Here is a 288,358-nt window from a genome sequence, read left to right on the forward strand (position 1 = left end):
TGATTTCTGCATTAATGCACTGTATATGTATGCCTACTCCATTTCATATCATCATAAGTAAAGGTTCCAGAACCGGTTCAGGATATTGCATTTCATTGGCAGATGTCATTCATTACACAACAAAGGCTTTAACAAGCCAGACTACCGGCATCAGACACCGAGGGGCGATAGCGCAGGGAGAGTAATAATCCAACATTATCCCAAGTGTTATCTCACGCACCTCAACAAGAGAGTCGTCATGTGCATGAGGTAGCATCAAGAACCAGACGCTTGTAGATCTTCTTTTGATCCTCCTCCATCTGTCACATTTCCGCCATGATGTAATTGCCAAACGATTGCTCCAAGTCCGGGGGCCTATTAAGAACCTCCTCAGTGACAGTAAAAAACTGTTGTGAGCTGGGCGGGGCAGTAGTGGGTTTCCGGATGACCTCTGCTGTGTCGGGGGTCGTGGCTGTGGGGTTGGGTCGTCCACTTCAGTTACCTCACTCATTGAAGGCTTCACTTCCAGCTCCGGTGTAATATCCTGCAATATAAAACAAAAATGTCCATGTAAAAAATGTGTGGGTACAATACAAATGGGTCTGTACTTACCAGATCCAGACTCTCCGATGCCTCCTCTTCCACAAGAGTGGGAGAATCCGGATCCAGGTTACACCATGACCTTATCCTTGTCTCTTGCTCCAAAGTGATTTTCATGAGGTCATAATACCACAGCGTTGGCTTGTAACCCTCATCTGTCCCAGCTCCAGAATGTTGTGATTCCATGTACTTATTCTGCTCCTATAAAAACGCTGTTCACTGTTCCTGGCTCTACTGTATCTGATAATCTGTCCTTATGCCCGATTCCTCTGTGTCCTGTTGGCATAGTCCACACTTATTACACACCACAGACACTCATTCTCGTGATACAATTCAATAAATCCAGACCAAAATTTGTGATTTTCCTCTGCTGACATATCTGTGGGAAAAATATTCAACACAATTTAACTACAAAGTACAAGTGTAATGTACACACCTGTGTCATACAACCTGTATAGTAACGCACAAACAGCAACTTGAATTATGAGCTCCCAGCTGACCCATATCCAGCACCGTTACACATTATTACACACCGTTGTGCACATTACACATAATTACACACCATAATGCCCTTATACATTATTACACATCCGGAATGCCCATTACACATTATTACACACCGTAATGCCCATTACACATTATTACACACCGTAATGCCCATTACACATTATTACACATCCGTAATGCCCATTACACATTATTACACACCGTAATGCCCATTACACATTATTACACAGCGTAATGCCCATTACACATTATTACACAGCGTAAGCCGATTACACATTATTACACACCGTAATGCCCATTACACATTATTACACACCATAATGCCCATTACTCATTATTACACACTGTATGCCCATTACACATTATTACACACCATAATGCCCATTTTACATTATTACACAACGTAATGCCCATTACACATTATTACACACCGTAATGCCCATTACTCATTATTACACACTGTATGCCCATTACACATTATTACACACCATAATGCCCATTTTACATTATTACACAACGTAATGCCCATTACACATTATTACACACTGTAATGCCCATTACACATTATTACACACCGTAATGCCCATTACACATTATTACACACCGTAATGCCCATTACACATTATTACACACCATAATGCCCATTACACATTATTACACACCATAATGCCCATTATACATTATTACACACCGTAATGTCCATTACACATTATTACACACCGTAATGTCCATTACACATTATTACACACCGTTATGCCCATTACACATTATTACACACTGTAATGCACATTACACATTATTACACAGTGTAATGCCCATTACACATTATTACACACCATAATGACCATTACACATTATTACACACTATAATGCCCATTACACATTATTACACACCGTTATGCCCATTACACATTATTACACACTGTAATGCACATTACACATTATTACACAGTGTAATGCCCATTACACATTATTACACACTGTAATGCACATTACACATTATTATACACTGTAATGCACATTACACATTATTACACACCATAATGCCCATTTTACATTATTACACAACGTAATGCCCATTACACATTATTACACACTGTATGCCCATTACACATTATTACACACCATAAAGCCCATTATACATTATTACACACTGTAAATCCCATTAAACTTTATTACATCACCATAATGCCCATTCCACATTATTACACACCGGAATGCCCATTACACATTATTACACACTGTATGCCCATTACACATTATTACACACCATAATGCCCATTCCACATTATTACACACCGGAATGCCCATTACACATTATTACACACTGTATGCCCATTACACATTATTACACACCATAATGCCCATTATACATTATTACACACTGTAATTCCCATTACACATTATTACACACCAAAATGCCCATTACACATTATTACACACCGTTATGCCCATTACACATTATTACACACTGTAGTGCCCATTACACATTATTACACACCGTAGTGCCAATTATACATTATTACACACTATAATTCCCATTACACATTATTACACACCATAATGCCCATTACACATTATCATACAGTCTAATGCCCATTCCACATTATTACACATCCGCAATGCCCATTACACATTATTGCACACCGTTATGCCCATTACACATTATTACACACCGTAATGCCCATTACACATTATTACACACTGTATGCCCATTACACATTATTACACACCATAATACCCATTATACATTATTACACAACGTAATGCCCATTACACATTATTACACACTGTATGCCCATTACACATTATTACACACCATAATGCCCATTATACATTAATACACACTGTAATTCCCATTACACATTATTACACACCATAATGCCCATTCCACATTATTACACACCGGAATGCCCATTACACATTATTACACACTGTATGCCCATTACACATTATTACACACCATAATGCCCATTCCACATTATTACACACCGGAATGCCCATTACACATTATTACACACTGTATGCCCAATGCACATTATTACACACCATTATGCACATTACACATAATTACACACCATAATGCCCGTTACACATTATTACACATCCGTAATGCCCATTACACATTATTACACACCGTTATGCCCATTACACATTATTACACACCGTAATGCCCATTACACATTATTACACACCATAATGCCCATTACACATTATTACACACCATAATGCCCATTATACATTATTACACACCGTAATACCCATTACACATTATTATACACTCTAATGCCCATTACACATTATTACCATCGTATGCCCATTACACATTATTACACACCGTAATGCCCATTACACATTGTTACACATCCGTAATACCCGTTACACATTATTACACACAGTAATGATCATTACACATTATTACACACCGTATGCCCATTACACATTATTACACAGTGTTATACCCATTACACATTATTACACACCGTAATGCCCATTACACATTATTACTCAGCGTAATGCCCATTACACATTATTACACACTGTAATGCCTATTACACATTATTACACACTGTAATGCCCATTACACATTATTACACACCATAATGCCCATTACACATTATTACACACTATAATGCCCATTACACATTATTACACACCGTAATGCCCATTACACATTATTACACACTGTATGCCCATTACACATTATTACACACCATAATGCCCATTATACAGTATTACACAACGTAATGCCCATTACACATTATCATACACTCTAATGCCCATTACACATTATTACACACCGTATGCCCATTACACATTATTACACACCATAATGCCCATTATACATTATTACACACCGTAATACCCATTACACATTATTATACACTCTAATGCCCATTATACATTATTACACATCGTATGCCCATTACGCATTATTACACACCGTAAGGCCCATTACACATTATTACACATCCGTAATACCCGTTACACATTATTACACACAGTAATGCTCATTACACATTATTACACAGTGTTATACCCATTACACATTATTACACAGCGTAATGCCCATTACACATTATTACACACTGTAATGCCCATTACACATTATTACACACTGTAATGCCCATTACACATTATTACACACTATAATGCCCATTACACATTATTACACACCGTAATGCCCATTACACATTATTACACACTGTAATGCACATTACACATTATTACACACCGTAATGCCCATTCCACATTATTACACACCGTAATGGCCAATACACATTATTACACAGCGTAATGCCCATTACACATTATTACACACTGTAATGCCCATTCCACATTATTACACACCGTAATGCCCAATACACATTATTACACAGCGTAATGCCCATTACACATTATTACACACTGTAATGCCCATTACACATTATTACACACTGTAATGCACATTACACATTATTATTATTAGATATGAGCGGGTTCGGTTCCCTGAGAACTGAACCCCCCGAACTTCACGCTCTGAGTCCTGATCTGAGTCTGGCTCGGGACTTCCAGCCAGACTCTGAAACCAGAATGAGGCAAGACCTCATCATCCCATTGTCGGATTCTTGCGGGATTTGGATTCCATATAAACATCCACATGTCTCTGCCATTTTCACCACAGACTTGGAGAGTGAGGGAGACAGACCTCTGTCTCCCTCTGTGGGTGGTGGCATTGGGTGGGGTTAGTGTGTGCTCTGTAGGGGTGCTGCTGCAGTCATGTGGTGTACCTGTGCTGTGTTAGGAGTGCTGTCCTGGCTGTCACTGGTGTTTCATGTGCTGCAGCTGTACATGGGTGTTGCTGTCCTGGCAAACTTGGCAATATGCCATTCACGACACGAAGGGGCAAGGGAAGGCTAAAGCCTTGGCCTAGGTTCATGACTGGTGGCTCAGCTTCTCAAGAGGATGGAAGCCCTCCAGCCTCTTGAATTAAATGAAGCTTGTTAAAGCACAGGAAAACACATCTGTGCGTACAGAGATATCGCAAATCCCCAAGGAGAGTCCAAGTGTGTCCGCGGTTGCGATGTCTAGGCCTGACCTTCCCAAGACTGTATGGAAAGAGGATACTACCACCATTTGCACGCCCCCTGCAAGTGCTGGGAGGAGCACCACCAGTCCAGTTGCTGATATTGAGATTGAGGATGTCACTGTAGACGTACACCAGGATGGGCAGGATATTGGTGTAGCTGGCGCTGAGGAGGAAGTTTATGATGAGGATTATGATGGATATGTGGTTGGTTTGAATAAGGCACCAGTGGAGACAGTTGTTGTCCATGGGATGAGAAAGCACATTGGCATGCCTGGGCAAAATACAAGAAAGCTGTGTGTTGCCTTTGTCAATCTGTAGTAAGTAGGGATAAGGATGTTAACCACCTAGGAACATCCTCCCTTATATGTCACCTGCAGAACATTCATCAGAAGTCATTGTCAAGTTCAGAAACTTTGGGTGAGAGCGTAAGCAGTCCACTGACACCTAAATCCCTTCTTCCTGTTATACCCAAGCTCCTGCAAGTCACACCACCAACTCCCTCAATGGCAACGTCCTCCTCAGACAGGAACGTCAGTAGTCCTGCAGGCTATGTCACTGGCATGACTGACAAGTCCTCTCCTAACCGGGATTCCTCTGGAGGATCCTTGAGTGGTACGTCTACTGCTGCTGCCACAGCTGTTGTTGCTGCTGGAGTTGATCGTCATCCCAGAGGGGAAGTCAGAAGACCACTTGTACTACTTCAACTAAGCAATTGACTGTCCAACAGTCCTTTGTGAGGAAGATGAAATATGACAGCAGTCACCCTGCTGCAAAGCGGATTACTGAGGCCATAACAACTATGCAGGTGGTAGACGTGCGTCCGGTATCCGCCATTAGTGAAGTGGGATTTAGACAGTTGATGACATTCTGTGTCCCCGATACCAAATCCCATCTAGATTCCACTTCACTAGGAAAGCGATTCCCGGACTGTACAGGGACATTAAGAAGTGTCCTCAGTGTCCTGAAAAATGCGGATGTACCCAGTGTACACTTAACCATGGACATGTGGACAAGTGGAACAGGGCAGACTAAGGACTATATGACTGTGACAGTACACTGGGTGCATGTATCGCCTCCTGCAGCAACAGCAGCCGCACCAGTAGCAGCTTCTCACAAATGCCAACTCGTTCCTAGGCAGGTTACGCTGTGTATCACCAGTTTCCGTAAGAGGCACACAGCTGACAACCTCTTACAGAAACTGAGGGACATCATCGCACAATGGCTTACCCCACTTAGACTCTCCTGGGGATTTGTGATATCGGACAACGCCGCCAACATTGTGCGTGCATTACATCTGGGCAATTTTTAAAAAAAATGACAGGGTCGTTCAGGAGATGCTGTCAGTGGCCCGAAAAATTGCAGGCCACTTTTGACATTCAGCCACTGTGTGCCAAAGACTGGAGCGCCAGCAAACACTCCTGAACCTGCCCTGCCATCACCTGAAGCAAGAGGTGGTAACGAGGGGAAATTCAACACTCTAAATGCTTCCAAGGATGGAGGAGCAACAAAAGGCCATTCAAGCCTATACATCCACCTACGATACAGGCAAAGGAGGGTGAATACACCTGACTCAAGTGCAATGGAGAATGATTTCCGTGTTTTGCAAGGTTCTCAAACCCTTCAAACTTGCCACACGTGAAGTCAGTTCAGACACTGCCAGCTTGATTCATGTCATTCCTCTCATCAGGCTTTTGCAGAAGCAGCTGGAGAAATTGAAGTAGGAGCTAAGACGGAGCAATTCCATTAAGTATGTGGGAATTGTAGTTGGAGGGTTTATATCTAAAGAAGCCTTAATGTGTGGCACACTTTTGTTTTATGAATAAATGAAAACATAACTTTTATTATTTTTATTTAAGATAGATTTTTCAATAGGCATGACATAAGGCAATTGATTGTCAGCCTAGGAAAGACAAAGAATTAATGAAAGATATCAAATAATTTATATAACAGCACTACCTATGTATGGGTAGAGCAATAATTGATATAAGCAAGTGAAATATAAAAGGGATAAAACACAAGTTTTATTTATCAAATTTATGAGATCCTTTCACAACGGGATTGTGATCTCAGAAAAAACCTCTTTTAAAGCTGCACCCTGCAGAGCGTTACTACTGCATGCAACCTAAGTGCTCCCTGCAGAGCGGTACTACTGCATACAACCTCAGTGCTCCCTGCAGAGCATTACTACTGCATACAACCTAAGTGCTCCCTACAGAGCATTACTACTGCATACACCCTAAGTGCTCCCTGCAGAGCGTTACTACTGCATACAACCTAAGTGCTCCCTGCAGAGCATTACTACTGCATACAACCTAAGTGCTCCCTACAGAGCATTACTACTGCATACAACCTAAGTGCTCCCTGCAGAGCGTTACTACTGCATACAACCTAAGTGCTCCCTGCAGAGTGTTACTACTGCATACAACCTAAGTGCTCCCTGCAGAGCATTACTACTGCATACAACCTTAGTGCTCCCTGCAGAGCATTACTACGGCATACAACGTAAGTGGCCTTTTCTGGTAACCACTACGTCTTACAATAACCACTTTGTTACTACCCGTAGCGTATCACACGTTAAGACAGTGTTACTCCCTATAATGTATAACAGTGGGATCGTTCTCACAGGCACAAAGAAACATATATGTACAATTCAGCACTTGTGTAATAATATTGGTATGGAGAGGAAATGTTTTCCTATAACCAAGTATATCATTGTAAAACCCAGGCACTGATGTGATCAAGCAAACATGAAACGTACGTCATCGGAAGCTCAGACGTACACTGTCTCTGGGTGCTTGAGTTTCAAACCCGACTCTGCGTCTGGGCTCTTTGGCAGCTCCCAGCGCAGCGTTACAAGTCTCCTAGCGGTAATGACACCGCTCTCTGCACAGTGCTACAGATTCCCAGCGGCATTGACACTGCAGCCACCATTTCGGGCAGGTACTTAGAGCGGCTCTCTCATTCCCAGGACACCGCTCACCTCCTCTGCAATGTGTACCCGCAACAGGGGAGGAAGCGACTGATCCCGGGGACAGCAGAAGCTGCTGCACTTTATCTTTCCTTCTGCTCTGGTGCTGGTGCTTTCCCTGCTCTCATTGTTCCCAGTCACTGCCCCGCGTCACATGGGATAAAAGTAGAAGGGGGATTCAGCCTATATACACCAGAGCTTCTTTATATCTATCAGAGGAAGGATCTCTATCAGAAGAATGGTTATAGCACTGTTTATCTAACATATATTATCATTATTACAGGCTGCTACTCTCTCCCCGACCTCATTCATTCTTCAGATGTTATATTTCTGTAGCGGGTGCTGGAGATTCAGAGAGGTGGTTCTCCTGATTTGTGGAGTCATTGCACACAGACGTCATTACTAGTCACTGGTTACTACTCGTTATCTGACTGATTTATCTTTTCTCTGACGTCCTAGTGGATGCTGGGGACTCCGTAAGGACCATGGGGAATAGACGGCTCTGCAGGAGACTGGGAACAATTAAAGAAAGATTCAGGACTATCTGGTGTGCACTGGCTCCTCCCCCTATGACCCTCCTCCAGACCTCAGTTAAGATACTGTACCCGGAAGAGCTGACACAATAAGGAAGGATTTTGAATCCCGGGTAAGACTCATACCAGCCACACCAATCACACCGTACAACTCGTGATATGAACCCCGGTTAACAGTATGATAACAACGGAGCCTCTGAACAGATGGCTCGCAATAATGTGGAACAATAACTATTTACAAGTATTGCAGACAATCCGCACTTGGGATGGGCGCCCAGCATCCACTACGGACTACGAGAAATAGAATTACCGGTGAGTAAATTCTTATTTTCTCTGACGTCCTAGTGGCTGGGGACTCCGTAAGGACCATGGGGATTATACCAAAGCTCCCAAACGGGCGGGAGAGTGCGGATGACTCTGTAGCACCGAATGAGCAAACTCAAGGTCCTCCTCAGCCAGGGTATCAAATTTGTAAAATTTAGCAAAAGTGTTAGACCCTGACCAAGTAGCCGCTCGGCAAAGTTGCAGTGCCGAGACCCCTCGGTCAGCCGCCCAAGATGAACCCACCTTCCTTGTGGAGTGGGCTTTTACTGATTTTGGCTGCGGTAGTCCTACCGCAGAATGCGCAAGCTAAATAGTGTTACAAATCCAGCGAGCAATGGTCTGCTTAGAAGCAGGAGCACCCAGCTTATTGGGTGCATACAGGATAAACAGCGAATCAGTTTTCCTGACTCCAGCCGTCCTGGAAACATACATTTTCAGGGCCCTGACTACGTCCAGCAACTTGGAATCCTCCAAGTCCCTAGTAGCCGCAGGCACCACAATAGGTTGGTTCAAGTGAAACGCTGATACTACCTTCGGGAGAAACTGAGGACGAGTCCTCTACTCTGCCCTATCCAAATGGAAAATCAGATAAGGGCTTTTACACAACAAAGCCGCCAATTCTGATACACGCCTGGCCAAAGCCAGGGCCAACAACATGACCACTGTCCACGTGAGATATTTCAAATCCACGGTTTTAAGTGGCTCGAACCAATGTGACTTCAGGAATCCCAAAACCACATTGAGATCCCAAGGTGCCACTGGAGGCACGTAAGGAGGTTGAATATGCAGAACTCCCTTGACAAAAGTCTGAACTTCAGGCAACGAAGCCAGTTCCTTTTGAAAGAAAATCGACAGAGCCGAAATCTGGACCTTAATGGACCCCAATTTGAGGCCCATCGTCACCCCTGCTTGCAGGAAATGCAGGAAACGACCCAGTTGAAATTCCTCCGTTGGGGCCTTCTTGGCCTCACACCAACCCACATATTTTCGCCAAATGCGGTGATAGTGGGTTGCAGTCACATCCTTCCTGGCCTTGATCAGGGTAGGAATGAATTCCTCCGGAATACCTTTTTCCTTCAGGATCCGGCGTTCAACCGCCATGCCGTCAAACGCAGCCGCGGTAAGTCTTGGAACAGGCAGGGCCCCTGCTGCAGCAGGTCCCGCCTTAGTGGTAGAGGCCATGGGTCCTCTGAGAGCATCTCTTGAAGTTCCGGGTACCAAGTTCTTCTTGGCCAATCCGGAACCACGAGTATAGTTCTCACTCTTCCCCTTCGTATTATTCTCAGCACCTTGGGAATAAGAGGCAGAGGGGGAAACACGTAAACTGACTGGTACACCCACGGTGTCACTAGAGCGTCCACAGCTATCGCCTGAGGGTCCCTTGACCTGGCGCAATATCTTTTTAGCTTTTTGTTGAGGCGGGACGCCATCATATCTACCTGTGGTCTTTCCCAACGGTTTACAATCAATTGGAAGACTTCTGGATGAACCCCCCACTCTCCCGGGTGAAGGTCGTGTCTGCTGAGGAAGTCTGCTTCCCAGTTATCCACTCCCGGAATGAACACTGCTGACAGTGCTAGCACGTGATTTTCCGCCCACCGGAGAATCCTTGAGGCTTCTGCCATTGCCCTCCTGCTTCTTGTGCCGCCCTGTCTGTTTACATGGGCGACCGCCGTGATGTTGTCTGATTGGCTCAGAACCGGTTTGTTTTGAAGCAGGGAACCTGCTTGGCATAGGGCATTGTAAATGGCTCTTAGCTCCAGGATATTTATGTGTAGTGAAATCTCCTGATTTGACCACAGCCCTTGGAAATTTCTTCCCTGTGTGACTGCTCCCCAGCCCCGAAGGCTGGCATCCGTGGTCACCAGGACCCAGTCCTGTATTCCGAATCTGCGGCCCTCTAGGAGATGAGCCCTGTGCAGCCACCACAGTAGTGACACCCTGGTCCTTGCCGACAGGGTTATCCGCTGCTGCATCTGGAGATGCGACCCGGACCATTGGTTCAACAGGACCCACTGGAAAATCCTTGCGTGGAACCTTCCGAATGGAATTGCTTCGTACGAAGCTACCATTTTTCCCAGGACTTGCGTGCATTGATGTACCGACACCTGTCCTGGTTTTAGGAGGTTTCTGACTAGAGATGACAACTCCTCGGCTTTTTCCACTGGAAGAAACACTTTTTTCTGGTCTGTGTCCAGAATCATTCCCAGGAACAGAAGACGTGTCGTCGGGACCAGCTGTGACTTTGGGATATTGAGAATCCAGCCGTGCTGCTGCAGCACTTCCCGAGAAAGTGCTACCCCCACTAACAACTGTTCCTTGGACCTCGCCTTTATCAGGAGATCGTCCAAGTACGGGATAATTAAAACCCCCTTCTTCCGAAGGAGTATCATCATTTCGGCCATTACCTTGGTAAAGACCCTCGGTGCCGTGGATAACCCAAACGGCAGCGTCTGGAACTGATAGTGACAGTCCTGTACCACAAACCTGAGGTACTCCTGGTGAGGAGGGTAAATGGGGACATGCAGGTAGGCATCCTTGATGTCCAGGGAGACCATGTAATCCCCCTTGTCCAGGCTTGCAATAACCGCCCTGAGCGATTCCATCTTGAACTTGAATCTTTTGATATATGTGTTCAAGGATTTAAAATTTAAGATGGGTCTCACCGAACCGTCCGGTTTCGGTACCATAAACATTGTGGAATAGTAACCCTTTCCTTGTTGAAGGAGGGGTACCTTAACAATCACTTGCTGTGAATACAGTTTTTGGATAGCCACCAACACTGCCTCCCTGGCAGAGGGAGTTGCTGGTAAGACAGATTTTAGGAAACGGCAGGGGGGAGACGTCTCGAATTCCAGCCTGTACCCCTGAGATACTACTTGAAGGATCCAGGGATCCACCTGTGAGAGAGCCCACTGTGCGCTGAAATTTCTGAGACGGGCCCCCACCGTACCCGGGTCCGCCTGTGAAGCCCCAGCGTCATGCTGTGGACTTACCGGACGCGGGGGAGGACTTCTGCTCTTGGGAACTGGCTGTATGCTGCAGTTTTTTCCCTCTACCTTTGCCTCTCGGCAGAAAGGATGCGCCTCTAGCCCTCTTGTTTTTATGGGGCCGAAAGGACTGTACTTGATAATACGGTGCTTTCTTTTGCTGTGGGGTAGCCTGTGGCAAAAATGTCGATTTCCCAGCTGTAGCTGTGGAAACGAGAACTGAAAGACCATCCCCAAACAGTTCCACCCCCTTATAAGGCAAAACTTCCATGTGCCTTTTTGAATCGGCATCACCTGACCACTGCCGAGTCCATAACCCCCTTCTGGCGGCAATGGACATTGCGCTTATTTTTGATGCCAGACGGCAAATATCCCTCTGTGCATCACGCATGTATAAGACAGCGTCTTTTATATGCTCTATCGTCAGCAAAATATTGTCCCTATCCAGAGTATCAATATTATCCGACAGGGAATCTGACCACGCAGCAGCAGCACTGCACATCCATGCCGATGCAATCGCTGGTCGCAATATAATGCCCGTGTGTGTATATATAACTTTAAGGGTAGTCTCCTGCTTTCTATCAGCAGGTTCCTTTAGGGTGGCCGTATCCGGAGACGGTAGTGCCACCTTTTTTGATAAACGTGTAAGCGCTTTATCTACCCTAGGGGGTGTTTCCCAACGTGACCTATCCTCTGGCGGGAAAGGGTACGCTGCCAATAACCGTTTAGAAATTATCAATTTCTTATCGGGGGAAGTCCACGCTTCCTCACACACCTCATTTAATTCCTCAGATGCAGGAAAAACTACTGGTAGTTTTTTCTCACCAAATATAATACCCTTTTTTGTGGTACCTGGGGTACTATCAGAAATGTGTAATACATTTTTCATTGCCTCAATCATGTAACGTGTGGCCCTATTGGAAGGTACACTAGTCTCATCGTCGTCGACACTGGAGTCGGTAACCGTGTCAACATCTGTGTCTGCCATCTGAGGTAGCGGGCGTTTTAAAGCCCATGATGACATTTGAGACGCTTGGACAGGCACAAGCTGAGTAGCCGGCTGTCCTATGTCGTCAAACCTTTTATGTAAGGAGCTGACACTGTCACGTAATTCCTTCCATAAGTCCATCCACACAGGTGTCGACCCCGCAGGGGGTGACATCACATTCACAGGCATTTGCTCTGCCTCCACATCATTATCCTCATCATACATGTCGACACAGCAGTACCGACACACAGCACACACACAGGGAATGCTCTGACAGAGGACAGGACCCCACAAAGCCCTTTGGGGAGACAGAGGGAGAGTATGCCAGCACACACCAGAGCGCTATATAAGACAGGGATATCACTATACAGAGTGTTTTCCCATATAGCTGCTTGTATTATATATACTGCGCCTACATTTATTGCCCCCCTTCTCTTTTTTACCCTTTCTGTAGTGCAGGACTGCAGGGGAGAGCCAGGGAGCGATCCTTCCAGCGGAGCTGTGAGGGAAAATGGCGCCAGTGTGCTGAGGAAGATGGCTCCGCCCCTTTTTCGGCGGGCTTTCTCCCACTGTTTGTGTAAATCTGGCAGGGGTAATTTACACCTATATAACCTCTAGGGCTATATATGGTGTCAGTTTTGCCAGCCAAGGTGTTAATATTGCTGCTCAGGGCGCCCCCCCCCCCCCCCCCCCAGCGCCCTGCACCCATCAGTGACCGGAGTGTGTGGTGTGCATGAGGAGCAATGGCGCACAGCTGCAGTGCTGTGCGCTACCTTGGAGAAGACAGAAGTCTTCAGCCGCCGATTTTCCGGACACTTCTTGCTTCTGGCTCTGTAAGGGGGACGGCGGCGCGGCTCCGGGACCGGACGACAAGGTCGGGTCCTGTGTGGGATCCCTCTGGAACTAATGGTGTCCAGTAGCCTAAGAAGCCCAAGCTACCACCAGTTAGGTAGGTTCGCTTCTTCTCCCCTTAGTCCCTCATTGCAGTGAGCCTGTTGCCAGCAGGTCTCACTGAAAATAAAAAACCTAAAATATACTTTCTTTCTAGGAGCTCAGGAGAGCCTCCTAGTGTGCATCCAGCTCAGCCGGGCACAAAAATCTAACTGGGGTCTGGAGGAGGGTCATAGGGGGAGGAGCCAGTGCACACCAGATAGTCCTGAATCTTTCTTTAATTGTGCCCAGTCTCCTGCGGAGCCGTCTATTCCCCATGGTCCTTACGGAGTCCCCAGCATCCACTACGGACTACGAGAAATAGAATTACCGGTGAGTAAATTCTTATTTATATCAGGCGTCACTCAGTGATTGGCAATAGTATTGTGTAGATACATGTTGGGACAACTTAGCAGGCCTTTGGAATGAAACAGGCAAAAGCTGGATATTATCTATGTACTAACCCTGGGATAATATAATGTATACCTCGCTCTGTGACAGGGTTTCATAGTGTATACCTTGTTACAGGGAACATCCCTTCTCAATAACAATATTGTCACAGAAGTGATACAAATGTGTAGAATTGGATATGCATGCCTTAGAGAACTGTGCTCTGTTACAGGGTTACACATGATATGCTCCGTCACAGGAGAACATCTTTTATTACCAACAATATTGTTTTATTCAATGTGCAGATCTTTGTGATGTGATCAATTATCAATTTATATATGTACTGAATGGGTAACCCATGTGATTGAGGATTCTGCTCTGGTACAGGGTTTTACAATGATATACTTGTTATAGGAAAACATTTCCTCTCAATACCAATATTATTACACAAGTGCTGAATTGTACATATATGTTTCTTTGTGCCCCTGAGAACGATCCCACTGTTATACATTATAGGTAGTAACACTGTATTATTGTGTGATACGCTACGGGTAGTAACAAAGTGGTCATTGTAAGACATAGTGGTTACCAGGAAAGGCCACTTAGGTTGTATGCAGTAGTAACGCTCTGCAGGGAGCACTTAGATTGTAAGCAGTAGTAACGCTCTGCAGGGAGCACTTAGGTTGTATGCAGTAGTAACGCTCTGCAGGGAGCACTTAGGTTGTATGCAGTAGTAACGCTCTGTAGGGAGCACTTAGGTTGTATGCAGTAGTAACGCTCTGCAGGGAGCACTTAGGTTGTATGCAGTAGTAATGCTCTGCAGGGAGCACTTAGGTTGTGTGCCGTAGTAACGCTCTAACACTCTGCAGGGAGCACTTAGGTTGTATGCAGTAGTGACGTTCTGCAGGGAGCACTTAGGTTGTATGCAGTAGTGATGTTCTGCAGGGAGCACTTAGGTTGTATGCAGTAGTGACGCTCTGCAGGGAGCACTTAGGTTGTATGCAGTAGTGACGCTCTGCAGGGAGCACTTAGGTTGTATGCAGTAGTGATGCTCTCCAGGGATCACTTAGGTTGTATGCAGTAGTAACGCTCTGCAGGGAGCACTTAGGTTGTATGCAGTAGTAACGCTCTGCAGGGCGCAGCAGTAAAACAGTTTTTTTCTGGGATCACAATCCTGTTGTGAAAGGATCTCATAAATTTGATTACAAAAACGTGTTTTAAATTCCTTTTATATTTCACTTGCTTATATCAATTATTGCTCTACCCATATACCCATACATAGGTAGTGCTGGTATATAAATTATTTTATATCTTTCATTTTTTTGTCTTTTTGTCTTTCCATGCTGACAATCAATTGCCTTATGTCATGCCTATTGAAAAATCTATATTAAATAAAAATAATAAATGTTATGTTTTAATTTACTAATGAAATATAAAGAAAAAGAGTGCGCCACACATTAAGGCTTCTTTAGATATAAGCCCACTAGCTGTTTCTTCTAAACCCCCTAACCAGTCATTGCAATTTGCTTAATGGTGCACCTCCAACCAGATTAGCTAATCTTTGGTATTAACACTTTTGGATTATTCCCTCTATCGGTTGGTTCATACATAGAAGGATCATAAAACAGTTATCATTTGGGCCTGTGCATAGTCCCTCAGACTTAACGTCTTCCCTGGAAATACTTGTGGATGGAGCCCTTCATTCGCTTTGCCAGGATTCAAGGGTGGTCAATCTGTTGAAATCAGAGCACTACATTTTGGCCACCGTGCTCGATCCTAGGTTTAAAGCCTACGTCATGCATGTCCAAACTGTGGCCCTCCAGCTGTTGTAAAACTACAAATCCCAGGATACCCTGCCACAGTTTTGCTGCCAGAGAATGCTAAAGCTGTTTCAGGGCATGCTGGGATGTTTAGTTTCTTAACAGCTGGAGGGCCGCAGTTTGGACATGCCTGGCCTACGTTGTATCTCTCTTTCCGGACACAAGTCTGCAGAGGTGGAAAGACCTGCTGGTGAGAAAATTGTCAGCTCAAGCGGAACGTGACCCGCCAACAGCTCCTCCTTCATTTTCTCCAGCAACTGGGGCTGCGAGGAAAAGGATAACATTTCCGAGCCCACCCACTGGACACAAAAGTAACAATACAAGTGACACATTAACAGGAAATTGTTTCTGTCACCATAGCGACAATTATCTGGAAATAAGATAATACACAGACACATAAAAAGACTCAACGGAAATCTTTTGTTTTTAAACAACTTTATTTCATATCTTTAATACACAGATTTTTCTCTATATTTTAAACTTAAAAAATACTTTACTCTGCACAACATGGACAAAATATTCTTTAAATCACAGAAACAATTCAAGTTACATTATGGTATTGCAGGTAAGTAAAACAGATCAGGAGAGCCAAAACCCTATGGGGGTCATTCAGACCCAGCCGCAATAGCAGCCCGCAGCAGTTTGCTGGTGGTGACAAAATGCACATGCGCAGTGGCCGCACAGACACACACATTGCGGCCGCATCCCTGAGGGGTGAACACGGGCAGGCCAGGACCATTTTCCAGGGGGCTGCGTGATGTCACATCTGTGTTCATCTCTGATTAACCCCCTATAAGCTTCCAGAGTGCACCTCATATCTCATCTTTTCCAAGTTACTATAAATGATATGAGATCGGTAGCAGCACTACTTTCAGGATTATTACACAGAACACACATAAAGGCTGACACAGCAAATAACAGTAACACATACAAGGGATTAATTAGACATAAGGAAGAATAATCATCATTAAGTCTAATTATCAACTGGTTCTGTGCGGGACCCATACACCTCTTTACTGCCCCCAGCAGCCCCTGGTACTGCACTGCGGCCATCCACCCTGTCTCCCCCCACTGCTGTCACCAGCCCTATCTCCCCCTACTACTGCCACCCGCCCTGTCTCCCCCCACTACTGCCACCCGCCACATCTCCCCCAACTAGCCCCTCCTACTACTGCCACCCACCCCGCCTCCCCCACTACTGCCACCGCCCTGTCTCCTCCCACTACTGCCATCACCATTTCTACTTCCACTACTGCCACTGCCCTGTCTCCTCCCCACTACTGTCACCCACCCCACCTCCCCCCACTATTGCCACTCAGGGACGTGCAGTGATCTAAATGGCTCAGGAGGTACTGGCTAGAGCCAGATTTACACACAACATATGAGCCAAAGTGTACATGTGGGCATTATAGACAGGTGCAGCAGTATATACATCTGGACATTATACACAGGTGCAGCAGTATAAACTCCTGGAAATTTGGTGAGTTTTGATCAGAGATGTGCGGAAAAGATACACAGGTGGGGCACTGCCTCCCCTGCCATAGACTTTTTACTCCGGAGTTTTGGTTATAAACATGATTAGAATAATGCAAAGAAGATATTTACAACATAGTCTTTGTATTTTTCGTATACAGTAAAAACTCTTGCACAAACATTAGTATAACAGGAAAGGCTCTGCCTCACCTCACTGCACTGCTGCCACTACCCTGTCTCCCCCCACTACTGCCACTGCTCTGTCCACCCCCTTCCCCCACAACTGCACTTGCCCTGTCTCCCTCTGACACCTCAGCGCTGCTTGGGGACAATGTTACCCACAGACAGTGCCTCAGGCAGCTCCTGCTACAGCACTAGTGCCACCACCCTGTCTGCCCCTCTGACATTTCAGCACTGCTTGGGGATTCTTGGTACTGCTGGTAACAGTCCTTCATCTCCAGATGGAAGTAAGAAAGCAGGGCAGTAAGGAGGCAGAAGCTGCTTCTGGTACCATGGACCCTGGTCATGTAGGGCTGGGAGAGTCAGTAAGATTATGCAATAGAGTCACCATCTTACAGGCAGCCGGTGAAGGGAGCAGAGAATGGGTGTTATGTGGCAGGAACGGGCTGGTTAGGTAACAGCCTGGCTGCTGCATTCTGTACAAGCTACAAGCGGTGCAATTCTTTTGCTGGGAGACCCAGGTAGAGGACATTGCAGTAGTCTATGCGTGATGATACAAGTACATGTATGACTGTAGGTAGATCTTCAGAGGGAAATAAGTACTGGAGTCTGGCTATGTTCCTCAGATGAGGATCTGATTGTGGCTGATATCTGATGTCTAAGTGTCACTCCACCATCCAGGACACCAAGATTCCGCACATGATCAGCATTTTGTAACTCTGAACCCCCAAGCGTAAGTTTGGTTGGTTTACAAAGCTGAGCTGTAGCCCTGCCCATTGTTGGTGAGCTTCTATCATAAGGACATGTTTCACCAGGACTGAGTCACAGCCAACTGGCATCACCCACACCTGGAGCTCAGCTAGACAACCATTTAGGATTGGTACTGGGTTCTCAGTACCCAGAGCAAAAGACAGGTCATCTGCATAGCAGTGGTAGATGAGGGCATGACATCTGATTATTTCACCCAGTGGTAACATGTATATTGCAAAAAGCAAAAGAGATAGGATAAGAACCTTGAAGAACAATGCATGGCAATGATGAGTATACTCCAGAAGATTAAAATGGTTCCTCACCTGAGTGATGTCTAATTTGTGCAACAAGAGCTGATTTATTTCTCAGAGTATATAAATGGCCTCTCAACTGTGTGAGTTCGCTGATGTCTAAGAAGATGTGATTTCCGTGTAAAACATTTCCCAGAACATGGAAATGTCTTCTCACCTGTGTGACTTGTTATGTCTAACAAGAACTGATTTGTGTGCAAAACATTTCCCACACTTAGTGCAAGAAAATGGCTTCTCACCTGTGTGACTTCTGTGATGTATAACAAGATCTGATTTGTGTGCAAAACATTTCCCACACTTAGTGCAAGAAAATGGCTTCTCACCTGTGTGACTTCTGTGATGTATAACAAGATCTAATTTGTGTGCAAAACGTTTCCCACACTCAGAACATGGAAATGGCTTCTCATCTGCATGACTTCTGTGATGTATAACAAGATCTGATTTCCGTGCAAAACATTTCCCAAACTCAGAACATGGAAATGCCTTCTCACCTGTGTGACTTTTCTGATGTGTAACAAGATGTGATTTTTGTGTAAAACATTTGCCGCACTCAGAGCAAGAACATGGCTTCTCATCTGTGTGACTTCTGTGATGTATAACAAGATGTGATTTAGTTAAATAAGATTTCCCACACTCAGAGCAAGAAAACGGTTTCTCACCTTTGTGACTTTGCTGATGTGTAACAAGATGTGATTTCCGTGTAAAACATTTCCCACACTCAGAGCAAGAAAATGGTTTCTTACCTGTGTGACTTCTGTGATGTCTAACAAGATGTAATTTTTGTGCGAAACATTTCCCACACTCAGAACATGGAAATGGCTTCTCACCTGTGTGACTTTTCTGATGTGTAACAAGATGTGATTTTTGTGTAAAACATTTCCCGCACTCAGAGCAAGAAAATGGCTTCTCACCTGTGTGGCTTCTGTGATGTCTAACAAGTTGTGATTTACTTGCACAACATTTCCCGCATTCAGAGCAAGAAAACAGCTTCTCACCTGTGTGACTTCTGTGATGTATAACAAGATCTGATTTGTGTGCAAAACATTTCCCACACTCAGAACATGGAAATGGCTTCTCACCTGTGTGACTTCTGTTATGTTTAACAAGAGCTGATTTGTATGCAAAACATTTCCCACACTCAGAACATGAATATGGCTTCTCACCTGTGTGACTTCTGTTATGTTTAACAAGAACTGATTTCTGTGCAAAACATTTCCCACACTCAGAACATGGAAATGGCTTCTCACCTGTGTGACTTCTCTGATGTGCAACAAGTTGTGAATTCTGTGTAAAACATTTCCCACACTCAGAACATGGAAATGGCTTCTCACCTGTGTGACTTCTCTGATGTCTAACAAGACGTGATTTCCGTGCAAAACATTTCCCACACTCAAAACATGGAAATGGCTTCTCACCTGTGTGACTTCTCTGATGTATAACAAGATCTGATTTGTATGTAAAACATTTCTCACACTCCGGACATACTGGCCTTTTACCTGCCTTACCTGTGTGTGGGTTAATACACTTTGTGTTCTGTGTAAAACATTTGGTATCTATAGAACATGGAAATACTGTATCTGTCAGATCTATAACAGATGCACCAATATCAGAGTGATTAGGAGAACATTTCCTAGGATCAGAGGGATCAGCTGATAGAGCTGGATGTATAATTGGAGTAATGGGGTTATCTCCTGGAGAGTCCTGTCTACTGTCATTATCTCTTATTTCACAATCCGGGGATAACATTAGATGTTTTTCTGAGATATTCCTGCTTGTGTGTCCATCTCCTGGAAATAAAATACATTATGAAAATGTGACATTATCTGTAACAATATTAATCTTGTAAACAATAGGAGAAGACTACTCTCTGGGACACTTAATTGTAAATGTGTGTGTATAATAAAACATAACTTTTACTGAAGGCTGTATAATATTGTGTCTCAGACTATCATTGTGTCCACCCTCCTGAGAACACTCACAATAACAAATGTAATATTATAATAGGACTTAGATATATCTCTCTCTTGTACTGGTAACTAACCATGAAGTATAAATGGAGATATAGTCACTCGCCAAGTCCTATGTCAGCACCAATGTAAAACAATGGATGGGGAACATATTGTATGAATTGGAGATTCTAGATGAACAATAACCTCAGGCGTATGAGCTGATAGATCAGAGAAATGTCTCCTAACGTTACTCCTGGAAGCATTGGTAAGGTAGCATTCCTTTATGTGAGTGCTCATACGCTGGTAAGCCTGTACATGTGTTATTCACCTTTATATAAGGTATTGCTACAGCAGAGTAGGTGTGGAACAAGGTACTTTACATGCAATATACCATATGATATCTTGTAATCATCATCTGCTGGGTTATAATCCACTTCCTCTTACGTCCTAGAGGATACTGGGGTCCATTTAGTACCATGGGGTATAGATGGGTTCTTTGGGAGCCACTGGCACTTTAAGAGTTTAATAGTGTGGGCTGGCCCCTCCCTCTATGCCCCTCCTACCAGACTCAGTTTAGAAAATGTGCACGGAGGATCCGGTCACAGCTAGGGGAGCTCCTAGGAGTTTTCTTAGTTTTTTTTAATTTTCTGGAGTTAGATAGATTACAGGAAGGCTGCTGGCAACAGTCTCCCTGCTTCGTGGGACTTGGGGGGGGGGGGGTTGAGAATAAGAACCAACTTATGAGAGTTAATGGTTCTCTACTCCGCTGACAGGACACTGAGCAGTGTGAGAGTGCTGATCGCAAGCCCACTGCTCACTCCCACAACACGGCCACCACCCCCTAACAAAGACAGAAGAAAGAAAAGTGGTGAGTACAGCGTCGGCATCACCAAGGCCATGGCGGACATGATGCTCCTACGCAAAGAGGGAGTGAACATAATTCTATAACTGAATGGTCTGCTGATAGAGGCATCTTCCAAGGAGAAGCTGTTGCAGAGTATTGCGCTCTCAACTCAACTACTCTGGTATCATGGGTGGATCCTGAACCTTCCAATGTCCCATTTGGAATCGACAAGGAGACTGCCCTTCCTGGGGATGATATATGTACAAAAAAGAAAACAAGATTGCCTAATATTGGTGCACACTACTGTCAATAAAATATAACTTTTAATTCTTATTATTAAAAAACCTTTGCGAAATATTAAATAAACTATAGAAATGAAAAATAGAGAAAGTGTTTAAAACAAATGACTTCCTGCACACGGGTGTCCGCTATGTTGTAAATTCTATGTGTCTCTACGATACCCGACTATCTGTATATAGAGGTTATAGTTATCAGTAAATGTTCTACACTTCTCAGTAAATGTTCGTATCTTATTCCTTATTGTCCCATATACATATTTCGCAAAGGTTTTTTAATAATAAGAATTAAAAGTTATATTTTATTGACAGTAGTGTGCACCAATATTAGGCAATCTTGTTTTCTTTTTTGTACATATATCATCTCATCTTGCCTATGGTAGCACCCCCCAATAAAGAACAGTTATTTAACTAAAATAGATGGTACTCGAGGGGGTCGATTCTAAAAAATAAGCGATTGGTGCGACCTCCTCTTCCTTTTGTTTGAATGCACTTCCTGGGGATGATACTCGACACAGAAGTGCAGAGGGTGTTTCTACCGGTGGAGAAAGCGTTGGTGATCCAATCAGTGGTCCGGGATGTCTTGAAACCTCCCCCGGTATCTGTTCAGGGCCGTCTTTTCGTATGGGCTCAATAGGCTCTTGCCCAAGGGCCCCAGGAGTAAAAGGGCCCTAGACTGATAGCTGAGGGTCCCCTCTTTCCAAGGTTACCAGATTTTTGAAAATCGGCACTGGGGAACCGGAGATATCCGACTTCAAAACAGTGGTCCCCATCCAAGCCATTTAATTGTCCTTCCCAGCCAGATATCTCGGGTTCTGTCTGACTTAGATTTTTTCTGAGGGTATACGCAAAAAGCTGGGACTCTCCCCTTTTGGTGAACAATGGCAGCTTGTCTCTTCTATGCCCAGAACCAGGGATATCAGCCTTCAAGCAGCTTGTCTCTGCTCCAGCTCCACACGCCTGGTATGCAGTTTTATATTTTTGTTGGTGGATTGCTCTGGCTCCTGAACTCTGATCCCCAAGTCCCCATTACCTCCTGGGACTCTAGTTTTTTGCATCCCATTAAAGTTAAGAAATCTATTTCCAGGAACTGGAGATATCTGCAGTCAAGGAAGCTGCCCTCCCACCAGAAAATTATGAATGTTAAGCCCACTCCACTATCAACCCCTCCCCTACGTATTAAACATTCCCTACCAACCTGAAAGTCATGTACCAGGGCCCCTTCATTCAGCCCAATGTCCCCTTCTACAGTTTAGTGTTTTCATTCCTGCCCCATCTGTGCAGGAAAGGAGTAATTAGCAGACATTATTTCTCCAGGTCCTACATGCTGAGCGAAAAATAGAACACCCCCTACCGCCCGCGGGACATCAAAGCTGCCGCTGACAGCACCCCCACCCCTACTGCTGGAGGATGGGTAGGGGCCCCAGTGCATTGCTGTGCCCAGGGGTCTACACTGCTGTTAGGATGGCTCTGTATCTGTTCATCAGTGCATTCACCTTGGGAAGATGGTAGCCTCCTACGAGGCTCTACAAGATGGAAGATTCCATGCACGGTTCTTCCAGCTGGATCTCCTGGACAAGTGGTCGGGATCGCATCTTCACATGCACCAGCGGATATGCCTGTCACCGAAAGCCAGAATTTCACTACTCTGGTGGCTGCAAACTTCTCACCTGCTCGAGAGCCGCAGGTTCTGGATTCAGAATTGGATTCTTCTAACCACGGATGCAAGCCTCAAAGGTTGGGGAGTAGTCACCCAGGGAGAAAATTTCCAAGGAAAGTGGTCAAGCCAGGAATCTGTCCTTCCAATAAACATTCCGGAACTAAGGGCCATATACAATGGCCTTCTACAAGCGACTCGTCTTCTGCAAGATCGAGCCATTCAGGTTTAGTCGGACATCACAGCGGTGTCCTACATAAACAGGCAGGGTGGAACAAAGAGCAGGGCTGCAATGTCAGAGGTAACAAGAATCCTCCTCTGGGCAGAAAGACACGTGATGGCACTGTTGGCGATCTTCATTCCGGGAGTGGACAACTGGGAAGTGTACTTCCTCAGCAGACACAATCTCCATCCAGTAGAATGGGGCCTCCACCCAGAGGTATTCACAGAGGTAACACGCCGATGGGGTGTACCTCAGATAGACATGAAGGCCTCTCCTCTCAACAAGAAGCTTCGGAGGTACTGTTCCAGGTCACGAGACCCACAGGCAGTGGTGGTGGTCGCCTTGGTGACTCTGTGGGTGTTCCAGTCAGTGTATGTGTTCCGTCCACTTCCACTGATCCCAAGGATTCTCAAACTAATAAAAAAAGCAAGAGTTCCGTCGATCCTCATTGCTCTGGACTGCAGGGGCCGTTTGCCTATCAAGACTTACCGTGGCTACGTTTGACGGCATGGAGGTTGAACGCCATATCTTAGCTCGGAAGGGCATTCCGAAAATGGTTATTCCTACTCTGATCCAAGCTAGGAAGGGAGTAACATCTAATCATTACCATCAGATTTGGAAAAAGTATGTGTCTTGGTGTGAATCCAAGAAGTTTCCTATGGTGGAGTTTCAACTGGGACATTTTCTCTTCTTTCTGCTAGCAGGTGTGGATGTTGGCCAACGCTTAGGCTCCATCAAGGTCCAGATTTCGGCCTTGTCTATTTTCTTCCAAAAACAATTGGCTGCTATCCCTGAGGTTCAGACTTTCTTGAAAGGGGTTCTGCACATCCAACCACCCTTTGTGCCTCCTAGAACACCTTGGGATCTTAATGTGGTGCTGCAGTTCCTGCAATTGGATTGGTTCGAACCTTTACAGGAGGTGGATGTAAAGGTTCTTACTTGGAAGGCGGTCACATTGTTGGCCTTGGCTTCTGCAAGACGTGTGTCAGAATTGGGGGCATTGTTGCACAAGAGCCCCTACTTGATTTTCCATGAGGATAGAGCTGAGCTCAGAACGTGTCAGCAATTTCTCCCTAAGGTTGTGTCGGCTTTTCATATTAACCAACCTATTGTGGTGCCAGTGGCTACTGACAACTCAATTACCTCAAAGTCCTTGGATGTCGTGCGGGCTTTGAAAATCTATGTGAAGAGAACTACTCGTCACAGGAAGTCGGACGCACTATTTGTACTTTATCATCCCAACAAGATTGGGTGTCCTGCTTCTAAGCAGACAATTTCACGCTGGATCAGGCTTACTATCCAGCATGCTTATTACACAGCAGGATTGCCAATTCCAAAATCTGTTCAGGCCCACTCTACCCGTAAAGTGGGTTCTTCCTGGGCAACTGCCCGGGGTGTCTCGGCTATTCAGCTTTGCCGAGCAGCTACTTGGTCAGGGTCGAACACGTTTGCTAAGTTTTACAAATTCTATACTTTGGCCTCTGAGGACTTCAAGTTTGGTAAATCAGTTCTGCTGGAACCTCAGCACTCTCCCTCCTGTACTGGGAGCTTTGGTACATCCCCATGGTACTAAATGGACCCCAGCATCCTCTAGGACGTAAGAGAAAATAGGATTTTAATTACCTACCGGTAAATCCTTTTAAGTAGTCCATAGAGGATGCTGGGCACCTGCCCTGTGCTTCGTATTACTGCAGTGTTACTTGGTTCAGTATTGTTGGTTTAGCCGTTGCTGAATTGTTCCAAGTTGGTTAGTTTGGCGTTTCTTTTTGTTATTTGTGAGCTGGTGTAACTCTCACCACTATCTGTGTATTTTCTTCTCTCGAAGTATGTCCGTCTCCTCGGGCACAGTTTCTAGACTGAGTCTGGTAGGAGGGGCATAGAGGGAAACCAGCCCACACTATTAAACTCTTAAAGTGCCAGTGGCTCCTAAAGCACCCGTCTATACCCCGTGGTACTAAATGGACCCCAGCATCCTCTACAGAATACGAGAAAATAATTTACCGGTAGGTAATTCAAATCCTATTTTTACATCCCCATCATCAGTGTCTTACCTCTATATTCTCAATAGTAATAAGGATGATGTGTCTACGGTAAGTATGATACAGAGAATTACATATCAGAATCTATACAGCTGCCGCCATACTTCTGCTTCTCATACGTGTGCTACTGGCAGCAGTGAACATCTGAGTGAGAGTGCAGGGAAGACAGCAGAGTCTGATGAGAAAGAGATTGGATCTGCCTTTGCAGGGATGTACCACACCTGTCACCCCTGTTAGTATATAAAATAAAAAATAAGAAGGGCGTGGTCCATCCAGACATGCTTTCTGGAGTTCTCACTATGGGGGACATGTACTAAGCAGTGATAAAAGTGGAGAAGTTGCCCATAGTAACCAATCAGCTGCTCTGTATACTTTTATAGTATGCAAATTATAAATGTTACATCAATGCTGATTGGTTGCCATGGGCAACTTCTCTACTGGCTCACTTCACTTTTATCACTGCTTAGTACATCTCCCCGTAAGTGGCTTCTTATCTACCCTACCTGATAGCTCTCAGCCGCCGCTGGGATCAAGACCCAATCTATTAAGTCGTCCACTCCTACTGGCCTAAAGCCGCTCACTCCGGGCACTGTTCACTGCCGCAGCCTAGTGCCGCCGCTGAAGCCACGGGCTGTAGTCTGGGAATAAGTGCGCCCAGTCTTTCCTGCATACTCCGGATACCTGACTTGGAGGCGATTTTGCCTCAGGTGGGAGCACTTGCTCTCCTGCTTCTGCTGGGGACAGAATGGGCTGCCCACAGTCACCAGAGCCCTGCAGGGATATTAGGAAGTGAGGTGGCTGCCATTTTGGATCCTGGTGCCCGGCCATCGCATGCTTTGCTTCAATAATGTGTAAAATTGATATAAGCTGCTAAATAAGTGTCCTGACAGCTGGACCGGGGGTCACTACACTAAATTGAAGCATTTGCCTGGAGGTGAAACTGCCTTCTATTTATATGGTTCCATTATAATCTACTTCCTCTCAGTCTACATGCAGAGCCCAGTATCAAGTATAGTCTGAGTACAGCGCATTACACTCTGATTACAACCTCACAGTATATTATTTTGTGGATTTATTCACTGAATATATTTTGCCATTTGTGTCTCTCTGGGCTGAGTACTTCACGTCTGTGATCACGCTGACCTCTAGTGGAATTTCTCGCTCATTACTGTGTTATTTGAGTTGCATTACATCATGTTTACTTGAAATTTTAGCTCGGATACCCCCGTCACCCCGACAAAGAATGTCATTTTGAACTGAGTCATCTTGATGTAACCTCCTGACAGCGTACTACTGCTACTTTTATTTATAGATTGTATTTTCCTATCTCTGAGAGGTCAGTCTCTTTGTAACCAGCTTATGGGGGTCATTCCGAGATGTTCGCTCGTTAGCAACTTTTTGCTGTGCTGCAATCAGATAGTCGCCACCTAAGGGGGAGTGTATTTTCGCTTTGCAAGTGTGCAAATGTTTTTGCAGCAGACGGCACAAAAAAGTTTGTTGCAGTTTCTGAGTAGCTCTGGACTTACTCAGCCGCTGCGATCTCTTCAGACTTTTTGGTCCCGGAATTGACGTCAGACACCCGCCCTGCAAACGCTTGGACACGCCTGCGTTTTTCCAAACACTCCCAGAAAACGGTCAGTTGACACCCATAAACGCCCTCTTTCTGTCAATCACCTTGCGATCGGCTGTGCGAATTGATTCTTCGCTAAATCCATTGCCCATCACCAATCCTCTTTGTACCGGTACGACTCGCCTGCGCATTGCGGTGCATACATGTGCGGTTTTGATGAGTTTTAACCTGATCGCAGCGCTGAAAAAAAGTTGCTAGAGAGATCAAATCGGAGTGACCCCTCATGCCTCCAAAAAAGGTTAAAAAGTACCAAATTGGCCCCACCTGTCCATCTCTTTGGTACCTCAAATTCAGGTGGTCCTTCTGAGACCGCTACAACATCATCTGCTTCTACTTGTCAGTCGCACAGCCCAGCTGTAATGGCTGAAAACGTCTTAAGACACTCTAGCTGGTCCTGTTACTCTACGCTCTATACATTCTATGTTATTTACATTTAAGGACTGAAAACCTCCGAACTTAACTCTAATATTTGAAGCTTTGGGGTCAGATATCAGTGAGATTGGCACTCGTACAGACTAAGATGAAAGAGATTGTTGCATCTCACAAAGATCTGATTTCAGCACATGACACCCTTCAGGAAGACATGGTCTCTATTCATGATAAAGTCATTGATTTAGAAGACTGGTCTCGGAGAAATAATATCAGAATAATGGGCGTTCTGGATTCTGTTACAAATGCTGAGCTTTATGATTATGCCACGGTCCTCTTTTCAGAAACTTCTATGAAGGCTTCTGCCGCTGACCTTCTTATTGATAGGATCCATAGACTCCCAAAGTCCAAACAGGCCTCTATCCAAGCACCGAGGGACACTCTGCTCAGGGTCCACTTTTTTCATATTAAAGAACACATTCTACAGGCTGCTTTGTATTCCTCATCCACAGCTGAGTGCCTAAATAATCTGCAGATATTTCCAAATATTTCTCCTGTGACACTGGCCAAAAGGCGTCTATTCCACCCAAGGAAATGTGCAATACAAATGGGGCTTTCCTACTAAGCTTATTGTAATGTGAAACGGCGCCTTCGCAGTGATACCTTCACCCGAGGATGGCCCTACTATTCTGAAAAATTGGGACATTCCTGTTGACAGTCCTTCATGACACTTTACCTAAACCAATCCCGGAGGAGTTGTCTTCCGTCTCGAAGTAATATGCTAAAGGAGTAAGACTGTTACAGACACTCAGAGTCTGTTTCCTACTGTAACATGTGCCAACTGGGACTAAGTTACTGGGCATGGATCTATTTTTGGCCCAGATTTATTTGCTCTTGTTATGGGTATAAAATGTATCTTTTTATCTTTATTTCCTGTGCTATTTAATTGCTATATGGTATATGGTCCGACATTGTTTCCACCATTACATTTCATAATACCTTTCTAGAATGTTTGGGTGTTCAGGTAAAGCATGACTGATTCGTCTAACATCCTGTTGCCCTTATAACGGTGTTGGTGGAACCTACATTGGATATCAGACCATGTTCTTGGCCTTTACCTCCTTTGGATACATTGGTTACATTGAGATTTGAGATTTCTTTGTACAATTGTTACTATGATGACTAGATTTTGCACTGTCATATGGCTAATTGGGGTAGTCAGTGGGTTTCCCTCTTAGGCCCGACTGCCACCTTTTTCCACCTTTCTGTCACAGTTCCCTAGTGACGGAATCTCTAGTTCCTTTATGGACGCTATTTCTGATTGTCTTTCATTTTTCTTCCCTATTTTATTATTTTTTTTCTGTTATTTGATAGTTTGAAGTATGCACACGTCCTACAGACTCTATTGGACTTCACACAGATAATCCTAGATGTTTCATTTGGTAGACTTACCATTGTTAACTCTCTTTCCGCGAGGTACATTGCAGTATCCACAGGAAAATATTGGGGTGGGATCTTGATCCAGAGGCACAAACAGGCTAAAGCTTTAGGCTGTCCCAGGATGCATTGGGGCCTCCTCTATAACTCCACCTCCAGACACTGGAGCTCAGTTTTGTTTAACCAGTCCAATGCAGGAGCAGGTAAAAGAGAAGGCAGATGTTAGTCACATAGAACCACATTCTCATGACAGGAGAAGGGACCAGCGGCTAACGCCGTACAAACCTACAGAATCTAGGTGCGTCAGGGTGGGCGCCCTGTGGAACCAATGTACCTCACAGAAAGAGCTGTAACAATGGCAAGTCTACCATAACTCTCCTTTTCTGCAGCAGGATACATTGGTTTCCACAGGAAAACATTGGCGACGTTCCTCAAGGGAGGGGACGCACCTTAACGGGCATGAGAACGTGGCATCCAAAGGAAGCATCCTGGGAAGCAGAAGTATAAAAGGCATAGAACCTAATAAACATGTTCACTGAGGACCACGTAGCCGCCTTCCACAATTGTTCTGCGGATGCGCCACGGCGAGCCACCCAAGAGGGTTCAACAGACAGATTAGAATGGGCTTTAATAGCAGCAGGAGCTGGAAGTCCAGCTTGCGCATAAGCTTGTGCAATCACCATTCTAATACATCTGGCCAAAGTTTGCTTATTCGCAGGCCAGCCACATTTGTGAAAACCAAACAGTACAAAAAGGGTATCTGACCTCCTGATAGAGGCAGTCCTTTCCATATAAATACAGAGAGTCCGTACCACATCCAAACAACGGTCTTTGGAATACAAATCTGAAGAGATAAAGGCGGGAACAACAATCTCTTGGTTAAGGTGAAAAGATGACAGCACCTTAGGCAAATAGCAAGGTCTATTTCAGAGAATTGGCCGGTCACTGTGAAAAGTCAAATAGGGTGGACGACAGGACAAAGCGCCTAAGACAGATACCCTTTTTGCAGAGGCAGTTGCCAGCAAGAACAGGACCTTGGCCATGAAACATTTTAGGTCCACTGACTCAAGAGGTTAAAATGGAGACTCTTGCAGGACCTTTAGTGCAACAGTCAAATCCCATGGAGCCACAGGAGGGACATGGGGAGGCTGACTCCTAAGTATGCCCTGAGCGAAAGTATGAACGTCAGGTATAGATGCAATTTTCCTCTGAAACCATACCGACTAGGCAGAGATGTGAACCTTGAGGGTGGCCAGACGAAGACCTAGTTCAAGGCCTCGTTGCAGAAAAGCCAGGATTCTGGATGTTCTGAATTGATATGTATCATAATTCTTGTCAGCACACTAGATGAAGTAAGAATTCCAGACTCTGTAATAAATCCGGGCAGATGCCGGTTTGCGGGCTTTCAGCATAGTCTGAATAACTGCCTCGGAAAATCCTTTGGCCGTCAGGAGTGAAGCTTCAAGAGCCACACCGGCAAAGCCAGTCTGGCCAGGTCTGGGTAAAGACAAGGAAGTAGAAGGGGTCTCTCTGCAATAATGACATGGGATGAACTAGATATTGTGGCAATTACAGAGTCATGGTGCAATGAAAATCATGACTGGGACATAGCTATCCCAGAATATACTTTATTTAGGAAGGACAGAATGGGAAAAATCGGAGGAGGGGGGGCAATGTATGTAAAAAAAAGCATTAATACTACCTTAATACAAAGTATTGAAGAAAAAACTGAGGCCCTTTGGATGTCCATAGAAATAGGGGAGAAGTCGATTATTCGTATTGGTGTGATATACAGGACACCAGGTCAGGAAGTAGAACTGGACAAGAACCTATTGCAGGACATAACTAAAATGGCATTAAAAGGAGAGGTAATAAACATGGGAGACTTTAATCTTCCTGATGTAAACTGGGAGGTGTCTGTTGCTAGTTCCACTAGAAGTAGAGACATTTTAAATTCCCTTCAGGGAGCATCTCTCCACCAATTGGGGAAGGAGCCCACTCGGAAAGACGCAATATTAGACTTAATACTTACAAATGGAGACAGATTATCGGACGTAAAAGTGGGTGAAAACCTGGGATCCAGTGATCATCAAGCAGTATGGTTCAGCATAAAGACAGAGACTGACTCGTCCCATACAAAAACAAAGGTGTTGGATGTTAGGAAGGCTGATTTTGTAGGGATGGGAAAATGTGTAAGCGATTCTTTGGCAGAGTGGAGGAACTTGGAAGCCGTGCAGGAGAGGTGGAAAACATTAAAAAGTGCAATATTAAAGGCAACAGGCCATTGTATCAAAAGTGTTAGGAAAAACACAAGGAAAAGGAAGCCAGTGTGGTTTGTGAAACAAGTAGCAAATATTGTGAATGAAAAAAAAAGACGGCTTTTAGGAAATATAAGCAGACACAAAATAATGAAGACAAAGATATATATCTTGTTAGACAGAAGGAGACTAAGAAGGTAATCAGATGTGCAAAGTCACAAGCTGAGGAGAAAATGGCCCAGTCAGTGGGTAAAGGAGGCAAAACTTTTTTTAGGTATATAAGTGAAAGGAGAAAAACGAAAGGTGGAATTATAAAACTAAAGACAGAGACTGGGAGTCTTGTTGAGGGAGACAATTTAGTAGCAGATCATCTTAATGATTATTTTTGCTCAGTAATTACTACTGAAAGAGAGGGGAGGGGGCCACAGTTAAGTTGCAGTGATATTTATTTAAAAAAATTAAACAAGTACATTTACAGAGGAGAAGGTCCTAACAGAACTCTCAAAGCTGAAAGTGGACAAATCTATGGGGCCAGATGGGATACATCCAAGGATACCTAAAGATCTTAAAGAGGTGCTGGTAGCACCATTGACAGAATTATTCAACCAGTCATTAGCTACAGGAGTAATTCCTGAGGACTGGAAAAGAGCGAATGTAGTCCCACTGCACAAAAGTGGAAGCAAGGAAGAGGCAAACAACTACAGACCAGTGAGTCTTACATCAGTAGTAGGGAAATTGATGGAAACACTCTAAAAAGAAAGAGTTGTAGATTATCTCAAATCCAGCAATTTACAGGATCCCAAACAGTATGGATTCACTGGGGGGAGATCATGTCAAACAAATCTTATTGACTTTTTTGACTAAAGTGATGGATAAAGGTGGAGCCGTGGATATAGCTTATCTAAACTTTAATAAGGAATTTAACACTGTTCCATATCGCAGACTGCTAAATAAACTTGGAAGCTTGGGATTGGATACTAGAATATTTAATGGATAAGATCTTGGTTGCAGGATAGAAAACAGAGAGTTGTGGTAAATGGAGTGCATTCACAGGAGGGAAATGATACCAGTGGAGTACCCCAGGGATCTGTACTTGGACCAGTGCTTTTTAATATCTTTATTGGCGACATTGCAAATGGCATTAAAGGGAAAGTATGCCTTTTTGCAGATGACACAAAGGTATGCAACAGGGCAGACACACCAGGTGGGGTAAAACAAATGATTGAGGATCTAGGTAGACTACAGGAACGGTCAAGAGCGTGGAAATTACAGTTTAATGCCAAAAAATGCAAAATCATGCACTTGGGTCTCAAAAATCCTAAAGCTAAATATAGTATTAATGGCACTATACTGGAAACTACTGAGGAGGAAAGGGATCTAGGAGTCACTATTTCAGATGACTTAAAAGCAGGTAAGCAATGTAACAAGGCAATGAGGAAGGCTAGTCAGATGCTTGGCTGCATTGGGAGAGGAATCAGCAGCAGAAAGAAAGAAGTAATAATGCCACTGTATAGGTCATTGGTACGGCCTTATCTAGAATACTGTGTTCAATTCTGGAGGCCATATATTCAAAAGGATATTAATACATTAGAAACTGTACAAAGGAGGGCAACTAAAATGGTGCATGGCCTACATCACAAAACATACCAAGAAAGGCTAAGAATTCTCAATATGTATAGTTTGGAGCAGAGAAGGGAAAGGGGGGACATGATAGAAACTTTCAAATATATCAAGGGTTTTAACAAAGTCCAGGAGGGAAACATTCTCCAAATGAAGAGAAGCAATAGGACATGAGAATATGCACCGAGATTGGAGGGGGGTTCATGAGAAATTTGTGGAAAAATTACTTCACAGAGAGGGTAGTGGACAAGTGGAATAGTCTCCCATCAGAGGTGGTAGAGGCTAAGACAGTAGAGCAATTTAAACATGCATGGGATAGACATAAAGATCTCCTTACAAAGAAATAAGGATCAAATAAGGATTGAGATAAAAATATGGTAAAAAAAAAAACCCTAAAAACAGAAGGGCAGACTAGATGGGTGGTTCTTATCTGCCGTCAAATTCTATGTTTCTATGTTTCTCTGTTGACAGACCCAGCAGGTCTGAGAACCAATATCTTCGAGGCCACGCTGGAGCGACTAGAAGTAGTATTCCTCCTTCTTGTTTGAACTTCCGTAGTCGTAGTATCCTGGGCAAAAGTGACACGTAGGGCTTGAGGATCCCTGGTTCTTGATCCGTACCGTGTGATTGTGTCGAGACGCCATGAGGTCTATGTCCAGTAGGCTCCATCTGTCCACTACGAGTTGAAAGACTTCCGGATGAAGATTCCACTTTCTGGCATGTACGTCCTGGCGACTGAGGAAGTCTGCTTCCCAGTTTTGGACACCTGGAATGAACACTGTCGATATGGCTGGCAGATGGCGTTACGCTCAACAAAGGATTTTTGACACTACGATCATTGCCATGCGGCTTTGAGTGCTGCCTTGATGATTTCTGAATGCCACCATGGTGGCGTTGTCTGACCGTACCTGAACAGGCCTGTTCTGTACCAGAGGCAGGGCGAGAGAGTGCATTGAACACTGCCTTCAACTCCAGAATGTTTATTGGGAGGAGTGATTCCTCCTTGGTCCAGCGACCCTGAAACGAGTGTTGCTCCAACACCGCACCCCATCCTCTCAGACTGGCATCTGCTGTCAGCATGACCCAGTCGGGGATCCAGAAGGGACGGCCCTTGCTTAATCGCTGATCCTCTAGCCACCAGGTCAGCGACAACCGAATTTCCGGAGTTAAAGCAATCATCTGAGATCTGATCAAATCTGAGACCTGATCTGATCTGGAGACAGAAACATCCATTGACTGTGTGTATCCAGAAGTGCCCCGTGGTGCACTATGAGCTGGGACCAGCGAGGACTTTTTCCAATATATAAGCCAACTATGGGCTTGCAGAAAATTTGCCAGTGGGAATTTACCAGAATCAGCAGATCGTCCAGATACGGTAGGATTATGATCCCCTGGCAACGAAGATGTGACCTTATCACGGCCATGACCATGGTGAAAATCTGAGGATCCGTAGCCAATCCAAATGGTTCAGCCTGGAATTGAAAGTGTAGGTTGCCAATAGCAAACCGCAGAAACTGCTGGTGTGACCTGGCAATAGGTATATGCAGGTATGCATCCTGTATATCCAGGGATACCATATAGACTCCGCGTTCCATAGCCAGTACAATTGAGCGTAGTGTTTCCATACGAAACCTGGGTACTCTCACAAACTTGTTCAGAGATTTGAGGTTGAGCATAGGCCGGAATGACCCATTGGGTTTCGGAACTAGAAACAGGGTGGAAGAATAAAATCTGCCTCTCTGGGACTGAGGTATCGGCACAACCACTTCTGTACTCAGAAATACGAAAAATGGTTTACCACCTCTTATCTCAGGCGCTTTTCAGATAATATTCAGTCTCTCAAGTTTATTAGAGACACATAACCTTAGACAAATTAAAATAAAAATACATAGTGTGATATTGTAACAGTAGGAGGAGACAGGTGAATCAATCTTTAGAGGTGTCGGACTCGTACCGCATCAGGTGGTCTACTGTTAGGTAGACAAATAGCGCGGTATTGGAGCGGGTCACCGTCTTAGATATCTCCTGACTTCTTCCAACTTCTCAGGAATAGCCCCTTCTTATTCCAACTCAAGGTACATGAAAATGACAATGGTACTCCAATGGTGCATTACCATAAAACTTTTATTTCATAAAATATAGGAATATAAACTTATCAAGGTGGGTTCTTACCAGACTGATTGGTCTACATGAAAATGCAGACAACTGCGTTTGTTATACATAACACAACTAGGCGTCCCCAGGAGTAGTTGTATCCAGCCAGGCAAGAGCTCCACACACGTCCTGCTACCTTCACCAACGCGTTTCGATAACAAATGGTTATCTTTTTCAAGGTGTAGATGGTAGCAGACACCCTGTGGTATTTATCCTCCCACAAATCTAAACAACTAAAAACCTAATGCCAGACATGGATTACCTGATTGCTAAAATCCTAAATACCTAACATGCACCTATCGCTATAAAAGGAGTCCATTTCGTATCTTCCTAGTGGCTTTCTGAAAGTCCGTTTCCCGCCGTATTGATTAACCAATCCTGCCTCATGGCGCAACATTGTCCCGTCACCGGAAATGACGCGGATCGGCGTCCTCCGTCTGACCGGAAACAGCACTACTCCCTGTGTCAAGGATATGAGGTATTCGTCCTCTCCGTGTAGTACGATGTCCCGTCACCGGAAGTGCTGTAAATCAACATCCGCCGTCTGGTCGGGACCCGGAAGTCATGTCATATGATGATGTAATTTCCCTGGTCCCGTTTCCATGGTTGTTTACCGGATGCAGTATGACGCGTAATCCATATAGCATCGTTCTATATTCATGTCCCTTAAGGATGGCGCCATTTTGCTGTAGTTATCCACTCATTGTAATAGAAGAAAAAATAAACAGAAATTAAAAATGATATAAAAACATAAATAAAAACATCTCTAAAATAGATAGAAGTTGGGAAAATATTTGGTTTTATAAAAACCATTTAGTTTCGAAGTCTTTATTGAGGCCTCCTGGTTCCAAGGTTTTATATTTGAAAATAGTTTGCATTTCTATCCTGGCAAGTTTTTGATGTGGGTCTCCTCCTCTAATGTCTAATTTAACACGTTTCAGGGCATAGAAATTCTTGATCTCTCTAGGGTCACAATGATGTATTTTCTTAAAATGTGCCGACAAGGCATGAGTTTCTAGCCCTTTTTTAATATTTCGGAGGTGTTCTCCCAATCTGATTTTAAATGCTCTACTAGTACGGCCTATGTAGAATTTGCCACACGTGCACTCTACACAGTACACTACATTGTTGGTATGACAAGTTACAAAATCTTTGATAATGCACTTCCTTTCGTTAATAGTGACCTCTACAATCTTGTTCCCAAAAGTATTGGGGACGTTTTTGCAAGCGATACAAGCTCCGCATCTGTAGAAACCTTCTGATGTTATTGTAGGTCCAGTAGGGCCCATCTGATGGAAACTATGGACCAATTTGGATTGCAGATTAGGGGCTTTCCTGTATATACATACAGGTCTGTCAGGAAGATCATTTCCAATAATGGGGTCCTTCTTAAGGATAGGCCAATGTTTCTGTAGAATACCTTGGACTTTCTTGTGCTGAGAAGAATAATTAGATATAAAAGCCCACTTGAACCTGTTATTCACCTCTTTTTTATCCCTTTTATTTACAATGAGTAAATCTTTTCTATCTAATTTGGATACTTCATCCAATGTTTTCTCTAAATGCCTTTTATCGTATCCACTCTCAAGAAAGCATTTTTCCAAAGAGGAGGCTTGTGCCATGAAGACTGTTTGTTCCGAACAATTACGTTTGAGTCTCTTAAATTGACCAACAGGAACACTGTTCAACCAGTTATCATGATGACAACTCAATTTATTGATGTAAGACCTTGAGTCAGTAGGTTTAATGAAATTTTTAGTTTTGACATTTAGAGAAAACATTGGATGAAGTATCCAAATTAGATAGAAAAGATTTACTCATTGTAAATAAAAGGGATAAAAAAGAGGTGGATAACAGGTTCAAGTGGGCTTTTATATCTAATTATTCTTCTCAGCACAAGAAAGTCCAAGGTATTCTACAGAAACATTGGCCTATCCTTAAGAAGGACCCCATTATTGGAAATGATCTTCCTGACAGACCTGTATGTATATACAGGAAAGCCCCTAATCTGCAATCCAAATTGGTCCATAGTTTCCATCAGATGGGCCCTATTGGACCTACAATAACATCAGAAGGTTTCTACAGATGCGGAGCTTGTATCGCTTGCAAAAACGTCCCCAATACTTTTGGGAACAAGATTGTAGAGGTCACCATTAACGAAAGGAAGTGCATTATCAAAGATTTTGTAACTTGTCATACCAACAATGTAGTGTACTGTGTAGAGTGCACGTGTGGCAAATTCTACATAGGCCGTACTAGTAGAGCATTTAAAATCAGATTGGGAGAACACCTCCGAAATATTAAAAAAGGGCTAGAAACTCATGCCTTGTCGGCACATTTTAAGAAAATACATCATTGTGACCCTAGAGAGATCAAGAATTTCTATGCCCTGAAACGTGTTAAATTAGACATTAGAGGAGGAGACCCACATCAAAAACTTGCTAGGATAGAAATGCAAACTATTTTCAAATATAAAACCTTGGAACCAGGAGGCCTCAATAAAGACTTCGAAACTAAATGGTTTTTATAAAACCAAATATTTTCCCAACTTCTATCTATTTTAGAGATGTTTTTATTTGTGTTTTTATATCATTTTTAATTTCTGTTTATTTTTTCTTCTATTACAATGAGTGGATAACTACAGCAAAATGGCGCCATCCTTAAGGGACATGAATATAGGACGATGCTATATGGATTACGCGTCATACTGCATCCGGTAAACAACCATGGAAACGGGACCAGGGAAATTACATCATCATATGACATGACTTCCGGGTCCCGACCAGACGGCGGATGTTGATTTACAGCACTTCCGGTGACGGGACATCGTACTACACGGAGAGGACGAATACCTCATATCCTTGACACAGGGGGTAGTGCTGTTTCCGGTCAGACGGAGGACGCCGATCCGCGTCATTTCCGGTGACGGGACAATGTTGCGCCATGAGGCAGGATTGGTTAATCAATACGGCGGGAAACGGACTTTCAGAAAGCCACTAGGAAGATACGAAATGGACTCCTTTTATAGCGATAGGTGCATGTTAGGTATTTAGGATTTTAGCAATCAGGTAATCCATGTCTGGCATTAGGTTTTTAGTTGTTTAGATTTGTGGGAGGATAAATACCACAGGGTGTCTGCTACCATCTACACCTTGAAAAAGATAACCATTTGTTATCGAAACGCGTTGGTGAAGGTAGCAGGACGTGTGTGGAGCTCTTGCCTGGCTGGATACAACTACTCCTGGGGACGCCTAGTTGTGTTATGTATAACAAACGCAGTTGTCTGCATTTTCATGTAGACCAATCAGTCTGGTAAGAACCCACCTTGATAAGTTTATATTCCTATATTTTATGAAATAAAAGTTTTATGGTAATGCACCATTGGAGTACCATTGTCATTTTCATGTACCTTGAGTTGGAATAAGAAGGGGCTATTCCTGAGAAGTTGGAAGAAGTCAGGAGATATCTAAGACGGTGACCCGCTCCAATACCGCGCTATTTGTCTACCTAACAGTAGACCACCTGATGCGGTACGAGTCCGACACCTCTAAAGATTGATTCACCTGTCTCCTCCTACTGTTACAATATCACACTATGTATTTTTATTTTAATTTGTCTAAGGTTATGTGTCTCTAATAAACTTGAGAGACTGAATATTATCTGAAAAGCGCCTGAGATAAGAGGTGGTAAACCATTTTTCGTATTTCTGTCTATTGGGAGTATTGGTGATACTTCTAACCACCTTTCTTTTCGGCTGCTCAGGCGCACCTATCTGTGTTCTATTTTTTGTACACTTCTGTACTCAGGAGAGAACTGACACTCGTTTGCAAACCTTGCACCTTTAACGGATCCCATGCGTCTGAAGTGGTCTTTAACCAGACCTGGGTGAACTGTAGAAGTCGGCCTCCCACCCTCGGATCCTCCAGGGGGAGGCCCGCCGCATCATGCAGCAGGTTTGTCATGTTTTGAAGCAGGCTGATGGGCATCCCGGGATTATGTGGCCTTGGGCTAGGTGGTTTTGGGAGCACGAGATTGTCTCGGCTATGCCTGACCTTTTGATTTCCCTTGAGGCCAAAAAGATTAGTTTTTGGGAGAAAAGCAGTCTTAGCAGCTGCTAATTCAGACACAATTTTATTCAGGCAAATATAGTGGAGGATGCTCATTTAGCCTAGTGACATCATTCAGGTGCTTGAAAGGGAGTTTTTACCAAACAAAATGTCCTCCCTTAAATGGGAGTACCTCTAAGGTCTTTTTGGAGTCTAGGTCCACCTTTGATTACCTCAAAAACAGAATATGGTGAGCCAGGACAGATGTAGTCGACGCCTTGGCTGCCAGTACTCCTGAATGTAACAGGCAGCAGTGGTAATGTGAGACAGGTATTGTCTGGCAGTGTCAGATATATCCTCAGGCAGCTCATCTTTTAATGCCTGAACCCACACTTCAATACCTTTTGCAGCCCAGGAGGCAGCTATGGTGGGCCTATGTACAGCTCCTGTGAGGGAGTAAATAGACTTCAGGCATCCCTCCACACGCTAATCTGTCAGTTCCTTCAGTGAGGTGACAGTGGTGACAGTCAGAGTGGATGATACCACAAGACAGGTGACATGAGAATCCAACGGTGGAGGATTTTCCCACTTGCTACATAACTCTGCAGGGAGAGGATATCAAGCTAAGGCCCGTTTAAGCACAGGGAATTTCTTCTTTGGAGTAGACCAGGGTTCCCGTCTGATTTCCACTGAATGGTCAGAATGGGGTAACAGAGTTTTATCAACTTTCTGCAGCTTAAATATATCGGTTTCTTTTGCTGTAGTAGTGGAATCTTCATTGCAACTACTTAGGCCGGAACATCAACCTGTAAGGGAGAATCCTCATCAGTAACACCACATTCAGTGTCTGACAAGGCCATATGTTCCCCCTCGTCTTCAGATGAAACATCAGAGAGGTATATGGACTGTGAGGAAGTAGCCCGCTTAGATGACCCAGAAGCACAGGAGTGACCTGGGGTGGATATCTGTCTAACAAAGGACTAATTTATTTGTTGCAGCTGGTTAGACAAATTTTCCACCCAAGGCGGATTAACCATAGGGATAATACGTGGCTGTAGTGGTACAGGTGGTCCCATAGGGGGCGTAAGGCGTTCCACCGGAGTACTCAGTAGGTTAGTGAACGCAGCCCAGGGTGGCACCTGATTGGTTACAGGAGCTGCAGACTGGCAGGGAGATGTATGACACACAGTACACAGACCATCATACACAGCTTCCCCCTCTAGTAAATATTTGGTGCATACTCTGCATGATGCAGGAGCTTCCACAGACTTACTGCCCTTCTTGTTACACATTGTACACAAAATGCAACAATAGAGCGGTTTAGTACTTACCCTGCACAGAAACAGAATAATCCACCCAAATCTAACTCTCTCTGCACATGTTATATCTGCTTCCCCTGCAGTGCACATGGTTTTGCCCAATTGCTACAAAATTTCCTGCTGCGATCAACTTGGAATTACCCCCTACGTTCCTACTACAATGTGATACATGTGATACCTTGAGCTTTTCAGACTTGGAGGCGGAAGGGATACTCACTAAGGAATCCGCTTTTGGGGACAGTCCAGCCACCACAAATGACGATGCTTTTCGTGAATTATTCAAATTAAAGAAGAGGGAGGTGGATTACCTCTACCACAGTCGCACGCTTTCAGACTATTACCGTGCCAAACATATCCCGAGGGGATTTCGCATACACAATGCACCAACGATTGGCAGGTATAACATCAACTTTTGCAAAATATGGATAGCAGTGCTGAACAAGTGCTCCATGGATTTGCTCCTTTTGGTCATCGAGGTGACTAAAGATTAAGATCAGCAACTATGAAGCAGAGCACAGTGAGGCATTTGCTGCAGACCAGATCAGGATGACCAAGCTGGGAGAACAAGTTGGGCAATACCGGATTGACCTACTGAAGTTTAAAAGTGAAAAATTACAAAAGGTCCAACAGGACTACGCACAACATCTTGTGTATACATGGTTGGGCAGCACGGGAGGTCAGACCCCAGGAAACAGGGTGCCAAGATTTCGCCCAAGATACCCCACTGCGCGCCAGGGAACCACCTCTGCCAGCGATTCGGATGAACAGGGCAACATACGAACTGCACATGGCAGGGGAGTGGCACAGGCAACCCCTTTAGGGGCAAAGACTCAGGCAATTTTAGCAGCTCGAGAGGTAGATGTACCAGAACGGGCAAACAAACCGGCAAAAGAAGGGGAAGGCCCCCGAGAGCAAGAAGGACCTGATCTTTAACCTGTCCTCCAGCCTTCATTTCGGCCCGGGGGTCTCTGTGCGAACCGGTGGCAATTTTCCTTGACGCATACCTTCAGCCGTGCATTCAACAAACATTCACACATTTAAAAGATTCTAATGCGTTATTAAGACATTTCTTAAAGGTTGATAAAGTGCCAGCTGACATGCTTATGGCGACCATGGATGTCACAAGTCTCTACACCTGCATCTCTCATGATGGGGGTTTGCATGCTGTGAGGAGACTGTTGATAGGAAACACGGCCTATACCGGGCCTGATGAAGAACTGTTTATTCAATTGCTGGAATTCACCGTCACGCACAACTATTTTTTGTTTGAGGATATGTTCTTCAGACAGACAAAGGGTTGTGCGATGGGGTCGGCAGTGGAACCGGCCTTCGCCAACACGTATATGTGGGATGTTGAAAAAAGTTTGTTCTATGAGAATCCGGTAATAACCAAGGAAATTTTCTTATATTACCGGTACATAGATGATTTATTAATGTTCTGGACAGGGAGTGAGCAGACACTCCGTGATATAATTATGGAACAGAATAACTCTTCCAGTCCTATTAAGTTGACCATGAACAGCAGCCACACACACATTGAGTTTTTGGACATCTCCATCAGCATCCGAAATGGTGAGATTATCACCACCCTTTTTACTAAACCCACGGATAGGAACACCATTTTAAGTTTTAGCAGTTTCCATCCCACTGCCTCCACTCATGGGCTACCCTATTCGCAGTTCTTACGGGTATGTAGAATCACTAGCCGAGCTGAGGATGTTGAGACACAATTGGATCCCATGGAGAACAAATTTCTACAGAGGGGATATCCTTTGCCCTTATTAAAATCAGCTCGTGCTAAAGCACTATCACAAGAAAGAACCAAGTTATTAACTAACGTGATTTCCCCAAAAGGCAAGGACCGGCTCCCATGGGTCAATACATATGACACAAACAGCCGTCACACCAGCAGAAGGGCTACGGCATTATGGCCCATTGTCACCTCGGACCCTGACTTGAGATCCTTAAAAAACACTAGGATCATGCCAAGCTATAGGAGGGGTAAAAACATCAAGGACCTCGTGGTTAAAACTGATCTCAGTAAGTCTAAGTAAAAGGCCACGCAACATTTTCTGAGTAGAGCCCATGGCTGCTACAAGTGCATTGGATGCACAACTTGCAGCTACATGTCCACTAGCGATGTCATTGGACATCCACATTCTGCCAAGAAATACACGATAAACTGGCCGCTGTCTTGCCACCCGAAATTCGTCATCTATGTAATTATGTGTCCTTGCGGACTCTATTACATAGGCAAGACGGAATGCCAGTTTAAGGTAAGTATGGCGCAACACTGACAGGCCATCAGGGCTGCCATTAACACCAGTTCTAGTGACCAACCTGTGGCCCGCCATTTCCTTGACCTTAAACATAGCATGGCAACCCTAATATATCGGGTGATTGACCATGTACCTGAGTCCATTAGGGGGGGAAACAGGTCCATTAAGCTGCTTCAATTAGAATCCACATGGATCTATAGGCTGGACACTCTCCGACCCAAGGGCCTGAATTAATCATTGGGCCTCAATAATTTCTTATAGGGTAGGGATACATGAGAGGTAGAGGTTGGAGTGAAGGGAGAGAAGGTAGCCATTTAGTTGTTTAAACAGTTGGAATCAAGTGAAATAATGTAACAGAATTCCTTTTTGTGTAGAGTTTACATGTGCTTCTATGTTGTCATGTTTCATGGATACTGGATTGGGAAGGCACAGTAGTATAAGGATTTAGTTGGTGTCCTGCGGGCCCAAAATGTAGAATGATTTTTTTAAATAGGGGTTTTATGTCACATCGTGGGATATTTTTCTGTGATACACCAACACCGCTGTAAGGCCAGGGGGTGTGAGTATTTTGCATACACTGACATTTTTATATATAGCAGCCATTGGGTTGCTTTGCTTTCTTGATGTGAGCACTGATTTTAGAGACCCATATATTTGAGAGTGGGCTCACGGTATTGCACCAATTTCTATATATTTTGTTGCACTTGTTTTTTACACTATGTGGCCTGTGGTCATTATTTTATGTGTTTAGTACCATATTAGACATGGACACCAACGGTATGTCCTGTTACACTATATAGTTATGTGCACACCCTCTGGCACATCAGCAGCTGTGTTTCTATAAGTTTTACAGGGTTACCGGGGCAACGCGGCCGGGACCCGGGACGTCACCATGTGACGCCACTTCCGGCGGATGTGGTCACTCCAGGTGGGCGGACGAACGGGCCCGGAACGGCGCGGCCAGCGGGAGCCAGGCATGGGGGAGGTTGTAAGGGGTGAGTGGGTCTATAAATGTACGTTTCTATGCACTGTATTGTTATCCTGACGAAGGGGTGAAATCCCCCGAAACGTTGATTTGCTGATGCAGCTTTTGCACTAAAGCCACTTTGCTATTTCAGTCTCTGAGTGCCGCCTCATTCTTCTGCTGTATAGGTATGGGGTGCTGACCCCAGTGGAGGGCACCAGAGCATGGTAGCCCTGTGGGGCGGACCGAGTGCCGGCGTTTGGTGTGGATATATATATCACAGCACGGTACCTAGGCCGGCGGTATATATTAGAATACTTGTACAATATATTCTGTAAAAGGTACACTTTTTCTTAACTAACGCTGTCTGTATAAAGACATGTAGAATACTGAAGTGTTCGTACAGTCACAGTGCTGTATACAGTCATCCCGGAGACCAGCCGCAGCTATGCTCAGAAGATGGCGCCCAGCGTCTCAGTCAAGGAGTGAGGGGGAATGTGAGGCAGCACCAGGGCGGGAAAATCTGGTCAGAGATGGCGCCCTGAGCCGGTGGAGGGGCTACAGGTCAAGCACTGACTCCCCTATGCTGGACTTCCACCTCAAGTACTGTGAGTCTTATTAAATGGGGTGTTAGTACACCCAACCTGTACTCAGGCACCCCAGTGGTCTAGTGGGATTCCTGCCCAGAGACAGTGTCCACGCCAACGCCGCGACCGGTCTCCCGCCTAGGGAACACTCTTACCTCCTTCCTGTATCAGCCACGTGAACCAGGAGAGCGTCTGCAACCGTGTGCCTAGAGCCGGAGCGTCTCTGCCGCAAGTACCCGGGAACTGAGTTGCGGGAGTATGTGACGCCACTTGGGAGGTGATGGAGCTGCAGCAATGAATGTCACACGGACATATCAGCGATGCGGCCCTAGAGGTCTTCATAGAAAGATTTCCTGGGCTGCCAGTGCAGCCCCCGTTAGGTGACCTGCTGAAGACACCAACTCGAAACTGAGCTCCAGTGCCTGGAGGCGGGGTTTATAGAGGAGGCACCAATGCATCCTGGGACAGCCTTAAACTTTAGCCTGTTGGTGCCTCTGGATCACGATCCACTCTACACTCCAATGTTTTCCTGTGGAAACCAATGCATCCTGCTGCAGAAAGGTCTTAATTTTCTTTGTAAGAGACGTCTTGCACTAAAATATTTAGCTGACCAGAAGGCGGCGGTGGTAGCCATTCAGGAATCACATGTTCCATTGCACTCTCCCCCTCAGTTTACCAATAACTACCCAGCATGCTATATCTCCTGTGGTGTAGCCATCCTTTCCCATAGATCCTGCCCCTTTCACCTGGAAAGCAAGTGGGTGGATTGCAATGGTAGATATTGGATTCTAGTTGGGAAAATTCATTATAAATATGTCCCCCTCACTTCTCTCTATGCCCCTAATGTCAGACAGCCCCAATTTCATAAATCTTTTTTTTCAAAAGCTACAAGAAATTGCACTTCTCCTTATGGGAGATTTTACTCTTGCTCCAGACCCTCATCTTGATAAATCCTCCACTACTGATGAACAGACCAGTAATGCCGCCCGTTCCGTAGCTTCCTCATAGCTCCCTTTATTAGCTGAATTTGACCTCTATAATAGTTGGAGAATTAGACATCCAGGTGTGCGTGATTATACTTATTACTCTGCTGTACACAGGTCATATTAGAGAATAGACCTTCTTCTAGGTCGTTACAATTGATCCCTTACATTGATATATTTCTGTATGGGGTGATATTTGTAACTATTTTTTAGATGCCATTTTGTTCATGTATAACTCCATTTTGTATATGTATGACCTCATTGCTCTATATATGTACATGTTATTAGGATTAGTGCTTTAGACGCCAGTTAGAAATATAGATCCACAGCTGTCTCTCACCTTTGACCTATTGTGAAGGACATAGTCAGTGGGAAGAATATACACAGGTTTTAGGCTGGCTGATTATAATAGCTATATGTTCCTATTATCAGTATCTCAGATGGAAACTGTCTAGTAAGATGTTTGGGGTATTGTATTCATAAGTAGGTGAAAGGGGACAGTTGTCCAGGATAAGATAAATGACGTTATACTGAATGACTACTGCACCCAGCATCACAGACCCTGAGTGTAATATCTGGTAACACAATGTCAGCGTATCCTTGCAGGGTATAAAGTCTAGAGACTTACACATAGCAGGTTAGTTCTGAGTGAAGCTAGGTCTGTCTGCAGCGGATATAGACTTCTATAAACTCTCCACAGTTTAATAAATTCAGACACAGTTATTAAAGATGGACCCTGAGGGCGACTGAACTATATTGTTTAAACTCCTTCATCGATGACCATCATCTGGGACAGATCATGAAACATCTGAGATAAGAGCGGAGTATTCTAATTTGTTCTTCCTATTACTGTAACTGAGTATAACTTGTTATTTGCAGGTTCTCATCGTTGTAACTTAGAGAAATAAATGCTTCTCCTTTATGAAATGTCCTGTGTCAGTCTCCGTATTTATCACATTGTGTCCCAGAACCTGGTCGCTTGAATTTTTCTACCGACAATAATTTCATGGTCTGATCACACCCCTCTGATAGGGTCCTGGTCGCCTTTTCCCGCTACTCCTCCTTTACCACCTTGGAGATTGCAGGATTATATAGCAATAGATGCTGAGGCCCTGTCCTCCTCCTCAGACATGAACGCTCCTGAAGATACTTCCATTAGGAACCATTGGTGTGCCCTTAAGGCCATGGATCAGAAGCCAGAGAAGGTCGTCATCCAAGTGCCAGGGGACAGGTAATCAGCAGGGAATGTGCAGGATTCTGAATGCTGGTTCCCATACACAAGCTCAATAAATGTATTATATACCTAAGGCGACGGTAGCAAGACTCAGATGCTGCCAACTCAGTAACAGGAGCCAGTCATTAGCCAATTCCCTGAGGCCGGCTGTTACAGGAGCATGTGGATACATGACAGGGGCTGCGCCAGATATTTCCTAAGCATTGTATGATGTGGCATGAGGAACCCCGAGCCTGTGCCCCAACAAGCAGCAGCACCATGCAGGAAATAAGGAGTGGTTTATATATAGACTGGCGTGTGCTAACAGGGACACTCTCAGGGCATGTAATACCATAGGTGGAGGTACTGCTAGCACACAGTATGGCTGCTGGTGACACACAGTGACATGATGTGAGGAGGAGAGCAGGAGTATAATAGGGGCTGATGGCTCCTGATGTATGAGATACACCAGAGAGTGTGGGGAGGAGACTGGTCAGATCTCTGGGTTGGTAACACAGTGACATGATGTGAGGGGAGAGCAGTAGTATAATAGGGGCTGATGGCTCCTGATGTATGAGATACACCAGAGAGTGTGCGGAGGAGACTGGTCAGATCGCTGGGCTGGTAACACACAGTGACATGATGTGAGGAGGAGAGCAGGAGTATAATAGGGGCTGATGGCTCCTGATGTATGAGATACACCAGAGAGTGTGCGGAGGAGACTGGTCAGATCTCTGGGCTGGTAACACACAGTGACATGATGTGAGGAGGAGAGCAGGAGTATAATAGGGGTTGATGGTTCCTGATGTATGAGATACACCAGAGAGTGTGGGGAGGAGACTGGTCAGATCTCTGGGCTGGCAAAACACAGTGAAATGATGTGAGGGGGAGAGCAGGAGTATAATAGGGGCTGATGGCTCCTGATATATAAGATACACCAGAGAGTGTGGGGAGGAGACTGGTCAGATCTCTGGGCTGGTAACACACAGTGACAGGATGTAAGGTGGAGAGCAGGAGTATAATAGGGGCTGATGGCTCCTGATGTATGAGATACACCAGAGAGTGTGGGGAGGAGACAAGTCAGATCTCTGGGCTGGTAACAAACAGTGACATGATGTGAGGAGGAGAGCAGGAGTATAACTGGGAAAATACATATTCCTCATTAGTTTGTACTGACAGAGGAGGGTGTAGGATAAGAGATTGCTGTAGTGACTGAGCAAGGAGAATATGTGACTTCTGTAATAAGTGTTTATTACTCACCTGTGCTGATATCTGTAGGGATCTCCTCCTCCTTACACTGCTGATCTCCGCTCACATACGTCTCTTCTTCTCCCTCTATATCTTCTGCCTTTATATCAGTCACATACGTCTCTTCTTCTCCCTCTATGTCTTCTGCCTTTATATCAGTCACATATGTCTCTTCTTCTCCCTTTGTATCTTCTGCCTTTATATCAGTCACATATGTCTCTTCTTCTCCCTCTATATCTTCTGCCTTTATATCAGTCACATACTTCTCTTCTTCACCCTCTATATCTTCTGCCTTTATATCAGTCACATACGTCTCTTCTTCTCCCTCCATATCTTCTGCCTTTATATCAGTCATATACGTCTCTTCTTCTCCCTTTGTATCTTCTGCCTTTATATAAGTCACATACGTCTCTTCTTCTCCCTCTATATCTTCTGCCATTATATCAGTCACATACATCTCTTCTGCCTTTATATCAGTCACATACGTCTCTTCTTCTCCCTCTGTATCTTCTGCCTTTATATAAGTCACATACGTCTCTTCTTCTCCCTCTATATCTTCTGCCATTATATCAGTCACATACATCTCTTCTGCCTTTATATCAGTCACATACGTCTCTTCTTCTCCCTCTATATCTTCTGTTTTAATATCAGACAGACTTTCTACCTAAAAAAAAAAAAAAAAAACACTATAATGACATTTGTATACAGTCAGATTAAACTGAGGTGAAACAGTATAATATCAGTGTATAATACACACAGCTCCTCTACAGATCATATAGTGACAGTCACTTTGGTATATTGGTGAGACCCTAGATCCCACCTACCTGATCCTCCTGTGGGATCCTGTGATTATCCTCTGTACAATCCTGGGAATACAGAGGACGGGGACATCTCTCTGGGGTATCTCTGTTACTGGGCCCATCTGTAGGAGACACACAGTGACTGAGTACAGTGTATATATGTGATTATCAGGTGATGTGTGTATATAGGGGCCCCCATACCTGCCCTCCCCTGTACAATACATGACAGTCTCCTCTTACCCAGTGATGTGAGGGGCCGGTGATTCTCCATCATCACGTCCTTGTACAGACCCCTGTGTTCCTCTATATACTCCCCCTCCTGCATGGAGACATAGACAGAAACATCCTGACACCTTATAGGAACCTGACACACACATTGATACATCACCCAGACACATACCTTGGAGTTACTGTATAGTGTCCCATTCCCAGCAATCACCTCTCCAGTCATCACCCAGACACGTCCCCTGGTGGAACTGTATAATGCCCCATTCCCAGCAATCACCTCTCCAGTCATCACCCAGACACGTGCCCTGGTGTTACTGTATAATGTCCCATTCCCAGCAGTCACCTCTCCAGTCATCACCCAGACACATCCCCTGGTGTTACTGTATAATGCCCCATTCCCAGCAGTCACCTCTCCAGTGATCACCCAGACACATCCCCCGGTGTTACTGTATAATGCCCCATTCCCAGCAGTCACCTCTCCAGTCATCACCCAGACACATCCCCTGGTGTTACTGTATAATGTCCCATTCCCAGAAGTCACCTCTCCAGTCATCACCCAGACACGTTCCCCGTTGTTACTGTATAATGGCCCATTCCCAGCAGTCACCTCTTTAGTCATCACCCAGACACATCCCCTGGTGTTACTGTATAATGTCCCATTACCAGCAGTCACCTCTCCAGTCATCACCCAGACACATCCCCTGGTGTTACTGTATAATGTCCCATTCCCAGCAGTCACTTCTCCAGTCATCAACCAGACACATCCCCTGGTGTTACTGTATAATTCCCCACTCCCAGCAGTCAACTCTCCAGTCAGCAGCTGAATGATCTTGTTGGTGAGTGAGGTGGAGGCACAGCGATGGGGTTCTAGGTCTTGCTCAGTCCTCCTGACACATGGGGACGGATGCTGGGTGTCTCACACTAACCAGATGTCTTCTTCACTACTGTGTAACCCTGCGAAATGGGAAGATATCAATATCATTGTAAATACTCCCAGATCCCCTCACCTCCCCAGTCATGTCCCTGTATTACTATAGATATAAGTGATGTCACTGTGTAGCACCCAGATCCCGCACCTCCCCAGTCATGTCCCTGTATTACTATAGATATAAGTGATGTCACTGTGACTCTCCCAGATCCCCGCACCTCCCCAGACATGTACCTGTATTATTACTATAGATATGTGATGTTACTGTGACACTCCCAGACCCCCTCACCTCACGAGTCATGTCATTGTATTGTTTCTAGAGTTATAAGTGTGTCATTGTGACGCTCCCAGATACCCTCACCTCCCCAGTCATGTCCCTGTATTATTACTATAGATTTAAGCTATGTCACTTTGTCACTCCCAGATACCATCCCCTCCCCAGTCATGTCCCTGTGTTATTACTATAGATTTAAGTGATGTCACTGTGACTGTCCCAGATCCCCTCACCTCCCCAATCATGTCCCTGTATTATTATTATAGTTATATGTGATGTCACTGTGATTCTCCCAGACCCCCTCACCTCCCCAGTCATATCCCTGTATTATTACTAAAGATAGAAGTGATGTCACTGTGATACTCCCAGACCCGCTCACCTTCCCATTCATGTCCCTGTATTATTACAGATATAAGTGATGTCACTATGATGCTACTAGATCCCTCTCACCTCCAGTCATGTCCTTGTATAATTACTATATATATAAGTGATGTCACTGTGATGCTACCAGATCCCTCACCTCCCCAATCATGTCCCTGTATTATTACTATAGATGTTAGTGATGTCACTGTGACAATAGGAGATCCCTTCACCTCCCCAGTCATATAATTGTATTATTACTAGAGATATAAGTGATGTCACTGTGACAATCCCAGATCCCCCTCACCTCCCCAGTCATGACCCTGTATTATTACTATAGATATAAGTGATGTCGCTGTGACATTCCTAGATCCCCTCACCTCCCCAGTCATGTCACTGTATTATTACTATAGATATGTGACATCACTGTGATGCTCCCAGATCCCTTCACCTCCCCAGTCATGTCCCTGTATTATTACTATAGATATAAGTGATGTCACTTTGACATTCCCAGATCCCCTTACCTCCCCAGTCATGTCCCTGTATTATTACTATAGATAGAAGTGATGTCACTGTGACATTGCCAGATCCCCTCACCTCCCCAGTCATGTCACTTTATTATTACTATAGATATAAGTGACATTACTGTGATGTACCCAGATCCCCTCGAATCCACAGTCATGTCCCTGTATTATTACTATAGATGTAAGTTATGTTACGGTGACACTCCCAGACCCCCTCACCTCCCCAGTCATGTCCCTGTGTTGTTGTTGTTGTTGTTATTATTATTATTGATATAAGTGATGTCACTGTGATGCTTCCAGATCCCCCTCACCTCCCGTCAGGTTATTGTATTATTACTATAGATATAAGTGACGTCACTGTGATGCTACCAGATCCCCTCACCTCCCAGTCATATACTTTTATTATTACTAGATATATAAGTGATGTCACTGTGACATTCCCAGATCCCCCTCACCACCCCAGTCATGACCCTGTATTATTACTAGAGATATAAGTGATGTCACTATGACATTCCCAGATCCCCCTCACCTCCCCAGTCATGACCCTGTATTATTACTATAGATATAAGTGGCATCACTGTGATGCTCCCAGATCCCCTCACATCCCTAGTCATGTCCCTGTATTATATTATAGATATAAGTGATGTCACTGTGACATTCCCAGATGCCCTCACCTCCCCAGTCATGTCCTTGTATTATTACTATAGATATAAGTGACGTCACTGTGATGCTACCAGATCCCCTCACCTCCCAGTCATATCCTTTTATTATTACTAGATATATAAGTGATGTCACTGTGACACTCCCAGATCCCCTCACCTCCCCAGTCACGACCCTGTATTATTACTATAGATATAAGTGGCATCACTGTGATGCTCCCAGATCCCCTCACATCCCTAGTCATGTCCCTGTATTATTACTATAGATATAAGTGATGTCACTGTGACATTCCCAGATCCCCCTCACCTCCCCAGTCATGTCACTGTATTATTACTATAGATATAAGTGACGTCACTGTGATGCTCCCAGATCCCTTCACCTCCCCAGTCATGTCCCTGTATTATTACTATAGATATAAGTGATGTCACTGTGACATTGCCAGATCCCCTCACCTCCCCAGTCATGTCACTGTATTATTACTATAGATATAAGTGACATTACTGTGATGCACCCAGATCCCCTCGAATCCCCAGTCATGTCCCTGTATTATTACTATAGATGTAAGTGATGTCACGGTGACACTCCCAGACCCCCTCACCTCCCCAGTCATGTCCCTGTGTTGTTGTTGTTATTATTATTATTGATAAAAGTGATGTCACTGTGATGCTTCCAGATCCCCCTCACCTCCCGTCAGGTTATTGTATTATTACTATAGATATAAGCAATGTCACTGTGATGCTACCAGATCCCCTCACCTCCCAGTCATATCCTTTTATTATTACTAGATATATAAGTGATGTCACTGTGACATTCCCAGATCCCCCTCACCACCCCAGTCATGACCCTGTATTATTACTATAGATATAAGTGATGTCACTATGACATTCCCAGATCCCCCTCACCTCCCCAGTCACGACCCTGTATTATTACTATAGATATAAGTGGCATCACTGTGATGCTCCCAGATCCCCTCACATCCCTAGTCATGTCCCTGTATTATTACTATAGATATAAGTGATGTCACTGTGACATTCCCAGATGCCCTCACCTCCCCAGTCATGTCCTTGTATTATTACTATAAATATAAGTGACATCACTGTGATGCTCCCAGATCCTCTTACTTCTCCAGTCGGGTGGTAGTCATGTGACCGCCGGTCAGCTGACCGACAGTCACATGACCTCCTCCATGAGCCCGACGGCTCACTATCCCGATGGTCGGCATGCCGACCAACAGGGACTATTTCCACTCGTGGGTGTCCACGACACCCATAGAGTGGGAATAGAACCCGTGGCGACCGCAGGACGCCACCGAGCCCGCAGCGTGGCGAGTGCAACGAGCCCGCAAGGGGCTTGCTGCACTCGCCCCTCCCCGCCGGGATCCTTCACCTCCCCAGTCATGTCCCTGTATTATTACTATAGATATAACTGATGTCACTTTGACATTCCCAGATCCCCTTACTAAGTATAATGGAGAGAGATAAAAGCTCCTCCCTAAGTTCCTGGATGCCAAATCACTGTACTTAGCATCTCTGTACAGTAGTTTGTATTTGAGTACTAAATAGCACGAACAGTTGGTAACGTACTCTGCTACAGAGGCAAGTGTTCACTTATAAGTATAATGGGGAGAGATAAAAGCTCCTCCCTAAGTTCCTGTATGCCAAATTACCGTGCTTAGTATTTCTGTACAGTATTTTCTATCTAGCCAGAAACCCTGCATCCCGTGCAAGCTGGGCGGACAACTGGAGGGGTCCCGACACACGGTTGCTTGCTGTTTCCCTTTGCAGTACCAAATAAACTAGTGGTTGAAAGCCAACAGTCTCCTCTTTTGTATGGTACTGGTCCCAAGTCTCTGGGACACCCAGAACCAGAGATATCAGTATGCAAAATGGACCCATTTCCCCATAAACTATAATGGGACCGTTAATTTAGACCCACCATGGGTTCCGATGCTTGCCATGAGCTTGCCAGAAACTTGGGGTTGGTATCCTCCGGTAGCTAATCATCTCCCGTTCCAACCTGTTTCTGTGCCGATTGGACCCTCAGAACCGATGATATTCAGCTTTAAGCCCATTTTAATTTAATTTAATAGCTCACATAAAGCAATGGCCCATTGACGTTCAGATTAACACGTTCGTTTGTGTCTGTACACACTACTTTTATTTATTGATTTCTTTTTTGGGTCCCGACAGACCATAAATATTTTCGACAGCGTCTCTAAACTCCGCAGGTTAATCCCAACCTCCCCCTTCCCCCTCCACTTTATGCCGTTAAGGGACTTGGATGCTCATACTGCAAAACACAGTTTTAAGCCACCATCTCGCCCTACCCCCATCCCACTTCCCCCCTGGGAGCCTGCATAGTTCATACAGTAGACCGGGAGGGAGGTCAGGTTACAATAAATGTACAACACAATACTGTACTGTACATGAAAATCAGATAGAGAACTGCAGTCGCTTTGATAGATGTGCAAATGGTACAGTAGCAGTGATTCATTCTCATAAAGTACAACACAGATTCTCTAATGCCGACGATGTACAGTACTGTGTTGCTCGAACAGTTAGTTGTGTCAGAATACACTAATTTATATTTACTGGTAGGTCTATGGGTGCTCATTACCGCTGTGTATTTTAGATAGCGGAATGAGTCGCTCATGCAGATGTACTCTGATTTATGTGAAACCTGTGTTCACCCTTCCATTGAATGTATTACAATGGATTACAAAGAAAATAAATTAATAAAGAGAATGTCAGAGGTAAAAAAAATATAGATTGGCACTTTAGGAATGGAACCGGGACTCTCAGCGTGGGAGGCGGGATCCTTCACCGCTTGCCAACGTTGCTGCATGGAAGTTACACAAGTTCATGTGTAAAAGTAATGCAAGCAGCAATTCTTTCTCATTGGGGTTTGTTTTTCTGCTGTTAGGGAACTCGGACGCACATAGTGCAAAACACTGTATTTTCCGCCGCCTCCTCCTACCCCATCCCACTTCTCCCCTGGCAGCCTACACAGTTCATTCAATAGACAGGGAGGGAGGTTAGGTTACAATAAATGTGCAACACAATACTACAGTATACTGTATATGATAATCACATAGAGAACATAGAGAACTGCAGTTGCATTGATAGGTGTGATACTGTGTTGCTCGAACAGTTAATTGTGTCAGGATACACTCATTTATATTTATTGGTATGCCTACGGGTGCTCATTACCGCTGTGTATTTTAGATAGCGGAATCAGACGCACCTGATTTATGTGAAACCTGTGTGCACCCTTCCATTGAATGTATTACAATGGATTACAAAAAAATAAATAAAGTGAATGTCAGGGGGGAAAAAAATAGATTGCCACTTTAGGAATCGAACCCGGGACTCTCGGCGTGGGAGACTAGAGTCTTCACCGCTTGCCGACGTCCCTGCATGGAAGTTACACAAGTTCAACTTGTAACAGTAATGCAAGCAGCGATTCCTTCCCATTGATTTAAGCTGTTAGGGGACTCGGACGCTCATTTTCAAAACACGGTATTTAGTGCACTGTACATACTGTGGCCTGGCGTTTTCATGGAACACCCTTTCCTGCCGTGGTGGACTGCTTAATATACCCCATTTGTTTCATGCTGATGTTACTTTCAGTGGTTTATGCCATCACCGTTGGTACGTGAGTGTATGTGGTTGTCCTAATAAATTTGTGGTTTTATGCAGTATGAAACTAACCCTTCCTTTTTAACTGATTTACTGATATTACCTGATGTTGAGACGGGAATTATAAGACCTGAATAAGAAGGGTCTTGAGTGCAACGGATCCAGCACAGTGTCATTTTAGGAGATAATCGCTTGGCATTGTCAAGAGACAATTGAACCTGGGTCTCGTACCGTTTACCACAGAGGCCATTTACTGAAGAGGGATATGTATTAAACCACAGGCACTGAGATGCCCATCTTACTCAACATCCCACTGGGTGGCCGAGCCGGGCGGGGGGACAGCCAGCAGCAGGAGCAGCATGCCGGATATCAGCAACCGAGGGTGCGGGCTGTAAGGGACGTACGGAGCAGTGCGGAGCCCGAAGACGGAGATCAGCAGCATGTTGACCGACAACAAGCGGCTTCTGCTTCCGCGTTCAACATGCTGCCGATCTCCGGCTTTGGGCTACGCAGGGTTCGGGAGATGGGTGTCCTCTGCTGAAGTACTTTAGCTCCAGGGGGTGGGGGCTCCGGTGGCTCTCTGCACTGTTGAATATCCAGCTGCCTCAGGTATGTACAGCTTGCAACCTCGGCTGCTTATAAAGGCATGCTGCTGCTGGCTGTCCCCCCGCCCGGCTCGGCCACACAGTTGTACGGTGAGAAGGACATCTCAGTGCCTGAGGTTTAATACATAGGCCTCGGCAAATGGCCTCTGCAGTAAATAGTACTAATGCTTACCGTGGCGTAAGCATTAGTACATCCCGCCATCGTAAAACAACCGTTGTACAGTGCACACACACAGCAGAGTGTTGAGCGGCGTGCTGGCGGGCAAGGAGGATGGACGTAGGAGGCGCCTTTGGAACATGCCGGCGATGACTAACAGGGGAGGCGGGCAATGGGGAATGATCGTGTGCTGCAGGATGTGCTGTGAGTCACTCGTCCTGTGTGCACCTCAGCCAATAGCATTTCAGTAGAGTGGTCTTCTGTATGCCGGCAGTCGGGCTCCCGGCGCTCAGTATACCAGCGCCGGGAACCCGACATCCGGAATACCGACACTTATTTTCCCTTGCGGGGGTCCACGACCCCCATAGAGGGAGAATAAAATAGTGTGGTGCGCGTAGCGCGCCACCGTGCCCGTAGCGTGGCGAGCGCAGCGAGCCCGCAAGGGGCTGATTTGCGCTCGCCACACTGTCGGTAAGCCGGCGGTCGGGCGCCGGTATGCTGGTCGCTGGGAGCCCGACCGCCGGCCAGCCGTAGTGAACCCTTTCAGTATTGGCTGAGGCGCACACAGGGCTGTGATTCACAGCGCGTCCTGCAGGACCCAATCATATTTAAAAAGTGAGTCCCTTGTGCGCTGTAGCATGTAAAAATGCGCTATAGCATGTATTTTGCGATTGCTCATCACTGTGATGCTCCCAGATCCCGTCACCTCCCCAGTCATGTCCCTGTATTATTTACTATAGATATATGTGGTTACTGTGACACTCCTAGATTCCCTCCCAGTCATGTCCCTGTATTATTACTATAGATATAAGTAACGTCACTGTGACAATCCCAGATCCCCTCACCTCCCCAGTCATATCTTCTATAGATATAAGTGATGTCACTGTGACTTTCCTAGATCCCCTCACCTCCCCAGTCATGCCCCTGTAATTATTACTATAGATATAAGTGACTTCACTGTGACACTCCCAGATACCTTCACATCCCCAGTAATGTCCCTGTATTATTACTATAGATATGTGATGTCACAGTGACGCTCCCAGATCCCTTCACCTCCCCAGTTATGTCCCTGTATTATTATTATATATATATATATGTAACGTCACTGTGACACTCCCAGACCCCTTCACCTCCCCAGTTATGTCTCTGTATTAGTAATATAGATATAAGTAACATCACTGTGACACTCCCAGATCCCCTCACCTCCCCAGTCATGTTCATGTATTATTATTATTATTATTATAGATATAAGTAACGTCACTGTGACAATCCCAGATCCCTTCACCTCCCCAGTCATGTCCCTGTATTATTACTATAGATATGTGATGTCACTGTGACGCTCCCAGATCCCTTCAGCTTCCCAGTCATGTCCTTGTATTATTATTATAGATATAAGTAATGTCACTGTGAGACTCCCAGATACCTTCACCTCCCCAGTCATGTCCCTGTATTAGTACTATAGATATAAGTAACGTCACTGTGACACTCCCAGATCATCTCACCTCCCCAGTCATGTCCATGTATTTTTACTATAGATATAAGTGATGTCACTGTGACGCTCCCAGGTCTCCTCACCTTACCAGTCATGTCCCTGTATTATTACTATAGATATAGGTGATGTCACAGTGACACTCCCAGATCCCTTCACCTCCCCAGTCATGTCACTGTATTATTACTATAGATATAACTGATGTCACTGTGATGCTCCCAGATCTCCTCACCTTACCAGTCATGTCCCTTTTTTATTACTATAGATATAAGTGACGTCACAGTGATACTCCCAGATCCCCTCACCTCCCCGGTCATGTCACTGTAATGATACGATCATACTATAAATCTTGGATACTAATGTTTCAGCAATAAATGGATACAAAGTATTTAGAAGAAACAATAATAGTGAATTGTATCAGTTAAAGAAAACAATGTAATATTATCCTTTATTTATATGGTGCCATAAGGGATCTGCAGCGCCCCTTACACAGTACATAAACAAATGAGCAAAAATTAAAAAAACACTTACAGTTTGAGACAATATAGGACAAATACAAGGTTTATACAGAAAACCAGGGGTTAGGTGCCATCAAAGGGAGTATGGAGTATAAGATAGTGTAAGTAAGAGAAGGCAAGGCACATGATGGAGAAGGCCGTGCTCTTACGAGCCTAAAATCTAAAAGGTGAAGGGCTAACAGACCATGGTGACATAGAAGGGATAGACTGTGAGCATGGACAAGAAGGTTAGGAGGACAGTTGGCTGAGGTTGGTGAAGAAGTGGGTCTTGAAAGCCCAATTGACATTTTGTAGAGAGGTGGAGAGTCGGATGGGAAGAGGTAGAGAATTCCAGCGATAGGGAGCAGCACGTGAGAAATCTTGTAGGTAGGAGTGGGAGGAGGTAATCTGTTGGCAGGAGAGGCGGCGTGCATTAGTAGTGAAGAGGACGGGTGGTGGTGTAAAGGGAGATAAGGTCAGAGATGTAAGAGGGAGAGGAGTGGGCGAGGGCTTTGTAAGTGAGTGTGAGAAGTTTGAATTGGATTCTGAAGGGACAGGGGAGCCAGTGAAGGGCTTGTAGGAGAGGGGAGGTGGACGTAGTACATTTGGTAAGGAAGATGAGTAGGTCAGCAGCACTGAGGGTAGACTGGAGTGGAGATATGTATGTATTAGGGGTGCCAGTCAGCAGGAGATTACAGTAGTCCAGTCTGGAGATGACCAGTGAGTGGATCAGGGTCTTGGTGGAATTCTGGGTGAGAAAGGGTCTGATCCTGGAAATATTTTTTAGATGAAAACGACAGCACTGTGAGAGGTGCTAAATGTGTGGTGTGATGGAGAGGGAGGAGGGAAGCATTACTCCAAGACTGCGCATTTGGAGGCTAGAGGAGATAGTAGTGCCATCAATAATGACATTGTGGGAGGTGAGGTTATGCGGGAGGGAGGGCAGATGATCAGCTCGGTCTTAGACATGTTAGGTGTAATAAAGTGCTGGGACATCCAAACAGAGACAGCAGAGAAACAGTTTGAAATACAAGTGAGGAGAGCAGGAGAGAGGTCTGATAGATTTATCAGCATAGAGATGATATTGGAAATCAAAAGCACTAATGAGCTTACCTAGTGAGGACGTATAGAGAGAGAAAAGAAGAGGACTAAGGACAGAACCTTGGGGGACACCTACAGTTAGTGGAAGTCGGGGGAGGTGGAGTCATGAGAGGAGACAGAGAAGCAACGGCCAGAGAGGTAGGAAGACAGCCAGGAGAGGGCAGTATCACACAGAACAATGGAGTGAAGGATTTGCAGTAAAAGAGTGTGGTCCACAGTGTCAAAAGCAGCAGAGAGGTCAAGAAGAACAAGTAGAGAGTAGAATTTAGCAGCATGGAGGTCATTGCAGACTTTTGTAAGGGCAGTTCACTGGAGTGGGGAGGACGAAAGCCAGACTGGAATGGGTCAAGCACTGAGTGTGAGGAACGAAAGGAAGTAAATATTATAACACAGGCCGCTCCCCCTGTAGAGTAGGATGCCAATGGCCGCTCCCCTGTATACTATGACAACACAGGCCGCTCACCCTGTATATTATGACAACACAGGATGCTAACCCTGTATATTATGACAACACAGGCCACTCCCCTGTATATTATGACAACACATGCCGCTCCCCCTGTATACTATGACAGCACAGGATGCTACCCCTGTATATTATGACAACACAGGCCACTCTCCCTCTATACGATGACAGCACAGGATGCTACCCCTTTATATGACAACACAGGCCGCTCCCCCTGTATACTATGACAGCACAGGATGCTACCCCTGTATATTATGACAACACATGCCCCTTCCCCAGTATATTATGACAACACAGGATGCTCCCCCTGTATACTATGACAGTACAGGACGCTACCCCTGTATATTATGACAACACAGGCAGCTCCTCCTGTATACTATGACAGCACAGGTTGCTCCCCCTATATTTTATGACAACACAGCCCACTCTCCATCTATACTATAACAGCACAGGATGCTACCCTTGTATATTATGACAACACAGGCCACCCCCCTGTATACTATGACAGCACAGGATGCTACCCCTGTATATTATAACAACACAGGCCGCTCCCCCTGTATACCAAGACAGCACAGGCCGCTCCCCTTGTATATTATGACAACACAGGCCGCTCCCCCTGTATACTATGACAGCACAGGATGCTACCCCTGTATATTATGACAACACAGGCAGCTCCACCTGTATACTATGACAAAACATAATTCTACTCCTGTATATTATGACAAAACAGGCCGCTACCCCTGTATATTATGACAAAACAGGATGCTACCCCTGTATACTATGACACCACAGGCCGCTACCCCTGTATATAACAACAGGGGCCGCTCCCCCTGTATACTATGACAACACAGGATACTACCCCTGTATATTATGACAACACAGGATGCTACCCCTGTATATTATGACAACACAGGATGCTACCCCTGTATATTATGACAACACAGGATGCTACCCCTGTATATCATGACAACACAGGCCACTCCCCCTGTATACTATGACAACACAGGCCGCTCCCCCTATATATTAATGCACTCCCTCTGCATAGTATTAAACCACAGGCCTCTATCTCTGTATAGCAAGACAATACAGGCCGCTACCCCTGTATAGTACAATGCCACAGGACAAAACACCTGTAATGTCTCGTGTATACAGTTACGGTAATGACGGGTTCTGACCACCTATATTACAGTAACGGCGTGGTCTGTGTCACCTGTATTACGGTAACGGCTGTGTCTGCGCCACCTGTATTAGGGTAACGCCGGGGTCTGCGCCACTTGTATTAGGGTAACGGCGAGGTTTGCACCACCTGTATTATGGTAATGGTGGGGTATGTGCCACCTGTATTACGGTAACGGCGGGGTCTGTGTCACCTGTATTACGGTAACGGCAAGGTCTGTGCCACCAGTATTACGGTAACGGTGTGATCTGAGCCACCTGTATTACAGTAACGGCGAGGCCTGCGCCACCCTTATTATGGTAATGGCGAGGTCTGAGTCACCCTTATTACGGTAATGGCGGGTGTGCGCCATCTGTATTACAGTAATGGCGATGTCTGCGCCACCTGTATTATGGTAACAGCGAGACCTGCGCCACTTGTATTACGGTAACGGCGGGGTCTGCGCCACCTGTATTACGGTAACGGCGGGGTCTGCGCCACCTGTATTACGGTAATAGGACACTAGCGTGTCAGCCACCTGTACAGGGATAATGCAGCACCAGAGGCTGCTCCAGCTGCACTATAACAAGGCACCAGAGGCTGCTCCCCCTGTAGTACAGAACCTGACACCAGAGCTGCTCAGCCTATAGAATAATAATAATAATATCATTACCTGCTGCCAGACACAGCAATGGCTGCTCTCTGCTCCTGCTGCCTTGTGGGAATGATAGAAGGAAGGCGGAGCTCAGACCAGGGGAAAATGGCCGCCGCTCCTGACGTCACTACACGGCCAGGGAACCTATTGCTGCTGCCGGACTGGTCTACAAGAAAATGGCCGCTGGCCTCCTGCACTGAGGAAATTTATTTTAATAGTAATTACAGAGGGCGGGGTGAAGGAGGGGAGGACACAGTAACTAGTAAGCAGCCTTTGCCAATCATGCCCTACTTCCTGCCTGTGCGTTCCACCTTACTTCCGGACTGTGCGTTCCACATGCAAGAAGTGAGTTTTCATCTACTGCTGCAGTCTCCCAGTGTCCGTGGAGATCAGGTAATGGCGTCTTACTATACAGGGGGAGCAGCCTGTGGTGTCCTGTTATTATTACTATACAGGGGGAGCAGCCTGTGGTGTCCTGTTATTATTATTATTATTATTATTATTATTATTATTATTATTATACAGGGGGAGCAGCCTGTGGTGTCCTGTTGTTATTATTATTATTATTATTATTATTACACAGGGGGAGCAGCCTGTGGTGTACTGTTGTTATTATTATTATTATACAGGGGGAGCAGCCTGTGGTGTCCTGTTGTTATTATTACTATACAGGGGGAGCAGCCTATGGTGTCTTGTCATTATTATACTGATGGAGCGGCCTGTGGTGTCCTGTTAGTATTATTATTATTATAATACAGGGGGAGCGGCCTGTGGTGTCCAGTTGTTCTTATTATTATTATTATACAGGGGGAGCGGCCTGTGGTGTCCTGTTATTATTATTATTATTATTATTATTATTATACAGGAGGAGCAATCTGTGGTGTCCTGTTATTGTTATTATACAGGGGGAGCAGCCTGTGGTGTCCTGTTGTTGTTATTGTTGTTATACAGAGGGAGCAGCCTGTGGTGTCCTGTTGTTATTATTATCCATGGGGAGCGACCTATGGTGTCCAGTTGTTATTATTATTATTATTATTATACAGAGAGAGCGGCTTGTGGTGTCCTGTTGCTATTAGTGTTATACAGGGGGAGCAGGTTTTTGTGTACATTTATTATTATACAGGAACAGCAGCTTGTGGTGTCCTGGTATTATTATTATACATTGGGAGTGGTGGTGATGTCCTACAATACAGGAGGAATGGCCTGAGGTGTCCTGCTTTTAAAGACATCTGTTATTATTTTTATACTGGGGTGCAGCCTTTAGTGTTGTTGTTGTTGTTATTATTATTATTATTATTATTATTATTATAATTAATTTTATTATATGTAATTGTTGGGATTGAAAATATTGCTCAGTATGAAGCAAATGTATATCACACACCTGGGAGCGTACTGTGACATCACTTATATCTATAGTAATAATACAGGGACACGACTAGGGAGGTGAGGGGATCTGGGAGTGTCACAGTGACATCACTTATATCTATAGTAATAATACAGGGACATGGCTGGGGAGGTGAGGGGATCTGGGAGCGTCACAATAACTTCACTTATATTTATAGTAATAATACAGGAACATGACTGGGGAGGTGACAAGATCTGAGAGCGTCACAGTGGCATCACTTATATCTCTAGTAATAATTCAGGGACCTGACTGGGGAGGTGAGGGGATCTGGGAGTGTCACAGTGATGTCACTTATAGCTATAGTAATAATATAGGGACATGACTGGCGAGGTGAGTGGAACTGGGAGTGTCACAGTGACATCACATATCTATAGTAATAATACAGGGACATGACTGGGGAGGTGAGGAGATCTGGGAGTGTCACAGTGACATCACATATCTATAGTAATGTAACCCCTCTTTTACCTGGGGGTACAGTGTATATGTGCAATGTGCCTCCACCCAAGCTATTTAGAGCCCAATACTCTAATCGCTTAAGAAATACCCTACCCCTGTAGTGGTCGCCTATAACATTAGTATGTGATGTAAGCAGATAGGACTATGCACATTTACCTATCGTACCTTTCCTTTGTGATTTCAGGCTCTTCCACAGATACGGAGACAGTTCCACCGGTAAGTATACTAGTTTTATATGCAAGAAGTTATAGGCCACCTTATACAGTTATATCATATAATACTCAAACCATGAACCGTTCTAATAATATACCCCACCTGTACATAATAATATACCCCACCTATACATAATAATATACCCCACCTATACATAATAATATATCCCACCTATACACAATAATATACCCCACCTATACATAATAATATACCCCACCTATACATAATAATATACCCCACCTATACATAATAATATACTCCACCTATACATAATAATATACCCCACCTATACATAATAATATACCCCACCTATACATAATAATATACCCCACCTATACATAATAATATACCCACCTATACATAAGGTAATGCATGCAATACATAAAATACGATTCCACAAGAAAGTTGTGGGGCTGCGTTTGAAAAACCACCCGGGTTCTCTTACTATAATCATGCACGGTTGGGGCCCTTTCGTGTCTGTGTATAAGAAGTACTCTGGGTTATATGGGTCTCCACTTGCAGCAATTGTCCTCACGATTGTTGAGCAATCCCTACTTCATGGCAATGAATAGCATGGTTTCCATGGAAGATCTAATTGTAGCGCTCCTAGACAACCTGAAACAGGAAGGTAGTACGTGGAGCTCTCCACCCTGGAATCCCTGACACCCGTGGTCTACTCGTTACATATAGTGGGGTGATGATCTGTGTTACCTGTCCCAGTATAAGCATAGCCCCACTGTAGATCCGTGGGGGTGGCTCCAGAACATACAGACGTCCCGGTTATTGGCACCTGTCTCTGATAGGTGGGGGGTGCTTAGTCTCCCCAGTGTACCATTTCCAAGTTTAGGTGACCCTGCGCCCTCTCCGAGCTGCTTTCATCATTATACACCACCGCACTCTATGACTGCTACCCGGCTGGTCATTATCTAATACAGTGGTTCTTAAACTCGGTCCTCAGGACCCCACACAGTGCATGTTTTGCAGGTAACCCAGCAAGTGCACAGGTGTATTAATTACTCACACATTTTAAAAGGTCGACAGGTGGAGCTAATTATTTCACTTGTGATTCTGTGAGGAGACCTGCAAAACATGCACTGTGTGGGGTCCTGAGGACCGAGTTTGAGAACCTGTGCTCTAATGGATATGGAATCTCTAGAGGTGATATTTATACTCCTCAGATCCACCGATGTTGCTGGTCCCTGTGCTACTGTGCTGGCGGCTGGTACTTTAATAGTTAAAGGATGATAGGGGAGTATGCAGATTAGCAGGATTTATATGGGGGCATCCTGCACTTACAATGATAGTGTGCCCGGTCTGGACCTCCCTCCGACTCCGCCTCCTCCAGCAACCGGGCTCTTCCCGCGGGTTGGATGGGATGAGGGACACAGCTCTGCCTCGGGGGGGACACTGTCTGCTACTGCTGGACTCCTGGTAGCTGCTGCCCGCACTGCGGTCTCCTCCCATGTACTAGCCTGCCCCGCCAGCGCTCCGCCTCCCAGCACTCTCCGTGACAACCAGGCACCGGGACGTCCCTGCTCGGCGTCCACCAGGGGAAATTAACACAGCGCTTCTCATCCGCAGCGGGATACATCCAATTCCTTTCCCCCACAGGGGCTCTCTCACTCGCAGGGAACCGCCTTCCTGTAAGCTCCCTCGTCTCAGCCGCCAGCCTTTTTCTCTCCCCTTAGTCACCCCACCAACAAAACCGCCGCTACACGCGCCCAGCCACCTCTCTCAGCACACGGGACCTCTGGAAGCTTCTCCATGATCTCCACCGCGCACTGCACGTTTCCTAGAGTCCCCTCACCTTCAGCAGGCACAGAATAATAACATGCATAAACACTATACATTATTGGATCACTAGAAAGATCCAAGTTATTACTATAGTATATACTATACATCAGTTGGCAGCATCTCTATTACATTATAGATTTACACATTCATTAATTGATTTGCCCCCTCATAGTGTACTCACTAGAGTACTACAGTAATAATACAGGGACATGACTGGGGAGGTGAGGGGATCTGGAAGTGTCACAATAACGTCACTTATATCTATAGTAATAATACAGGGACATGACTGGGGTCTGAGGAGACTTGGGAGTACAGTAACACCGGGGGATGTGTCTGGGTGATGACTGGAGAGGTGACTGCTGGGAATGGGACATTATACAGTAACACCAGGGGATGTGTCTGGGTGATGACTGGAGAGGTGACTGCTGGGAATGGGACATTATACAGTAACACCAGGGGATGTGTCTGGGTGATGACTGGAGAGGTGACTGCTGGGAATTGGACATTATACAGTAACACCAGGGGACGTGTCTGGGTGATGACTGTATCACTGTGTGTGTCAGGTTACTATAAGGTGTCAGGATGTCACTGTCTATGTCTCCATGCAGGAGGGGGAGTATAAAGAGGAACACAGGGGTCTGTACAAGGACGTGATGATGGAGAATCACCGGCCCCTCACATCACTGGGTAAGAGGAGACTGTCATGTATTGTACAGGGGAGAGCAGGTATGGGGGCCCGCTATATAGACACATCATCTGATAATCACATATATATACTGTACTCAGTCACTGTGTGTCTCCTACAGATGGGCCCAATAACAGAGATACCCCAGAGAGATGTCCCCGTCCTCTGTATTCCCAGGATTGTACAGAGGAGAATCACAGGATCCCACAGGAGGATCAGGTAGGTGGGATTTAGGGTCTGCCCAATATACCAAAGTGACTGTCACTATATGATCTGTAGAGAAGCTGTGTGTGTCTTATACACTGATATTATAATGTTTCACCTCAATTTAATCAAACAGAATGCAAATGCCATTGTATTTTTTGGGTTACTTAGGTAGAACGTCTTTCTCGTATAAAGGCAGAAGATAAAAGGAGAGAAGAAGAGACGTATGTGACTGATATAAAGGCAGAAGATATAGAGGGAGAAGAAGAGACGTATGTGACTGATATAAAGGCAGAAGATATAGAGGGAGAAGAAGAGACGTATGTGACTGATATAAAGGCAGAAGATATAGAGGGAGAATAAGAGACGTATGTGACTGATATAAAGGCAGAAGATATGGAGGGAGAAGAAGAGACATATGTGACTGATATAAAGGCAGAAGATACAGAGGGAGAAGAAGAGACGTATGTGACTGATATAAAGGCTGAAGATATAGAGGAAGAAGAAGAGACGTATGTGACTGATATAAAGGCAGAAGATATAGAGGGAGAAGAAGAGACGTATGTGACTAATATGAAGGCAGAAGATACAGAGGGAGAAGAAGAGACGTATGTGAGGGGTGATCAGCAGTGTAAGGAGGAGGAGATCCCTACAGATATCAGCACAGGTGAGTACTAAACACTTATTACAGAAAAGAATCACATATTCTCCTTGCTCAGTCACTACAACAATCTCTTATCCTACACCCTCTTCTGTCAGTACAGACTAATGAGGGATATGTATTTGCCCAGTAGGGGAGTCAGGAGCCATCAGCCCCTATTATACTCCTGCTCTCCCCCTCACATCATGTCACTGTGTGTTACCAGCCCAGAGATCTGACCAGTCTCCTCCACACACTCTCTGGTGTATCTCATACATCAGGAGTCATCAGCCCCTATTATACTCCTGCTCTCCCCCTCACATCATGTCACTGTGTTACCAGCCCAGAGATCTGACCAGTCTCCTCCCCACACTCTCTGGTGTATCTCATACATCAGGAGCCATCAGCCCCTATTATACTCCTGCTCTCCCCCTCACATCATGTCACTGTGTGTTACCAGCCCAGAGATCTGACCAGTCTCCCCACACTCTCTCTGGTGTATCTCATACATCAGGAGTCATCAGCCCCTATTATACTCCTGCTCTCCCCCTCACATCATGTCACTGTGTGTTACCAGCCCAGAGATCTGACCAGCCTCCTCCACACACTCTCTGGTGTATCTCATACATCATGATCCATCAGCTCCTATTATACTCCTGCTCTCCCCCTCACATCATGTCACTGTGTGTTACCAGCCCAGAGATCTGACCAGCCTCCTCCCCGCACTCTCTGGTGTATCTCATACATCAGGAGCCATCAGCCCCTATTATACTGCTGCTCTCCCCCTCACATCATGTCACTGTGTTACCAGCCCAGAGATCTGACCAGTCTCCCCACACTCTCTCTGGTGTATCTCATACATCAGGAGTCATCAGCCCCTATTATACTCCTGCTCTCCCCCTCACATCATATCACTGTATGTTACCAGCCCAGAGATCTGACCAGTCTCCTCCCCACACTCTCTGGTGTATTTCATACATCAGGAGCCATCAGCCCCTATTATACTCCTGCTCTCCTCCTCACATCATGTCACTGTGTGTTACCAGCCCAGAGATCTGACCAGTCTCCCCACACTCTCTCTGGTGTATCTCATACATCAGGAGCCATCAGCACCTATTATACTCCTGCTCTCCCCCTCACATCATGTCACTGTGTGTTACCAGCCCAGAGATCTGACCAGCCTCCTCCACACACTCTCTGGTGTATCTCATACATCAGTAGCCATCAGCTCCTATTATACTCCTGCTCTCCCCCTCACATCATGTCACTGTGTGTTACCAGCCCAGAGATCTGACCAGCCTCCTCCCCGCACTCTCTGGTGTATCTCATACATCAGGAGCCATCAGCCCCTATTATACTGCTGCTCTCCCCCTCACATCATGTCACTGTGTTACCAGCCCAGAGATCTGACCAGTCTCCCCACACTCTCTCTGGTGTATCTCATACATCAGGAGTCATCAGCCCCTATTATAATTCCTGCTCTCCCCCTCACATCATATCACTGTATGTTACCAGCCCAGAGATCTGACCAGTCTCCTCCCCACACTCTCTGGTGTATTTCATACATCAGGAGCCATCAGCCCCTATTATACTCCTGCTCTCCTCCTCACATCATGTCACTGTGTGTTACCAGCCCAGAGATCTGACCAGTCTCCCCACACTCTCTCTGGTGTATCTCATATATCAGGAGTCATCAGCCCCTATTATACTCCTGCTCTCCCCCTCACATCATGTCACTGTGTGTTACCAGCCCAGAGATCTGACCAGTCTCCTCCCCACACTCTCTGGTGTATCTCATACATCAGGAGCCATCAGCCCCTATTATACTCCTGTTCTCCACTCACATCATGTCACTGTGTGTTACCAGCCCAGAGATCTGACCAGTCTCCTCCCCACACTCTCTGGTGTATATCATACATCAGGAGACATCAGCCCCTATTATACTCCTGCTCTCCCCTCACATCATGTCACTGTGTGTTACCAGCCCAGAGATCTGACCAGTCTCCCCACACTCTCTGGTGTATCTCATACATCAGGAGACATCAGCCCCTATTATACTCCTGCTCCCCTCCTCACATCATGTCACTGTGTGTTACAAGCCCAGTTGGTTACTGGTCTCTTCAGGCGTCATAAAAACCATGGTGGCGGAAATGTCATCCCAGCTCGCTGGTAATAATCAAAAGATACAACAACTGCAGCAGGCTGTAGCAGACCTAAAGTCCCTTTGGAAGACGCTGCAGTACAGCATTCATTTCTCTTACGTCCTAGAGGATGCTGGGTTTCCATTTAGTACCATGGGGTATAGACGGGTCCACTAGGAGCCAAGGGCATTTAAGAAATTAATAGTGTGGGCTGGCTCCTCCCTCTATGCCCCTCCTACCAGACTCAGTTTAGAAAATGTGCCCGGAGGAGCTGGTCACAGATAGGAGAGCTCCTGAGGAGTTTTTCTGTTTATTATTTTACAGGTAGGCTGGGTGTCACCAGCATGACTGCTTCGTGGCACTTAGGGGGGAGAACGGCCCAACTTCCTGATGCGTTAATGGTCCCGTTACTCCGCTGACCGGACACTGAGCTCCTGAGGGTCCTACTCGCAATCCCCACGGCGAGCGTATAGACCCGCAGCACGCCGCCACCCCTAACAGAGCCAGAAGTAAGAAGAGTGGTGAGTATAATGCTGGCGTCCCAGCTAGTGGTTCACCAGCACAGATGGCGGCACATGGGTAGGAGCGCAGGCGGCGGCTCCAGGCTTTCAGTACACACTGAGGTGTGATCACGCTGAGGGGCGAGCTGATAGTCACAATACCCAGGACACTGGCAGATACAGCCTTACAGGGGTCTTACCCATCGTGTAAGCATAAAAAGTACCTCAGGCCAGTATAAAATGCGGGAAGACCGTGCGCCATTAAGGGGGCGGAGCCTTTACTATGAGCAGATCCAGCAGGTCACCAGCGCCATTTTCTCTCTGCAGCTCACACAGAAAACGCTGCCCCTCCATATCAACTCCAGACTACCTCAGAGGTACCAGGAGGTTATAGAGGGGGGGCAGCAGTTATATCCTTACTAATACCCTACTAAGGGTATTTAGTCTGTGCCTGGGTGAGTTATTTGTTAGCTAAAGGGGCTCTTTGTGGCTGGTGTCCTCATTCCTCTGTGTCTCTCTAAAGGGCTCTGTGTGGAATTGTGCTTACTGCATATTGTGTGTGTGTGTGTGTGTGTGTGTGTGTGTGTGTGTGTGTGTGTGCCTCACATCAAAATGTCCAAGGAGTGTGTTTCCTGCACAGCAGAATGTTTTTCCTCCCCAGGGGGATCACTACAGTGTACTCAGGACAGTACACATTCTCAGGCTACTGGGTCTGAACCGCCTTGGCTGGACTCCATTAGGGGGATGATTACTAATATTTCTAATAAACTCTCCCATACTGAGAAGGAGACTCAGTATTTGAGAGAGTCTGTGGAGAACCTGATGAATAAAGATTCAGCTCCCACACCTGCACCTCTAACCCCTCTCATTTATCCACAGAAGCGTACACTGGCCCAGATATTGCAGGCTGACACTGATGACGATGCTCAGATACAGGGGACGGTGAGGTGGATCTGGAGGGGGGGGTGCAGCTCTTGCTCAAGGGGTGCAGGCTCTGACAGAGGCCATCAGGGATGTATTGAAGATTTCAGAAAAAGTAACAGTAGAAGAGGAGGAATCTTATTTTAATGTAAAACAGAATTCCTCAGTTACTTTCCCTGCGTCAAAAGAGTTACGTTCTCTTTTTGCAGAAACTTGGGTAAATCCAGAGAAAAAGTTTAAAATCCCTAAAAGATTGCTCAGCTCATTTCCTTTCCCTCAGGATGATAGGAAGAAATGGGAAAATCCACCGATAGTGCACGCCTCTGTATCTAGATTGTCACGTAAAATTATTTTACCTGTCCCAGGCGCAGCCTCCTTAAAGGATACGACTGACCACGGAATTGAGACCACACTCAAATCTCTGTACACAGCTGCTGAGGTGGCAAAATGGTCAGGTGACCTAATTGATGATTTAGATTCTCTGCATAGGAGTGACATTACTCTTGCATCACATTCAGGACTCTGCAAACGTTATGGTGGAGGCCATGAAGGAAATTGGCCTGCTCAACGCACGTGTCAGTGTCCGCACGCAGAGGCTTATGGCTACGCTAATAGACTGCGGATTCCAGGAGAAGCGTGGAGAGCCTGCCCTTCACAGGTGAGGCCTTGTTTGGAGATGGACTGGATACGTGGATATTCAAGGCGACTGCGGGTAGGTCGACATATCTTCTTTCCGCAGCAACCCTAGCTAGAAAATCATATTCTGCCCCTACGTTGCAGTCCTTTCGGGCAGCAAAATTTAAAAACAGATCCAAAGGTTCCTCCACTGCCTTTAGAGGTGGTCGAGGAAAATCCAGAAAACCTGCAACTACAGGTTCTCAAGAACAGAGCTCAGGTTCTGCTTCCTGAAAGTCTTCAGCATGACGGTGGACCACACTGCCTGGAGAAAAGGCAGGTTGGAGAACGTTTAAAGGATTTCAGTCATATCTGGGCAACATCATGCTTAAGTCTCTGGGTCAAATATCTTATTGCCCAGGGATACAGACTGGAGTTTCAAGAACTCCCACCTCACAGATTCCTCAAATCAGGATTACCAGCTCTCAGGAAGCAAGTACAATCCTGCAACAGGCAATTCAAAAGTTGGTTCAGACACAGGTCATTGTCCCAGTTCCACCTCAGCTATAGAACAAGGGTTATTTCTCTTACGTCCTAGAGGATGCTGGGGACTCCGTAAGGACAATAGGGTTTAGACGGGCTCCGCAGGCGATAGGGCACCTAAAAGAACTTTGACTATGGGTGTGCACTGGCTCCTCCCTCTATGCCCCTCCTCCAGACCTCGGTTAGATTCTGTGCCCAGAGGAGAAAGGGTACAATGCAGAGAGCTCTCCAGAGTTTTCTGTTTTGAAGAATTTTGTTAGGTTTTTTATTTTCAGGGAGTCCTGTTGGCAACAGGCTCCCTGCATCGTGGGACTGAGGAGAGAGAAGCAGAGCTGGCTTTACGGTTGGGCTCTGTTTCTAGGCTACTGGACACCATTAGCTCCAGAGGGAGTCGGAACACAGGTCTCACCTGGGGTTCGTCCCGGAGCCGCGCCGCCATCCTCCTCACAGATGCCGAAGATAGAAGCCGGGTGAGTATGAGAAGGCAGAAGACATCGGGCGGCAGAAGACATCAGATCTTCATGAGGTAAGACATTGCTCCCAGTCACACACACACAAGCAGGCACTGAAGGGTGCAGGGCGCAGGGGGGGCGCCCTGGGCAGCAAGTTTCCTCATTTTTTGGCAATATAAAGCAGGATTAGGCTGTGGGACAGTAAATTCTAAAATCCCCCGCCATTTTTTATATAGAATTACTGGGACCGAAGCCCGCCGTCGGGTGGGCGGGGCTTGATCCTCAGCACTAACCAGCGCCATTTTCTCCACAGAAACTGCATGAGATACGCTGGCTCCCTGATCTCTCCCCTGCTGAACTTCACAGGCTGGAAAAGAGAGGAGGGGGCACTTTGGCACTATCTGGTCATATATATTCCAGTGTTTTTAAGCGCTGGTGTGTGCTGGCATACTCTCTCTCTGTCTCTCCTAAGGGCCTGATTGGGGTTTTGTCCCCTTATAGGTTAATCCCTGTGTGTGGGGGGTGTCGGTACGTGTGTGTCGACATGTCTGAGGCAGAAGACTTCTCCAAGAAGGAGGTGGAGCAAATGAGTGGTGTGTCCCTGTCGGTTGTGCTGACTCAGAAATGGATGGACATGTGGCATATGTTGAATGCAAGTGTGGCATCTTTACATAAAAGGCTTGATAAGGCTGAATTAGGGGGGACAATCTTCGGATTGGACCGACTCACAGGGCCCGTCGGGGTCTCAAAAGCGTCCCTTAACACAAGACACTACTACCGACACGGATTCTGATTCCAGTGTTGACTATGACGAAGTAAAATTGCACCCTAGGGTGACTAAAACCATTCAGTGTATGATTGTGGCAATAAGGGATGTCTTGCATATTGAGGATGAACCTTCGGTCCCCGACACAAGGGTACACATGTTTAAGGGAAAGAAACAGATTATTAATTTTCCCACATCTCATGAATTAAATGATTTCTTTGGGAAAGCTTGGGAGACTCCGGAAAAGAGACCGCAGATCCCCAAAAGAATTTATATGGCATACCCCTTCCTAAACAGGACAGGGAGATTTGGGAATCACCCCCCACTGTGGACAAGGCCCTGACGCGCTTGTCCAAGAAAGTGGCGCTATCGTCTCCTGACACAGCGGCCCTTAAGGACCCTGCAGATCGCAGGCAAGAAACTACGTTAAAGTGTATTTATTCTCATACGGGTGCTGTGCCAAGACCGACAATTGCGTCGGCTTGGGTGTGTAGCGCAATTGCAGCTTGGACAGATGAGCTGACAGATCACTTTGATAATATGGATAAGGATACTATATTCTTAACTCTAGCCCATATAAAAGAAACAGTCTTATTTATGAGGGATGCTCAAAGGGACATTGGATTGCTAGCTTCTAGGGCCAATGCCATGTCTATCTCTGCGAGAAGATCCTTATGGACTCGCCAATGGACGGGTGATGCAGATTCCAAAAAACATATGGAAGTACTACCCTATAAGGGAGATGTATTGTTTGGGGATGGGCTGACGGACCTGGTTTCCACAGTTACAGCAGATAAATCAAATTTTTTACCATATATTCCCCAACAGCAAAAGAAAGTACAACCCTATCAGATGCAGTCCTTTCGGTCGCACAAGTCCAGAAGAGGTCGGGGATCCTCTTTCCTTGCCAGAGGTAAGGGTAGAGGCAAAAGAGCACCTGCTTCGGCAGGTGCCCAGGAACAAAAGTCCTTCCCGGCTGCTCCAAAACCCACAGCATGACGCTGGGGCTCTCCTGAGGGAGTCCGCACCGGTGGGGGCACGTCTTCGACTTTTCAGTCAGGCCTGGGTCAGATCAGACCAGAATCCCTGGGTGTTGGAAATAGTTTCCCAGGGTTACAAACTGGAATTCGAGGAGGTGCCCCGGCGCCGATTTTTCAAATCGACCCTACCAGCTTCCACATCGGAAAGGGATGTAGTGTTAGCTGCAATTCAAACGCTGTGTATACAGCAAGTGATAATCAAGGTTCCCCTGCACCAGCAGGGAAGAGGTTACTACTCAACCCTATTTGTGGTCCCGAAACCGGACGGTTCAGTCAAATCTATTTTGAATCTGAAATCCCTAAACCTGTACATAAAAAGATTCAAATTCAAAATGGAATCACTCAGAGCGATAATAGCCAACATGGAGGAGGGGGAGTTTATGGTATCTCTGGACATAAAGGATGCGTACCTTCATGTCCCCATATATGCCCCCCATCAGGAATACCTGAGATTCGCTGTACAGGATTGTCATTACCAATTTCAGACGTTGCCGTTTGGACTTTCCACGGCCCCGAGGATTTTCACCAAGATAATGGAGGAAATGATGGTGGTCCTGCGCAAGCATGGAGTCACAATTATCCCATACTTGGACGATCTCCTGATAAAAGCTAGATCAAGGGACAAATTGCTGAGCAGTGTGGCGCTCTCTCTGAGAGTGCTCCCAGCAACACGGTTGGATTCTAAATCTACCGAAGTCACAGTTGATTCCGACAACTCGACTACCGTTCCTACTGATACTGGATACGGAACAAATGAAGGTCTTCCTTCCAATGGAGAAAGCCCAGGACATCCAGAACATGGTCAGAGACCTGCTGAAACCGAAAAGGGTATCTGTTCACCAGTGCACTCGAGTTCTGGGAAAAATTGTGGCGGCCAATGAGGCCATTCCATTCGGAAGGTTCCATGCAAGGACTTTTCAATGGGACCTTCTGGACAAGTGGTCCGGGTCTCATCTACACTTACATCGAAAAATTATTCTGTCACCAGGGGCCAGGGTGTCTCTCCTGTGGTGGTTGCAAAGTGCTCACCTACTAGAGGGTCGCAGATTCGGAATTCAGGATTGGATCCTGGTTACCACGGACGCGAGCCTCCGAGGATGGGGAGCAGTCACACAAGGAAGAAATTTTCAGGGACTTTGGTCAGACCAGGAGTCATGTCTACACATCAATGTGTTGGAACTCAGGGCCATATACAACGGCCTTCGACAAGCGGAGAGTCTTCTTCAAAATCTACCGGTTCTGATTCAGTCAGACAATGCCACAGCAGTGGCTCATGTGAACTGCCAAGGCGGGACAAGAAGCAGAGTCGCGATGGCGGAAGCCACCGGGATTCTTCGCTGGGCGGAAAATCACGTGAGCGCTCTGTCGGCTGTCTTCATTCCGGGAGTGGACAACTGGGAAGCAGACACGATCTCCATCCAGGAGAGTGGGGACTTCATCAAGAAGTCTTTGCAGACATAATACGTCTTTGGGGAACTCCTCAAATAGACATGATGGCGTCACGCCTCAACAAAAAAACTTCGGAGGTATTGTGCCAGGTCTCGGGACCCTCAGGCAGTAGCAGTAGACGCTCTGATAACACCGTGGGTGTTCAAATTGGTCTACGTGTTTCCTCCTCTTCCTCTCATCACAAAAGTGTTGAGGATCATAAGACAAAGAAGAGTACAGACTGGCCTCGAAGGGCCTGGTACTCAGATCTACAAGAGATGCTCACAGGAGATCCCTGGCCTCTTCCGCTGAGGGAAGACCTGTTGCAACAGGGGCCCTGTCTATTTCAAGACTTACCGCGGTTACGTTTGACGGCATGGCGGTTGAACCCCGAATCCTAGCAAAAAAGGGGATTCCGGAAGAGGTCATCCTTACTTTAATAAAGGAGGTGACGGTAAAACATTATCACCGTATCTGGCAAAAGTATGTGTCTTGGTGTGAGACCAAGAATGCACCTACGGAAGATTTTCATCTGGGTCATTTTCTCCACATTCTACAAACAGGAGTGGATATGGGCCTGAAATTAGGCTCTGTTAAGGTTCAGATTTCGGCCCTCTCGATTTTCTTTCAGAAGGAATTGGCTTCTCTTCCAGAAGTCCAGACGTTTGTAAAGGGAGTGCTTCACATCCAGCCCCCTTTTGTGCCTCCACCATAGGATCTCAACGTAGTGTTGCAGTTCCTAAAATCACACTGGTTTGAACCGCTAAACAAGGTTGAGTTGAAATTTCTTACTTGGAAGGTGGACATGTTGTTGGCCTTGGCATCAGCAAGGCGAGTATCAGAATTGGCGGCTTTGTCACACAAAAGCCCCTACTTGATTTTTCATGTGGATCGAGCTGAATTGAGGACACGACCGCAAGTTTTGCCTAAGGTGGTTTTTTCATTCCATGTGAATCAACCTATTGTGGTGCCTGTGGCTACAAGTGACCTGGAGGATTCCAGATCCCTGGACGTAGTCAGGGCCTTAAAGATTTATGTAGCCAGGGCGGTTAGTATTAGGAAAACAGAGGCCCTGTTTGTCCTGTATGTGGCCAATAAGATTGGCGCACCTGCTTCGAAGCAGACTATTGCTCGCTGGATCTGTAATACGATTCAGCAGGCTCACTCTATGGCTGGATTGCCGGTTCCAAATTCGGTTAAGGCCCATTCCACTAGGAAGGTGAGCTCTTCTTGGGCGGCTGCCCGAGGTGTCTCGGCATTACAACTTTGCCGAGTGGCGACTTGGTCGGGGTCAAACACTTTTGCTAAATTCTACAAGTTTGATACCCTGGCTGATGAGGACCTAGCGTTTGCTCAGTCGGTGCTGCAGAGTCATACGCACTCTCCTGCCCGATTGGATGCTTTGGTATAAACCCCATGGTCCTTACGGAGTCCCTCTAGGATGTAAGAGAAAATAAGATTTTAAACCTACCGGTAAATCTATTTCTTGTCAAAGTCGAAAAATATTGTGATTCACAATGCCTTGTACTAACCCCAATGCACATGCCCGCTGCTCGTGCACCCACTCCCCCGTGCGTACGCATCCCCTCAGGTTGCGTAGGGGACGCTCCTACATCTCCTGCGCATTGAGATGTGTATTTACTGCAGAGTTTGTGAGCGTCTAGCGAGCGACTCGATCGCTACATATTTAACCAATATAGGGGTATATGCAATTGCGGTCGAATTCCCGAAATTGTCGAATTTCGGGTCATTTTCGACCCAAAAAAAAAAATTGCCTATGCAATTCAGTGCTTTCCGACCAATAAACAGACTTTCAATATTCGACTTTTTGAAATTCGAATTTTTGCAAATTCGACTTTTCTGCAATGATACAAGTGCTGCAATTCGACCAAAGCATATTCAATTAAAGTTTGGAAATTCGACAGCAGTGCTTTTAGACAGCAAATTCGTCATTTTCAATCCGCCACACTGTGGAGGGTGAAAACAAATAAAAAATTTTTAAACATGTTTTTTTTTTGTGGTTTTTTTTTTTGGGAATAGCAGATCTATTTATATTAGAAGGGATTAGGTACTTTTTTTTTTTTGGAGGCACAAATATTATTTATATATTTTTGAAAATATTTTTTTTTTTTTTTTAATGCTGGAACGGTAAAATCATACAAAAAAATGGCGTGGGGTCCCCCCTCCAAAGCATAACCAGCCACGGGCTCTTCGAGCTGGTCCTGGTTCTAAAAATGCGGGGGGAAAATTGACAGGGGATCCCCCGTATTTTTAAAACCAGCACCGGGCTCTGCGCCTGGTGCTGGTGCCAAAAATACGGGGGACAAAAAGAGTAGGGGTCCCCCGTATTTTTAACACCAGCATCGGGCTCCACTAGCTGGACAGATAATGCCACAGCCGGGGGTCACTTTTATGCCGTGCCCTGCGGCCGTGGCATTAAATATCCAACTAGTCACCCCTGGCCGGGGTACCCTGGGGGAGTGGGGACCCCTTCAATCAAGGGGTCCCCCCCCAGCCACCCAAGGGCCAGGGGTGAAGCCCGATGCTGTCCCCCCCCCCCATCCAATGGGCTGCGGATGTGGGGGGCTGATAGCCTTTTGTGATAATAAAAAGATATTGTTTTTTCCAGTAGTACTACAAGTCCCAGCAAGCCTCCCCCGCAAGCTGGTACTTGGAGAACCACAAGTACCAGCATGCGGGAGAAAAGCGGGCCCGCTGGTACCTGTAGTACTACTGGGAAAAAAATACCCAAATAAAAACAGGAGACACACACCGTCGACAGTAAAACTTTATTTCATACGTCGACACACACATACTTACCTATGTTCACACGCCGACATCGGTCCTCTTCTCCATGTAGAATCCACGGATACCTGAAAAGAAAAGTACAATATACTCACCTCAGCCAAGGTCCAGAGATACATCCACGTACTTGGCAAAAAAACAAACCGCAAATACCCGACCACCGGACTGAAAGGGGTTCCATGCTGACACATGGGACACCTTTCCACGAATGAGACCTGTCAGTGACAGCTGTCACACAAAGGTCTCTAAGCCAATCAGGAAGCGCAACTTCGTTGTGCTCACCTGATTGGCTGTGCGCTGTCTGAACTCAGACAGCGCATCGCACAGCCCCGTCCATTATATTCAATGGTGGGAACTTAGCGGCTAGCGGTGAGGTCACCCGCCGGTCATCGGCTGACCGGCGGGTGACTCCACCGCTACCCGCAAAGTTCCCACCATTGAAAGTAATGGAGCGGCTTTGCGATGCGCTGTCACAGTACAGACAGCGCACAGCCAATCAGGTGAGCGCCACGGAAGTAGCGCTTCCTGATTGGCTGAAGGGACTTCAGTGACAGGAGTCACGTGATGTCCCGGCATTCGGGAGAAAGGGGTCTGATGTGAAAGCATTGGACCCCTTTCAGTCCGGTATGGAGCGGGTATTTGCGTTTTTTTTGTTTTTTTACAAGTACGTGGATTTATCTCTCTGGACGTGGATTTATCTCTGGACGCTGGAAGGTGAGTATAATTTTTTCACAGGTACCCTCGGATCGTCGGAGACCGTGGCAGTCGGCGTGTCAACATAGGTAAGTATGTGTGTGTCGGCAGTGTGTAATAAAGTTTTACTATCAAGGTGTCTGTGTCCTGTTTTTATTTGGGTATTTTTTTCCCAGTAGTACTACAGGTACCAGCGGGCCCGTTTTTCACCCGCATGCTGGTACTTGTGGTTCTCCAAGTACCAGCTTGCGGGGGAGGCTTGCTGGGACTTGTAGTACTACTGGAAAAAACAATATCTTTTTATTATCACAAAAGGCTATCAGCCCCCCCATCCGCAGCCCATTGGATGGGGGGTGGGACAGCCTCGGGCTTCACCCCTGGCCCTTGGGTGGCTGGGGGGGGAACCCCTTGATTGTAGGGGTCCCCACTCCCCCAGGGTACCCCGGCCAGGGGAGACTAGTTGGGTAGTTAATGCCACGGCCGCAGGGCACGGCATAAAAGTGACCCCCGGCTGTGGCATTATCTGTCCAGCTAGTGGAGCCTGATGCTGGTGTTAAAAATACGGGGGACCCCTACTCTTTTTGTCCCCCGTATTTTTGGCACCAGCACCAGGCGCAGAGCCCGGTGCTGGTTTTAAAAATACGGCGGATCCATGCCCAATTTTTCTCCGCATTTTTAGAACCAGGACCAGCTCGAAGAGCCCGAGGCTGGTTATGCTTTGGAGGGGGGACCCCACGCCATTTTTTTTTCCGGGTTTTTTCCGTTTTTTAAAATCGCTGCAAAATCCGCCAAATCAGCCGATTTTCGCCCACGGGTCAGTCGAATCCGTTTTTCATTGAATATGGTGAATTCCGGCAGCCACCTGCCGGAATTCACCTGTCGAATTGAGTCGAATTAAAAAACGGCGAAAAATTGCCACGATTCGCCGTGAATTGCATATACCCCAATATCTACCATTGCAATCCACCCACTTGCTTTCCAGGTGAAAGGGGCAGGATCTATGGGAAAGGATGGCTACACCACAGGAGATAGAGCATGCTGGATAGTTATTGTTAAACTGAGGGGGAGAGTTCAATGGAACATGTGATTCCTGAATGGCTACCACCGCCGCCTTCTGGTCAGCTAAATATTTTAGTGCAAGACGTCTCTTACAAAGAAAATTAATACCTTTCTGCAGCAGGATGCATTGGTTTCCACAGGAAAACATTGGAGTGTAGAGTGGATCTTGATCCAGAGGCACCAACAGGCTAAAGTTTAAGGCTGTCCCAGGATGCATTGGTGCCTCCTCTATAAACCCCGCCTCCAGGCACTGGAGCTCAGTTTCGAGTTGGTGTCTTCAGCAGGTCACCTAACGGGGGCTGCACTGGCAGCCCAGGAAAGCTTTCTAAGAAGACCTTAAGGGCCTCCCAAGTGGCGTCACATACTCCCGCAACTCAGTTCCCGGGTACTTGCGGCAGAGACGCTCCGGCTCTAGGCACACGGTTGCAGACGCTCTCCTGGTTCACGTGGCTGATACAGGAAGGAGGTAAGAGTGTTCCCTAGGCAGGAGACCGGTCGCGGCGTTGGCGTGGACACTGTCTCCGGACAGGAATCCCACTAGACCACTGGGGTGCCTGAGTACAGGTTGGGTGTACTAACACCCCATTTAATAAGACTCACAGTACTTAGGGTGGAAGTCCAGCATAGGGGAGTCAGTGCTTGACCTGTAGCCCCTCCACCGGCTCAGGGCGCCATTTCTGAGCAGATTTTCCCGCCCTGGTGCTGCCTCACATTCCCCCTCACTCCTTGACTGAGACGCTGGGCGCCATCTTCTGAGCATAGCTGCGGCTGGTCTCCGGGACTGCAGGGCAAGGTCTGCCTTGTAGAGCTGACTGTATACAGCACTGTGACTGTATGAACACTTCAGTATTCTACATGTCTTTATACAGACAGCGTTAGTTAAGAAAAAGTGTACCTGTTACCGAATATATTGTACGAGTATTCTAATATATACTGCCGGCCTAGGACCATGCTGTGATATATAATATTCTAGTTCAGTGCAGCTTTATTGTGGTAGTAATTTCTGCATTGCCTGTGACTATGTGTGCCTGCATCTGCTGTGTGGTTTCACTTTCAGTGTTTCCCAGATACAACTGTCCCTGTATTCCGTACTCTAAGTGGCTAGATACGTCTGGGTCATGTATATAGTTAGTGCGACACAGTATTTACCTATTACGTTTAATCTACTGTGTACTCGGTCACATACTAACGGCTTTATTCGCAGGTGTTGTACTTTGGCTTTATCGTACTAAACCGCTCTATTGTTGCATTTTGTGTACAATGTGTAACAGGAAGGGCAGTAAGTCTGTGGAAGCTCCTGCATCATGCAGAGTATGCACCAAAGATTTACCAGAGGGGGAAGCTGTGTATGATGGTCTGTGTACTGTGTGTCATACATCTCCCTGCCAGTCTGCAGCTCCTGTAACCAATCAGGTGCCACCCTGGGCTGCGTTCACTAACCTACTGAGTACTCCGGTGGAACGCCTTACGCCCCCTATGGGACCACCTGTACCACTACAGCCACCTATGGTTAATCCGCCTTGTCTAACCAGCTACAACAAATAAATCAGTCCTTTGTTAGACAGATATCCATCCCAGGTCACTCCTGTGCTTCCGGGTTATCTAAGCGGGCTACTTCCTCACAGTCCATATACCTCTCTGATGTTTCATTGAAGAGGAGGGGGAACATATGGCCTTGTCAGACACTGAATTTGGTGTTACTGATGAGGATTCTCCCTTACAGGTTGATGTTCCGGCCTTAGTAGTTTCTATGAGGATTCCACTACTACAGCAAAAGAAACCGATATGTGTAAGCTGCAGAAAGTTGATAAAACTCTGTTACCCCATTCTGACCATTCAGTGGACATCAGACGGGAACCCTGGTCTACTCCAAAGAAGAAATTCCCTGTGTCTTTATACGGGCCTTGGCTCGATATCCTCTCCCTGCAGAGTTATGTAGCAAGTGGGAAAATCCTCCACCATTGGATTCTCATGTCACCCGTCTTGTGGTATCATCCACTCTGACTGTCACCACTGTCACCTCACTGAAGGAACTGACAGATTAGCGTGTGGAGGGATACCTGAAGTCTATTTACTCCCTCACAGGAGCTGTGCATAGGCCCACTATAGCTGCCTCCTGGGGTGCAAAAAGTATTGAAGAATGGGTTCAGGCATTAAAAGATGAGCTGCCTTAGGATATATCTGACAGTGCCAGACAATACCTGTCTCACATTACCACTGCTGCCTGTTACATTCAGGAGTACTGGCAGCCAAGGCGTCGACGTCTGTCCTGGCTCACCGTATTCTGTTTTTGAGGTCATCAAAGGTGGACCTAGACTCCAAAAAGACCTTAGAGGTACTCCCATTTAAGGGGGGACATTTTGTTTGGTAAAAACTCCCATTCAAGCTCCTGAATGATGTGACTAGGATAATTGGGCATCCACCACTATATTTGCCTGAATAAAATTGTATCTGAATTAGCAGCTGCTAAGACTGCTTTTCTTCCAAAAACTAATCTTTTCGGCCTCAAGGGAAAGCAAAAGGTCAGGCATAGCCGAGACAATCTCGTGCTCCCAAAACCACCTAGCCCAAGGTCACACAATCCTGGGATGCCCATCAGCCTGCTTCAAAACATGACAAACCTGCTGCATGATGTGGCGGGCCTCCCCCTGGAGGATTACAGGGTGGGAGGCCGACTTCTACAGTTCACCCAGGTCTGGTGAAAGACCACTTCAGGCACATGGGATCCGTTAAAGGTGCAAGCTTTGCAAACGAGTGTCAGTTTTCTCCTGAGTACAGGAGTGGTTGTGCCGATACCTCAGTCCCAGAGAGGCAGATGTTGTTATTCGATCCTGTTTCTAGTTCCGAAACCCAATGGGTCATTCCGGCCTATGCTCAACCTCAAATCTCTGAACAAGTTTGTGAGAGTACCCAGGTTTCGTATGGAAACACTGCGCTCAATTGTACTGGCTATGGAACCTGGAGACTATATGGTATCCCTGGATATACAGGATGCATACCTGCATATACCGATTGCCAGGTCACACCAGCAGTTTCTGCGGTTTGCTATTGGCAACCTACACTTTCAATTCCAGGCTCAACCATTTGGATTGGCTACGGCTCCTCAGATTTTCACCATGGTCATGGCCGTGATGAGGTCACATCTCCGTTGCCAGTAGATCATACCGTATCTGGAAGATCTGCTGATTCTGGTAAATTCCCACTGGCAAACTTTCTGCAAGCCCATAGTTGGCTTATGTATTGGAAAAAGTCCTCGCTGTTCCCAGCTCATAGTGCACCAAGGGGCACTTCTGGATACACACAGTCAATGGGTGTTTCTGTCTCCAGATCAGATCAGATCTCAGATGATTGCTTTAACTCCGGAGGTTCGGTTGTCGCTGACCTGGTGGCTAGAGGATCAACGATTAAGCAAGGGCCATCCCTTCTGGATCCCCGACTGGGTCATGCTGACAGCAGATGCCAGTCTGAGAGGATGGCGTGCGGTGTTGGAGCAACACTCGTTTCAGGGTCGCTGGACCAAGGAGGAATCACTCCTCCCAATAAACATTCTGGAGTTGAAGGCAGTGTTCAATGCACTCTCTCGCCCTGCCTCTGGTACAGAACAGGCCTGTTCAGGTACGGTCAGACAACGCCACCATGGTGGCATTCATAAATCATGAAGGCAGCACTCAAAGCCGCATGGCAATGATGGAAGTGTCAAAAATCCTTTGTTGAGCGGAACGCCATCTGCCAGCCATATCGACAGTGTTCATTCCAGGTGTCCAAAACTGGGAAGCAGACTTCCTCAATCGCCAGGACATACATGCCAGAGAGTGGAATCTTCATCCGGAAGTCTTTCAACTCCTAGTGGATAGATGGAGCCTACTGGACGTAGACCTCATGGCATCTCGACACAATCACACGGTACGGATCAAGGACCAGGGATCCTCAAGCAGCATTCGTGGACGCACTGGCAATTCCATGGAACTTTCGGCTGCCCTACGTGTTCCCTACAGTGTCACTTTTGCCCAGGATACTACGACTATGGAAGTTCAAACAAGAAGGAGGACTACTACTTCTAGTCGCTCCAGCGTGGCCTCGAAGATATTGGTTCTCAGACCTGCTGGGTCTGTCAACAGAGAAACATAGAAACATAGAATTTGACGGCAGATAAGAACCACTTGGCCCATCTAGTCTGCCCTTCTGTTTTTGGGGGTTTTTTTTTACCATATTTTTATCTCAATCCTTATTTGATCCTTATTTCTTTGTAAGGAGATCCTTATGCCTATCCCATGCATGTTTAAATTGCTCTACTGTCTTAGCCTCTAACAGCTCTGATGGGAGGCTATTCCACTTGTCCACTACCCTCTCTGTGAAGTAATATTTCCGCAAATTTTCCCTGAACCTACCCCCTCTCCAATCTCAGTGCATATCCTCGTGTTCTATTGCTTCTCTTCATTTGGAGAATGTTTCCCTCCTGGACTTTGTTAAAACCCTTGATGTATTTGAAAGTTTCTATCATTACCCCTCTTTCCCTTCTTTCCCTTCTCTGCTCCAAATTCTTAGCCTTTCTGGGTATGTTTTGTGATGTAGGCCATGCACCATTTTAGTTGCTCTTCTTTGTACAAGCTCTAATGTATTAATATCCTTTTGAAGATATGGCCTCCAGAATTGAACACAGTATTCTAGATGAGGCCGTACCAATGACCTATACAGTGGCATTATTACTTCTTTCTGTTACTGTTTCCTCTCCCAATGCAACCAAGCATCTGACTAGCCTTTCTCATTACTTTGTTACATTGCTTACCTGCCTTTATGTCACCTGAAATAGTGACTCCTAGATCCCTTTCCTCCTCAGCAGTTTCCAGTATAGTGCCCTTAATACTATATTTAGCCTTTGGATTTTTGAGACCCAAGTGCATGATTTTGAATTTTTTGGCATTAAACTGTAATTTCCACGATCTTGACCATTCCTGTAGTCTACCTAGATCCTCAATCATTTGTTTTACCCCACCTGGTGTGTCTGCCCTGTTGCATACCTTTGTGTCATCTGCAAAAAGGCATACTTTCTTTTTAATGCCATTTGCAATGTCGCCAATAAAGATATTAAAAAGCACTGGTCCAAGTACAGATCCCTGGGGTACTCCACTGGTAACATTTCCCTCCTGTGAATGCACTCCATTTACCACAACTCTCTGTTTTCTATCCTTCAACCAAGATCTTATCCATTAAATAATTCTAGTATCCAATCCCAAGCTTCCAAGTTTATTTAGCAGTCTGCAATATGGAACAGTGTTAACATCCTTATTAAAGTTTAGATAAGCTATATCCACGGCTTCACCTTTATCCATCACTTTAGTCACACAGTCAAAAAAGTCAATAAGATTTGTTTGACATGATCTCCCCCCAGTGAATCCATGCTGTTTGGGATCCTGTAAATTGCTGGATTTGAGATAATCTACAACTCTTTCTTTTTAGAGTGTTTCCATCAATTTCCCTACTACTGATGTAAGACTCACTGGTCTGTAGTTGTTTGCCTCCTCCTTGCTCTTGCTTAGACTTTTGTGCAGTGGGACTATGTTCGCTCTTTCCAGTCCTCAGGAATTACTCCTGTAGCTAATGACTGGTTGAATAATTCTGTCAATGGTGCTACCAGCACCTCTTTAAGTTATTTTAGTATCCTTGGATGCATCCCATCTGGCCCCATAGATTTGTCCACTTTCAGCTTTGAGAGTTCTGTTAGGACCTTCTCCTCTGTAAATGTACTTGTTTCATTTTCCTAAATATCACTGCAAGTTAACTGTGGCCCCTTCCCCTCTCTTTTAGTAGTAAATACTGAGCAAAAATAAGTATTAAGATGATCTGCTATTACATTGTCTCCCTCAACAAGACTCCCAGTTTCTGTCTTTAGTTTTATAATACCGCCTTTTGTTTTTCTCCTTTCACTTATATACCTAAATAAAAGTTTTGCCTCCTTTACCCACTGACTGGGCCATTTTCTCCTCAGCTTGTGCCTTTGCACATCTGATTACCTTCTTAGTCTCCTTCTGTCTAACAAGATATATATCTTTGTCTTCATTATTCTGTGTCTGCTTATATTTCCTAAAAGCCGTCTTTTTTTTCCATTCACAATATTTGCTACTTCTTTCACAAACCACACTGGCTTCCTTTTCCTTGTGTTTTTCCTAACAGTTTTGATACAATGGTCTGTTGCCTTTAATATTGCACATTTTAATGTTTCCCACCTCTCCTGCACTGTTTCCAAGTTCCTTCACTCTGCCAAAGAATCGCTTACACATTTTCCCATCCCTACAAAATCAGCCTTCCTAAAATCCAACACCTTTGTTTTTGTATGGGACGAGTCAGTCTCTGTCTTAATGCTGAACCATACTGCTTGATGATCACTGGATCCGAGGTTTTCACCCACTTTTACGTCCGATATTCTGTCTCCATTTGTAAGTATTAAGTCTAATATTGCGTCTTTCCAAGTGGGCTCCCTCACCAATTGGTGGAGGGATGCTCCCTGAAGGGAATTTAAAATGTCTCTACTTCTAGTGGAACTAGCAACAGACACCTCCCAGTTTACATCAGGAAGATTAAAGTCTCCCATGATTATTATCTCTGCTATTAATGCCATTTTAGTTATGTCCTGCAATAGGTTCTTGTCCAGTTCTACTTCCTGTCCTGGTGTCCTATATATCACACCAATACGAATAATCGACTTCTCCCCTATTTCTATGGACACCCAAAGGGCCTCAGTTTTTTCTTCATTACTTTGTATTAAGGTAGTATTAATGCTTTTTTTTACATACATTGCCCCCTCCTCCGATTTTTCCCGTTCTGTCCTTCCTAAATAAAGTATATTCCGGTATAGCTATGTCCCAGTCATGATTTTCATTGCACCATGACTCTGTAATTGCCACAATATCTAGATCATCCCATGTCATTATTGCAGAGAGACCCCTTCTACTTCCGCAGCGCCCGGACCTTCTCATATAGGGCCCTTGTCTTTACCCAGACCTGGCCAGACTGGCTTTGACAGTGTGGCTCTTGAAGCTTCACTCCTGACGGCCAAAGGATTTTCCGAGGCAGTTATTCAGACTATGCTGAAAGCCCGCAAACCGGCATCTGCCCGGATTTATTACAGAGTCTGGAATTCTTACTTCATCTAGTGTGCTGACCAGAATTATGATACATATCAATTCAGAACATCCAGAATCCTGGCTTTTCTGCAACGAGGCCTTGAACTAGGTCTTCGTCTGGCCACCCTCAAGGTTCACATCTCTGCCTAGTCGGTATGGTTTCAGAGGAAAATTGCATCTATACCTGACGTTCATACTTTCGCTCAGGGCATACTTAGGAGTCAGCCTCCCCATGTCCCTCCTGTGGCTCCATGGGATTTGACTGTTGCACTAAAGGTCCTGCAAGAGTCTCCATTTTAACCTCTTGAGTCAGTGGACCTAAAATGGCTCATGGCCAAGGTCCTGTTCTTGCTGGCTCTGCAAAAAGGGTATCTGTCTTAGGCGCTTTGTCCTGTCGTCCACCCTATTTGACTTTTCACAGTGACCGGCCAATTCTCTGAAATAGACCTGGCTATTTGCCTAAGGTGCTGTCATCTTTTCACCTTAACCAAGAGATTGTTGTTCCCGCCTTTATCTCTTCAGATTTGTATTCCAAAGACCGTTGTTTGGATGTGGTAAGGGCTCTCTGTATTTATGTGGAAAGGACTGCCTCTATCAGGAGGTCAGATACCCTTTTTGTACTGTTTGGTTTTCACAAATGTGGCTGGCCTGCGAATAAGCAAACTTTGGCCAGATGGATTAGAATGGTGATTGCACAAGCTTATGCGCAAGCTGGACTTCCAGCTCCTGCTGCTATTAAAGCCCATTCTAATCTGTCTGTTGAACCCTCTTGGGTGGCTCGCCGTGGCGCATCCGCAGAACAATTGTGGAAGGCGGCTACGTGGTCCTCATGTTTATTAGGTTCTATGCCTTTTATACTTCTGCTTCCCAGGATGCTTCCTTTTGGATGCCACGTTCTCATGCCCGTTAAGGTGTGTCCCCTCCCTTGAGGAACGTCGCCAATGTTTTCCTGTGGAAACCAATGTATCCTGCTGCAGAAAAGGAGAGTTATGGTAGACTTACCATTGTTACAGCTCTTTCTGTGAGGTACATTGGTTCCACAGGGCGCCCACCCTGACGCACCTAGATTCTGTAGGTTTGTACGGTGTTAGCCGCTGGTCCCTTCTCCTGTCATGAGAATGTGGTTCTATGTGACTAACATCTGCCTTCTCTTTTACCTGCTCCTGCATTGGACTGGTTAAACAAAACTGAGCTCCAGTGTCTGGAGGTGGAGTTATAGAGGAGGCCCCAATGCATCCTGGGACAGCCTAAAGCTTTAGCCTCTTTGTGCCTCTGGATCAAGATCCCACCCCAATATTTTCCTGTGGATACTGCAATGTTTTCCTGTGAAACCAATGAACCTCGCGGAAAGAGAGTTAACAATGGTAAGTCTACCAAATGAAACATCTAGGATCATCTGTGTAAAGTCCAATAGAGTCTGTAGGGCGTGTGCATACTTCAAACTATCAAATAACAGAAAAAAAATAATAAAATAGGGAAGAAAAATGAAAGACAATCAGAAATAGCATCCATAAAGGAGCTAGAGATTCGGTTACTAGGGTACTGTGACAGAAAGGTAGAAAAAGGTGGCGGTCTGGCCTAAAAGGGAAACCCACCGACTACCCCAAGTAGCCATACAAGAGTGCAAAATCTAGTCATCATAGTAACAATTGTACAAAGAAATCTCAAATCTCAATGTAACCAATGTATCCAAAGGAGGTAAAGGCCAAGAACATGGCCTGATATCCAATGTAGGTTCCACCAACACCGTTATAAGGGCAACAGGGTGTTACACGAATCAGTCATGCTTTACCTGAACACCCAAACATTCTAGAAAGGTATTATGAAATGTAATGGTGGAAACAATGTCGGACCATATACCATATAGCAATTAAATAGCACAGGAAATAAAGATAAAAAGATACATTTTATACCCATAACAAGAGCAAATAAATCTGGGCCAAAAATAGATCCATGCCCAGTAACTTAGTCCCAGTTGGCACATGTTACAGTAGGAAACAGACTCTGAGTGTCTCTAACAGTCTTACTCCTTTAGCATATTACTTCGAGACGGAAGACAACTCCTCCGGGATTGGTTTAGGTAAAGTGTCATGAAGGACTGTCAACAGGAATGTCCCAAATTTTCAGAATAGTAGGGCCATCCTCGGGTGAAGGTATCACTGCGAAGGCGCCGTTTCACATTACAATAAGGTTAGTAGGAAAGCCCCATTTGTATTGTACATTTCCTTGGGTGGAATAGACGCCTTTTGGCCAGTGTCACAGGAGAAATATTTGGAAATATCTGCAGATTATTTAGGCACTCAGCTGTGGATGAGGAATACAAAGCAGCCTGTAGAATGTGTTCTTTAATATGAAAAAAGTGGACCCTGAGCAGAGTGTCCCTCTGTGCTTGGATAGGGGCCTTTTTGGACTTTGGGAGTCTATGGATCCTATCAATAAGAAGGTCAGCGGCAGAAGCCTTCGCAGAAGTTTCTCAAAAGAGGACCGTGGCATAATCATAAAGCTCAGCATTTGTAACAGAATCCAGAACGCCCATTATTCTGATATTATTTCTCCGAGACCAGTCTTCTAAATCAATGACTTTATCACAAATAGAGACCATGTCTTCCTGAAAGGTGTCATGTGCTGAAATCAGATCTTTGTGATATGCAACAATCTCTTTCATCTTAGTCTGTACGAGTGCCAATCTCACTGATATCTGACCCCAAAGCTTCAAATATTAGAGTTAAGTTCGGAGGTTTTCAGTCCTTAAATGTAAATAACATAGAATGTATAGAGCGTAGAGTAACAGGACCAGCTAGAGTGTCTTAAGACGTTTTCAGCCATTACAGCTGGGCTGTGCGACTGACAAGTAGAAGCAGATGATGTTGTAGCGGTCTCAGAAGGACCACCTGAATTTGAGGTACCAAAGAGATGGACAGGTGGGGCCAATTTGGTACTTTTTAACCTTTTTTGGAGGCATGAGGGGTCACTCCGAGTTGATCTCTCTAGCAACTTTTTTGCAGCGCTGCGATCAGGTTAAAACTCATCAAAACCGCACATGTATGCACCGCAATGCGCAGGCGAGTCGTACCGGTACAAAGAGGATTGGTGATGGGCAATGGATTTAGCGAAGAATCAATTCGCACAGCCGATCGCAAGGTGATTGACAGAAAGAGGGCGTTTATGGGTGTCAACTGACCGTTTTCTGGGAGTGTTTGGAAAAACGCAGGCGTGTCCAAGCGTTTGCAGGGCGGGTGTCTGACGTCAATTCCGGGACCAAAAAGTCTAAAGAGATCACAGCGGCTGAGTAAGTCCAGAGCTACTCAGAAACTGCAACAAACTTTTTTGTGCCGTCTGCTGCAAAAACATTCGCACACTTGCAAAGCGAAAATACACTCCCCCTTAGGTGGCGACTATCTGATTGCAGCACAGCAAAAAGTTGCTAACGAGCGATCATCTCGGAATGACCCCCATAAGCTGGTTACAAAGAGACTGACCTCTCAGAGATAGGAAAATACAATCTATAAATAAAAGTAGCAGTAGTACGCTGTCAGGAGGTTACATCAAGATGACTCAGTTCAAAATGACATGCTTTGTCGGGGTGACGGGGGTATCCGAGCTAAAATTTCAAGTAAACATGATGTAATGCAACTCAAATAACACAGTAATGAGCGAGAAATTCCACTAAAGGTCAGCGTGATCACAGACGTGAAGTACTCAGCACAGAGAGACACAAATGGCAAAATATATTCAGTGAATAAATCCACAAAATAATATACTGTGAGGTTGTAATCAGAGTGTAATGCGCTGTACTCAGACTATACTTGATACTGGGCTCTGCATGTAGACATCTAATGTTATCCCCGGTTTGTGACATAAGAGATAATGACAGTAGACAGGATTCTCCAGGAGATAACCCCATTACCCCAATTATACATCCAGCTCTATCAGCTGATCCCTCTGATCCTGGGAAATGTTCTCCTGATCACTCTGATATTGATGCATCTGTTACAGCTCTGAGAGTAGATACAGTGTTTCCCTGTTCTATAGATGCCAAATGTTTTACAAAGAACACAAAGCCTATTAACCCACACACAGGTAAGGCAGGTGAGAGGCCACTGATATGTTCAGAGTGTGGGAAATGTTTTACATACAAATCACATCTTGTTATACATCAGAGAAGTCACACAGGTGAGAAGCCATTTCCATGTTCTGAGTGTACGAAATGTTTTACAACGAAATCAGATCTTATTACACATCAGCGAAGTCACACAGGTGAGAAGTCATATCCATGTTCTGAGTGTGGGAAATGTTTTACATACAAATCACGACTTGTTATACATCAGAGAAGTCACACAGGTGAGAAGCCATTTCCATGTTCTGAGTGTGGGAAATGTTTTACACAAAACTCACATCTTGTTATGCATCAGAGAAGTCACACCGGTGAGAAGCCATTTTCTTGCTCTGAGTGTGGGAAATCTTGTTTAACTAAATCACATCTTGTTATACATAACAGAAGTCACACAGGTGAGAAACCATTTTCTTGCTCTGAGTGTGGGAAATGTTTTGCACACAAATCACAACTTGCTACCCATCAGCAAAGTCACACAGGTGAGAAAGCATTTCCATGTTCTGAGTGTGGGAAATGTTTTGCACACAAATCAGTTCTTGCTAGACATAACAGAAGTCACACAGATGCTAAGCCATTTTCTTGCTCTGAGTGTGCGAAATGTTTTACACAGAAAACATCTTGTTATACATCAGAGAAGTCACACAGGTGAGAAGCCATTTCCATGTTCTGAGTGCGGGAAATGTTTTGCACTTAAATCATATCTTGTTAGACATCAAAGAAAGCACACAGGTGAGAAGCCATTTTCTTGCTCTGAGTGCGGGAAAAGTTTTACCTGGAAATCCAAACTTGTTATACATCAGAGAAGTCACACAGGTGAGAAGCCATTTTCTTGCTCTGAATGCGGGAAATGTTTTACACAAAAATCACAACTTGTTACCCATCAGCAAAGTCACACAGGTGAGAAGGCATTTCAATGTTCTGAGTGTGGGAAATGTTTTACATGGAAATCACAACTTGTTACACATCAGCAAAGTCACACAGGTGAGAAGGCATTCCCATGTTCTGAGTGTGGGAAATGTTTTTCACACAAATCAGCTCTTGTTATACATCACAGAAGTCACACAGGTGAGAAGCCATTTCCATGTTCTGAGTGTGGGAAATGTTGTGTAAGTAAATCACATCTTGTTATACATCACAGAAGTCACACAGGTGAGAAGCCATTTCCATGTTCTGAGTGTGGGAAATGTTGTGTAAGTAAATCACAACTTGTTACACATCTGCGCAGTCACACAGGTGAGAAGCCTTTTCCATGTTCTGAGTGTGGGTGTCACGATTTCTAGAGTTCTCTGTGTGTGCGTGCTTGGAAAGATGTCAGCTGAAGCCAGGTGAAAATTAAGTAAAGTTTATTGTAGAAAAAGTGATAGTAAAAATAAATATAAACTGGATCCTTGATTACATGGAACAAAACACGATAAATGGAATATTTCAGGTTAAACATAGATGCAAAATAAACATGAAGATATCCGGGTTTAAATCAAGCAGGGGAAAAATAACATACCAAAAAAACGAAGTGATCAGGCAGGAATGGAAACAAACTGCAAATAATAGTCCAGGAATGTAGATGCTGAACCGGCAGGGTAAGAAGTCCAGAAGCAAGGCACATGAATTGGCAAACTGCAGGGAAGCCTCCAAGATGCATATAAGGCATAATCTGGACAAGGTTACTGTAGAGAGCCCAGTCTCACTCCAGACGGAACCACAATGATCTGCCCCTAGATGCCTGTGAGCTGGAGTTAAATAGCAGCACCAGGAGTTGGGCTCCAGGTGCACACAATCAGGTAATTACCCTGCAGAGGCAGTGTGCAACTGCCATTCAGACCTGAGGCAACAGGTGAGACCCCTAGAGGCAGGAATGAGGTAATGCAAGGCAAAAATAAACACAAACATTCCTAACAGTGGGAAATGTTTTGCATGTAAATCAGATCTTGATATACATCACAGAAGTCACACAGCTAAGAAGCCATTTTCTTGCTCTGAGTGCGGGAAATGTTTTACACACAAATCACGACTTGTTACCCATCAGCAAAGTCACACAGGTGAGAAGGCATTTCCATGTTCTAAGTGTGGGAAAGGTTTTGCACACAAATCAAATTTTGTTAGACATCAGCAAAGTCACACAGGTGAGAAGCCATTTTCTTGCGCTGAGTGCGGGAAATGTTTTACACAAAAATCACATCTCGTTAGACATCAGCGAAGTCACACAGGTGAGAGGCCATTTCTATACTCTGAGAAATAAATCATCTCTTGTTGCATACAATAGATATCACTCAGGTGCGGAACCATTTTAATCTTCTGTAGTATACTCATCATTGCCATGCGTTCTTTAAGGTTCTTATCCTATCTCCTATGTTTTTTGCAATATACATGTTACCACTGGGTGAAATAATCAGATGTCATGTCCTCATCTACTACTGCTATGCAGATGACCTATCTTTGCTCTAGGTATTGAGAACCCAGTACCAATCCTAAATGGTTGTCTAGTTGAGCTCCAGGTGTGGGTGATGCCAGTTGGCTGTGACTCAGTCCTGGTGAAACAGGTCCTTATGATAGAAGCTCACCAACAAAGGGCAGGGCTACAGCTCAGCTTTGCAAAACCAACCAGACACGCTTAGGGGTTCAGAGTTACAAAATGCTGATCCTGTGCGGAAGCTTGGTGTCCTGGATGGTGGAGTGACACTTACAGATCAGGTATCAGCCACAATCAGATCCTCATCTGAGGAACATAGCCATACTCCAGCACTTATTTCCCTCAGAAGATCTACCTGATGTCATACATGCACTTGTATCATCACACATAAACTACTGCAATGTCCTCTACCTGGGTCTCCCAGCAAATGAATTGCACCGCTTGTAGCTTGTACAGAATGCAGCAGCCAGGCTGTTACCTAACCAGCCCGTTCCTGCCACATAACACCCGTTCTCTACTCCCTTCACCGGCTGCCTGTAAGATGGTGTCTCTATTACATAATCTTACTGACTCTCCGAGCCCTACATGACCAGGGTCCATGTACCAGAAGCAGCTTCTGCCTCCTTACTGACTTACTGTAGGCACCTATTACATAATCTTACTGACTCTCCGAGCCCTACATGACCAGGGTCCATGGTACCAGAAGCAGCTTCTGCCTCCTTACTGCCCTGCTTTCTTCTACCTGCAGATGAAGGACTGTGGGGAGAGATGGGGCGGTGGCAATAGTGGTGGAGATGGTGGTGACAGAGCGGGTGGCAGTAGTGTGGGGTGACAAAGCGGGTGGCAGTAGTGGGGGGCGACAGGGCGGGTAGCAGTTGTGGGGTGAGGCAGGGTGGGTGGCAGTTGGTGTAGTTGGGGTGGTGGCAGTAGTGGGGGAGATGGCGGTGGCACTAGGGGGGAGACAGGGCGGTGGCAGTAGTGGAAGGAGAGGAAGGAGATGGTGGATTGCAGTAGTCGGGGAGACAGGGTGGATGGCAGTAGTGGGGGAGACAGCGGTGGCAGTAGTGGGGTGAGACAGGGTGGATGGCAGTAGTGGGGGGGAGACAGGGCAGGTGGCAGAAGTGGGGGGAAGACAGGGCAGGTGGCAGTAGTGGGGGGAGACAGGGCGGGTGGCAGTAGTGGGGGGGAGACAGGGCGGGTGGCAGTAGTGGGGGGGAGACAGGGCGGGTGGCAGAAGTGGGGGGAGACAGGGCGGGTGGCAGTAGGGGGTGGAGATAGGGCGGGTGGCAGTAGGGGGGGAGACACGGGGCGGATGGCAGTAGTGGGGGGGAGACAGGGCGGGTTGCAGTAGTGGAGGCGAGACAGGGTGGGTGGCAGTAGTGGGGGGAGACAGGGTGGGTGGCAGTAGGGGGGTGAGACGGTGATGGCAGTAGTGGGGGGGGAGACAGTATGGGGTGTCAGTACTGGGAGGAGACAGGGTGGGTGGCAGTAGTGGGGGGAGATAGGGTAGGTGGCTGCAGTGCAGTACCAGGGGCTGCTGGAGGCAGTAAAGAGGTGTATGGGTCCCGCACAGAACCAGTTGATAATTAGACCTAATGATGATTATGCTTCCTTATTTCTAATTAATCCCTTGTATGTGTTACTGTTATTTGCTGTGTCAGCCTTTATGTGTGTTCTGTGTAATACTCCTGAAAGTAGTGCTGCTACCGATCTCATCATTTGTAGTAACTTGGAATAGATGAGATATGAGGTGCACTCTGGAAGCTTATAGGGGGTTAATCAGAGATGATCGCAGATGTGACATCATGCAGCCCCTGGAAAATGGTTCCGGCCCTCCCGCGTTCACCCCTCAGGGATGCGGCCGCAATGTGTTTGTCTGCGCGGCTGCTGCGCACGTGCATTTTGTCACCACAAGCCAACTGCTGCGGGCCGCCATTGCGGCTGGGTCTGAATGACCCCCATAGGGTTTTGGCTCTCCTGCTATGTATCTGTTTTACTTACCTGCAATACTATAATGTAACCTGAATTGTTTCTGTGCTTTAAGGATATTTTATCCATGTTGTGCAGAGTAAAGTATTTTTTAAGTGTAAAATATAGAGAAAATCTGTGTATTAAAGATATGAAATAAAGTTCTTTAAAAACAAAAGATTTCCATTGAGTCTTTTTATGTGTCTGTGTATTATCTTATTTCCAGATAATTGTCGCTATGATGGCAGAAACAATTTCCTGTTAATGTGTCACTTGTATTGTTACTTTTGTGTCCAGCGGGTGGGCTCGGAAATGTTATCCTTTTCCTCGCAGCCCCAGTTGCTGGAGAAAATGAAGGAGGAGCTGTTGACGGGTCACGTTCCGCTTGAGTTGACAATTTTCTCACCAGCAGGTCTTTCCACCTCTGCAGACTTGTGTCCGGAAAGAGAGATACAACGTAGGCTTTAAACCTAGGATCGAGCACGGTGGCCAAAATATAGTGCTCTGATTTCAACAGAGTGACCACCCTTGAATCCTGGCAAGGCGAATGAAGGGCTCCATCCACAAGTATTTCCAGGGAAGACGTTAAGTCTGAGGGACTATGCACAGGCCCAAATGATAATTATTTTATGATCCTTCTATGTATGAACCAACCGATGGAGGGAATAATCCAAAAGTGTTAATACCAAAGATTAGCTAATCTGGTTGGAGGTGCGCCATTAAGCAAATTGCAATGACTGGTTAGGGGGGTTAGAAAAAACACTAGTGGGCTTATATCTAAAGAAGCCTTAATGTGTGGCGCACTCTTTTTCTTTATGTTTCATGAATAAATTAAAACAACTTATTATTTTTATTTAATATAGATTTTTCAATAGGCATGACATAAGGCAATTGATTGTCAGCCTGGAGAGACAAAAAATAATGAAAGATATAAAATAATTTATATACCAGCACTACCAATGTATGGGTATATGGGTAGAGCAATAATTGATATAAGCAAGTGAAATATAAAAGGGATTTAAACACAGGTTTTATTTATCAAATTGATTAGATCCTTTCACAATGGGATTGTGATCTCAGAATAATGTTTTACAGCTGCGACCTGCAGAGCGTTACCACTGCATATAACCTAAGTTCTCCCTGCAGAGCGTTACTACTGCATACAAACTAAGTACTCCCTGCAGAGCGTTACCACTGCATACAACCTAAGTACTGCCTGCATAGCCTCACTACTGCATACAACCTAAGTGCTCCCTGCAGTGAGTCACTACTGCATACAACCTGAGTGCTCCCTGCAGAGCATCACTACTGCATATAACCCTAGTGCTCCCTGCAGAGCGTTACTACTGCATACAACCTAAGTGCTCCCTGCAGAGCGTTACTACTGCATACAACCTAAGTGCTCTCTGCAGAGCGTTACTACTGCATACAACCTAAGTAGCCTTTTCTGGTAACCACTATGTCTTACAATGACCACTTTGTTACTACCTGTAGCGTATCACACGATAAGACAGTGTTACTACCTATAATGTGTAACAGTGGGATCATTCTCACAGGCGCAAAGAAACATATATGTTCAATTCAACACATATGTCATAATATTGGTATTGAGAGGAAAATGTTTTCCTATAACCAAGTATATAATTTATCATTTATATATCATTCCCCCTCTTTTGCCTATATTGTTGGATGCGTAGGCTTGAATGGCCTTTTGCTGCTGCTCTATCCTCTAAATCAGTGGTTCTGAAACTCGGTCCTCAGGGCACACACAGTGCATGTTTTGCAGATAACCCAGCAGGTGCACAGGTGTATTAATTACTCACTGACACATTTTAAAAGGTCCACAGGTGAAAATAATTATCTCTCTTGTGATTCTGTGAGGAGACCTGGAAAACATGCACTGTGTGGGTTCCTGAGGACCGAGTTTGAGAACCTGTGCTCTAAAGCATATAGAGTGTTGAATGCCACCTCATTACCACCTCTTGGTTCAGGAGCAGACCACAAAGTTCCCATCGTTGGATATAATGTAGCTGTGCTATGCTACATTGGCCCTCATTCCGAGTTGATCGGTCGCAAGGCGATTTTAGCAGAGTTGCACACGCTAAGCCACTGCCTACTGGGAGTGAATCTTAGCGTCTTAAAATTGCGACCGATGTATTCGCAATATTGCGATTACAAACTACTTAGAAGTTTCAGAGTAGCTTCAGACTTACTCGGCATCTGCGATCAGTTCAGTGCATGTCGTTCCTGGTTTGACGTCACAAACACACCCAGCGTTCGCCCAGACACTCCCCCGTTTCTCCGGCCACTCCTGCATTTTTTCCGGAAACGGTAGCGTTTTTATCCACACGCCCCTAAAACGCTGTGTTTCCGCCCAGTAACACCCATTTCCTGTCAATCACACTACGATCGCCGGAGCGATGAAAAAGCCGTGAGTAAAAATCCTATCTTCATAGCAAAATTACTTGCGCAGTCGCAGTGCGAACATTGCGCATGCGCACTAAGCAGAAAAACGCTGCGATGCGAAGAAATTTACAGAGCGAACAACTCGGAATAAGGGCCATTGTATCCAGTGCGCTCCTCTGATTGACAGTGCAGGAGAGTGCCATGACGTGGCGCTTCCTGATTGGCTGGCGGGACCTTCACTGACAGCAGTCACAGGGGGTCCTGCCAGTCAGGGAAAGGGGATCCATGTGTAAAACATGGATCCCTTTCATTTCGTGGTTCGGGTTGTTCATTTTTTTATTTTAACAAGTCCCTGGATTGCAAAGTTACAGAAGAGGACCAATCTACACCGGATAATTTTATTTTACAGGTACCCCATGGATTCTACTGGAGAAGAGGACCAAGGGCTTCTGGCCAACATAGGTAAGTATGTGTGTGTGTAAGTGTGCATGTATGTTAATTAAAATTTTACTATCTCAGTGTGTTTTTAGGAGGTATTTTTTTTGTAAAACAGGTACCAGCGGGCCCGTTATTTCCCCACATGCTGGTACTTGTGATTCTCCAAGTTCCAGCTTGTGGGGGAGGCTTGCTGGGAACTTGTAGTTCTGCTACAAAAAAACAATATTCTTATTTTACACAAAAGGCTATCAGCCCCGCATCCACCACACAGGGATGAGGGGACAGCCTTGTGCTTCACCCCTGGTCCTTGGGTGCCTGGTGGGGGGACGCCTTGACTGAAGGGGTCCCCACTCCTCCAGGGTACCCCGGCCAGTGGTGACTAGTTGGTGATGTAATGCCAGGGCCGCAGGGACCAATATAAAAGTGTCCTCCGGCTGTGGCATTATCTCTCTGACTAGTGGAGCCTGGTGCTGGTGTTAAAAATACGGGGGACCCCTACGTTTTTTGTCCCCTGTATTTTTTGCACCAGGACCAGGCGCAGAGCCCGTTGCTGGTTGATTAAATATGGGGTGACTCTACGCAATTTTTCCCCTGTATTTTTTCAACCAGGACCAGCTCAAAGAGCCCGAGGATGGTTATGCTTAGGAGGGGGGACCCCATGCAATTTTTTTCAGAGAATTTTAACACTTTCAGCACCCCTTCCCCCAGATAAACATGCACAGATCTCTCTGATCCATGCATGCCTATCAGAATATGGGAAAATTCTCGAGATGACACTTTGAACAAAAAACACAAAATCAGCCAAAATCGTGAGCTTAGTAAATATACCCCAAAGTGTCAAAATGTCTAAGGCACGTGAACCCCCACCTATGGAGCGAGCTACGGCATAGGTTTTGCAGGCACTGCTGAAGGAGCGTCAGAATCGCCTAGCTAAAATACACAGGGGCGATAGGGATAAGTGAGGTCTATGCACATAGCAATACACCGGACCCCATTGCATCGCAAAGTGACAAAATCATTACCGCTGTGTATTTGTACAGTATATAGCGGAATAAATCACTCCTGCAGATTTACTCTGATTTATGTGAAACCTGTGTGCACCCTTCCATTGTATGTATAACAAAGAAAAAAAGAAGTAAAAAAAAAAAGGTTGGCACTTCCTTCCCATTGGTGTTGGTTTATGCCTTAGGTGACTCGGACGCTCATACTTGTATTTCAAAAGCACAATATTTTCCACTGCCTCCCTCTACCCCCATCGCCCTTCTTCCCTGGCAGCCTGCACAGTTCATGCAGTGGACAGGGAGGGAGTTCAGGTCAGGTACAATACACAAACGCAGATGATATACAGTACTTTGTTGCTCCATTACCGCTGTGTATTTAATATAGTGGAATGAGTCGCTCCTGCAAATTTACTCTGATTTATGTGAAACCTGTGTGCACCCTTCCATTGAATGTATAACAAAGAAAAATAAATAAATAAAGTGAATGTCACGGTAACACACACACAAAAAAAAGGTGGCACTTTGGGACTCAAACCCGGGACTTTCAGCGTGGGAGGTGGGAGCCTTCATCGCTAGACCACGATGCTTCATGAGATTCACAGGTTCATGTGTAAAAGTAATGCAAAGAGCGATCCCATTTATGCCTTAGGGGACTCGGACGCTCATACATGTATTTCAAAAGCATGGTATTTATGCACTGTACCTACTTCCTTTCACACATTAGTTGCGTCTGCATACACAATCTTGCATCTGCATACACAAGTGTTTTAACATACCTGTTTGTGTCTGTATAAACTATTTATTTTATTTTTTTACTCTCTCCGTCTGACCATTGCTCACCATCTATTAACATTACAGTCATCACTGACCATTTGCCAGAGCTGTAGATCAATACGCCGCAATTCGATCTAAAGTACTGGATTAGTGGGGCATTAGCCACCCAGTGGTGGAGATGTGTATTGCATGCTGTGTATCTAGTATTGCCTCAACGTGCCCGTGATTAAACTCAGCAAGCTAAGCTATCGCCTTAGCGTGACTAAATGTCCGTCTAGGCGCAGAAACAGTCAAGATAATGGAGGACCCATCTGTGTGTCATCCACAAGAACAATGGGTCCAAACTGTTTGCTGGTTTATCCAAAAGTAACAGGATGGAAATGTACCAAGAGAGATTGTCAAAATTGTAATGTTCCTTGGTCTGACAAATGCAAAACTAATAAGTTTGGGCTACCGTCCACAGCACGTAGTACTAGAAGCTGTGATAAGGAAAGGTTAAGGGTTACTCCCTATAAGCAAGGTTCCTGGAAATGTGAATGTTCTCAGACCAAGTTATGCATGACAATACGTCGTCTAGATTGTAATAGCAAAAAGAAAGAAACCGACAGGCAAAGTAATCATACAGAACCACAGCTACAGCCCATTTATGTTGTAAATCCCACAGGGAAGTCACAAAGTTGGTTCTGTATGGACAAAGTACTAGTATGAAAATACAGAATATTACAAAATCAGAAGAATAGATAATTAATATATTAAAGTTTATTGAGATAGTAATATTATCAATTATAATCTGTTATTCTATGTACTTTGTAAATATACAGGTCGGGGATGCCAGAATATCAGATACTTACTAAGTGATGGAGCCAGTGTCTAGATTTTGGTGCACACATTGCACTGCATATGTTGTAATTCCATAGAAGTCACATATATAATATTGTTAATTTTTTTCCCTTTCCTTGTATTTGACACTATATCAACCGACATAATTTACACATTTTTCCTACCACAAGGTCCTCATACTGCTGTTTTTTTCTCTAAATATTGCGTTTTTAAACTTTTGTGGTCTTTATTTTATGATCCCATAGTTATCCAAGGGTTATTTGCCCATATAACAAACAATTTATGTTTTTGTGACAAGGTTGTCACAAGGGGGGAGAGTAGAATATATTTGTTATAGGCAAAGATATTGTTACTATCAATAGCTGCATGGCGCATATTCCAGTGCATTTTATTTTTTAGGAAAGATATGCAAGTGAAGAAAGGAAAAGTATGTAGGATAATAGATAGATCATAAAGAGAGAGGTGATTGGAAAAGAAAAGTTGAGAAACAATATAAAGGTCGCATGGAAGTTTGAAGACTAAAAAAAAGTCTGTTTTAAGAAAGACAAAAGAGAGAGACTATTGTAGTAATGAAGGTAATGAGATGACACCGAGTCATCCTACACGGAACGATGATATTTCATAGGCCCAAGAAAAACTAGTCACAAAAGACAATGAAGATATTGATTCCATGTTACTTGACAATGAACCACTATGAGAAATCTAGAAAGTATCCTGTTCCAGAGAAGAAAATATTGTGTAATAGAGAAATGTAAACCTATGAGAAATTAATACAATTGTACCAGTCTTGTTTATAACAGGAAATATCCTTGAGGAAGGGAAAATGCATGTGTACCGGATAATAATGATATCTGGTGAGGTTACAGGTAAGACCACTGCACTGAATCACTATTACCGTACCTGGCCTGACGGAGAAAGCCCATAGGCTTACTCACATTGGTAAGGGGAGTATGGTGACAACAGTTCAGCTTTCTTTTCCTATGAATGGAAGAGGATGCAGTCATGCCTTCCCTGTATAAAGAGAGAATACCCCGCTCTACACAAGGACCTTTCCCAGGCAATACAGAATAACTCTATCCACCCTATAGGAAATAAGTCTTAGTATGTTATAAAGTGTTTAGCGGCAGACAAAAGCACTGGTTGGTCACATTGTATAGAATAAAAGTATTAAAACAAAATATATATTTAATCATAAGAGTGGAATCCACAATTACACTGCCCTATAGGTCTTTAGCCTCAGAGAATCCCTCCATGATATTATGTTGTCAAAAGTCACAGGGAACGTGGTGTGGGGGTGGCATAGTCTTGCATAAGCTCCACTAACTCTGTTCCCAAGAACCTGTTTCCATATTAGATTTTCATTGGCACATGCCCAGTAAGGTATCATGCTGAATTATATAACGGCACCACAAACTATATCCATGCCTGGAAGGAAAAAATAAGGAGTTCAGGAAGATCCACCAGAGCACAGTCTCCTACCAGGGAAACAGCAGTGCTGGGAGCAGCTGGCATGAGATGAAGCCTGGTGAGTTTATGAATGGTCTGTAATTCTTTTATCAGGTCTCCTTATAGATCATTGGGGAAGAACCATGCCAAGGACTTCCTCTATTTACAGAAATGTTGCTGAGAGAAGCCCACCTGGAGAGGCTAATAGCACCAACGACGGGGCTGATCTCACCATAAATTTGGAGGCACTGTTTAAGGGACAGTAAATAGTTCCATGCCTTGTTTGGTATGGATGGTAAAGTGGAAGAATCGCAAATCCCTATAAGGTGTATTATGTTCAAGAATAGACCTGCTCCTAGTAGATTGGATGGCAGATATTATATACTGTATATATTTCATACTTGGTGGAACAAGGGGGGGACAGGACGGGGAGCTGAATCAGGTTCCTGGTACTGTGGCAAGTAAGGTAGCAATTCACCTGTGGGTTCTATGTGACTGATGACATTTCTCCCTACACCATGGTCCATAATGGCTTAAGGAAAATAACATAAACATATAGTATGTTCCTCACACTGACCATGGCATATGAAGATATAATGACACTAGGAATATGTACAAAATGATGTTTTGATAAGATACTGATGAATATGTACTTGAGCAGAAGAAGAAATATATCACTTATCAATTGAGACACGCTTACCAAAAGTATCTATTTATATCTCGTGCTTATAGAGCTAAAATACTATGATTTACAATTAATTTACTATAAAAAATACCCTTACTGATATGCCTTTTGGCTTACTATATAGACTTGTGATAGACCTAGGAAGTTTAACTTTTATGGACCAGCTAAAAATATAAAGGCTACAAGCACCTCTATAGGACTCATTAATGAAGAACTGAGAGACATTAGAGAATGTATGATTCAATATCCAGTAGCCATCCATTAGTTACTGCTCAGAGAAGGTAGCGGATGGGAACAATTTAAAGGAATGTGTTTTAATATCTCAGATAATTACAATCCCATTGAACAGAAGGTTAAATTACTACAAGATTTACAGGGACACATGAACCAATCGGCTGATTGGGATCTTTTTGGATGGATGGGAGCTAGTATTTCTAAGTGGCTATATCAAGTGTTACATTATGTCATGATGATAATTCTTATAATTTTCATAATCTATGTAAGCATAAAATGTCTGCCGGCCCTTGGTCAACTGTGTGGCAAAATACTAACAACCCAAAGAAAGCCAAAAACTAATCTTATGGTGATGACCCCGGTTACCTACACTGCGGTAGCCCACACATTATCACACTAACAGAAATATACACTTAATAGGTGCGTACATGCTTTTGCTTCATACACACACACAGCAAGAAGAACCTCAACCTATAGCCAGGGTAAAGAAACAACATGTTCTGTCGCTACCTCTTCCATTTCTCTTATCTACACAAGTTTTTGGAGGGTTGAGACTTTTCGCATCGATACTCAGTGGACTAGTGCCAGCGATTGCATCCAGAGAACGGGTTTTCCTTTTTCTATCTCACATCTCACACTACTCCACTCATCACCAGACAAATCATTTACACATGGTGAGTATTTGATTTATTATATGATAGTTGTTTAGAGATTAAACAAAACAGTGGAATGTTGAAGTTATATCAAATATCCTGTATTGTCTCATTAATTGTGCTATGATTCTTGATATTCTAATGTTCCCTTAAACAGTGTTTTCTTTTAGTATAGAGTTACTATGCACAGAGTAATATTCTCCCTCAACCCTTGAGCATCATTTGATTAGGTGTTTATGTGGCTAGTAGCAAGGCCTTTGTGTAGATAACGAGAGCTCAATGATATTGTATGAGACTTTGTGGCAGAACAAGAAGGACATATCATGGAATATCTGATGGACATTCACTTTAGACAACACGTTATTATGAACAAGAATGACCTTTATGACAACGAAGCCTATTAGAGAACCTAATTGTTATATATAGGAGATTCAAGATTCATGGACAAGTCTGCCATCTTATGGATAAAACCACTCTCTTTAATTAGCTAATCTGACCATATTTGGTATTTCCCCTTATTGTTCATCAACTAATATATCTCCATTATTTAATCTATATGTACGCCTTGTTTGTAAATAAGCTCTGAATAATTGTACAATGTTATGGTATAAATAATGTAAAGTCAGTGTTCTAAAGACACAGGCTCATTGATGAATTCTGTCTTGGTCCAGGCTCCTCTGTGCAGAATATTGGGAGTGGTTCCCTCTTTGATAATAAATTCCATATGCTGAATATCATCACAACGGAGAACTCTCATTTATTATTATTATAATTCGGCTTTAACACCAGACTTCTTGCATTGCAGCCTGCTTGATATGTGCTATGTGAGATTTCTGCTCTCTAGATGCAATTGAAAGATCCCCTTCCAATGCATCAGCCCAGGCAGCCACTGCTTTTGCCAGCCAGGCTGAAGCCATGACTGGTCTTATGATTGCCCCAGACAAGGAAAAAATGTTTTTTTTTTAGAAAACCATCAACTCTCCTGTCCATGACATTTAATGATGTTGAAGGCAGAGGTAATATAGATATTCCCACTAATCGAATGACATGCAGATCTACTTTGGGGGCCATCTCCCTGTTTAAACAGTCCTCAGCCGGAAGAGGATAATTGGAATTCCATTTCCTTGGAATTCTAAATTTCTAACTCGGAATAGCCCAAGCCTCTTCCATAATTTCCCTCAGCTGTTCTGACCCAGGAAACTCAGTCCTGACTGGTTTGGGACATTTAGACACAGGTGACTTGGATTTTAACACAGGCTTTGCTGATTATTCTAAAGATAGAATGGCTTTCATTGCATTAATTAACTCAGATATGTCCACTGAGCTTCCTCATCTTCATATGCAGAACCGGAGTGTGATGAGTCTTCATTCTCCAACCAATCCTCATCTGAAGCATGTGTAGACTGTGAAGATGTTGTTTCATGTCTATGTGATTTACTTACCACTGGCCTTTCAGCCTGTTTTTGTTGAGAGGCTGCTGCTTCCCCTGCTGGATGTGATAAACCCCAGGTGAAATGCTGCATGCAAGGGTTAATAGTGTAACCTATCCCTGGTACAGAAGTTGGTATTATCCACTCAGCTATACTGGATAATGTCTGTACAAAGGTAGCCCATGGGGGTTCAACTTGCACCTGTGTCCTCCTTGGATTTTTCAAGAGACTTTGGTGAAAGCTAAAACTATTTTTCTGAACCAGATCCTGAGATGTTAACCCAGCTTTGACAAATATGATATGAGTATTGGTGCTGCTGTGAGTGTATTTTCCTCACCCTTGCTGCTCTTAGACATGATACATAATTACACATTTGCACAGTGTACTACACAATTTGTGACTGTAATCACTTAAAATTTTGTTAAAGGGACATAAAATCCGACCCTACCCTGCTTTGTACAAGTATTGAAGATTGGAATAGACAGAAAAACTGACAGAATTATAGTAAATTCAGCAGTCACAGGTTATACATTAGTATAATAAGCAATATGCCGCGAGCCGGGGGAGCCAGGAGCAAGGGGGAAGCCAGCGGCCGGAGGGAGCCAGCAGCTGGTGGGGAAGGGAGCCTGCTGCCTGGGATAAAAACTTCTGTGCACAGATCAGTGGAGCAGGGAGCAGATAGTATTAACTTTCCCTATTAGCTTTTCCCACTGTGTTGTATAACTGATTGTCTTCCTTTGTCCATTACTGCATTTTATTGTTGATTCCCTGTATTTGTACTAAATTTATCCTTATCCTATCCATTTATTTACACAGATTTTTATTTATTAATTGTCCCTTATGCCTTTATTTATTGTTCATTATATATTCCTTATATATTGATTTTGATTTTATGAAGGTAACAGGGAGTTAGCACTAATGAAAAAATTGGGGTGGCTTAGATTGGTAATCTCACTCAATGCATGTCGTGCATGATGTATGCGCACCTGGCACAACAGTCTGAGTGTGGGTACATCTGTGCAAGATGTGACCGTACGGCTGCGCTGGAAGCCCCGGTAACTGATCTAGAGTGGACCGTTATGAGACTAAGTAGAATTCACAATCTCGAGCAAAGTTTAGATAGAATGGTGGAGGAGTTGCAGGGGGTTCACTGGTAGATGAGGAAGATCAGGTAGACAGCTGGGTCACAGTTAGAAGGAAGAAGAGGGGGAGGGGAAGAGAGGACATCTCCGATCTGCCAAACCCCAATAAATTAGCCCGATTGGATGAAGATTCTGAGGATGGAAGTGAGGAAATGACGGAACCAGAGGAGACAGTTTCCTCTAGCAACCAGAGGAGCGGTCCCTCCGGTGCAGATGGGAAAAATATAGTGAGGTACCTAGTCAGATTGTGGTGGTAGGGGATTCTATTATCAGGAAGACAGGGCAATCTGCTACCGGGACTGTGATCGCTGTACAGTCTGTTGTCCTTGAGCACTCGGGTACGGTACATCGCGAACAGGGTAGATTGTTGGGAGGGGCTGAAAAAGCGTTCTTGGAGCATGTTGGCACCAATGACAAAGTTAGTGGTAGGTGGGATGTCCTTAAGAAAGACTATAGGGACTTAGGCAAGAAACTTATGGCAAGGACATCTAGGGTAATATTCTCCTAAATATTTCCAGTACCACGTGTTAGCCCAGGGAGGCAGAGGGAGATCAGGGAGGTAAATGTGTGGCTTAGAGACTGGTGTAGGAAGGAGGGGTCTATGTTCCTGGAACACTGGGCGGACTTCTCAGTCAGGCGCCATCTTTGTCACGATGGATTGCAACTGAATGAGGAGGGGGCTGCGATGCTGGGGGGCAGGATGGTTAGAAGGTTGTAGCTTTTAACCTAGGAGCCTGGGGAGAGGGTTTAGCTAGAAGCTGTGGGTTAATCAGGAAGAGCAGTAAGGATGGGGGTAGTGAACAATTTGGGGTGGAGAAGTAGGGACCATAAGGTCAGATGGAAAGGGTATTTTGCATGGGTATTGACACCGGAAATATTGACACAGGTATTGCCAAGATATTCCCAATTTATTACCTAATGACGAATATGGCTTAGCAATATGGTATAAAGAAAATAATGTGCATAGCATATAATAAGGGAGGATAATAACATCAGGGACGGGGTTTAGAAAGTCTTAATAGGTTAAATAGAGATAGTAGTGAGGAAGGCTGTATTAAGCATGATGGGGTGGAAAGGGAGGGAGGAGAATAACAGTCAGTAAGGGTAAGTCTAGAAAGGCTCTTGTAAATATTAGTGATGAGCGGGTTCGGTTCCTCGGAATCCGAACCCGCCCGAACTTAAGCTTTTTTTACACGGGGCCGAGCGACTCGGATCTTCCCGCCTTGATCGGTTAACCCGAGCGCGGCCGAACGTCATCATCCCGCTGTCGGATTCTCGCGAGGCTCGGATTCTATCGCGAGACTCTGATTCTATATAAGGAGCCGCGCGTCGCCGCCATTTTCACACGTGCATTGAGATTGATAGGGAGAGGACGTGGCTGGCGTCCTCTCCGTTTAGAAATAGATAGAGAGTGAGAGTGAGACACTTCATTTACTGGAGCTTAGGAGGAGTACTCAGAGAGTGCAGAATTTTGCTGATAGTAGTTAGTTATACTAGTGACTGACCAGTGACCACCAGTGCAGTTTTATCCGTTCTCTGCCTGAAAAAAAAAACGATACACAGTGACACAGTCACATACCATATCTGTGCTCAGCCTCAGTGTGCTGCATCATCTCTATGTATAATATCTGACTGTGCTGAGTGCTCACTGCAGTGCTCACACAGCTTAATTGTGGGGGAGACTGTTATAACAGTTATAAGTTATAGCAGGAGCCAGGAGTACATATTTAACAGTGCACACTTTTGCTGCCAGAGTGCCACTGCCAGTGTGACTGACCAGTGACCACACTGACCACCAGTATATTGTGATTCTCTGCCTGAAAACTCGTCGTGTGACTCGTGTGGTGTTTTTTTATTCTATAAAAAACGCATTCTGCTGACAGACAGTGTCCAGCAGGTCTGTCATTAATATAATATATACCTGTCCTGCAGTAGTGATATATATATATATTTTTTATATCATTATCATCCAGTCTATACTAGCAGCAGACGCAGTACGGTAGTCCACGGCTGTAGCTACCTCTGTGTCGGCAGTCGCTCGTCCACCCATAATTGTTGTATACCACCTACCTGTGGTTTTTTTTTTCTATCTTCTTGATACTAGTAGCTTACTTTAGGAGTCTGCAGTGCTGCTGACAGTGTCCAGCAGGTCTGTCATTATATAATATATACCTGTCCAGCTGCAGTAGTGATATATATATATATATATTTTTTATATCATTATCATCCAGTCTATACTAGCAGCAGACGCAGTACGGTAGTCCACGGCTGTAGCTACCTCTGTGTCGGCAGTCGCTCGTCCACCCATAATTGTTGTATACCACCTACCTGTGTTTTTTTTCCCCTATCTTCTTGATACTAGTAGCTTACTTTAGGAGTCTGCAGTGCTGCTGACAGTGTCCAGCAGGTCTGTCATTATATAATATATACCTGTCCAGCTGCAGTAGTGATATATATATATATATATTTTTTATATCATTATCATCCAGTCTATACTAGCAGCAGACGCAGTACGGTAGTCCACGGCTGTAGCTACCTCTGTGTCGGCAGTCGCTCGTCCACCCATAATTGTTGTATACCACCTACCTGTGTTTTTTTTCCCCTATCTTCTTGATACTAGTAGCTTACTTTAGGAGTCTGCAGTGCTGCTGACAGTGTCCAGCAGGTCTGTCATTATATAATATATACCTGTCCGGCTGCAGTAGTGATATATATATATTTTTTATATCATTATCATCCAGTCTATACTAGCAGCAGACGCAGTACGGTAGTCCACGGCTGTAGCTACCTCTGTGTCGGCAGTCGCTCGTCCACCCATAATTGTTGTATACCACCTACCTGTGGTTTTTTTTCTATCTTCTTGATACTAGTAGCTTACTTTAGGAGTCTGCAGTGCTGCTGACAGTGTCCAGCAGGTCCGTCATTAATATAATATAAACCTGTCCGGCTGCAGTAGTGATATATATATATTTTTTATATCATTATCATCCAGTCTATACTAGCAGCAGACGCAGTACGGTAGTCCATGGCTGTAGCTACCTCTGTGTCGGCAGTCGCTCGTCCACCCATAATTGTTGTATACCACCTACCTGTGTTTTTTTTTTCTATCTTCTTGATACTAGTAGCTTACTTTAGGAGTCTGCAGTGCTGCTGACAGTGTCCAGCAGGTCCGTCATTATATAATATATACCTGTCCGGCTGCAGTAGTGATATATATATATTTTTTATATCATTATCATCCAGTCTATACTAGCAGCAGACGCAGTACGGTAGTCCACGGCTGTAGCTACCTCTGTGTCGGCAGTCGCTCGTCCACCCATAATTGTTGTATACCACCTACCTGTGGTTTTTTTTTTCTATCTTCTTGATACTAGTAGCTTACTTTAGGAGTCTGCAGTGCTGCTGACAGTGTCCAGCAGGTCCGTCATTATATAATATATACCTGTCCGGCTGCAGTAGTGATATATATATATATTTTATATCATTATCATCCAGTCTATTCTAGCAGCAGACGCAGTACGGTAGTCCACGGCTGTAGCTACCTCTGTGTCGGCAGTCGCTCGTCCACCCATAATTGTTGTATACCACCTACCTGTGTTTTTTTTTTTCTATCTTCTTGATACTAGTAGCTTACTTTAGGAGTCTGCAGTGCTGCTGACAGTGTCCAGCAGGTCCGTCATTATATAATATATACCTGTCCGGCTGCAGTAGTGATATATATATTTTTTTATATCATTATCATCCAGTCTATACTAGCAGCAGACGCAGTACGGTAGTCCACGGCTGTAGCTACCTCTGTGTCGGCAGTCGCTCGTCATCCATAAGTATACTAGTATCCATCCATCTCCATTGTTTAGCTGAGGTGCCTTTTAGTTGTGCCTATTAAAATATGGAGAACAAAAATGTTGAGGTTCCAAAAATAGGGAAAGATCAAGATCGACTTCCACCTCGTGCTGAAGCTGCTGCCACTAGTCATGGCCGAGACGATGAAATGCCATCAACGTCGTCTGCCAAGGCCGATGCCCAATGTCATAGTACAGAGCATGTAAAATCCAAAACACCATATATCAGTAAAAAAAGGACTCAAAAATCTAAAAGAAAATTGTCGGAGGAGAAGCGTAAACTTGCCAATATGCCATTTACCACACGGAGTGGCAAGGAACGGCTGAGGCCCTGGCCTATGTTCATGGCTAGTGGTTCAGCTTCACATGAGGATGGAAGCACTCAGCCTCTCGCTAGAAAAATTAAACGACTCAAGCTGGCAAAAGCACAGCAAAGAACTGTGCGTTCTTCGAAATCCCAAATCCACAAGGAGAGTCCAATTGTGTCAGTTGCGATGCCTGACCTTCCCAACACTGGACATGAAGAGCATGCGCCTTCCACCATTTGCACGCCCCCTGCAAGTGCTGGAAGGAGCACCCGCAGTCCAGTTCCTGATAGTCAGATTGAAGATGTCAGTGTTGAAGTACACCAGGATGAAGAGGATATGGGTGTTGCTGGCGCTGGGGAGGAAATTGACCAGGAGGATTCTGATGGTGAGGTGGTTTGTTTAAGTCAGGCACCCGGGGAGACACCTGTTGTCCGTGGGAGGAATATGGCCATTGACATGCCTGGTGAAAATACCAAAAAAATCAGCTCTTCGGTGTGGAAGTATTTCAACAGAAATGCGGAGAACAGGTGTCAAGCCGTGTGTTGCCTTTGTCAAGCTGTAATAAGTAGGGGTAAGGACGTTAACCACCTCGGAACATCCTCCCTTATACGTCACCTGCAGCGCATTCATCATAAGTCAGTGACAAGTTCAAAAACTTTGGGCGACAGCGGAAGCAGTCCACTGACCAGTAAATCCCTTCCTCTTGTAACCAAGCTCACGCAAACCACCCCACCAACTCCCTCAGTGTCAATTTCCTCCTTCCCCATGAATGCCAATAGTCCTGCAGGCCATGTCACTGGCAATTCTGACGAGTCCTCTCCTGGCTGGGATTCCTCCGATGCATCCTTGCATGTAACGCCTACTGCTGCTGGTGCTGCTGTTGTTGCTGCTGGGAGTCGATGGTCATCCCAGAGGGGAAATCGTAAGACCACTTTTACTACTTCCACCAAGCAATTGACTGTCCAACAGTCCTTTGCGAGGAAGATGAAATATCAGAGCAGTCATCCTGCTGCAAAGCGGATAACTGAGGCCTTGGCATCCTGGGTGGTGAGAAACGTGGTTCCGGTATCCATCATTACTGCAGAGCCAACTAGAGACTTGTTGGAGGTACTGTGTCCCCGGTACCAAATACCATCTAGGTTCCATTTCTCTAGGCAGGCGATACCGAAAATGTACACAGACCTCAGAAAAAGAGTCACCAGTGTCCTAAAAAATGCAGTTGTACCCAATGTCCACTTAACCATGGACATGTGGACAAGTGGAGCAGGGCAGGCTCAGGACTATATGACTGTGACAGCCCACTGGGTAGATGTATGGACTCCCGCCGCAAGAACAGCAGCGGCGGCACCAGTAGCAGCATCTCGCAAACACCAACTCTTTCCTAGGCAGGCTACGCTTTGTATCACCGCTTTCCAGAATACAGCTGAAAACCTCTTACGGCACGGCAACTGAGGAAGATCATCGCGGCATGGCTTACCCCAATTGGACTCTCCTGTGGATTTGTGGCATCGGACAACGCCAGCAATATTGTGTGTGCATTAAATCTGGGCAAATTGCAGCACGTCCCATGTTTTGCACATACCTTGAATTTGGTGGTGCAGAATTATTTAAAAAACGACGGGGGCGTGCAAGAGATGCTGTCGGTGGCCAGAAGAATTGCGGGACACTTTCGGCGTACAGGCACCACGTACAGAAGACTGCAGCACCACCAAAAACGCCTGAACCTGCCCTGCCATCATCTGAAGCAGGAGGTGGTAACGAGGTGGAATTCAACCCTCTATATGCTTCAGAGGTTGGAGGAGCAGCAAAAGGCCATTCAAGCCTATACAACTGAGCACGATATAGGAGGTGGAATGCACCTGTCTCAAGCGCAGTGGAGAATGATTTCAACGTTGTGCAAGGTTCTGCAACCTTTTGAACTTGCCACACGTGAAGTCAGTTCAGACACTGCCAGCCTGAGTCAGGTCATTCCCCTCATCAGGCTTTTGCAGAAGAAGCTGGAGACATTGAAGGAGGAGCTAACACAGAGCGATTCCGCTAGGCATGTGGGACTTGTGGATGGAGCCCTTAATTCGCTTAACAAGGATTCACGGGTGGTCAATCTGTTGAAATCAGAGCACTACATTTTGGCCACCATGCTCGATCCTAGATTTAAAGCATACCTTGGATCTCTCTTTCCGGCAGACACAAGTCTGCTGGGGTTCAAAGACCTGCTGGTGAGAAAATTGTCAAGTCACGCGGAACGCGACCTGTCAACATCTCCTCCTTCACATTCTCCTGCAACTGGGGGTGCGAGGAAAAGGCTCAGAATTCCGAGCCCACCCGCTGGCGGTGATGCAGGGCAGTCTGGAGCGACTGCTGATGCTGACATCTGGTCCGGACTGAAGGACCTGACAACGATTACGGACATGTCGTCTACTGTCACTGCATATGATTCTCTCCCCATTGAAAGAATGGTGGAGGATTATATGAGTGACCGCATCCAAGTAGGCACGTCAGACAGTCCGTACTTATAATGGCAGGAAAAAGAGGCAATTTGGAGGCCCTTGCACAAACTGGCTTTATTCTACCTAAGTTGCCCTCCCACAAGTGTGTACTCCGAAAGAGTGTTTAGTGCCGCCGCTCACCTTGTCAGCAATCGGCATACGAGGTTACATCCAGAAAATGTGGAGAAGATGATGTTCATTAAAATGAATTATAATCAATTCCTCCGTGGAGACATTGACCAGCAGCAATTGCCTCCACAAAGTACACAGGGAGCTGAGATGGTGGATTCCAGTGGGGACGAATTGATAATCTGTGAGGAGGGGGATGTACACGGTGATATATCGGAGGATGATGATGAGGTGGACATCTTGCCTCTGTAGAGCCAGTTTGTGCAAGGAGAGATTAATTGCTTCTTTTTTGGTGGGGGTCCAAACCAACCCGTCATTTCAGTCACAGTCGTGTGGCAGACCCTGTCACTGAAATGATGGGTTGGTTAAAGTGTGCATGTCCTGTTTATACAACATAAGGGTGGGTGGGAGGGCCCAAGGACAATTCCATCTTGCACCTCTTTTTTCTTTCATTTTTCTTTGCGTCATGTGCTGTTTGGGGAGTGTTTTTTGGAAGGGCCATCCTGCGTGACACTGCAGTGCCACTCCTAGATGGGCCAGGTGTTTGTGTCGGCCACTAGGGTCGCTTATCTTAGTCACACAGCTACCTCATTGCGCCTCTTTTTTTCTTTGCGTCATGTGCTGTTTGGGGAGGGTTTTTTGGAAGGGCCATCCTGCGTGACACTGCAGTGCCACTCCTAGATGGGCCAGGTGTTTGTGTCGGCCACTAGGGTCGCTTATCTTAGTCACACAGCTACCTCATTGCGCCTCTTTTTATCTTTGCGTCATGTGCTGTTTGGGGAGTGTTTTTTGGAAGGGCCATCCTGCGTGACACTGCAGTGCCACTCCTAGATGGGCCAGGTATTTGTGTCGGCCACTTGGGTCGCTGAGCTTAGTCACACAGCTACCTCATTGCGCCTCTTTTTTTCTTTGCGTCATGTGCTGTTTGGGGAGTGTTTTTTGGAAGGGCCATCCTGCGTGACACTGCAGTGCCACTCCTAGATGGGCCAGGTGTTTGTGTCGGCCACTTGGGTCGCTGAGCTTAGTCATCCAGCGACCTCGGTGCAAATTTTAGGAATAAAAATAATATTGTGAGGTGTGAGGTGTTCAGAATAGACTGAAAATGAGTGGAAATTATGGTTATTGAAGTTAATAATACTTTGGGATCAAAATGACCCCCAAATTCTATGATTTAAGCTGTTTTTTAGGGTTTTTTGAAAAAAACACCCGAATCCAAAACACACCCGAATCCGACAAAAAAAAAATCGGTGAGGTTTTGCCAAAACGCGTTCGAACCCAAAACACGGCCGCGGAACCGAACACAAAACCAAAACACAAAACCCGAAAAATTTCCGGTGCTCATCACTAGTAAATATAGATAAGATACCACTAAAACAAACGGACAATGGAGAGGCCAAGCTAAGATGTATGCTTGTGAATGCAAGAAGCCTATCGGGTAAAATGGGGGAATTGGAATGGCTTGTATCAAAGTCTCAGTATGATATTAGAGGTATTACGGAAACATGGTGGGACGACTCTCATGACTGGGTTGCGAATTTGGAGGGATATTTTAGACAGGCACTAAACGAGATTGATTGGGAAGTTTTGTTTCATGGTAAAGACACAACGGTAATGTGGGTAGCTTTAAAAGGGTTGCTTGATAGCAATATTCACAAATTCATTCCCATGAGCATATTCACAAATTCATTCCCATGAGCAGTAAACGCAGGAGTACTAAAAACAAACCAATGTGGCTTAATAAGGGGGTCAAAGAAGCAATGGCTAAAAAGAGGCGTGCTTTCAAAACCTTTAAATCTAATGGAGGGGAGGAGTCATTCCAGCATTACAAGGAATGCAATAAAAAATGCAAAAAAGTAATAATTGCAGCAAAATTGTAAATAAAAAGCAAATCGCTATAGAGAGTAAAAACAATCCTAAAAAGTTTTATAAATACATAAACAGTAAAAGGTTAAAGAAGGAGAACGTAGGCCCATTAAAAGATGAATTGGGAGCTTTGATAAACAATGATAAAATAAAAGCGGAAATACTGAACAATTTTTTTCCTCAGTATTCACCAGGGAGGATCAGTCAGAGAAAGTAGTGCATAAAGACAGTGATGGTAATGACTCTTGGCTGGATACTTGTTGTCCTGGAGAGACTAAGCAAAATAAAGATCCCAATACTTGATTTTCCACAGTTCAATCAGATCAGGCAAGGTACCTAAGGATTGGCGCATAGCGGAGGTAGTGCCTTTATTTAAAAAGGGAACTTAAAATAATTCTGGTAATTATAGACCAGTTAGCTTAACCTCTATAGTGGGCAAATTATTGGAAGGTATTTTGAGGGATAGCATAGAGGATTATCTGCAGGTTAATAAGATTATTAGCAAAAGTCAGCATGGGTTTGTAAGGGACAGATCATGTCCAACTAACAATTAGCTTCTACGAGGAAGTGAGCGAGAATCTTGATCAGGGAAAAGCAGTGGATGTGGTGTATTTAGATTTTGCAAAAGCCTTCAAAACAGTTCCTCACAGGAGACTGATCATCAAATTAAGGGAACTTAGTCTAGGATATACTATTTGTACATGGATAGGTAATTGGCTGGATAACATAGCACAATGAGTTGTGGTCAATGGGATGTTCTCTACCTGGGCACCAGTAGTTAGCGGAATACCACAAGGGTCCATACTTGGCCCGCTACTGTTCAATATATTTATCAACAATCTAGGAATAGTCCTGGAAAGCACAGTGTCAATCTTTGTGGATGATTCTAAGCTGTGTAAGGTAATTAATTCAGATAGCGATGTGGAGTCTCTACAAAATGACTTATTTAAACTTGACGCCTGGGTGTCTAAATGGGGAATGAGGTTCAATGTAGAAAAATGCAAAATTATGCATTTTGGGGAAAAACACAATATTGTGTTCAATTTTTGGCACCATATTATAAAAAAGATATGAGAACTAGAAAGGGTTCAAAGGCGGGCTACTAAATTGATTAAAGGGTTAGAGTCTCTGGAGTATGCAGCGACTAAGAGGAGACATTAATATGTTCACATATGTAAAGGGTCAGCACAAGGAGCTAGCAGCGGATTTGTGTAGTAAAATAACCCTGTATAGGACACGTGGGCACTCGCTGAGGCTAGAGGAGAGAAAATTCCATATACAACGTAGGAAAGGGTTCTTCACGGTAAGGGCAATAAAAAAGTGAAACTCCCTGCCGGAGAAGATAGTAATGGCAGACTCTGTAAATGTATTTAAAAACCGATTAGACACATTTCTAAGTGTAAAGGGTATCCAGGGTTATAGCATTTACCACAGTGACATTAATCTGGGAGTGGTAAGAATTATTATTGTCAATTGTTACTAAGCCATTACATCAGCAGGTACATTATAATATGATCAGCTGATCACAGAATACAGGTTGAACCCGATGGGCATTTTGCCTCTTTTCAACCTCACTAATTATGTAACTATGTAACTATTACCTTATATAGGAGTTTAACCGTATTGAGACACATAGCAAAAGAAACAACAGTAATAATTATTAGACTCGTATGCATCCGGCACTTATCCAACTATTCGCACTCAAAAAAAAAACTGTTGCAGCAGCTGAGAGAGAGTTACATGAAATGAGGAGCTGGTGCAGCTGGTTAATAAGCTGGAGGAAATCACAGGAACTATACAGCAGCTGCAGCAAATAAAGAGTCAAAAGTTATCATAATGCTGATTCCATGGACCTGTGTGTGGCTGGCCGTGATGCTGATGCAAAGGAGATCAAAGCTGGTGGTGAAGAAAACCTGCAGAGTTCCAGCTTAGATGTGGAGAGGTGGCTGTCTAGGAGAAGGTAGATCTGATGGCGGGTAACAAAGTGCCAGATGTGGCAGCTTCTAGGTACACATTGTGGATCTGGTGGTGGCTGTGGTCTCTCAGGGTCTGGTCTAGGATTGGCTATCAACCATTGATGATCAGGAATCATTGATGGTCTATACCTGATGATAACTAGTTTTACGATCAAAGGAAGAGAGCCAGGTAGTTACCCATGTCTGGTCAGCTCACTGTTGGACAATAGGGAGTAAACAAAAAGGGACAATGGTACCTTATATATGACTTATCCTTGAGTGTCCACTGTGGTGGTAGTAAACAATAGAAAACTAGGTCTAACATGAATACATTATCTAAAGGGTAACAGATAACGTAACACAATTGAATATATTAACAATATTAAGGTTGATTTAAACACAATATTGGGTGAGCAGTAATGGACATGTTATGGAGAATGAGGAAACAGATGAATGTATAGGGATATGGGGATAAAAAGTACATATCTGACATGAGAAATGAGGCATAGCTATATTGTCACAGACCTCTCATTTCCTCACAGTAGCCATGGGCCAGATGTTATTTCCCATCATTTACAGACTTCTGCCGCTGAACCGAGATGATAGGCTGTCAGCCAGTAGCCCTGCACCGCTCCGGCTCTTACATATAGTGTGCTGTTCCTGCTGGGAATGGGATGCCCCATCCACCTCACTGACTATCATAATTCTTATATAGAACTAAAGAATACTTCGATATAGTGGGCAATATAAACTGCCAGACAACATTTGTGGTTTATGTAATCTCCTGCATTTGCGGTTGCCAATATGTCGGTAGAACAATATGCTCTCTAGGTTTTTAGAACATAGAAGATTAATTCTTAAAAAGTCAACTAAACACCGTGTACCTAGACATGTTTACTCACTCCATGGAGGTGATTGTGGGGTTCTGTCCATACAGGGAGTTGAACATATAAAACAGACATTCCGAGGTGGGGATAGATATAACCTCCTCTGTAAGAGGGAAGCATACTGGATTTGTATGATAGATACTTTGTTCCCTCTAGGTCTCAACGAAAACATTGAGCTGAATAATATATGAATCAATATCTGTATGTTATTCTATTTTATCCTATAGCTTCCTTTTTTTTCTTCTTCCCTCCCCCCTTTTTTTCCCTGGCTGTTTTCTTATCCTTCTGTTGAGAAACTTAGTCTATCCATACATATATATCCTTTGAGATATCTACGGAGTATATTATACACATGGTACTTTGTATCTATCTCTGGATTATTCTTTGTCTAGTGTGATATGAGCTAAAAGAAAATGGGGTGACAATTCTTAGCGCTCTTTACAAACAGAAGTAAGGTGACAGCCTTCAAATGACAAACAAAGAATACCACCGTTCTTTCAATACAAACTTTCCAAAGACACAATATGTCAAATGAAAAAATGGCGCTCCTTTCTGTTCGTATTGTTCCTCAAAAAGAAAGAAATAAGTATATCATAGTGTAGTATGTTAAAAACACTTCCACTTTTTGTGTCAAGAAAAGGGGAATTTTTTTCACAGATTAATTAGAAACAAAATACTTTCCAAAAGTGATAGATCTGCCACACCTGTGTTATACACTTTCTAGAAATGCAATTATCTTTATATGTCCCTCAGTCAATGAGGTCTATACGTTTAAATGTATTAACCAGAGAGGGAACATATCATGGAGATTACTCAAGGATAAATAGGTGTGTAGATCAGCTGACGGCGGGGATTGTCTTGGGACACAGCTGGACCTACCATCGGATGAGAAGGACTGAATCTCCACAAGGGGTAACCGGGACTCCAAGAGGACTTTCTGTTTTCTCTCCCTTGCACTGTACATTTGCCATCTGTTCATTTTGGAGGATTGTAATAAAAGAATCTGCTTTTAAGAAACTGAAGTGTTCCTGACTCTGCCGGGTTGTAATACCTACACGTATATACCTCATTGGTTTGAGGTGTATATAAAGGTAATTTTATTACCATAAGGTGATCCACACGGGTATAACGGATTTGCTATCACTCACCCCCGACTTCAAATAACCTGTATGACCTGTTTCTGCTGGGCTAATCAGTGACACGTATACACCTCATTATTTTGAGGGGTATATAGAGGTAATTAGACTACCTAAAGGGGATCTACACACCTATTTATCCTTGAGTAATCTCCATGATATGTTCCCTCTCTGGTTAATACATTTAAACGTATAGACCTCATTGACTGAGGGACATATAAAGATAATTGCATTTCTAGAAAGTGTATAACACAGGTGTGGCAGATCTATCTCTTTTGGAAAGTATTTTGTTTCTAATTAATCTGTGAAAAAAATTCCCCTTTTCTTGACACAAAAAGTGGAAGTGTTTTTAACATACTACACTATGATATACTTATTTCTTTCTTTTTGAGGAACAATACGAACAGAAAGGAGCGCCATTTTTTCATTTGACATATAGTGTGATATGAGCAACAATAGACTCATATATATATATATTATATATATTCACCAATTTACACTGAATATGACGATGCACATGGCTTACTCAGATGGTCTCTGTCACAATGACTGATGATTCAGAAAAGATTTTTCAGTTTAATTATTATCTGTATATCTTCGGAACATCTATTTGAATATTTTCTCTCCTACTATTTCGAATACAGTGGTTTGGTCCGATATGCTTTGGGTGGGTTATAAATAGTTTATACAGCTGTAGATATTTCCTTCACCTTAATCTTGCCACAACTTGTGATTTATTTGTTGCCTCTTCTCAATATACGTACCTAATAGATTAAACCTATAATATAAATGTATTCTCCAATAACAACCATTGGGGTGTGATTCAACCGTTCTAAATGGCTATAAACATTAAAACATATGAACAATTCTATATAAAGTAATTGAGTCTAGGTTGGATTTGAACCGATGACCTCTCTCACTGTTGCTCAGTCACTTACTCACTGAGCTATTTTAGCTGTCTAGTTATTATGAGCTCTTTTGAAATACTTGTTTCTTGGAGCTTTCTAATTAAATTAATGGTTATACTCAGAGATTCCTTTTTATATTGAATATATGTGTTTTCAGAAAGTGGTGGGAATAACTTGAAACACGAAACCCCTTCAAAGGAATAGAGAGGATGATAAATATTCAAACTATATATAAAAAATAATCTCTATAAATCTCTATAAAGCAAGACGTATTTAAAGTCAAAGTAATAAAGCAACATATTAGGTATCTGTGTGTCTATTAGAAATTCTATCTGTATATACATATATATGGGGATTAGTGTGTTCTTTGTTTTCCCACCACTATCTACTATAAGTACTAATTTTATTGTTTAAGCTTGATATTACAGGTTGAGTATCCCATATCCAAATATTCCGAAATACGGAATATTCTGAAATATGGACTTTTTTGAGTGAGAGTGAGATAGTGAAATCTTTGTTTTTTGATGTCTCAATGTACACAAACTTTGTTTAATACACAAAGTTATTACAAATATTGTATTAAATGACCTGTAGGCTGTTTGTATAAGGTGTATATGAAACATAAATGAATTGTGTGAATGTAGACACACTTTGTTTAATAAAGTTATTAAAAATATTGGCTACAATTACCTTCAGGCTGTGTGTATAAGGTGTATATGTGACATAAATGCATTCTGTGCTTAGATTTAGGTCCCATCGCCATGATATCTTATTATGGTATGCAATTATTCCAAAATACGGAAAAATCCCATATCCAAAATACCTCTGGTCCCAAGCATTTTGGATAAGGGATACTCAACCTGTATCTGTATAGTTCCTTTTTCTTTTTAACAAAAGAGCACCTGTATTAATTACATCATGTGGATCAACTCTATACAAATTAAGCAACACCGAGCATTCACTCAGGTGTGCATATCACCACTCAAAAGCCAGGACAAGTTAAAGCAGTGTAATGACACAAAGAGTATGTGGCGCAGTCTGCAATATATTACGGATTATAAACCCAGGAAGGCGGTGCCAAGTGCAGTAAATAGCACTATGGCGGAAGATTTAAACATCTTCTATTCAAGATTTGATAGACATGATTTGACCAGTGTTGAAACGGTTGGGATTAGACCTGGTGAGGCCTCGTTAGTCTTGGATGAGCAAGAGGTGCTGAAGTGTCTTAGAGGTGTTAGTACAGGCAAATCTGCTGGCCCAGACGGGATTCAAGGAAAAGTTCTTAGGAATTGCTGTAATGAATTAGCTGGGATTTTTACAGTAATATTTAATATCTCTCTGCAGGTCTGTAAAATACCCAAGTGTTTTAAGTATACAGAAATTATCCCTATACCCAAAAAGGGTGTACCAAAGTGTTTAGATGATTATCGGCCCATTGCGCTAACATCATTAGTTATGAAATGCTTTGAACGGCTGATATTAAAACATATTAAATTCCACTTTCCTGCAAACTTTGATCCCTTCCAATTTGCGTATCGCCAGAATAGTTCTACAGAGGACGCAGCCCTGACTGTTTTACATCAGGCACAGACCCACTTAAAGAAGAAAGGGACTTATGTGAGAATTTTATTTGTGGATTTTAGTTCCGCGTTCAATACTATTGTACCAACATCTTTGGCCTCCAAGCTTTTTAACCTAGGCGTAAATGGGTTCACGTGCAATTGGATTTTAAACTTTTTGACAGCTAGGCCGCAAGTAGTCAGGCTTGGTAAAATTATGCCTGGTGAGATCTGTATATGCACGGGGGTCCCACAAGGGTGCGTTCTGAGCCCGCTACTATATTCTTTATTTACGCATGATTGTTTTTCAACTTCTGATTCCGTTAAAGTGGTGAAATTTGCAGACGACACGGCAGTTGTCGGTTTGATAAGTGGTAACGATGAGTCAGCTTATAGATCCGAAATTTTACGCCTACTGGAATGGAGTAAAGCAAACTGTTTGGTTTTAAACACGTCTAAAACAAAGGAAATGGTTGTTGATTTTAGGCGGGGTTGTAATAGACCATTATTTCCTGTGTCTTTGGATGGAAGCCGATTGAGGAGGTGGTCTCTTTTAAATTTTTAGGTACATATATTACATATATTACAAATGACCTAACTTGGTCTGTGAATAGTCTCTTTTTGATTAAAAAGGCGCAGCAACGCCTTTTCTTTTTGAGGAGGCTTAGAGCTGTTTGTTTAAGCACATGCACTTTGGTTAGGTTTTATCATAGTATCGTAGAGAGTGTTTTTACGTACGGGATGATAGTGTGGTTTGGAAATTGCACTGTAGCGGACCGAATAGCTTTCGAGAGGGTGGTTAAAACGGCTAGTAGGACCATTGGGGTGCCTCTGCCAAGTATGAAAGACTTGTATACCAAAAATGTATTAAGGAAAGCTAGGAGTATACTTACTGACGAGAGTCATCCAAATTGTTTGATCTTTGAAAGATTGCCATCTTTAAAACGGTTCAGGAGTATCCGCGCTCACACAAATCGCATGTCAAATAGCTTTTTTTCCAACTGCTATCCGGCTGTTAAACGATCAGTAGGTTGTGTACATATGTTTTCCATAATGTGGCAAAATGTTACTGTTATTTTTCATGGCTGTGGGAGACTCTGATTGTATTTTCATTGACCTTTTCGTTGTCGATTATGTTAATGACAAATAAAGTATATTATTATTATTATATTATCTATGGGCCTTAATGAAAGCATAAATTATAGTGCTTTTCTTTAAGCACGACCTGACTTCCAAATTACCATTTAGTCCTTTTGTCATCTAACTGCTTTCCCTCTCACAGTGCCAGGTAGCACTCACACTCACCACCGTACCCCATAACCTGGTACTGCTGATCCATTAACATTACCCCTTATTCTCTCCCTTTCCTTTTCCTCCCCTTGCATCCCGCCCTACACTGTGCAAGTACCCACCTCACAATGTGTCCTTTTACCTCACAAGGGTCACCTACTTAATTTGGTCCAGGCATCTCAGTGTTCACCCACCCCTTTTTTTCCCCTATGAACCACCCCTTTACTAAGCTTACTCACCATGCCCACACCCAACAACCAATGGGTGCAATGTGTAACCCCACACTTATCTACACAGTCAAACCATTGACCTACACGTTAGCCACATTTCTTTTCTATGTGTCACTATCACACAATTACCCTCACTCTCACGGTGGGCTCACCACCTCCTCCATGACATTCCAACCTCAACCACGCCCACCATTTATATCTTATTGGCACATACCCTTAACACCACACTCCTATACGTATACACCTATTTGTATTCAGGCACAATATAGTCCTATCTGACCAACAGCCAACCTTTGGCTTTACGTATTTATCACCTATTTTCTCTTATATTTAATGGTAACCTAATTCAGACTATCCCCTCTAGATTTGTTGTTATCGGGGATCACTCATCCATACAACATCAACAAGATTTTTTCTTCTTTTTCCGTTTTTTCGTAAGGATCAATAGCTTAATCCAGGCCTGGCCAACCTGTGGCTCTCCAGATGTTGTGAAACTACACATCCCAGCATGCCCTGCCACAGTTTTAGCATTCCTTAATCACAAAACTGTGGCAAAGCATGATGGGACTTGTAGTTTTACAACAGCTGGAGAGCCACAGGTTGGCCAGGCCTGGCTTAATCGGTCATTGTACCTAGCAGACACTGTTAATTAGCAAAAAATTCCCGATATGGGACACAGGCTATATCTAATACTGAGGTATTGTAAAACCCAGACCTATACCTAAGTTCTGGTGTACAACTGTCCCAACTAATAATCTATCAGTCGGCAGCAACATATCTAATAGACTGGCCCGGGGAAGCTCCAATACAGTCCCACTCGTGGATCAGACCATACGCCCTGAATACGCTCGGTTGCCGAGCGACAGGATGCCCTAACCCCGATGGTCCATCTGATTCCTCGAGGAAGGTGATGTCATCCACAGCAGCTAGGACGTCTTGTATCCTAGGAACATGACGCCTGAATCCCGGATATGACGTTACGCAGCTGGGCCCGGGATATAATCTGAAATATATAATCAGTTATCCCTGCGGCCCGAGTGTGTCAACCCACTATGCTAACGAGGTTACTAACTAATTTATTAAGAGTTTGGGGGCTCTAATACAGTCCCACCTGCTTGGTATACAGAACGTCACGTGCACACTCGGTTGCCGAGCAACAGGACGCTCCAACCCTGACGGCCTATCCGATCTCTGGAAAAAGATGACGTCACCTAAAACATTCGAGGACGTCCTGTATCCTAGCAACGCGACACCGGAAATGACGTTACGCAACAGGGCTCAGGACATATAAGTATCTGAAATAGGTAAAGCGGTCATCCCTGCGGCCAGAATATATTAAACCACTGTACTAACGAGGACACCAATAAAGAGTTTATCAACATTCTCTCCCTTCTCCTCGTTTGTCTCTTTGCTAAAGCAAGAGTTATAGGTTGCCTAGCAACTTGATCAAATCCACCACTTCCGCTGAGCACAGCGGAAGTTTGACGATGATTACAAGCCAATTGAGCACATCGCAGCTATTGGCTAATAACTAATTATACAGGTATTTAAACCTCAGACCAGCAGCATTGGAAGTGAACAAGCCCGCAGGACGGGTGAAACGCGTTTTCCAGCATGACCTACCCCATTCCAGCATAAATCACTACAATACGAACTAAGGACCTGGGAAGTACATCTTGCATTTTGCAATCTAGTGACTGACCCAGGGACCTGGGCAGGGACCAGTACCCCTTTGTGCTTTTTGTTGTTTTTTCTTTTTTTTTCTTTAATGTTTTTCTCATTTGAGTATATGCAGCAATTTGGCATGTCCTTTTCGTGACCCTAATTAGGGCATCCCAGTGATCTGGGCAGTGACTGCTACTTCTAACAATTTTCCACAAATATTTTGTGTCATATATATATATATATATATATATTTTGCCAATTGTTATTTTTTGCTCTTTTCAAATCACAGCATCATAATTACTATAATCATCTTAATTACCATTGTCATTTTATGATTCTTTTTGAATAGCACCGAAGAGAGAATAATAATAATAATATGTAGCCAATTAGTATCTGCAGGGGCCTGTCCTCTCCCCTTACCTGGTATACTGGTAACAGGAGTATTCTCTAACATACCCTAAATTGTGAATTTTTCTAACGTCTCTATACCATACCGGATGTTCCAGGGACCTAGGCAGGATTATCATACCATTACCTCTCTGAAATAACCTATCAGTTGTGCTGTAAGCTATACACAGTGTTCTTTTCTGATAATCTTTGCAGCATATGTGTTAATAAGTACAATAACAGGTACCCATTTGGGCCTGTGTACCAACCTTCAGTCAATTGGGCTTATGCCCAATCATTCTTAACTTTGATTCTATTTTGGCTCTAATACCAAGCTGACATCCGACTCAATCTCCTTTCAGCTCCTTTCTCCCCCCCCCTCACCTTCTTCTCCTTGCTCTTCCCCTCCTTTCCTTCCTCTTTTTCTCTTCCTTTTCACTTCTGTATATATCTGCGGACTCTCATCCATGATCCACAGGTTTACCCTGTGCCTAACATAGACAGCAGATCCGCCCCGTTTTCTGACAATCTTCTTTAGGTGCACTCTCATTGGTGAGTCGGCTATAGCAGGCCCAAGAAATTACTACCATACCCCACCGATAAAGCCCGATCTCGTCCGTTCTTGGAAGCAAAACGGTGGTGGGCTGGGTCAGTATCTGTGAGGGTGACCCCCAGAGAACATCCGGTGTTGTAATTTGTGACATCCTCGACTCTTAGCCAACAGCAGGATCACCACATTCTCCCTGAATCATTTCTTTTGCTTATTCTTCTGATCTGTGTACCGTTTCCCTTTATTCATTATAGATCCAAAGTTGGTCAATACTAATCAGGATCTACATTTTTTACTATAATTCGGTCCAATGACCCTTGGAGGTCTTATTAATACAAGCTGAGCTTGTGCTGGTGGGATAGGATTAGGATGTAGAGCCAGAGTGTCTACATCCCTCCTGAAGTCTACTAATATAGACTAACCAGAACATTTCCAATTTTCTAAAAAATGTCTACATTTCCTTAATTTTAATAATTGTGGTGGACTATATAAGTGTGGATTTTTTTCTTAGAGTTATGAGTTAATAAAAGTTGTTTTAATACCTTCATACTAACAAATATAAACAAGAGTGCACCCACACAAGAGTCTTCTGTAAATCCTTTTCTTCCAGGTTGTTTCTGACTCTGGGAGCACCACCAGACTTATCAAAATACGAATCATTCGTACATATCATATGTTATTCTGGTACTCTATCATTATTGTTATCACTATTTTTTCTGTACCTTCAGAAAACTGGTGCGGAATCACGTCTACTTTGTGAGATACAATCTATATCGTCTAAGGCATCCAGTTGCCGCATAGGAGCTGCTATCTAATAATCAGTATATTTGGTGCTCATTTAATACATGTAGCATTGCATTAGCACCTGATTTAGCTAGGTAATTATATCTTGCATTTTGTCACCTCACTGACGTGACAGGCTCAGCTGTCAGTCATGCAGCCCCACTGCGCCCACTCTCTCCGTACTCATACATACATGCCTTTCTGGGAGTGTCTCGTCCTGGTCAGTTATGCAGCCCCACTGCACCCACTCTCTCTGTACTCATACATACATGCCTTTCTGGGAGTGTCTCGTCCTGGTCAGTTATGCAGCCCCACTGCACCCACTCTCTCCGTACTCATACATACATGCCTTTCTGGGAGTGTCTCATCCTGGTTGTCAGTGAGACAGTATATCTGGCACAGCTGTGTAATCATGATGTGTGTGTGTATGCTTAGTGAGTACTGCTAGCAGCAAGTCTTACAGCTTAACTGCAGTGTAGCAGTGGGGTGTGGGGGAGAAGGGGGTTGCTACACCAATGAGTCAAGGAATGGAGTAGTTGGATGGGACTCACACAGCAGGTGGTGAAAAGCTTAAAAAGGAGGAGTGGTTGGAAGGGGAAGCAACTGGTAGGTTCAGAGGGGATTAGTGAGGGTAAGGACTCTCAAAGGAAATTGGAGTGGGAGCACAGAGGTTCCAAACTGGGTAAAGAGCAGCTTTTAGGAAGGAAATAGGTGAGCCAGACCCTGTGGTTGACCCTTCTCTGCCTCATGTGGGGTGGATCCTTGGACTCTCCAGTTCCTCAGGAGGCTGTGGATTCTTCTTGCCCACTACCTGGTGGTTCTGTGGCTATCTCAGGCCATGAACCTCCCAGATGCCTGGCCTCCAGATGAACATGAAATGGTCATGGAGGTGGTCCTGGGCTCTGTGAAGGTGGAAAAAGCAAAGGAAAGTTGTGTCCCTTCTGAAGGGGCAATGGTGGACATTGTGAATGGTGAAGGGAAGGTTTTTGTGGGTGAAGAGGGAGTTATGCCATATATCCCAGAAGCATGGGTCCTCAGCCTATATGATGTGCCACAATTAATGTGGCCTCTGTCTTGTCCGACTAAGCTTGGTTTACGGGCTTTTTAATTTTTTTAAGCAGGATAAAGGCTGATTTTTTTATTTCTGCAGTAGACTAGAATAAGCCCAGACAGTCCCACTTCCATTATACCACCTGAATGTGACGGTCAGTGACCACCGTGCCATCACTTACCTGTATGCTTACACGAAACAGAATGATGGAACACTTACACGGTTTCTTTACATCTTCTGGGGTCCACTCCGAGATTAGACATTATGGCGTAATTACTCAGACGGGAATATAAAACAGATAAAAAAAATAAAAGCTTTAATGTAATAATTAGATGCAAACAAAAGCTTTTATTATGAAATCATACAGGGGAGTATCCGCACCATCTAGATGTAACATACAACAAACCACCGCAGATGTAACCCGGGTGACTCTAATGCACATGGTAATGTACAGGGTATATATGGATAGGATCTTGTATCAGAAAACACTCAGCACTCCTTATCAAGATGAGTGTCTGCAACAAGTTAGGCAAACTAGAAGTGACAACACGTTCCAATGGCCGCCATATTGTCGTGCAGCAATACAGATTGTGCAAACTGGTATTAGACATTCACATTTACACAAAGCACACGATACAAAATAAACAGCAGAAAAAAGACCTAAGCATTTGGGATGTATTATTTAGGAAGTAAATAGAGGTACATTAATGAAAAGCGTAACAGTCATCAGCCTGCTTGTGAAGGTCTCTAGAGTGGAGGCCTCTTAGACTGTGCAAGGCAGGGCTGCAAAGCTAAAAGTTCAACCCATAAATGAATGACAGGAGATTCTTGGTACTGCTGGTAACAGTCCTTCATCTGTAGAAGCCAGCAGGGCAGTAAGGAGGCAGAAGCTGCTTCTAGTACCTTGGACAATGTAATGTTGGGCTGCGAAGGTCAGTTAGCCAATTATGAAATAGATTTGTCATCTTACAGGCAGCCAGTGAAGGGAGTAGAGAATGGGTGTTATGTGGCAGGAACGGGTTAGGTAACAGCTTGGCTGCTGCATTCTGTACTAGCTGCAAGCTCTGTAATTCTTTTGCTGGGTGACCCAGGTAGATGGCATTGCAGTAGTCTATGAACTTCTGAGGGAATCAAGAGCTTGATTCTGGCTATGGTCCACAGATGGAAGAATGTGGATTTGTATGTGGCGGATACCGGATGTCTGTGTCAGCCACATACCAGGACAACACAAAGATTCAGCACATGTTCAGTATTTTGCTATTCTGAACACCAAAGCATAAATCCAGATGGTTGGTAAAGCTGTAGTCTTGTCTTTTGTTGGTGAGCTTCTATTATGTTTCACAAAGAGTGAGTCACAGCCAACTGGTATCATCCACCCCTGGCGCTCAGCTAGACAACCATTTAGGATTGGTATTTGGTTCTCAGTACATGGAGCAAAAAGCAGGTAATCAGCATAACAGTGGTAGACCAGGCCATGATGTCTGATTATATCACCCAGTGGTAGCATGTATATTTTATAAAGCATAGGAGATAGGATTCACCCTTGAGGAACATTGGACGACAGTGATAATTATACTCCAGAAGATTTAAATGGTTCCGTACTTGGGTAATGTCTAATGTGTTCAACAAGAGCGGATTTATTTCTCTCACGGCATGAAAATGGCTTCTCACCTGTGTGACTCCTCTGATGTGTGACAAGATCTGATTTCCTTACAAAACATTTCCCACACTCAGAACAGGAAAATGGCTTCTCACCTGTGTGACTTCTCTGATGTAAAACAAGATGTGATTTCTGTGCAAAACATTTCCCACACTCAGAACAGGAATACGGCTTCTCACCTGTATGACTTCTCTGATGTATAACAAGAGCTGATTTCCGTACAAAACATTTCCCACACTCAGAACAGGAAAATGGCTTTTCACCTGTGTGACTTCTCTGATGTAAAACAAGATGTGATTTCTGTGCAAAACATTTCCCACACTCAGAACAGGAATACGGCTTCTCACCTGTATGACTTCTCTGATGTATAACAAGAGCCGATTTCCGTACAAAACATTTCCCACACTCAGAACAGGAAAATGGCTTCTCACCTGTATGACTTCTCTGATGTAAAACAAGAGCTGATTTCTGTGTGAAACATTTCCTACACTCAAAACAGGAATATGACTTCTCACCTGTGTGACTTCTCTGATGTGTGACAAGATCTAATTTCCGTACAAAACATTTCCCACACTCAGAACAGGAAAATGGCTTCTCACCTGTGTGACTGTTCTGATGTAAAACAAGATGTGATTTCTGTACAAAACATTTCCCACACTCAGAACAGGAAAATGGCTTCTCACCTGTATGACTTCTCTGATGTAAAACAAGATGTGATTTCTGTGCAAAACATTTCCCACACTCAAAACAGGAATATGGCTTCTCACCTGTGTGACTGTTCTGATGTAAAACAAGATATGATTTCTGTGAAAAACATTTCCCACACTCAGAACAGGAATACGGCTTCTCACCTGTGTGACTTCTCTGATGTGGAACAAGATTTGATTTCAGTGCAAAACATTTCCCACACTCAGAACAGGAATATGGCTTCTCACCTGTGTGACTTCTCAGATGTATAACAAGAGCTGATTTCTGTGCAAAACATTTCCTACACTCAGAACATGGAAATGGACTCTCACCTGCCTTAGCTGGCTGATTGGTAATACGCTTTGTGTTCTGTGTAAAACATTTGGCATCTATAGAACAGGAAAACACTGTATCTACTGTCAGAGCTGTAACAGATGCACCAATATCAGAGTGATCAGGAGAACATTTCCCAGTATCAGAGGGATCAGCTGATAGAGCTGGATGTATAATTGGGGTAATGGGGTTAGCTCCTGGAAAATCCTGTCTACTGTCGTTATCGGTTATTTCAGAATCCAGGGATAACATTAGATGTCCTTCTGAGATGTTCCTGTTTGTGTGTCCATCTGCTGGAAATAAAATACATTAATATATAAAATGAATAGACAAGACCCAGGGTGTTACAGGACACAATATATAATTCTATAAACTGACATTTTTTCTTGAAATCATTGCTTTTATGTTTATTAAAAAACAAAAAAAGCTAGGATGCTTAGACTGGAGCTTGATCAACACTGAACGCTCATGTGGGATTACTAGATGTAACATGGACGCTCATGTGGGAGTACCTTAGGTGACAAATGCAAAATCATGCACTTGGGTCTCAAAAATTTAAAGGCTAAATATAGTAGTAATGGCACTATACTGGAAACTACTGAGGAGGAAAGGGATCTAGGAGTCACTATTTCAGATGACTTATAGGCAGGTAAGCAATGTAACAAAGCAATGAGGAAGGCTAGTCAGATTCTTGGCTGCATTGGGAGAGGAATCAGCAGCAGAAAGAAAGAAGTAATAATGCCACTGTATAGGTCATTGGTACGGCCTCATCTAGAATACAGTGTTCAATTCTGGAGGCCATATCTTCAAAAGGATATTAATACATTAGAAACTGTACAAAGAAGGGCAACTAAAATGGTGCATGGCCTACATCACAAAACATACCCAGAAAGACTAAGAAATCTCAATATGTATAGTTTGGAGCAGAGAAGGGAAAGGGGGGACATGATAGAAACTTTCAAATATATCAAGGGTTTTAACAAAGTCCATTCTCCAAATGAAGAGAAGCAATAGAACACGGGGACATGCACTGAGACTGGAGTGGGGGTAAGGGGGGGGGGTTGCAGGGGAAATTTGCGGAAAAATTACTTCACAGAAAGGGTAGTGGACAAGTGGAAAGGCTAAAACAGTATAGAAATTTAAACATGCATGGGATAGACATAAGGATATCCTTACAAAGAAATAAGGATCAAATAAGGTTAGAGATAAAAATAATGTAAATAAAAAAAAAGGGGGCAGACTAGATGGGCCAAGTGGTTCTTATCTGCCGTCAAATTCTATGTTTCTATGACATGGACGCTCATGTGGGATTACTAGAGGTTACATGGACGCTCATGTGGGATTACTAGAGGTGACACGGGCGCTCATGTGGGATTACTAGAGGTGACACGGGCGCTCGTGGGATTACTAGAGGTGACACGGGCGCTCATGTGGGATTACTAGAGGTGACATTGACGCTCGTAGGTTTACTAGAGGTGACATGGGCGCTCATGTGGGATTACTAGAGGTGACATGGACGCTCATGTGGGATTTCTAGAGGTGACACGGACGCTCATGTGGGATTACTAGAGGTTACATGGACGCTCATGTGGGATTACTAGAGGTGACATGGGCGCTCATATGGGATTACTAGAGGTGACATGAACGCTCATGTGGGATTACTACAGGTGACATGGGTTTTGCAATAATAAAACAGCAAAGAAGAGAAAGTGCTGTCCTGTTTGCGCAATAATAATAGGATTTTAATATACCTACCAGTAAATCCTTATTTCGTAGTCCGTAGAGGATGTTGGGGATGCATCAAAGACCATGGGGTATAGATGGAGCCTTGGGAACTATAAAATTTGAATAGTGTGGGTTGGCTGCTCCCTCTATGCCACTCCTCCAGACCTCAGTTTAGGAACTGTGCCCGAGGAGATGGACAACCTCGAGAGAGGATACTACAAAACGGTGTGGTGAGATTTCACCAAATCACACTGCATTTATAACATGCAACCACATGTAACTCAATGAAAACATGTCAGTATACATGACCATAGAATGGCAACAAATGCTGCCATTACTGAACATGTAACAACCATGCAGGAAAACATCAGCACTGGGCGGGCGCCCAACATCCTCTACGGACTACGAGAAAAGGATTTACCGGTAGGTATATTAAAATCCTATTTTCTCTTATGTCCTAGAGGATGTTGGGGATGCATCAAAGACCATGGAGCCTATACCAAAGCTCCCACTAGGGAAGGGGAAAGTGCTGATGTACCCTGCAAACTAATTGACCCAACTGGAGGTCATCAGAGGCCAAAGTATCAAACTTGTAGAACTTAGCAAATGCGTTTGATCCTGCCCACGCAACTGCTCAGCAAATTTAAGTGCCGAGACACCTCGGCCAAATGTCCAGGAAGAGCCCACTATACGAGTAGAGTGATGCTTTACCGATTTAGGTTCCGGCAAACCTGCAGCAGAAAACATGCTGAATAGTACATTCGATCCAGCGAGAAATAGTCTGCTTAGAAGCAGCACACCCAATTTTAATCGGGATCATGAAGTACAAACAATGCTTCCGACTTTATAAGAGGAGCAGTCCTCGTCACGTATACCTTCAAAGCCCGGACCACGTCCAAGGACTTACTGAAGTAGAAATGTCAGTAGCCACTGACACCACAACAGGTTGGTTGATATGAGAAACCGACACAACCCTTGGAAGGAATTGTTGACGCGTCCTTAGCGCAACTCAAAACTCATGAAAAAACAAAGAGGGCTCTTGTGGGATAAGGCCCCACATTCTAACACCCGCCTTGCGGATGCCAATGCTAACAAAGTGATCAGTTTTCATGTAAGAAACTGAAATTCTGCCTCTCATAAAGGTTCAATGAATCTGAATGCAGGACTTGTAACATAACAGCAACATCCTATGGCTCTGTAGGAGGCACACAAAAAAAAAAAAGAGGCTGTATCTGCAGAACCCCTTTCAAGAACGTCTGCACCGCAGGAAACGCAGCCAATGGTTTCCGGAAGAAAAAACAAACAAGGCCGAAAACTGGACCTTGAGCAAGCCTAATCGTAGGCCCACAACCACACGGGACTGTGGAAAGAGAAGGAAAAGACCTACGTGGAACCCCACTAAAGGAAGTTTCTTGGACGTACACCAAGACATCTTTTCTCCAATAACCATGTCACGATCCAGGTAATTCCTTATTAGTATTTGCCTTCCAAATGCCTCCCGAGACTGTCCCTGTGGCCGCTGTGCGCGTCTGGGTGCATGTGATTCTGCTACTGCGGCCTTTATCGCCATTGTTACACATTTCCTATAGTAGTTTATTCCCCTTCTGTGTGTGTTCATGGGCGCAGCCATGTTGGACTTCAGTCACATGACATTGTTTCTCCTATCCACGGTGCTGACAAGTGCTGGAGCCTAATTGCCCACCAATCCCTGCTAACCTGTGGGTTTAAATAGCCTGTCCCAGCATTGAAGGATGTCAGTGCTTCAATTGTCTTCAGTGATTCCAGTGTGCAGTTCTCCTATGGACTTTCTCTGCAGTACAGCATGACTCCCTGGTGATTACACTCTGCAGTGTAACCCGACACTCCAGTGATTAACCCTCTACAGTCTACCCTGATTCACCTGTGTCTGAACTCCGGCTTTCCAGCAGCCATTCTCCAGCTTCTTCTACAGCTCTCCAGCGATCCCCAGCATCACATCATGCTTCACCTGTGCTTCTAAGTACAATAGTGCATTTCTATCTGCAAACCCCAGCTTCACTCAAAGATTACCAACGATCCCCAGCATCACTTTATGCTTCACCTGTGCTTCTAAGTACAATTGTGCATACCACTTATACTTCAGATTACTGGTCACAACCAGTAATATTTCAGAGACTCTCTTGTTACTGTTTTTGTTTGGTTGCACATTATCTGACTTTTCGTTTAATAAAAGCATTTAAAGATATTCCTGTTGTCGTGGTCACGCCTTCGGGCATTTGGTATACAGCTTCTATGTATGTCCAGGAGTCCCACAGCTCCTCCTAAATTCAAGTACCCGTCAGCCTCTACAACTGAGGCTCCCAGTCACGGTCACCAGCCCTCAGTTGTGACAGTAAGCACTGACCTAATGGATCTGGCCGGAGACCAGGCCCAAGCGTTTAACCTGATGCAACAACTTGCAGCACGCTTAGAACTTCTGGAGGCTGCACAGGGTCAAGTTATTTGCTGTCTCCAGGACCTTTCCACCCGGCTGGATGGAATCCAAGTAACCCTTCATGGTTCAGGGGCGGCCAGTGTTGTGACTCTCAGTCAACTGTTGGTTCAGTTACAAGACCTTCTCTCTAGCATCGTTCCAGTAATTTCAAAGTGTCTCTGTGATACTCCTATTATCTCTGCTCCCATCTCCATGAAAGCCTTCCCACAGTCTGCTAAGAACACAGATGCAACAGCTGCCAATCTCTCTATGTCCAAGTCGTTTCCCCTTGCTCCAAGAAAAGTTAAGTTCCGGAGTAAGCCACGGTCTAGACTTTCTGAAGAGGAACGCAAGCGTCGCATGCAGTTTCAACTCTGCTTCTACTGTGGGGGTTCTGATCACTTTATTAAAGACTGTTCTCTCCGTAAGCCAAGGAAGTGGGATAGATCTCCACATCACAGCATTCATAGTTACAAACCTTCCTATGTGGAATCTTCAGCTCCTTCTGATCCGGTCAAGAAAAATATAAAAGTTGATCAAAGAAAAACCCAATTCTACAATTGGGGTCCTGTGTCCAGGAGCCCCATTTCCAATTCCGGGAAACAAAAAGAGATTTAATAAGACTTTCTTCACCAAAGGGAAATCCAATTCCGCAGCCCAAGACGGGGCGTCTGTTTCTGCAGCCCCAGGAGGGGTATCCAATGTTCAAGCTCAACTAGCGGCATATGCGTCTTCTCAAAAAGGAGTTTCTGATCTGTCAACTCCAGGAGGGGTGCTGGAGAAAACAACCCTGAGAGAGGTGTCTGATTCGTCAACCCCAGGAGGGGTCACCGAAATTTCAGCCCCAAGGGAAGTATCCAGAGCCGAGTTCCCAGGTGGAAATTTTTGTGCTACAGATACAGTTATGAACTCCTGTTTGCCGTTTTCAGAGAGCACCACCCTGTTGGCATCCAGCATGGACCAGGTCCTGGATGGTCTAACTGAACACTTGGATACCACTCATTCCGGTTCCAACCGGATTCTGACTCCTTCGGTTCCAGCCGATTCCAGTAAGCCTCCTTTGGTTCCAGCCGATTCCAGTAAGCTTCCACCGGCTCCAGCCGGGTCAAGCTTTTCCGGACCCAATCCTGTCCCATCCGTCTGTCCGGATCAACCTCCATCGGTTCCAGACGATTCCAGCACCTTCCAATCTAATCAAGTCCTATCCGTCAGTCCAAAGACTCCTCTGGTTCCAGCCAGTTCAAGTTCATCAGGATTCAATTCAGATTCCGAAGGTGAATTTGTTGATAACTCAAGCTACATTATGGGAGATCCTGCTCTTTCCTGTAATGCTTTCACGCATGAAGAGGTTCCAGAATTTCCAAAAAGCTCTACAGGTCTCTGTATGAAAAGTCCTCGTTATAGAACAAGATTTAATTTAAGCCTTAGTGGAGTGCTAGCTTCAAAAGCACAATTTTCTCGTACTTCTAATCCAGGAAAGGAACCTTCTACATGTTATTCCTCAGTCCTTTCAGATGAAGAAGATTGGGAGGACTTCTAGCAATCCAGTTGCTTCAGGCTTTCCACGCCAGATTTCCTCCTCAAGCCTAAGAAGTGTCTTGGGGCCACTCCTAAAGGGGAGGGTACTGTCACGATCCAGGTAATTCCTTATTAGTATTTACCTTCCAAATGCCTCTTGAGACTGTCCCTGTGGCCAGTGTGCGCGTCTGGGCGCATGTGATTCTGCTACTGCGGCCTTCATCGCCATTGTTACACATTTCCTATAGTAGTTTATTCCCCTTCTGTGTGTGTTCATGGGCGCAGCCATGTTGGACTTCAGTCACATGACATTGTTTCTCCTATCCACGGTGCTGACAAGTGCTGGAGCCTAATTGCCCACCAATCCCTGCTAACCTGTGGGTTTAAATAGCCTGTCCCAGCATTGAAGGATGTCAGTGCTTCAATTGTCTTCAGTGATTCCAGTGTGCAGTTCTCCTATGGACTTTCTCTGCAGTACAGCCTGACTTCCTGGTGATTACACTCTGCAGTGTAACCCGACACTCCAGTGATTAACCCTCTACAGCCTACCCTGATTCACCTGTGTCTGAACTCCGGCTTTCCAGCAGACATTCTCCAGCTTCTTCTACAGCTCTCCAGCGATCCCCAGCATCACATCATGCTTCACCTGTGCTTCTAAGTACAATAGTGCATTTCTATCTGCGAACCCCAGCTTCACTCAAAGATTACCAACGAACCCCAGCATCACTTTATGCTTCACCTGTGCTTCTAAGTACAATTGTGCATACCACTTATACTTCAGATTACTGGTCACAACCAGTAATATTTCAGAGACTCTCTTGTTACTGTTTTTGTTTGGTTGCACAGTATCTGACTTTTCGTTTAATAAAAGCATTTAAAGATATTCCTGTTGTCGTGGTCACGCCTTAGGGCATTTGTTATACAACTTCTACGTATGTCCAGGAGTCCCACAGCTCCTCCTAAATTCAAGTACCCGTCAGCCGCTACAACTGAGGCTCCCAGTCACGGTCACCAGCCCTCAGTTGTGACAAACCATGGTAAAGTCTTGACGTGACTCCATCCTCTGCCTGAATAGCATAGGGATGACTTTGCTCGGAATACCATTCCGAGCTAATATCAGCCGCACAACTTCCATATCATCAAACTGATATGCGGTAAGTGTTTATTAAGAACTGGCCCCTTCAGACGCAGGTCCTTTTGACGATGCGGGAGCCTTCGAACCTTAGGAAGTAACCTGAGAGCCTGAAAACAAGCTCTCCTTGGCCATCCCAGGGCAATGAGGGACGCCAGATTTTATGTTCCATTAAGTGTAACTGGAGAGAACACCTCCACTGACTAAACGCCCCTGGAACCAACAGAGGGCTGACTGCCACTGAATGTGGGTTTGTTCTGGAACCCAGTGTTCAAAACTTTATTTTGAGATAAAACATTCGTTCCACCCTACAGAGGAACGTACCAAATGTTTTAGTTTTTTGACGTAAACTATGTCAGTCCGACCTTCGTTACAGAATGCTTGTGCGAAGAAGTCAGACAAGTCGTGGAAGTTCTCCCCTTGCGCGAATGTCTGTCAAACTTTCTCCTGAGAGAGGAGGATCCAGGTACGACTTCTGAACCTGCGTTCCTCGAGTAGATGGAACCATTTTACCCCTTTTCAGGGAATGAAATGTAGGTGGAAGCTCAACGGCGTACTCACTGTTACATCCCAAGATGAGCTTTGAACACTTGTCCTAGAGATTTCGCTAGAAGAACTTGTTCTGGAATCATTAAATTACGCCACAGCAGTGCTGTGAGATATTACGGGATTAGGGAAGATGTGAACATCTGGACAAGGACCCTCTGCAACAACGAGAGGCCTAAGAACCTCCAGAACTGATATAACAGTGCCGCATTGCCAACCATATGTAGGTATGAAGCAGAGGTCAAGTGGGAAGCGGGCCTAGCCCCGCCAGTCGTAGAGACTGCCTTTCCAAATGGAAAATAAGAATTTACTCACCGGTAATTCTATTTCTCGTAGTCCGTAGTGGATGCTGGGGACTCCGTAAGGACCATGGGGAATAGACGGCTCCGTAGGAGACTGGGCACATCTAAAGAAAGATTTAGGACTATCTGGTGTGCACTGGCTCCTCCCCCTATGACCCTCCTCCAAGCCTCAGTTAGGACACTGTGCCCGGAAGAGCGAACACAATAAGGAAGGATTTTGAATCCCGGGTAAGACTCATACCAGCCACACCAATCACATCATATAACTCGTGATAGGAACCCCGGTTAACAGTATGATAACAACGGAGCCTCTGAACAGATGGCTCACAATAACAACCCGATTTGAGTAAAAGTAACTATTTACAAGTACTGCAGACAATCCGCACTTGGGATGGGCGCCCAGCATCCACTACGGACTACGAGAAATAGAATTACCGGTGAGTAAAATCTTATTTTCTCTGACGTCCTAAGTGGATGCTGGGGACTCCGTAAGGACCATGGGGATTATACCAAAGCTCCCAAACGGGCGGGAGAGTGCGGATGACTCTGCAGCACCGAATGAGAGAACTCCAGGTCCTCCTCAGCCAGGGTATCAAATTTGTAGAATTTTGCAAACGTGTTTACCCGTGACCAAGTAGCAGCTCGGCAAAGTTGTAAAGCCGAGACCCCTCGGGCAGCCGCCCAAGATGAGCCCACCTTCCTTGTGGAATGGGCTTTTACAGATTTAGGCTGCGGTAATCCCACAGCAGAATGCGCCAGCTGAATAGTGCTACAAATCCAGCGCGCGATAGTCTGCTTAGAAGCAGGAGCACCCAGCTTGTTGGGCGCATACAGGATAAACAGCGAGTCAGTTTTCCTGACTCCAGCCGTCCTGGAAACATACATTTTCAGGGCCCTGACTACATCCAGTAACTTGGAATCCTCCAAGTCCCTATTAGCCGCAGGCACCACAATAGGTTGGTTCAAGTGAAAAGCTGATACCACCTTCGGGAGAAACTGAGGACGAGTCCTGAACTCTGCCCTAGCCATATGAAAAATCAGATAAGGGCTTTTACAAGACAAAGCCGCCAACTCTGATACACGCCTGGCCGAAGCCAGGGCCAACAGCATGACCACTTTCCACGTGAGATATTTTAAATCCACAGTCTTAAGTGGCTCAAACCAATGTGATTTCAGGAACTCCAAAACCACATTGAGATCCCAAGGTGCCACCGGGGGCACAAAAGGAGGCTGAATATGCAGAACTCCTTTGACAAAAGTCTGAACTTCAGGCAGTGAAGCCAGTTCTTTCTGGAAGAAAATCGACAGAGCCGAAATCTGGAACTTAATGGACCCCAATTTGAGGCCCAACGTCACCCCTGCTTGCAGGAAATGCAGGAATCGACCCAGTTGAAATTCCTCCGTTGGGGCCTTTCTGGCCTCACACCAAGCAACATATTTCCGCCAAATGCGGTGATAATGTTTTGCAGTAACATCCTTCCTGGCCTTGATCAGGGTAGGGATGACTTCCTCCGGAATGCCTTTTTCCTTCAGGATCCGGTGTTCAACCGCCATGCCATCAAATGCAGCTGCGGTAAGTCTTGGAACAGGCAGGGCCCCTGCTGCAGCAGGTCCCGCCATAGCAGTAGAGGCCATGGGTCCTCTGAAAGCATCTCTTGAAGTTCCGGGTACCAAGCTCTTCTTGGCCAATCCGGAACCACGAGTATAGTTTTCACTCCTCGCCTTCGTGTTATTCTCAGTACCTTGGGAATGAGAGGCAGAGGAGGAAACACATAAATCGACTGGTACACCCACGGTGTTACTAGAGCGTCCACAGCGATCGCCTGAGGGTCCCTTGACCTGGCGCAATATCTTTTTTGCTTTTTGTTGAGGCAGGACGCCATCATGTCCACCTGTGGTCTTTCCCAACGGTTTACCAGCATTTGGAAGACTTCTGGATGAAGTCCCCATTCTCCCGGGTGGAGGTCGTGCCTGCTGAGGAAGTCTGCTTCCCAGTTGTCCACTCCCGGAATGAACACTGCTGTCAGTGCTAACACGTGATTTTCCGCCCATCGGAGAATCCTTGAGGCTTCTGCCATTGCCCTCCTGCTTCTTGTGCCGCCCTGTCTGTTTACATGGGCGACCGCCGTGATGTTGTCTGATTGGATCAGTACCGGCTGGTTCTGAAGCAGGGGTCTTGCTTGGCTTAGGGCATTGTAAATGGTTGACCACAGTCCTTGGAAATTTCTTCCCTGTGTGACTGCCCCCCAGCCCCGAAGGCTGGCATCCGTGGTCACCAGGACCCAGTCCTGTATTCCGAATCTGCGGCCCTCTAGTAGATGAGCCCTCTGTAGCCACCACAGCAGCGACACCCTGGTCCTTGCCGACAGGGTTATCCGCTGCTGCATCTGGAGATGGGACCCGGACCATTTGTCCAACAGGTCCCACTGGAAAATCCTTCCGTGGAACCTTCCGAATGGAATTGCTTCGTATGAAGCTACCATTTTTCCCAGGACTCGTGTGCATTGATGTACCGACACCTGTCCTGGCTTTAGGAGGTTTCTGACTAGAGATGACAACTCCTCGGCTTTTTCCACTGGAAGAAACACTTTTTTCTGGTCTGTGTCCAGAATCATTCCCAGAAACAGAAGAAGTGTCGTCGGGACCAGCTGTGACTTTGGAATATTGAGAATCCAGCCGTGCTGTTGTAGCACTTCCCGAGAAAGTGCTACCCCCACTACCAACTGTTCCCTGGACCTCGCCTTTATCAGGAGATCGTCCAAGTACGGGATAATTAAAACTCCCTTCTTGCGAAGGAGTATCATCATTTCGGCCATTACCTTGGTAAAGACCCTTGGTGCCGTAGATAACCCAAACGGCAGCGTCTGGAACTGATAGTGACAGTCCTGTACCACAAATCTGAGGTACTCCTGGTGAGGGTAAATGGGGACATGCAGGTACGCATCCTTGATGTCCAGGGAGACCCTGTAATCCCCCTCGTCCAGGCTCGCAATAACCGCCCTGAGCGATTCCATCTTGAACTTGAACCTTTTGATATAAGTGTTCAAGGATTTTAAATTTAAGATGGGTCTCACCGAACCGTCCGGTTTCGGTACTACAAACATTGTGGAATAGTAACCCTTTCCTTGTTGAAGGAGGGGTACCTTGACAATCAGTTGCTGTGAATACAGTTTTTGAATAGCCACCAACACTGCCTCCCTGGCAGAGGGAGTTGCCGGTAAGGCAGATTTTAGGAAACGGCGGGGGGGGGGGGGGGGGGCACGTCTCGAATTCCAGCCTGTACCCCTGAGATACTACTTGAAGGACCCAGGGATCCACCTGTGAGAGAGCCCACTGTGCGCTGAAATTCCTGAGACGGGCCCCCACCGTACCCGGATCTGCCTGAGCAGCCCCAGCGTCATGCTGTGGACTTACCGGACGCAGGGGAGGACTTCTGCTCTTGGGAACTAGCTGTGTGCTGCAGCTTTTTCCCTCTACCTTTGCCTCTCGGCAGAAAGGATGAGCCTCTAGCCCTATTGCTTTTCTGGGGCCGAAAGGACTGTACCCGATAATACGGTGCTTTCTTTTGCTGTGGGGTAGACTGTGGCAAAAAAGTCGATTTCCCAGCAGTAGCTGTGGAAACGAGGTCTGAAAGACTATCCCCAAACAGTTCCACCCCCTTATAGGGCAAAACTTCCATGTGCCGTTTCGAGTCGGCATCGCCTGACCATTGCCGTGTCCATAACCCCCTTCTGGCGGCAATGGACATAGCGCTTATTTTTTATGCCAGCCGGCAAATATCCCTCTGTGCATCACGCATGTATAAAATGGCGTCTTTTATATGCTCTATCGTCAGCAAAATATTGTCCCTATCCATAGTATCAATATTATCCGACAGGGAATCTGACCACGCAGCAGCAGCACTGCACATCCAAGCCGATGCAATAGCTGGTCTCAATATAATGCCCGTGTGTGTGTATATAGCTTTAAGGGTAGTTTCCTGCTTTCTATCAGCAGGTTCCTTTAGGGCGGCCGTATCCGGAGACGGTAGTGCCACCTTTTTTGATAAACGTGTCAGCGCTTTATCTACCCTAGGGGGTGTTTCCCAACGTGACCTATCCTCTGGCGGGAAAGGGTACGCTGCCAATAACCGTTTAGAAATGATCAATTTCTTAACTGGGGAAGTCCACGCTTCCTCACACACCTCATTTAATTCCTCAGATGCAGGAAAAACTACAGGTAGTTTTTTCTCACCAAACATAATACTCTTTTTTCTGTATTATCAGAAATGTGTAATACATTTTTCATTGCCTCAATCATGTAACGGGTGGACCTATTGGAGGGTACACTAGTCTCATCGTCATCGACACTGGAGTCGGTATCCGTGTCGACATCTGTGTCTGTCATCTGAGGTAGCGGGCGTTTTAAAGCTCCTGATGACATTTGAGACGCTGGAACAAGCACAAGCTGAGTAGCCGGCTGTCCTATGTCGTCAAACCTTTTATGTAAGGAGTTGACACTGTCACGTAATTCCTTCCATAAGTCCATCCACACAGGTGTCGACCCCACAGGGGGTGACATCACATTCACAGGCATTTGCTCCGCCTCCACATCATTTTCCTCATCATACATGTCGACACAGCAGTACCGACACACAGCACACACACAGGGAATGCTCTGACAGAGGACAGGACCCCACAAAGCCCTTTGGGGAGACAGAGGGAGAGTATGCCAGCACACACCAGAGTGCTATATATATCACAGGGATATCACCTATAAAGAGTGTTTTCCCTTATAGCTGCATATATATATTTATACTGCGCCTAAATTTGTGCCCCCCCCCCCTCTTTTTTTACCCTTTCCGTAGTGCAGGACTGCAGGGGAGAGCCAGGGAGCGATCCTTCCAGCGGAGCTGTGAGGGAAAATGGCGCCGGTGTGCTGAGGGAGATGGCTCCGCCCTTTTTTCGGCTGGCTTTCTCCCGCTATTTTAAGAATTCTGGCAGGGGTTAATTAACACCTATATAGCCCCTGGGGTTATATATGGTGTCAGTTTGCAGGCCAAGGTGCTATTTATTGCTGCTCAGGGCGCCCCCCCCAGCGCCCTGCACCCATCAGTGACCGCAGTGTGTGGTGTGCATGAGGAGCAATGGCGCACAGCTGCAGTGCTGTGCGCTACCTTGGAGAAGACAGAAGTCTTCAGCCGCCGATTTTCCGGACTTTCTTGCTTCTGGCTCTGTAAGGGGGACGGTGGCGCGGCTCCGGACGACGAGGTCGGGTCCTGTGTGCGATCCCTCTGGAGCTAATGGTGTCCAGTAGCCTAAGAAGCCCAAGCTACCATCACTTAGGTAGGTTCGCTTCTTCTCCCCTTAGTCCCTCGGTGCAGTGAGCCTGTTGCCAGCAGGTCTCACTGTAAAATAAAAAACCTAAAACTATACTTTCTTTCTAGGAGCTCAGGAGAGCCCCTAGTGTGCATCCAGCTCAGCCGGGCACAGAAATCTAACTGAGGCTTGGAGGAGGGTCATAGGGGGAGGAGCCAGTGCACACCAGATAGTCCTAAATCTTTCTTTAGATGTGCCCAGTCTCCTGCGGAGCCGTCTATTCCCCATAGTCCTTACGGAGTCCCCAGCATCCACTAGGACGTCAGAGAAATCAGAGATTTAGTTTCCAAATTTCTTTCGATAATTCCACCAGGTGGGAGCCAGTTAAGTCATTGACTTGCGACCGTAGGTAATGCATACCCGTAGCGGATCCCTGTCTCCCACCTGAGTGGACTTCCAGGGGAAAGCGTCATGCGAAAATAGTAGGTGGAACAGATGTTGTATTCTGTTCCTGCCCCTCCTTTCCCGAAAAAAAGGCGGGGACCTCGGGACCTTACCGTTATCCCGCCCCTAGGGTCGAGAAAAGAGCATCCCTACCAATCGAACATTTATATACATATATAAAATTCTAACAGAGGTCCTGCATACTTTCCAATAGTACTGGAAACCCATGCACCCACAATAGGTGGCCTGTAGACAGTTTTACTGGCCGAGTATATAAATGGGAGTGTAGGCTCAAGTATGCGGCCAGCCTGTTCTTTCAGTGATGCTGAACCGGGGACGGGTCAGGTAATAGTAATCTGATAATCTGGACACAGCGGTGTGCACCACAGGAGAAATCTCCCAATATGTCTTATCCTTTTCAGGACACGGCTAAGCCATGAAAATACCCTTAAGAATCAGGACTTATGTGGCTGGGATTTTCCAGGCGTGTTCAAACATAGCATCAGAAATAGGTGATGTTATCACAGGCTTCGTATTTATAGTAAAAATAAGAATTTACTCACCGGTAATTCTATTTCTCGTAGTCCGTAGTGGATGCTGGGACTCCGTAAGGACCATGGGGAATAGCGGCTCCGCAGGAGACTGGGCACAAAGTTAAAAGCTTTAGTACTACCTGGTGTGCACTGGCTCCTCCCCCTATGACCCTCCGCCAAGCCTCAGTTAGGATACTGTGCCCGGACGAGCGTACACAATAAGGAAGGATTTATGAATCCCGGGTAAGACTCATACCAGCCACACCAATCACACCGTACAACTTGTGATCTGAACCCAGTTAACAGTATGATAAACTTAGGAGCCTCTGAAAAGATGGCTCACAACAATAATAACCCGATTTTTGTAACAATAACTATGTACAAGTATTGCAGACAATCCGCACTTGGAATGGGCGCCCAGCATCCACTACGGACTACGAGAAATAGAATTACCGGTGAGTAAATTCTTATTTTCTCTGACGTCCTAAGTGGATGCTGGGACTCCGTAAGGACCATGGGGATTATACCAAAGCTCCCAAACGGGCGGGAGAGTGCGGATGACTCTGCAGCACCGAATGAGAGAACTCCAGGTCCTCCTCAGCCAGGGTATCAAATTTGTAGAATTTAGCAAACGTGTTTGCCCCTGATCACGTAGCTGCTCGGCAAAGTTGTAAAGCCGAGACCCCTCGGGCAGCCGCCCAAGACGAGCCCACCTTCCTTGTGGAGTGGGCATTTACAGATTTTGGCTGTGGCAGGCCTGCCACAGAATGTGCAAGCTGAATTGTACTACAAATCCAACGAGCAATCGTCTGCTTAGAAGCAGGAGCACCCAGCTTGTTGGGTGCATACAGAATAAACAGCGAGTCAGATTTTCTGACTCCAGCCGTCCTGGAAACATATATTTTCAGGGCCCTGACTACGTCCAGCAACTTGGAGTCCTCCAAGTCCCTAGTAGCCGCAGGCACCACAATAGGTTGGTTCATGTGAAAACCTGAAACCACCTTCGGGAGAAATTGAGGACGAGTCCTCAATTCTGCCCTATCTGAATGAAAAATTAGGTAAGGGCTTTTATATGATAAAGCCGCCAATTCTGAAACCCGCCTGGCTGAAGCCAGCGCTAACAGCATTACCACCTTCCATGTGAGATATTTCAAGTCCACAGTGGTAAGTGGTTCAAACCAATGTGATTTTAGGAAATCCAAAACCACATTGAGATCCCAAGGTGCCACTGGTGGCACAAAAGGATGCTGTATATGCAGTACTCCCTTGACAAACGTCTGAACTTCCGGCACTGAAGCCAGTTCTTTCTGGAAGAAGATCGACAGGGCCGAAATTTGAACCTTAATGGATCCTAATTTTAGGCCCATAGACAGTCCTGCTTGCAGGAAATGTAAGAAACGACCCAGTTGGAATTCTTCTGTGGGGGCCTTCTTGGCCTCACACCACGCAACATATTTTCGCCAAATGCGGTGATAATGTTTCGCGGTTACATCCTTCCTGGCTTTGATCAGGGTAGGGATGACTTCATCTGGAATGCCTTTTTCCCTCAGGATCCGGCGTTTAACCGCCATGCCGTCAAACGCAGCCGCGGTAAGTCTTGGAACAGACAAGGTCCCTGCTGGAGCAGGTCCTTTCTTAGAGGTAGAGGCCACGGATCCTCCGTGAGCATCTCTTGCAGTTCCGGGTACCAAGTTCTTCTTGGCCAATCCGGAGCCACGAGTATAGTTCTTACTCCTCTCTTTCTTATGATTCTCAGTACTTTTGGTATGAGAGGCAGAGGAGGGAACACATACACCGACTGGTACACCCACGGTGTTACCAGAGCGTCCACCACTATTGCCTGAGGGTCCCTTGACCTTGCGCAATATCTGTCCAGTTTTTTGTTGAGACGGGACGCCATCATGTCCACCTTTGGTTTTTCCCAACGGTTTACAATCAGTTGGAAGACTTCTGGATGAAGTCCCCACTCCCCCGGGTGGAGGTCGTGTCTGCTGAGGAAGTCTGCTTCCCAGTTGTCCACTCCCGGAATGAACACTGCTGACAGTGCTACCACATGATTTTCCGCCCATCGGAGAATCCTTGCAGCTTCTGCCATTGCCCTCCTGCTTCTTGTGCCGCCCTGTCTATTGACGTGGGCGACTGCCGTGATGTTGTCCGATTGGATCAATACCGACTTACCCTGAAGCAGAGGCCTTGCTTGACTTAGGGCATTGTAAATGGCCCTCAGTTCCAGGATATTTATGTGAAGAGACGTTTCCATGCTTGACCACAAGCCTTGGAAATTTTTTCCCTGTGTGACTGCTCCCCAGCCTCTCAGGCTGGCATCCGTGGTCACCAGCATCCAATCCTGAATGCCGAATCTGCGGCCCTCTAGAAGATGAGCACTCTGTAACCACCACAGGAGAGACACCCTTGTCCTTGGAGATAGGGTAATCCGCTGATGCATCTAAAGATGCGATCCGGACCATTTGTCCAGCAGATCCCACTGAAACGTTCTTGCATGGAATCTTCCGAATGGAATTGCTTCGTAAGAAGCTACCATTTTTCCCAGGACTCTTGTGCACTGATGCACTGACACCTGGCCTGGTTTTAGGAGGTTCCTGACTAGCTCGGATAACTCCCTGGCCTTCTCCTCCGGGAGAAACACCTTTTTCTGGACTGTGTCCAGAATCATTCCCAGGAACAGTAGACGTGTTGTTGGAATCAGCTGTGATTTTGGGATATTTAGAATCCACCCGTGCTGACGTAACACTGCCTGAGACAGTGTTACTCCGAACTCCAACTGTTCCCTGGACCTTGCCCTTATCAGGAGATCGTCCAAGTAAGGGATAATTAAGATGCCTTTTCTTCGAAGAAGAATCACCATTTCGGCCATTACCTTGGTAAAGACCCGGGGTGCCGTGGACAATCCAAACGGCAGCGTCTGAAACTGATAATGACAGTCTTGTACCACAAACCTGAGGTACCCTTGGTGAGAAGGGAAGATTGGGACATGGAGATAAGCATCTTTGATGTCTAGAGATACCATATAGTCCCCTTCTTCCAGATTCGCTATCACTGCTCTGAGTGATTCCATCTTGAACTTGAACCTTTTTATGTAGGTGTTCAAGGATTTTAGATTTAAAATTGGTCTCACCGAGCCGTCCGGCTTCGGTACCACAAATAGCGTTGAATAATACCCCTTTCCTTGTTGTAGGAGGGGTACCTTGATTATCACCTGCTGGGAATACAGCTTGTGAATAGCTTCCAATACTGCCTCCCTGTCGGAGGGAGACGTTGGTAGAGCAGACTTCAGGAATCTTCGAGGGGGAGACGTCTCGAATTCCAATTTGTACCCCTGTGATACTACCTGCAGGATCCAGGGGTCCACTTGCAAGTGAGCCCACTGCGCGTTGAAATTCTTGAGACGGGCCCCCACCATGCCTGAGTCCGCTTGTAAAGCTCCAGCGTCATGCTGAAGACTTGGCAGAAGCGGGGGAGGGCTTCTGCTCCTGGGAAGAAGCTGCCTGGTGCAGTCTTTTTCCCCTTCCTCTGCCGCGGGGCAGAAATGAGTGGCCCTTCGCCCGCTTGTTCTTATGGGAACGAAAGGACTGAGTTTGAAAAGACGGTGTCTTTTTCTGCTGAGAGGTGACCTGGGGTAAAAAAGTGGACTTTCCAGCCGTTGCCGTGGCCACCAGGTCTGATAGACGACCCCAAATAACTCCTCCCCTTTATACCGCAATACTTCCATATGCCGTTTGGAATCAGCATCACCTGACCACTGTCGTGTCCATAAACTTCTTCTGGCAGAGATGGACATCGCACTTACTCTTGATGCCAGGGTGCAAATATCCCTCTGTGCATCTCGCATATATAGTAATGCATCCTTTAAATGCTCTATAGTCAGTAATATACTGTCCCTATCCAGGGTATCAATATTTTCAGTCAGGGAATCTGACCAAGCCACCCCAGCACTGCACATCCAGGCTGAGGCAATCGCTGGTCGCAGTATAACACCAGTATGTGTGTATATACCTTTTAGGATATATTTTCCAGCCTTCTATCAGCTGGTTCCTTGAGGGCGGCCGTATCTGGAGACGCCACTTGTTTTGATAAGCGTGTGAGCGCCTTATCTACCCTAGGGGGTGTTTCCCAACGCGCCCTAACCTCTGGCGGGAAAGGATATAGTGCCAATAATTTATTAGAAATCAGCAGTTTTTTATCGGGGGAAACCCACGCCTTATCACACACCTCATTTAATTCATCTGACTCAGGAAAAACCACAGGCAGTTTTTTCACACCCCACATAATACCCTTTTTTGTGGTACTTGTAGTGTCAGAAATGTTCAACGCCTCCTTCATAGCCGTGATCATGTAACGTGTGGCCCTACTGGACATTACGTTTGTCTCCTCACCGTCGACACTGGATTCAGTATCCGTGTCTGGGTCTGTGTCGACCACCTGAGGTAGCGGGCGTTTTAGCGCCCCTGACGGTGTCTGAGACGCCTGGACTGGCACTAATTGATTTGCCGGCTGTCTCATGTCGTCAACAGTTTTTTGCAAAGTGCTGACACTGTCACGTAACTCTTTAAACACGACCATCCAGTCAGGTGTCGACTCCCTAGGGGGTGACATCACTAACACAGGCAATTGCTCTGCTTCCACATCATTTTCCTCCTCATAAATGTCGACACAATCGTACCGACACCCAGCACACACACAGGGAATGCTCTGATAGAGGACAGGACCCCGCTAGCCCTTTGGGGAGACAGAGGGAGAGTTTGCCAGCACACACCAGAGCGCTATATATGTATAGGGATAACCTTATATAAGTGTTACTCCCTTAAATAGCTGCTTATATTATTATTTTGCCAAATAGTGCCCCCCCTCTCTTGTTTTACCCTGTTACCGTAGTGTAGGACTGCAGGGGAGAGTCAGGGAGCCGTCCTTCCAGCGGAGCTGTGAGCGAAAATGGCGCTTGTGTGCTGAGGAGATAGGCTCCGCCCCCTTCTAGGCGGCCTTTTCTCCCGCTTTTTTCTGGAAAACTGGCAGGGGTTAAATGCATCCATATAGCCCAGGAGCTATATGTGATGCATTTCTTTAGCCACATAAGGTTTTTATCATGTTTTATTGCGTCTCAGGGCGCTCCCCCCCCCCAGCGCCCTGCACCCTCAGTGACCGGAGTGTGAAGTGTGCAGAGAGCAATGGCGCACAGCTGCAGTGCTGTGCGCTACCTTATCTGAAGACAGGAACGTCTTCTGCCGCCGCTTTCTCCGGACCTCTTCGCTCTTCTGGCTCTGTAAGGGGGCCGGCGGCGCGGCTCCGGGACCCATCCAGGCTGAACCTGTGATCGTCCCTCTGGAGCTAATGTCCAGTAGCCAAGAAGCCCAATCCACTCTGCACGCAGGTGAGTTCGCTTCTTCTCCCCTTAGTCCCGCGCTGCAGTGTGCCTGTTGCCAGCAGGACTCACTGAAAATAAAAAACCTAATTATACTTTTACTTCTAAGCAGCTCAGGAGAGCCACCTAGATTGCACCCTTCTCGGCCGGGCACAAAATCTTAACTGAGGCTTGGAGGAGGGTCATAGGGGGAGGAGCCAGTGCACACCAGCTAGTCCTAAAGCTTTTACTTTGTGCCCAGTCTCCTGCAGAGCCGCTATTCCCCATGGTCCTTACGGAAGTCCCACCATCCACTAGGACGTCAGAGAAAACTGAATTCCCTGAGCCAGGAGGCGGGATATAGGAGACTGGCCTGTTGCATTCTGGGAGGCCGAAACCTTTTGATCATTACTGCCAATCCGCTGACGATACCTCATATCCCAATGTATATCCTGTGGATACTACTGTGAACCCTGCAGGTGAAAACATAGGTACCACACAGTGACATGATGTGGGGGGGAGAGAAGGAGAATAATAGAGGCTGATGGCTCCTGATGTATGAGATACACCAGAGAGTGTGGGGAGGAAACTGGTCAGATCTCTGGGCTGGTAACACACAGTGACATGATGTGAGGAGGAGAGCAGAAGTATAATATGTGCTGATGGCTCCTGATGTATGAGATACACCAGAGAGTGTGGGGAGGAGACTGGTCAGATCTCTGGGCTGGTAACACACAGTGACATGATGTGAGGGGAGAGCAGGAGTATAATAGGGGCTGATGGCTCCTGACTCCCCCACTGGGAAAATACATATTCCTCATTAGTTTGTACTGACAGAGGAGGGTGTAGTATAAGAGATTGCTGTAGTGACTGAGCAAGGAGAATATGTGACTCTTTTCTGTAATAAGTGTTTATTACTCACCTGTGCTGATATCTGTAGGGATCTCCTCTTCCTTACACTGCTGATCACCCCTCACATACGTCTCTTCTTCTCCCTCTATATCTTCTGCCTTTATATCAGTCACATACGTCTCTTCTTCTCCCTCTATATCTTCTGCCTTTATATCAGTCACATACGTCTCTTCTTCTCCCTCTGTATCTTCTGCCTTTATATCAGTCACATACGTCTCTTCTTCTCCCTCTATATCTTCTGCCTTTATATCAGTCATATACGTCTCTTCTTCTCCCTCTATATCTTCTGCCTTTATATCAGTCACATACGTCTCTTCTTCTCCCTCTATATCTTCTGCCTTTATATCAGTCACATACGTCTCTTCTTCTCCCTCTATATCTTCTGTCTTCATATAAGTCACATACGTCTCTTCTTCTCCCTCTGTATCTTCTACCTTAATATCAGTCACATACGTTTCTTCTTCTTCCTCTATATCTTCTGCCTTTATACGAGAAAGACGTTCTACCTAAATAACCCAAAAAATACAATGACATTTGCATACTGTTAGACTAAACTGAGGTGAAACAGTGTAATATCAGTGTATAAGACACACAGCTCCTCTACAGATCATATAGTGACAGTCACTGGTATATTGGGGAGACCCTAAATCCCACCTACCTGATCCTCCTGTGGGATCCTGTGATTCTCCTCTGTACAATCCTGGGAATACAGAGGACGGGGACATCTCTCTGGGGTATCTCTGTTACTGGGTCCATCTGTAGGAGACACACAGTGACTGAGTACAGTGTATATATGTGATTATCAGGTGATGTGTGTATATAGGGGCCCCCATACCTGCTCTTCCCTGTACAATACATGACAGTCTTCTCTTACCCAGTGATGTGAGGGGCCGGTGATTCTCCATCATCACGTCCTCATACAGACCCCTGTGTTCCACTATATACTCCTCCTCCTGCATGGAGACATAGACAGTGACATCCTGACACCTTATAGCAGGGCTGGCCAAACCGGTCCTCGAGATCTACCAACAGTTCATGTTTTCCAGGCCTCCTGGAGATCTGTAGAATTGTCAGTTAGGAATGAATTCAGCACATCTTAATTAGTAATGACTACACCTGTGCACCAGCTAGCTGGTCTGGAAAATGTGAACTGTTGGTAGATCTCGAGGACTAGTTTGGCCAGCTCTGTCTTATAGAAACCTGACACACACAGTGATACAGTCATCACCCAGACACATCCCCTGGTGTTACTGTATTATGTCCCATTCCCAGCAGTCACCTCTCCAGTCATCACCCAGACACATATCCTGGTGTTACTGTACTCCCAAGTCTCCTCAGACCCAGTCATGTCCCTGTATTATTACTATAGATAGAAGTGACGTTATTGTGACGCTCCCAGATCCCCTCACCTCCCGAGTCATGTCCCTGTATTATTACTATAGATATAAGTGATGTCACTGTGATGCTCCCAGAGCCCTCACCTCCCCAGTTATGTCCCTGCATTATTACTATAGATAGAAGTGACGTTATTGTGACGCTCCCAGATCCCCTCACCTCCCCAGTCATGTCCCTGTATTATTACTGTAGTACTCTAGTGATTTGAAGGCCTTGGGACACTATGAGGGGGCAAATCAATTAATGAATGTGTAGATCTATAAGGTAATAGAGATGCTGCCAACTGATGCATACCATATATGTGATAATAACTTGGATCTTTCTAGTGATCCAATAATGTATAGTGTTTATGCATGTTATCATTCTGTGCCTGCTGAAGGTGAGGGGACTCTGGTAAGTGCGCAGTGCGCGGGGGAGATCACGGAGAAGCTTCCAGAGGTCCCGTGTGCTGAGAGAGGTGGCTGAGCGCGTGTAGTGGCGGTTTTGTTGGTGGGCTGACTAAGGGGAGAGAAAAAGGCTGGCGGCTGAGACGAGGGAGCTTACAGGAAGGCGGTTCCCTGCGAGTGAGAGAGCCCCTGTGGGGGAAAGGAATTGGATGTCTTCCGCTGTGGGTGAGAAGCGCTGTGTTAATTTCCCCTGGTGGACGACGAGCAGGGACGTCCCGTTGCCTGGTTGTCACCGAGAGTGCTGGGAGGCGGAGCGCTGGCGGGGCAGGCTAGTACATGGAAGGAGATCGCAGTTCGGGCAGCAGCTACCAGGAGTCCAGCAGTAGCAGACAGTTCCCCCCCCCTCCCCCCGAGGCAGAGCTGTGCCCCTCATCCCATCCAACCCGCAGGAAGACAGGAAGAGCCCGGTTGTTGGTGGAGGCGGAGTCGGGGGGAGGTCCAGACCGGGCACACTATCATTGTAAGTGCAGGATATCCCCCTATAAATCCTGCTAATCTGCATACTCCCCTATCATCCTTTAACTATTAAAGTACCAGTCCCCAGCACAGTAGCACAGGGACCAGCAGCATCGGTGGATCTGAGGAGTATAAATAGCACCTCTAGAGACTCCATATCTATTAGATAATGACCAGCCGGGTAGCAGTGATACAGAGTGCGGTGGTGTATAATGATGAAAGCAGCTAGGAGAGGGCGCAGGGTCACCTAAACTTGGAAATTATACATTACAGAGACTAAGCACCCCCCACCTATCAGAGACAGGTGCCAATAACCGGGACTTCTGTATGTTCTGGAGCCACCCCCACGGATCTACAGTGGGGCTATGCTTATACTGGGACAGGTAACACAGATCATCACCCCACTATATGTAACGAGTAGACCACGGGTGTCAGGGATTCCAGGGTGGAGAGCTCTACGTACTACCTTCCTGTTTCAGGTTGTCTAGGAGCGCTACAATTAGATCTTCCATGGAAACCATGCTATTCATTGCCGTGAAGTAGGGATTGCTCAACAATCGTGAGGACAATTGCTCCAAGTGGATACCCATATAACCAAGAGTACGTCTTATACACAGACACGAAAGGGCCCCAACCGTGCACGATTATAGTAAGAGAACCCGGGTGGTTTTTCAAACGCAGCCCCACAACTTTCTTATGGAATCGTATGCTCTGTATTGCATGCATTACCTTATGCATAGGTGGGGTATATTATTATGTATAGGTGGGGTATATTATTATGTATAGGTGGGGTATATTATTATGTATAGGTGGAGTATATTATTATGTATAGGTGGGGTATATTATTATGTATAGGTGGGGTATATTAGAAGAACGGTTCATGGTTTGAGTATTATATGATATAACTGTATAAGGTGGCCTATAACTTCTTACATATTAAAACTAGTATACTTAAGGGTGGAACTGTCTCCGTATCTGTGGAAGAGCCTGAAATCACAAAGGAAAGGTACGATAGGTAAATGTGCATAGTCCTATCTGCTTACATCACATACTAATGTTATAGGCAGGGGTAGGTTATTTCCTAAGCGATTAGAGTATTGGGCTCTAAATAGCTTGGGTGGAGGCACATTGCACATATACACTGTACCCCCAGGTAAAGAGGAGTTACATTACTAAAGATATGTGATGTCACTGTGACGCTCCGAGATTCCCTCACCTCGTCAGTCATGTCCCTATATTATTACTATAGATATAAGTGATCTCACTGTGACAACCGCAGATCCTCTCACCTCCCCAGTCTTGTCTCTGTATTATTACTACAGATATAAGTAATGCCACTGTGACGCTCCCAGATCCCCTCACCTCCCCAGTCATGTCTCTGTATTATTACTATAGATATAAGTGATGCCACTGTGACACTCCCAGGTGTGTGATATACATTTGCTTCATACTGAGCAATATTTTCAATCCCCACAATTACATTTAATACATTTTATAATAATGACACTAAAGGCTGCACCCCAGTATAAAAATAATAACAGATGTCTTTAAAAGCAGGACACCTCAGGCCATTCATCCAGTATTGTAGGACATCACCACCACTCACAATGTATAATAATAATACCAGGACACCACAAGCTGCTGTTCCTGGATAATAATAACCGTACACAAACATCTGCTCCCTCTGTATAACAGTAATAACAACAGGGCACCACAGGCCACTCCCCATGTATAAAAATAATAACAACAGGACACCACAGGCTGCTCCCCCTGTATAATAACAATAACAGGACACCACAGGCTGCTCCCTCTGTATAATAATAATAATAACAACAACAGGACACCTTAGGCCGCTCCCCCTGTATAATAATAATAATAATAATAATAATAATAATAACAGGACACCACAGGCTGCTCCCTCTGTATAATAATAACAACAGGACACCACAGGCCGCTCCCTCTGTATTATAATAATAACAACAACAACAACAACAGGACACCTTAGGCCGCTCCCCCTGTATAATAATAATAATAATAATAATAATAATAACTGGACACCACAGGCTGCTCCCTCTGTATAATAATAATAATAACAACAACAGGACACCTTAGGCCGCTCCCCCTGTATAATAATAATAATAATAATAATAATAACAGGACACCACAGGCTGCTCCCCTGTATAGTAATAATAACAGGACACCACATGCTGCTCCCCCTGTATAATAATAACAATAACAACAACAGGACACCTTAGGCCGCTACCCCTGTATAATAATAATAATAATAATAATAATAACAGGACACCACAGGCTGCTCCCTCTGTATAATAATAATAGGACACCTTAGGCCGCTCCCCCTGTATAATAATAATAATAATAACAGGACACCACAGGCTGCTCCCCTGTATAGTAATAATAACAGGACACCACAGGCTGCTCCCCCTGTATAATAATAATAACAACAGGACACCACAGGCTGCTCCCCCTGTATAGTAATAATAACAGGACACCACAGGCTGCTCCCCCTGTATAATAATAATATTAGGACACCACAGGCTGCTTCCCTGTATAATATTAATAACAGGACACCACAGGCTGCTCCCCCTGTATAGTAAGACGCCATTACCTGATCTCCACGGACACTGGGTGGCTGCAACAGTCGATGAAAACTCACTTCCTGTATGTGGAACTCACAATACGGAAGTAAGCTGGAACGCACAGTCCGGAAGTAGGGCATGATTGGCACAGGCTGCTTATTGGTTACTGGCCCCTCCCCTCCTTCAACCCGCCCACAGCCCCGCTCTCTGCTAATGATTATTAACATACATATCCTCAGTGCAGGAGGCCGGCGGCCATTTTCTTGTAGACCAGTCCGGCAGCAGCAATAGGTTCCCTGGCCGTGTAGTGACGTCAGGAGCGGCGGCCATTTCCCCCTGGTCTGAGCTCCGCCTTCCTTCTATCATTCCCACAAGGCAGCAGGAGCAGAGAGCAGCCATTGCTGTGTCTGGCAGCAGGTAATGATATTATTATTATTATTATTCTATAGGCTGAGCAGCTCTGGTGTCAGGTTCTGTACTACAGGGGGAGCAGCCTCTGGTGCCTTGTTATAGTGCAGCTGGAGCAGCCTCTGGTGCTGCATTATCCCTGTACAGGTGGCTGACACTCTAGTGTCCTATTACCGTAATACAGGTGGAGCAGACCCCGCCGTTACCGTAATAGAGTTGGCGCAGACACAGCCGTTACCGTAATACAGGGGGCAGGGACTCCGCCATTACAGTAATACATGTGGCGCAGACCCCGCCATTACAGTAATACATGTGGCGCAGACCCCGCTGTTACCGTAATACAGGTGACGCAGACCCCGCCGTTACCGTAATACAGGTGGCGCAGACCCCGTCATTACAGTAATACATGTGGCGCAGACCCCGCCGTTACCGTAATACAGGTGACGCAGACCCCGTCATTACAGTAATACATGTGGCGCAGACCCCGCCATTACCGTAATACAGGTGACGCAGACCCCGCTGTTACCGTAATACAGGTGGCGCAGACCCCGCCATTACAGTAATACATGTGGTGCAGACCCCGCTGTTACCGTAATACAGGTGGCGCAGAACCCACCCTTACCGTAATTCTATACCCGGGACATTACAGGTGTTGTGTCCTGTGGCATTGTGCTGTACAGGGGGAGCGACCTGTGTTGTCATATTATACAGGAGGAGCAACCTGTGTTGTCATAATATACAGGGGGAGCGGCATGTGTTGTCATAGTATACAGAGATAGCATCCTCTGCTGTCATAGTATACAGGGGAGTGGCCTGTGTTGTCATAGTATACAGGGGGAGTGGCCTGTGTTGTCATAATATACAGGGGGAGCAGCCTGTTTTGTCATAATATACAGGGGTATATTATTATATCTTGTGCTGTCATAGTATACAGGGGGAGTGGCCTGTGTTGTCATAATATACAGGGGGAGCAGCCTGTGTTGCAATAATATACAGGGGTAGCATCATGTGTTGTCATAATAGACAGGAGGAGCAGCCTATGGCATCCTGCTCTACAGGTGGAGCAGCCTGTGGTGTCCTGATGTTATTATTATTATACAGGAGGAGCAGCCTGTCGTGTCCTGTTATTGTTATACAGAGGGAGCAGCCTGTGGTGTCCTGTTGTTATTATTATTATTATACAGGAGGAGCAGCCTGTCGTGTCCTGTTATTGTTATACAGAGGGAGCAGCCTGTGGTGTTCAGTTATTATTATTATACAGTAGGAGCAGCCTGTGGTGTCCTGTTAATATTATACAGAGGAAGAATTATTATTATTTCAATATGGGGAGTAGCCTGTGGTGTCCTGTTGTTGTTATTATTATTATTATTATTATTATACAGGAGGAGCAGCCTTTGATGTCCTATTATTAATATTATAAAGGAGTAGCTATTGGTGTCCACTTATTATTATTATTATACAGGGGCAGCAGGCTGTGGTGTCCTGTTATTATTAGTATACAGAAGGGAGCGGCCTGTGGTGTCCTGTTGTTGTTATTATTATTATTATTATTATTATACAGGAGAAGCAGCCTGTGGTTTCCTTTTATTATTATTATTATTATTATTATTATTATACATTGGGAACAGCCTGTTGTGTCCTATTATTATTATTATTATTATTATTATTATTATTATTATTTTGCAGAGGGAGCAGCCTGTGGTGTCATTTTATTATTACTGTAAAGTGAGAGCAGAATGGGGTGTCCTGTTGTAATTAGTATAATACGGGGGGAGCAGGTTTTTGTGTATGGTTATTATTATACAGGGACAGCAGCTTGTGGTGTCCTGGTATTATTATTATTATTATTATTATTATTATTATACATTGGGAGTGGTAATGATGTCACAGTGACATCACTCATATCTATAAGTAATTTTTCCTTAAAGTTCAGGGGAAATTTAAGGAAAAATTACTTCACAGAAAGGGTAGTGGATAAGTGGAATAGTCTCCCATCAGAGGTGGTAGAGACTAAGACTGTAGAGCAATTTAAACATGCATGAGATAGACATAAGTATATCCTTACAAAGAATTAAGGTTCAAAAAGGGTTGAGATTACCTAAAGGATAAAAAAAAAGGGGCAGACTAGATGGGCCAAGTGGTTCTTATCTGCCGTCAAATTCTATGTTTCTATAGTAATAATACAGGGGCATGACTGGGGTGGTGAGGTGGTCTGGGAGCGTCACAGTTACATCACTTATCTATAGCAATAATAAAGGAACATGACTGGGGAAGTGAGGGGGATGGGGAAGCGTCAGATTTACATTACTTATATCTATACTAATAATACAGGGACATGACTGGGGAGGTGAGGGGATCTGGGAGCATCATAGTGACATTACTTATATTTATAATTGTAATAATAATTCAGGGACATGACTGGGGGGTGAAGGGGTCTGGGAACATCACAGTGACATCACTTATAGCTATAGTAATTATACAAGGTCATGAATGGGGAGGTGAGGAGGTCTGGGAAAGTCACAGTGACATCACTTATATCTATAGTAATAATACAGGGACATGATTGGGGGGGTGAGGGGATATGAGAACATCACAGTGACATAATTTATATGTTTAATAATAATAATACAGGGACATGACTGGGGGTGATGGGGTCTGGGAGTGTTACAGTTACATTACATATCTATAGTAATATTACAGGGACATGACTGGGGAAGTGAGGGGATCTGGTAGTGCCACAGTGACATCACTAATATCTATAGTAATAATACAGGGACATGACTGGGCAGGTGCGGGGGATCTGGGAGCTTCACAGTGACATCACTTGTATCTATAGTAATAATACTGGGACATGACTGGGAAGGTGAGGACATCAGTGACATCACTTACATCTATAGTAAGGTGAGGGGATATGAGAGCATAACAATGACGTCACTTATATCTATAGTAATAATAATGGGACATGACTGGGGAGGTATGGGAATCTGGAAATGTCACAGTGACATCACTTATATCTATAGTATTAATATAGGGACATGACTGGGGAGGTGAGGGGATCTGGGAGCATCAGAGTGACATCACTTATATCTCTACTAATAATACAGGGACGTGACTGGAGAGTTAAGGGGATCTGGGAGCGTCACAGTGACACCACGTATGTCTCTAGTAAGAATATAGGGACATGACTGGGAAGGTGAGGGGATCTGAGAGCATCACAGTGACATCACTTATATCTCCACTAATAAAACAGGGACATGACTGTAGAGGTAAGGGGATCTGGGAGCATCATAGTGACATCACTTATTTCTTAAATAATAATTATAATAATAATAATAATACAGGGACATGACTGGGGGGTGAGGGGGTCTGGGAGTGTTACAGTGACATCAAATATCTATAGTAATAATACAGGGACATGACTGGGGAAGTGAGGGGATCTGGGAGTTTCACAGTGACATCACTAATAGCTATAGTAATAATACAGGGACATTGGGGAGGTGAGGGGATCTGGGGGTGTCACAGTGACAGACAAACAAAGAGGAAGGGGGGTGCAAATCCCCACCCCCAAATTCCCTTCCGCACACTGAAAATTACCTGTAACCATCCCTGAATCTATCTGCTCCTGAGGAAGCTGGCGGCACCAGAGACCAGCGAAACGCGTTGAGCCTTCACTTTACAGACCACGGGCACCACTCTTTATTCATCAATTTCTGGCAAAATTTGGACTTTTGAATCCTCCTGGACCTCGACATTCAGCACTGCTCTGAAGTCTCTGGACATTCCCCTGCTGCTATTGGACCTCGATCTGCTATTTGAGAACCAAGGGGACACCTTTCCGAGACTATGGTAATATTTACAAACCATCACTTATGAGGATACCATGGAGTACTAAGGTCTAGCCAGATTTCCAGTGCCTTGCCCCAATTTAATATCAAGTGGTCTTCAGCTCATTTGAGAGACTCTCAAACCTCCTTTTTATCACTATTGTGAATATACACGTGTAATTTTCTATTTTTTTATTCTACTTTATTTTTAGACTTATGAAATAAATGCATGATTATTGTTTTACATATTAATTTGTATCCGTTCCTTGATTTGAGATCCAGCCGGCGCCAGTACCTCTCCTTTTTCTTATGCCGCCACCCCATTGGGCCTGTTTGTTGCTGTGATAGTGGGGCAGTCAGCTCCTGCTGCCGCCCCTCCATGTGCGGGGAACGTGTTTTCCACAAGCTGCTTACTAAGGTATAGCTTTACTGGATCAAACTCCCCCTCTTCCCGGCTCCCACCAGCGGTCAGACACATACTGCCACTGGGCGCCTGTGTCGCTCCACACCTGCCCGGCTCCCGGTAGCGCAGCTCCAAACAGCGCTGCTGCTGGCCTCTACAATCTGCCCCTCTAGACAACTGGGAAGCGGCTTCCAGCAGTGGTCAAATAATGCTGCCGCTGGGCACCTGTCAGGCTACACCTCACTGCTCCAGAGAAGCGGCTCCCGGCAGCGCGGCTCGCAGCAGCAGACAGATCACACTGCCGCCGCTGGACGCCCGTCGCATTACACATCTACCCCGCTCTCCGGCTTCCACCAGCGCACAGACCACGGTGGGTAGCTGAGGCTGCTGCAGGGCGCCGTCACTCATAGCTGGCGCACGGTATACAATGCGGGGGGGGGATGGGGTGGAAGAAGCTAGGCGCGGCTCACTGCTTTAAGCATTGGGGGAGGTCATGGCGGTCCCTAGTTCAGCGGTTCCCCCTAAATATAAGGGATGGTGGCCAGGGCTATAAGGGACATAACAGGCTATTAGGCCTAGGTTATGAGTACTTTTGGGGGTCATAGGTTATAGTCAGATGCACATGCTGGGACGCCGTTTTCACACAAAGGTTACACACCTACTTCCTGCTTCTTCCTACAGCAATATGTCAGTCCTACAACACACGGCCACTGGAGGGGGCAGGGGTGTTTAGTAGGTGGCACAGTGACCATCATAGATTTCCTCTATAACACAGTGCGGTGCACGCGGTATTATAGACACTACAGTTATTTTCACTGAGTTGTGCGGACGTTGTCTCACTGTATTATTGTCTGTCTGCACGACAATATGAGAAACAGCAGCTTGTGTGTGATAACTGTGAGAATGCCTGATTTGCAGTCAGAGTTGTCCGCTGCACGAAAAGACCGTGAGGAGGCTAAGTCAGATTCACGGATAATACCGTGTGAGCAGCCAATGTGGGCTCAGGATGTTTCTAGAACTTTGCTGGGTTACAAAGTCCATGTATAGTTCAATTTCTAAGAATGGTCATCGTTTGTCTCATAATTACATTCTGACGATTCAACGCCACTCTGATATCTCAGCATTGGGTCAGGGGTCAGATAGTGAGGTCACTAATAGCCCGAGCTATGATTATCTCATTAGAGCGGTACGCCAGCTGCTAGGTTGTACTGAAATATATGAGGTTTTATTGCTAGCAGACTATGGGCGACTGTGTGTTTTTCTTATTCATATCTCTTAATAAGCATTTAATAGAAGCATGGCTAAATCCAGTTAAACACTTTTCTGGGACAACACGATTTCTGTCTGAATATCTTTTCCCACAGCCTATGACAACTAAATCGCCATCGGTGGAGACTTCAGTTTCTAAACTTTCACTAAAATTGACTATTCCAGTCCCAGGTGCAGCTACGCTTAAAGACCCCTCGGAGAGTAAGCTGGAGGCCATGCTAAAGTCCATGTATACAGCAACAGGGGTGAGGCTTACACCTGTTTGAGTTGGAGTTTGGGTTAACAAGGCTGTAGTTGCATGGGCGAAACAGCTCAGGTTAGGCCTACAACAAGGTTTTTCCTCAGATCAGCTTATATTTCTTACCGATCACATTTGTGAATTGGTTGAGTATTTAGGTACGGCTTCATTGGATGTCGGACAAGTTTGTTCTCGGCTTGCGTCCCGACAGACGCTGTGGTTTAATTTTTGACAGGCCGAGGCAGAGTCAAAATGAGGAATAGAGGCGTTGCCTTCCACTGATGTTATTTGGTCCTGAATTGGACAAATGGAATTCTCAGTCAACGGGGGAGGGGAAGAATCTGTTTTCCTGTAAATGCCTGCACCAGTTCCTAAAAGGAAATGCGCTGGACCAGCGTTCAAATCTTTTAGACCTCAGTCCTTTCGATGCTGGGCTGGAGGAACAACCATGCAGAGGGACGTGGTTTTCAACAAACCACTAACCGTCGTCAGGACACAAAGGCGGCTGACGAGCCAGTGGCATGACGTTCTTCCAGCCCATCTCGGCTCTTCAGTTGTGGGAGCACACCTTCAGAAGTTTCACTTTGCGTGGTTTCAGACATCACAGACAGATGGATCCGCAATTTTGTTTTCAAAGGTTTCAAAATAGAGATTGATTGTCTACCACCGATGCGGTTTTTTGAGCAGGTCTGCAGGCCGCTAATCAGTCTCTCATACATTCAGCAGTTTTTGTTCAGGTTCCAGTACACCAGCAAGGTCAAGGGTTTTATTCCAATTTTTTTGTAGTACCAAAGCCGGATGGCTCAGTCACACAGATATGGAACCTAAAGGGGTTCAATCGATACGTCACTTACTACACATTCAAGAACCACAGCAATTTATGATTTTGCGGGATCTCAAGGATGCATACTTACACATTCCAATTTGGCCACCGCATCAGGCGTACTTAAGTTTGCAGTACGACAAGCGCCTCGGGTATTCACAAAGGTGATGTCTGTGATGATAGTTCATCTCAGATCCCTGGGAGTGATAATCGTTCCGTACTTAGATGACCTTCTCATCAAGGCTTCGTCTCAACAAATACTTCATAAACATGCCTTACTGTTGTACAGTGTACTAGTTCAGTACGGTTGGATTGTCAACTTTAAAAAAAAAATCAAGTCATGTCCCGTGTCAAAGAACTCAATTTTAGGAATGATTCTGATTACGGTGGATCAACGCATTTACCTGCCATAACAGAAAGTACATGCTATTCATCATCCAGTACTGCCAGTGCTCAAACCACGGACAGTCTCGTGCATTTGTGCATTCGACTGTTAAGACAGGTGGGGGCATCTTTCAAAACACTCCAGTTCGGAAGATTTCACTCACGTCCCGTTCAACTGGATCTTCTCGCCTAGTGATCCGGCTCTCGTCTACAAATTCATCAGATGGTGCGCTTGTCTCCAGGGCCAGAGTATCAATACTCTTGTGGCTCCACATACACAATCTCACTGCGGGAAAAAGGTTTGTAGTCTGGAATTGGATAATTCTGATGCTGGACGCAAGTCTCAAAGGTTGGGGAGCAGTGGTCCAACATTGTCAGTTTCAGGGTCTATGTTTAGACCGAGAAAGATTACTGTCAATCAGTGTCCTGGAACTCAGGGCAATTTACAATGCTCTGCGTCAGGCAGTTCACGTGCTCTTGTTTCAGACTGTTCAGGTTCAGTCGGACAACGCGACAGAAGTCGCATACATCAACAAACAAGGAGGGACTCGAAGTCGCATGGCCATGCGAGAAGTTGCTCGAATCCTCAATTGGGCCGAACATCTCCACGTGATATTGTTGGTGGTCTTCATACCAGGACTGCACAACTGGAAAGAAGATTATCTCAGTAGTCAGGATTTTCCTCCAGGAGAATGGGCCTTAAATCCAGAAGTGTACCAGATGTTAGTCCAGCGGTAGAGTTACCCAAAGGTGGATCTAATGGCTTCTCGCCATAATCATCAGACAGTTATGTGTCCAGAACAAGAGATCCAAAGACAGTGGCAGTGAATGCTCTCACCATAGCGTGGCCGTACAGCCTCGTGTATCTATTTCCATTTCCGCTGCTTCCTCAGTTGCTAAAGTGGATCAAACGAGAGTCCACGACCGTCATACTAGTGGTGCCTCGTTGGCCTCGGAGAGTGTGGTTCTCGGATCTTCATGGTCTACTCGCAGATGATCCCTGGCTGATTCTGCTACGTCTAGACCAACTACAGCAGGTGTCGTTCCTTTACCCCGATTTAGCGTGGCTGCGTTTTACAGGGTGGCTGTTGAGACCACTCTCAACACGAGAGGGCATACCACAGTTGGTTATACCAACCATGTTACGTGCTAGGAAGCCAGTTTCAGCAGCTCATTATCACAGGATTTGGCGAGCTTATATAGGTTGGTGTGAAGCTAGGATATTTCCGACATCTTCTTTCACGTTATCCCATCTTTTGCTCTTTTTACAGACGGGGTTAGATGGAGGATTACGTTTCGCGACACTAACGGTGCAGGTCTCTGCCTTGTCAGTTTTCTTTCAAAGGCATTTGGCTCTTTTGCCAACAGTTCACAATTTCCTGCAAGGTGTCCTTAGAGTTCAGCCTCCATTCATTCCACCTACAGCTCCATGGGTCTTGAATCTGGTTTTGCATGTTTATTCAGTCAAGTTTTGAACCCTTGCAACACGTGGATGTTAAGTTTATAACTTGGAAAACTGTGTTTCTCCTAGCCTTAGCTTCAGCAAGGTGTGTTGCACAATTTGGTGCCTTGTCATGCAAGCCACCGTATCTGCTATTTCATACTGACATATTGATAATTCTGCGGCACCAGCTTCTAGCTTTGGCCGTCTACTGTTACAGGTGCCAAACAGCTCTCCCGCCCCAGAGGGAAGCTTTGGTACATCCCAAAAGTACTCCAGTGACCCCTAGTGGATGAAAAAGAAAATATGATTTTGGTACTTACCAGATAGATCCTTTTTGTTGCACCCACAGGGGGCACTGGACACCCACCCAGAGCAGTTTCTCCTGGCTGGTGGTAAGTTCAGTAGTTCTTATGGTAACACATTTTCACCGACTTGTTAAAATGTTAATGTGATTGCTATCTATTGTCATGTCAATTTTTTAATTGTCCGTTATGTTATAATGTTATATGTAATTCTCCGTTGTTCATCCTCTCTGTCGCTCCTATTTAGCTCAACAAAAAAACACTAAGACATCTTGGGAGAATGGAGGAGGAAGGAGGGTTACACATTTACATTTTTAAATGTGCCTATCCCTGCTATCGCACCGTCCATATCCCAAGAGTACTCTAGTGCCCCCTGTGGATTCAAAGAAAATAATTTATCTGGTAAGTACCAAAATCCTATTATCTGTAGTAATAATACAGGGACATGACTGTGGAGGTGAGGGGATCTGGGCGTATTTACAGTGATATTTATGTCTCCCCCATTTCACAGAGGTGTGAAGAAGACATCTGGTGAGCGTGAGACACCCAGCAGCCATCCTCGTGTGACAGGAGGACTGAGCAGGTCCCAGAGCCCCATCACGGTGCCTCCACCTCACTCACTGGTACATGAGAGACACAGTGACCAGAAGATCCTGGAACTCACCAACAAGATCATTCAGCTGCTGACTGGAGAGGTGACTGCTGGGAATGGGACATTATACAGTAACACCAGGGTATGTGTCTGGATGATGACTGGAGAGGTGACTGCTGGGAATGGGACATTATACAGTAACACCAGGGGACGTGTCTGGATGGTGACTGGAGAGGTGACTGCTGGGAATGGGGCATTATACAGTAACACCAGGGGATGTGTCTGGGTGATGACTGGAGAGGTGACTGCTGGGAATGAGACACTATACAGCAGGCTTTTTCAACCAGTGTGCCTTGGCACACTAGTGTGCCGCTACCAGTTGCAAGGTGTGCCGCGGAGCCAGAGCAGCTTCCTGCACCTTCAGAGTGAACTGTTGGCCCGGGCTCTACTTAGAGGATCAGTCGTGCTCCCTCCATGACCTATGCCATGAAAACAATGTGATATCATAGGTCACAGCCGCCGCATCTCACCACCCAGCCAGCCCATCCGCCTGCATACACATCTTCCAGTTCCCGCCTGCATACACAGCTTTCCTTGCCCACCCACATCCTCACCTGCCCGCTGCTCAGAATTTGCAGAACTCCACTGTGAACAACCCCCACCACTGAGTGACAGGGAGGAGGACAGCTGAGAATAATATTTATTTTATTTCTCCTGTGGGGAACAAAAGGATTTCAATAGGTTGTTGGGAGAATATGGATTTATGGGGGGAACAATGTGAATTATTCATGTGGGGAACAATAGGATTTATGTGGGGAGCAATGTGTTTGTTTGTTTTTCTGTGTAGGCCAATGTATGTGTGGATTTTTTTTTTATTTTTTTTTACTGTGAGGGCCAATGTGTGTGTTTTGTTTTTTTCTGTGGGGAACTGATGTTGTGCCTTGGCAATTTTAAAATATTGTTCGGTGTGCCGCGAGTAAAAAAGGTTGAAAAACACTGCTATACAGTAACACCAGGGGATGTGTCTGGGTGATGACTGGAGAGGTGACTGCTGGGAATGAGACACTATACAGTAACACCAGGGGATGTGTCTGGGTGATGACTGGAGAGGTGACTGCTGGGAAGGGGACATTATACAGTAACACCAGGGAATGCGTCTGGGTGATGACTGGAGAGGTGACTGCTGGGAATGGGACATTATACAGTAACACCAGGGGACGTGTCTGGGTGATGACTGGAGAGGTGACTGCTGGGAATGGGACATTATACAGTAACACCAGGGGATGTGCCTGGGTGATGACTGGATAGGTGACTGCTGGGAATGGGGCATTATACAGTAACACCAGGGGATGTGTCTGGGTGATGACTGGAGAGGTGACTGCTGGGAATGGGACATTATACAGTAACACCAGGGGATGTGTCTGGGTGATGACTGGAGAGGTGACTGCTGGGAATGGGACATTATACAGTAACACCAGGGGATGTGTCTGGGTGATGACTGGAGAGGTGACTGCTGGGAATGGGACATTATACAGTAACACCAGGGGATGTGTCTGGGTGATGACTGGAGAGGTGACTGCTGGGAATGGGACATTATACAGTAACACCAGGGGATGTGTCTGGGTGATGACTGGAGAGGACTGCTGGGAATGGGACATTATACAGTAACACCAGGGGATGTGTCTGGGTGATGACTGGAGAGGTGACTGCTGGGAATGGGACATTATACAGTAACACCAGGGGATGTGTCTGGGTGATGACTGGAGAGGTGACTGCTGGGAATGGGACATTATACAGTAACACCAGGGGACGTGTCTGGGTGATGACTGGAGAGGTGACTGCTGGGAATGGGGCATTATACAGTAACACCAGGGGATGTGTGTGGGTGATGACTGGAGAGGTGACTGCTGGGAATGGGGCATTATACAGTAACACCAGGGGATGTGTCTGGGTGATGACTGGAGAGGTGACTGCTGGGAATGGGGCATTATACAGTAACACCAGGGGATGTGTCTGGGTGATGACTGGAGAGGTGACTGCTGGGAATGGGGCATTATACAGTAACACCAAGGTATGTGTCTGGGTGATGACTGGAGAGGTGACTGCTGGGAATGGGACATTATACAGTAACACCGGGGGATGTGTCTGGGTGATGACTGGAGAGGTGACTGCTGGGAATGGGGCATTATACAGTAACACCGGGGGATGTGTCTGGGTGATGACTGGAGAGGTGACTGCTGGGAATGGGGCATTATACAGTAACACCGGGGGACGTGTTTGGGTGATGACTGGAGAGGTGACTGCTGGCAATGGTACATTATACAGTAACACCGGGGGACGTGTCTGGGTGATGACTGGAGAGGTGACTGCTGGGAATGGGACATTATACAATAACACCAGGGGACGTGTCTGGGTGATGACTGGAGAGGTGACTGCTGGGAATGGGGCATTATACAGTAACACCAAGGGACGTGTCTGGGTGATGACTGGAGAGGTGACTGATGGGAATGGGACATTATACAGTAACACCAGGGGATGTGTCTGGGTGATGACTGGAGAGGTGACTGCTGGGAATGGGGCATTATACAGTAACACCAGGGGATGTGTCTGGGTGATGACTGGAGAGGTGACTGCTGGGAATGGGACATTATACAGTAACACCAGGGGACGTGTCTGGGTGATGACTGGAGAGGTGACTGCTGGGAATGGGACATTATACAGTAACGCCAGGGGACGTGTCCGGGTGATGACTGCAGAGGTGACTGCTGGGAATGGGACATTATACAGTAACACCGGGGGATGTGTCTGGGTGATGACTGGAGAGGTGACTGCTGGGAATGGGACATTATACAGTAACACCAGGGGATGTGTCTGGGTGATGACTGTATCACTGTGTGTGTGTCAGGTTCCTATAAGGTGTCAGGATGTCACTGTCTATGTCTCCATGCAGGAGGTGGAGTGTATAGAGGAACACAAGGGTCTGTGCAAGGACGTGATGATGGAGAATCACCGACCCCTCTTATCACTGGGTAAGAGGAGACTGTCAAGTATTGTACAGGGGAGAGCAGGTATTGGGCCCCCTATATACACACATCATCTGATAATCACATATATACACTGTACTCAGTCACTGTGTGTCTCCTACAGATGGGCCCAGTAACAGAGATACCCCAGAGAGATGTTCCCATCCACTGTATACCCAGGATTGTACAGAGGAGAATCACAGGATCCCACAGGAGGATCAGGTAGGTGGGATTTAGGGTCTCACCAATATAACAAAGTGACTGTCACTATATAATGTGCAGAGGAGCTGTGTGTGTCTTATACACTGTTATACTATTAATATACTATTATTAATGTATATTGTTTTATGGGCTATTTAGGATGAATGTCTCACTGACATTAAGATAGAAGATACAGAGGGAAAAGAAGAGACGTATGTGACTGATATAAAGGCAGAAGATATAGAGGGAGAAGAAGAGACGTATGTGAGAGGTGATCAGCAGTGTAAGGAGGAAGAAATCCCTACAGATATCAGCACAGGTGAGTAATAAACACTTATTACAGAAAAGAGTCACATATTCTCCTTGCTCAGTCACTACAGCAATCTCTTATCCTACACCCTCCTCTGTCGGTACAAACTAATGAGGAATATATATTTTCCCAGTGAGGGAGTCAGGAGCCATGAGCCCCTATTATACTCCTGCTCTCCCCCCCTCACATCATGTCACTGTGTGTTACCAGCCCAGAGATCTGACCAGTCTCCTCACCACACTCTCTGGTATATCTCATACATCAGGAGCCATCAGCCCCTATTATACTCCTGCTCTCCCCCCTCACATCATGTCACTGTGTGTTACCAGCCCAGAGATCTGACCAGTCTCCTCACCACACTCTCTGGTGTATCTCATACATCAGGAGCCATCAGCCCCTATTATACTCCTGCTCTCCCCCTCACAACATGTCACTGTGTGTTACCAGCCCAGAGATCTGACAAGTCTCCTTCCCACACTCTCTGGTGTATATCATACATCAGGAGCCATCAGCACCTATTATACTCCTGCTCTCCCCCTCACATCATGTCACTGTGTGTTACCAACCCAGAGATCTGACCAGTCTCCTCCCAACACTCTCTGGTGTATCTCATACATCAGGAGCCATCAGCCCCTATTATACTCCTGCTCTCCCCCTCACATTATGTCATGTGTGTTACCAGCACCACAAGAGATATAGCATGTTGGGTAGTTATTGGTAAACTGAGGGGGAGAGTGCAATGGAACATGTGATTCCTGAATGGCTACCACCGCCACCTTCTGGTTAGTGAAATATTTTAATGTAAGGTGTCTCTTACAGGGAGAATTGAGACCTTTTACATTAAGACTTAGAAACGTCACCGTGATAGAGAGAGATCAGATCATGGTATGAAACATCTAGGATCATCTGTGTAAAGTTCAATAGAGTCTGTAGGGCGTGTGCATACTTCAAACTATCAAATCGCAGGTAAAATAAAATAGGGAACAAATATGGGAGACAAACAGAAATAGCGTCCATAAAGGAGCTAGAGATTCCGTCACTAGGGAACCGTGACAGAAAGGTAGAAAAGGGTGGCAGTCTGGCCTAAAAGGAAAACCCACCGACTACCCCAAGTAGCCATACGAGAGGGCAAAATCTAATCATCATAGTAACAACTGTACAAAGAAATATCATATCTCAATGTAACCAATGTATCCAAAGAAGGTAAAGGCCAGGAACATGGCCTGATATCCAATTTACGTTCTACCAACACCTTTATAAGGGCAACAGGATGTTAGACGATCAGTCATGCTTTGCCTGAACACCCAAACATTCTAGAAAGGTATTATGAAACGTAACAGTGGAAAGAATATCAGACCATATACTATATAGCACAGGAAATAAAGATAAAAATATACGTTTTATACCCATAACAAGAGCAAATAAATCTGGCCTAAAAATAGATCCATGCCCAGTAACTTAGTCCCAGTTGGCACATGTTACAGCAGGAAACAGACTCTGAGTGTCTCTAACAGTCTTACTCCTTTAGCATATTACTTAAAGACGGAAGACAACTCCTCCGGGATTGGTTTAGGTAAAGTGTCATGAAGGACTGTCAACAGGAGTTTCCCACTTTTTCAGAATAGCAGGGCCATCCTCGGGTGAAGGTATCACTGTGAAGGCGCCGTTTCGCATCACAATATTCTTAGTAGGAAAGCCCCATTTGTATTGCACATTTCCTTGGGTGGAATAGACGCCTTTTGTCCAGCGTCACAGTAGAAATATCCAGAAATAGCTGCAGATTATCCAGGCACTAAGTTATGGACGAGGAATACAAAGCAACCCGTAGAATGAATTCTTTAATGTGAAAAAGTGGACCCTGAGCAGAGTGTCCCTCAGTGCTTGGATAGGGGCCTGTTTGGACTTTGGGAGTCTATGGATCCTATCAATAAGAAGGTCTGCGGCAGAAGCCTTCAGTGAAAGTTTCTGAAAAGAGAACCGTGGCATAATCATAAAGCTCAGCATTTGTAACATAATCCATAACGCCCATTATTCTGATATTATTTCTCCGAGACCTGTCTTCTAAATCAATGACTTTATCACAAATAGAGACCATGTCTTCCTGAAGGGAGCGTAGAGTAGCAGGACCATCTAGAGTGTCTTAAGAAGTCTTCAGCCATTACAGCTGGGCTGTGCATCTGGCAAGAAGTAGCAGATGATGATGTAGCAGTCTCAGAAGGACCACCTGAATTCGAGGTACCAAAGAGATGGACAGGTGGGGCCGATTTGGTACCTTTTTAACCTTTTTTGGAGGTATTGTAAGTTGGCTACAAAGAGACGGACCTCTCAGAGATAGGAAAATACAAACAATCTATAAATAAATGAGCAGTAGTACACTGTCAGGAGGTTACATCAAGATTACTTAGTTCAAAATTAAATTCTTAGTCGGGGTGACGGGGCTATCCGAGCCCAAATTTCAAGTAAACATGATGTAATGCAACTCAAATAACACAGTAATGACCAAAAAATTCCACTAGAGGTCAGCGTGATCACAGACGTGAAGTACTCAGCACAGCGAGACACAAATGGCAAAATATATTCAGTGAATAAATCCACAAAATAATATACTGTGAGGTTGTAATCAGAGTGTAATGAGCTGTACTCAGACGATACTTGATACTGGGCTCTGCATGTAGACTGAGAGGAAGTAGATGATAGTGGTACCATATAAATAGAAGGTAGTTTCACCTCCAGGCAAATGCTTAAATTTAGTGTAATGACCCCGGTCCAGCCGTCAGTACACTTATTTAGCGGCTTATATCAATTTTACACCTTATTGAAGGCAGAAGGCAAAGCATGCGATGGCCAGGCACCAGGATCCAAACTGGCAGCCATCTCACTTCCCAATACCACCGCCGGGCTCCAGTGACTGTGGGCAGCCCTTTCTGTCCCCAGCAGTGGTGGAAGAGCAAGTGCTCCCACCTGAGGCAAAAGCGTCTCCAAGTCATGTGGCTGGACCGTGCAGGAAAGACTGGGCGCACTTAGCCCCAGAATACAGGCCATGGCTTCAGCAGCGTCACTAGGCTGCGGCAGTGAACGGTGCCCAGAGTGAGCGGAGCGAGTGGCTTTAGGGCAGGAGGAGTGGGGGACTTAATAGATTGGGTCTTGGTCCCAGCGGCGGCTGAGAGCTATCAGGTAGGGTAGATAAGAAGCCACTTAGTGAGGAGAGCTCCATAATGCATGTCTGGATGGATCACGCCCCTCTTATTTATTATTTTATATACAAACAGGGGTGACAGGTGTGTTACATCCCTGCAAAGGCAGATCCAATCTCTTTCTCATCAGACTCTGCTGTCTTCCCTGCACTCTCACTCAGATGTTCACTGCTGTCAGTAGCACACGTATGTAAAGCAGAAATATGGCGGCAGCTGTACAGATTCTGTTATGTAATTCTCTATATCATACTTACCGTACACACATCATCCTTATTACTATTGAGAATATAGAGGTAAGACACTGATGATGGGGGTGTAAAAGTGGTTTAGAACCTAGCAGATGATGATGATGATGATGATGATGATGATTGCAGGGTATTATATGGTGTACTGCATGTAAAATACCTTGTTCCACACACCTACTCTGCTGTAGCAATATACCTTATATAAGGGTGAGTAACACATGTACAGGCTTACCAGCGTATGAGCACACACATAAAGGAATGCTACTGTCAAGTTCGATTAACTTTCAGGAAAAGCCAGTACCCTTATTGCAAATGAATCGGGCCGCTGCGGCCGCTACGTGTATGCACTAAACCCCTATCGTGAATGTACGCGAGTTGCGTAAGCACGCCAACACGTAGTGAGCACAAAGTAGCTACTCGTGTGGCTGAATATACCTTAAACCTTAAACAGAAACAGAATGCGACACCAGTATTTGTATGTTATGTTGTGGTCCAAAGCAGCAACAAATATTTACTCAAAAGGGGATAACAAAGAAATACAACACTAATACAGAGAAAAAGCTACAACCAATGTATACATACGTTAGTTCGCCTGCGCCACCCGGATCCGGTCCTCAGTCGATCTAGATAGATGACCTTAAGAGCATGAGACTGAGACCGGCCCAGAGGCTTGGCTTTTATACAATATTCCAAAGTACATAACAATAGAAACTGTAAGCTCTTCATCCATAGGTCAAGGGGCAGGTCATTTACAGTACGAGAGGGGTCATAGGTTGGTTCGAACAGGTGGGCGCTGCTTGGTCCAGGTGTACTTGCTGGAATCCACCACTGGGTTCCCGCCGAAAGTCAGGAGTACAGTAAATACAGTAAGATATGATTATTTAATTCCTGCGCATAACTATGCGCAGGAACATGCGATTACATGCAGGCTGCTATCGGAATGTTGCCCATAATTTACTGTACATGTGGATACCAAACACTATGGCCCTCATTCCGAGTTGTTCGCTCGGAGATTTTCATCGCATCGCAGTGAGAATTCTCTTAGTGCGCATGCGCAATGTTCGCACTGCGACTGCGCCAAGTAACTTTACTATGCAGAAAGTAAGTTTACTCACGGCTTTTTCATCGCTCCGACGATCGCATTGTGATTGACAGGAAATGGGTGTTACTGGGCGGATGTATGGCGTTTTATGGGCGTGTGGCTGGAAACGCTACCGTTTCCGGAAAAAACGCAGGCGTGTCCGGAGAAACGGTGGGAGTGCTTGGGCGAACGCTGGGTGTGTTTATGACGTCAGCCGGGACCGAAAAGCACTGAACTGATCGCACAGGCAGAGTAAGTCTGAAGCTACTCAAAAACTGCTAACTCGTTTGTGATCGCAATAATGCGAATACATCGGTCGCACATTTAAGAAGTTTAGATTCACTCCCAGTAGGCGGCGGCTTAGCGTGTGCAACTCTGCTGAAATCGCCTTGCGAGCGAACAACTCGGAATGAGGGCCTATGTTTTGACCTATTTCTGTCCCCTCACATTCTGTAAAGGTGAATACCTCCTTTGCTGTGCCTTCCAAGTAAGTGTAAGTTGCTGGTGTGATGCGTGTAGACTATGTGTAAATAATGCACTAAGTGAATGAAATATGAAAAATGTCTTTGTGGCTTTTCTATGCGTATGCTACCGTATTTACTCATACCACGCGCTAATACGCACGGCCTGCGAGCACATGTACGCTGCGTGCGAGTATGCGCACGCACGGCCGAACACGTGCAAGCACAGAGGCCACTCTGAATGAGGTTTGTATGTGTAGTGTGGGTGTGTAATATTTTCGACTTCGACAGTCCACCCTTTGGTAGTCAACAATAACTGCCACGAATATTTAAAAATGCAGAAAATATTTACATAATACAATATACAATGGTTGAGTATGTACCTTGGAGAGAGGAATAAAAAGTCATAATTTGGAAATGAGTGGCCTAGTGTGATAGTAAAAAGCGTGTGTGTATGAGTAATTGCTTGAAGTAAAAAGCGTGTGTGTATGAGTAATTGCTTGAAGTAAAAAGCGTGTGTGTATGAGTAATTGCTTGAGGAGGATATATCATTGTGCAGTGTTAGCTTCTAGGCTTCGCAAAGTATTCATTATATTCCTTCTCATCCCGTATTAAGGGTCTGTACATGTTCCAACAAACTCCACCGAGCTATATAATAAATGGGGAGCACATTTATCTGATGATACATTGTGGGGATTCGTATGTGTATACTGTTATGGATAACATTTATTGGCTATGTGTATTAATAACTGAGAGTTTGTAGAGATGAGAGTAAGACATGTAAAGGTACATACAAAATGACATTACTATGATGAAACGTTGGTTCCGGTTGGTAGGTCTCTGGGTAGAGGGGAAAACAGAAAGATGGTGAACAGAAACAGGTCGTGAAATTCATTTGCAATCCTTATCATAACACTGTTTCTACGGATGGGTCATAAATCAAATCTGCTGCTGTAACAACGCCCCTCGCTCCTTAGACTCATCAAATTTGTGCTGTGTTTGCGCCGCGTCAAAATTCGAACACACCTGAATATCAAACCAATAATTATGACACCTAAGATCAGGAGAAGGATCTTTCCCACACTGGCAATTACATTCTGTGCCCACTCTCCCAATCCTGAGAACCATTTGAGTGGGTTCAACCATGAGGCCCAGCCGGTCAGTTCATTACCCACAGCAGTTAAAGTAAGGTTGTGCTTCCTTCGGAACTCCCCACTTCAACTGCAAGATCTCGTCCATCTTTTGATCTATAATCTCCGTTGGGTCTTCGGTACTGTTCGTAATATACGGACAGCACTTCACACCATATTGAGTTGCCAGAGTAACACAGTACCCACCTGTCACAGCCGTGACGTAATTCAGGACCATTCTGTGCTGGACCAGCTCCTTCTTGTAGGCTTGCAGTTCCCTGCCCGTATACCTGAAGGTGTCATCATACATCTCTGTGATATTCTCTATCAAGTTCGCCAGCACGTGGATGTACCTATAATCTATAATTCCCCTGGCAGTATGGGTGATATCTAATGCGAGAAGAATTTGAATCCCGGTGGATTCATGGATCAAATCTGAGGCTGCTGCCTCGGTCCTTTCTATGAGGTGTCGCTTGACAATGTGTTCATAATGGGTACGAGTATAAGGAGTCTGAGCGTTGCTGTGAATATCTTTCATTTTGTCATGTGCTATGGTCATAACCTCTGGTAGTACTCTGCCAATATAACACATTCCCTCCGAGCTCGGAGTAAGCCACTTGTACGCTTTTCTTTACACAAATAAAATAAGCATCGTCTGGGAGAATATAGGGGACAGTATGCATTAATATCATGTCATATATTATTCTTCTGAAGAAACCTGTCCCCAGTCCTTTCATCTGCTCGACACAAGTACTTGGCTGAATGATGTGCGCACAATAGCCCTGCGCCACTTTTCCAGCCCACATGGTTTTAGCCCCACGTGTGTACCTGTATCTGAAGAACCTTCCACTTGTGGCTATCTCATGTACAAGCCTGATATCAATGACTCCTCCATCTGCTCTGAATGAAAAGGTCATTGTTTGATTGTTCCATATCACTTCCCAATTTCCAGATTTTCTAAAATTGGTCAGGTTGAAACATAAGTGACCTATCTACCTGGTACTGTTGGAGCTTTAGACTAGGGGGCTTAGATATATTATACTTTACGTCCACCGGTCTCCCTCCGTGTAACCCAAGTACCTCATCTATCGTTAAATGGTATGGCACTAATCCCGATTTACTCTGTCCTTGAGGTACTTGTGAGCACACCTAGCATTCTGTTTGATCTAAAATCGTACCCACTAATGAGTGATAGTCACTCAAAGGATGTTTGTCAATATCGATATTATTGATTGACTGATATCTCTGGATTCACTTATCTTCGACTATGTTATCGCAGTACTTACATATGCAGTTTTCATCAGACAACAACCCTTCACATTTTCTCCGAGCTCTGTGACTACCAGATCGCTTACTTTTACCAGCTCTGACCAAAGTGATACGCTGATCCTGGGGTCCTACCAATCCGTACTCTCCATCAGACCCCATTCCAGATACTTGCTTGACGTCTCGGGGGGCCCTCACAAAAACACATTTTCCTGAACAGAGTCACCAGAAAAATACGAAACAGTCTCTTGGGATGGATCCATTTCGTTAGGAACAAAAATAGGACGAGAGAAAAAAAGAAAAATGTAGTGGGGAGGTGAAAAAAAAAGAAAAATGGTACGACAACCATCCTTGATTTTGCTAACCATCCTTGGCTTTGCCAAACATACTTGATCTTTGCCAACTGTCCTTGATTTTTCTGCTCTCCACGCTCAGGTGCCGTCCAACAGTCCTGCCTCTTTAGCTTTCCCGGAACAGATTCTCTAGTGATTCGAGGTTCTCTTTACCTTTCTCCTTGTCACGAGTTTTCTCCGGGTCAACAACCTTCTTGCAGTGGGACGAGTGGACCCAAGTCTCTCTTTCGCCGACCTTCAGTGCTGTTGTGCTGGTCAATAAAACTTGGTACAGTCCTTCCCACCTGTCAATGAGGCAACCTGAGCGCAGAAAATTTCAAATCGTCACAAAATCCCCAGGTTCAATGACATGACAATTACTGTTCGGTAGGTCAGGAATCGCCAGTTTTAGATTCCTTTGCTGGTTTCTCAGTTGCTGGCTCATCCTAACCAAATATTGCACAGTTATTTCGTTATTGCATTTCAAATCATCCTGGGGGTCTATCATTACATGCGGTTGTCGACCAAAAAGAACTTCGAAGGGTGATAAGTTAAGCAGTGACGTGGGAGTGGTTCTGATGCTGTACAATACTAGTGGAAATGCCTCTGGCCACAACAGTCCAGTTTCAGCCATCACTTTGCTCAGCTTGTTCTTAATAGTGCTGTTCATTCTCTTCACCTTCGCACTTGCCTGTGGCCGGTATGGAGTTTGCAGCTTACTATTAATACCCATCAGTTTGCACATGATCTGAAAGACTTCACCTTTAAAATGGGTCCCCCTGTCACTTTCAATCATTCTAGGGATACCATACCTGCACACACATTCCTGCACGATTTTCTTTGCAGTGAACACGGCAGTATTTGTGGCAGTGGGGAATGCTTCTACCCAGTTGGAAAAGACATCTGTACATACTAACACACATTTCAAATTTCTGCAGGGTGGTAGCTGTATGAAGTCAATTTGTATTACCTGGAAAGGTCCGTCTGTAGGAACGATATGGGATGGCTCCATCGGTATTGTCTTCCCAATATTCTTCCTCAAGCAAGTAAGACATGTCATTGCCTTCTTAACTGCATGTGAAGAGAACCCTGGTGCACTCCAGTAGGCTCTCACCAACTTGGACATACCTTCTTTGCCCAGATGAGTCAGACCGTGTGCCGCCTCAGCTAGGCTTGGGAGATATGCCCTGGGGGCCACTGGCTTACCGTGTCCATCTGTCCAAAGTCCTGAGGACACCTGACCATATCCCTTCACCTTCCAAACGACCTTCTCCTGTAGGGAACACAAATCTTGCATTTCAATTAGTTGTTGCATGCTTACAGTGTTAAATGTCATCAGTGGTGTGATGTTGGTTTGTATGGTTGTGCTTGCTGCTGATTTTGCAGCTTCGTCCGCCCGGCTGTTACCAAGTGAGATTGGGTCTTGGTTGTAAGTGTGCGCTTTACACTTGATAACAGCCACTCTGTCAGGTTCCTGTATTGCCGTCAGCAGTCTTTTGATGTGTGACGCATGCGCCACGGGTGTGCCAGCTGCTGTCATGAAATTTCTGAGGCGCCATAGGGCCCCAAAATCATGTACCACTCCAAACGCATATCTAGAATCCGTGTATATATTAGCTAAATTACCCTTTGCCAACTCACATGGTCTGGTCAGTGCTACCAGTTCAGCGACTTGTGCTGAGTGAGGTGGACCAAGGGGTTCAGCTTCTATGATACCTTCGTCATCTACAACTGCGTATCCGGTGCACAGGTCTCCTGATTCCGTCTGTCTGTGACAAGTACCGTCAGTGTAAAAGGTAAAATCTACGTCCTCTAGTGGGTTGTCACTGATGTCAGGTCTTGCAATGAAGGTCTGGTTTAGGTATTCCATACAGTCATGCATGTCAGTGTCTGCACTAAATCCTCCTTCACCATCATTCTCATCTCCCACCCTTTGTGCATGACAAGGCACACTTGGCAAATAAGTTGCAGGATTTAGTGTGCTGCACATTTTGATGGTGATGTTTACAGGGGCCATCAATGACAGTTCCCACTTTGTACACCTGGTAGATGAGACATGTCTGGTTTGGGCAGAGTTTAGCAAGGCTGACACTGCATGGGGTGTGTGGATGGTCAAGTCATGTCCTAACACTACATCTTCACTTTTACTTACCAACAAAGCGATGGCTGCAACACTTCGTAGGCAAGTAGGGAGAGACCGTGCTACAGTGTCCAGTTGTGTGCTGTAGTAGGCTGCCAGTCTGCTGGCATCACCATGTTTCTGGGTTAAGACTCCTGCCGCGCAGCCAGCACTTTCTGTTCCGTACAATTCAAAGGGTTTCTCATAGTCTGGCATTTCCCAATGCTGGTGCTTGTGACAAACACTCTTTTAGTCTCTCAAACGGATTCCTCAGTATGAGAGACCCGGTCTGGTTTGCTTGATGAGACCATTTCTTGCACTGGTAATGCCAAAATAGAGAACCCTGGAATCCAATTCCGACAGTACCCACACACTCCTAGAAAGGTACGGATTTGTTGCTGGGTTTGCGGCAGAGTCATGTCGCGGATGGCCTGTATCCTGTCAGTGGTAAGGGGTCTCAGTCCTTGCGTCAGGCAGTGTCCCAAATACTTAACCCTTGTCCTGCACAACTGCAATTTATCCTTTGAAACCTTGTGTCCTGTCTCAGAGAGGTGAAACAGAAGCTGTTTAGTATCTGCCAGGGACGACTCAAATGAGTCAGAGCCCAACAACAAGTCATCAACATATTGTATTAGCACTGACCCATTTTCAGGTTGAAAGGATTGCAAACAGTCATGCAGGGTTTGGGAGAAAATACTTGGGCTGTCAATGAAGCCTTGGGGTAGATGGGTCCATGTGTACTGTACTCCCCTGTAAGTAAAGGCGAAAAGGTACTGACTGTCGGGGTGGAGAGGGACAGAATAGAAAGCAGCAGAGGTCAATCACAGTGAAGTAAGAAGAGGTTGCGGGGATCTGCATGAGAATGACCGCTGGATTGGGCACTACGGGGAATTGACTTGACTATTTTATTTATCCCTCTTAAATCCTGCACTAGCCGGTATCCCCTCCCCCCACTCTTTTTCACGGGGAAGATGGGACTGTTAGCTGGGCTGGACATCCTGACAAGGATGCCCTGCTGTAGCAGCCGTTCTATGACAGGGTAAACTCCTAATTCCACCTCTGGCTTCAGAGGGTACTGGGGGATTTTTGGAGCTATCCTGCCATCTTTTATTTGTACTACTGGGGCTACATTCGCCATCGATCCAGTGTTCTGTCCATCTTTGGTTCATAGGGAACCTGGTATTTGCGAGATAATTTCCTCTACCTGCGATGGACAAGTGTCTAGAACGGTAGAGTGCATCATTAGCCTTTGTGGTGTGTCTAACATATCGTACTTCCGGTGCGTGATTTTCAGGGATATCTAAGAACACACCCTCAGGTGTACAATATATGACACACCGCATTTTACACAAGTCTCTGCCTAGTAGGTTAGTCGGGGCCGACACAGCCAACAAAAATTAATGTTTGGTATGCAAAGGCCCTATCGTAACCTCTGCAGGTCTAGTCAAAGGATACTGCTGCACTTTTCCCGTTACTCCCATAGCCGAAATGGTTTTGGCCGAGGTCAATATACCGGTTGGAGATTTGAGTACAGATCTGGCCGCCCCTGTATCTACAAGAAATGGTTGTAGTGTTCCAGCTACATTGACCATGACCTTAGGTTCACTTCCAAGGCCAGCAATCAATTTCACTGGCTGCAGACTACAGGTGTGACCTAACCTCTATTGTGGTCTTGGACCCTCCCGTGGGGCATTGGCAGCTACAATATGTGAGGGGGATAACGGTAAGTTTTCGGGGGTTTGCCAGTCCCTCCGTGGTGGGTACCTCCTTGTTTCCCCTCTATGCGGCTCGTACTCTCTCCTGTGTGATCCCTGATCCTGCCTATGTGTGTAGTTATGTGGCTCGTATCTTGGTCTAGGGGGTCTATATTTATGTGTGCTATTACTTGTACACTCCCTGGCATAATGCCCTTCCCTTTTACAAAGAAAACATGTTGCGGGCCTCCTCCAGTCTTCAGGGGTCTGGGGGTTTGGTTGGGTTGACGTTCCTTCCAGCGCCTGAATGCTTGCCATCATCAACCGATCCCCGTGTGTCTCCCTGGTTTTGAGGATATTACGGTCGTGGTCAATTGCTGATTCCCTTAATGCAGTTACCATAATACCCTTCCAATTCAGTAGGGAGGTTTGCACTCTGATCCTCTGTGCCTCCTTCAGCCCCTCCATTAGTACAGAGACAGCTACCTCCCTGTGGTTGGCATTTTCCTTAATATCCTCTACCCCAGTGTATCTAGCCATTTCCTGTATAGCACTGTGGAAATGCTCGGATGCCGTTTCACTTTCTTTCTGCCGTATGGAGAAGATTTTATTCCATTTAACAACAGTTGGGAAATACAATCCTAGTTGTATGTTGATCTGCCTGACATTCTCCAGATTGTAATCATCAGTGAGTGGCACTTCTGGATTTAGCCTGCAGTCTGTGATAAATTTGGGGATGTCAATATTAGGGGGAAGACTCGCTCTCCGCCAATCTTTATTTGTGGGCTCTTGGGAATGTCCCAATTCCTTTATATATTGTTGCCATTTGACTAGATTCTTTCTGGGGTCGGGGAATTCTGCCATAATTGACCTCAGTTCTGTTCGGGACCATGGACAATGCATAGCAATGTTCCTGATGGGGGTCACCCGCTGACTATCAGTTTTCCCATTGGGAACTGCAATCACCCTGACCTGGTGTAACTCGACCACATTGTTTTTATTTGTCTCTATAATACAGGGGGTTACTGTCTCTGCATAATGGACGGTTCCATACTTACCAGTGGTCACGATCTCATCCGCCCCTTCGCAGGCTGTTGCTGCCACTGCCCTTTCTGGTTGGGCAGTGCCCACCCGAGTTTCCTGTATGGTGGCTGCCAGGGCAAGGGCTGACATCATGCTGGGTTCGTCTTCCTTGTTGCTACAATCTTGGGGAGAAGGTAAAACAGTGTACAACTTACATGGGTTAGGTAATATATTATTTGGAAAACCTTTATCGGATATCCTAGAATCAGAGGCTGAATCGAAAAAGGTCAGATTTCCGGCTACCTATAACCCTAAGTCCAAGGGTTTAAAATTTCGCTCTTTTTGTTGCAAAGCGAAAGCTAAAGAGGAGCCTAAGCAACCCCAGTTTAAACCCAGGGGTAGGAAGCAGTGGGCTAGTAAAAAGCCAGCTTCCAAACCTGAACAGAAGCCCTCAGCCTGAAGAGACGGGCCTCTGCCTGGAGGATTCCAGGGTTGGGGGCCGACTCCTTCTTTTTGCACACATATGGCAACAGTCAACAGCAGATGCTTGGGTGCAGAAGGTGGTATCTCAGGGGTATGGGTTCCCATTCAGGAGACAGCCTCCTCAAATATTTTTTTGCACCAGCCCGTCTCGTATAGAGTCGAAGGCAAATGGCCTGCAAGAAGCAGTCCAAAAATGACTGCAGTCAGGTGTGATTGTCCCAGTACCTCCATCACAAAGGGGACAGGGGTTTTACTCCAATCTATTTCTAATCCAGAAGCCAAATGGGTCATATCGACCAATCCTCCATCTGAAAATGTTAAACAAATACATTTGGATCCTAAAGTTCCACATGGAGACGTTACGCTCCATAATGTTGGCTATGGAACCGGGAGATTACATGGTACCTCTGGATGTACGGGATGCTTACCTACATGTGCCTATAGCACCGTCACATCAGTATTACCTCAGGTTTGCTATCCTCCAGGAACATTTCCAGTTCCAAGCTCTGCCCTTCGGGCTAGCTACAGCACCCAGGGTGTTTACCAAGATCATGGTGGTTATGGCAGCTTGTCTGCGCAAACAGGGGGTAAGAATATTCCCATACCTCGACGACCTGTTAATCCTAGCACATTCGCAGGAGTTACTTTTGAGTTATCTTCAACAGACAATAGTTTGTTTACAGAGACACGGGTGGCTCATAAATTGGGAAAAGTCGTCCCTGAATCCGTCACAGCGGATGGTTCATTTGGGGGCCATATTGGATTCAGACCTACAGAAAGTTCTCTTACCAGAGAAAAAGATAGTCAAGGTGCAGGTCATGGCTCAGGAAGCGTTGCATGCCCAGACAATGTCAGTCCATGCAGAAATGCGACTGTTGGGTCTGATGGTATCAACCTTCGACATGGTGGAATATGCGCAATTCCACTCCAGACTGTTGCAGCACCTTATTTTGACCAAATGGAACGGAAATCATCAGACGATAAAGAAGCAGATGATAAAGATTCCAGTGAAAGTAAAAAGGTCTCTAGCGTGGTGGCTACAGACAGACCATTTAAACAAGGGAAGACCTTTTTGGATAAAAGAGTGGCAAGTCCTGACAACAGATGCCAGCCTGCAAGGCTGGGGGGCAGTACTCGGAAGCCTATGGTTCCAGGGAAAATGGACCGCAGGGGAAAGTCGCCTGCCGATAAATCTGTTGGAGATAAGGGCCGTTTACTTGGCTCTAGTTCAGGCAAAGGACAATCTACAAGGAAGACCAGTCCAGATCCGCTCAGACAATGCGACGGCAGTAGCATACCTCAATCATCAAGGAGGAACTCACAGCAAGAGTCTGATGGAGGAAGCAACTCCCATTCTAAAATGGGCAGAACTCCATCTCCCAGGATTGTCAGCAGTATTTGTCACTTGTGTACTAAACTGGGAAGCGGATTTTCTCAGTCGGCACACCATTCAGGAAACCGAATGGGCACTACACCCAGAAGCGTTTCAGACACTGGTGAACAGATGGTGTCTACCGGAGATAGACCTTATGGTGTCTCGTCTAAACAACAAAGTTCCGAGGTACGGATCAAGAACAAGGGACCCAGGAGCGGTCCTTGTAGACGCACTGTCAGTAGAATGGAGGTTTCAGCTGGCATATCTGTTCCCTCCAATATCTCTGTTACCCAGAGTAGTGAGAAAGATAAAACAGGCAAAAGGAGCAATCATTCTAATAGCTCCAGCTTGGCCAAGAAGGCATTGGTACACAGATCTGTGGAGAATGTCTGTGGATGCACCGATACTGCTCCCTCAACGTCCAGATCTACTAATGCAGGGTCCTTGTTGTCACAGTAATCTGGATCGCCTATCTTTGACGGCGTGGCTGTTGAAACCTCTATCTTAGAGGCTAAAGGATTTTCGAAACAAGTAATCCAAAGCATGCTTAGAGCAAGAAAGCCTTCTTCGGCCCGTGTGTATCATAGAATATGGCAAACCTATATTCATTGGTGTTCTGGAAAAAAATTAAATCCGAGATCTTTTAAAGTAGCTAGGATTTTGAATTTCCTTCAGGCAGGATTGGATAAGGGGTTGAAAGTTGCTTCCTTGAGGGTTCAAGTTTCAGCGTTAACTGTATGGTTTCAGCAGAAGATTGCTGATTTACAGGATGTACGTACATTTTTTCAAGGAGTAGTACATATTCAACCTCCATTTGTTCCTCCTGCAGCCCCCTGGGATTTGAATTTAGTTCTTACATTTCTCCAGGGTCCTCTGTTTGAACCACTTGAGAGAGCAGATCTTAAATGGTTAACGGTTAAAGTTCTTTTTATACTGGCAATGGCGTCAGCCAGAAGAGTGTCAGATTTAGGAGCATTATCATGTAAGTCTCCTTTCCTAAGTTTTTTTTCTAGACAGAGCAGTTCTCAGAACGAGATCTAGTTATCTTCCAAAGGTGGTATCAAAGTTTCACCTGAATGAAGAGATTGTAGTCCCAGCTTTTCAGGTATCGGTACTATCTGCGGGAGAAGCGTCGCTGGACGTGGTCCGAGCTTTGAGAATCTACATAGATCGTACTAGTGCCATCAGGAAAACAGATTCCCTCTTCATCCTCTACGGATTCCATAGGAGAGGTTGGCCTGCTAGTAAACAGACGCTGGCGAGATGGCTCCGAATGGTAATATCAGAAGCTTATTCTCATGCAGATCTCCCTATTCCGGCTAATGTCTCTGCACACTCTACACGTAAGGTAGATCCTTCTTGGGCAGCACAGCAGGGTGCTTCAGCAGAACAGATATGTAGGGCAGCCACATGGTCTTCCATAAACACATTCATCAGACATTATGCCTTGGATACTTTTGCCTCTCATGACGCAGACTTCGGGCGAAAGGTCCTCCTGTGCAATCAGGAGCGTCCCCACCACTAAATGGCTTTGGGAATCCCAATGTTATCCTGTGGATAATCCTGTGGACCCAGCCAGAGAAATATACGTTATGGTAAGAACTTACAATTGATAACGGGATTTCTCTTATGTCCACAGGGATCCCACCCTGACGCATCTCATTTGAGGATCTAGACAATCACTAAAACCTCTTCCTTCTTGTATGGAAGGGTGTGCATGTGTGTTCTTATCGCCTAAACAGGTCTCTGCCTGATGTTCCTGCCTAAAATCGCTGTGGAAAGAACTGATCTGAGTCAGGGGGCGGGACTATATGGCGAGGGCCCCAATGCATCCTGGGTGGCCAGAAAGCTCGTGACCGTGTTGGTGCCATTTTCGCTGTCGCTCGACAATATCCCAATGCTATCCTGTGGATACCTGTGGACATAAGAGAAATCACGTTATCAACGGTAAGTTCTTACCATAACGTATATTTTTTCCAGTTTGTCCTGTGGTTCACACCAGCACCTCTGAGACAATACAGCACAAACGCGGTCAGCAACACAAGTTACTTTTAGACACAATGCAAAAGGACGTGTCCCCACGCTTTGTTGCTAGGCCAAAGTCTGTGTGGTCCTGTAAAGTCCGAGTATGTGGTGAAGCGGACGAGCTCCCAACTGTTAAGTTCGATTAACTTTCAGGAAAAGCCAGTACCCTTATTGCACAATGAATCGGGCCGCTGTGGCCACTACGTGTATGCACTAAACCCCTATGTACGCGAGTTGTGTAAGCACGCCAACACGTAGTGAGCACAAAGTAGCTACTCGTGTGACTGAATATACCTTAAACAGAAACAGAATGCGACACCAGTATTTGTATGTTATGTTGTGGTCCAAAGCAGCAACAAATATTTACTCAAAAGGGGATAACAAAGAAATACAACACTAATACAGAGAAGAAGCTACAACCAATGAATACATACGTTAGTTCGCCTGTGCCACCCATATCCGGTACTCAGTCGATCTGGATAGATGACCTTAAGAGCATGAGACTGAGACCGGCCCAGAGGCTTGGCTTTTATACAATATTCCAAAGTACATAACAATAGAAACTAAGCTCTTCATCCATAGGTCAAGGGGCAGGTCATTTACAGTACGAGAGGGGTCATAGGTTGGTTCGAACAGGTGGGCGCTGCTTGGTCCAGGTGTACTTGCTGGAATCCGCCACTGGGTTCCCGTCAAAAGTCAGGAAAATACAGTAAGATATGATTATTGCATTCCTGCGCATAACTATGCGCAGGAACATGCAATTACATGCAGACTGCTATCGGAATGTTGGCCATAATTTCTCTTACGTCCTTGAGGATGCTGGGGACTCCGTAAGGACTATGGGGTATAGACGGCTCCGCAGAAGACATGGGCACTGTAAAGCTTTAGAATGGGTGTGCACTGGCTCCTCCCTCTATGCCCCTCCTTCAGAACTCAGTTAGTTCCTGTGCCCAGTGGAGACTGGATGCACTGCAGGGGAGCTCTCCTGAGTTTCTCTGAAAAAGCTTTTGTTAGGTTTATTACTTTCAGGGAGCACTGCTGGCAACAGGCTCCCCGCTTCGTGGGACTGAGGGGAGAGAAGCAGACCTACTTAACTGATGGGCTCTGCTTCTTAGGCTACTGGACACCATTAGCTCCAGAGGGTCGGAATGCAGGTGTCGTCCTCGCCGTTCGTCCCGGAGCCGCACCGCCATCCTCACAGAGCCGGAAGATAGAAGCCGGGTGAGTATAAGAAGAAAGAAGACTTCAAAGGCGGCAGAAGACTTCAGATCTTCATGAGGTACCGCGCAGTGGTAACGCTGCCCGCCATTGCTCCCAGTTCACACTCACAGGCGCCACAGAAAGGGTGCAGGGCGCAGGGGGGCGCCCTGGGCAGCATAAATATACCTCAAATAGGCACTGGCAGAGTACTTATACTGCGGAGGCAGTATAATTTCAAATCCCCCGCCAGTATAAAGATTTAGAGCGGGATCAAAGCCCGCCATCGAGGGGGCGGAGCTTGATCCTTAAGCACTAACCAGCGCCATTTTCTCCTCAGCATGCTGCAGAGAAGCTGCGCCCGGACTCTCCCCTGCTGATATCAAGTACAGAGGGCCAAAACGAGGGGGGGGGGGCACATTATTTGGCGCAAAAGTTTGGTGTATTACACATTTATATAAAAAGCGCTGACAGGCTGGGACTTTGTCTCAGTATGCAGTGGCGCTGGGTGTGTGCTGGCATACTCTCTCTCTGTCTCTCTTAAGGGCCTTATTGTGGGTCAGTCCCCGTAATATTAGATATCCCAGTGTGTGTGGGGGTGTCTGTACGTGTGTGTCGGCATGTCTGAGGTGGAAGGCTCATCTAGGGAGGAGGCAGAGCAGATGATTGTGGTGTCTCCGTCGGCGGCGCTGACACCTGATTGGATGGATATGTGGAATGTTTTAAATGCTAATGTGACTTTATTACATAAAAGATTGGACAAAGCAGAGTCCAGGGAAAAAGCAGGGAGTCAATCCATGGCTTTGACTGTGTCACAGGGCCCTTCGGGGTCTCAAAAACGTCCCCTTTCCCAGGTAGTAGACACTGATACCGACACGGATTCCGACTCCAGTGTCGACTATGATGATGCTAGGTTGCACCCAAGGGTGACCAAGAGTATTCAATATATGATTGTTGCAATAAAAGATGTTTTGCATATCACTGAGGACCCCTCTGTCCCTGACACGAGAGTCTGCATGTTTAAGGAAAAGAAACCTCAGGTAACTTTTCCCCCATCTCATGAGCTGAACACCTCATTTGAAAAAGCTTGGGAAACTCCAGACAAGAAACTGCAGATTCCCAAGAGAATTATTATGGCGTATCCTTTCCCCTCCCAGGACAGGTTACGGTGGGAATCCTCGCCCACAGTGGGCAAGGCTTTAACGCGCTTGTCAAAATAGGTGGCGCTACCATCCCCTGATACGGCAGCCCTCAAGGATCCAGCTGATCTCAGACAGGAAACTACCTTAAAATCAATTTATACACATACGGGTGCCCTATTAAGACCGGCAGTAGTGTCGGCGTGGGTGGGTAGCGCAGTTGCAGCGTGGGCAGATACCTTGTCGTCTGACATTGACACACTAGATAAAGATACCATTTTGTTGGCCTTGGGTCACATTAAGGACGCAGCATTATATATGAGAGAAGCTGCAAGAGCTATTGGGCTGTTGGGTTCAAGAGCCAATGCCATGGCGATTTCTGCTAGACGGTCCCTGTGGACCCGCCAATGGACAGGTGATGCTGATTCAAAAAGACATATGGAGACTTTGTGAAGTTTTATTTGGGGAGGGCCTCGCGGACCTGGTTACCACAGTTACCGCGGGTAAATCTTCTTTTTTGCCTTATGTTCCCCCACAGCAAAAGAAAACACCGCAATATCAGATGCAGTCCTTTCGGTCGCATAAGTTCAGAAAGGGTCGCGGCTCTTCCTTCTTCGCCAGAGGTAGAGGGAAAGAGCGCCTGCTACGACTAGTTCCCAGGAACAAAAATCCTCCCCAGCCTCTACAAAATCCACCACATGACGCTGGGGCTCCGCTGAGGGAGTCCGCACCGGTGGGGGCACGTCTTTGACTCTTCAGCCAAGTCTGGGTTCAGTCGGACTTGGATCCTTGGGTGGTAGAGATTGTGTCCCGGGGCTACAAACTGGAATTCGAAGATGTGCCTCCTCGCCGATTTTTCAAATCGGCCTTGCCAACTTCCTCCCCAGAGAGGGAAATAGTGGCAGCTGCCATACAAAAGCTGTGTCATCAGCAAGTGATTATCAAGCTTCCCCTACTACAACAGGGGAAGGGTTTTAATTCAAGCCTTTTTGTGGTCCCGAAGCCGGATGGCTCGGTCAGGCCCATTCTGAATCTAAAATCCCTTAACCTATATCTGAAAAGGTTCAAATTCAAGATGGAATCTCTCCGGGCAGTGATCTCCAGCCTGGAAGTGTGTGTGTGTGGGGGGGTTATGGTGTCACTAGATATAAAGGATGCGTACCTTCATGTCCCCATATATCCTCATCAGGCGTACCTGAGATTCGTTGTACAGGATTGTCATTACCAGTTTCAGACGTTGCCGTTTGGGCTTTCCACGGCCCCGAGGATTTTCCCCAAGGTAATGGCGGAAATGATGGTGCTCCTGCGCAAGCAAGGCATCACAATTATCCCATACTTGGACGATCTCCTGATAAAGGCGAGTTCAAGGGAGAAATTGTTACAAAGCGTGTCTCTCTCCCTGAGACTACTACAACAACACGGCTGGATCCTAAATCTACCGAAGTCGCAGTTGGTCCTGACAACTCGACTGTCGTTTTTGGGCATGATTCTGGACACAGAAAAACAAAAGGTCTTTCTCCCAGAGGAAATAGCCCAAGTACTCCAGAACATGGTCAGAGACCTGTTAAAACCAGGAAGAGTGTCAGTTCATCAATGCACTTGTGTATTAGGAAAGATAGTGGCGGCCTACGAGGCCATTCCATTCGGCAGGTTCCATGCAAGGACTTTTCAGTGGGACCTTCTGGACAAGTGGTCAGGGTCCCACCTGCACATGCATCGGAAGATTGCCCTGTCCCCCCGGGCCAGGGTCTCTCTCCTGTGGTGGCTCCAGAGTTCTCACATTCTAGAGGGTCGCAGGTTCGGCATTCAAGATTGGGTTCTTGTGACCACGGACGCAAGCCTCCAAGGATGGGGAGCAGTCACACAGGGAAACAATTTTCAGGGAATATGGTCCCGCCAGGAGGCTTGTCTGCACATCAATGTGCAGGAATTGAGGGCCATTTACAACGGCCTCAAACAAGCGGAGACTCTTCTTCGCAACCTACCTGTTCTAATCCAGTCAGACAACGTCACGGCCGTGGCGCATGTGAACCGCCAGGGCGGGACAAAAAACAGAGCAGCAATGGCAGAAGCCACCAGGATTCTTCGCTGGGCGGAAAATCATGTTAGCGCTCTGTCAGCGGTCTTCATTCCGGGAGTAGACAACTGGGAAGCAGACTTCCTCAGCAGACACGATTTCCATCCAGGAGAGTGGGGACTTCATCAAGAAGTCTTTGCAGAGGTGACAAGTCGTTGGGAACTTCCTCATATAGACATGATGGCGTCACGCCTCAACAGGAAGATTCGGACATATTGTTCCAGGTCGAGGGACCCTCAGGCACCAAATCCTAGCTAAAATGGGTATTCCAGAGGAGGTCATCCCTACTCTTATTAAAGCTAGGAAGGATGTTACGGCAAAACACTAACACCGTATCTGGAGAAAATATGTGTCTTGGTGTGAAGCCAAGGATGCTCCTACTGAGGATTTTCAACTAGGACGTTTTCACCATTTTCTGCAGTCAGGTGTGGATATGGGCCTGAAGTTAGGCTCCATTAAGGTGCAGATTTTTGCCATATCCATATTTTATTAGAAGGAATTGGCTTTCTCCCAGAAGTCCAGACTTTTGTAAAAGGTGTGTTGCACATCCAACCTCCTTTTGTGCCCCCGGTGGCACCATGGGACCTTAACGTGGTGTTACAGTTCCTTAAGTCACACTGGTTTGAACCGCTTCAAACCGTTGAATTGAAGTTTCTCACTTGGAAAGTGGTCATGCTATTGGCCTTGGCATCTGCGAGGTGGGTGTCCGAATTGGCGGCCTTGTCTTACAAGAGCCCCTATCTGATTTTCCATGCGGATCGAGCAGAGTTGAGAACTCGTCCTCAATTTCTGCCTAAAGTGGTTTCGTCATTTCATATGAACCAACCTATTGTGGTGCCCGTGGCTACGGGGGCCTTGGAGAATTCCAAGTCCCTTGATGTAGTCAGGGCCTTAAAGATTTATTTAGCCAGAACGGCTACGGTTCGGAAAACAGATGAACTGTTTGTCCTGTATGCAGCCAACAAGGTTGGCACTCCTGCATCTAAGCTCGCTGGATCTGTAACATGATTCAGCAGGCTCATTCTATGGCTGGATTGCTGGTACCAAATACAGTAAAGGCCCATTCCACTAGGAAGGTGGGCTCTTCTTGGGTGGCTGCCCGAGGCGTCTCTGCATTACTACTTGGTCGGGGTCAAACAGTTTTGCTAAGTTCTACAAGTTTGATACCCTGGCTGATGAGGACCTCGTGTTTGCTCAGTCGGTGCTGCAGAGTCATCCGCACTCTCCCGCCCATTCTGGAGCTTCGGTATAAACCCCATGGTCCTTACGGAGTCCCCAGCATCCTCTAGGACGTAAGAGAAAATAAGATTTTAAACCTAACGGTAAATCTTTTTCTCCTAATCCGTAGAGGATGCTGGGCGGCCGTCCCAGTGCGGAAACATTCTGCAAGACTTGTATATAGTTATTGCATACTTAAGGGTTAAAGTTGAGATCAGTCTTTGGCTGATGCTGTTTTGTTCATACTGTTAACTGGTTATTATTTACCATGTTGTACGGTATGTATGGTGTGGGCTGGTTGTATCTCGCCCTTAGATAACAAAATCCTTTTCCTCGTGCTGTCAGTCTCCTCTGAGCACAGTCCTAACTGAGGTCTGGAGGAGGGGCATAGAGGGAGGAGCCAGTGCACACCCATTCTAAAGCTTTACGGTGCCCATGTCTCCTGCGGAGGCGTCTATACCCCATGGTCCTTATGGAGTCCCCAGCATCCTCTACGGACTAGGAGAAAAAGATTTACTGGTAGGTTTAAAATCTTATTTTACTGTACATGTGGATACCAAATACTATGTTCTGATCTATTTCTGTCCCCTCACATCCTGTAAAGGTGAATACCTCCCTTGCTGTGCCTTCCAAGTAAGTGTAAGTTGCTGGTGTGATGCGTGTAGACTATGTGTAAATAATGCACTAAGTGAATGAAATATGTCTCTGTGGCTTTTCTATGCGTATGCTACCGTATTTACTCATACCACGCGCTAATACGCACTACCTGCGAGCACATGTACGCTGCGTGTGAGTATGCGCACGCACGGCCGAACACGTGCACGCACATAGACCACTCTGAATGAGGTTTGTATGTGTAGTGTGAGTGTGTAATATTTTTGACTTTGACACTACCTTACCAATACTTCCAGGAGTAACGTTAGGAGACATTTCTCTGATCCATCAGCTCATATGACTGATGTTATTATTCATCTAGAATCTCCAATTCATACGCTATGTTCCCCATCCATTGTTTTACATTGGTGCTGACATAGGATTTGGCGAGTGACTACATCTCCATTTATACTTCATGGTTAGTTACCAGTACAAGAGAGAGATATATCTAAGTCTTATTATAATATTACATTTGTTATTGTGAGTGTTCTCAGGAGGGTGGACACAATGATAGTCTGAGACACAATATTATAAAGCCTTCATTAAAAGTTATGTTTTATTATACACACACATTTACAATTAAGTGTCCCAGAGAGTCGTCTTCTCCTATTGTTTACAAGATTAATATTGTTCCAGAAAATGTCACATTTCCATAATGTATTTTATTTCCAGCAGATGGACACACAAGCAGGAATATCTCAGAAGGACATCTAATGTTATCGCTGGATTGTGAAAGAAGAGATAATGACAGTAGACAGGATTCTTCAGGAGCTAATCCCATTACCCCAATTATTCATCCAACTCTATCAACTGATCCCTCTGATCCTGGGAAATGTTCTCCTGATCACTCTGATATTGGTGCATCTGTTACAGCTCTGACAGTAGATACAGTGTTTCCCTGTTCTATAGATGTCAAATATTTTACACAGAACACTAACCCACAGGCAGGTGAGAGGCCATTTCCGTGTTCTGATTGTGGGAAATGTTTTACATACAAATCGTATCTTCTTAGACATCACAGAAGTCACACAGGTGAGAAGCCATTTCCATGTTCTGAGTGTGGGAAATGTTTTGCACACAAATCAGATCTTGTTCAACATCACAGAAGTCACACAGGTGAGAGGCCATTTCCATGTACTGAGTGTGGGAAATGTTTTGCACGGAAATCACATCTTGTTGAACATCAGAGAAGTCACACAGGTGAGAAGCCATTTCCATGTTCTGAGTGTGGGAAATGTTTTGCACACAAATCAGATCTTGTTTCACATCAGCGAAGTCACACAGGTGAGAATCCATTTCCATGTTCTGAGTGTGGGAAATGTTTTGCACACAAATCAGATCTTCTTAGACATCAGAGAAGTCACACAGGGGTGCAGCCATTTTCTTGCTCTGAGTGTGGGAAATGTTTTTCCTGGAAATCGCAACTTGTTACACATCAGCGAAGTCACACAAGTGAGAAGCCATTTCCATGTTCTGAGTGTGGGAAATGTTTTGCACAGAAATCACTTCTTGTTATACATCAGAAAAGTCACACAGGTGACAATCCATTTTCTTGCTCTGAGTGCAGGAAATGTTTTACCCAGAAATCACTACTTGCTACACATCAGCGAAGTCACACAGGTGAGAAGCCATTTCCATGTTCTGAGTGTGGGAAATGTTTTGCACACAAATCAGATCTTGTTAAACATCACAGAATTCACACAGGTGAGAAGCCATTTCCATGTTCTGAGTGTGGGAAATGTTTTGCACACAAATCAGATCTTGTTTCACATCAGCGAAGTCACACAGGTGAGAAGCCATTTCCATGTTCTGAGTGTGGGAAATGTTTTGCACACAAATCAGATCTTGTTACACATCAAAGAAGTCACACAGGTGAGAAGCCATTTCCATGTTCTGAGTGTGGGAAATGTTTTGCACACAAATCAGATCTTCTTAGACATCAGAGAAGTCACACAGGTAAGAAGCCATTTTCTTGCTCTGAGTGTGGGAAATTTTTTGCACTCAAATCATTTCTTGTTAGACATCACAGAATTCACACAGGTGAGAAGCCATTTCCATGTTCTGAGTGTGGGAAATGTTATGCACACAAATCAGATCTTGTTTCACATCAAAGAAGTCACACAGGTGAGAAGCCATTTCCATGTTCTGAGTGTGGGAAATATTTTGCACACAAATCAAATCATCTTAGACATCAGAGAAGTCACACAGGTGAAAAGCCATTTTCTTGCTCTCAGTGTGGGAAATGTTTTTCCCGGAAATCAAAACTTGTTATACATCAGCGAAGTCACACAGTTGAGAATCCATTTCCATGTTCTGAGTGTGGGAAATGTTTTACACAGAAATCACATCTTGTTAATCATCAGCAAAGTCACACAGGTGAGAGGCTATTTCCATACTCTGAGAAATAAATCAGCTCTTGTTGCACAAAATAGACATCACTCAGGTGAGGAACCATTTTAATCTTCTGGAGTATACTTCTTGCCATGCATTGTTCTTCAAGGTTCTTATCCTATCTCCTCTGCTTTTTGCAATATACATGTTACCACTGGGTGAAATAATCAGATGTCATACCCTCATCTACCACTGCTATACAGATGACCTGTCTTTGCTCCAGGTACTGAGAACTCAGTACCAATCCTAAATGGTTGTCTAGCTGAGCTCCAGGTGTGGGTGATGCCAGTTGGCTGTGACTCAGTCCTGGCGAAACAGGTCCTTATGATAGAAGCTCACCAACAAAGGACAGGGCTACAGCTCAGCTTTGCAAACCAGCCAGACGTGCACTTGGGGGTTCAGAGTTACAAAATGCTGATCATGTGCGGAATCTTGGTGTCCTGGATGGTGGAGTGACACTTAGACATCAGGTATCTGCCACAATCATATACTCATCTGAAGAACATAGCCAGACTCCAGCACTTTATTCCCTCAGAAGATCTACCTACAGTCATACATGTACTTGTATCATCACACATAGACAACTGCAATGTCCTCTACCTGGGTCTCCCAGCAAAAGAATTGCACCACTTGTAGCTTGTTCAGAATGCAGCAGCCAGGCTGTTACCTAACCAGCCCGTTCCTGCCACATAACACCCATTCTCTGCTCCCTTCACCGGCTGCCTGTAAGATGGTGACAATTACATAATCTTACTGACTTTCCCAGCCCTACATGATCAGGGTCCATGGTACCAGAAGCAGCTTCTGCCTCCTTACTGCCCTGCTTTTTTCCACCTGCATATGAAAGACTGTTACCAGAAGTACCAAGAATCCCCAAGCAGTGTTGAGATGTCAGAGGGGGAGACAGGGTGGTGGCACTAGTGCTGTAGCGGGAGCTGTCTGATGCACTGTCTATGGGTAATATTGTCCCCAAGCAGCGCTGAGCTGGCAGAGGGACACGGAGGCTGGCAGTAGTGAGGGGGAGACAGGATGGGTGGCAATAGTGTGGAGGAGACAGGGAGGGTGGCAATAGTGGAGGGAGATGGGGGGATGGCAATAGTGGAGGGAGGCAGGGCGGTTGCAGTAGGGGGAGACGTCTGGTGGTTGTAGTATGGGGGGAGACAGGGTGGTTGGCAGTAGTGGGGGGAGAGTGCGGGTGGCAGTAGTGAAAGGAGACAGGGCGGGTGGCAGTAGTGGAAAGAGAGTGCAGATGACAGTAGTGAAAGGAGACAGGGTGGGTGGCAGTAGTGGGGGGAGACAGTGCAGGTGGTAGTAGTGGAGGGAGACAGGGTGATGGCAGTAGTGGAGGGAGACGGGGCAGGTGGCAGTAGTGGTAGACGGTGGTGGCAGTAGTGGGAAGACAGGGTGGGTGGCCGTAGTGGAGGGAGACGGGGTGGGTGGCAGTAGTGGGGTTAGACACGGGGCGGATGGCAGTAGTGGGGGGAGACGGTGGTGGTAGTGGGGAGAGACCGGGTGGGCGGCAGTAGTTGGGGGAGACAGGGTGGATGGTCACAGTGCAGTACCAGGGGATGCTGGAGGCAGTAAAGAGGTATGGGTCCCGCACAGAACCAGTTGATAATTTGACTTAATTATGCTTATGTCTAATTAATCCCTTGTATGTGTTACTGTTATTTGCTGTGTCAGCCTTCAAGTGTGTTCTGTGTAATAATCCTGAAAGAAGTGCTGCTACTGAACTAATCATTTTAATTAACTTTGAAAAGATGAGATATGAGGTGCACTCTGGAAGCTTATAGGGAGTTAATCAAAGATGAACGCAGATATGACATCACACAGCCCCACCGGAAAATGGTCCCGGCCCTCCAGCATATAGATTGACAAAAATCTGTATATTAAAGATATGAAATGAAGTTGTTTAAAAACAAAAGATTTCTGTTGAGTATTTGTCTCTGTATTATCTTATTTTCAGATAATTGTCACTATGATGACAGAAACAATTTCCTGTTACTGTGTCACTTGTTACTTTTGTGGCCACATTATATCAGTGTTGCTGTGTATAAATCTCCCGTCTGGTGTGTAAAGGTGGGTACACACGCTGCCATTGTGACTGTGCGATTTCCCTTGAGCTGGCCGGAGCCCAGAACAACCAATATTGACTAAAAGTACATGTGATTTTGGCTATGTCCGATTTTGACAGCTCATGTGATTAGTGGGATGACATTACAGGTGGGGGTGTCATAGCTGGGTTACGATGTGCACCCGGACTAGTACTGGACACTGCATCTGGTCTTGAGCGCTGTGGACAGAACTGGGCTGGCTTAAGAATTGGTCTGATTCAGGTGTGGTAGTCAGGCAGTATGAACTGTGATGGTAGGTGACCGGCTGTGGGTACTGGAACACTGATGGGAGCCACCAGTGCAATGTGTAGCGGGGTAACACCTATAGAGAGAGTCATGTGAGAACTGGAGAGGAACGGAATGCTGGGAGGAACAGCAATGCAAGAGAGGCTCGTGTCACTGGCTGGAACCAGTGTGGTAGCTGTGAAGAGGGTGAAGTCTATGGTAATGACTAGAAGAAGCTGAGGGCATCAGCAATAATTGTAGACGCGGCTGAGGATGTTGGCAATACTTGTAGACGAAGCTGAGGATGTCAGCAACACTTGTAAACGAAGCTGAGGATGTCAGCAATACTTGTAGATGAAGCTGAGTACTTCAGCAATACTTGTAAACGAAGGATGGTAACTTGTACTGAGTCTATTACCAGCAGAAGATTCTAGAGCTCACTCCAGGCTGAGAAACACCAAAGCACTGACAGCTTGTTAGTGCTGAGAGCTGGAACTTATACCCAGTGCTTGCAGCTGAGTAGATGAACAGCTCACATGACACTGAGAGACTCCGGGTTGGCTCCTGGAGAATCAGCTGGATGGAGACTGTCATGGCACTGCCCATGGAGAGGAGCAGTGGGAACTCCGGCGTGCTGTGGCCTGGTCCAACGGCCGCCAGCAGGGAGACGCTGTAGCACAATCATGGATAACGCAGCGAGCGGCAGGACACAGCGGAGACGTGCTTGAACGAGGGATCACACCAAGGCTTGTGGCAGAAGTAGACCAAGGCGCGACTGGGGAGCGCAGGTAACCTCCGTTTTGTGACGGGGTCTCTTTCTGTGTAAATAAATAGTGGCAGACATTTTATATCAGTGCATTAATGTGGAGTGGGGGCAATGGCCTGTCCGGAAGCTGCAATTGCATCATGTGATTTCCTCTCATTTCCATATTCCCTTCTGCTGTGTGTGTGTGTGTGTATATATATATTTTTTTTTAAATATTTTTAAAAATAATAAATTATGTCTGTTCAAATGTTCTATTTCTTTTTTACTTGTAGGTGAATTAGGGTTGTTGTATTTAAATAATAAACTTACCTGACCCTTTCCTGGAAACGTACATGTATGAAGGTATGGGAGATACCTGCTGCAGTCCCTTCTACTTACATTTGGGAGGTACGGTTGTTTTGGGGGGAATTAGCAGCAAATATTAAATGATACATTGCCTCCATAACGTCTCGCTGACCCTCTGATTTTTACAAAAATATGTTACACAAAATGACATTTGCATTAACAACTATTAATTAAACAAGAAAAACACTATTTTTTTCAAAAAAAACTTTCTACATTAAAAAATAGAAGAAAATCACCAATTCTGGTCTGGATTCATTGACTCTATCAGGAGAACAAGAGCCTTTTTAGCAAGGACTATGCCAACAGTAACCAGTAGAGGAATCGGGCGTATCCCACAGAATATCAGCGCTGCCACCATACATTGGGTATAGAAGATAAAGGGCAGATTTCTGAACAGTGCTTTTAGAAGGAACATAAGTGCATAGATCACAATGATCAGAAGTCTGGGACAATGAGGTCAAGAAACCAACGCTGTGGTACTAATGACCTCAATACAGGTCACTTGGAGCAAGAGACTAGGGTAAGGGCAGCAACAATTTTTTTAAACAACTAAAAATCCAGTTTGAAAAAAAAAAATCATAAATGTAAAAAAATGAGGATTGTCCAGTACAGAGGACTGTGTACTCAGCATGTCTAAGTACATACCACTGGACGATGCGCTGGAATGGGAGGAGGGGGTGGGCTGTATGGGTCCCGGCAGAAAACAGCTCATCTGTTGAGGAGGGTTTCCTGGCACATAATGCATGGGTTGGTGATGTGGGTGGTGGCACATTTGAGAGAGTCGTTGTTTGTGCATCAAGAACCAGACACTTGTAGATTTTTTGATCCTCCATCAGTCGCATCTCTGCCGTGATGTAATTGCCAACAGATTGCTCCAAGTCCGGGGGCCTATTAAGAACCTCCTCAGCGTGAGTAAAAACTGTTGTGAGCTGGTTGGGGCAGAAGTGGGTTTCCAGATAACCTCCGTTGTTTCAAGGGTCATGACTATGGGGTTGGGTCGTCCACTTCAGTTGCCTCACTTATGGAAGGCTCCACTTCCAGCTCCGGTGTAATATCCTGCAATATAAAACAAAAATGATCTCCATGTAAAAATGTGTGGGTGCAATACAATACAAATGTGTGTGTACTTACCAGATCCAGACTCTCTGATGCCTTCTCTTCCACAAGAGTGGGAGAATCCGGATCCAGATGACACTGTGACCTTATCCTTGGCTCTTGCTCCAAAGTGATTTTCATGAGGTCATAATACTACAGTGTTGGCTTGTAAATCTCATCCGTCCCTGCTCCTGAATGTTGCGATTCCATGTACCTATTGTGCTCCTACAAAAACACTGTTGGAAAATTTGTGAGCTTCTTTACCCAATTTAGGTCTGCAGCGCTGTTCCTGGCTCTACTGTATCTGATCAGCTGCTCATATGCCTGATTCCTCTTTGTCCTGTTGGCATAGTCAACACTTATTACACACCACAGGCACTCGTTCTCCTGATACAATTCAATGAATCCAGACCAGAATTTCTGACTTTCATCTGCTGATTTATCTGTGGGAAAAATATACACAATTTAACTACATTGTACAAGTGTAATGTACACACCTATGTCATACAACCTGTATAGTAACGCACAAGCAGCAACTTGAATTATGAGCACCCAGCTGACTCATATCCAGCGCCGTTACATATTATTACACACTGTAATGCCCATTACACATTATTACACACCGCAATGCCCTTTACACATTATTACACACCGCGATGCCCTTTACACATTATTACACACCGTAATGCCCATTACACATTATTACACACCGTACTGCCCATTACACATTATTACACACCGTACTGCCCATTACACATTATTACACACTGTAATGCCCATTACACATTATTACACACTGTAATGCCCATTACACATTATTACACACCGTACTGCCCATTACACATTATTACACACCGTACTGCCCATTACACATTATTGCACACTGTAATGCCCATTACACATTATTACACACTGTAATGCCCATTACACATTATTACACACTGTAATGCCCATTACACATTATTACGCTGCATTATTAACATTAAACATTATTACGCCCTGTAATGCCCATTACACATTATTACGCTGCATTATGCACATTACACATTATTACACACCGCAATTCCCTTTACACATTATTACACACCATAATGCCCATTACACATTATTACGCTGCATTATGCCCATTACACATTATTACACACCGTAATGACCATTACACATAATTACACACCGTAATGCCCATTACACATTATTACACACCGTACTGTCCATTACACATTATTACACACTGTAATGCCCATTACACATTATTACACACCGTAATGCCCATTACACATTATTACACACTGTAATGCCCATTACACATTATTACACACCGTACTGCCCATTACACATTATTACACACCATAATGCCCTTTACACATTATTACACACCATAATGCCCATTACACATTATTACATACCGTAATGCCCATTACACATTATTACACACCGCAATGCCCTTTACACATTATTACACACCTTAATGCCCATTACACATTATTACTCACCGCAATGCCCTTTACACAACGTTATGCCCATTACACATTATTATGCACATTACACATTATTACACACCGTAATGCCCATTACACATTATTACGCTGCATTATGCACATTACACATTATTACACACTGTAATGCCCATTACACATTATTACGCTGCATTATGCACATTACACATTATTACACACCGCAATGCCCTTTACACATTATTACACACCATAATGCCCATTACACATTATTACGCTGCATTATGTCCATTACACAAAATGACACACCGTTATGCACATTACACATTATTACACACCGTTATACCCATTACACATTATTACACACCGTAATACACTTTACACATTATTACACACTGTAATGCCCATCTCCTATATAATAGCCCAGATCTGTGACTCTGTGCCTGTTTGTCTAATGCTGGGCGTGTCTAGGAAATCTCATTGGGTTAGCAGCAGGTCTATAACACAGTCCACAGCTAATTAGGCGAGAAACACCCTCTCACACAGGTTACATCCAATGGGAGGCTCTGCCCTTTGGCTGCTGTGTGGTCCCAGAGCAGGATTATCAATGGGACTGATGGAGCTGCAGCTCCATGCCCACACCCCAAAATAGGCCCACTGCATCTGCAGCAATATACTCTCCAACAAGTTACACATAACAATCGGTACAAATTTGAAAAGGGCTTTTCCTATACTTTCAATGGAAATTTGTAGAGCCAAAAATCAGTAGAGACCATAAAAAAGGTTCTCTACCTTCCACAAAGGTACAGTTGGAGGGTATGCCACTGCATCTTCAGCAAGTTTTTGCGCTGTAGATAGGGAAAAAATCCTTTTACTGCAGCGTCCTATGTCCTGCTGCCAGTCCACCTGCCCCCTCCGGTATCAAAAGTCCCCACTCCCTAGCCGCAGCGCAGGTGGAACAAAAGCTGCTGCGGCCACTGGCATAGATGTGTAGGAAAGTGGCGCAGCAGAAGGCTTTCATAGCCCTCCCTGTGGTGCATACTCTCTGAGCCCCGGAGCCTCCTCTGCACATGATGTCACAGAAGTGCCTCCTCGCCACAGCCGCGCCCATATCCCCAGAGGCCCTGACTTTGCAACACAGCACCTGGGCTGCCGGCCTGGAAGCCCCGAGATGGCTAATGTAACAGATAGCGTGTGTGATATTGCAGAGGGTAATGCCTGGACGCTGAATCAATGTAAAAGGTGACAGTGCTGTGCAATGCAGTGGGTGTGCAGTGTCACTGATACTGCACAGCACTCTCACCTTTTACATTGATTCAGCAAGTCAGTTCTGCCAGCTAGTAACTATTGTTAGCGCCGGTGTCTCAACGAGCTGCATTAGACGCACTAAATAAACTACAGCTCCCATTAGCCCTTATCGCTGAAGCATTCCTGCACTTAGGCCTACTGGGAGCTGTAGTTTATTGAGTGCATCATCTTCCCTGTAATGTGGCGCATTGGGACATTGTCGCTAACAATAGGGATTGGCTGCTGTGCGAGTCTCCGGGAGAACCACTGACAAAGGGATGACAGCAGCTTAGCTGCTTTAAGGAGGTGAAGCAGGAGAAGCATTTACCGCCCCTCCCCCAATCGCAGTATCTCTGGGCCCCATCCATTCCTATGTGTCTGCAGCATGAGAGGCGGCCATGTTGGAGACCAAAATGGCTCAGGAACCAATGGGGCTTCTCAGTGTAAGTGTCCAGCCAATCCTGGTACATTTCCTCCTTTAAAAAGGGGCAGCTTGTTGCACTCTCTGCCAGTGCTTTGTTGTTGCTTAGTAAAAGCCCAGCTCTGTGCTCCCACATATAGATTCTGTGTCTCCAGGTAGTCTCAGTTCCCACTCCGCTCCCTGTCCATACCTGCTTTCCACCGCTGCATACTACCGGCCAGCACTCCAGTACACCACCCACAGATACCTGTGCTCCGGTTGGTACTTTGTGTTCCCTGGGACCCTGTGGGGTCTGCCAATCCCTTCAGAGTTCTTCAGCTACATCTTTGAATATCCATGTTCTTCAGCCATGTCTTTGAATATCTGAGTTTTTCAGCTACGTCTTTGAATATCCATGTTCTTCAGCCACGTCTTCTAATACTCAGTATCTATTCATCATCAGAGTTCTTCAGCCATGTCTTTAATTATCCAATCACCACATTTCTTCAGAGTTCTTTTTCCACGTCCTTCTGATATCCAGCAACCATATTTCTTCAGAGTTTTCAGCCCCATCTTTACGTATTCAGTTTCTTCACTCCTATTGAACTATATCTAAATACTCAGACTCTACCAGTAATTTACAATTTCCTGGTCTGTTGCGTCAATCATTTCACAGACCTTCATTCTTGAGTGTCTATCATACGTAAACCTGTATGTTGTTCTCTCATTAAAGTATATGAGAAGAAACTATCTTTGTCCTCCTCATTTCCTCCACACAAGGGCATCTACTCCTTTAGCTATTCCACTCCCAACAGATTCACAAAAACCGCATTGCATTCGGTGACTGTGGCCCTCATTCCGAGTCGTTCGCTCGGTATATTTCATTGCATCGCAGTAAAATTCCGCTTAGTACGCATGCGCAATATTCGCACTGCGACTGCGCCAAGTAATTTAACAATGAAGATAGTATTTTTACTCACGGCTTTTTCTTCGCTCCGGCGATCGTAATGTGATTGACAGGAAATGGGTGTTACTGGGCGGAAACACGGCGTTTCAGGGGCGTGTGGTTAAAAACGCTACCGTTTCCGGAAAAAACGCAGGAGTGGCCGGAGAAACGGAGGAGTGTCTGGGCGAACGCTGGGTGTGTTTATGACGTCAAACCAGGAACGACAAGCACTGAACTGATCGCAGATGCCGAGTAAGTCTGAAGCTACTCTGAAACTGCTAAGTAGTTTGTAATCGCAATATTGCGAATACATCGGTCGCAATTTTAAGAAGCTAAGATTCACTCCCAGTAGGCGGCGGCTTAGCGTGTGTAACTCTGCTAAAATCGCCTTGCGAGCGATCAACTCGGAATGAGGGCCTGTATTCGTTAGGCCACAGCCACCTGTGGTTAAAGCAAGCACCCCATGTGTATATGTGATGTGTTTTGTCAGATTTGCGGCCCCATTTTAAAAAAAGTCAGATTGAATCTGAAAAGCGTGGCACCACAACAATGGAGACCATCTGGAAGTCATATTAATGAGATAGGGGCCCAGTGGTACAGTGCATTGCATATTTATGTCCAATTGATAGCAAAGAAACCAGAAAATCTTTCAGAGATAATAAAGCTGTTTATGCTAATAAAATCCAGGATTTAGTACATATTGTAATGACAAAATGAATAGCTAGCGTGAACGGGTGACAGCATGGCTGGGGGAGGTGCTCTGGTACAGGCATACAGTAAGCTCAGCGGGAATGAATACTAATGAGTGATCAATGGGGTGGTGCAGAAGCCTGCATTGAGTTGCATACTGTAGTGTAGGGAGCTGCCTAGTCTGTGAACAATACCGTGTAAATAGTGCCTCATACCGTGGCATAGATTACCGTAGAAAATAATTTTGTTTTTTTTCAGAATTAAAGGGGAGAAGCGAGAAACCAAATAACTTTATTGAATTAAAAATAATAAATAAATACTTAAAAAATAATAATAATTGCGCACCCTGCTGAGTATCAAACCCAGGAGTACACACATTGCGGGCGGACACTGTATTCATTGGGCCACAGCCAGCTGTGGTAAGAGTAAGCACCCCTGGTGTATATGTAATATGTTTTGTCTGATTTGTGGCCCCGTTTTTAAAAAAAAAGTCAGATTGAATCCGTCAAGCATGGCGGCACAGCAATGGAGACCATCTGGAAGTCATATTAATGAGATGCGAACCCGGTGGTACAATGCATTACATATTTCTGTCCATTTGATAGGAACTAAATCTCAAATCATTTCTGAGATAATAAAGCTGTTTATGCTAATAAAATCCAGGATTTAGTACACAATGTAAGGACAAAATGAATAGTGTGAACAGGGCGGCAGCGTGGCATTGTATTTTGTAGAATGGGACCTTTTTTTTATATAAAGGGAAGTAGCAACACACCGCATAACTTTATTGCATTAAAAGGTAAGAAATAAATACATAAAAAAATAATAATAATTGTGCCCCGCTGGGGTGCACTCATTGTGGGCTGTGACTGTATTCATTAGGCCACAGCCAGCTGTGGTAAGAGTAAGCACCCCTGGTGTATATGTGATGTGTTTTGTCAGATTTGCTGCCCCATTTAAAAAAAATCAGATTGAATCCGACAAGCGTGGCGGCACAATGGAGACCATCTCAGAATCAACTTTATTGGCCAGGTATACTTGCGTATACTAGGAATTGTTTGCGGTTACAGAGCATCGCCAGATACAACATGGAGGGGGGGATATTTAACATGGAACAATACATAACATGTAGACATACATACATACATACATACATACATAGTACATAGCATATTGTAGATTACTACGTGAACACTATGCAAGATAGTATCTCAGTTTATAGCTTCAGGCATTTCAGACATTGTTTAGTAGATGAACAGCTAGTGGGAAGAAGCTTTTAGAGGTTATGGTCGACTTGGTGGGAATGGACCTATAACGCCTGCCTGATGGGAGAGTTTAAACAGGACGTGGCCACTTGACTCTGGTCATGTATATGTCATGGACAGAGGAGAGATTGACCCTGATGACCTCTTCTGCCAACCTCACCACCCTCAGTAGCCACCGTCTGTCGCAGTCTTTGGCAGCTCCATACCATACTGTGATTGATGAGCATAGGACAGTCTCCACAATGGCGGTGTAGAAAATGAGCATCAGCTTCTGCGGGATGTTGAATTTCCTGAGTTGCCTCAGAAAGAACATTCTTTGTTGTGCCTTCTTGATGATGGAGCCTATGTTTGCCCCCATTTGAGACCGTGAGAGATATTAGACCCAAGGAATTTGAAGTAGTCAACCCGTGGCACCACACTGTCAGCAATCACTAGTGGGAGCATGGTAGCAGGTTTTTTCTGAAGTCCACTACCATCTCGACCGTTTTGATGGGGTTTAGGTTAAGGTTGTTCTTACTACACCACAGAGTTAGCCAGTCCACCTCGCGTCTGTATGCCGACTCATCTCCTTCCTTGATTAAATCAATGATGGTGGTGTCATCTGTGAATTTTATGATTTTTAGCGGATGCTTGACCGAGATACAGTCATTGGTGTATAGAGAGAAGAGCAGGGGGGAGAGGACACAACCCTGGGGGCCCCCGTGCTGATCAAGCGCACGTCTGATGAGAACTTCCATGCTTTCACTTGTTCCCTCGCTGTCAGGAAGTCCATGATCCAGGAGCATGTTGGTGCTGGAACCCCTAGGGAGAGATGTTTTGGTTGCAGGATACATGGGACAATTGTATTGAAAGCTGAGCTGAAGTTGACAAAAAAGGACTCTAGCATAGGTGCCTGGACGGTCCAGGTGCTGCAGAAGTTAGTGTAGCCCCAAGTTGACTGCGTCCTCGATGCTCGTGTTTGCATGGTAGGTGAACTGCAGGGGATCTAGGTGAGCGTTCGTCACTTCTCTCAGGTGGTTCAGTACTAGCCGCTCGAACACTTTCATGGCCACTGATGTTAGGGCAATTGGCCTGTAGTCATTCAGATCTTTAGCGGTTGCGATCTTGGGAACCGGGACAATTGTTGAGCATTTGAAGCAGGAGGTAACCTTGCACGTCTCCAGCGAGGTGTTAAAGATCCTGGTAAAGATGGGTGCAAGCTGAGCAGCGCAGGACTTTAGGGAAGATGGCGATATGCAATCTGGGCTTGTTGCTTTCCTGGGATTGCCCTTGTTGAACATGTCTTCCACCGCTCCTATATCAACCCACAGAACCTGGGAGGGGGCAGCTATGCTTTGGTCAGGGGTGGGATTGAGACCAGGGGCTGCTTCCTCAAACCTGCAGTAAAAGTTGTTCAGCTCATCTGCCAGTTTTTGGTGCATGACGATGGGGGTTTCTTGTAGCTAGTCATGACTTGCATGTCTCTCCAGACTGATGCGGGTTCGTTGGCTGAGAGGTTTTTTGTCAGCTTGTTGGAGAATTGCTTTTTTGCCAGCCTAATCTCGTGGGTCAGGGAGTTTGTAGTAATTTTGTACAGAGCTCCGTCTCCGCTGCGATGGGCCTCCTCCTTGGCCTGACGGAGCTTCTTGAGTTAAGCGCTGAACCACGGCTTATTGTTGAAGGAGCGGAATGTCTTGATTGGCACGCACATGTCCTCACAGAAACTGATGTAGGATGTCACTATGTCGGACAGTTCGTCCAGGTCAGTAGATGAGGATTCAAAGACCCTCCAGTCTGTGCAGTCAAAGCAGGCCTGTAGCTTCTGCTTAGCTTGTTCAGCTTTTTGTGGACCTAACTACGGGTTTTACCTTTCTTAGCAGCTGGGTGTAGGTTGGGAGGAGCTGAACAGTGGTCGGCAAGGTCCAGGGCTGCACGGGGGATAGACCGGTAGGCATCCTTAATGGTGGTGTAACAATGGTCCAGGGTGCGCCATTCCCTGGTGGGGCATTTGACCTACTGCCTGAACTTTGGTATCTCCTGGCTCAGGTTTGTGCTGTTGAAGTTGCCCAGTACTATGAGTGGTGAGACCGGATATTTCAGTTCTGCATCCGATATCCTGATGGGCTTAGTTTGCACTTGCATGGGTGAATATACACTCCCACCAGGACTATTGAGGCAAATTCCCGGGGGGAGTAAAATGGTTTACAGTTGATGATAAGCGTCTCCAGAAGTGGGCTGCATGATTTGTTTAGGATCGTGATGTTGGTGCACCACCTTTCCTTTACGTGGAAGCAGATTCCACCACCTCTGGTTTACCGGAGAGCTCCTAGTCACGATCAGCCCTGAAGAGGCTAAAGCCCGGTAGGGACACTGAGGGATCGGGAATTTGATTGTCCAGCCACGTCTCAGTGAAGCAGATGCTGATGGCTGATGCTGCACCACAGTACGTTTGGGGCCCGTCTTCGCTTGGGGGAAGGCTTCTTATCACCACTGCCATTTCTATGGAGCATGTTGACATCGCCCTCTCCTGGTACCGCAGACGTGCCATGACTAGGCTGGAGCACCTCATCTCAACTCTGTTTGGGGGCCCTACACTGCCACCACTGGGGGCCTCGGCCACATCACTGGTCATATTAATGAGATAGTGACCCAGTGGTACAGTGCATTACATATTTCTGTCCATTTGATGGCAAAGAAACCAGAAAATCTTTCAGTGATAATAAAGCTGTTTATGCTAATAAATCCAGGATTTAGTACACAATGTAATGACAAAATGAATAGCTAGCATGAACGGGCGGCAGCGTGGCTGGGGGAGGTGCTTTGGTACAGGCATAGAGTGAGCTCAGTGGGAATGAATACTAATGAGTGATCAATGGGGGGAGGTGCAGAGGCTGCATTGAGTTGCATACTGCAGTGTAGGGAGCTGCCTAGTCTGTGAACAATACAGTGTAAATAGCGCCTCATCATACCTTGGCATAGAATACTGTAGAAGAGTATTTTGATTTTTTTTCTCCAGATTTAAAGGAAAGAAGCGACACACCAAATACAATTATTGAATTAAAAAGAATAAATAAATACATTAAAAAAAATAATAATAATTGTATGCCCCACTGGGTATTGAACTCAGGGGTGCATGCATTGCAGTTGACACTGTATTCGTTAGGCCACAGCCAACCGTGGTAAGAGTAAACACCCCTGGTGTATTTGTGATGTGTTTTGTCTGATTTGCAGCCGCATTTTTAAAAAAAAGTCGGATTGAATCCACCAAGCGTGGTGGCACAGCAATGGAGACCATCTGGAAGTCATATTAATGAGATAGGGACCCAGTGGTACAGTGCATTACATATTTCTGTCCATTTTAGAGCAAAGAAACCAGAAAATCTTTCAGAGATAATAAAGCTGTTTATGGTAATAAAATCCAGGATTCAGTACACAATGTAACAACAAAATTAATTGTGTGAACAGGGCGGCAGCGTGGCATTGTATTTTGTAGAAGGGGACTTTTATTTAAAGGGAAGAACGTGATTGGCCAGCCTCTCACAGATCACTACTTACTGCCACAGCATTGTTTTCAGCACTATAGTCTTAACGTGGAGCATTCGCCACCCAGCGGTTAAACTGTGTATTACATGGCGTGGGACACAATGCCATAACGTTATTTACAACTCGCGACTCAGGATCCTAAATAGTGCGCTATGAGCAACGATGTTTGAGGACACATCTGTATCTGTGGGAAACATATTAAACACAATTTATATACAAAGTACAAGTTTAATGTACATACCTGTGTCATACAACCTTTTTAGTAACGCACAAACAGCTACTTGAATTATGAGCTCCCAGCTGAAAATTAAAACAAATCTGCAGGACCGTTACACATTATTACACACCGTTATGCCCATTACTGTTATGCACACCAGTGCCTGCAGGAAAGTACTGGTGTCAGGACTGTTATGCACTCCAGTGCCTGCAGGAATGTACTGGTGTTTGAACTGTTATGCAAAACAAATGGACTCACAGACAGACTAGGGAATATGACATAACGTACACAGAAGGTGGTAGGGTAACAAAATACACACAAAGTGAACAGAGAAGCCCAGAGGCTAAGGAACTGGGTATCTCCCTTGTATTAGGACTGCTTAGATGGGAAAAGCAAGATGTTGTGTTTTAATACGTAGAGAACCCGAAATGCTGTTGCTAAGGGCAACAGCAAAACCCTAAAGGGTTACCAACGGGTGTGGCAGTAAACTCCTTGGTCAGAGATGGAATGATAGACACAAGGAGAGTCTCCACAATCCTAATTCTCACTTGCAGTGCACAGGTTCAGCTTACTGCCACTAAACTGACCCCTGACACCTAGCACAGTGAGACAGGATTAGACAGGCAAGTCTTAGAATACAGCCGCAAACTTGCTAAGTTCACAGAGTAGTAACAGAACCCCAGCAAGCTAAACGACTGACTCCAGTCTTACTGCTAGGTCTGGATTGGCAGAGTGTAATACCAAATCCCCAGGCCTATTTGCAGTAAGCAACAAACAAATACAAAGCTACACAGTACTGGCTAACTTTCAGAAACTGACTAACCAACAAAGATTCAGCAGCATCTGCTTACCCTGAAAAGAGGCCTTATAAAGCAGGTGCTGTCCACGCCCCACTCAGACCTCACAGACTGTGAGCACAAAAACCAGCACCGGATCCCCTGCCATGCACAGAGCCTATAACCACTGCACAGCAAAAGACCTGAACCGGAGTATCAGCTGCGCTCAGGTTACTCCGCTAGCACTTGTCTCCCGGTTGCCATGACGACGTGGCAGCACAGGGCAGGAGACCCAAACAATTACACATTATTACACACCGTTATGCCCATTACACATTATTACACACCGTTATGCCCATTACACATTATTACACACTGTAATGCCCGTTACACATTATTACACACTGTATTGTCCGTTACACATTATTACACACTGTATTGTCCATTACACATTATTACACACTGTAATGCCCATTACACATTATTACACACTGTAATGCCCATTACACATTATTACACACCGTTATGCCCATTACACATTATTACACACTGTAATGCCCATTACACATTATTACACACCATTATGCCCATTACACATTATTACACACTGTAATGCCCGTTACACATTATTACACACTGTATTGTCCGTTACACATTATTACACACTGTATTGTCCGTTACACATTATTACACACTGTATTGTCCGTTACACATTATTACACACTGTATTGTCCGTTACACATTATTACACACTGTATTGTCCATTACACATTATTACACACTGTAATGCCCATTACACATTATTACACACTGTAATGCCCATTACACATTATTACACACCGTTATGCCCATTACACATTATTACACACTGTAATGCCCATTACACATTATTACACACCATTATGCCCATTACACATTATTACACAGTGTAATGCCCGTTACACATTATTACACACTGTATTGTCCGTTACACATTATTACACACTGTATTGTCCGTTACACATTATTACACACTGTATTGTCCGTTACACATTATTACACACCGTATTGTCCGTTACACATTATTACACACCGTATTGTCCGTTACACATTATTACACACCGTAATGCCCATTACACATTATTACACACTGTAATGTCCATTACACATTATTACACACCGTTATGCCCATTACACATTATTACACACTGTAATGCCCGTTACACATTATTACACACTGTATTGTCCATTACACATTATTACACACTGTATTGTCCATTACACATTATTACACACCGTAATGCTCGTTACACATTATTACACACTGTATTGTCCGTTACACATTATTACACACTGTATTGTCTGTTACACATTATAACACACTGTAATGCCCGTTACACATTATTACACACTGTATTGTCTGTTACACATTATAACACACTGTAATGCCCGTTACACATTATTACGCACCGTTATGCCCATTACACACTGTAATGCCCGTTACACATTACACACTGTATTGTCTGTTACACATTATAACACACTGTAATGCCCGTTACACATTATTACACACTGTATTGTCTGTTACACATTATTACACACTGTATTGTCCGTTACACATTATTACACACTGTAATGCACATTACACAATATTACACACTGTAATGCCCATTACACATTATTACACACTGTATTGCCCATTACACATTATTACACACCATAATGACCATTACACATTATTACACACCGTAATGCCCATTACACATTATTACACACAGTTATGCCCATTACACAATATTACACACTGTAATGCCCATTACACATTATTACACACTGTATTGTCCGTTACACATTATTACACACTGTATTGTCCGTTACACATTATTACACACTGTATTGCCCGTTACACATTATTACACACTGTATTGTCCGTTACACATTATTACACACTGTATTGTCCGTTACACATTATTACACACTGTATTGTCTGTTACACATTATTACACACTGTATTGTCCATTACACATTATTACACACCGTTATGCCCATTACACATTATTACACACTGTAATGCCCGTTACACATTATTACACACTGTATTGTCCATTACACATTATTACACACTGTATTGTCCATTACACATTATTACACACCGTAATGCTCGTTACACATTATTACACACTGTATTGTCCGTTACACATTATTACACACTGTATTGTCTGTTACACATTATAACACACTGTAATGCCCGTTACACATTATTACACACTGTATTGTCTGTTACACATTATAACACACTGTAATGCCCGTTACACATTATTACGCACCGTTATGCCCATTACACACTGTAATGCCCGTTACACATTACACACTGTATTGTCTGTTACACATTATAACACACTGTAATGCCCGTTACACATTATTACACACTGTATTGTCTGTTACACATTATTACACACTGTATTGTCCGTTACACATTATTACACACTGTAATGCACATTACACAATATTACACACTGTAATGCCCATTACACATTATTACACACTGTATTGCCCATTACACATTATTACACACCATAATGACCATTACACATTATTACACACCGTAATGCCCATTGCACATTATTACACAGTTATGCCCATTACACAATATTACACACTGTAATGCCCATTACACATTATTACACACTGTATTGTCCGTTACACATTATTACACACTGTATTGTCCGTTACACATTATTACACACTGTATTGCCCGTTACACATTATTACACACTGTATTGTCCGTTACACATTATTACACACTGTATTGTCCGTTACACATTATTACACACTGTATTGTCTGTTACACATTATTACACACTGTATTGTCCATTACACATTATTACACACCGTTATGCCCATTACACATTATTACACACTGTAATGCCCGTTACACATTATTACACACTGTATTGTCCATTACACATTATTACACACTGTATTGTCCATTACACATTATTACACACCGTAATGCTCGTTACACATTATTACACACTGTATTGTCCGTTACACATTATTACACACTGTATTGTCTGTTACACATTATAACACACTGTAATGCCCGTTACACATTATTACACACTGTATTGTCTGTTACACATTATAACACACTGTAATGCCCGTTACACATTATTACGCACCGTTATGCCCATTACACACTGTAATGCCCGTTACACATTACACACTGTATTGTCTGTTACACATTATAACACACTGTAATGCCCGTTACACATTATTACACACTGTATTGTCTGTTACACATTATTACACACTGTATTGTCCGTTACACATTATTACACACTGTAATGCACATTACACAATATTACACACTGTAATGCCCATTACACATTATTACACACTGTATTGCCCATTACACATTATTACACACCATAATGACCATTACACATTATTACACACCGTAATGCCCATTACACATTATTACACACAGTTATGCCCATTACACAATATTACACACTGTAATGCCCATTACACATTATTACACACTGTATTGTCCGTTACACATTATTACACACTGTATTGTCCGTTACACATTATTACACACTGTATTGCCCGTTACACATTATTACACACTGTATTGTCCGTTACACATTATTACACACTGTATTGTCCGTTACACATTATTACACACTGTATTGTCTGTTACACATTATTACACACTTTATTGTCCGTTACACATTATTACACACTGTATTGTCTGTTACACATTATTACACACTGTATTGTCCATTACACATTATTACACACCGTTATGCCCATTACACATTATTACACACTGTAATGCCCGTTACACATTATTACACACTGTATTGTCCATTACACATTATTACACACTGTATTGTCCATTACACATTATTACACACCGTAATGCTCGTTACACATTATTACACACTGTATTGTCCGTTACACATTATTACACACTGTAATGCCCGTTACACATTATTACGCACCGTTATGCCCATTACACACTGTAATGCCCGTTACACATTACACACTGTATTGTCTGTTACACATTATAACACACTGTAATGCCCGTTACACATTATTACACACTGTATTGTCTGTTACACATTATTACACACTGTATTGTCCGTTACACATTATAACACACTGTAATGCCCGTTACACATTATTACGCACCGTTATGCCCATTACACACTGTAATGCCCGTTACACATTACACACTGTATTGTCTGTTACACATTATAACACACTGTAATGCCCGTTACACATTATTACACACTGTATTGTCTGTTACACATTATTACACACTGTATTGTCCGTTACACATTATTACACACTGTAATGCACATTACACAATATTACACACTGTAATGCCCATTACACATTATTACACACTGTATTGCCCATTACACATTATTACACACCATAATGACCATTACACATTATTACACACCGTAATGCCCATTACACATTATTACACACAGTTATGCCCATTACACAATATTACACACTGTAATGCCCATTACACATTATTACACACTGTATTGTCCGTTACACATTATTACACACTGTATTGTCCGTTACACATTATTACACACTGTATTGCCCGTTACACATTATTACACACTGTATTGTCCGTTACACATTATTACACACTGTATTGTCCGTTACACATTATAACACACTGTATTGTCTGTTACACATTATTACACACTTTATTGTCCGTTACACATTATTACACACTGTATTGTCTGTTACACATTATTACACACTGTATTGTCCATTACACATTATTACACACCGTTATGCCCATTACACATTATTACACACTGTAATGCCCGTTACACATTATTACACACTGTATTGTCCATTACACATTATTACACACTGTATTGTCCATTACACATTATTACACACCGTAATGCTCGTTACACATTATTACACACTGTATTGTCCGTTACACATTATTACACACTGTAATGCCCGTTACACATTATTACGCACCGTTATGCCCATTACACACTGTAATGCCCGTTACACATTACACACTGTATTGTCTGTTACACATTATAACACACTGTAATGCCCGTTACACATTATTACACACTGTATTGTCTGTTACACATTATTACACACTGTATTGTCCGTTACACATTATTACACACTGTAATGCACATTACACAATATTACACACTGTAATGCCCATTACACATTATTACACACTGTATTGCCCATTACACATTATTACACACCATAATGACCATTACACATTATTACACACCGTAATGCCCATTACACATTATTACACACAGTTATGCCCATTACACAATATTACACACTGTAATGCCCATTACACATTATTACACACTGTATTGTCCGTTACACATTATTACACACTGTATTGTCCGTTACACATTATTACACACTGTATTGCCCGTTACACATTATTACACACTGTATTGTCTGTTACACATTATTACACACTTTATTGTCCGTTACACATTATTACACACTGTATTGTCTGTTACACATTATTACACACCGTTATGCCCATTACACATTATTACACACTGTAATGCCCGTTACACATTATTACACACTGTATTGTCCATTACACATTATTACACACTGTATTGTCCATTACACATTATTACACACCGTAATGCTCGTTACACATTATTACACACTGTATTGTCCGTTACACATTATTACACACTGTATTGTCTGTTACACATTATAACACACTGTAATGCCCGTTACACATTATTACACACTGTATTGTCTGTTACACATTATAACACACTGTAATGCCCGTTACACATTATTACGCACCGTTATGCCCATTACACACTGTAATGCCCGTTACACATTACACACCGTATTGTCTGTTACACATTATAACACACTGTAATGCCCGTTACACATTATTACACACTGTATTGTCTGTTACACATTATTACACACTGTATTGTCCGTTACACATTATTACACACTGTAATGCACATTACACAATATTACACACTGTAATGCCCATTACACATTATTACACACTGTATTGCCCATTACACATTATTACACACCATAATGACCATTACACATTATTACACACCGTAATGCCCATTACACATTATTACACACAGTTATGCCCATTACACAATATTACACACTGTAATGCCCATTACACATTATTACACACTGTATTGTCCGTTACACATTATTACACACTGTATTGTCCGTTACACATTATTACACACTGTATTGCCCGTTACACATTATTACACACTGTATTGTCCGTTACACATTATTACACACTGTATTGTCCGTTACACATTATTACACACTGTATTGTCTGTTACACATTATTACACACTTTATTGTCCGTTACACATTATTACACACTGTAATGCACATTACACATTATTACACACTGTATTGCCCGTTACACATTATTACACACTGTATTGCCCGTTACACATTATTACACACCGTAATGCCCATTACACATTATTACACACTGTAATGTCCATTACACATTATTACACACCGTTATGCCCATTACACATTATTACACACTGTAATGCCCGTTACACATTATTACACACTGTATTGTCCATTACACATTATTACACACTGTATTGTCCATTACACATTATTACACACCGTAATGCTCGTTACACATTATTACACACTGTTTTGTCCGTTACACATTATTACACACTGTATTGTCTGTTACACATTATAACACACTGTAATGCCCGTTACACATTATTACACACTGTATTGTCTGTTACACATTATAACACACTGTAATGCCCGTTACACATTATTACGCACCGTTATGCCCATTACACACTGTAATGCCCGTTACACATTACACACTGTATTGTCTGTTACACATTATAACACACTGTAATGCCCGTTACACATTATTACACACTGTATTGTCTGTTACACATTATTACACACTGTATTGTCCGTTACACATTATTACACACTGTAATGCACATTACACAATATTACACACTGTAATGCCCATTACACATTATTACACACTGTATTGCCCATTACACATTATTACACACCATAATGACCATTACACATTATTACACACCGTAATGCCCATTACACATTATTACACACAGTTATGCCCATTACACAATATTACACACTGTAATGCCCATTACACATTATTACACACTGTATTGTCCGTTACACATTATTACACACTGTATTGTCCGTTACACATTATTACACACTGTATTGCCCGTTACACATTATTACACACTGTATTGTCCGTTACACATTATTACACACTGTATTGTCCGTTACACATTATTACACACTGTATTGTCTGTTACACATTATTACACACTGTATTGTCCGTTACACATTATTACACACTGTAATGCACATTACACATTATTACACACTGTATTGTCCGTTACACATTATTACACACTGTATTGCCCGTAGACAAAATGAATGCACAACAGATTGCAGCGCTCACCAAATACCTTGATGCCCCATGTGTATAGTGAACATAGTGATAGGAAATTAAAACATTCACCCTTAATAGGATGATATTCCTCAATAAAATAGCAGAATGGATGGAGGATTCTTTTGTCTCCTAAGAGATCCTTTTTCCTTCACATAAAGGGTACAGGCAGGACTAAATAATCCTTTAAATGACCTGAAAAGACAAAGTACCTCTTTTCCCAATATGAATGGGATGAAATAGGAGGTACTAAAAGCAACAGACCATAGTGTAGTAGGTTAAAAGACACGCACAATTGTTAATGCCACAGATTAAACTCACAGGATAAATGAATTAAAACAGCATATCATAAAAGACTCCATCACATGGCACAACGGATATATCACCATGAGGATCCCAGGACCACAGATGTAAAGAGTGTGGAATACTGGCAGGCTCTCCGGATGCCCGGCAGCATACAGGATCAATCCCCAGGCAGATGTTAAAGTCCGTATGTGTCAGAGTCAGGTATAAAGTGCAAAAGGAGCCACGCTTAAAGCGTATCGGACGCCAAGTCCTTTCTCAGAAGCGTGGTTCATTGGCTCCGTTAGTCCGTTTATAAAGGCACATCGATTGGGACACTCAGCTGTCCTCAATTCCCCGTTGAACTCCGCGCTACTGGAGAAGCGCATGCGCCGCCGTCATCACTGACCGGAACCGGAAATACCTCTTGCGTTCCAGGAAGTGATTTACTTGGCTCCCCATAGCCGCGATGGTCGGCTCTGTTTGCGTTCCATTTACCAGGAAATCCTAGAGGCCGCTCTCCATCACCTCAATGGGGGTATCCCTTTTTAAAGGGAAATATATTGGATCTCCATGCATCAACTGAGTCTTTATAGAGTCCCAACATAAGAGTCCCGGACTACATATAATAACATGAGAAACAAAAAAAATAGAATAAAAAAACGCAGTTACTAGTAATAGAAAATGCATGATGGTACAAGTGAAATCTTATGTGAACATACAACTAAGTGAGAAAGCATTTTAGGTCAAAATCCCCGTTGAGACCTTTAGGTGTATGCATTTCATCTTGGCCTGAGCGAGCCTATTTTTCAGGTCTTTAGTTCTCCACTTTTGTTGCACCACTTGCACACCCCAAAAATTCCTCAAATAACAAGTATTAGAGCCATGTACTCACTTAAAGTGTGAAGAGACATTATGGGTGTCTAATCCCTTGCAAATGTTGTATATGTGCTCGGCCCACCTTACCCTGGCACTCCTTCCTGTCCTACCAACGTAAGCAAGGCCACATACACACTCGAGCACATATACAACATTCTTTGTGTCACGTAATAAAATCCCGAATGGGATAAGTTTGGCCATTAACGTGTACTCAGTGAATTTTCTCACTGGTGCTTTGACCGTTTTACACATCAAGCAATCGCAGCAATGATGAAAACCTTTCGTCCTAACACTCTGCCTTATCTCTGTATCCAAACTGCTTTTTACCAGCTGTTTTTTTAGAGGCGAGGCCCTCCTATAGATGAAGGTAGGTTTCTCAGGTAATACATCGCCTAGTACTGTATCCTGTTTAAGAATATTCCAGTTTTTTATGAATATTTTTTCTATACCTTTAAAAGATCTACTAAACTGACTAATGAATGCCCGTTTGTATCGGTCATCATTAGTAGTGGATTTTTCTTTTATTTCTAACAGAGTGACCCTGTCAGTGTTGTCCACTTTCTTTCTAGCTATATCGAGTGTCCCTGATGTATAGCCCTTCTGTAACAAGCGGTCTGAAAGTTCATCCAACTGTTGACTACACATGCCAGCATCTGTACGGTTTCTTTTAACTCTCACAAACTGGCTGAACGGTATCCCGTCCAACCAGTTTGCGTGATTCTGGCTTGTCCTATCAATAAAACTATTTGAATCCGATTCCTTCCTGTATGTTTTTGAATGGACTTGCCCATCAGAGATATAAATGATTAGATCAAGAAAGGAAACTTCCACATTGCTTTTAGTGAATGTGAATTTGATGGCCATATCTTTAAGATTCAAGGCATCACAAAACAATTGCAAAGGACGTCATCGATATAACGTTGCCAGGACACCAGGCCCGCCACTAGACTGCCATTAGGCCACTGTATTGCCCTTTACACATTATTACACATCCGTAATGCCCATTACACATTATTACACACTGTAATGCCCATTACACATTATTACACACCGTAATGCCCCTTACACATTATTACACACCGTAATGCCCATTATACATTATTACACACCGTAATGCCCATTACATATTATTACACACCGTAATGCCCATTATACATTATTACACACCGTAATGCCCATTACACATTATTACACACCGTAATGCCCATTACACATTATTACACACCGTAATGCCCATTACATATTATTACACACCGTAATGCCCATTACATATTATTACACACCGTAATGCCCATTACATATTATTACACACCTTTATGCCCATTATACATTATTACACACCGTAGTGCCCATTATATATTATTACACACCTTTATGCCCATTACACATTATTACACACCGTAATGCCCATTACATATTATTACACACCTTTATGCCCTTTACACATTATTATACACTGTAATGCCCATTACACATTATTACACACCGTAATGCCCATTACACATTATTACACACAGTAATGCACATTACACATTATTACACACTGTAATGCCCATTACATATTATTACACACCGTGATGCCCATTACATATTATTACACACCGTGATGCCCATTACACATTATTACACACCGTAATGCCCATTACACATTATTACACACCGTAATGACCATTGCACATTATTACACACCATAATGCCCATTACACATTATTACACACTGTAATGCCCATTACACATTATTACACACCGTAATGCCCATTACACATTATTACACACGTTATGCCCATTACACATTATTACACACCGTAATGCCCGTTACACATTATTACACAGCATAATGCCCGTTACACATTATTACACACTGTAACACCCATTATACATTATTACACACCGTAATGCCCATTACACATTATTACACAGGTTATGCCCATTACACATTATTACACACCATAATGCCCGTTACACATTATTACACAACGTAATGCCCATTACACATTATTACACACCGTTATGCCCATTACACATTATTACACACTGTAATGCCCATTACACATTATTACACAGGTTAAGGTTATGCCCATTACACATTATTACATGCCGTAATGTTCATTACACATTATTATTAGATATGAGCGGGTTTGGTTCCCTGAGAACTGAACCCCCCGAACTTCACACTCTGAGTCTGGATCTGGGTCTGGCTCGGGACTTCCAGCCAGACTCTGAAACCAGAACGAGGCAAAACATCATCATCCCACTGTCAGATTCTCGTGGGATTTGGATCCCATATAAACATCCACATGTCTCTGCCATTTTCACCACAGACTTGGAGAGTGAGGGAGACAGACCTCTGTCTCTCTCTGTGGGTGGTGGTATTGGGTGGGGTTAGTGTGTGCTCTGTAGGGGTGCTGCTGCCGTCACTGTGGTGTTCCTGTGCTGTGTTAGGAGTGCTGTCCTGTCACTGGTGTTTCATGTGCTGCAGCTGTACATGGGTGTTGCTGTCCTGGCTGTCACTGTGTTATACAGGGTGCAGGGGCACTGTCCTCCTGTATGCTGGAAAATATAGGGGTGCTGCTGTTCAAATAACATTACACTGGCCCTGTATGCTATAAAAATTCAGGGGTGCAGTTGTTAAAAATTAAAAGCACACTGCTCCCGTATGCTGTAACATATAGGGGTGCTGCTGGTCCTGTATGTCATAAAAATTCAGGGGTGCAGTTGTTAAAAATTAAAAGCACACTTCTGTATGCTGTAAAATATAGGGGTGGTGCTGTTCAAATAACATTACACTGGCCCTCTATGCTGTACGTATACAGGGGTGCTATGAAAATAAAGGGGCACTGTTCTGTGTGATGTAATAATAAAGTGGTGCTGTCCTGTGAAATGGAGAACAACAGTTTGGAGGAAAAAATTGTGCAAGATCAGGAACCACTTCCAGTTCCTAGTGCTGAAGCTGCTGCTGCCACCAGTCATGACATTGACAATTTAATTCCATCAACTTCATCTGCTAAGGCAGATGCCCAATGTCATAGAGGACATCTAAAATCAAAGAAGCAAAAATGAATAATCAGAAAAAAAAATATCTGACGAGAAACGCAAAATTGGCAATATGCCATTCATGACATGAAGTGGCAAGGTAAGGCTAAGGCCTTGGCCTATGTTCATGACTGGTAGCTCAGCTTCTCATGAGGCCCTCCAGCCTCTCAAATAAAATTAAGCTAGTTAAAGCACAGGAAAAAACATCTGTGCGTTCAGAGATATCGCAAATCCCCAAGGAGAGTCGTAGTGTGTCCGCGGTTGCGATATCCAGGCCTGACCTTCCCAAGACTGTATGGAAAAAGGAGGCTCCTACCACCATTTGCACGCCCCCTGCAAGTGCTGGAAGGAGCACCACCAGTCCAGTTGCTGATATTGAGATTGAGAATGTCACTGTAGACATACACCAGGATGAGCAGGATATTGGTGTAGCTGGCACTGAGGAGGAAGTTTATGATGAGGATTCTGATGGAGATGTGGTTGGTTTGAATAAGGCACCAGTGGAGACAGTTGTTGTCCATGGGATGAAAAAGCACATTGTATAACTGGGCAAAATACAAGAAAACCACCTCTTCGTGTGGAATTATTTATCCACAAATGTGGACAACAGGTGTCAAGCCATGTGTTGCCTTTGTCAATCTGTAATAAGTAGGGTTAAGGATGTTAACCACCTAGGAACATCCTCCCTTATACGTCACCTGCAGCACATTCATCAGAAGTCATTGTCAAGTTCAGAAACTTTTGGTAAGAGCGTAAGCAGTCCACTGACACCTAAATCCCTTCTTCCTGTTGTACCCAAGCTCCTGCAAGCCACACCACCAACTCACTCAATGTCAATTTCCTCCTCAGTCAGGAATGTCAGTAGTCCTGCAGGCCATGTCACTGGCATGACTGACAAGTCCTCTCCTAACCGGGATTCCTCTGGAGGATCCTTGAGTGGTACGTCTACTGCTGCTGCCACAGCTGTTGCTGCTGCTGGGAGTCGATCGTCATCCCAGAGGGGAAGTCAGAAGACCACTTGTACTACTTCAACTAAGCAATTGACTGTCCACAGTCTTTTGTGAGGAAGATGAAATATGACAGCAGTCACCCTGTTGCAAAGCGGATAACTGAGGCCATAACAACTATGCTGGTGGTAGACGTGCGTCCGGTATCTGCCATTAGTGCAGTGGGATTTAGACAGTTGATGGACATTCTGTGTCCCCTGTACCAAATCCCATCTAGATTCCACTTCACTAGGCAAGCGATTCCCGGACTGTACAGGGACATTAAGAAAAGTGTCCTCAGTGTCCTTAAAAATGCGGTTGTACCCAGTGTCCACTTAACCACGGACAAGTGGAACAGGGCAGACTAGGGACTACATGACAGTGACAGTACACTGAGTAGATGTATTGCCTCCCGCAGCAACAACAGCAGCGGCACCAGTAGCAGCATCTCACAAATGCCAACTTGTTCCTAGGCAAGCTACGTTGTGTATCGCCAGTTTCCATAAGAGCAACACAGCTGACAACCTCTTACAGAAACTGAGGGACTTCATCGCACAATGGCTTACCCCAATTGCATTACATCTGGGCAAATTCCAGCATGTCCCATGTTTTGCACATACAATTAATTTGGTGGTGCAGAATTTTTTGAAAAATGACAGGCGCGTGTAGGAGATGCTGTCAGTGGCCCAAAAAATTGTGGGCCACTTTCGACATTCAGCCACTGTGTGGCGAAGAATGGAGCACCAGCAAACACTCCTGAACCTGCCCTGCCATCACCTGAAGCAAGACGTGGTAACGAGGGGGAATTCAACACTCTATATGCTTCAGAGGATGGAGGAGCAGCAAAAAGCCATTAAAGCCAACACAACCACCTACGATACAGGCAAAGGAGGGGGAATACACCTGACTCAAGTGCAATGGAGAATGATTTCTGTGTTTTGCAAGGTTCTCAAACCCTTCAAACTTGCCACACGTGAAGTCAGTTCAGACACTGCCAGCCTAAGTCAGGTCATTCCCCTCATCAGGCTTTTGCAGAAGCAGCTGGAGAAATTGAAGGAGGAGCTAATACGGAGCGATTCCATTAAGTATGTGGGAATTGTGGATGGAGGGTTTATATCTAAAGAAGCCTTAATGTGTGGTGCACTCTTTTTTGTTTCATGAATAAATGAAAACATAACTTTTATTATTTTTATTTAAGAAAGATTTTTCAATAGGCATGACATAAGGCAATTGATTGTCAGCCAGGAAAGACAAAGAATTAATGAAAGATATAAAATAATTTATATACCAGCACTACCTATGTATGGGTATATGGGTAGAGCAATAATTGATATAAGCAAGTGAAATATAAAAGGAATTTAAACACAGGTTTTATTTATCAAATGTATGAGATCCTTTCACAACGGGATTGTGATCTCAGAAAAATACTCTTTTAAAGCTGCTTCCTGCAGAGCGTTACTACTGCATACAACCTAAGTGCTCCCTGCAGAGTGTTACTACTGCATACAATCATAGTGCTCCCTGCAGAGCGTTACTACTGCATACAACCTAAGTGCTCCCAGCAGAGCGTTACTACTGCATACAACCTAAGTGCTCCCTGCAGAGCTTTACTACTGCATACACCCTAAGTGCTCCCTGCAGAGCATTACTACGGCATACAACGTAAGTGGCCTTTTCTGGTAACCACTACGTCTTACAATGACCACTTTTTTACTACCCTTAGCGTATCACACGTTAAGACCGTGTTACTACCTATAATGTATAACAGTGGGATCGTTCTCAAAGGCACAAAGAAACATATATGTACAATTCAACACATATGCAAAATAATATTGGTATTGAGAGGAAATGTTGTCCTATAACCAAGTATATCATTGTAAAACCCAGGCACCGATGTGATAAAGCAAACATGAAACGTACGTCATCGGAAGCTCAGACGTACACTGTCTCCGGGTGTGTGGATTTCATACCTGACCCGGCGTCTGGGCTCTCGAGCGGCTCCCAGCGCAGCGTTACATGTCTCGTAGCGGTACTGACACCGCTCTCTGCACAGCGCTAAAGAATTCCCAGCGGCATTGACACCGCAGCCACCATTTCTGGCAGGTACTCAGAGCGGTTCTCTCATTCCCGGGACACCGCTCACCTCCTCTGCAATGTGTACCCGCAACAGGTGAGGGAGCGACTGATCCCAGGGACAGCAGAAGCTGCTGCACTTTATCTTTCCTTCTGCTCTGGTGCTGGTGCTTTCCCTGCTCTCATTGTTCCCAGTCACTGCCCCACGGCACATGGGATAAAAGTAGAAGGGGGATTCAGCCTATATACACCAGAGCTTCTTTATATCTATCAGAGGAAGGATCTCTATCAGAAGAATGGTTATAGCACTGTTTATATAACAGCATATATTATCATTATTACAGGCTGCTACTCTCTCCCCAACCTCATTCATTCTTCAGATGTTATATTTATGTAGCGGGTGCTGGAGATACAGAAAGGTGGTTCTCCTGATTTGTGGAGTCATTGCATACAGACGTCATTACTAGTCACTGGTTACTACTCGTTATCTGACTGATTTATATTTATATCAGGCGTCACTCAGGGATTGGCAATAGTATTGTGTAGATACATGTTGGGACAACTTAGCAGGCCTTTGGAATGAAACAGGCAGAAAGCTGGATATTATCTATGCACTAACCTTGGGATAATATAATGTATACCTCGCTCTGTGACAGGGTTTCATATTGTATACCTTGTTACAGGGAATATCCCTTCTCAATAACAATATTGTCACAGAAGTGATACAAATGTGTAGAATTGGATATGCATGCCTTAGAGAACTGTGCTGTGTTACAGGGTTACACATGATATGCTCAGTCACAGGAGAACACCTTTTATTACCAACAATATTGTTTTATTCAATGTGCATATCTTTGTGATGTGGTCAATTATCAATTTATATATGTACTGAATGGGTAACACATGTGATTGAGGATTCTGATCTGGTACAGGGTTTTACAATGATATACTTGTTATAGGAAAACATTTCCTCTCAATACAAATATTATTACATATGTGCTGAATTGAACATATATGTTTCTTTGTGCCTTTGAGAACGATCCCACTGTTATACATTATAGGTAGTAACACTGGGGGTAATTCCAAGTTGATCGCAGCAGGATTTTTGTTAGCAATTGGGCAAAACCATGTGCACTGCAGGGGAGGCAGATATAACATGTGCAGAGAGAGTTAGATTTGGGTGGGGTGTGTTCAATCTGCAATCTAAATTGCAGTGTAAAAATAAAGCAGCCAGTATTTACCCTGCACAGAAACAAAATAACCCACCCAAATCTAACTCTCTCTGCACATGTTACATCTGCCTCCCCTGCAGTGCACATGGTTTTGCCCAATTGCTATCAAAAATCCTGCTGCGATCAACTTGGAATTACCCCCACTGTCTTAACGTGTGATACGCTACGGGTAGTAACAAAGTGGTCATTATAAGACATAGCGGTTACCAGAAAAGGCCACTTAGGTTGTAGGCAGTAGTAATGCTCTGCAGAAAGCACTTAGGTTGTATGCAGTAGTAACGCTCTGCAGGGAGCATTTAGGTTGTATGCAGTAGTAACGCTCTGCAGGGAGCAATTAGGTTGTATGCAGTAGTAATGCTCTGCAGGGAGCACTTAGGTTGTATGCAGTAGTACCGCTCTGCAGTGAGCACTTAGGTTGTATGCAGTAGTAACGCTCTGCAAGTAGCACTTAGGTTGTATGCAGAAGTAATGCTCTGCAGGGAGCACTTAATAGTAACGCTCTGCAGGGAGCACTTAGGTTGTATGCAGTAGTAACGCTCTGCAGGGAGCACTTAGGTTGTATGCATCAGTGACGTTCTGCAGGGAGCACTTAGGTTGTATGCAGCAGTGATGCTCTGCAGGGAGCGCTTACATTTTGTGCAGTAGTAACGCTCTGCAGGGAGCACTTAGGCTGTATGCAGTAGTAACGCTCTGCAGGAAGCACTTAGGTTGTATGCAGTAGTAACGCTCTGCAGGGAGCTCTTAGGTTGTATGCAGTAGTAACGCTCTGCAGGGAGCTCTTAGGTTGTATGCAGTAGTAACGCTCTGCAGGGAGCACTTAGGTTGTATGCAGTAGTAACGCTCTGCAGGGAGCACTTAGGTTGTATGCATCAGTGACGTTCTGCAGGGAGCACTTAGGTTGTATGCAGCAGTGATGCTCTGCAGGGAGCGCTTACATTTTGTGCAGTAGTAACGCTCTGCAGGGAGCACTTAGGCTGTATGCAGTAGTAACGCTCTGCAGGAAGCACTTAGGTTGTATGCAGTAGTAACGCTCTGCAGGGAGCTCTTAGGTTGTATGCAGTAGTAACGCTCTGCAGGGAGCTCTTAGGTTGTATGCAGTAGTAACGCTCTGCAGGGAGCACTTAGGTTGTATGCAGTAGTAACGCTCTGCAGGGAGCACTTAGGTTGTATGCAGTAGTAACCCTCTGCAAGGCACAGCTGTAAAACAGGATTTTTCTGAGATCACAATCCCGTTGTGAAAGGATCTCATACATTTGATAAATAAAATCTGTGTTTAAATCCCTTTTATATTTCACTTGCTTATATCAATTATTGCTCTACCCATATACCCATACATAGGTAGTGCTGGTATATAAATTATTTTATATCTTTCATTCATTTTTTGTCTCTCCAGGCTTACAATCAATTGCCTTATGTCATGTCTATTGACAAATCTATCTTAAATAAAAATAATAAGTTATGTTTTAATTTATTCATGAAACAAAGAAAAAAAGAGTGCGCCACACATTAAGGCTTCTTTAGATATAAGCCCACTAGTGTTTTTTCTAAACCCCCTAACCAGTCATTGCAATTTGCTTAATGGTGCACCTCCAACCAGATTAGCTAATCTTTGGTATTAACACTTTCGGATTATTCCCTCTATCGGTTGGTTCATACATAGAAGGATCATAAAACAATTATAATTTGGGCCTGTGCATAGTCCCTCGGATTTAACGTCTTCCCTGGAAATACTTGTGGATGGAGCCCTTCATTCGCTTTGCCAGGATTCAAGGGTGGTCAACCTGTTGAAATCAGAGCACTACATTTAGGCCACCGTGCTCGATCCTAGGTTTAAAGCCTACGTTGTATCTCTCTTTCCGGACACAAGTATGCAGAGGTGGAAAGACCTGCTGGTGAGAAAATGGTCAACTCAAGCGGAACGTGACCCGTCAACAGCTCCTCCTTCATTTTCTCCAGCAACTGGGGCTGCGAGGAAAAGGATAAAATTTCCGAGCCCACTCGCTGGACACAAAAGTAACAATACAAGTGACACATTAACTGGAAATTGTTTCTGTCACCATAGCGACAATTATCTGGAAATAAGATAACACACGGACACATAAAAAGACTCAACGAAAATCTTTTGTTTTTAAACAACTTTATTTTATATCTTTAATACACAGATTTTTCTCTATATTTTAAACTTAAAAAATACTTTACTCTGCACAACATGGATAAAATATCCTTTAAAGCACAGAAACAATTCAGGATACATTATAGTATTGCAGGTAAGTAAAACAGATACATATCAAGAGAGCCAAAACACTATGGGAGTCATTCAGACCCAGCCGCAATAGCAGTCCGCAGCAGTTTGCTGGTGGTGACAAAATGCACATGCGCAGCGGCCGCGCAGACACACACATTGTGGTTGCATCCCTGAGGGGTGAATGCGGGCGGGCCGGGACCATTTTCCAGGGGCTGCGTGATGTCACATCTGCGTTCATCTCTGATTAACCCCCTATAAGCTTCCAGATTGCACCTCATAGCTCATCTTTTCCAAGTTACTACAAATTATGAGATCGGTAGCAGCACTACTTTCAGGATTATTACACAGAACACACATAAAGGCTGACACAGCAAATAACAGTAACACATACAAGGGATTAATTAGAAATAAGGAAGCATAATCATCATTAAGTCTAATAGTAAACGGATTCTGTGCGGGACCCATACACCTCTTTACTGCTTCCAGCATCCCCTGGTACTGCACTGTGGCCATCCACCCTGTCTCCCCCCTCTACTGCCACACAGCTGGTCTCCCCCCTACTACTGCCACCACCCTGTCTCCCCCCACTACTGCCACCCGCTGTCTCCCCCGCTACTGCCACCCACCCTGTCTCCCCCACTAATGCCACCCTGTTTTCCCCCACTACTGCCACCACGTCTCCTTCCACTACTGCCACCCACCCTGTCTCCCCCCCACTACTGCCACCGCCACCACTACTGCCACTGCCCGTCTACCCCCACAACTGCCAACCGCCTTGTCTCCCCCCACTACTGCCACCGTTCTGTCTACAATACTGCCACGTCTCCAACTACTGTCACTGCACTGTCTTCCCCCATTACTGCCACCCGCCTTGTCTCCCCCCACCACTGTCACCACCCCATCTCCCCCCACTACTGCCACATCTCCCCCCAACTGTCACCACCCCCACTTCTGCCACCACCCTGTCTCCCCCACTACTGCCACCTTGTCTCCCCTCTGACAACTCAGTGCTGCTTGAGGACAAGATTCTCACAGACATTGCCTCCGGTAGCCCCCACTAGAGCCACCACCCTCTATGCCCCCCTGACATCTCAGCACTGCTTGAGGATTCTTAGTACTGCTGGTAACAGTCCTTCATCTGCAGGTGGAAGTTAGAAAGCACGGCAGTAAGGAGGCAGAAGCTGCTTCTGGTTCCATGGACCCTAGTCATGGTGGGCTGAGTCAGTAAGATTTTGTAATAGTCACCATCTTACAGGCAGCCGGTGAAGGGAGCAGAGAATGGGTGTTATGTGGCAGGAACGGGCTAGTTAGGTAACAGCCTGGCTGCTGCATTCTGTACAAGCTGCAAGCGGTGCAATTATTTTGCTGGGAGACCCAGGTAGGGGACATTGCAGTAGTCTATGTATGATGATACAAGTACATGTATGAGTGTAGGTAGATCTTCTGAGAGAATTACGTGCTGGAGTCTGGCTCTGTTCCTCAGATGAGGATCTAATTGTGGCAGATACTGTGGTTTAAGTGTCACTCCACCATCCAGGACACCAAGATTCCGCAAATGATCAGCATTCTGTAACTCTGAACCCCCAAGCCCGGTTGGTTTGCAAAGCTGAGCTGTAGCCCTGCCCTTTGTTGGTGAGCTTCTAGCATAAAGGCCTGTTTCACCAGGACTGAATCACAGCCAACTGGCATCACCCACACCTGGAGCTCAGCTAGACAACCATTTAGGATTGGGACTGGGTTTTCAGTACCTGGAGCAAAAGACAGGTCATCTGCATAGTAGTGGTAGATGATGGCATGACATCTAATTATTTCACCCAGTGGTAACATGTATATTACAAAAACATAGGAGAAAGGATAAGAAACTTGAAAAACAACGCATGGCAATGAGTATACTTCAGAAGATTAAAATGGTTCCTCATCTGAGTGATGTCTACTGTGTGCAACAAGAGCTGATTTATTTCTCAGAGTATGAAAATGACCTCTCACCTGTGTGACTTTGCTGATGTCTAACAAGATTTGATTTTTGCGTATAACATTTCCCACACTCAAAACATGGAAATGGCCTCTCACCTGTGTGACTTCGCTGATGTGTAACAAGTTGTGATTTCCGTGTAAAACATTTCCCACACTCAGAACATGGAAATGGCCTCTCACCTGTATGATTTCGCTGATGTGAAACAAGTTGTGATTTCCGTGTAAAACATTTCCCACACTCAGAACATGTAAATGGCTTCTCACCTGTGTGACTTCTGTTATGTTTAACAAGATGTGATTTGTGTGAAAAACATTTTCCACACTCAGAACATGGAAATGGCCTCTCACCTGTGTGGCTTTGCTGATGTCTAAGAAGATCTGATTTCTGTGTAAAACATTTCCTGCACTCAGAGCAAGAAAACCACTTCTCACCTGTGTGACTTCTCTGGTGTATAACAAGAGCTGATTTGTTTGCAAAACATTTCCCACACTCAGAACATGGAAATGGCCTCTCACCTGTGTGACTTCGCTGATGTATAACAAGATGTGATTTGTGTGTAAAACATTTCCCACACTCAGAGCAAGAAAATGGCTTCTCACCTGTGTGACTTCGCTGATGTGGAACAAGTTGTGATTTCCATGTAAAACATTTCCCACACTCAGAACATGGAAATGGCCTCTCACCTGTGTGACTTTTCTGATGTGTAACAAGATTTAATTTCAGTGTAAAACATTTCCCACACTCAGAACATGGAAATGGCCTCTCACCTGTGTGACTTTGCTGATGTTTAACAAGATTTGATTTCCGTGTAAAACATTTCCCACACTCAGAACATGGAAATGGCCTCTCACCTGTGTGACTTCGCTGATGTGTAACAAGTTGTGATTTCTGTGTAAAACATTTCTCACACTCAGAACATGGTAATGGCCTCTCACCTGTGTGAGTTTGCTGATGTGTAACAAGTTGTGAGTTCTGTGTAAAACATTTCCCACACTCAGAGCAAGAAAATGGTTTCTCACCTGTGTGACTTCTGTTATGTACAACAAGATGTGATTTCAGTGTAAAACATTTCCCACACTCAGAGCAAGAAAATGGTTTCTCACCTGTGTGTCTTCTGTTATGTACAACAAGATGTGATTTCAGTGTAAAACATTTCCCACACTCAGAACATGGAAATGGCTTCTCACCTGTGTGACTTCGCTGATGTGTAACAAGAGCTGATTTGTATGTAAAACATTTCCCACACTCAGAACATGGAAATGGCCTCTCCCCTGCCTTAGCTGGCTGATGGGTAATGAGCTTTGTGTTCTGTGTAAAACATTTGGCATCTATAGAACAGGGAAACACTGTATCTACTGTCAGAGCTGTAACAGATGCCCCAATATCAGAGTGATCAGGAGAACATTTCCCAGGATCAGAGGGATCAGCTGATAGGGCTGGATGTATAATTGGGGTAATGGGGTTATCTCCTGGAGAATCCTGTCTTCTGTCATTATCTTTTATGTCACAATCCGGGGATAACATTAGATGTCCTTCTGAGATGTTCCTGCTTGTGTGTCCATCTGCTGGAAATAAAATACATTATGGAAATGTGACATTTTCTGTAACAATATTAATCTTGTAAACAATAGGAGAAGACGACTCTCTGGGACACTTAATTGTAAATGTGTGTGTATAATAAAACATAACTTTTAATGAAGGCTTTATAATATTGTGTCTCAGACTATCATTGTGTCCACCCTCCTGAGAACACTCACAATAACAAATGTAATATTATAATAAGACTTAGATGTATCTCTCTTGTACTGGTAACTAACCATGAAGTATAAATGGAGATATAGTCACTCGCCAAGTCCTATGTCAGCACCAATGTAAAACAATGGATGGGGAACATATCGTATGAATTGGAGATTCTAGATGAACAATAACATCAGTCATATGAGCTGATGGATCAGAGAAATGTCTCCTAACGTTACTCCTGGAAGCATTGGTAAGGTAGCATTCCTTTATGTGTGTGCTCATACGCTGGTAAGCCTGTATATGTGTTACTCACCCTTATATAAGGTATATTGCTACAGCAGAGTAGGTGTGGAACAAGGTACTTTACATGCAATACACCATATGATACCCTGTAATTATTATCATCATCTGCTAGGTTATAATCTACATTCTCTAACGTCCTAGAGGATACTGGGGTCCGTTTAGTACCATGGGGTATAGACTGGTCCTTTGGGAGCCACTAGCACTTTAAGAGTTTAATAGTGTGGGCTGGCTCCTCCCTCTATGCCCCTCCTACCAGACTCAGTTTAGAAAATGTGCCCGGAGGAGCCGGTCACAGCTAGGGGAGCTCCTAGGAGTTTTCTTAGTTTTTTATTTTCTAGAGATAGTTAGGTTACAGGAAGGCTGCTGGCAACAGCCTCCCTGCTTCGTGGGACTTAGGGAGGGGGGAAGGAACCAACATCTTGAAGAGTTAATGGTTCTCTACTCCACTGACAGGACACTGAGCTCCAGAGGGTGCTGATCGCAAGACCACGAGGCGACTGCTCACTTCCGCAGCACGGCCGCCACTACCTAACAAAGGCAGAAGAAAGAAAAGTGGTGAGTATAGCGCCGGCGGCCCGGTTAACGGATCACCAGCGGGTATGGCGGCACAAGGGTGGGAGCGCAGCTCTCACAGGCTGCGCTCCAGGAAGGCTCAGCAACACACAGTGTAGGCGCTTTGAGGGGCGTCCTGAGCCAGCGCGGATAAACCCTACACTGGTCACGCAGATAACAGGGGCTAATCCCCCTGTTATCACTAAAATCCTCAGGCCAGTATAAACAATTAGTGCGGGAAGCCGCACGCCATTACAAGGGGCGGGGCTTCCTCTCAGAGCGGATCCAGCACTCACCAGTGCCATTTTCTCCCTGCAGATCTTAGGAACTAGGACATTGACAGGGAGCGCTGCCCTCCCTATTAAGGTTAGTCAGCGCCGGGCTTTTATCATAATAACTGCCTACAGGGGCGCTGTGTGGCTGGCTCCTTATACTCTGTGACTCTCTGAAGGTACTATGGGGGAAACGGTGTCTGACATTTTCCTGTGTGTGTGTGTGTGTGTGTGTGTGTGTGTAAGTGTGTATATCCACATTACCATGTCTAAGGACTCTGTGTCCTGTGCTGCAGAGTGTGTATCTTCTCCTGAGGAGTCTATTCCATGTACTCAGGACTGCAATATCCTGTCTCAGCCTTCTGAATCCGAACCCCCATGGGTGGATTCTTTAAGGGGAATGATATCCCAGATTTCAACAAGGATGTCACATACTGAGAAAGAGACACAGGTTTTGAGACAATCTGTAGTGGGTTTGAAGTATTCAGCTCCCCCTACTTCATCTAAAACCCCACCTACATACCCCAAAAACGTACACTTGCCCAGATAATGCAAGCTGACACTGATACCGACTCTGATACGCTTCTGTATCTAGGCTGTCTAAAAAGATGGTTTTACCTGTTCCTGGTTCAACCGCCATAAAGGAGCCGGCTGACTGCAAGATTGAGACTACGCTCAAATCACTATACACTGCTACAGGCATGGCTTTAAGGCCCACTATTGGTTGTGCGTGGATCTCTAAAGCCATAGTAAAGTGGTCAGGCACCTTACTAGAGGACTTATATACTATGGATAGGAGTGACATTGACTTGTTTTTACGTCACATACAGGATTCTGCAGGTTTCATGGTGGAGGCCATGAAGGACATTGGCCAGCTACTTCCATGGCTGTCTCAGCACGCAGAGGACTCTGGATACGCCAATGGACTGCGGATTCAGAATCCAAGAAAAGTGTGGAGAACCTGCCATTCACAGGTCAGCCACTATTTGGGGACGCATTGGATGTGTGGATTTCCACGGCGACTGCGAGTAAGTCGACATTTCTTCCCTCTGCAGCAGCCCCAGCTAGGAAATCTTATCCTTAATCTACACTGCAGTCCTTTTGGACCGCAAAATAAAAAAAAATCCAAACCCCCTCCCACCTTCTTTAGAGAAGGTCGGGGAAGATCCAAAAAACGTGCACCAACAGGTTCCCAGGAACAGAAACTAGGTACTGCTTCCTCTAAATATTCAGCATGATGGTGGACCTCTCAGCCTGGAGATCAGGCAGGTGGGATTGAGACTAAAAGATTTCAGTCACGTCTGGGCGTCATCATGCCTAATCCCTGGGTGACGGATATTGATACCCAGGGGTACAGACTGGAGTTTCAGGAACTCCCACCTCACAGATTCTTCAAATCAGGCTTACCAGCTTCGCTGACAGAAAGTGCTATCCTACAGGAAGCCATTCAAAAATTGGAACGAACATATGTCATTGTTCCAGTTCCACCTTACCCAAAAACCAAGGGTTATTACTCAATCCTGTTTGTGGTACCAAAACCGGATGGTTCGGTAAGGCCTATATTGAACTTGAATTCGTTGAACCCCTACTTGAGGGTTTTCCAATTCAAGATGGAGTCTCTGAGAGCAGTGATCTCAGGTCTGGAGGAGGGGGAATTCCTAGTATCCCTGGATATGAAGGATGCGTACCTTCACATTCCGATCTGGCCACCTCACCAGGCCTATCTACGGTTTGCACTACAAGACTGTCACTATCAGTTCCAGACGTTGCCATTTGGCTTCTCCACAGCACCGAGGGTGTTCACCAAGGTCATGGCGGAGATAATGCTCCTCCTACGCAAACAGGGAGTGAACATAATTCCATATCTGGATGATCTGCTGATAGAGGCATCTTCCAAGGAGAAGCTGTTGCAGAGTATTGCGCTCTCAACTCAATTACTCTGGGATCATGGGTGGATCCTGGACCTTCCAAAGTCACATTTGGAACAGACTGGCCTTCCTGGAGATGATACTCAACACGGAAGTGCAGATGGTGTTTCTACTGGTGGAGAAAGCGTTGGTGATCCAATCAATGGTCTGGGACGTCTTGAAACCTCCCCGGGTATCGGTTCATCAGTGCATTCACCTTCTGGGGAAGATGGTAGCCTCCTACGAGGCTCTACAATACGGAAGATTCCATGCACGGTTCTTCCAGCTGGATCTCCTGGACAAGTGGTCAGGATCGCATCTTCACATGCACCAGCAGATACGCCTGTCGCCGAAAGCCAGAATTTCACTCATCTGGTGGCTGCAAACTTCTCACCTGCTTGAGGGACACAGGTTCAGGATTCAGAATTGGATTCTTCTAACCACGGATGCAAGCCTCAAAGGTTGGGGAGCAGTCACCAAGGGGCAAAACTTCCAAGGAAAGTGGTCAAGCCAGGAATCTGTCCTTCCAATAAACATTCTGGAACTAAGGGCCATATACAACGGCCTTCTACAGGCGGCACATCTTCTGCAAGATCGAGCCATTCAAGTTCAGTCGGACAACGTCACAGCGGTGTCCTACATCAACAGGAGTGGACTTCCTCAGCAGACACGATCTCCATCCAGGGTGGGTGGGGTTTCAGAGATTGTGGGTGCTTTTGGCAATCAAGCCTGTATCAATGTATGCATTTATATTTAATCAGTACATATTTGGCTGCAAAGCATCCTAGCTGCATAGTATGTTAGTGTTAAGTATGAATATATGACCTTTGAAGATACTCGGAGATAAACAGGAGAGGAACAGAAGGACAGCAGACTATCTTCCCCAACTGCAATCAACATCCTACAGAGTAACCTAATCCAGTACCACCAACAGCTGCAGCCCGGACACTGACCTCCCTGTCTGATTACATACCAGACATACTGCTCTTACACATTGCTTTCTACTCCTCATTTATACTCTCTACAACCACTGTGTAACAATCTCAGCCTTTCCGTTCCGTCCATTATTTAAAAAAAAAAAAGTTTTTCACTGTCTCTGCTTTTACTACATCCCCCTTCTCATTGTCCATTCTATATTACACCCACTCCATTCTATATTATTCCTCTGAACAACACTACTGTACTGGAATTATGGCTCCTCGATCCTGTCCCATACCAATCCTCACTGCTAGGTAATTCCCCCCCCCCCCCCCTCCAATTTCCAGACCACCCGCACACATTCAGAACCCTGCCAACCTGATCTTCATCTCCCCTGTCCCCTCCCTTCCCTTCTCCTGTGCACTCTGGAATGCTAGATCAATCTGCAACAAGCTGCCAACTATCCACGACCTCTTCATCTCCCACTCTTTTAACCTTCTCGCCATCACTGAAACCTGGCTCTTCTCCTCTGACACCACCTCCCCTGCTGCCCTCTCCTACGGAGGCCTCTCCTTCACCCACACGGTCAGACCTGATGGCCGCTAGGGTGGAGGCGTGGGCATCCTTCTCTCCACAAACTGCACCTTTTTTGTCATCCCACCTGAGCCCTTCCTCACCTTCTCCACCTTTGAAGTCCACACTATCTGCCTCTTCTACCCCATTCACCTCCATGTGGCAGTGATCTACCGCCCCCCTGACTGCTGTTCACCTTTCCTTGACAACTTTGCTGCCTGGCTTCCCCACTTTCTCTCCTCCGACCTCCCCTCTATCATCCTTGTTGACTTTAACATCCCTATCAACATCACTAATGCAGCTTCCACTATTCTTCTTGCACTTTCCACCACCTTTGGATTTTCTCAATGGTCCTCCACCCCTACTCACAATCTCGGCAACTCCCTCGACCATGTCTTCACCCACCGATCTGATCTCTGATTTCCCTAACTCTTCCTTCATTCTCTCTGACCACCATCTACTTTCACCCTCTCATCTTCCCCTCTCCTCTCCACGCCCAGACCCAACATCACCAGACGCAATCTCGGGTCTTTCAACCCCGCTACCCTGTCCTCCCTCGAGACTTTCCTCTTTCCACCATGACCTGTCCCAACCAGGTAGCCACTTTCTGTCCCAACCCTGGCACACCAAACTAACATGATTACTACAAAAATGTTCACACTCCGCAGAACGCTCCTGGAGGAGATCTCACTCTCTGGCGGACTTCCTCCATTTCAAGTTTATTCTCTCCTCCTACAGCTCTGCTCTTTCTCTCGCCAAACACTCATCGCTTCTCAGTCCTCCAGTCCACGCCGACTCTTTAAAACTTTAAAAATTTTCCTCCGACCCCCCTCCTCCTGCCTCACTGTCACTGACTTTGCCTCCATCTTCATCTCCAAAATTGTGGCTATCCAAAATGACATCTACTCCCGTCAACCCTCTGCTGCCCCCATCATCCCTCCCCTCCATCTATCCCACCCTGTCCTGCTTCCGTCCCACCTAAGACAAGGAAGTCCACTCCCTCATCTTATCCCCCCTCAACCTGCCCCTCGGAACCCCTCCCTTCCCGTCTTCTCCGCTCCCTCTCCCCACTGCCTGCTCCCACCTTGCTCACCTCTATAACCTATCGCTCTCTACCGACATCTTTCCCTCACCATTCAAATATGCCCTGGTGTCCTCTAGTCTCGAAAAAAACAACCTCAACCCTTCATCACTCACTAGCTACCGACCCATCTCTCTTCTCCCAATCGCCTCCAAACTACTTGAATGACTGGTCTACAGCCATCTCACAAGCTACCTCTCTGACAACTCCATCCTTGATCCACTACAATCTGGCTTTTGCCCACTCCACTCCACCGAGACTTTTTATTTTTATCTTTATATCCTGTGCTATGTATGCGATACACCAGAGATTGTGGGGAGGTGACTGGTAAGATATCTGGGCTCGTAACACAGTGACATGATGTGAGGGGGAGAGCAGGAGTATAATAGGGGCTGATGGCTCCTGATGTATGAGATATACCAGAGAGTGTGGGGAGGAGACTGGTCAGATCTCTGGGCTGGTAACACACAGTGACATGATGTGAGGGGGGAGCAGGAGTATAATAGGGTCTGATGTCTCTTGATGTATGAGATACACCAGAGAGTGTAGGGAGGAGACTGGTCAGATCTCTAGGCTGGTAACACACAGTGACATGATGTGAGGAGGAGAGCGGGACTATAATAGGGGCTGATGGCTCCTGATGTATGAGATACACCAGAGGGTGTGAGGAGGAGACTGGTCATATCTCTGGGCTGGTAACACACAGTGACATGATGTTAGGGGAGAGGAGGAGTATAATAGGGGCTGATGGCTCCTGATGTATGAGATACACCAGAGAGTGTGGGGAGAAGACTGGTCACATCTCTGGGCTGGTAACAGAGTGACATGATGTAAGGGGGAGAGCAGGAGTATAAAAGAGGCTGATGGCTCCTGATGTATGAGATACACCAGAGAGTGTGGGGAGGAGACTCGTCAGATCTCTGGGCTGGTAACACACATGACATGATGTGAGGGGAGAGCAGGAGTATAATAGGGGCTGATGGCTCTTGATGTATGAAAATACACCAGAGACTGTGGGGAGGAGACTGGTTAGATCTCTGGGCTGGTAACACAGTGACATGATGTGAGGGGGAGAGCAGGAGTATAATAGGGGCTGATGGCTCCTGACTCCCCCACTGGGCAAATACAGTTCCCTAATTTGTACTGATAGAGGAGGGTAGGATAAGAGATTGATGTAGTGACTGAGCAAGGAGAATATGTGACTTCTGTAATAAGTGTTTATTACTCACCTGTGCTGATATCTGTAGGGATCTCCTCCTCCTTACACTGCTGATCACCCCTCACATACGTCTCTTCTTCTCCCTCTATATCTTCTGCCTTTATATCAGTCACATACGTCTCTTCTTCTCCCTCTATATCTTCTGCCTTCATACCAGTGACATACGTCTCTTCTTCTCCCTCTAGATCTTCTGCCTTCATATCAGTCACATACGTCTCTTCTCCTTCCTCTATATCTTCTGCCTTCATATCAGTCACATAAGTCTCTTCTTCTCCCTCTATATCTTCTGCCTTCATATCAGTTACATACGTCTCTTCTTCTCCCTCTATATCTTCTGCGTTCATATCAGTCACATACGTCTCTTCTTCTCCCTCTGTATCTTTGACTTTAATATTATTTAATTGGGCTTCACCCTATATAAACCACCAATAAAAGAAGACTGTAATAATTGTTGATTTCAGTAATAGATTAAACAATACAAATATAATGACACACACAGCTGCTCTACACATTATGCAGACACGTTCCCTGGTGTTACTGTATATTGCCCCATTCCCAAGCGGTCACCTCTCCAGTCATCACCCAGACACGTCCACCGGGGTTACTGTATATTGCCCCATTCCCAAGCGGTCACCTCTCCAGTCATCACCCAGACACGTCCCCCGGTTTTACTGTATAATGCCCCATTCCCAGCAGTCACCTCTCCAGTCATCACCCAGACACAACCCCTGGTGTTACTGTATATTGCCCCATTCCCAAGCGGTCACCTCTCCAGTCATCACCCAGACATGTCCCCCGGTGTTACTGTATAATGCCCCATTCCCAGCAGTCACCTCTCCAGTCATCACCCAGACACGTTCCCCGGTGTTACTGTATATTGCCCCATTCCCAAGCGGTCACCTCTCCAGTCATCACCCAGACACGTTCCCTGGTGTTACTGTATAATGCCCCATTCCCAGCAGTCACCTCTTCAGTCATCACCCAGACACGTCCCCTGGTGTTACTGTATAATGCCCCATTCCCAGCAGTCACCTATTCAGGCATCACCCAGACAAGTCCCCCAGTGTCACTGTATAATGCCCCATTCCCAGCAGTCACCTCTCCAGTCATCACCCAGACACAACCCCTGGTGTTACTGTATATTGCCCCATTCCCAAGCGGTCACCTCTCCAGTCATCACCCAGACACGTCCCCCGGGGTTACTGTATATTGCCCCATTCCCAAGCGGTCACCTCTCCAGTCATCACCCAGACACGTCCCCCGGTGTTACTGTATAATGCCCCATTCCCAGCAGTCACCTCTCCAGTCATCACCCAGACACATCCCCTGGTGTTACTGTATAATGCCCCATTCCCAGCAGTCACCTCTCCAGTCATCACCCAGACACAACCCCTGGTGTTACTGTATATTGCCCGATTCCCAAGCGGTCACCTCTCCAGTCATCACCCAGACACGTTCCCCGGTGTTACTGTATAATGCCCCATTCCCAGCAGTCCCCTCTCAAGTCATCACCCAGACACAACCCCAGGTGTTACTGTATATTGCCCGATTCCCAAGCGGTCACCTCTCCAGTCATCACCCAGACACGTCCTCCGGTGTTACTGTATAATGCCCCATTCCGAGCAGTCACCTCTCCAGTCATCACCCAGACACGTTCCCCGGTGTTACTGTATAATGCCCCATTCCCGCCAGTCACCTCTCCAGTCATCACCCAGACACGTTCCCCGGTGTTACTGTATAATGCCCCATTCCCAGCTGTCACCTCTCCAGTCAGCAACTGAATGATCTTCTTGGTGAGTTCCAGGATCTTCTGATCATTGTGTATCTCATGTGTCAGTGAGTGAGGTGGAGGCACCGTGAAGGGGCTCTGGGTTCTACTCAGTCCTCCTGATACAGGGGGATGGCTGCTGGGTGTCTCATACTCATTGGATGTCTTCTTCACTATTGTGTAATCCTGTGTAATGGTGGAGACATCAAATATCAATATATACACTCCCAGATCCCCTCACCTCCCCAGTCATGTCCCTGTATTATTACTATAGATATGTGATGTCACTGTGACACTCCCAGATCCCCTCACCTCCTCAGTCATGTCCCTGTATTATTACTATAGATATAAGTGATTTTTCTGTGATGCTCCCAGATCCCCCAAACTCACCAGTCATGTCCATGTATTATTACTATAGATATAAGTGACATCACAGTGACGCTCCTAGATCTCCTCATGTCCCTGTATTATTACTATAGATATAAGTGACGTCACTGTGACTCTGCCAGCCCCCTTCAATTCCCCAGTCACGTCCCTGTATTATTGATATAGATATAAGTGATTTCTCTGTGACGCTCCCAGATCCTATCACCTTAACAGTCATGTCCCTGTATTATTACTATAGAGATGAGTGACGTCACTATGAAGCCCCAAGATTCCTTCACCTCCCCATTCATGTCCCTGTATTATTACTATAGACAAAAGTGACATCACTGTGACACTACCAAATCCCCTCACCTCCCCAGTCATGTCCCTGTATTATTGCTATAGACAAAAGTGACATCACTGTGACACTCCCAAATCCCCTTACCTCCCCAGTCATGTCCCTGTATTATTCCTATAGATATATGTGATATCAAAGTGATGCTCCCAGATCCCTTCAACTCCCCAGTCATGTCCCTCTATTATTACTATAGATATATGTGACTTCACTGTGCCGCTCCCAGATCCCTATACCTCCCCAGTTATGTCCCTGTGAAACTATAGATATGTGATGTCACTGAGACACTCCCAGATCACCTCACCTCCCCTGTCATGTCCCTGTGTTATTACTATAGATATGTGACATCACTGCGCCACTCCCAGATCCCCTTTCCTCCCCAGTCATGTCCCTGTATTATCACTATAGATATAAGTGATGTCACTGTGACGCGCCCAGATCCCGTCACCTCCCCAATCATGTCCCTATATTATTACTATAGATACAAGTGATTTCACTGTGATGCTCCCAGATCCCCCCACCTCCGCAGTCAAGTCCCTGTATTATTACTATAGATATAAGTTACTTATCAGTAACACTTCAAAATCCCCTCACCTCCCCAGTCATGTCCCTATATTATTACTATAGATATCAGTGATGTCACTGCGATGCTCTAAGACCCCCTCACCTCCCCACTGACATCGCTGTATTATTAGTATAGATATGTGACCTCACTGTTACGATCCGATTCCCTAACCTCCCCAGTCATATCCCTGTATTATAACTATAGATATTAGTAATGTCACCGTGACACTCCCAGATCCCCTCACCTCCCCAGTCATGTCCCTGTATTATTACTATAGAAAAGAGTAATTTCACTGTATAGCTTCAAGAGCCACACACCTCATTAGTCATGTCCCTGTATTATTACCATAGATATAAGTGACATCACTGTGACGCTCCTAGATCTGCCCCACCTCCCCAGTCATGTCCTTGTCTTATTAATTTAGATAAAAGTGATGCTTCCAGTACACCTCACCTCTCTAGTCATATCCCTGTTTTATTACTATAGATAAAAGTGAGGTCTACAGTGACACTCCCAGATTCCCTCACCTCCCCAGTCATGTCCCTGTATTATTACTATAGATATAAGGTCACAGTGATGCTCCCAGATCCTATCACCTCCCCAGTCATGTCCCTGTATTATTACTCTAGATATAAGGTCATTGTGATGCTCCCAGGTCCCCCTCACCTCACCAGTCATGTTCCTGTATTGTTAATATAGATATAAGTGATGTCACTGTGACACTCCCAGATCTTTTCACCTCCACAGTCATGTCCCTGTATTATTAGTATATATATAAGGTAATTGTTACGCTCCCAGATCCACTCACCTCCCCAGTCATGTCCCTGTATTATTACTATAGATATAAGGTCACAGTGATGCTCCCAGATCCTATCACCTCCCCAGTCATGTCCCTGTATTATTACTATAGATATAAGTGATGTCACTGTGACACTCCCGAATCTTCTCACCTCCCTAGTCATGTCCCTGTATTATTACTATAGATATAAGGTCACTGTTACGCTCCCAGATCCCCTCACCTCCCCAGTCATGTCCGTTTATTAGTATAGATATAAGGTCCCTGTGATGCTCCCAGATCCTCTCATCTCCCCAGTTATGTCCCTGTATTATTACTATAGATATAAGGTCCATGTGACACTCCCAGATCCCCTCACCTCCCCAGTCATCTCCCTGTATTATTACTGTAGATATTAGTGAGGTCACTGTGACACTCCCAGATAAACTCACCTCCCCAGTCATGTCCCTGTATGATTACTATAGATATAAGGTCACTGTGACGCTCCCAGATCCCCTCATCTCCCCAGTCATGTCCCTGTATTATTACTGTAGATATTAGTGAGGTCACTGTGACACTCCCAGATCCACTCACGTCCCCAGTCATGTCCCTTTATTATTACTATAGATATTAGGTCACAGTGATGCTCCCAGATCCCCTCACCTCCCCAGTCATGTACCTGTATTATTACTCTAGATATAAGGTCATTGTGATGCTCCCAGGTCCCCCTCACCTCACCAGTCATGTTCCTGTATTGTTAATATAGATATAAGTGATGTCACTGTGACACTCCCAGATCCCCTCACCTCCCCAGTCATGTCCCTGTATGATTACTATAGATTTAAGGTCACTGTGACGCTTCAAGATCCCCTCACCTCCTCAGTCATGTTCCTGTATTGTTACTATAGATAGAGCAAACATAGAATAAAGAAGACTCTTGTTTGGGTGCACTCTTGTTAAATGTGTATTTGTGAATAATATTAAGACATAAAGTTTTATTATGCTTTATTAAAATATTGTCCGTATCCACTCATTCTCCCCATGAAATTATTGTAAATCACAAGAAGGAGATACCCACAAATGTATTTGTTGGGGAAAAAAAGGTTACAAACGGGGTTAGTATGTCCTGGTTTAGTCTATCCCAATATAGACTGGCATGGAGGTGTAGATATAATCACCATACACCTGTTCTCATGCCATACCAGTACAAGCAATGCTTGTGTTAATGGGACCAAAATTGGTCATGCAAAAGTAGGTATCAATTACACCGGGAGTGTGTATAGCATATATACTACCTCGTCCTGTCCTCAGCACACAAACCCTAATGGGTGTGCCTGATATGGTTGGAATTAATAATTCCTAATTAATTCTCGCCTGAGAAAATAACCATACATCTGTTCTCATACCGTATCAGTACAGGCAGCGCATATATTGATGAGACCAAAGTTAATCATGTACACATATTCTTGCCTGAAAAAAAATCAGGAAAAATAAATACAGGTGGGAAAGAAGAAGTAGTGGTGATACTGCTGTTGGTATTGAGTTTTAAATTGAAACAGCCTCAGATTACTACACTGGGTATTCTCTGAGGGTCACCCCTCAGATACTGACCCAGCCCATCACCGTTTTGCTTCCAAGATCAGACGAGGTTGGGCTCTAGCGGTGAGGTATGATAGTAACCTGTAAATGAGGTGTTCCACTCACCAATGAGAGTGCACCTAATCAGTAGATTAAGGGAGAAGTGTGGATCTGCTGTCTATGTTAGACCTGGGATTGCTCCCAGGAATCATGGATGAGAGTCCACGAAAATAAGGAAAGTAATGAATTCTTTATTAGAAATAAGAAGATAACACAATACACTATTCAGGCATAATTGCACATCTGTATTGTCTATGGTATGTGTTCACGGTGTCTCCGTATGCGTAAATCGTGGAAAATGCCCTATTATGGGAGAAAATTTCATCCACACATTTTCATTTCAATTTGAACAACATATCCAATAGTATCAGAAAGAAAGGTCTCAGATGCAGTGTATGTAAGAATATATGACGGGTGAAGGTAATATAGTAATCAAGTACAGCATACGTGTATCACGGCTGGAGCTATCATCTCCATTCATTGGTTACACCTAGGATAGATATGCTGTCTTAAACATCAATTAGTGTATACGCCACCGAATAATTACAAAAACTGATAGAAAAAATAATATCAAAGGTGATACCGATTACCGCCCAGGTCCCTGGGTCAGTTAAGGGTGATTGGTAGTATTGGTATTCTCCCGTGTAGGATCCTATTGCATGCCTTGCTCAGAGTCCTTATTGCATATTTGGATAGGAAAACGCGTTTCACCCGTAACAACGGGCTTGCTCACTTCCAATGCTCACTTCAGCATTGGAAGTGAGCAAGCCCGTTGTTACGGGTGAAACGCGTTTTCCTATCCAAATATGCAATAAGGACTCTGAGCAAGGCATGCAATAGGATCCTACACGGGAGAATACCAATACTACCAATCACCCTTAACTGACCCAGGGACCTGGGCGGTAATCGGTATCACCTTTGATATTATTTTTTCTATCAGTTTTTGTAATTATTCGGTGGCGTATACACTAATTGATGTTTAAGACAGCATATCTATCCTAGGTGTAACCAATGAATGGAGATGATAGCTCCAGCCGTGATACACGTATGCTGTACTTGATTACTATATTACCTTCACCCGTCATATATTCTTACATACACTGCATCTGAGACCTTTCTTTCTGATACTATTGGATATGTTGTTCAAATTGAAATGAAAATGTGTGGATGAAATTTTCTCCCATAATAGGGCATTTTCCACGATTTACGCATACGGAGACACCGTGAACACATACCATAGACAATACAGATGTGCAATTATGCCTGAATAGTGTATTGTGTTATCTTCTTATTTCTAATAAAGAATTCATTACTTTCCTTATTTTCGTGGACTCTCATCCATGATTCCTGGGAGCAATCCCAGGTCTAACATAGACAGCAGATCCACACTTCTCCCTTAATCTACTGATTAGGTGCACTCTCATTGGTGAGTGGAACACCTCATTTACAGGTTACTATCATACCTCACCGCTAGAGCCCAACCTCGTCTGATCTTGGAAGCAAAACGGTGATGGGCTGGGTCAGTATCTGAGGGGTGACCCTCAGAGAATACCCAGTGTAGTAATCTGAGGCTGTTTCAATTTAAAACTCAATACCAACAGCAGTATCACCACTACTTCTTCTTTCCCACCTGTATTTATTTTTCCTGATTTTTTTTCAGGCAAGAATATGTGTACATGATTAACTTTGGTCTCATCAATATATGCGCTGCCTGTACTGATACGGTATGAGAACAGATGTATGGTTATTTTCTCAGGCGAGAATTAATTAGGAATTATTAATTCCAACCATATCAGGCACACCCATTAGGGTTTGTGTGCTGAGGACAGGACGAGGTAGTATATATGCTATACACACTCCCGGTGTAATTGATACCTACTTTTGCATGACCAATTTTGGTCCCATTAACACAAGCATTGCTTGTACTGGTATGGCATGAGAACAGGTGTATGGTGATTATATCTACACCTCCATGCCAGTCTATATTGGGATAGACTAAACCAGGACATACTAACCCCGTTTGTAACCTTTTTTTCCCCAACAAATACATTTGTGGGTATCTCCTTCTTGTGATTTACAATAATTTCATGGGGAGAATGAGTGGATACGGACAATATTTTAATAAAGCATAATAAAACTTTATGTCTTAATATTATTCACAAATACACATTTAACAAGAGTGCACCCAAACAAGAGTCTTCTTTATTCTATGTTTGCTCTAGCTTTTTCCTGACTCTGGGTGCACCACCAGATGGCAATAAGAGATTATCTCCGTATAAATGTATACTGGTCTTTGTAAACACATGTAATTGTGTAATACTGGTGCGGAATCACCAACCTTCCTTGTTACTATAGATATAAGGTCACTGTGACGCTCCCAGATCCTATCACCTTCACAGTCATGTCCCTGTATTATTACTATAGAGATGAGTGACGTCACTATGAAGCCCTAAGATTCCTTCATCTCCCCATTCATGTCCCTGTATTATTACTATAGACACAAGTGACATCACTGTGACACTACCAAATCCCCTCACCTCCCCAGTCATGTCCCTGTATTATTACTATAGACAAAAGTGACATCACTGTGACACTCCCAAATCCCTTCACCTCCCCAGTCATGTCCCTGTATTATTCCTATAGATATATGTGACATCAAAGTGATGCTCCCAGATCCCTTCAACTCCCCAGTCATGTCCCTCTATTATTACTATAGATATATGTGACTTCACTGTGCCGCTCCCAGATCCCTATACCTCCCCAGTTATGTCCCTATAAAACTATAGATATGTGATGTCACTGAGACACGCCCAGATCACCTCACCTCCCCTCTCATGTCCCTGTGTTATTACTATAGATATGTGACATCACTGCGCCGCTCCCAGATCCCCTTTCCTCCCCAGTCATGTCCCTGTATTATTACTATAGATATAAGTGATGTCACTGTGACGCGCCCAGATCCCGTCACCTCCCCAGTCATGTCCCTATATTATTACTATAGATACAAGTGATGTCACTGCGATGCTCTAAGACCCCCTCACCTCCCCACTGACATCGCTGTATTATTAGTATAGATATGTGACCTCACTGTTACGATCCGATTCCCTAATCTCCCCAGTCATATCCCTGTATTATAACTATAGATATTAGTAATGTCACAGTGACACTCCCAGATCCCCTCACCTCCCCAGTCATGTCCCTGTATTATTACTATAGATATAAGGTCACAGTGATGCTCCCAGATCCTATCACCTCCCCAGTCATGTCCCTGTATTATTACTATAGATTTAAGGTCATTGTTACGCTCCCAGATCCACTCACATCCTCAGTCATGTCCCTGTATTATTACTATAGATATAAGGTCACAGTGATGCTCCCAGATCCTATCACCTCCCCAGTCATGTCCCTGTATTATTACTATAGATATAAGTGATGTCACTGTGACACTCCCGAATCTTCTCACCTCCCCAGTCATGTCCCTGTATTATTACTATAGATATAAGGTCACTGTGATGCTCCCAGATCCTCTCATCTCCCCAGTTATGTCCCTGTATTATTACTATAGATATAAGGTCCCTTTGACACTCCCAGATCCCCTCACCTCCCCAGTCATGTCCCTGTATTATTACTGTAGATATTAGTGAGGTCACTGTGACACTCCCAGATAAACTCACCTCCCCAGTCATGTCCCTGTATGATTACTCTAGATATAAGGTCACTGTGACGCTCCCAGATCCCCTCATCTCCCCAGTCATGTCCCTGTATTATTACTGTAGATATTAGTGAGGTCACTGTGACACTCCTAGATCCACTCACCTCCCCAGTCATGTCCCTTTATTATTACTATAGATATTAGGTCACTGTGATGCTCCCAGATCCCCTCACCTCCCCAGTCATGTCCCTGTATTATTACTCTACATATAAGGTCATTGTGATGCTCCCAGGTCCCCCTCACCTCCCCAGTCATTTTCCTGTATTGTTACTATAGATATAAGTGATGTCACTGTGACACTCCCAGATCACCTCACCTCCCCAGTCATGTCCCTGTATGATTACTATAGATATAAATCACTGTGACGCTCCAAGATCCCCTCACCTCCCCAGTCATGTTCCTGTATTGTTACTATAGATATAAGGTCACTGTGACGCTCCCAGATCCACTCACCTCCCCAGTCAGCAGGTAGATGATCTCCAGGGTGATATTTATTATCCTCTCAGTCCTGTGACTCCTGTCCTTGTCCTTGAATCAGAGAGAATACAGAACGTGTGATGTGTAATAAAGACTCCGTTCCCCACAGCTGGAGTTCCTGGAATAAATATAATACATAAAACATACTGCACATGTAACATAGTAAATGTGGAATAGAGTGGTCATTAAGTCTCCTACTTCCCCACAGCCATAGAGTCCTGGTCAGTATCTCCGAGGTTCCTGTGACCCAGCCCCATAAGGCTGTACTGCATAGTGGGCCTGATCTAGATATTAGCGCTATTGTGGGTGGAGTCACAATGAGCTGATGTTCGGTACACCGCTCATGTGCAAAACCCGTACGGAGCATGTGCTCTATGTGTCCTGAGTTGTCAGACGAGTATGGCTGCAGCCATGAAGTGGTGTAAGGGTGAGAATTGGTTGTGAAGGGACAGGGTCTCCTGAGGGAAATTTCATGGCCTCATTCATGGAGCTGCGGCGTACAGTCTCCTAGACCTCAGGATTCACAGATCCAGCTGATGGTGTAGCAAAGGTGGCAGGAGACAGGCAGGGGAAAGGCGGCAGGAGACAGGCAAGGGAAAGCCTGCAGGAGACAGGCAGGGGGAAGGCTGCAGGAGACAAGCAAGGGAAAGGTGGCAGGAGACAGGCAGGGGAAAGGTTGCAGGAGACAGGCAGGGGAAGGCTGCAGGAGACAGGCAGGGGAAAGGCTGCAGGAGACAGGCAGGGGAAAGGCTGCAGGAGACAAGCAGGGGAAAGGCTGAAGGAGACAGGCAGGGGAAAGGCAGCAGGAGATAGACAGGGGGGAGGCGGCAAGAAACAATGTGGCAGATGTATTAACCTGGAGAAGGCATAAAATGGCGTATTGAGAACCGAGTAAAACCGAACCCGCTCATCTTTATAAGGAAATGATAAACCAGTGATAAATGCAAGGTGATAAACACACCAACCAATCAGTTCCAATATGTAAATTAACAGTTAGGAGGTGATTGGCTTGTGCGTGTATCACCTTTAATTTTTCACTGGTTTATCACTTCCTTATGCCATCTCCAGGTTAATACATCTGCCCCATTATTTGTTCTCAGGAGATTGAATAAATCATTTGTAATAAAAGTTGAAGTTTTATTCTTTGAGAATATCTCATTATTTCTTCACAAAAATGCGCCCACAAAGAAGTCCACTTTCTTTCTCTTGTCACTGTGGCACTCCCAGGTCCCCCTCACCTCCCCAATCATGTCCCTGTATTATTACTATACATATTAGTGAGGTCACTGTTACATTCCCAGACCCCTCATCTCCCCAGTCATGTTCCTGTATAATTACTATAGATATAAGTGATGTCACTGTGACACTCCCAGGTCCCCCTCACCTCCCCAATCATGTCCCTGTACTATTACTATAGATATTAGTGAGGTCACTGTTACATTCCCAGACCCCTCACCTCCCCAGTCATGTCTCTGTATTATTACTATAGATATAAGTGATGTCACTGTGACACTCCCAGATCCCCTCACCTCCCCAATCATGTCCCTGTATTATTACTATAGATATTAGTGATGTCACTGTGACGCTCCCAGATCCCCTCACCTCCCCAATCATGTCCCTGTATTATTACTATAGATATTAGTGAGGTCACTATGACATTCCCAGGTCACCCTCACCTCCCCAGTCATGTCCCTGTATTATTACTATAGATATAAATGATGTCACTGTGACAGGACAGTCCCAGGAGTGTGATATACATTTGCTTTATACTGCTCCAATTATCATCTGTTACACATGCCAGGGATATTATGGTCTCTGCTTTAATATATCCTAGAATTTGAGCAATATCTTCAATCCCCACAATTTCATATAATAAAATTAATAATAATAATAACAACAACAACGACACGAAAGGCTGCACCCCAGTATAAAAATAATAATAATAATAATAATAATAATAATAATAATAATAATCATAATAATAATAGGACACCACAGGCTACTCCCATGTATTATAATAACAGGACACCACAGGCTGCTCACCCTGTATAATAATAACAGGACACCACAAGCTGCTCCTCTTGTAAATTAATAATAATTACAGGACACCACAGGCTGCTGCTCCCTCTGTATAATAATAATAATAATAATAATAATAATAATAATTATTATTATTATTATTATTATTATTATAACTGGATTCCACAGGTTGCTCCTCCTGTATTATAATAATAACAGGACACCACAGGCTGCTACTCCTGTATTATAATAATAACAGGACACCAAAGGCTGCTCCCCCTGTATAATAACAACAACAACAACAAGACACTACTGGCTTCTCCCCCTGTATAATAATAATAATAATAATAATAATAATAATAATAATAATAACAAGACACCACAGGCTGCTCCCCCTGTATAATAATAATAATAATAATAATAATAATAATAATAACAAGACACCACAGGCTGCTCCCTCTAAATAATAATAATAATAATAATAACAATAACAACAACAATAGCAACAACAACAACAACAGGACACCACAGGCTGCTCCACCTGTATAATAATAATAATAATAATAATAATAATAATAATAGGATTTTAATACCTACCAGTAAATCCTTTTCTCCTAGTCCATAGAGGATGCTGGGGACTCCAAAAGGACCATGGGGTATAGATGGATCCGCAGGAGCTTGGGCACACTATAAAGACTTAAACTGGGTGTGAACTGGCTCCTCCCTCTATGCCCCTCCTCCAGACCTCAGTTAGAAAACTGTGCCCAGGAGAGATGGACATTTCGAGGAAAGAATTTATCATTTAAACACAGTGAGTGTTATACCAGCTCACACCACGAACATACCGCAAGACATGGCTTTCAACAGAAAACCAGCCCACGGTATGAAAACCATACCGCCATATGCTGAGAGAATATGCAACACAACCTGTGTGTTAGCCTACCAACAATAAGAAATCACATGCCATGGCATGAACAACGTCAGCCTGACAGAGAAGAAACACCACAAAGTGCCACCAAAAACAATAGCAGCAGACACAGTACGCACTGGGACGGGCGCCCAGCATCCTCTATGGACTAGGAGAAAAGGATTTACCGGTAGGTATTAAAATCCTATTTTCTCTTACGTCCTAGAGGATGCTGGGGACTCCAAAAGGACCATGGGGTCAATACCAAAGCTCCATAACAGGCGGGAGAGTGCGGACGACTCTGCAGCACCGATTGAGCAAACATGAGGTCCCCATCATCCAGGGTATCAAACTTGTAGAGCTTAGCAAAGGTGTTTGAAACCCGACCAAGTAACTGCTTGGCAAAGCTAACCCGCCTAGATAACTGGGGCAACTGGCCAAAAATAACCCATCTTCCTAGTAGAATGGGTCTCCCCCGACTTCGGTAATGGCAATCCAGCCGTAGAACTAGCACACCGAATCGTATCACAGATCCAGCAGGAAACAGACTGCAGAGACACAGGTGTCCCAAGCACGCTGGGAGTATACCGGACAAACAGAGCCTCTGTTTCCCCAAACTGAGCCCAAATGGCGACATAAATCTTCACAGCCCTGACTATATCGAGAAAGATTGAATCAGCCAATGCTGAAGTTACCACCGGCATCGAAAAAAGGCAGGTTTTTGAAAAACCCCAAAACCCTTTCGGCAGAACTACAATCTGAGTTCTCAATTCTATCCACTTGGAAGACCAAACAGGGGCTCTTGTGAGACAAAGCCACTACTTCCAACAACCACCTTGCGGTCGCCTACAAAGCAAAAGCATGACCACTCTCCAAGAGAAAATTTTTAACACAACCTTTAATAAAAGGTTCCAATCAGTGAGACACAAGAAACGCAACACCACGTCAAAAGCCCATTGTGCCAATGGGGCACAAATGGAGGTTGGATGTGCGGTACTCCTTTCACAAAAGTCTTAACTTCCGGAAAAGTGGCCAATTCTTTTTTTTAAAAGAAAATTTACAAGTCCAAAATTATTGTGAAACGGAGTCTAACTGCATCCACACCTGCTTGCAAAGAACGGATAAGAACGACTCAGCTGAAAGACTGCCGTAGGAAGCTTCTTAGATTTACAGCAAGACACATATTCACGCCAAACATGGTGTTAAGGCTTCGCCGTTACTTCTTTATTAGTCTGAAGAAGTGTGGAAATGACCTCACTGGGAAAACCAGATCGGACTAGGATATTGCGTTCAACCGCTACTCCGTCAAACGCAGCTGCGATAAGTCCTAATACACACTCGGATCTTGCTGTAACAGTTTCCTCCCGTAGAGGAGGACAGGGATTTTCTATGAATATATCTTGAAGAACTGGATACCAAGCCCTCCTTGGCTATACCGGAACAATGGGTATCGCCGGAACCTCTGTTCTTCTTACGTTAATCACCTTCAGCAGAGTGAAAGCGGAGGGGACACATAAACTGACTGAAAACCCCCAAGGTGTCACGAGGCCGTCCACTGCTATTGCTTGAGTGTCCCTTGACCTGGAACCATATTCCTGAGGTCTCTCGTTGAGGCGAGACGACAACATGTCCAATTGAGGCCCTCCTCAAAGACTTGTCACTTCATTAAAACGTCTCTATGACAACACTATTTCTCCCGGATGGAGAGCGCGTCCGCAGAGGAAATCTATTTCTCCGTCGCTTACGTCCGGAACCAAGACAGCTAATAAAACGGTTACCAGTCTTACCACCTAGCAGAAAACTACTTCAGCTTCTGCCACTGTCACTTCGCTCCTTGTTCCGCCCTAGCAGCTTACTTACGCCACTGCTGCCTAGTCGTCTGACAGAATTAACACCGGCAGCTCACGAAGAATATGTTCGTTGAATATAGCTCTTACTTCAAGAAAGCTTATTGTAGACAAGCTTCTCAGCTTGACCTTTTCCTCTGAAAATATTTCCCATCCAAGGACTGCTCCCCAGCCTCGGAGATCCGCACACATGTACACCAGGACCTAATCGTGAATCCCGAATCTTCATCCCTCTAGGAAGTGAGAACTGAGGAGAACTCACAGGAGTGATATCCTGGCCATTAGAATTATATTCCGGTGCATGTGCCGGTGAGCCCCGGACCACATTCCCAACAGGTCCCATGAAAACCACTCTGGAATTTGACCTGCTCACCGAAAAAGGCCTCTTAGGCCGCACCCAACTTCTTCATCAATGGAACAACAGATGGATTGGTACTGCAAATCTGATCCGACTCAGAGTCCTCAGACCACTTACCACAGGAAAGCACAGAACCTCAACCGTTCAGTATCTACTCTGATACCACCTCCAACATCTGCGTCGTTGGGAACATCAGCCCTTCCCTGTGTTGAAGAACAGAGAGAAATAACGATTTGCACCACTCGTTACTTGACCTCGCCTCAATCAGGCGAACATCTCATTACAGAATAACAATGGATCTTACTATTTAAAGAAAACCATCACACTACCATCACTCCAGTGAAATGGCAAAGATCATCCTGGCTATCGTTCCAGGTAATCTGAATGCGTAGAACGACGCTTGTAAACTTTTTTTTTTTAACCGGGACAGGAGGATAAGGCCCTGAACCTGACGCACCTCTGATATGGCGTCGCGTATTATCTCCCCTTCCAGAGGGGAAACGGTAAGATCTATTAGGAAAATAGTGAGGGAAAACAACTGTAACTCCAGACAGTCCCCCTCTGGATTCTACAATTAACTCACGGGTTCTGGTCTATTCCCGGACTAACTGAAAAGTAGTAGACGAGTCCCCACCGGAGTGGGGTCCAGGCGGGTAGACTCAGCCCATGTGGTGGATGTTTGAGAAACAGAACACAACATCCGCTTCTGCGAACCTACCAAGGCTGCAGAACACTTACCTTTCACCCTCCACTGTCTGCACAGAAAAGGAAAAAATAACGGTATCGAACTAGTTAAAGGGACTGCATCCCACAACAGAATGCGTCACCAACCGTTGTGAGGGAATCTAACTCAACAAATTAGATTTATCAGCAGTATCCACCGAGACTGACTGAACTGAGGCCTCCCCAAACAGCGGCACACCGTCCCAGGGAAAAAACTCCAGTATCTCTTGGAGTTAGCCTCTGCCTTTCCCCGGCCACCTCCTGTATACACACTGCAGCCTGCCGCGATGTACAGAGAAGACCCAACATAAGGAAAATCCCCTATCTCTGTAGGATAATTCTATTGGATGTCCTTCCGAATATAAACACTCCCTCCTGTGCATGTAATGCAAATAAGTCCAAAGAATAGAAATATTGTGTAAAATGTGTGTGTGCGCATATGTGGTGGTGGGGGTGTTTGTGTGTACTTTGTGTGTGTATATGTGGTAGTAAACTTGTGTGTGTGTACTGTGGGTGTATATGTGGTAGTTTTTAATATAAAAATATCTAAAATAGCATGGTGAATGCACCATAAACATGCAACAGTAAATACAATGAAAAAAATAAAAACATGCAATATTAAACTGTATGTTTGATTCGGTTACCCAAGTGGACAAATTGAATTGGAGAGTGGAAAGTCCGTTCCTAAATAATCCCCCAAGGTGAGTATAGTGTCCAGTTCAAGCAGTTTAGGAGATAAGCAATGTCCTTTGAAAAAGCTGCTAGCTGACAGCAGCGAAACGCGTCAGGTACACCAGGACCCAAGTTTGGACATTGTTGGAAGACTGAACTACCCCCATCCTGATTCAGATTATCATTGTTTATGGAGGACTCTAATAGCAAGTTGAACCGACCGTATCTTCTTCACCGCATTGCATGAGGAGCTCATCATTCACACCTTGGAGCATCACAAACCTCTAGCGGTAATATATACCATACAATATACCTTACAATCAGACATTGCTTATCTCCTAAACTGCTTGAACTGGACACTATACTCACCTTGGGGGATTATTTAGGAACGGACTTTCCACTCTCCAATTCAATTTGTCCACTTGGGTAACCGAATCAAACATACAGTTTAATATTGCATGTTTTTATTTTTTTCATTGTATTTACTGTTGCATGTTTATGGTGCATTCACCATGCTATTTTAGATATTTTTTATTAAAAAGTATATTGATACATTTATATTATTGTTGATACATCTTTGGAATAGCGCAGCCTCTCCATTTGTTTTTTGTTTACCTTTGTGGGGGTGACTTCCCCGTCTTTGAGGCCGCTGCTTGTTGGAACATCCCATACCTAGGGCGCCCGAGTATCCTGGGTAACCAAACTTCGTATATGTGGTAGTGTTTGTGTATATGGGGGGTGCTTGTGTGTATGTGTGGTAGTGGTGGTGGTGGTGTGTGTGTGTGTGTGTGTGTGTGTGTGTGTGTGTGTGTGTGTGTGTGTGTGTGTGTGTGTGTGTGTGTGGTGGGGCTGGGGGGGTGTAATTTGTGTGTAGTGTGTACTGTGTGTGTATATGTGGTGGTGTGTGTGTACTTTCTGTGTGTGCGTGTATATGTGGTGGTGGGTGTGTACTTTGTGTGTACTGTGTGGTGGCGGTGTGTGTGTGTACTTTATGTGTGTATATGTGGTGTGTGTGTAATGTGTATATGTGGTGGTGGTGTGTGTGTGTGTTTGTACGTACTATATGTGGGGGTACTTTATGTGTGCGTACTGTGTGTGTGTGTGTGTGTGTGTGTATATATGTGGTGATGGGGGTATGTGTGTATATGCTATGTTTGGGAGGGCTGCGCTAGCACCTGTTTGTTATATGAGTGGCAGCTGAGGAGGGAAGGGGTTCCAGTAGCCCATAGAAATTGGATGCTTAGCACATATAATGGTGTGTACACACGGTGAGATATTTTCTTACGAATTTGACTATATTGTCAAAATTATAAGTAAAGTTAGAGCAGATCGCACGGTGAAAGTCACCTTGCGATTGCGATGCCGCTGCGCAGTCCCGCGTGGACGGCATCGCACGTATAGACTGTGCAGGCAAGCCACCTCGTAGAAAAGATCGTCAAAATTGACACTTTGCACATAGTCAGTATCGCTAGCACAGTCATTATACGCTTGCACTGCCGTCTTAGCCCCTGTCGCATAGCGAGAATCTCACCGTGTGTACGCACCTTAACCGCCATCGCTCACTTCTACACAAATAATATCACATACGCAGTTTCATTTTACATTCTGATGTAATCCAATATTAGGATACAAAGCATAAAAACAGGATATTTACCGTTTTTATGGTTTATATAATGCTGATGGTCCTAATACCAGTATACATAGACAGAACAATACATGACAAGAAACATTTAAACATTTAGGGGTATATTCAATTGAAGTCGGATCCATTCCGACATTCATTTGTCAGAATGGATCCGACCTGGCCTATTCAATGGACATCTCAATTCAACTTTTACAAAAGTGGAATTGATATGCGGGCTGGGGGACGGGAGAGAGCTGCGGGCAGACGGGGGAGAGCCCTTCCAGCAGCTGCTGTAGAGCTGCTCTGCCCCGTCTGCCCGCGGCTCTCCCCTCTGTCTCACAGCCGCCGCTCCGTCCCCCCGTCACAGCCGCCGCTCCGTCCCCCCTGTCACAGCAGCCGCTCCGTCCCCCCTGTCACAGCAGCCGCTCCGTCCCCCTGTCACAGCAGCCGCTCCGTATCCCCGTCACAGCCGCCGCTCCCTGTCTCCCCCTCTCTCACAGCCGCTGCTCATGGCAGCGTCCACTCGGCTCCAGCGAGCGAGACAGGTGGACGCTGCTGTGAGTGGCGGCTGTCCTCCAGCGCTGCTCGGCTCTCCCCATCTCCAGCTCTGCTGTACCCATCTCATTCCACTTTTCTTAAAGTCGAACTGAGATGGTCGAAAAGGGGGCAAAAACTTTTCGACACAAGCACGTGGGTCTGCAGCTATTCCGCCGATCCACTCACTTTTCGACAAGTCGAATTCCACTGAATACGTTGAATCACGATTCGACCTTAAAAAGTCTGAAACTGCCGTCTTTTCGACAGACGGCAGTTTTCAACACCAATTGAATATACCCCTTAAAATGCTATTTGAATAATGCTGTGGCAATAAGGAATATTTCTGCTGTCCTATTTTATTGGACCAAAATCACTGTTTTCCCCTATTTTTCCTCAAGTATACATCGTAAGGAGTAAATTTCCCCTGTTTTTACCTGTTTGTAGAGGTACAAAAACGCTGAAGGAGAGTAAACCGCATAAGGCGCATCTACCTATATTCAGATTTTTATCCAGTCAAAAAGGTCAGCAGAAATATTCCTTCTTGCCGCTGCATTACTAAAATGGCATTTTAAATGTTTGAATGTTTCTTGTTTTTTGTCATGTATTGTACTGTCTATGTATACTAGTATTAGGACCAATAAGCATTATATAAACCATATAAACTATAAATAATATCAAGTTTTTATGCTTTATATCCTAATAAATTGGATTATACCAGATTTTAAAAGCAAACTGCGTCTGTGTGTATATGCTGTGATGGGGGAGTATGTGTGTATTTTATTGTGTGTATGTAATGTGAACTGTGTTTGTGTATATGTGGTGGTGGGTGTTTGTGTGTACTGAGAGTGTAATTATATGTGGTTGTGTGTGTGTGTGTGTGTGTGTGTGTGTGTGTGTGTGTGTGTGTGTGTGTGTGTGTGTGTGTACTTTAAATGTGTATAGTGTGTACTGTGTGTGTATATGTGTGTATGTGGTGGTGCGGGGAGGTGAATGTGTTAGTGGTCACTGGGATATTGAAATTGATCAATGAATGGCTTAAGAGTGCTAGGTGGGGGTAGGTAATGGGTGCTGGTGTGTGTGTGTGTGTGTGTGTGTGTGTAGTAAGGGGTTCTACCGTGTGTGTGTGTGTGTGTGTGTGTGTGTGTAGTAAGGAGTGCTGCTGTGTGTGTAGTAAAGGGTGCTGCTGTGTGTATAGTAAAGGGTGCTGCTGTGTGTGTAGTAAGGAGTGCTGCTGTGTGTGTAGTAAGGAGTGCTGCTGTGTGTGTAGTAAGGAGTGCTGCTGTGTGTGTAGTAAGGAGTGCTGCTGTGTGTGTAGTAAGGGGTGCTGCTGTGTGTGTAGTAAGGGGTGCTGCTGTGTGTGTAGTAAGGAGTGCTGCTGTGTGTGTAGTAAGGAGTGCTGCTGTGTGTGTAGTAAGGAGCGCTGCTGTGTGTGTAGTAAGGAGCGCTGCTGTGTGTGTAGTAAGGAGTGCTGCTGTGTGTGTAGTAAGGAGTGCTGCTGTGTGTGTGTAGTAAGGAGTGCTGCTGTGTGTGTGTAGTAAGGAGTGCTGCTGTGTGTGTAGTAAAGGGTGCTGCTGTGTGTGTAGTAAGGAGTGCTGCTGTGTGTGTAGTAAGGAGTGCTGCTGTGTGTGTGTAGTAAGGAGTGCTGCTGTGTGTGTAGTAAAGGGTGCTGCTGTGTGTGTAGTAAGGAGTGCTGCTGTGTGTGTAGTAAGGAGTGCTGCTGTGTGTGTGTAGTAAGGAGTGCTGCTGTGTGTGTAGTAAGGAGTGCTGCTGTGTGTGTAGTAAAGGGTGCTCCGGTGTGTGTGTAGTAAGGGGTGCTGCTGTGTGTGTAGTAAGGAGCGCTGCTGTGTGTGTAGTAAGGAGTGCTGCTGTGTGTGTAGTAAAGGGTGCTCCGGTGTGTGTGTAGTAAGCGGTGCTGCTGTGTGTGTAGTAAGGAGTGCTGCTGTGTGTGTAGTAAGGAGTGCTGCTGTGTGTGTGTAGTAAGGAGCGCTGCTGTGTGTGTAATAAGGAGTGTTGCTGTGTGTGTAGTAAGGAGTGCTGCTGTGTGTGTAGTAAAGGGTGCTCCGGTGTGTGTGTAGTAAGGGGTGCTGCTGTGTGTGTAGTAAGGAGTGCTGCTGTGTGTGTAGTAAAGGGTGCTGCTGTGTGTGTAGTAAGGAGTGCTGCTGTGTGTGTAGTAAGGAGCGCTGCTGTGTGTGTAGTAAGGAGCGCTGCTGTGTGTGTAGTAAGGAGCGCTGCTGTAGGTTTGTAGTAAAGGGTGCTCCGGTGTGTGTGTGTAGTAAGGAGCGCTGCTGTGTGTATAGTAAGGAGTGCTGCTGTGTGTGTAGTAAGGAGTGCTGCTGTGTGTGTAGTAAGGAGTGCTGCTGTGTGTGTAGTAAGGAGTGCTGCTGTGTGTGTAGTAAGGAGCGCTGCTGTGTGTGTAGTAAGGAGCGCTGCTGTGTGTGTAGTAAGGAGCGCTGCTGTGTGTGTAGTAAGGAGTGCTGCTGTGTGTGTAGTAAGGAGTGCTGCTGTGTGTGTAGTAAGGAGTGCTGCTGTGTGTGTAGTAAGGAGCGCTGCTGTGTGTGTAGTAAGGAGTGCTGCTGTGTGTGTAGTAAGGAGTGCTGCTGTGTGTGTAGTAAGGAGTGCTGCTGTGGTGTAGTAAGGAGTGCTGCTGTGTGTGTAGCAAGGAGCGCTGCTGTAGGTTTGTAGTAAAGGGTGCTCCGGTGTGTGTGTGTAGTAAGGAGCGCTGCTGTAGGTTTGTAGTAAAGGGTGCTGCTGTGTGTGTAGTAAGGAGTGCTGCTGTGTGTGTAGTAATGAGTGCTGCTGTGTGTGTAGTAAGGAGTGCTGCTGTGTGTGTAGTAAGGAGTGCTGCTGTGTGTGTAGTAAGGAGTGCTGCTGTGTGTGTAGTAAGGGGTGCTCCGGTGTGTGTGTAGTAAGGGGTGCTGTTGTAGGAATGTCGTAGCGGGTTCTGCTGTATGAGTGCAGTAACGAGTTATGTGGTGTCAGTGTAGACTTTGGTGCAGCTGTGTGAGTGCAGTAATGGGTGCAGCTGTGTGAGTGTAGTAATGGGTGCAGCTGTGTGAGTATAGTAATGGGTGCAGCTGTGTGAGTATAGTAACGGGTGCTGTGGTGTGAGTATAGTAATGGGTGCAGCTGTGTGAGTATAGTAACGGGTGCTGTGGTGTGAGTATAGTAATGTGTGCAGCTGTGTGAGTATAGTAACGGGTGCTGTGGTGTGAGTGTAGTAATGGGTGCAGCTGTGTGAGTATAGTAACGGGTGCTGTGGTGTGAGTATAGTAATGGGTGCAGCTGTGTGAGTATAGTAATGGGTGCAGCTGTGTGAGTGTAGTAACGGGTGCAGCTGTGTGAGTATAGTAATGGGTGCAGCTGTGTGAGTATAGTAACGGGTGCTGTGGTGTGAGTATAGTAATGGGTGCAGCTGTGTGAGTATAGTAACGGGTGCTGTGGTGTGAGTATAGTAATGGGTGCAGCTGTGTGAGTGTAGTAACGGGTGCTGTGGTGTGAGTATAGTAATGGGTGCAGCTGTGTGAGTGTAGTAACGGGTGCTGTGGTGTGAGTATAGTAATGGGTGCAGCTGTGTGAGTGTAGTAACGGGTGCTGTGGTGTGAGTATAGTAATGGGTGCAGCTGTGTGAGTATAGTAATGGGTGCAGCTGTGTGAGTGTAGTAACGGGTGCAGCTGTGTGAGTATAGTAACGGGTGCTGTGGTGTGAGTATAGTAATGGGTGCAGCTGTGTGAGTGTAGTAACGGGTGCTGTGGTGTGAGTATAGTAATGGGTGCAGCTGTGTGAGTATAGTAATGGGTGCAGCTGTGTGAGTGTAGTAACGGGTGCTGTGGTGTGAGTATAGTAATGGGTGCAGCTGTGTGAGTGTAGTAACGGGTGCAGCTGTGTGAGTATAGTAATGGGTGCAGCTGTGTGAGTATAGTAACGGGTGCTGTGGTGTGAGTATAGTAATGTGTGCAGCTGTGTGAGTATAGTAACGGGTGCTGTGGTGTGAGTGTAGTAATGGGTGCAGCTGTGTGAGTATAGTAACGGGTGCTGTGGTGTGAGTATAGTAATGGGTGCAGCTGTGTGAGTATAGTAACGGGTGCTGTGGTGTGAGTATAGTAATGTGTGCAGCTGTGTGAGTATAGTAACGGGTGCTGTGGTGTGAGTGTAGTAATGGGTGCAGCTGTGTGAGTATAGTAACGGGTGCTGTGGTGTGAGTATAGTAATGGGTGCAGCTGTGTGAGTATAGTAATGGGTGCAGCTGTGTGAGTGTAGTAACGGGTGCAGCTGTGTGAGTATAGTAATGGGTGCAGCTGTGTGAGTATAGTAACGGGTGCTGTGGTGTGAGTATAGTAATGGGTGCAGCTGTGTGAGTATAGTAACGGGTGCTGTGGTGTGAGTATAGTAATGGGTGCAGCTGTGTGAGTGTAGTAACGGGTGCTGTGGTGTGAGTATAGTAATGGGTGCAGCTGTGTGAGTGTAGTAACGGGTGCTGTGGTGTGAGTATAGTAATGGGTGCAGCTGTGTGAGTGTAGTAACGGGTGCTGTGGTGTGAGTATAGTAATGGGTGCAGCTGTGTGAGTATAGTAATGGGTGCAGCTGTGTGAGTGTAGTAACGGGTGCAGCTGTGTGAGTATAGTAACGGGTGCTGTGGTGTGAGTATAGTAATGGGTGCAGCTGTGTGAGTGTAGTAACGGGTGCTGTGGTGTGAGTATAGTAATGGGTGCAGCTGTGTGAGTATAGTAATGGGTGCAGCTGTGTGAGTGTAGTAACGGGTGCTGTGGTGTGAGTATAGTAATGGGTGCAGCTGTGTGAGTATAGTAATGGGTGCAGCTGTGTGAGTGTAGTAACGGGTGCTGTGGTGTGAGTATAGTAATGGGTGCAGCTGTGTGAGTGTAGTAACGGGTGCAGCTGTGTGAGTATAGTAATGGGTGCAGCTGTGTGAGTATAGTAACGGGTGCTGTGGTGTGAGTATAGTAATGTGTGCAGCTGTGTGAGTATAGTAACGGGTGCTGTGGTGTGAGTGTAGTAATGGGTGCAGCTGTGTGAGTATAGTAACGGGTGCTGTGGTGTGAGTGTAGTAATGGGTGCAGCTGTGTGAGTATAGTAACGGGTGCTGTGGTGTGAGTATAGTAATGGGTGCTCCTGTGAATGTAGTGATGGGTGCTACTGGTCATGCCCCTCCACCTCACTAGTCACACCCTTGGCAGCCGCGTTTAATAGGCCCTTTGTACATTTCAGCTCCAGGCCCATGTGGACCTTAATCTGGCACTGGGGGTAGCGGACACAGTGCCCAGGCACCGAAGAACAACTTAAGCCAGCCTAAAAAATAGCCTCAGTAACTTGCTGCCCAGGGCGCTCCCCCCCCAGAACCCTGCACCCCGTGAGTGCATTGGTGGGTGGGAGCACGGAGCGCAGCGCGACCACTGCCTGTTACCTCCGTTACTGAAGTCTTCTGTTCTTCTAATACTCACCCGGCTTCTTTCTTCTGGTTTCTGTGAGGGGGGTGACCGGGGCGGCTCCGGGAACAAGCAGCTAGGCGAAACAAGTGATCGAACCCTCTGCAGCTAATGGTGTCCAGTAGCCTAAGAAGCAGAGCCCTTGAACTAAGAAGAAGTAGGTCTGACTTCTCTCCCCTCACTCCCACACTGCAGGGAGCCTGTAGCCAGCAGGTCTCCCTGAAAATAAAAAAGCCTAACAAAGTATTTCCAGAGAAACTCAGTAGAGCTCCCATAGTGTGTGTCCAGTCTCTCCTGGGCACAGAATCCAACTGAGGTCTGGAGGAGGGGCATATAGGGAGGAGCCAAGTCACACCCAGTTTAAGTCTTTATAGTGTGCTCAAGCTCCTGCGGATCCGTCTATACCCCATGGTCCTTTTGGAGTCCCCAGCATCCTCTAAGACATAAGAGAAAATAATAATAACATGACACCACAGGCTGCTCCTCCTGTATAATAATAATAACAGGACACCACAGGTTGCTCGCTCTGTATAATAATAATAATAATAATAATAACAAAAAAAACAGGACACCACAGGCTGCTTCCCCTGTATAATAATAATATTATATTATTATTATTATTAATAATATTAATAATAATAATAATAATAATATAATAATAATAAAAGGAAACCACAGGCTACTCCCCCTGAATAATAACAGGGCACTACAGGCTGCTCCACCTGTATTATAATAATAATAATAATAATAATAATAATAATAACAGGACACCACAGGTTGCTCCCCCTGTATTATAATAATAACAACAACAACAACATGATACTACAGGCTACTCCCCCTGTATAATAATAACAACGAGTTTTATGGTAAGAACTTACCTTTGTTAAAACTCTTTCTGCGAGGTACACTGGGCTCCACAAGGATAGACATAGGGGTGTAGAGTAGGATCTTGATCCGAGGCACCAACAGGCTGAAAAGCTTTGACTGTTCCCAGAATGCACAGCGCCGCCTCCTCTATAACCCCGCCTCCCTGCACAGGAGCCCAGTTTTTAGTTAACCAGCCCAATGCAGTAGCAGGAAATGAGACGACAAAGGTTAGTAGCCACATACACCACACTCTCACAACAGGAGAAGTGTCAGCGGCTAATGCCATACCAATCCAAAGAAGCTGAATGCGTCAGGGTGGGCGCCTTGTGGAGCCCAGTTTACCTCGCAGAAAGAGTTTTAACAAAGGTAAGTTCTTACAATAAAACTTGTTTTCTGCTGCGGGGTACACTGGGCTCCACAAGGATAGACATAGGGGATGTCCTAAAGCAGTTCCTTATGGGAGGGGATGCACTGTAGCGGGACAAGAACCCTGAACGTGTTCACTGAGGACCACGTAGCCGCCTTGCACAATTGTTCAAGGGTCACACCACGGCGGGCCTCCTAAGAAGGTCCAACAGACCGAGTAGAATGGGCCGTAATGTGAGCAGGAGCTGACAGACCAGCCTTCACATAAGCATGTGCAATCACCATTCTAATCCATCTGGCCAAAGTTTTCTATGTGAGCAGGCCAGTCCCGTTTGTGAAATCCAAACAGCACAAAAAGAACATCAGATTTCCTAATAGAAGCAGTTCTCTTCACATAGATACGGAGAGCCTGCACCACATCCAAAGACCGCTATTTGGGAGACAGATCAGGAGAAACCAGTGCCGGAACCACAATCTCGTGGTTAAGGTGGAACAAAGAAACCACCTTATGTAAATATCCGGGACGAGTCCGAAGAACCGCCAGGTCACGGTGAAATATCAGATATGGGGAACTACAAGACAAGGCACCCAAATCCAACACTCTTCTAGATGAAGCAATAGTCAGCAGAAACACCACCTTAAGGGAAAGTCACTTAAGATCAGCTGAACCAAGAGGTTCAAAAGGAGACTCTTGTAGCGCCTCCAAAACTACTGACAAGTCCCAAGGAGCCACAGGCGGGATGTAGGGAGGTTGGATACGCAACACACCCTGAGTAAAGGTATGCACATCGGGTAAAGTCGCAATTTTTCTCTGAAACCACACCGACAAGGCAGATATTTGAACCTTGAGGGAGGCCGGACGCAGGCCTAAGTCCAGGCCCTGCTGAAAAAAAAGCCAACAACTTGGCTATACTAAATTTGGAAGCGTCATAATCGTTAGATGCGCACCAAACAAAGTAAGAATGCCAGACCCTATAGTAATTCCGAGCAGAAGCCGGTTTCCGGTGCCTGCAACACAGTTTGAATGACCGCCTCAGAAAACCCCTTAGCCCTTAAGACGGAAGCTTCAAGAGCCACGCCGTCAAAGACAGCCGGGCCAGGTCCTGGTAGACACAGGGGCCCTGAACGAGGAGGTCTGGGCATTGTGGAAGTAGAACTGGACGCTCTGACGATAGGCCCTGCAGGTCTGAGAACCAGTGCCGTCTGGGCCATGCTGGAGCTATGAGAAGCAGAATTCCTCTTTCTTGCTTGAATGTCCGAATTACCCTGGGCAGGAGTGACACTGGAGGGAACACGTACGGCAGCCGAAACCTTCACGGCACCGCCAGCGCATCCACGAATGCTGCTTGAGGATCCCTTGTCCTTGCTCCGAAGACAGGAACCTTGTGATTGTGTCGAGACGCCATCAAATCCACGTCTGGAAGGCCCCACTTTTCAACTAGGAGTTGAAAAACTTCTGGATGGAGGCCCCACTCGCCGGCATGTACGTCCTGATGACTGAGAAAGTCCGCTTCCCAATCCAGGACCCCGGAATGAATATTGCAGATATGGCCGGTAGATGTCGATCTGCCCAGTGTAGAATCCGTGAGACTTCCTTCATTGCCAAGCGGCTTCGAGTGCCGCCTTGATGATTTATGTAAGCCACTGTGGTGGCGTTGTCCGACTGTACTTGAATAGGACGGTTCTGAATTAAATGCTGGGCCAGGCTCAATGCATTGAAGACCGCCCGCAATTCCAGAATGTTGATCGAGAGGAGAGATTCCTCCTTGGTCCACCGACCCTGAAGGGAGTGTTGCTCCAGTACCGCGCCCCAACCCCTTAGCTTGGCATCTGTCGTCAACAAGACCCAGTTGGATATCGAGAATGGACTTCCCCAGCACAATTTTTGGTATTGGAGCCACCATAGCAGCGACAGACGGACCTCTGGAGTTAATGAGATCATGTGAGACCTGATCCAGTGAGGCAGGCCGTCCCACTTGTCTAGAATCAGCTTCTGGAGGACGTGAGAATGGAATTGAGCATACTCCACCATGTCAAATGCTGATACCATGAGGCCCAGCACCTGCATCGCCGAATGTATCTACACTTGCGGACGAGAAAGGAAGCAACGAATCCTGTCCTGAAGTTTCAGGACTTTCTCCTGAGATAAGAACAACCGCTGGTTGTGAGTGTCCAATAGCGCTCCCAGGTGCACCATGCTCTGAGCAGGGACCAGGGAGGATTTCTTCCAGTTGATGAGCCACCCATGGGCTTTTAGAAACTGGACAGTCATATCCAGATGATGTAGGGTAATTTCTGGGGAATTTGCCAGGATTAACAAGTCGTCCAGATACGGCAGTATCCTGACCCCTTGACGGCGGAGTACCACCGTCATTACCGCCATAACTTGAGCCGTTGTTAAACCAAAAGGTAACGCCCGAAACTGGTAATGGAGGTTGCCAATCACAAACCTCAGGAATTGCTGATGTGATGCTGCTATAGGAATATGCAGGTAAGCCACCTGTATATCCAGGGAGACCATGTAGTCCCCAGGTTCCAAGGCCAGAACTATAGAGCGAAGGGTTTCCATACGGAACTTGGAAACCTTCACAAACCTGTTCAATGCCTTGAGGTTGAGAATGGGCCGGGAGGACCCATTCAGTTTCGGGACTAGAAACAGCAGAGAATAGTACCCCCGGCCCCTCTGCACAAGAGGCACCTGTACTACGACTCCTGTATCCAGGAGGGTCTGTACCACCCAATGTAGAGTGTATGCCTTTGTCTGGTCCAACGGGATGTCTGTCCAGCAAAATCGATGAGGGGGTCGGTTTTTGAAGGCTATGGCGTAACCTCGAGTGACGACTTCCCGTACCCAGGCATCTGAAGTGGTCTTCAACCATTCCTGGGTATAGCCTATAAGCCGGCCCCCCACCCTGGGATCCCCCAGGGGGAGCATCACGCGGCAGGCTTATCAGTCTTGGAAGCTGGCTGTCGGGTCGCCAAGGCCCTTTTGGGCTTTGGCTTACCAGGTTTGGAAGTGCGGGCCTGCTTGTTGTACGCCTGACCTTTTGCTTTACCTGAAGGATGAAATGGGCAAAAGTAAGTACCCTTAGACTTCGAGACAGAAGAAGGAGCGGTACTTGGCAGACAGACGGTTTTGGCAGTAGCCAAGTCAGCCACAATCTTATTTAAGTCCTCCCCAAACAGAATATCTCCCTTAAAAGGCAGTATCTCCAGGGTTTTTCTAGAGTCCAGATCCACAGACCAGGATCTCAGCCACAAAATCCGGCGAGCCATGACTGATGTAGTAGAGGCCTTGGCTGCTAGGATACCGGCATCAGAAGCCGCCTCTTTAATATATCGAGAAGCTGTGACAATATATGACAACCATTGTCTAGCATGGTCAGAGGAGATTTCAGCATCTAACTCCAAGGCCCATGCTTCAATAGCCGCTGCAGCCCATGTTGCTGCAATAGTGGTCCTTTGTGCAGCACCCATGAGGGAGTAAATCGTTTTCAGACAACCCTCCACACGTTTATCCGTAGGCTCCTTTAGAGACGTGACAGTAGTGACAGGTAGAGCTGAGGAAACCACCATCCTAGCCACATGTGAGTCTACTGGAGGAGGCGTTTCCCAATTCTTAGACAGCTCTGGCGCGAGGGATTAGCGAGCCAGCATCTTCTTTTGAGGAACAAACTTCGTACCCGGGTTTTCCCAGAATTCCTGATGTATATCCACACTGCTGCTGCCCTTGTAGTCTTCTCTTTTTCTTCAAAAAAGCTCTTCTTTGGGCTGCCTTGAGCAGCCCCCCTGTAACGTGCCTGCTATCTGCAGCAGCAACTACAAAACTGAGCTCCTGTGCAGGGAGGCAGGGTTATAGAGGAGGCGGCGCTGTGCATTCTGGGAACAGTCAAAGCTTTTCAGCCTGTTGGTGAATCGGATCAAGATCCTACTCTACACCCCTATGTCTATACTTGTGGAGCCCAATGTACACCGCAGCAGAAAATAATAATAATAATAATAATAACAACAGGACACCACAGGATTCTCCCCCTGTATAATAATAACATGACACTACAGGCTACTCCCCCTGTATAATAATAATAATAATAATAATAATAAAAAGGACACCACAGGCTGCTCCCCCTGTAGAATAATAAAAATAACAGGACACCAAAGGCTGCTTTTCCTGTATAAAAATAACAGGACACCACAGGATGGTCCCGCTGTATAATAATAATAATAATAATACTAACCGCATGGACACCACAGGCTGCTCCCCCTGCATAATAACAGGACACAACAGGCTGCTCCCCCTGTATAATAAAAATAACAGGACACTACAGGCTGCTCCCCCTGTATAATAGTAATAACAGGACACTACAGGCTGCTCCCCCTGTATAATAGTAATAACAGGACACCACAGGCTGCTCCCCCTGTATAATAATAATAATAATAATAATAACAACAGGACACGGTTGAGTCTATATCGGAGTGGCAGAAGGGGACTTGTGACGTACCTAGGGGAGTAGACACATCACCAGGGGGAGGAGCTACGGCCGAACAGGGTACCCTAAAAGAACGCTCACCACACTTCGGGCTCGCTTCGCTCGCCACCTGATTACTAAATGTAATACTATCCCGCTGGCCAAGCTCCTCCCCCTTGTGTCGTGACTCCTCCCCCAGACGAAAAAGGTCACTTAGCCCACTTGATTCTAGCATCTACCAACAGGACACCACAGTCTGCTCCCCCTGTATAATAATAATAATAATAACAGAACACCACAGGCTGCTCGTCCTATTATAATAAAAATAATAATAATAATAACAGGACACCACAGGCTGCTCGTCCTGTATAATAATAATAATAATAATAATAATAATAACAACAGGACACCACAGGCTACTCCCCCTGTATAATAATAATAATAATAATAATAAAAAGGACACCACAGGCTGCTCCCCCTGTAGAATAATAAAAATAACAGGACACCAAAGGCTGCTTTTCCTGTATAAAAATAACAGGACACCACAGGATGATCCCGCTGTATAATAATAATAATAATAATAATACTAACCGCATGGACACCACAGGCTGCTCCCCCTGCATAATAACAGGACACAACAGGCTGCTCCCCCTGTATAATAAAAATAAGAATTTACTCACCGGTAATTCTATTTCTCGTAGTCCGTAGTGGATGCTGGGAACTCCGTAAGGACCATGGGGAATAGCGGGCTCCGAAGGAGGCTGGGCACTCTAGAAAGATCTTAGACTACCTGGTGTGCACTGGCTCCTCCCACTATGACCCTCCTCCAAGCCTCAGTTAGGTACTGTGCCCGGACGAGCGTACACAATAAGGAAGGATTTTGAATCCCGGGTAAGACTCATACCAGCCACACCAATCACACCGTACAACTCGTGATATGAAACACAGTTAACAGTATGAAACAATAGAGCCTCTCAACAGATGGCTCAACAATAACCTGATTTAGTTAACAATAACTATGTACAAGTATTGCAGATAAACCGCACTTGGGATGGGCGCCCAGCATCCACTACGGACTACGAGAAATAGAATTACCGGTGAGTAAATTCTTATTTTCTCTAACGTCCTAGTGGATGCTGGGAACTCCGTAAGGACCATGGGGATTATACCAAAGCTCCCAAACGGGCGGGAGAGTGCGGATGACTCTGCAGCACTGAATGAGAGAACACCAGGTCCTCCTCAGCCAGGGTATCAAATTTGTAGAATTTTGCAAACGTGTTTGCCCCTGACCAAGTAGCTGCTCGGCAAAGTTGTAAAGCCGAGACCCCTCGGGCAGCCGCCCAAGATGAGCCCACCTTCCTTGTGGAATGGGCATTGACAGATTTTGGCTGTGGCAGGCCTGCCACAGTATGTGCAAGCTGAATTGTACTACAAATCCAACGAGCAATAGTCTGCTTAGAAGCAGGAGCACCCAGCTTGTTAGGTGCATATAGGATAAACAGCGAGTCAGATTTTCTGACTCTAGCCGTTCTGGAAACATATATTTTCAGTGCCCTGACAACGTCTAGCAACTTGGAGTCCTCCAAGTCCCTAGTAGCCTAGGCACCACAATAGGCTGGTTCAGGTGAAACGCTGACACCACCTTTGGGAGAAACTGGGGACGAGTCCTCAATTCTGCCCTATCCATATGGAAAATCAAATAAGGGCTTTTACAAGACAAAGCCGCCAACTTTGATACTCGCCTGGCAGAAGCCAAGGCCAATAACATAACCACCTTCCACGTGAGATATTTCAGATCCACGGTTTTTAGTGGTTCAAACCAATGTGATTTTAAGAAACTCAACACCACGTTGAGATCCCAAGGTGCCACAGGAGGCACAAACGTCTGAACTTCAGGTACTGAAGCTAGTTCTTTTTGAAAGAAAATCGACAGAGCCGAGATCTGTACCTTAATGGAACCCAATTTAAGGCCCATAGTCACTCCTGCTTGCAGGAAATGCAAAAATCGACCTAGTTGAAATTCCTCTGTTGGGGCCCTTTCGGCCTCACACCATGCAACATATTTTCGCTATATGCGGTGATAATGAGTTGCTGTAACCTCTTTCCTGGCTTTAGTAAGCGTAGGAATGACTTCCTCCGGAATGCCCTTTTCCTTCAGGATCCGGCGTTCAACCGCCATGCCGACAAACGCAGCCGCGGTAAGTCTTGGAACAGACAGGGCCCCTGCTGCCGCAGGTCCTGTCTGAGTGGCAGAGGCCATGGGTCCTCTGATATAAATTCTTGAAGTTCTGGGTACCAAGCTCTTCTTGGCCATCCACGAGTATCGTTCTTACTCCTCGCCTTCTTATTATTCTCAGTACCTTTGGTATGAGAGGCAGAGGGGAGAACACATAAACCGACTGGTACACCCACGGTGTTACCAGAGCGTCCATAGCTATCGCCTGAGGGTCCCTTGACCCGGTGCAATATCTTTTATAGCTTTTTGTTGAGGCGGGACGCCATCATGTCCACCTGTGGCCTTTCCCAATGGTGTACAATCCTATTGGAAGACTTCTGGAGGAAGTCCCCATTCTCCCGGGTGGAGGTCGTGTCTGTTGAGAAGATCTGCTTCCCAGTTGTCCACTCCGGGAATGAACACTGCTGACAATGCTAACACATGATTTTCCGCCTATCGGAGAATCCTTGTGGCTTCTGCCATCGCCATCCTGCTTCTTGTGCCGCCCTGTTGGTTTACATGGGCGACTGCCGTGATGTTGTCTGATTGGATCAGTACCGGCTGGTTTTGAAGCAGAGGCCTTGCCGGCCTCAGGGCATTGTAAATGGCCCTCAGGTCCAGAATATTTATGTGTAGGGAAATAACCTGACTTGACCAAAGTCCCTGGAAATTTCTTCCCTGTGTGACTGCCTCCCAGCCTCAAAGGCTGGAATCCATGGTCACTAGGACCTAGTCCTGTATGCCGAACCTGCGGCCCTCTTGAAGATGGGCACTCTGCAGCCACCACAGTAGAGATACCCTGGTCCTTGGAGACAGGGTTATCAGCCTATGCATCGGAAGATGCGATCCGGACCACTTGTCCAACAGGTCCCTCTGAAAAGTTCTTGTATGGAACCTGCCTAATGGGATTGCTTCGTAGGAAGCTACCATTTTTCCCAGGACTCACGTGCAATGATGCACCGCTACCTATTTTGGCTTCAGGAGGTCTCTGACTAGAGATGACAACTCCTTGGCTTTCTCCTCCGGGAGAAACACTATTTCTGGTTTATGTCCAGAACCATCCCCAGGAACAGTAGACGTGTCATAGGAACCAGCTGTGACTTTGGACTGTCTAGAATCCAACCATGCTGTTGTAGCACTTTCCAAAATAGTGCTACCCCGACTACCAACTGCTCCTTGGACCTCGCCCTTATAACGAGATTGTCCAAGTACGGGATAATTACAACTCCCTTTTTTTGAAGGAGTATCAACATTTCGGCCATTACCTTGATAAAACACCCTCGGTGCCATGTACAGTCCAAACGGCAGTGTCTGGACTTGGTAATGGTAATCCTGTACCACAAATCTGAGGTACTCCTGGCGAGGATGGTAAATGGGGACATGCAGGTAAGCATCCTTGATGTCCCAGGATACCATGTAATCCCCCTCGTCCAGGCTTGGAATAACCGCCCTGAGCGATTCCATCTTGAACTTGAATTTTTGTGTTCAAGGATTTTAAATATAAAATGGGTCACACCGAACCATGCGGTTTCGGTACCCCAACCCGTGTGGAATAGTAACCCCGTCCTTGTTGAAGTAGGGGCACCTTGAGTATTACCTGCTGGGAATACCGCTTATTAATTGCCTCTAGCACAGCCTCCCTGCCTGAGGGAGTTGTCAGCAAGGCATATTTTAGGAAACGGCTGGGGGGAGACATCTCGAATTCCAGCTTGTACCCCTGAAATACTACTTGAAAGAAACAGGGATCCACCTGTGAGCGAGCCCACTAATTGTTGAAATTTTTGAGACGGCCCCCCACCGTACCTGGCTACACCTGTGGAGCACCCGCGTCATGGTGTGGCCTCACAGGAGGCGGGGGAAGAATCTTGATTCTGGGAACAGGCTGACTGGTGCAGCTTTTTTCCCTCTACCCTTGTCTCTGTACAGAAAGGAAGCGCCATTTGTTTCTGAAGCCGAAAGGACTGTACCTTTGTCTGTGAGGAAACCTGAGGTAAAATTATTTCTTCCCAGCAGTTGCTGTGGATACGAGGTCCCAGAGACCATCCCCAAATAATTCCTCACCCTTATAAGGCTCTCTATGCGCTTTTTAAGTCAGCATCACCTGTCCAGTGACAGGTCTCTAATACCCTCCTGACAGAATGGACATTACATTTATTTTGGATGCCAGCCGGCAAAATATCCCTCTGTGCATCCCCCATATATAAGACGACGTCTTTAATATGTTTTTATGTTTGCCAACTAGTATCCCTGTTTGACAGGGTCACCGACCACGCTGCAGCAGCACTATCTGCAGGTCTCAGTCTAGTACCTGAGTGTGTAAATACAGACTTCAGGATAGCCTCCTGTTTTTTATCAACAGGTACCTTCAAAGTGGCCGTATCCTAAGACGGCAGTGCCACCTTTTTTGACAAACGTGTGAGCGCCTTATCCACCCTAGGGGATATCTCCCAGCGTAACTTATCCACCTGGCGGGAAAGGGTACGCCATCAGTAACTTTTTATAAATTACCAGTTTCTTATCAGGGGGAACCCACGCTTTCACACACTTCATTTATTCATCTGATGGGGGAACAAAACACTGCCTGTTTTTTCTCCCCAAACCTAAAACCCATTTTTAGAGGTGCTTGGGTTAAAGTCAGAAATGTATAACACATTTTTTATTGCCGGGATCACGTCACGGATGTTCCTAGTGGATTGTGTATATGTCTCCACCTTGTCGACACTGGAGTCAGACTCCGTGTCGACATCTGAGAGAGCGGGCGTTTTTGAGCCCCTGATGGCCTTTGAGACGCCTGGGCAGGCGCGGGCTGCGAAGCCGGCTGTCCCACAGCTGTTACGTCATCCACCCTTTTATGTAAGGAGTTGACACTGTCGGTTAATACCTTTCACCTATCCATCCACTCTGGTGTCGGCCCCACAGGGGGCGACATCACATATATCGGCCTCTGTTCTGTCACCATATAAGCCTCCTCATTCAACATGTCGACACAGCCGTACCGACACACCGCAGACACACAGGGAATGCTCTAAACGAGGACAGGACCCACAAAAGTCCTTTGGGGGGACAGAGTAAGAGTATGCCAGCACACACCAGAGCGCTATATATATACAGGGACTAACTGAGTTATGTCCCTAATAGCTGCTTTTATATAATATACTGTATACAGTGCCAATTTTAATGCCCCCCCTCTCTTTTCCCTCTTACTGCAGGGAAGAGCCAGGGAGCTTCCTTCCAGCCGAGCTGTGAGGGAAAAATGGCGCCAGTGTGCTGAGGAGATAGGCTCCGCCCCTTTTTCGCGGCCTATTCTCCCGTTTTTTATGGAATTCTGGCAGGGGTATTTACCTAATATATAGCCCCTGGGGCCATATATTGAGGTATTTTAGCCAGCCAAGGTGTTTTTATTGCTGCCTCAGGGCGCCCCCCCCAGCGCCCTGCACCCTCAGTGACCGGAGTGTGAAGTGTGTGAGAGGAGCAATGGCGCACAGCTGCAGTGCTGTGCGCTACCTTGGTGAAGACAGAGTCTTCATGCCGCCGATTTTCCGGACCATCTTCTTGCTTCTGGCTCTGTAAGGGGGACGGCGGCGCGGCTCCGGGACCGAACATCAAGGCTGGGCCTGCGGTCGATCCCTCTGGAGCTAATGGTGTCCAGTAGCCTAAGAAGCCCAATCCGGCTGCAAGCAGGCGAGTTCGCTTCTTCTCCCCTTAGTCCCTCGCTGCAGTGAGCCTGTTGCCAGCAGGTCTCACTGAAAATAACAAATTCTAAGACTATAACTTTCTAAGAGCTCAGGAGAGCCCCTAGTGTGCATCCAACCTCGGCCGGGCACGAAATCTAACTGAGGCTTGGAGGAGGGTCATAGTGGGAGGAGCCAGTGCACACCAGGTAGTCTAAGATCTTTCTAGAGTGCCCAGCCTCCTTCGGAGCCCGCTATTCCCCATGGTCCTTACGGAGTTCCCAGCATCCACTAGGACGTTAGAGAAAATAACAGGACACTACAGGCTGCTCCCCCTGTATAATAGTAATAACAGGACACTACAGGCTGCTCCCCCTGTATAATAGTAATAACAGGACACCACAGGCTGCTCCCCCTGTATAATAATAATAATAATAATAATAATAATAACAACAGGACACGGTTGAGTCTATATCGGAATGGCAGAAGGGGACTTGTGACGTACCTAGGGGAGGAGACACATCACCAGGGGGAGGAGCTACGGCCGAACAGGGTACCCTAAAAGAACGCTCGCCACACTTCGGGCTCGCTTCGCTCGCCACCTGATTACTAAATGTGATACTATCCCGCTGGCCAAGCTCCTCCCCCTTGTGTCGTGACTCCTCCTCCAGACGAAAAAGGTCACTTAGCCCACTTGATTCTAGCATCTACCAACAGGACACCACAGTCTGCTCCCCCTGTATAATAATAATAACAGAACACCACAGGCTGCTCGTCCTATAATAATAATAATAATAATAATAATAACACATACCCTCCAACATTTTACACAGAAAAATCGGTACAAATCCGAAAAAGGGGCGTGGTCGCATGTAAAGGGGGCGTGGCCACGTCCCTTTTCCTATACTTTCAATGGAAGTTTGGAGAGGCAAAAATCGGTACAGACCATGAAAAAAAGGTACTGTACCTATTAAAAAGGTACAGTTGGAGGGTATGATAACAGGACACCACAGGCTGCTCGTCCTGTATAATAATAATAATAATAATAATAATAACAGGACACCACAGGCTGCTCCTCCTGTATAATAACAATAACAGGACACCACAGGTTGCTCCCTCCGTATAATAATAATAATAATAATAATAACAGGGCACCACAGGCTGCTCCCCCTGTATAGTAAGACGCCATTACCTGATCTCCACGGACACTGGGAGGCTGCAGCAGTCGATGAAAACTCACTTCCTGCATGTGGACCGCACTGTCCGGAAGTAAGGTGGAACGCACAGGCAGGAAGGAGGGCATGATTGGCAGAGGCTGCTTACTGGTTACTGGCCCATCCCCTACTACACCCCGGCCTATGCAAGGTATGTTAACACACATGTCCTCAGTGCAGGAGGCCGGCGGCCATTTTCTTGTAGACTAGTCCGGCAGCAGCAATAGGTTCCCTGGCCGTGTAGTGACGTCAGGAGCGGCGGCCATTTTCCCCTGGTCTGAGCTCCGCCTTCCTTCTATCATTCCCACAAGGCAGCAGGAGCAGAGAGCAGCCATTGCTGTGTCTGGCAGCAGGTAATGATATTATTATCATTATTATTCTATAGGCTGAGCAGCTCTGGTGTCAGGTTCTGTACTACAGGGGGAGCAGCCTCTGGTGCCTTGTTATAGTGCAGCTGGAGCAGCCTCTGGTGCTGCATTATCCCTGTACAGGTGGCTGACACTCTAGTGTCCTATTACCGTAATACAGGTGGCGCAGACCCCGCCGTTACCGTAATACAGGAGGCGCAGACCCCACCGTTACCGTGATACAGGTGGCGCAGACCCCGCCGTTACCGTAATACAGGAGGCGCAGACCCCACCGTTACCGTGATACAGGTGGCGCAGACCCCGCCGTTACCGTAATACAGGTGGCGCAGACCCCGCCGTTACCGTAATACAGGTGGCGCAGACCCCGCCGATACCGTAATGCAGGTGGCGCTGACTCCGCCGTTACCGTAATTCTATACACCTGACATTACAGGTGTTCTGTCCTTTGTCATTGTGCTGTACAGGGGGAGCGGCATGTGTTGTCATAGTATACAGGAGGAGCAGCCTGTGTTGTCATAGTATACAGGGGTAGCATCCTGTGCTGTCATAGTATACAGGTGGAGCGGCCTGTGTTGTCATGATATACAGGGGTAGCATCCTGTGCTGTCATAATAGACAGGAGGAGCAGCCAGTGGTGTCCTATTATTATTATTATGCAGGGGGAGCAGCCAGTGGCATCCAGTTATTATTGTACAGGAGGAGCAGCCTGTGGTGTCCTGTTATTATAATACAAGGGAAGCATTATTTTTATTATTATACAGGGGGAGTAGCCTGTGGTGTGCAGTTGTTGTTGTTAATATTATTATTATTATACAGGTGAGCAGCCTGTGGTGTCCTGTTATTATTATTATACAGGAGGAGCAGCCTTTGTTGTCCTATTATTATTATAAAGAAGGAGTAGCTAGTGATGTCCACTTATTATTATTATACAGGGACAGCTGCATGTGGTGTCCTGTCATTATTATTATACAGGGGAAGCAGGCTGTGGTGTCCTGTTATCATCAGTATACAGTGGGAGCAGCCTGTGGTGTCCTGTTGTTGTTATTGTTGTTATTATTATTATACAGAAGGGAGCAGCCTGTTGTGTCCTATTATTACTTTTATTATTATTTTGCAGAGGGAGCAGCCTGTGGTGTCATTTTTTTTTTTTTAACTGAAGAGATTTTATTAAAGAAGGTTTTCAATACAGAGCATACACAACAGTTTGTAAACAAACAAAGCCAATATCATGGTGATAGTACGTCTGTAAATCATGATACAGGGTAACAAGGTAACAATACTAGAAAGCATAAAATTCGTAAACAAAAGGAAAATAGGGGAAAGGAGGAAGAGAGAAGATAGAGAAAGAGAGAAACATAAAATAGGAGAGATGCTGACAGTCAGTTTTCCAGGGAAAGTGTAGAGGACCTACGCATAAATATGTATAACCTGCACCAAACCGTGGCCAGATACTTTAAAAAAAAACAGGAAAGACTCACGTATCTGATCCATCCTTTGACATTTAGCCCTACCCGGGCTATGTCAAGGGGCTCGACCTCAGCTTTTCAAAGGTTCATAGCAACAGAGAAGTAAAACAATCACACAATACAAGACAAGGCATTTCGGGGAGCAATAAAAGAGGAATAATAATCAGACCAAGGCAACCATTTGAGCAGAGGGGATTGAGGAGATAAGGAATATTTAACACTCATAGTTTCCATTTCGAAATTACGCTGGATTGACGCTATAATTTTGGACAGATGTGGTGGGTCTGTTCTTTTCCAATATCGGGCAATGGCGGCCCTAGTGGCTATGAGAATATGTCCCAGTGATCGCAAAAACGCGCTATAGCGCGTTTTTTACCCCAAACTGAAGACTGAGGACTCACTTTTTAAGAATGGGCGGGTCCCCGGGGACGCGCTCCGTTGGAATTGCTCTCTGACGTTATTGGTCAGAAGTGTGTCAGGTGGCAGCTGCTGCTGGGCGGGAAGATGCTGGTGGTGCCGGGAGTTGTTAACACGCTGAGAGGACTGAGCCGTTATCGCCAAGCCACGGGAAGCCGCAGCGCGGCGCTCCGGGGCTTGATCCACACTTGTCACCCTCTCCCTGTCTGCACTAGTCCACGGGCGGGAGAGATAGGGTCAGTCTGCGACGTGCAACAACAATACAGAAAGATCGCCGGAGATAGCGGGGCTGTCCTAGCGACGTGAGAGCTTCCATACCCTGTGCCTCCCTGTACGTTATAGTATAGGGTGATCGCAGCTCTCCGTGTGTGATACATTTATACTCCTGACTGCTCCTGTGCGTGCCCCGGGGGAACTCTATATCTAGGAGCAGTCACACACCTAAGGACTGGAAACTTGTTACATGTATGTGACAAACATGACGAGCAATGGCTGTATGCGGTTCTAGAGAGTGACAGGCGTGGAGAGCGAGCCCAGGACTCTGCACCCCTGGCAGAGCTGCCCAGTCCCAGTGCCACCTAGAGGAGTGTTTACGGCCAGCAGGTGAGGAGAAGTTCGATTTTCAACTTCAGGGCCAAGCTGTCCTGCTTGTATAGCTCAGCGACCTGTGAGCCATAGATTGGCTGGGATCCCTGGGTATGTGAGGGCTGTGCTGTGGGCATAGCCTTTCACCCTCCCAACCCCCTCTGAGGGCATCATCTCTGACTGTATTGCCTCTCTCAGGAGGAGATGTAGCAAACCTTAGAGCGAGATGAATTGGAGAGGTTGCCCATAGCAACCAATCATCCTTTAACTGTCATTTTACAGACTGTGCTCGATAAATGATAGCTAGAAGCTAAGTGGTTGCTGTGTGCAACTTCTACACTTATGTCTCTAAGCTTTGATGCATCTCTGTGTAGGGATTTTTTTGTGTGACTGTATCTTATATGTAGTGTGTGCGTTGACCCTTTTCTGCATAGTTTTGCTTACTAGTTTTTTTGCTTTGTATATTTTTTTGGTCCAGAATTGCGTTGTCCATACCCAGGTTAAGTCGCTGTTCACCAGAATGCCTTGGGGCTATGGTATACCTGACTGGGCTACAGCAAGACAGTGGTTATGGTACATTTTCAGCAAATTTGAAGCCCTGGGAAGTTTTTAAAGCTATGTTGTGACTTTCTCAAACAGACTACATCTCAGTAATGAGTGTGTTCAGATTAGAGAAGTTACATATCAATTTGTGTTAAAATGTCTTTGTTTCCATTCTAAATATACTTCTTTATATACATTTATTTATTTAATTTTACTAATGTAAAGTGTAATATCTGAATAATAATAATAATAATAATAATAATAATAATAAATGATGGCATGTCTGGAGACCATTCTCTCCTTGCCAGCGGCTGCCATTGCTGGGGAAAGTGAGAAGGGATTTGGGAAATAAGGGATGGTGAGAGGAGCTGCCTGGCATGCATCAGGTCCTGTATACTACTCGTCCGCAAAGCAGAATAACAACATTTGAAAGAAGCCTCTAAAGCAGGCCTGGCCAACCTGGCTCTCCAGCTGTTGTCAAACTACACATCCCAGCTTGCTCTACCACAGTTTTAGCATTCCCTAATAGCAAAACTGTGACAAAGCATGCTGGGAATTGTAGTTTTACAACAGCTGGAGAGCCACAGGTTGGCCAGGCCTGCTCTAAAGTCTCTTGTCCTTTGGAAATTGGGCGTGTGTGAAAATGTTATTGTTTCTATTAACTTTTTATTGATTAGAGTGTATGTAGGAATTACTGTACTCCTTGAAACTGGGTACATATGGACATGTTGGAGATGATGTAGGTAGGACCTGTAGCAAATCAAAGTAATGAGGCCGATTCAATTCAGTGCAATGTGCTGCCAAGCAGTGCGGCGATGCCTGGCTGCACATACATCGGCCCTATACATAGTGCCAACTGTAAAGGCCTGTACACACTGGTCGATATAACGGCCGTTCTCCTGAACGGCCGATATATCGCGGGACTGTCGGCCAGTGTGTACGGCCGATACGTCTGTGAACTCCGTTGTTTGCAGACGTATCGCGTCGGCCCCGCAGCACAGCCGACGGACAATATATCTACCGATATATTGGCGCGTGCTGTACCTGGTGCATTGTGTATAACGTGCTGTACCTGGTGCAAAGTGTATAACGTGCTGTACCTGGTGCAAAGTGTATAACGTGCTATACCTGGTGCAAAGTGTATAACGTGCTGTACCTGGTGCATTGTGTATAACGTGCTGTACCTGGTGCATTGTGTATAACGTGCTGTACCTGGTGCATTGTGTATAACGTGCTGTACCTGGTGCAAAGTGTATAACGTGCTGTACCTGGTGCATTGTGTATAGCGTGCTGTACCTGGTGCATTGTGTATAACGTGCTGTACCTGGTGCATTGTGTATAGCGTGCTGTACCTGGTGCATTGTGTATAACGTGCTGTACCTGGTGCATCACCCCAGCTTGCAACACTTTTGTAGTGTCCAAACAAGATTATGTTTAAAAGAACCTTCATTCCGATGGGACCCAGAAAAAGACCGGTAGGACCCCAATTTTCAAAAGTGAGGGGTCCCTGGGACCCACTTTTTTTTGGGCTCAGCGCGATCACTGTGTCCTATAACATAGGAGTGTTCAGAGGGTACAGAGGGAGGGACATAATGCAAAAAAACAATCTCGGGACGGGGAGCGAGGATCACCTTTGTGACCTTTTCAATCAGTCCAAAAACGTCCGTCCAAAGCGGCCTAATAATCGGGCATGTCCAGAATATATGTATTAAGGTACCTTCCAACCCACAATGTCTCCAACAAAATTTAGAGGAATCAGGCCAGATCCTATGAAGTTTATCTGGTGTGTGATAAAGGCCATGAATCAACTTAAACATCATTTCAGTGTGATTAATGCACCGAGACATTTTAAAAATATTTATGAAAATCTTGTTCCATTCATGATCTGTCAGAGGGGTATTAAATGCTGTCTCCCAGCCCACTTGGATATTTAATTTCACATCATTGTGCGGAGAGAGGAGAGTAACATACCACTGAGATATACCGCCTTTGTGGTTTGTGGAGGAAAACTTAGCCAAGATATACGGAGGGGGAGTAGGGGAGGAGAGAGGGGCAGGTATGTTCGCCATTATCCAATGTCGAATACGCAGATATTTATAAAAGTCCTTTGATGGTATCGAATATTGGGATTGTAGCTGTTGGAAAGTTTTAAGCCCTGAATTATCGTATAAGTCCCTGATCAGTTGAATGCCAAGCTCCCGCCAGCTCCGCAAAGAGAGATCTGGGAGCAATTTAGAAACTGCCAAAAGGGATAGGTGTGAGGAGGGCAAAGGGCAGTCACCCAAATTAGTAACCAATCTGTCCCAAACTTTAAGAGAATTAGTTACGCTCCTCATAATTTTAGCAGAAGGGGGTCTATGTGAAGGTTTGACCCAAATTAAGTCTGGGAGAGGAAAATCAGAGCATATATGTCTTTCAATATCTACCCAGGGTTTTACAGAATCTGTCCGAAGCCAGTCCTTCAACTGATCAAGGAGACACGCATGCTGGTAAAGTTCAAGATTAGGGAAAGCAAGACCGCCGCTACCTTTGGATCTAAACAAGCGAGTTCTTGCTATCCTGGGTTTTTTATTCTTCCAAATAAAAGTAGACATAACAGAGTAGAACTTGTTAAGTAGAGCCAGCGGGACTAATTAAGGTATGGCTCTGAAGAGATAAAGAATTTTTGGGAGGAGCATCATTTTAATTGAGGAAAAACATCCTAACCAAGAAATTTCATAATTCGTCCACTGTTTAGTGAGGGTTTTGAACTGGTCTAAGAGAGGGAGGTAGTTACAATCAATCGCGGAATGAGATCTGGAGGGAATTCTGATCCCAAGATATTGAAGGGAAGAGTCTTGCCAGGCATAAGTGTATGTAGATTGTAGGGACTGAAGTGGGATTGGATCGATATCAAAGGCTAGTGCCTCTGTTTTAGTCGTGTTCAATTTGTAGTAGGAGACTTCAGAGTAAGCCTGAAGAATATCGTGAATAGCTGGGAGAGAGGACTCAGGTATAGTTACGAACAACAGGACGTCGTCTGCAAACAGGCAAGTCTTATGTTGTGTAGGACCTATATAAACTCCACTAACAAGGGTAGAAGACCTAATTTTCTCTGCCAAAGGTTCTATTGCTAGGATGAAAATTAATGGCGACAGTGGGCATCCCTGGCGAGTGCCGTTGGTGATAGGGAAAAAATCGGATATAAACCCATTACTAAAAACGCGCGCTGAGGGTTGCGAGTATAGACGTAGAACATTTTGTAAGAATTGTCCCGAGAACCCAAACCTGGCAAGAACTTCGGACATGTACAGCCAGTGAATCCTATCGAAAGCTTTCTCCGCATCGAGAGACAGCAGTAGTAGGGGCTCCTGAAGTGTGGAGTGAGCTTCTAGAAGGGAGAATACTCTCCTAGTATTATCAGGGGCTTGGCGACCGATAGTGAAACCCACTTGATCTTGATGTATCAAAGTGGGGATCAACGGATTTAGTCTATTTGCAAGTAGTTTGGCATACAGCTTAATATCTGTGTTTAAAAGTGCTATGGGTCTATAATTTGCGCAGAGAGACGGGTTCTTGCCAGGCTTGAGAATCGTGATCACCTGTGCCTCCAACATTTCTCCAGGGAAAGGGTTAGAGGAGGCGTCATTGTACAAATTAAGAAGAAGTGGGGAAAGTGAATCTTGGAAGGTAATATAGAAGAGATTAATAAACCCATCTGGGCCAGGGGCCTTGTCCTTTTTGAGAGCTTTCAGAGCGGCCTGGATTTCGTTCTCAGTCCAGGGTGTGCAAAGTATGGAGGCGTCATCGGGGGAAATGGAAGGTAAATCAATGGAATCCAGGAAAGACCGTATAAGCTGTAAGGAAGGTTGAGGGGTGAGGGGGTCATGTTTAAGGTTATATAGTTTCCTATAGTATGAAGCAAATTGGTTTGCAATATCCTTAGGGTTCAGGGACAGAGACCCATCCGGGTTTGTCAAATTTTTAATTCTATTGATAAGATTTTTCCCTCTAAGTTTTCGCGCCAATAATTTACCAGCCCTATTGCCTAATGTGTAATATTTTTGGTTTAAGTTGGAGACCGCTCTTTGTACGTGCGAAAGGTACAGACTGTTCAGTTTCCTCTTCGCTTCAGTCAGGGACGTGAGAATGAGATCATCTGCAGGGGACTGTTTATGTTTAATTTCTAAAGTCGTCACCTCCAACTCATAGGCCAATTGGACTTCCCGGTCACGGCGCGCTATATGAGCGGAAGCATGGATAGCTGCACCTCTCAGGACTGCCTTAAGGGCACACCAATGATTGGAAACAGAAGTATCCGCAGGACTATTGGTGTCCAGATAAGAAGACAAGGCCTCTCGTAATATAGAGACTCCGTCCTCATCTTTCAAAATGTAATCCCGCAACCTCCAGGGGCGTGGAGGAGAGGTAGACGGTTTGTATGACCAGGACCAAATTAAAGGTGCATGGTCTGACCACGAGATCGGCAATATTTTGACGGTAGGGATCGATTGCAATGTCCATTTATCCGTCAGGAGCAAATCGATCCTAGAATAAGATCTGTGCACTGCCGAATAAAATGTGTAGTCTCTGGCACCAATATTCCTGACTCTCCAAGCGTCATATAAATCGAATTCAGTCAGTAAGTGTGAGAAGGAGGAGGCTAGCAATTTGGCCGCACTGGCAGACTGTTTATCAAGTTTCGAGGATCTGTCTAAATTAGGGTCAGGAGCCAAATTAAAGTCACCCATAAGAAAAGTCGCACCTTTCCTAACACTATACAACTTTTGAAAAAAGGATTTTAGGAACCGGGGTTGATTGGAATTAGGGGCATAAAGGGAAACCAAAGTGACATACCTAGTTCGCAGCTTCCCCACTAGAATCAGATATCTGCCATTGCCATCCACCCATCTACTCTCCAATTGGAAAGCGCAAGATTTATGGAATAGAATAGCGACTCCATTTCTTTTAAACGGTCCACAGGAGACATAGTGAACTGGGTAGTTGGTATTGGAGAACTGTGGGGGAGAGTGCAACGGAAAGTGGGATTCCTGTATAGCCACTACATCCGCCTTTTGATCAGCAAAATATTTCAGAGCCAGACGCCTCTTGTGGGGTGAGTTGAGCCCCTTGACATTAAGACTTAAAAAAGTGGCCATGGGGGAGGGTATGACAGAGTGGTATATAGCACAGCGAAAAACATCAGTAGCAGTCGTGTAAAAATACAATACATATCGACATAGCTCTCCAAGAAAAAAGAAGCAAACTCAGCATCAGTAAAAAAAGGGGCATAAAAAGAGGAAACAGAGCAAAAAATAAAACAGGGGAAAAAAACAGAAATAGCGTCCATAGAGGAGCTAGAGATACCGTCACACGGGTACCGTGACGGGCAAATACGGGTGGGTGGCGTGTCGGCCAAAAATGCCCACCGTCGCTTCCAAACCAGAGCATACTTAGCAGGTAATAATCAACCATAAAAATAAAAAATATAAGCAAGGTCATCCCAAAATGAGAAGAAATAAACATTTGCTACATAATTAAAATAGGAAACAAGAACAATTCTACCTCAGCCTAAGATTAACAAAAACATCAGGCAGATAGTAAGGCCTATAGGGTAATAATCATGTAAACACAGATAAACCTGTAAAGAAAAAAAGCTAAATAATAGCTATCTTATGGATAGCCCAAGGCAAGTTTCAGCCCGGGGCCAATGTCCATTCTTGGGCAATTTGTTTCGGTGATGTAGCGGGGGGAGTAGTTTGTATATCCAGAAGGATGTCCCATTTTTTCAAGATTCTAGGCCCATCCTCAGGGGTGTTGATGATAGTGGTAGTACCATTACGTAGTACTATCAACTTATTAGGAAATCCCCACTTATATTGGACTGTAGCTTTCCGTAAGGCTGACGTAATGGCGGAAAATGACCGCCTTTTGGCCAGAGTCGCTGGAGATAGGTCTGGAAAAAGTTGAAGAGAATCCAGACAAGTCGCTGTAGGTGAAGAGGGCATTGCTGCACGCAGGATCTTCTCTTTAATGTGGAAAAAGTGAACTCTGAGAAGGGTGTCACGGGGGGCCTGAGCAGGTGCTTGACGTGATTTTGGAAGTCTATGAATCCTGTCGATCAGAAGATCAGGTAGCGGAGCATCTGGTAACAATTTATGGAAAAGGCCAGTGGTGTAGCCATATAAGTCAGCATTAGAAACTGCATCAGGGATGCCTCTTATTTTGATATTGTTCCTACGTGAGCGGTCCTCTAAATCCGTAGTTTTCTCGCGGATGTAGGAGACTTCTTCTAGGAGAGAGTCGTGTGCGGTGATCAGATCATTGTGCGATGCGACCAGCTCCTCCATCTTATGCTCAATATGGTCCGTCCTGTTACCAATTTCAGAGATGTCAGAGCGAAGAGATTGGATGTTAGATTTAAGCTCGGCCGAAATGTCAGACTTGAAAGAGGCTAACAAGGAATGGATAGAACGTAGTGTGACCGGACCATCCAGGGAATCCATATCAACTTGTGCGGCGCTAACTGGGTTGTATAGCGTTGATGAAGTTGTTTGAGACGGTTGAGCCAGAGTCGGCGAGGGAAGGGATGAACGTGACTTGGCACCGGAGGAGGAGGACCCAAAGAAATTCACTTGCGGAGCAGATTTAGAACCCTTCGACTTCTTTGGAGGCATGTCGAGATTCCCCAAGGGGGTTTAGTAGATCATACAGGTGAATGGGGGATGACCTTAGCAAATGGTTACTCAGGCAGGAAGCGACGGTGAGGTAGACATGGTGTTAGGAGGACATATCCTCACGGTGAAGTCGCACCATAGGTACTGTAGTCGTTGGCAATGATCGCAGAACTGCGGTATCTTCGTAGATCAGATTCTATGTACGAGAGAACAAAGTGGAGGCACAGGTGTTATGTTCCTTCCCCAGCTCCGCACCCCAAAGCTCCCAGCTTAAACCGGCCAGCAGTCAGGGTCTGCAGTGTAGGGGCTCACAAACTTCTAGGGAGGCACGGAGGAGTGAGTTAGCAGGAGAATAGCTAGATTGCAATAGGTGTAGCAAGCAGCAGCATCAGCAGCAGCCCCTTTATGCAGTCAGATCTCCTCTGCCACATCCAATATGGCCGCCGTCACTGAGCTTCAGTATTAGGGGATGTCAGCCCAGGGGTCCCCGCCACTGGAAGACGTTGCTGACCCCCAAGGCCACACCACAGTCTCCACAGCAGGGGGTTTATAGCCAGTATCAGCCGCTTATATGAGCGCGGTGTCCGTGCGCTCACCACTGCCTCCTTCAAGATGGCCGCCGGCACCGGACATTCGCGGGTGCCTCCGCGGCTTCACACGGCTCTCGGCGCCCGGCTCCAGGGATGCAGCCACCGCCTCTCAGCGCCCAGCAGAAGGGGTAAGCAGTAGGGGCCGTTCGCGGCCGCACGGCTCCCGGAGGCCCCCGATGTCCGGCCGGGGGACGACCAAATCCAGGTCCCGGCTTCAGTGCAGGGGGAAGGCCGCAGCCTGCAAGAGCAGGAAAAACCTGCTCCCCGGCTCCGCAGCTCTCCCTCTTCAAGTAGTAAGAGTCAGGGGAAGATTAGCAGGGCACTGGATGGGTTAAAATCTCGGGTGGGCTGCCAATAAGGGTGCTTTTGTGCTAGTAGCAACACGAGCTCCCTAGGGATACGTCCAGTCAGTCAGACCGCAAGCCACACACCCCTGTGGTGTCATTTTATTATTACTATAAAGGGAGAGCAGAATGGGGTGTCCTGTTGTTATTAGTATTATACAGCATGTTTTTGTGTATGGGTATTATTATACAGGGACAGCAGCTTGTGTCCTGGTATTATTATTATTATTCATTGGGAGTGGTGGTGATGTCACAGTGACATCACTTATATCTATATTAATAATACAGACATGACGAGATGTGAGGGGGTCTGGGAGTGTCACAGTGAAATCACATATAGCTATAGTGATAATACAGGGACATGACTGGGGAGGTGAGGGGATCTGGGAGCATCACAGTGACATCACTTTTATCTATAGTAATAATACAGGGACATGAATTGAGAGGTGAGGGGATCTGGGAGTGTTACAGGGACATCACTTATATCTATAGTAATAATACAGGGACATGACTGGGGAGGTGAGGGGATCTGGGAGTGTCACAGTGAAATCACGAATATCTATAGTAATAATACAGGGACATGACTGGGGAGGTGAGGGGATCTGGGAGTGTCACAGTGAAATCACGAATATCTATAGTAATAATACAGGGACATGACTGGTGAGGGGATGTTGGAATGACACAATGATTTCACTTATATCTACAGTAATAATACATGGACATTACTGGGGAGGTGAGGGGATCTGGGAGTGTCACATTGACATCACTTACATCTATAGTAATAATACAGGGACATGACTGGGGAGGTGAGAGGATCTTGGAGAGTCACAGTGACATTACTTATATCTATAGTAATAATACAGGGACATGACTGGGGAAGTGAGGGGGTGGGGGAGCTTTACATTACTTATATCTATAGTAATAATACAGAGACAAGACTGGGGATGTGAGAGGATCTGGGAGTGTCAGAGTGACATCACATTTCTTTTTCATCCACTAGGGGGCTCTGGTGTACTCTTGAGATATGGACGTTGCGATAGCAGGGATAGGCACATTTAAATATTTAAATGTGTAACCCACCTTCCCCTCCATACTCCCAAGATGCCTCAGTGTTTTTTGTGTCCTTCACCAGGGAAGGTTGCATCCTGGAGTCATTTCTGGGTTTACTATTAATTTTTCGAAAGATTTTTTCTTTCATCAATCACACTCCCCAGCTTATTAAAAAACGTGTGTCCGGGAGTGTGTGCTGCTGTTGTGCAGCAAAGGCTTGTTGGTGCTTAGACAGAGAAGACCCGCTATAGACCTTCATCAGCGGTAGCTGATTCAGCCATGGCTGCAGGAGCTGGACGGAGCTTAGAGAGAAGACCCGTTGGAGTCTCCACATTACACTGAGGTAAGGAGCGGGCGGTCAGCTTATGCCGCTCCATTGGGCCAGCTTGTTGCTGTGATAGTGGGGTAGTCAGCTCCTTCTGCCGCCCCTCCGTGTGCGAGGAACGTGTTTTGCATGAGCTGCTTACTAAGGTATAGCTTTACTGGCTCAATCTCCCCCGCTTCCCGGCTCCCACCAGCGGTCAGACACCTACTGCCACTGGGCACCTGTGTCGCTCCACACCTGCCCGCTCCCCGGCACCCGGCAGCGCAGCTCCAAACAGCGCTGCCGCTTGCCTCTACAATCTGCCCCTCTAGACAACTGGGAAGCGGCTTCCAGCAGAGGTCAAATAATGCTGCCGCTGGGCACCTGTCAGGCTACATCTCGTGGCTCCCAGCAGTGGACATATCACACTGCCGTTGCTGGGCGCCCATCACATCACACATCTACCCCGCTCTCCAGCTTCCACAAGCGCACAGACCACGGTGGGTATTTGCTGCTGCTGCAGGGCACCGTCACTCAGAGCCGGCGCTTGGTATATAATGTGGGGGGGGGGGGGCATGGAAGAAGCTAGGCGCGGATTACTGCTTTAAGCATTGGGGGAGGTCATGGTGGTCCCTAGTTCAGCGGTTCCCCTAAATATAAGGGATGGTGGCCAGGGCTATAAGGGGCAGAACATGCTATTAAGCCTAGGTTATGAGTGCTTTTGGGGGTGCATAGGTTTTACATCTAGGGTATAGTCAGTTGTCTATAGGGTATAGTCAGTTCACACAAAGGTTACACACCTACTTCCTGCTTCTTCCTACAGCAATATGTCAGTCCTACAACACACGGCCACTGGAGGGGGCAGGGGTGTTTAGTAGGTGGCACAGTGACCATCATAGATTCCCTCTATGACACAGTGCGGTGCACGCGGTATTATAGACACTACAGTTCTTTTCACTGAGTTGTGCGGACGTTGTCTCACTGTATTATTGTCTGTCTGTCTGCATGACAATATGAGAAACAGCAGCTTGTCTGTGATAACTGAGAGAATGCCTGATTTGCAGTCAGAGTTGTCCGCTGCACAAAAAGACCGTGAGGCGGCTAAGTCTGATTCATGATTAATACCGTGTGAGCAGCCAATGTGGGCTCAGGATGTTTCTAGAACTTTGCTGGGTTACAAAGTCCATGTATAGTTCAATTTCTAAGAATGGTCATCGTTTGTCTTATAATTACATTCTGACGATTCAGTGCCACATCTGCTATCTCAGCATTGGGTCAGGAGTCAGATAGTGAGGTCACTAATAGCCCGAGCTATGATGATCTCATTAGAGCGGTACGCCAGCTGCTAGGTTGTACTGAAACATATGAGGTTTTATTGCTAGCAGACTATGGGCGACTGTGTGTTTTTCTTATTCATATCTCTTACTAAGCAGTTAATAGAAGCATGGCTAAATCCAGTTAAACACTTTTCTGGGACAACACGATTTCTGTCTAAATATCTTTTCCCACAGGCTATGACAACTAAATCGCCACCGGTGGAGTCTTCAGTTTCTAAACTTTCACTAAAATTGACTATTCCAGTCCCAGGTGCAGCTACGCTTAAAGACCCCTCGGAGAGTAAGCTGGAGGCCATGCTAAAGTCCATGTATACAGCAACAGGGGTGATGCTTACACCTGTTTGAGTTGGAGTTTGGGTTAACAAGGCTGTAGTTGCATGGGCGAAACAGCTCAGGTTAGGCCTACAACAGGGTTTTCCCTCAGACCAGCTTATATTTCTTACCGATCACATTTGTGAATTGGTTGAGTATTTAGGTACGGCTTCGTTGGATGTCGGACAAGTTTGTTCTCGGCTTGTGGCCCGACAGCCGCTGTGGTTGCGTTCTTGACAGGCCGAGGCAGAGTCAAAATGAGGAATAGGGGCGTTCCCTTCTACTGGTGTTATCTGGTCCTGAATA

At 45.3% G+C, this 288,358-nt stretch overlaps 1 protein-coding gene and 2 pseudogenes across 1 annotated transcript; 1 reads left to right on the plus strand and 2 right to left on the minus strand.

The window, feature by feature from the left end:
- Positions 1-17,523: 17,523 nt before the first annotated feature.
- On the minus strand, positions 17,524-230,493 carry LOC135056207 (uncharacterized). Its single transcript, XM_063961078.1, has 13 exons — positions 228,913-230,493; positions 217,837-218,253; positions 207,856-207,919; positions 205,239-205,590; positions 204,731-205,070; positions 198,436-198,614; positions 198,208-198,294; positions 198,096-198,132; positions 180,444-181,249; positions 129,093-130,106; positions 47,940-48,312; positions 19,296-20,599; positions 17,524-19,211 (listed from the first exon to the last, which is right to left on the minus strand). Exons 1-13 carry the CDS (start codon positions 230,453-230,455, stop codon positions 18,966-18,968), a joined length of 6,762 nt encoding a protein of 2,253 aa, XP_063817148.1. The 5' UTR covers positions 230,456-230,493; the 3' UTR covers positions 17,524-18,965.
- A 12,395-nt stretch (positions 230,494-242,888) lies between these two features.
- Positions 242,889-243,006, minus strand: LOC134898368 (5S ribosomal RNA; annotated as a pseudogene).
- A 1,406-nt stretch (positions 243,007-244,412) lies between these two features.
- LOC134898369 (5S ribosomal RNA) lies at positions 244,413-244,530 on the plus strand (annotated as a pseudogene).
- Positions 244,531-288,358: the final 43,828 nt, after the last annotated feature.

The sequence above is a fragment of the Pseudophryne corroboree genome, chromosome 3 (assembly GCF_028390025.1).
Source record: "Pseudophryne corroboree isolate aPseCor3 chromosome 3, aPseCor3.hap2, whole genome shotgun sequence".
Lineage (NCBI taxonomy): Eukaryota > Metazoa > Chordata > Amphibia > Anura > Myobatrachidae > Pseudophryne > Pseudophryne corroboree.

What these genes read in the sequence shown, in the direction of transcription:
- LOC135056207 (XM_063961078.1), bottom strand. Translation starts at nt 230,455, where the DNA reads ATGTTATCCCCGGATTGTGACATAAAAGATAATGACAGAAGACAGGAT. An exon ending in CTGGCTAACTCTGTGGTGTA is followed by an intron (nt 198,615 to 204,730) that starts GTAAGAACAACC and finishes TTTTTCCCACAG; the next exon opens with ATAAATCAGCAGATGAAAGT. An exon ending in AAAGTCACACAGGTGAGAAG is followed by an intron (nt 19,212 to 19,295) that starts GCATTTCCATGT and finishes GCAGATGAGAAG; the next exon opens with CCATTTCCATGTTCTGAGTG.